The 267,067-nt window shown below is 52.3% G+C and overlaps 86 protein-coding genes and 3 pseudogenes across 89 annotated transcripts in view, besides 3 other annotated features; 51 read left to right on the plus strand and 38 right to left on the minus strand.

The window, feature by feature from the left end:
• Positions 1-960: 960 nt before the first annotated feature.
• Positions 961-2,101, plus strand: NCS54_01061800 (MOSC domain-containing protein; the record flags this gene model as incomplete). The annotated part of the gene is made up of 2 exons (XM_053155921.1): positions 961-1,632; positions 1,685-2,101. Exons 1-2 carry the CDS (start codon positions 1,012-1,014, stop codon positions 2,099-2,101), a joined length of 1,038 nt encoding a protein of 345 aa, XP_053011896.1. The 5' UTR covers positions 961-1,011.
• A 1,431-nt stretch (positions 2,102-3,532) lies between these two features.
• Positions 3,533-5,216, minus strand: NCS54_01061900 (BZIP domain-containing protein; the record flags this gene model as incomplete). The annotated part of the gene is made up of 3 exons (XM_053155922.1): positions 3,533-4,283; positions 4,335-5,087; positions 5,143-5,216. The coding sequence occupies 3 exons, from the start codon at positions 5,214-5,216 to the stop codon at positions 3,533-3,535; spliced, it is 1,578 nt and encodes a 525-aa protein (XP_053011897.1).
• An 821-nt stretch (positions 5,217-6,037) lies between these two features.
• NCS54_01062000 (Non-specific serine/threonine protein kinase) lies at positions 6,038-7,495 on the minus strand (the record flags this gene model as incomplete). Its single annotated transcript, XM_053155923.1, has 1 exon — positions 6,038-7,495. One exon carries the CDS (start codon positions 7,493-7,495, stop codon positions 6,038-6,040), a length of 1,458 nt encoding a protein of 485 aa, XP_053011898.1.
• A 1,526-nt stretch (positions 7,496-9,021) lies between these two features.
• On the plus strand, positions 9,022-10,604 carry NCS54_01062100 (Aa-trans domain-containing protein; the record flags this gene model as incomplete). The annotated part of the gene is made up of 2 exons (XM_053155924.1): positions 9,022-9,835; positions 9,886-10,604. The coding sequence occupies 2 exons, from the start codon at positions 9,022-9,024 to the stop codon at positions 10,602-10,604; spliced, it is 1,533 nt and encodes a 510-aa protein (XP_053011899.1).
• Positions 10,605-11,324: 720 nt separating this feature from the next.
• On the plus strand, positions 11,325-12,089 carry NCS54_01062200 (Hypothetical protein; the record flags this gene model as incomplete). The annotated part of the gene is made up of 1 exon (XM_053155925.1): positions 11,325-12,089. One exon carries the CDS (start codon positions 11,325-11,327, stop codon positions 12,087-12,089), a length of 765 nt encoding a protein of 254 aa, XP_053011900.1.
• An 808-nt stretch (positions 12,090-12,897) lies between these two features.
• NCS54_01062300 (RNA polymerase II holoenzyme cyclin-like subunit) lies at positions 12,898-13,905 on the plus strand (the record flags this gene model as incomplete). The annotated part of the gene is made up of 2 exons (XM_053155926.1): positions 12,898-13,057; positions 13,109-13,905. 2 exons carry the CDS (start codon positions 12,898-12,900, stop codon positions 13,903-13,905), a joined length of 957 nt encoding a protein of 318 aa, XP_053011901.1.
• Positions 13,906-14,889: 984 nt separating this feature from the next.
• Positions 14,890-17,373, plus strand: NCS54_01062400 (Hypothetical protein; the record flags this gene model as incomplete). The annotated part of the gene is made up of 5 exons (XM_053155927.1): positions 14,890-15,052; positions 15,110-15,515; positions 15,855-16,552; positions 16,606-16,771; positions 16,821-17,373. 5 exons carry the CDS (start codon positions 14,890-14,892, stop codon positions 17,371-17,373), a joined length of 1,986 nt encoding a protein of 661 aa, XP_053011902.1.
• A 957-nt stretch (positions 17,374-18,330) lies between these two features.
• NCS54_01062500 (Hypothetical protein) lies at positions 18,331-19,726 on the plus strand (the record flags this gene model as incomplete). The annotated part of the gene is made up of 9 exons (XM_053155928.1): positions 18,331-18,375; positions 18,434-18,466; positions 18,513-18,603; positions 18,665-18,706; positions 18,755-18,909; positions 18,961-18,998; positions 19,044-19,181; positions 19,228-19,647; positions 19,693-19,726. The coding sequence occupies 9 exons, from the start codon at positions 18,331-18,333 to the stop codon at positions 19,724-19,726; spliced, it is 996 nt and encodes a 331-aa protein (XP_053011903.1).
• Positions 19,727-20,422: 696 nt separating this feature from the next.
• On the plus strand, positions 20,423-22,300 carry NCS54_01062600 (DUF4097 domain-containing protein; the record flags this gene model as incomplete). Its single annotated transcript, XM_053155929.1, has 2 exons — positions 20,423-20,974; positions 21,023-22,300. The coding sequence occupies 2 exons, from the start codon at positions 20,423-20,425 to the stop codon at positions 22,298-22,300; spliced, it is 1,830 nt and encodes a 609-aa protein (XP_053011904.1).
• Positions 22,301-23,341: 1,041 nt separating this feature from the next.
• Positions 23,342-25,030, minus strand: NCS54_01062700 (Hypothetical protein; the record flags this gene model as incomplete). Its single annotated transcript, XM_053155930.1, has 1 exon — positions 23,342-25,030. One exon carries the CDS (start codon positions 25,028-25,030, stop codon positions 23,342-23,344), a length of 1,689 nt encoding a protein of 562 aa, XP_053011905.1.
• Positions 25,031-26,614: 1,584 nt separating this feature from the next.
• On the plus strand, positions 26,615-28,499 carry NCS54_01062800 (Zn(2)-C6 fungal-type domain-containing protein; the record flags this gene model as incomplete). Its single annotated transcript, XM_053155931.1, has 5 exons — positions 26,615-26,778; positions 26,833-27,232; positions 27,285-27,646; positions 27,693-27,986; positions 28,040-28,499. The coding sequence occupies exons 1-5, from the start codon at positions 26,744-26,746 to the stop codon at positions 28,497-28,499; spliced, it is 1,551 nt and encodes a 516-aa protein (XP_053011906.1). The 5' UTR covers positions 26,615-26,743.
• Positions 28,500-28,685: 186 nt separating this feature from the next.
• NCS54_01062900 lies at positions 28,686-30,467 on the minus strand (annotated as a pseudogene). Its single transcript has 4 exons — positions 30,251-30,467; positions 29,713-30,200; positions 29,401-29,658; positions 28,686-29,348 (listed from the first exon to the last, which is right to left on the minus strand).
• Positions 28,686-30,467: a sequence feature.
• Positions 30,468-31,095: 628 nt separating this feature from the next.
• On the plus strand, positions 31,096-36,170 carry NCS54_01063000 (PA14 domain-containing protein; the record flags this gene model as incomplete). The annotated part of the gene is made up of 6 exons (XM_053155932.1): positions 31,096-31,180; positions 31,231-31,480; positions 31,540-32,212; positions 32,265-33,703; positions 33,997-34,205; positions 34,258-36,170. The coding sequence occupies 6 exons, from the start codon at positions 31,096-31,098 to the stop codon at positions 36,168-36,170; spliced, it is 4,569 nt and encodes a 1,522-aa protein (XP_053011907.1).
• Positions 36,171-37,613: 1,443 nt separating this feature from the next.
• NCS54_01063100 (Hypothetical protein) lies at positions 37,614-38,564 on the minus strand (the record flags this gene model as incomplete). Its single annotated transcript, XM_053155933.1, has 1 exon — positions 37,614-38,564. The coding sequence occupies exon 1, from the start codon at positions 38,403-38,405 to the stop codon at positions 37,614-37,616; it is 792 nt and encodes a 263-aa protein (XP_053011908.1). The 5' UTR covers positions 38,406-38,564.
• Positions 38,565-39,959: 1,395 nt separating this feature from the next.
• Positions 39,960-41,470, minus strand: NCS54_01063200 (Hypothetical protein; the record flags this gene model as incomplete). Its single annotated transcript, XM_053155934.1, has 3 exons — positions 39,960-40,417; positions 40,466-40,675; positions 40,726-41,470. The coding sequence occupies 3 exons, from the start codon at positions 41,468-41,470 to the stop codon at positions 39,960-39,962; spliced, it is 1,413 nt and encodes a 470-aa protein (XP_053011909.1).
• A 694-nt stretch (positions 41,471-42,164) lies between these two features.
• Positions 42,165-42,893, minus strand: NCS54_01063300 (AKAP7-NLS domain-containing protein; the record flags this gene model as incomplete). The annotated part of the gene is made up of 1 exon (XM_053155935.1): positions 42,165-42,893. The coding sequence occupies one exon, from the start codon at positions 42,891-42,893 to the stop codon at positions 42,165-42,167; it is 729 nt and encodes a 242-aa protein (XP_053011910.1).
• Positions 42,894-44,119: 1,226 nt separating this feature from the next.
• NCS54_01063400 (HPt domain-containing protein) lies at positions 44,120-44,733 on the minus strand (the record flags this gene model as incomplete). The annotated part of the gene is made up of 3 exons (XM_053155936.1): positions 44,120-44,384; positions 44,494-44,651; positions 44,710-44,733. The coding sequence occupies 3 exons, from the start codon at positions 44,731-44,733 to the stop codon at positions 44,120-44,122; spliced, it is 447 nt and encodes a 148-aa protein (XP_053011911.1).
• A 5,754-nt stretch (positions 44,734-50,487) lies between these two features.
• On the minus strand, positions 50,488-51,627 carry NCS54_01063500 (Hypothetical protein; the record flags this gene model as incomplete). Its single annotated transcript, XM_053155937.1, has 1 exon — positions 50,488-51,627. The coding sequence occupies one exon, from the start codon at positions 51,625-51,627 to the stop codon at positions 50,488-50,490; it is 1,140 nt and encodes a 379-aa protein (XP_053011912.1).
• Positions 51,628-52,491: 864 nt separating this feature from the next.
• On the plus strand, positions 52,492-56,561 carry NCS54_01063600 (Elongator complex protein 1; the record flags this gene model as incomplete). Its single annotated transcript, XM_053155938.1, has 4 exons — positions 52,492-52,649; positions 52,734-54,451; positions 54,499-54,841; positions 54,890-56,561. The coding sequence occupies 4 exons, from the start codon at positions 52,492-52,494 to the stop codon at positions 56,559-56,561; spliced, it is 3,891 nt and encodes a 1,296-aa protein (XP_053011913.1).
• A 747-nt stretch (positions 56,562-57,308) lies between these two features.
• Positions 57,309-60,427, minus strand: NCS54_01063700 (AIP3 domain-containing protein; the record flags this gene model as incomplete). Its single annotated transcript, XM_053155939.1, has 2 exons — positions 57,309-60,104; positions 60,248-60,427. 2 exons carry the CDS (start codon positions 60,425-60,427, stop codon positions 57,309-57,311), a joined length of 2,976 nt encoding a protein of 991 aa, XP_053011914.1.
• Positions 60,428-62,018: 1,591 nt separating this feature from the next.
• Positions 62,019-63,316, plus strand: NCS54_01063800 (Hypothetical protein; the record flags this gene model as incomplete). The annotated part of the gene is made up of 2 exons (XM_053155940.1): positions 62,019-62,061; positions 62,106-63,316. 2 exons carry the CDS (start codon positions 62,019-62,021, stop codon positions 63,314-63,316), a joined length of 1,254 nt encoding a protein of 417 aa, XP_053011915.1.
• Positions 63,317-63,829: 513 nt separating this feature from the next.
• Positions 63,830-65,520, plus strand: NCS54_01063900 (MFS domain-containing protein; the record flags this gene model as incomplete). Its single annotated transcript, XM_053155941.1, has 3 exons — positions 63,830-64,001; positions 64,061-64,848; positions 64,912-65,520. 3 exons carry the CDS (start codon positions 63,830-63,832, stop codon positions 65,518-65,520), a joined length of 1,569 nt encoding a protein of 522 aa, XP_053011916.1.
• Positions 65,521-67,395: 1,875 nt separating this feature from the next.
• On the plus strand, positions 67,396-69,349 carry NCS54_01064000 (Hypothetical protein; the record flags this gene model as incomplete). The annotated part of the gene is made up of 2 exons (XM_053155942.1): positions 67,396-68,837; positions 68,890-69,349. 2 exons carry the CDS (start codon positions 67,396-67,398, stop codon positions 69,347-69,349), a joined length of 1,902 nt encoding a protein of 633 aa, XP_053011917.1.
• Positions 69,350-70,280: 931 nt separating this feature from the next.
• NCS54_01064100 (Hypothetical protein) lies at positions 70,281-71,645 on the plus strand (the record flags this gene model as incomplete). Its single annotated transcript, XM_053155943.1, has 1 exon — positions 70,281-71,645. One exon carries the CDS (start codon positions 70,281-70,283, stop codon positions 71,643-71,645), a length of 1,365 nt encoding a protein of 454 aa, XP_053011918.1.
• A 1,063-nt stretch (positions 71,646-72,708) lies between these two features.
• Positions 72,709-73,490, minus strand: NCS54_01064200 (annotated as a pseudogene). The gene is made up of 3 exons: positions 73,121-73,490; positions 72,914-73,069; positions 72,709-72,863 (listed from the first exon to the last, which is right to left on the minus strand).
• Positions 72,709-73,490: a sequence feature.
• A 980-nt stretch (positions 73,491-74,470) lies between these two features.
• Positions 74,471-76,168, minus strand: NCS54_01064300 (Hypothetical protein; the record flags this gene model as incomplete). Its single annotated transcript, XM_053155944.1, has 1 exon — positions 74,471-76,168. The coding sequence occupies one exon, from the start codon at positions 76,166-76,168 to the stop codon at positions 74,471-74,473; it is 1,698 nt and encodes a 565-aa protein (XP_053011919.1).
• Positions 76,169-76,465: 297 nt separating this feature from the next.
• Positions 76,466-77,966, plus strand: NCS54_01064400 (Zn(2)-C6 fungal-type domain-containing protein; the record flags this gene model as incomplete). The annotated part of the gene is made up of 4 exons (XM_053155945.1): positions 76,466-76,517; positions 76,574-76,963; positions 77,011-77,419; positions 77,471-77,966. The coding sequence occupies 4 exons, from the start codon at positions 76,466-76,468 to the stop codon at positions 77,964-77,966; spliced, it is 1,347 nt and encodes a 448-aa protein (XP_053011920.1).
• A 170-nt stretch (positions 77,967-78,136) lies between these two features.
• NCS54_01064500 (Hypothetical protein) lies at positions 78,137-79,141 on the minus strand (the record flags this gene model as incomplete). Its single annotated transcript, XM_053155946.1, has 3 exons — positions 78,137-78,490; positions 78,545-78,721; positions 78,773-79,141. 3 exons carry the CDS (start codon positions 79,139-79,141, stop codon positions 78,137-78,139), a joined length of 900 nt encoding a protein of 299 aa, XP_053011921.1.
• A 1,265-nt stretch (positions 79,142-80,406) lies between these two features.
• Positions 80,407-81,342, plus strand: NCS54_01064600 (Aldolase-II domain-containing protein; the record flags this gene model as incomplete). The annotated part of the gene is made up of 2 exons (XM_053155947.1): positions 80,407-80,632; positions 80,699-81,342. 2 exons carry the CDS (start codon positions 80,407-80,409, stop codon positions 81,340-81,342), a joined length of 870 nt encoding a protein of 289 aa, XP_053011922.1.
• An 853-nt stretch (positions 81,343-82,195) lies between these two features.
• NCS54_01064700 (AAA domain-containing protein) lies at positions 82,196-84,756 on the plus strand (the record flags this gene model as incomplete). Its single annotated transcript, XM_053155948.1, has 5 exons — positions 82,196-83,491; positions 83,542-83,929; positions 84,019-84,084; positions 84,136-84,333; positions 84,389-84,756. Exons 1-5 carry the CDS (start codon positions 82,304-82,306, stop codon positions 84,754-84,756), a joined length of 2,208 nt encoding a protein of 735 aa, XP_053011923.1. The 5' UTR covers positions 82,196-82,303.
• A 612-nt stretch (positions 84,757-85,368) lies between these two features.
• On the minus strand, positions 85,369-86,163 carry NCS54_01064800 (Hypothetical protein; the record flags this gene model as incomplete). The annotated part of the gene is made up of 1 exon (XM_053155949.1): positions 85,369-86,163. The coding sequence occupies one exon, from the start codon at positions 86,161-86,163 to the stop codon at positions 85,369-85,371; it is 795 nt and encodes a 264-aa protein (XP_053011924.1).
• Positions 86,164-88,644: 2,481 nt separating this feature from the next.
• On the minus strand, positions 88,645-90,420 carry NCS54_01064900 (MFS domain-containing protein; the record flags this gene model as incomplete). The annotated part of the gene is made up of 4 exons (XM_053155950.1): positions 88,645-88,759; positions 88,807-89,059; positions 89,107-90,137; positions 90,188-90,420. 4 exons carry the CDS (start codon positions 90,418-90,420, stop codon positions 88,645-88,647), a joined length of 1,632 nt encoding a protein of 543 aa, XP_053011925.1.
• Positions 90,421-91,424: 1,004 nt separating this feature from the next.
• NCS54_01065000 (Alpha-L-rhamnosidase) lies at positions 91,425-94,202 on the plus strand (the record flags this gene model as incomplete). The annotated part of the gene is made up of 2 exons (XM_053155951.1): positions 91,425-93,221; positions 93,270-94,202. The coding sequence occupies 2 exons, from the start codon at positions 91,425-91,427 to the stop codon at positions 94,200-94,202; spliced, it is 2,730 nt and encodes a 909-aa protein (XP_053011926.1).
• Positions 94,203-94,838: 636 nt separating this feature from the next.
• Positions 94,839-96,488, plus strand: NCS54_01065100 (AMP-binding domain-containing protein; the record flags this gene model as incomplete). Its single annotated transcript, XM_053155952.1, has 1 exon — positions 94,839-96,488. One exon carries the CDS (start codon positions 94,839-94,841, stop codon positions 96,486-96,488), a length of 1,650 nt encoding a protein of 549 aa, XP_053011927.1.
• A 166-nt stretch (positions 96,489-96,654) lies between these two features.
• Positions 96,655-97,758, minus strand: NCS54_01065200 (Hypothetical protein; the record flags this gene model as incomplete). Its single annotated transcript, XM_053155953.1, has 5 exons — positions 96,655-97,093; positions 97,220-97,236; positions 97,291-97,408; positions 97,488-97,648; positions 97,744-97,758. The coding sequence occupies 5 exons, from the start codon at positions 97,756-97,758 to the stop codon at positions 96,655-96,657; spliced, it is 750 nt and encodes a 249-aa protein (XP_053011928.1).
• Positions 97,759-98,283: 525 nt separating this feature from the next.
• NCS54_01065300 (Hypothetical protein) lies at positions 98,284-100,651 on the plus strand (the record flags this gene model as incomplete). Its single annotated transcript, XM_053155954.1, has 3 exons — positions 98,284-98,570; positions 98,615-99,205; positions 99,253-100,651. 3 exons carry the CDS (start codon positions 98,284-98,286, stop codon positions 100,649-100,651), a joined length of 2,277 nt encoding a protein of 758 aa, XP_053011929.1.
• A 235-nt stretch (positions 100,652-100,886) lies between these two features.
• Positions 100,887-101,315, minus strand: NCS54_01065400 (DUF3669 domain-containing protein; the record flags this gene model as incomplete). Its single annotated transcript, XM_053155955.1, has 1 exon — positions 100,887-101,315. The coding sequence occupies one exon, from the start codon at positions 101,313-101,315 to the stop codon at positions 100,887-100,889; it is 429 nt and encodes a 142-aa protein (XP_053011930.1).
• Positions 101,316-101,393: 78 nt separating this feature from the next.
• Positions 101,394-101,897, minus strand: NCS54_01065500 (DUF3669 domain-containing protein; the record flags this gene model as incomplete). Its single annotated transcript, XM_053155956.1, has 1 exon — positions 101,394-101,897. One exon carries the CDS (start codon positions 101,895-101,897, stop codon positions 101,394-101,396), a length of 504 nt encoding a protein of 167 aa, XP_053011931.1.
• Positions 101,898-102,752: 855 nt separating this feature from the next.
• NCS54_01065600 (CENP-V/GFA domain-containing protein) lies at positions 102,753-103,332 on the plus strand (the record flags this gene model as incomplete). The annotated part of the gene is made up of 3 exons (XM_053155957.1): positions 102,753-102,909; positions 102,962-103,128; positions 103,186-103,332. The coding sequence occupies 3 exons, from the start codon at positions 102,753-102,755 to the stop codon at positions 103,330-103,332; spliced, it is 471 nt and encodes a 156-aa protein (XP_053011932.1).
• An 850-nt stretch (positions 103,333-104,182) lies between these two features.
• On the plus strand, positions 104,183-107,903 carry NCS54_01065700 (Hypothetical protein; the record flags this gene model as incomplete). Its single annotated transcript, XM_053155958.1, has 3 exons — positions 104,183-104,488; positions 104,542-105,056; positions 105,104-107,903. The coding sequence occupies 3 exons, from the start codon at positions 104,183-104,185 to the stop codon at positions 107,901-107,903; spliced, it is 3,621 nt and encodes a 1,206-aa protein (XP_053011933.1).
• A 550-nt stretch (positions 107,904-108,453) lies between these two features.
• NCS54_01065800 (C2H2-type domain-containing protein) lies at positions 108,454-109,509 on the plus strand (the record flags this gene model as incomplete). The annotated part of the gene is made up of 1 exon (XM_053155959.1): positions 108,454-109,509. The coding sequence occupies one exon, from the start codon at positions 108,454-108,456 to the stop codon at positions 109,507-109,509; it is 1,056 nt and encodes a 351-aa protein (XP_053011934.1).
• A 645-nt stretch (positions 109,510-110,154) lies between these two features.
• On the minus strand, positions 110,155-111,371 carry NCS54_01065900 (Hypothetical protein; the record flags this gene model as incomplete). The annotated part of the gene is made up of 2 exons (XM_053155960.1): positions 110,982-111,371; positions 110,155-110,931 (listed from the first exon to the last, which is right to left on the minus strand). The coding sequence occupies exons 1-2, from the start codon at positions 111,327-111,329 to the stop codon at positions 110,155-110,157; spliced, it is 1,125 nt and encodes a 374-aa protein (XP_053011935.1). The 5' UTR covers positions 111,330-111,371.
• A 1,927-nt stretch (positions 111,372-113,298) lies between these two features.
• Positions 113,299-116,586, minus strand: NCS54_01066000 (DUF676 domain-containing protein; the record flags this gene model as incomplete). The annotated part of the gene is made up of 3 exons (XM_053155961.1): positions 113,299-116,055; positions 116,100-116,325; positions 116,387-116,586. 3 exons carry the CDS (start codon positions 116,584-116,586, stop codon positions 113,299-113,301), a joined length of 3,183 nt encoding a protein of 1,060 aa, XP_053011936.1.
• A 2,915-nt stretch (positions 116,587-119,501) lies between these two features.
• NCS54_01066100 (Hypothetical protein) lies at positions 119,502-120,335 on the plus strand (the record flags this gene model as incomplete). The annotated part of the gene is made up of 1 exon (XM_053155962.1): positions 119,502-120,335. One exon carries the CDS (start codon positions 119,502-119,504, stop codon positions 120,333-120,335), a length of 834 nt encoding a protein of 277 aa, XP_053011937.1.
• Positions 120,336-121,449: 1,114 nt separating this feature from the next.
• Positions 121,450-123,686, plus strand: NCS54_01066200 (Hypothetical protein; the record flags this gene model as incomplete). Its single annotated transcript, XM_053155963.1, has 5 exons — positions 121,450-121,611; positions 121,701-122,120; positions 122,169-122,998; positions 123,055-123,250; positions 123,303-123,686. 5 exons carry the CDS (start codon positions 121,450-121,452, stop codon positions 123,684-123,686), a joined length of 1,992 nt encoding a protein of 663 aa, XP_053011938.1.
• Positions 123,687-124,431: 745 nt separating this feature from the next.
• NCS54_01066300 (Hypothetical protein) lies at positions 124,432-126,321 on the plus strand (the record flags this gene model as incomplete). Its single annotated transcript, XM_053155964.1, has 2 exons — positions 124,432-124,453; positions 124,502-126,321. 2 exons carry the CDS (start codon positions 124,432-124,434, stop codon positions 126,319-126,321), a joined length of 1,842 nt encoding a protein of 613 aa, XP_053011939.1.
• A 341-nt stretch (positions 126,322-126,662) lies between these two features.
• NCS54_01066400 (Hypothetical protein) lies at positions 126,663-129,198 on the minus strand (the record flags this gene model as incomplete). Its single annotated transcript, XM_053155965.1, has 3 exons — positions 126,663-128,905; positions 128,958-129,121; positions 129,194-129,198. The coding sequence occupies 3 exons, from the start codon at positions 129,196-129,198 to the stop codon at positions 126,663-126,665; spliced, it is 2,412 nt and encodes an 803-aa protein (XP_053011940.1).
• Positions 129,199-129,467: 269 nt separating this feature from the next.
• On the plus strand, positions 129,468-131,186 carry NCS54_01066500 (Hypothetical protein; the record flags this gene model as incomplete). Its single annotated transcript, XM_053155966.1, has 2 exons — positions 129,468-129,877; positions 129,926-131,186. The coding sequence occupies 2 exons, from the start codon at positions 129,468-129,470 to the stop codon at positions 131,184-131,186; spliced, it is 1,671 nt and encodes a 556-aa protein (XP_053011941.1).
• A 427-nt stretch (positions 131,187-131,613) lies between these two features.
• NCS54_01066600 (Serine--tRNA ligase) lies at positions 131,614-133,113 on the plus strand (the record flags this gene model as incomplete). The annotated part of the gene is made up of 1 exon (XM_053155967.1): positions 131,614-133,113. One exon carries the CDS (start codon positions 131,614-131,616, stop codon positions 133,111-133,113), a length of 1,500 nt encoding a protein of 499 aa, XP_053011942.1.
• Positions 133,114-133,377: 264 nt separating this feature from the next.
• NCS54_01066700 (Hypothetical protein) lies at positions 133,378-134,808 on the minus strand (the record flags this gene model as incomplete). The annotated part of the gene is made up of 1 exon (XM_053155968.1): positions 133,378-134,808. One exon carries the CDS (start codon positions 134,806-134,808, stop codon positions 133,378-133,380), a length of 1,431 nt encoding a protein of 476 aa, XP_053011943.1.
• A 985-nt stretch (positions 134,809-135,793) lies between these two features.
• On the minus strand, positions 135,794-138,136 carry NCS54_01066800 (Protein kinase domain-containing protein; the record flags this gene model as incomplete). Its single annotated transcript, XM_053155969.1, has 4 exons — positions 136,978-138,136; positions 136,629-136,928; positions 136,194-136,575; positions 135,794-136,142 (listed from the first exon to the last, which is right to left on the minus strand). The coding sequence occupies exons 1-4, from the start codon at positions 137,795-137,797 to the stop codon at positions 135,794-135,796; spliced, it is 1,851 nt and encodes a 616-aa protein (XP_053011944.1). The 5' UTR covers positions 137,798-138,136.
• A 2,070-nt stretch (positions 138,137-140,206) lies between these two features.
• Positions 140,207-141,756, plus strand: NCS54_01066900 (Hypothetical protein; the record flags this gene model as incomplete). Its single annotated transcript, XM_053155970.1, has 10 exons — positions 140,207-140,296; positions 140,360-140,389; positions 140,457-140,553; positions 140,606-140,628; positions 140,705-140,723; positions 140,769-140,891; positions 140,944-140,966; positions 141,027-141,202; positions 141,256-141,675; positions 141,726-141,756. Exons 1-10 carry the CDS (start codon positions 140,273-140,275, stop codon positions 141,754-141,756), a joined length of 966 nt encoding a protein of 321 aa, XP_053011945.1. The 5' UTR covers positions 140,207-140,272.
• A 2,620-nt stretch (positions 141,757-144,376) lies between these two features.
• Positions 144,377-144,718, plus strand: NCS54_01067000 (4F5 domain-containing protein; the record flags this gene model as incomplete). The annotated part of the gene is made up of 3 exons (XM_053155971.1): positions 144,377-144,445; positions 144,518-144,602; positions 144,684-144,718. 3 exons carry the CDS (start codon positions 144,377-144,379, stop codon positions 144,716-144,718), a joined length of 189 nt encoding a protein of 62 aa, XP_053011946.1.
• A 623-nt stretch (positions 144,719-145,341) lies between these two features.
• NCS54_01067100 (F-box domain-containing protein) lies at positions 145,342-145,692 on the plus strand (the record flags this gene model as incomplete). The annotated part of the gene is made up of 1 exon (XM_053155972.1): positions 145,342-145,692. One exon carries the CDS (start codon positions 145,342-145,344, stop codon positions 145,690-145,692), a length of 351 nt encoding a protein of 116 aa, XP_053011947.1.
• A 989-nt stretch (positions 145,693-146,681) lies between these two features.
• NCS54_01067200 (Hypothetical protein) lies at positions 146,682-147,708 on the minus strand (the record flags this gene model as incomplete). Its single annotated transcript, XM_053155973.1, has 2 exons — positions 146,682-147,067; positions 147,117-147,708. The coding sequence occupies 2 exons, from the start codon at positions 147,706-147,708 to the stop codon at positions 146,682-146,684; spliced, it is 978 nt and encodes a 325-aa protein (XP_053011948.1).
• Positions 147,709-150,079: 2,371 nt separating this feature from the next.
• On the minus strand, positions 150,080-150,755 carry NCS54_01067300 (SMN domain-containing protein; the record flags this gene model as incomplete). Its single annotated transcript, XM_053155974.1, has 5 exons — positions 150,080-150,186; positions 150,244-150,322; positions 150,399-150,501; positions 150,553-150,611; positions 150,663-150,755. 5 exons carry the CDS (start codon positions 150,753-150,755, stop codon positions 150,080-150,082), a joined length of 441 nt encoding a protein of 146 aa, XP_053011949.1.
• A 432-nt stretch (positions 150,756-151,187) lies between these two features.
• Positions 151,188-152,431, plus strand: NCS54_01067400 (RRM domain-containing protein; the record flags this gene model as incomplete). The annotated part of the gene is made up of 3 exons (XM_053155975.1): positions 151,188-151,215; positions 151,264-151,332; positions 151,389-152,431. The coding sequence occupies 3 exons, from the start codon at positions 151,188-151,190 to the stop codon at positions 152,429-152,431; spliced, it is 1,140 nt and encodes a 379-aa protein (XP_053011950.1).
• Positions 152,432-153,222: 791 nt separating this feature from the next.
• NCS54_01067500 (Amidohydro-3 domain-containing protein) lies at positions 153,223-154,860 on the plus strand (the record flags this gene model as incomplete). The annotated part of the gene is made up of 1 exon (XM_053155976.1): positions 153,223-154,860. The coding sequence occupies one exon, from the start codon at positions 153,223-153,225 to the stop codon at positions 154,858-154,860; it is 1,638 nt and encodes a 545-aa protein (XP_053011951.1).
• A 951-nt stretch (positions 154,861-155,811) lies between these two features.
• NCS54_01067600 (GRIP domain-containing protein) lies at positions 155,812-157,699 on the plus strand (the record flags this gene model as incomplete). Its single annotated transcript, XM_053155977.1, has 4 exons — positions 155,812-155,857; positions 155,960-156,096; positions 156,190-157,259; positions 157,306-157,699. 4 exons carry the CDS (start codon positions 155,812-155,814, stop codon positions 157,697-157,699), a joined length of 1,647 nt encoding a protein of 548 aa, XP_053011952.1.
• A 273-nt stretch (positions 157,700-157,972) lies between these two features.
• On the minus strand, positions 157,973-159,163 carry NCS54_01067700 (Hypothetical protein; the record flags this gene model as incomplete). The annotated part of the gene is made up of 2 exons (XM_053155978.1): positions 157,973-159,029; positions 159,144-159,163. 2 exons carry the CDS (start codon positions 159,161-159,163, stop codon positions 157,973-157,975), a joined length of 1,077 nt encoding a protein of 358 aa, XP_053011953.1.
• Positions 159,164-159,882: 719 nt separating this feature from the next.
• NCS54_01067800 (Protein GET1) lies at positions 159,883-160,628 on the minus strand (the record flags this gene model as incomplete). Its single annotated transcript, XM_053155979.1, has 3 exons — positions 159,883-160,244; positions 160,300-160,486; positions 160,539-160,628. 3 exons carry the CDS (start codon positions 160,626-160,628, stop codon positions 159,883-159,885), a joined length of 639 nt encoding a protein of 212 aa, XP_053011954.1.
• Positions 160,629-160,910: 282 nt separating this feature from the next.
• On the plus strand, positions 160,911-161,942 carry NCS54_01067900 (Hypothetical protein; the record flags this gene model as incomplete). Its single annotated transcript, XM_053155980.1, has 1 exon — positions 160,911-161,942. The coding sequence occupies one exon, from the start codon at positions 160,911-160,913 to the stop codon at positions 161,940-161,942; it is 1,032 nt and encodes a 343-aa protein (XP_053011955.1).
• A 3,214-nt stretch (positions 161,943-165,156) lies between these two features.
• NCS54_01068000 (Peptidase A1 domain-containing protein) lies at positions 165,157-166,859 on the plus strand (the record flags this gene model as incomplete). Its single annotated transcript, XM_053155981.1, has 3 exons — positions 165,157-165,339; positions 165,402-166,494; positions 166,546-166,859. The coding sequence occupies 3 exons, from the start codon at positions 165,157-165,159 to the stop codon at positions 166,857-166,859; spliced, it is 1,590 nt and encodes a 529-aa protein (XP_053011956.1).
• A 1,116-nt stretch (positions 166,860-167,975) lies between these two features.
• Positions 167,976-170,058, plus strand: NCS54_01068100 (Aa-trans domain-containing protein; the record flags this gene model as incomplete). The annotated part of the gene is made up of 3 exons (XM_053155982.1): positions 167,976-169,031; positions 169,136-169,298; positions 169,358-170,058. The coding sequence occupies exons 1-3, from the start codon at positions 168,138-168,140 to the stop codon at positions 170,056-170,058; spliced, it is 1,758 nt and encodes a 585-aa protein (XP_053011957.1). The 5' UTR covers positions 167,976-168,137.
• A 2,953-nt stretch (positions 170,059-173,011) lies between these two features.
• Positions 173,012-174,419, minus strand: NCS54_01068200 (Hypothetical protein; the record flags this gene model as incomplete). The annotated part of the gene is made up of 5 exons (XM_053155983.1): positions 174,136-174,419; positions 173,834-173,861; positions 173,483-173,680; positions 173,269-173,403; positions 173,012-173,170 (listed from the first exon to the last, which is right to left on the minus strand). Exons 1-5 carry the CDS (start codon positions 174,201-174,203, stop codon positions 173,012-173,014), a joined length of 588 nt encoding a protein of 195 aa, XP_053011958.1. The 5' UTR covers positions 174,204-174,419.
• A 3,312-nt stretch (positions 174,420-177,731) lies between these two features.
• On the plus strand, positions 177,732-178,920 carry NCS54_01068300 (Hypothetical protein; the record flags this gene model as incomplete). Its single annotated transcript, XM_053155984.1, has 2 exons — positions 177,732-178,187; positions 178,240-178,920. The coding sequence occupies 2 exons, from the start codon at positions 177,732-177,734 to the stop codon at positions 178,918-178,920; spliced, it is 1,137 nt and encodes a 378-aa protein (XP_053011959.1).
• Positions 178,921-187,689: 8,769 nt separating this feature from the next.
• Positions 187,690-188,516, minus strand: NCS54_01068400 (Hypothetical protein; the record flags this gene model as incomplete). The annotated part of the gene is made up of 2 exons (XM_053155985.1): positions 187,690-187,795; positions 188,233-188,516. The coding sequence occupies 2 exons, from the start codon at positions 188,514-188,516 to the stop codon at positions 187,690-187,692; spliced, it is 390 nt and encodes a 129-aa protein (XP_053011960.1).
• A 1,268-nt stretch (positions 188,517-189,784) lies between these two features.
• Positions 189,785-190,786, minus strand: NCS54_01068500 (Hypothetical protein; the record flags this gene model as incomplete). Its single annotated transcript, XM_053155986.1, has 2 exons — positions 189,785-189,947; positions 190,005-190,786. 2 exons carry the CDS (start codon positions 190,784-190,786, stop codon positions 189,785-189,787), a joined length of 945 nt encoding a protein of 314 aa, XP_053011961.1.
• An 8,169-nt stretch (positions 190,787-198,955) lies between these two features.
• On the plus strand, positions 198,956-200,424 carry NCS54_01068600 (annotated as a pseudogene). Its single transcript has 3 exons — positions 198,956-199,457; positions 199,504-200,096; positions 200,146-200,424.
• Positions 198,956-200,424: a sequence feature.
• A 14,648-nt stretch (positions 200,425-215,072) lies between these two features.
• Positions 215,073-215,976, plus strand: NCS54_01068700 (Hypothetical protein; the record flags this gene model as incomplete). The annotated part of the gene is made up of 3 exons (XM_053155987.1): positions 215,073-215,365; positions 215,420-215,691; positions 215,741-215,976. The coding sequence occupies 3 exons, from the start codon at positions 215,073-215,075 to the stop codon at positions 215,974-215,976; spliced, it is 801 nt and encodes a 266-aa protein (XP_053011962.1).
• A 3,749-nt stretch (positions 215,977-219,725) lies between these two features.
• Positions 219,726-220,689, plus strand: NCS54_01068800 (Hypothetical protein; the record flags this gene model as incomplete). The annotated part of the gene is made up of 2 exons (XM_053155988.1): positions 219,726-220,341; positions 220,415-220,689. 2 exons carry the CDS (start codon positions 219,726-219,728, stop codon positions 220,687-220,689), a joined length of 891 nt encoding a protein of 296 aa, XP_053011963.1.
• Positions 220,690-223,444: 2,755 nt separating this feature from the next.
• Positions 223,445-224,381, plus strand: NCS54_01068900 (Hypothetical protein; the record flags this gene model as incomplete). Its single annotated transcript, XM_053155989.1, has 3 exons — positions 223,445-223,731; positions 223,789-224,060; positions 224,116-224,381. 3 exons carry the CDS (start codon positions 223,445-223,447, stop codon positions 224,379-224,381), a joined length of 825 nt encoding a protein of 274 aa, XP_053011964.1.
• A 326-nt stretch (positions 224,382-224,707) lies between these two features.
• On the plus strand, positions 224,708-225,590 carry NCS54_01069000 (Hypothetical protein; the record flags this gene model as incomplete). Its single annotated transcript, XM_053155990.1, has 2 exons — positions 224,708-224,898; positions 224,948-225,590. The coding sequence occupies exons 1-2, from the start codon at positions 224,720-224,722 to the stop codon at positions 225,588-225,590; spliced, it is 822 nt and encodes a 273-aa protein (XP_053011965.1). The 5' UTR covers positions 224,708-224,719.
• A 283-nt stretch (positions 225,591-225,873) lies between these two features.
• Positions 225,874-228,368, minus strand: NCS54_01069100 (Bms1-type G domain-containing protein; the record flags this gene model as incomplete). Its single annotated transcript, XM_053155991.1, has 2 exons — positions 225,874-228,206; positions 228,263-228,368. 2 exons carry the CDS (start codon positions 228,366-228,368, stop codon positions 225,874-225,876), a joined length of 2,439 nt encoding a protein of 812 aa, XP_053011966.1.
• A 292-nt stretch (positions 228,369-228,660) lies between these two features.
• Positions 228,661-230,405, plus strand: NCS54_01069200 (BING4CT domain-containing protein; the record flags this gene model as incomplete). Its single annotated transcript, XM_053155992.1, has 2 exons — positions 228,661-229,383; positions 229,434-230,405. Exons 1-2 carry the CDS (start codon positions 228,697-228,699, stop codon positions 230,403-230,405), a joined length of 1,659 nt encoding a protein of 552 aa, XP_053011967.1. The 5' UTR covers positions 228,661-228,696.
• Positions 230,406-230,628: 223 nt separating this feature from the next.
• Positions 230,629-231,359, minus strand: NCS54_01069300 (Aminoacyl-tRNA hydrolase; the record flags this gene model as incomplete). The annotated part of the gene is made up of 2 exons (XM_053155993.1): positions 230,629-230,945; positions 230,996-231,359. 2 exons carry the CDS (start codon positions 231,357-231,359, stop codon positions 230,629-230,631), a joined length of 681 nt encoding a protein of 226 aa, XP_053011968.1.
• Positions 231,360-231,991: 632 nt separating this feature from the next.
• On the minus strand, positions 231,992-233,170 carry NCS54_01069400 (Glyco-transf-64 domain-containing protein; the record flags this gene model as incomplete). The annotated part of the gene is made up of 2 exons (XM_053155994.1): positions 231,992-232,745; positions 232,800-233,170. The coding sequence occupies 2 exons, from the start codon at positions 233,168-233,170 to the stop codon at positions 231,992-231,994; spliced, it is 1,125 nt and encodes a 374-aa protein (XP_053011969.1).
• Positions 233,171-234,288: 1,118 nt separating this feature from the next.
• Positions 234,289-235,163, plus strand: NCS54_01069500 (Hypothetical protein; the record flags this gene model as incomplete). Its single annotated transcript, XM_053155995.1, has 3 exons — positions 234,289-234,443; positions 234,498-234,603; positions 234,657-235,163. Exons 1-3 carry the CDS (start codon positions 234,304-234,306, stop codon positions 235,161-235,163), a joined length of 753 nt encoding a protein of 250 aa, XP_053011970.1. The 5' UTR covers positions 234,289-234,303.
• Positions 235,164-235,277: 114 nt separating this feature from the next.
• Positions 235,278-239,918, minus strand: NCS54_01069600 (Hypothetical protein; the record flags this gene model as incomplete). The annotated part of the gene is made up of 6 exons (XM_053155996.1): positions 235,278-236,563; positions 236,613-239,054; positions 239,107-239,356; positions 239,406-239,454; positions 239,504-239,532; positions 239,583-239,918. 6 exons carry the CDS (start codon positions 239,916-239,918, stop codon positions 235,278-235,280), a joined length of 4,392 nt encoding a protein of 1,463 aa, XP_053011971.1.
• A 952-nt stretch (positions 239,919-240,870) lies between these two features.
• Positions 240,871-241,955, plus strand: NCS54_01069700 (Hypothetical protein; the record flags this gene model as incomplete). Its single annotated transcript, XM_053155997.1, has 3 exons — positions 240,871-241,063; positions 241,115-241,460; positions 241,508-241,955. 3 exons carry the CDS (start codon positions 240,871-240,873, stop codon positions 241,953-241,955), a joined length of 987 nt encoding a protein of 328 aa, XP_053011972.1.
• Positions 241,956-242,063: 108 nt separating this feature from the next.
• Positions 242,064-243,133, minus strand: NCS54_01069800 (Proteasome subunit alpha type; the record flags this gene model as incomplete). Its single annotated transcript, XM_053155998.1, has 5 exons — positions 242,064-242,182; positions 242,232-242,831; positions 242,879-242,929; positions 243,009-243,028; positions 243,090-243,133. 5 exons carry the CDS (start codon positions 243,131-243,133, stop codon positions 242,064-242,066), a joined length of 834 nt encoding a protein of 277 aa, XP_053011973.1.
• A 586-nt stretch (positions 243,134-243,719) lies between these two features.
• On the plus strand, positions 243,720-244,712 carry NCS54_01069900 (RING-CH-type domain-containing protein; the record flags this gene model as incomplete). The annotated part of the gene is made up of 1 exon (XM_053155999.1): positions 243,720-244,712. The coding sequence occupies one exon, from the start codon at positions 243,720-243,722 to the stop codon at positions 244,710-244,712; it is 993 nt and encodes a 330-aa protein (XP_053011974.1).
• Positions 244,713-246,359: 1,647 nt separating this feature from the next.
• NCS54_01070000 (Hypothetical protein) lies at positions 246,360-247,426 on the plus strand (the record flags this gene model as incomplete). The annotated part of the gene is made up of 3 exons (XM_053156000.1): positions 246,360-246,657; positions 246,716-247,143; positions 247,193-247,426. The coding sequence occupies 3 exons, from the start codon at positions 246,360-246,362 to the stop codon at positions 247,424-247,426; spliced, it is 960 nt and encodes a 319-aa protein (XP_053011975.1).
• A 1,426-nt stretch (positions 247,427-248,852) lies between these two features.
• On the plus strand, positions 248,853-250,696 carry NCS54_01070100 (Hypothetical protein; the record flags this gene model as incomplete). The annotated part of the gene is made up of 3 exons (XM_053156001.1): positions 248,853-248,971; positions 249,046-249,651; positions 249,706-250,696. 3 exons carry the CDS (start codon positions 248,853-248,855, stop codon positions 250,694-250,696), a joined length of 1,716 nt encoding a protein of 571 aa, XP_053011976.1.
• A 1,767-nt stretch (positions 250,697-252,463) lies between these two features.
• NCS54_01070200 (Hypothetical protein) lies at positions 252,464-254,498 on the plus strand (the record flags this gene model as incomplete). The annotated part of the gene is made up of 4 exons (XM_053156002.1): positions 252,464-252,737; positions 252,786-253,285; positions 253,336-253,438; positions 253,486-254,498. The coding sequence occupies 4 exons, from the start codon at positions 252,464-252,466 to the stop codon at positions 254,496-254,498; spliced, it is 1,890 nt and encodes a 629-aa protein (XP_053011977.1).
• Positions 254,499-256,713: 2,215 nt separating this feature from the next.
• On the minus strand, positions 256,714-259,430 carry NCS54_01070300 (CTP synthase; the record flags this gene model as incomplete). The annotated part of the gene is made up of 14 exons (XM_053156003.1): positions 259,220-259,430; positions 259,130-259,162; positions 258,978-259,065; positions 258,879-258,927; positions 258,785-258,825; positions 258,704-258,731; positions 258,619-258,647; positions 258,538-258,563; positions 258,360-258,482; positions 258,297-258,304; positions 258,042-258,214; positions 257,918-257,936; positions 257,138-257,866; positions 256,714-257,088 (listed from the first exon to the last, which is right to left on the minus strand). The coding sequence occupies exons 1-14, from the start codon at positions 259,242-259,244 to the stop codon at positions 256,714-256,716; spliced, it is 1,746 nt and encodes a 581-aa protein (XP_053011978.1). The 5' UTR covers positions 259,245-259,430.
• A 608-nt stretch (positions 259,431-260,038) lies between these two features.
• On the minus strand, positions 260,039-261,325 carry NCS54_01070400 (Hypothetical protein; the record flags this gene model as incomplete). Its single annotated transcript, XM_053156004.1, has 3 exons — positions 260,039-260,258; positions 260,310-260,389; positions 260,441-261,325. The coding sequence occupies 3 exons, from the start codon at positions 261,323-261,325 to the stop codon at positions 260,039-260,041; spliced, it is 1,185 nt and encodes a 394-aa protein (XP_053011979.1).
• Positions 261,326-263,992: 2,667 nt separating this feature from the next.
• NCS54_01070500 (Protein-serine/threonine kinase) lies at positions 263,993-265,523 on the plus strand (the record flags this gene model as incomplete). Its single annotated transcript, XM_053156005.1, has 4 exons — positions 263,993-264,107; positions 264,184-264,332; positions 264,386-265,374; positions 265,460-265,523. The coding sequence occupies 4 exons, from the start codon at positions 263,993-263,995 to the stop codon at positions 265,521-265,523; spliced, it is 1,317 nt and encodes a 438-aa protein (XP_053011980.1).
• A 1,307-nt stretch (positions 265,524-266,830) lies between these two features.
• Positions 266,831-267,067, minus strand: part of NCS54_01070600 (Hypothetical protein) — a gene marked incomplete at both ends in the record, with an annotated part of 483 nt that continues 246 nt past the window's right edge. The window contains one exon of the mRNA XM_053156006.1: positions 266,831-267,067. This exon is cut by the window's right edge and continues 246 nt beyond it. Coding sequence (XP_053011981.1) covers positions 266,831-267,067 — 237 coding nt within the window.

Genomic DNA, 267,067 nt, shown 5'->3' on the forward strand with positions numbered 1-267,067 from the left:
TGCTAAGCGGAATTCATTTGTATGGATGCTAGTATTTCATTGAAAGTGATGTTCTCCGGCATGGTTAGGTGGACTCTACCTTTGTGAGCCAGAAGTCACCATACAAGCTATGAGGTTTGATGAAATGAGGTCTCTAGTCTTTTAAACCTTTATGAAATTGCAATATGACTGGCTTTTACTAAGTAGGATGCGAATCGACTTCCTCGTTGACTGTTCCTATCGCATCTCGGCGTATGTCAACCATGGGGATCTACTTGAAGTATACTTCACAAATAGCTAGAAATCGGATGATAAGAACCAATTGTACATGTATACATTAGAAAATAATTATCTAATATCCTGCAGGGCTCAAGCTTCTCCCTTTAGCATCCGAGGTGGTTCGATATGTAAACGACGCTGTCTCAACATCTTGAATGGCCCCACTGGACGCGACCATCATTGCACTCTTATGTGAGGTTTTACTTATGTAACTCCTCACAGATAGAGCACCAGCGCCGGATCCCTCGGTTAGAACGTTAGGTCCTGGCGATCGGTCGACTGGTTGGCCCTGCTCGGGTGTCTCTGTTAGTTATGGAGGACCAAGCAAGAGTCTACAGGTAATTCTGGACTGATACGTATCGTAGGGGTGCCTGATTTGCCCAAGATGGCCTCGAGATGAAGAACATGGGGGCATGAATGCTGTTGTGCTCGAGTTGATTAGAACGGCCCTGAGCGGAGTGATGGTGCTGGCGGCGATGTTGCTAGTTGTCAAGTCAGTCTGATATCTGCAATTGGGCTTACTTGACCCCTTGACAGATCTGTAGAGATGGCTTGTATACTTCATGCATAATATGCCTTATGTTCAAAGTGAATGGCCAATGCCACTTGGCGCCCTGGGAATGACGGTCAAGTCTCCACCGTAGCTCGGCGCTTGCGGAGCTTTAAACTCGCCGCTTCGCCATCCCATTCAACGTCAACTCTCTCTTCTTACAACAACCAGTCCCATTTGTCATCGCCTTTGGTGATATTACCATGGTACCTCTCGATCTTGCAGAGAGCCCTTTGTTGGCGTCCATTCTCTTCATTGTGACTTCAGTCACTCTGCCCCTCCTCATCCTCATTGTCTTCCGCCGCCAATCTGCATCAAACTCGTTGCCGCTTCCCGACCCTGACGAGATTATCAGCCTTCGTGTGTATCCGGTTAAGTCATGCCGCGGCTTCGAAGTCAAGTCCGCCAAGCTCTTGCGCACCGGCCTGGACCTGGACCGCAACTGGATGTTCATGTCAGCTGTGAACCGTGAATTCATCACCATCCGACAGAACTCGGACATGACCCTCATCCGCACAGCTTGGAACTCCGATACAGACGTGCTTACTATTACTCTTCATGATTACAAGATTGAGATACCGGCTCATCCGAGCACTGAATGGTTGGAAAGCAACGCTGAGCTGAGTAAGGCCGAGATTTGGGGCGAGAAGACAGACGCTTGGGAATATCCCGCGAGTCTAACTCAGCCGATATCAGAATTCCTCAAGATGGATGTTCGTCTAGTGTACAAGGGACCGACGCCTCGTGTGCTACGCGGTTGTGGAGCACCTCATCGTTTGGGACGCACTGAGGCCACCAAATTTGCTGACATGATGCCCGTGCTGGTGAGTTGACTTGGCGCTGTGGTCAAGTAATATTACTTATAAACATACACAGGTTGGATCCATGGCGAGCATCACTGAGCTCAACGAGCGACTGACACAAGCGGGTGAGGACAAGATTGACATTGAACGGTTCCGCCCCAACATCATCATCCGCGGCAGTATCCCATGGAATGAGGACGGCTGGAAATCACTGCGGATCAACGAAGACAAACAACCTCTTGATATGGACGTCGTATGTCGCTGCCTGCGATGCCACGTACCCAATGTCGACCCAGACACGGCCGTGAAGCACCCACGACAGCCCTGGAATCAGCTGATGAAGTACCGAAGAATCGACTCGGGACTCAAGTTCAAGCCGAGCTTTGGCATGCTCTGCGCACCGAGGACCGAGGGGACGATCGAGGTTGGGATGAAGTTTCGGGCTACGGCCATGACCAACGACCACTTCTTTCTCAGTCCTATGAAATGAACATGTCAGATATGAGAAGCCGGATTGTTGCCTCAATATCAGAAAAATAACATCGGTTTGCAATTATAGGGATCTGAATACCGAAGAGATGTCCACATTAGCTACTAGTTTGGGGAATAAACCTTGCCTTGTCGGATATGCTTCTTTGTTGCACATGCTCTCTGAAATATCTTACGTGTGTCAAGCAGAAGAAAACTTCTAACATTTCTGGTTCATTCATGTCAGCGGGTCGTTACCCAACATGAAGGGTGGCGAGATGCCTCGGAGGCGAGCATGCCGGATTCGAATAATCCAATTTCGTATGTCAGGAACAAGACAACTCATGAGGGGCCACGATGGAATAAGAACCTAGTTTGAGCACCTCCAGTTGTCAACGACCGAGTGTTTCCAGTGACGAGCAACCCCGTTCGCGTTTAGAGTATCTGTATACACAGAGAAAGGAGATATGGTACTCGGTTAGAACGACCCTGGGATCAGGATATTGCTTCAGAGTTCCTATCTGTCCCCTTTGATTCTCCATGTCTTGAGACAATGACATTTACTATATCCAAGTTTCATCTCTGAGCTGTCATGGCTCGTTCTCTAAACCAAACTAATGTAAACAGCGATAGGCTTTGAACAAACTGATACTAAGCCTTGATACTCTAGCAGAGCCTCTTGATAGTTTGAGAATATACTGGTTTGAAACTACAAGACTTTAAACATGCAGTCGAATAGATATTGATGACCCAGGATGCAAGGGTCGACGCTCGGCTCACTTACATCAAGAGCCTGCATGAGGAAAACCAATTCACATGGTATTACTTCCGTTCGCACCAGAGATGTCTGAGACGTACAACGCGTGACTCGTCAAGTTGTGGAGAAGAAACGCCCTTGGATCGACATGAAGCGCGCCCTAGTGTCGATGTAGGCGCCTCACTGTCGACGTTGAGCGCCCTATGCCATGGACGCCCTCCGTTATTAGCGGATCGTTGATAGCGGCATTCCTGATTGGTAGTTTCTGCTTTGTGGATTGTTTCCTAGTCATGATTTGGTGAGTAAGATCCGAGCAGGGGGATGATTCCATGTCTTGTAGTTTGCACAACTTGACACAAGGTGGAGAAGTGTCAGTTGAATGCTGCATGCGGCCGGTCCGATATCGAAGCTCGCGCCGGCGGCGCATTTACGTCAGTCATGATTTGGTGGAGTTCATCATGGAAGCTAGGTGGACCGAGTTATTGTATAGGTATCTGCAATTTCACTGTGCTGCATTCTAGCTGAGCAAACGTGTAATCATGCATCTTGTACTTTCCAGAATTTTGAAACCAGGTTTGTGTAATGAAGTATTTTGAACGTATTTGATCTAATACCCTTGCACACTAGAACGAGTGATCATCATGAACGCCAATATAGCTAATTCTAAATCGCTAAAATTGAAAGACTGGACATTGGTTAGACATACTCTAACCGAGACAGTGCCGTAGCCGCGTCAAAGGAAAAGTTGATAAAACTACAATAAGTCGCAACTGTCACGGCGTCGACGTAGTTGGGGCTTGTAAGTGTCGTCTGCGTCCCCGGCTTTAGGGGCACCCCCGAGGCCACAATATCGTCGGACGGATCACACAGCTCAGGGTACTTGCTGAAGAAGACGGGGTCGATCTTGTAGTACGAGGCTCCGCAGTCCATCTTGAGGTGCTTGAAGGCGAGGTATGCGTACTCGGGGGATGAGAAGAGTGTTTTGATGTCGGGTGCTGGGAGAGATGCCATGCTGTCTATACCTTCGCCTTCGCCTTGTTGGAGAGCCATGCTTGCGATGAGGTCTGTTACGCGGATGTAAACCTTCATCAAGGAGCCCCCTACTACCAACTCAGAGAGGGTAGACTCGACGACGTATGCGCTGACGGTATCGCAGAATATCTGGTCAACACAGGGGTTGGCGGCATGAAGTTGTATAATCCGATCTCGTATCGACGCAAAAGGGATCCAGTCGACAACGCAAGGGTACTGCCCTTGCAGACCAAGTTGAAGCTCTGTCGGTCGATATCGTTCGTGCACTCTTGAATAGGTGAGGGAGCAGGGCAAGATTTGCCAAGCTGTGAGCTCGATGATATGAAAGAACCTCGTCTTTGCGTACCAGTTCATGACGTCGGGGCGGGTGACGCTGTTGAACATGGCCAGTACAGTAGAGACAGACTGATAGAGTCTATATGGCATGTGAGCGTAACCTGTTAGCTTTTGAGGTTAATAGACTCACGTTTGGCAAGACCGGTTATCGAGAATCGTCGGCTTCAGCTTGGTCAATAACAATCTCTTCAAGATCTGGATGTGGTCCGAGATTGGCGAGTTGGAATCGACCCATCTCAAGCCGCTCGTGGGTCTGGAGGACGCACAAGACTCGATGGCATCGATGTATGCCTGGTTGCCCATCTGATAATTGAAGTTCCAGATATTCGGTATTCTCTGCAGCTGTAGGGGGGACTTGGATAGGTTCGGGTCGATTGGGCCTACGCTGCCCATGACGTCGCGTATCAGGTTGGATCTTGCTTGAACGGCATCACTGATTGGAATTTCGATGGTGGAATCGACGTCGGTTGGGAAGGACAGGTCAGGGATTTGGATAGCTTCGAGGGCAGCAGAAGAAAAGGGTGGCCAAGGGGTTGAGTCAGACTGTGCTTTATCAGCAGTAATAGATTCGTCCCTTGATGGCTCGTTCTCTTCCTGTTCCGAGTCTCTCTCTTCGATCCGTGGTTGACGAGGCAGAGAACTCCCAGATCGACCAAGAATCTTGGAAGATGATGAAGCTATCATCTGAAGCGTGACTTGTACACCTTCCAACCGCGACTGTAGCTCGGTGATGTGAGCACGTAGACGGCCATTCTCCTCTTCGAGCTCGGCGACTCTCTCATTGTCTGGCTTCTGCGAGGCTTCGGCTCGATTCCTCAGATCCCTGAGATACTCGGCTTGTCTTCGACGAAAGGCGCGCTGGGAGAGACGGTTACGGAGTTTCCTTGACACGAAAGAATAAGCGAGTGTCTACAGAGATAGATGCGATAGAGACAAACCTCTTTTGATTCTTGTCCAGCTCAGATGATGTGGGCTCATGCTGGTCATCAGTCGATGCCCTTGTGGAAGCCATGGTGTAAGTGAGACAAAGAGTGTAACGACACGATGACGAGATAAATCCATGACTGTACATGCCTGGTTGGACCCTGGCCTTTATACTTGATAGCTGGCCCAGTTTTCATTGGTGTTGTGCAATACCGGGCCGGGACCAGGTAGGCCGCCGGCCGGAGTTGTACAAGATGGGCAGGCTTATATGAATGACTCGGCCACGGCTATCATCCTGGCTGTTAGTTGGAAACACGCACGAGTTGGCCGGTAACTACGGCCCCCCAGCAAGAGACCAGTGAATAGTTGGCTTCCATAAGAATCAGCTCTAACATTTACTGGATAAGACTGTAATAATAGCACCTCTTGCTCGCATTCTTGTACATGATACCCCGGATCGTGATGGATGGTTCGTGGGGAGTGACCCACCGCGCGGCATGCCATGGCGTTGCGCCCTATTGTCAAGGGCTGTCACCATCTGCAGGAGGGGGTAAGCACATGCACGGCACTCTGGATCAATGTTCGAGACTTGAACGGATCGCGTTCGACAATCTAATATAATAGTATGACGAAAATCTGCCCGTGGAGACAACATATACAATGCCACTCTTCTGCCAACAAATGTTGGTAGCTTGACCCCGTGGAACCCGATAACCCTATACTACCCGCTGATCTTGTTGTTATGCCTATCGTGCCGTTTGCCTTGTAATTTCCTGCTTATTAGTAGTGGCTTATCGCAACGCCAGCTCAATCCTCTTCAACCTCCCCAAGCTTTCCCGAAATATAGTCATCCAAGGCCGCCTCAAACGCGCCAATCATCTCAATATACCGACGCTCGATTTGGAGTTTCTACCCAGGGTGGGAAATGTATTTCCACGGGGTATCGACCATGTCACGCAGCTCGTACGCTAGCCTGCTGAGGCACTTGAACAAGGGCGGGAACTCTGATACAAGGACGTGAAAGTTGTCTAACGAGATGTCCTTGGCTTTTCTTCTCGCTAGGTGATCAAAGCTTCGGCCGCTCCAACCGTCGAGCACACTCTCAGGTGAGGGTTCGTCGTCTCGGCAGATGACAACCCAGAGAAAGACGAAGAAGAAAGAGTCCAGATCATGAAGACACGAGTGCTGTCCGTGTTTCATCAAGTCGATTGACATGAAGGGTCTGGTCCCAACGACCTGTTCGGATGTAGCGGAGAGATCTGCTACTTCTTTGCTCAGGTCCAGGTCGATCAACATTCCACGCGGCTCCCCTTCTATCTCAATGTCGGGGATGATAATGTTTCCAGTGGAGATATCCCGATGGAGGATCCCACCGTCAATATATAGAGACTGGTGTGCCTTGAGAGCATCGCGGAAGGCCTCGAGCAGCTCTGGGATGTCGTCGAACTTTGATATAGGGCGTCCGGACGGAGTGACAACCAGGCAGGACATGTTTAAGTCCTTTGATGGCGTAGTCGCTGGATCAGCACGTGAGAAGTCCCTGTGCCTTATAAGCTGCAAGCGTTGACAAAGGTTGGATGATTCATCAACTACATGATAGCTGACCAGTCGCACCACTCCCTGGACGTTTCGCTGCTTGGCAAGCCGTAGCATCTCTTCCTCCGGGCTTCGAGATCGCGACCGCCATGAGAACTTGACCACATATTCGTACTCGGAACCAAACGTCCTTGCTCGGTAGCAAATGGTGCATCGGCTCACGATCTTGCGGGGATGCACAAGCGGCGTTCGTTCCAGGTATAGCTTGGGTTGAGGATAGTAGCCATGAGCCGGAATAAAACTCCCTATACCATCATAGCGAACGCTTGGATTCACGCCTAACTCGATGTCGCTCATCCATTGGTAGTTCTTAACGACGTCGACAATCAACTGGTTCATAATGGTGCCCGGCCATATCGAGTTTGGGTCAAAAGGTGTTGACCCAGAGCAGTACATGCCAGATCGGTCAAACACCCACCGCTCGAGAGAAGAACCATAGACAAAGTATCCATGCACAAATAAACGAGTTGGTTGGCTCCGGAAAACTTCTCGGGCGCACTTGTACAGCTCTCGGATTCCTTGGTGATATCCAAAGGCGGTGTCCACGTGGAAGCCGACGACCTGTATACTGTCCCAGCTAAAGGATCTGTCGGACTGGTAAAGCAGAACCGGATGACCCCCAGCGGGGCAGCGATGGGCATGTCTAGGTGGATAATTTGAAAAGATTGCCAGACGTTTCTCTCTGCGAGCCCAGGGGTATAGGGGATACACCTCGTTGAAGTTTGTGGCGCGAAGGGTGTGGTCTCTGACCTCACCACTGGGTCCCTCCATGGTGATGTTGAGTGATGGTTATGCGGAAGACATTTGGGACTGAGATGATATGCTTTACATCAGAGCCTGGAGCTTGTATATGGTCGATGAACTAATATGAGCGAGCGGGCGAACAGAGCCTGATGCCTGTTTGTGATGTTGAATAATGGATGCGAGAAGCGATTGGGCGGGTGTTGAACATGTCCTATAAAATGAAGTAATACTTAAGAAAGATCGGGCTTTCTCTGTTTGTTGAAGGAAAAAGGAAATGAAATATTAATAGGAGACGCTCCTGTTTATTATTGTTTATAGAGTTTGTTGTATAGAGTTCTGCTTCGCAGCGCACAGCCTCGTTGGTGTTTATAGGGCCCTGTGCAAACGATAAGTTGCCGTGAATGAGCTTAATGGATACAGTCACTTTATCGATAGGCAGGGTTTGAACTTAATGGGACTTATTTTGAGTCAAGTGATCTGGGATAAACTCCTCGGGGGTAAAGTTCACTAGGTACTGGCAGGCAAATATGCCATATCCCGGCGTTAATGCATCATTGAGTTGGCCATCTGTTAGAAACTCTGTTCCCTCCTGTGACTAGCTGTCTGAGGAGGATATCAAGACCGTATTCTTTGCTACTATTCCCGATACATCCTTTGTTTTGCGGGAAGGAAAGTGAAGCACTTAACAAAGAGGGATAATATCATACCCAATGGGATGAGCATCCCCCAAGGGTCAACTCTCATGGCTTGAGGCATTCATTTTAACTTGGGGGAGAAAGAGAACCCCATGACCTAACCCTGTTTGCATCTGTCCGTTTTCATTCATTCAGAAGAGTTTTGATCATCATGATGGATTTTTTTTACCAGAGCTCGAGACCCATTGAGATCTGATCTCTCCACTTGCAGCAGTAAATAAACACCTCAAACCACACAATAACCAGGCAGAAACAAGTCATTTCAGAAACATCCACAGCCTCAAGACACATTCACCTGCCTAAACAGACGAGAGCGGGTTTTCTTGACAGAGTTTTTACGTTATAGTCTGTTGATCATTACTAGTCTGTTTCCTATATCGGAAGTTTCCTCGTCCCTGTTGGCGGATACTGGGTCATAGCGGGTGTTTCTTCCGGGGCCCGGTCATCCGACTTGGCTAGATTCTCCCCTGATAGTAATATCAAGCACTTTTTTCACATTTCACGATAGATAATAAGACACTCTGCAAAGTTGTATACTGCCAGGAAGTTCGTGGTGCTAAAGCTCGACCACGTCCAACTCCTCCCAAACAACGAGGCACACAAACAAACTAAAATCTCCCTTAAACTCACGCCTCGAAAAACGCTCTCCTTGCTACAACACGAGACTCTTGCGGGGACTGTGGGGAGATTCTAATCCCCCATGGGGAAGAAGGAGACCCGCAGTCTGGGGTTTCGTCAAGGATTGCGAAATAACGAGACTCGCATTGGACGCCTTGTCATGACTTGCACGCCTTATTGCTTGTCTTGCAGTTTACGGCCTTTTCGAAAAAGCTTATAAAAAGCCATGTCTTGCGCTGCATGTTGATAAGAACTGTAGTTCTTTATCAGTCACCTAATATCGTCGTCATGGATCACTACATCACCCCTCCTGCCCCTGAGAGCTCCTCAGACGACAAGAACATCTCAGACATGGACAAGATCGAAGCTGTTCGTCGAACCTCTGACGAAGCCCTTGGCCAAGTCATGGGCCTAGACCTTGAGAGAGAAAAGACAGCCCAGGGCGATGCCTACTTTCATCGTCTGGGCTGGAAGCGCCTCACCGTCATCCTCATCGTCACTGCCATCGCCCTCGGTAGCCTGAGTCTCCCCGGAGCATACGCAACGCTGGGGATGATACCAGGAGTCATTGTAACAATCGTCTTCGGGTTCGTCGCTATCTACGCTAGCTATATCATCGGCCTCGTCAAACTCAAGTACCCCAAGGCCAAGAGTTATGTCGACGCGGGAGCCCTTCTGATGGGGAAGTGGGGTGATGTCTTGTTCAGTGTCATCTTTGTATCTTTACTTACTCTAGTTGTTGGATCACATTGCTTAACTGGCACTATTGCCTTTGTCACCATGACAGAAAGCGACGTGTGTTCTCTGGTTTTCGGGGTCATGTCGGCCATTATCCTGTTGATTCTCGCTATCCCACCCTCGTTCTCAGAAGTTGCCATCTTGGGATACATCGACTTTGCCTCTATTCTGATTGCTATCGGAATCACAGTCATCGCTACAGGGGTGCAGTCGTCTGAGCCAGAGAATCCTTGGTCTGCCTGGCCCAAGGAGAACATCAGCCTCGCCGAAGCCTTTGTTGCAATTTCAAACATTGTTTTTGCCTATGCGTTTGCTAGTAAGTTCTTGAAGCCTTGGTCACTTACTATACTAATTTGGAATGCCCAGTTGGACAAATATCCTACATGGACGAGATGCATACGCCAGAGGATTTCACAAAGTCCATCTCGGCCTTTGGCGTGATCCAAACCACCATTTACACGCTCACCGGGTCCCTCATCTACGTCTTTGTTGGACAGGACGTCAAGTCTCCCGCGTTGCTCTCGGCTGGCCCCCTAATTTCAAAGATCGCATTTGGCCTGGCGATCCCAGTCATCTATATCTCGGGTTCTATCAACACAACTGTCGCCGCCCGGTTCATTCATGGGAGAATCTATAAAAACTCCATCACACGTTACATCAATACAGTCAAGGGGTGGATTAGCTGGATAGTGGTTGTGACTACTATTAGCCTTGTCGCTTGGATCATCTCTGAGGCGATCCCTTTTTTCTCGGAACTCCTATCGCTTACTGGCTGTCTTTTCGTCGCGGGGACTTCGTTCTATATCCCTCCAATTATGTGGTATTGCCTTCTGAGGGAAGGAAAATGGTACGAAAAGCACAACTTGTGGACGGCGATGGCAAACCTTACCGTATTCGTCCTGGGCGTCACTGTCTTTTGCATCGGCACTTATGCCAGTGTGGTGGAAATCGTGAGTTCACTTCTCTTCCCTTTAATGCGGCAAACTAACTGGCCTGGTAGATCAAAAAGTTTGATTCAGGTTCCATCAGTAGGCCATTTTCGTGCAGTGTTGGTAGATGAGTCGGCGTCGAGTGTCTCATCATGACCGAGATATCAAGCGGCAGGGTCCTCTTGCCCCGTATGACCTCTTCGTCAAGGTGAATTGGTTTAGAATACCTGATTTTGCAGGATGAGCAATGGTTTTGTCTTTGAGGGCTTTTGTAATACGTGTCGTATATACACCATGTAGTCAGTTTATGATACCTCCTCAACAATTCGAGTTTGGCGGAACTTGCGGCCCGCCATCAACCCTGGCGGCTCCTCGATCCGCCTCTGGGCTGTAGTCAGATTCTTGTCCTCCCACGACACTCGTCCATTGTTGACATACGCGGGCCCCTTATTTAAGCATATTGTTATGTCACCAGGGACATGTTCCACTCAGGCGTCAACAGCCAACAGCCCGACAGAAAATACGGCGGGCCGCCTCACTCACATTGCATGTTAGCACGTTCCGCTTTTCTTTCACCCTCTGTTCATCAAGTGGGAACTCAGGTGTGATTGTCCTTTAAGAACTCACTGACGGGTAGGGATGACCAATCAAGGGACTTCCAAATGTCAGGTTTACCTGGGGGTGTTAGCTGGGAGGACACTAAAGAGGGTCGTTGATCAAGATATATAAACCGTCCCATATTCCTCTGTCGCGCCCTTAAATGTGTTGATATTGAATTCCCTTGGCCCTCAAACCAATCTCTTTCTCGCCCTAGGTTCACGCTCCACGTTCTGCCAATATTTACTTTCCACAACCAACCCTCGCCATCACCACATCATGTACATTCGAGACATTCACGCAGAGAAGGATCTCGGGGTTCTCCGACGTCTTATCAGAGAAAACCCCCTCGGTCTCTTCACCACAGCCATCTCATCGCCTTCAGGAGCTTTCCCATACCTCCAAACCAGTCATATACCCTTTGTTCTGGACATTGAAGATGAATCAAGCGAGACGGAGCTTGGAACTCTGAGAGGTCACTTAGCCAGGGCAAACCCCCAGAGCAAAGCCATCATTGAGGAAACAGCTACAAAGTCCACTCGCGTGCTGGAACATGACGTTTTGGTCCTCTTTCAGTCTCCAGTTCACGCCTACATCCCTCCCGAGTTTCTCTCCGAGACAAAGCCCAAGACCCAAAAGGTGGTTCCTACATGGAACTACGCCGCTGTGCAGGTATATGGAAAGGCAACCGTCTATGTCGACTCCAAGTCGGAGGAGACCTCTGCCTATCTCAACTCGCAGATCGATGGCCTTACCAGGCACATGGAGGTCAACATCATGAAACACACCGGCGAGGATGGCAGACCCGAGGCCTGGAAAGTGACCGATGCTCCCGCGAAGTATACCGGGCTTCTGAAGAAGGCGATCATTGGAGTCGAGATCAAGGTTGAGCGCATGGAAGGAAAGTTCAAGATGAGCCAGGAGGAGCCAGCTGGAGACCGTGCCGGCGTCATCGAGGGCTTCCGGGGTCTTGGAACGGAAAGGGCCCGACAGGTGGCGGATCTTGTGGAAGAACGACAGAAACTCAAGTATGGAAAGGAATAAACCTGGAATCAGGCATGAATCTCCGTATACAAGTATTCAGGGGCTCGGAAAACAGGTATTGTACCCTTCAATCTCGACGTGTTTAAATCTGGGCGCTGGAATGGGGAGTGAATCGATGTACGTGAATAGTATCAATAGATATTCCGAATACTTAAGTAGTTTCTCAACTAAAATTCGCAAAGTTGTTTCACGTATGTGTAATTTCCAAATATGCCCTGGTTGAATAGGCCATTCAGCGTGTTACTTGACATTGCGGCCTTGTTCATTGGCGAAACCCAGTACCCGCCGACCTGGTAACCTCAAAGGATATAATGAAAGAATCAAACTGCTTAGAAAGACCGAGATAGCCATCGGAGAACTAAAATCAAGATAGCATGCTATCGATTCATTCAAGGCCGCAAGGGTCACCCGTGCTAGTGATCCAATCTGTCATCAGTCGCATCACGATGCGCACCGCCATTGCCTCAACAATTCTTTCTTCAAGGCAGTCTGCCCCTCATTAACCTCCACGCTACTTTGGAAATTTTCAAGCATTCAAGTTTGGCTTGCATTTGTATCCAAGTGAATGCCCCCAAGTAGCGCATGCATCAGCCACAACAGGATTCAGCCTTGTTGGCGCGCCGCACCAGCCACCGGACGTTCCGATCGGCGGTGGCGGTCGCCAGCCTCGCCTCGACGAGACCAGACTCTCCCCTCTTCAACGTGCCTTGTTCACCTCGGATCAGCCTCCCAGCTGGTCTCATTCTCCCATCTACGAGAGCCGCAGCTTCATCGGAAAGTCGCCTTGACGGGCGCGTCTTGAGAAGCCATGTCGGCCAACTACTGGGAGTCGACGCAACGTCGCTTCTGGCAGTTCACCAAGGATCAGCTGGTAACGATGCGACAGAAACTCGAAGACGACAACGCCGAACTCGTCCGCATGTTCCCGCTCCCGCAACAGCGCCATCTAAATATCTACTTTAATCAACGTGCGTTCTTCACCCCGGGCTGCGTGGACATGGTCGCTGACTTCTCTACAGAGTTGATACGGTTAGCAAAGCGCCTCACGATCCGACAGCAGTCCATGGCCACGGCCCAAGTCTACATGAAGCGATTCTATTCGAAAGTCGAGATCCGCCGAACGAACCCATACCTTGTCATTGCGACCGCTATTTATCTGGCATGCAAGATGGAGGAGTCGCCTCAGCACATCAGGTTGATCGTGACCGAGGCCCGGCAGATGTGGGGAGACCTCGTCGCCATCGATACGTCCAAGCTGGGCGAGTGCGAGTTCTTCATGATCAGCGAGATGCGGTCGCAGCTCATCGTACACCAGCCGTACCGGAGCATCAGCGCTCTGCGATCTGAGCTGTCGCTGGTGGAGGATGAGGTTCAGCTGGCCCGGTCGGTCATCAACGACCACTACATGACCGACCTACCCCTTTTATACGCTCCCCATATTATTGCACTGGTGGCTATTCTGCTGGCTCTCGTGCTTCGACCTAATAATTCGGCACCTGGACAAAGCTCTGGCTCTGCGGCTGCGGCAGGTCTCGCGGCTGCTCAGCAAGCGCTGTTGCGAGCCCAGGGACAGTCTTCACAGACTGGATTCTCGGATTCTAGCCCTGCAGAGCCCAAAGAGAAGCAGCAACAGGCTAGAGTCTCGCGTGTGCAGAGGTTCGCGGCCTGGCTGGTCGAGAGCAATGTCGAGATCGCGTCCATGGTAGACGCCACGCAGGAGATCATTTCCTTTTACGAATGCTACGAGCAATATAACGACAAGCTCACACGGGAGCAGATCAACCGGTTTGTAAAGGCTCGGGGGTTGGATAAGTAAGCAGGATTCAGCATGGATGACATGAGGAACGAGACATGAAGCGTTTGGACGGTTTAGGAATTATGCATACATAGCATCAATGCGGCGTTTGGGTGTCTCGGGCCAGTCAGTTTGTACTGTGGCATATAGATCAAGAATGCAACATTGGCATACTTTGCGCTATAAGGCTGATGTGTTTGATAAGATCCGAATCCGAATCCATGGTTGAATCGAATCAATCAACGCCACTACCAGCCACGAAATGTCACCGGACTCCAACTTCAAGGTCTTGGTACCTCGGATCTACACAACCAATCAAAGAGACAGGGAATAACTGCAGTTCAGGCAGGGATGGGAAAACGCCTCCGGATCCGACCGCAGGGCATCAATTGAAGAACAAGACGGGCTAACAGCATGTCCAAGTGCATGCTAAGCGAATATTTTGCCTGGAAGAGAAATTCGTTCAAAGCCCTTGAGCCGAGACAGAGCGACTTCTCTGCCAGGCCGGCGGGTCCTTCCGGTGCGCTAGGCATAATGCAAGGGCTCTGATTGATCGCCGAGCTTCCCTGAATCCCCCGGCGTTGGCAGCGGGAGGGCCTTTAGGGGCCCTGACGCCCTGTTACGGCACCTCAGCTATGGGGCCTCTACGGCATGTGCTGCCCAGGCTCTCCACTGCATTGGATTTGGATTTCAGGCTCTTTTACCCCGTGGACCTCAAAACGTCACAACCTGGTCACCCTCTCCCGAACCCTCGTCGATTGGCATCCCCATTGGATCTCCAGCTATCTCCCGTCCTCCAGCTCAGCCATGTCCCCTCCGTAACCCCGATAACAATCGCCGTCGCCGCACCTTGACCTCTTCCACTCTGTCGACGACGACGACGACGACAACGACGACAACGACGACTACGACTCCTCTTGCGACCGCCCCTCGATCACCACCCCGGACATCGAATCGCCGGACATCTACCTCCCGGCGAGATATGCCGCCGGCGCCTCCTTCGTCATGAGCGTGTCCAAGCTGGTTAGCGAAGTCGGAGATGGCTTGAGGGAGTCGCAGAACTCGCGCGATGCCCGCGTCGAGGAGCTGTGGACGAGCCTCGAGCCCGACAAGACGGGCGAGCTGGACCTCAAAGGTCTGCAGAAGGGGCTCCGGAGGATTGATCATCGTAAGCGAGTAGGAGCTTGAAAGAGACGGACCACGACATGCTGATGGGCCATCGCAGCCATGAAGAACGCCGACGACATGCTCAAGCGCATCATGGACGAGGTGGACAAGAATCGCGATGGAAAGATCCAATACGAAGGTACGCATGCCTCTATCTCCATCTCTACGCCCGAAGTTCCCGACCCTCCGGAGCTCGCTCGGCAGCTCAACCCGCAAGACAAACAAGCAAGCTCACACTTTTTTTTCTTTATTCCAGAGTTTCGAAAGTTTGTCGAAAAGGCAGAGAGGCAGCTGTTTGCCCTCTTCAGGACAATTGACAAGGATGGAAACGGAAAGCTCGACAAGCTGGAGCTCCAGACGGCCTTTAAGAACGCCGGTCTCACATTGTCGAACCGCCGCCTCGCCGAGTTTTTCAACGACATGGATCTCAACAACGACGGCTACGTCAGCTTCGATGAATGGCGGTTAGTCACACCATTTTCCATATTTTCTGTTTCTTTTTTTCTTCTTTCTCTTTGACAAAAACTCTGCCCTGGTCGTCCCCACTGCATCATCTGCGCGTCTCATTCACCCATTCCCGTCAGATGATGCTCATGGCTACTGACCCTCAGTCATTTTGGCGGGGATAAACCTCATAACGTCATGTGCCAAGCCCGAGCTGGCACCGGATCGCGATATGCTCTGTTCTCGACTGCAGCCCTTCGGCGCTATTCAAGATTTTGTTTCTTCCGGATCTCGCCTTTTTATTTATTTGCAAAGCCCATATCAGTCATTGCAGCCACTCACTAATCATGCTGCCTCAGAAACTTCCTCCTCTTTATGCCCCCCCACGACCACGATTCCCAGCTCCATGCCGTCCTCGACTTTTACTACTCAGTGGTCAGCGTGACCCCAGAAGGAGACACACTTGTGAGCGAGGAAACATTAGAGGGTCTAGGTACGGACGGCTTCCGCTCCCTTTTCTCAACCCTTTTCGGTTCTCTTCTCCGAGTCGCATTCCCCTTCGACGGCTCAAGGCCCCCTGCCGACCGGACGATATCTGCCCAAGCAGCGGTCCCCTCGATACTGGATGACGAACCCCAAGACGCGACCGAGAACATGGCCACCGTTGCCGCGGTCCCGTACTCCGACTATGACGACCCGGCTACCGAGACGCCGCCGGAAGTGGCCGAATCCCTATCACAGCACGTCGGCGATGGCACCCATGGACACACCACTGGAGTCTCAACAGTGCACAAGAAATATAGACTAACAGACTTTGTACCTGATCCAGGCTACTTTGTTGCGGGTGCCATCGCCGGCGGGGTGTCGCGGACGGCTACTGCACCTCTCGATCGATTAAAGGTTTATCTGCTAGTTAATACGACTAGTCGCGCCGAGACGGCGGGCGGAGCGCTCAAGCAGGGGCGCCCCATTGCCGCCTTGAAGAATGCCGCGAAACCATTCAGCGATGCTATCCGGGATCTTGTCAGGTCAGGGGGTGTCCGGAGTCTCTTTGCAGGTAGGTCGTGGTAACAGCGTCGGCGATTGAGTCTCAGACGCTGACAAGCCAAGGAAATGGCCTGAATGTGGTCAAGATTATGCCAGAGACGGCCATCAAGTTTGGCTCATACGAAGCGGCCAAGCGGGCCCTCGCCAACTTTGAGGGCCATGGAGATCCCAAGAAGCTCAGCTCGTGGTCCAAATTCACCTCGGGTGGTCTCGCTGGCATGATTGCGCAGTATGTTGTGGCTTGCGTCTTGGATTGAAACGAGCTGACAGGTGTGCAGGGCTTCTGTATATCCACTTGATACCCTCAAGTTTCGATTACAGTGTGAGACTGTCAAGGACGGTCTTCAGGGTGTGGCCCTGGTCCGACAGACGGCCATCAAGATGTACGCAGATGGTGGTGTTCGCGCATGCTACCGAGGCTTGACTATGGGACTGGTGGGAATGTTCCCTTATAGTGCCATCGACATGGGCACATTTGAGCTGCTCAAGAAGTCTTACAAGACCTACTATGCGAAGCGCGACGGTGTGCACGAAGACGATGTGAAACCCGGGAATATCGCTACCGGAATCATCGGTGCAACATCTGGAGCCTTCGGAGCCAGCGTTGTCTATCCATTGAACGTGGTGCGAACACGACTTCAGACCCAAGGAACTGCCATGCACCCTGCAACATACACGGGAATCTGGGATGTAACCAAGAAGACGGTCCAACGGGAGGGTTACCGAGGTCTCTACAAGGGTCTAACACCCAACCTACTTAAGGTTGCACCCGCTCTGAGCATCACCTGGGTGGTGTACGAGAATTCGAAGAGAATGCTCGGCTTGAGTTGAGGATGAACCCGATTGGAAGAAGACAACTACACACAAAACTCAGGGGGTCTCTCCCCAACACTCTCACGAACCGACACTCCAACACTCACACGCGCACGCAACTTTCACATTGACATTTAGGCAAGCGGGGAATCTTAGCGGGAGGACGGGCATTGCGTTACGACGGGGGGAAATATCAAGGCGTTGGGAAAGGGATTGATATATCAGTGGATGAAAAACTAAGCAACCACGCCACGAGGTGATGGGAACACCGCCAAACGTTTCTCGGATTTTTCTTTGGCGGAGCTGGAGTCGGCGGTTTTTAGAATTGGATGACATACCTCTTTTTTTTTTTGTTGCTCGAGATAGAGGCAGGGCCAAGGCGAGGCTAGGGAGATCTCGCAATCGAAGCTGAGCTTTTCTTGATTCCATATTGCTTGATGGATTGTGACGTTTGGTATGGTGCCACGACTGTGATGAATGTTGTAGCCACCAAATGCAAGTGTTTACCTCGGAGGCTCGAGTCCGTTGCAATTTTCCAATCCCCTCGCCAATTCATGCTGCAGACGGTCTCTCACGGCATGATGCGATGCGATGCGTTCTGCTCTCAATTCCCTCACCGGCCCGCGCCGCGCGCCGTGCAAAGTGTGGGTCTCTCTCCCCTCCGTCCCGGCACTTCGGTACCGATCGGATGCCCGGGGCGCCGGGGCCGGCGAATGAGGACCCAAACCTGCAAAGACAACACGACATGTGCGGATTTTTTGCAGAGCGGGTATTTCTGTTGGTCCTGGGGACATGCTGTGTACATATGCGAGGTTGTCCGAATGTGATACGACTTGTGGGGAGAGGGAAGAGGGGGATGTCTGGGCGAGCATGGTTTTGATGGGGACTGGTATTTTAAAATTTGCATTTCTTTCCGAGTTTTCTCTTCAACAAGTTCATAGAGATCAAAAGTCTCGCTTTGATTCTTGTGTTTAAATGGCGACTCAGCACCCTGAGGCGGAGATTGTGCCCGACGAGGCGGTGGGTGACTTATCCGGACACTACACCACAAATCACTGCTAACTCTGGGAACTGACAGTTGACTGAAGATGGAGAGTCTTCTCTTGGGGAGGTACGTATTTGTTTATGGAATTTTGGGTTGTGCTAACAGAGTGCAGGAGACGGTCTCGTCGACGCAGAGTCTGAGTAGTTCGATTGTGGACTACAGACGTGAGAATGGAAGGACATATCATCGATACAAGGACGGGAGTGAGTCCATTAAAGCTTCCTCTGAACCTCTGAAGAATCAAGTGAATACTTATGAGTTTAGAGTACAACCTTCCTAATGACGAACTCGAAGCCGAACGGCTAGGTATGGGGAACATGTAGCAACGACGAGCACTAACTGAACGGGCTCTAGATCTCCAGCATCACCTGTTTCTTCTTACTTTTGATGACAGCCTCGGTCTCGCGCCGCCGAATAAAGCCAATTCTGAGGTCAAGAGGGTTCTCGACCTTGGCACAGGGACGGGAATTTGGGCTATGGACTTTGGAGATGAGCACCCGGAAACTCATGTAAGCAATGCATGCCAAATGTTACGAGTTAAAATATTGAAGTGTTTTTAGGTCGTTGGCGTCGACTTGTCACCTATACAGCCCACTTTGTATGTGCCAATTGCAATCATCAAGAAGTTAGACTGACATTCCAGTGTGCCTCCCAATGTGGAGTTCTTTATTGATGATATCGACGAGGAGTGGAATCATTCTGCGCCGTTTGATTACATCCATAGTCGAATGATGACATCGAGTATCGGAAACTGGCCCGGCTATCTCAAAAAGATCTACGAGTAAGCCTCTGAGCCATCTTATCCTGCCGTTTCTGATACTCCCCAGCAACCTAAACCCTGGAGGTTACGTCGAACTCCAAGAAGCCGACCTCTTCCTCTCCTCAGATGACGGCACCCTTCAACCAACGCAAGCTCTCCCCCGATGTCTCCAGCTCATGTACGAAGCCTCAGTCAAACTCGGCCGCCCCTACCAAGAGATCCCACCTCTCAAAGATGTCCTCGCAGCAACAGGCTTCGTAGACGTCATCGAGACACGGCGCAGATGGCCAATCAACACATGGCCAAAGGACAAGAGACTCAAAGAGCTTGGGGCTTGGAGCAGGGCGAATCTAGAGGGCGGACTTGAGGCGTTTACTATGGCACCGCTCACGAGGGCGCATGGGTGGGATAGAGAGAGGGTGACGCTGTTTTTGGTTGATGTTAGGAGGGAGCTGAATGATACGGGGATTCACGCGTATTGGCCAGTGTAAGTTTGTTTGCTGTGTGTGGTGTTGTCTGCTAATTGTGATAGGTACTCGATCTATGCAAGAAAACCAGAAGTTTAGAAACAATGTTGAAGATGCAGTTGTTGTCAGGACAATGAAAGTTGGTGTAGAGATATGATCAACTCGAGACTTGGAAATCTGCAAAAACAGGCCATCAAAATCAAGCAAAGGCGTGTCCTCGTCAGCCATTCGCGGCCTTTGATGCACGGCTTACGCATCTGTCCGTCGCTTGGGAGGGATGCAGCTGCGGGGGTGTGTGTGTGGTGTGTGTGTGTGAGTTGATGCATTCAGGCGGCGGGGGGAACTTTTGTAGGGGAGATATCCTTGGAGATAACAACTTTTTTGAGAGATTTGAAGAGTCAAGACGAGCCTGATGATTTTGAAGAATTGAAGAGTTGTCATTTGTATCATGATGGTCTTGATATCGTCTTCATATGATGCACATATCTCAAAGATTACTGTTGAATTGAATGGTTGAGGTTGTTGGTCACTGAACTCATGAAGCTCATGCTTACCACCTCCCGCAAACAGCCATAGCGTGATCGGCTACAATCCTTACATGATCAGATAGCATCCATATCCCAGCAACACCTTTTCCCTTGCTTTTCCCCTCTCTATTTCAACCCCAGGATTTCCCTTTCTTTCTCTTGGGCCACGTATGCTCTCGTCCCACGGCTGCAGCCCTCGCGAATAGCATCACGCCAGGCCCGTGTTCCAAATCAGCCCTACCATCCTTCAGCCCTATAGCGAGCGACAATGCCCGCCCCGTACTCTGACAACCTCTACTCGGCCGACGACGAGTCCGAGGCCCTGTCGCCTACTGATGGTTACTTCCACGCGTCGTCGGCGTCATCACGTCCGCGGCCCCTGGTGCCGAATGTCCTCGTAGAGGATCCTACCCTTGCGAGCCGCGAGTCCAAGGCGTGGGAGGCCGAGAGGGAGAGACGGTTATTAAACAGCGATGACGCCGGCGCATCTTCCAGTGACACCAGACCTATGGCTTCGCCTTCGATTCAGCACGAGGCTCCTCCTGCTTACTCACCTTCTTCGACAAATTACTCGACGTTTTCGCCAATGGGTCAAGTGCAGGAGCAGTATCCTCGGGTAGAGGAGCAACAACCTCTGTTGTCTCATGGACCCGAGTCTATGAGTAGTCCTCCCCATGAGGAACCATCACGATGGAGACGACTAAAGACGTCTGTCGCAAAGGCCAACCTGCGAAGAAAGTTTAGAACCATTCTTGGTACTTTTGTCATTATATCCATCGTCTTTATTCTGCTTGGCATTTTCTTTGATGACTCTTCTGATGTTGGTCTTCTACTCCTCGTGCATATGTAGTATTGCTGACTCTCGCAGTGGGAACCTCCCGACTACATCAACGATGGCCCTATTGGGAGTCACGGCGAGTTCACATGGAATCCCTCACGGGTATGCCTCGATACTCCACACAGCTTTCCCAAGACCACGACGTCCTTGAAATTTGACCGTACGAGCAACCTCGAGATTGTACAGACGGTTCAAAGGGATCGTGGTCATAGAGGCGCAAGACCTCACGTCTCTGGGGAAGTCATCCTGCAACCTGCAAAGGATAGCTCGTCTGCGGCAATTGAGCTGCAAGTCATCTCCAATGACAAGAATCTTGGAGTCCATGTCCACTTTGATGAGAAGACGCAGCTGTTCAAGATGATTACGCCGGATACGATAGACTGGGACTCGAGCCAAGCACCCTGCATCCAGATCCGCGCAACTGTCTGGGTGCCTCAAAAGTCTATCGTCAATGCCCTCAAGATCAACACTATTCATCTCAACGTTGACGTCGAGGCAGGTTTTGACTTGCAGGTTCTGAAGAGCACTGTTATCCGCAGCGCCATCGGACACATCAACACGCCAGCCGTGGCTCCCAAGAAAGCAGCAGTGCCTTATACACTGTCATCCCGCGAGATCAACATCCACACAGCTAGCGGAAAAGTCAAGGGGTGGTATCCGCTATACGACCTCCTCGACATTGACACCGTCTCGGGCGACATCACTGTAAACGTCGGACCCAAGCCAGCAGAGGGTGAAAAGCCAGCTTCACTCCGCGTGCACTCTGCTTCTGGACAAATCGAGGTTCACGAGCCTTTGAGTCAGCCCAAGGATTCACTCCCGCCTCGGGACTACGTCGTCAACGTCGGCACGGCATCTGGAGACATCACAGCCGAGGTAGCAGCAAGTTCCCACGCAAGATTCGAGTCCCAATCGGGAGACTTCAAACTCCGCATCCTACCCGTCCTAGAATCGTCAACAAGCCCAGCCTTAGAAACAGACACAAAGAGCGGAACCTCTCAAGTAACCATACTAGAGCCCCTCTGGATAACCGCCATTGGCGATGAGACACCGGCCTTGTCAGCCCTAAAGTCCAAGCACAGCTCCATCAGCGGAACCATCAAGCTCCAGTACCCATCGTCGTGGGAGGGCCACGTCTTTGCGCAGACGGTCTCGGGGTCGCAAGACATCCGCGGGCGAGGGCTGGAGGTGACGCACGAGGGCGGGCCGTTTGCTCGACGCACCCGGGGACGCAAGGGAGATGGGAACTCGCAGATGGATGTGAGTAGCGTGTCTGGGGACGAGTCTGTCTTGGTGGGTGAAGAGTAAAGTGATAATGTGATGGATTGAGCATTAGGCGTTGGGGCGGAAAAGGTAATGATTTGTGTGCAAGGTCTCCCAAGAGGGGCCAGATGAACCCGCTCGTTAGAAGGATCGAGATAGCAATATCGCTCGTTGATGATTAATGGATCAATGAATGAGAAAACACAAATGCATGCCTGCCTGCCCAGGGATTGTTGGTACTAGCTCCTCTGCCTCTGCATGGCTGCTGCTGTCTAGGCCAGCCCAGTGGAGGTAGGGTAAGGATGGATGCATCATGGCACCCATGGATGACACGAGTCACGAGTTCTGCAAGCATCGTCTTATAGTATTGGGTCGACCTACCGTACATATACATATACCTTACATCCATACCCAAGTACATACATACGCCTACAGCATGCCTACAGCATGCAGCGACTACGTGGAAGAGTCTAATTACCTCGCAGCCCAAGCACGGCCTGGTGATATGACACTGCCAATGGCCCTACTTGTCACGGCATCCATTGGCATGCACAAGACACAAGCACAACTGGTTCAACAAAGATGTGAATGCATTGCACAGATAGATTCAAGATCAAGATTGAGTAAAGTCATTGAGAGTCCAACCAGTTCATGCGGTGATCCAGACAAACACATTTCTATCCTATCCCTATGTATATATAAACCACCTGATTTCCTTAACCAAAGTAAAGACAAGACAAACCATACCGACATAAATACACAGCCAACATAAAAGCACAAGTGCCAACCTTGGGGGTAACAAGAAATAAACCGACACAGAGGGCATCATCAAATATGTCCAAGCATGGGGGGTATCCGCAGAAAAAAGAGAAAAAGAGGTGAAGTAAAAAATCAGAACATAACGTCGTGGCGCGTTGCAATAGAGAGAAGAAAAGTCGTTGCATATTGTCGAAGCATGTCGTCCGTCCGTCTGTCGAGGCGAGATGAAATCAAATGAAGCGTTGTTTTCTCTCGCCTTCTTTTTCATGACATGCAGTCCGAGGTGACATCGCCAGAGGACCCCCGGAATCACTCCGGACGGTGACATTAATTGGAGATCTGCAGGCCAACGGTCGGATCATCCATCATCAGCCAGGGCAGGTCTCTCGTCCCGACGTTAGTGCAGGTCAGATACGTGATGCTGTCGGGGGTCCTGGATGTTCCGCCCATGTCGAGCTCGAGGTTGCTCCCCATCAGAGGTCGGACGACTTCTCGAGCCATGGCCTTGAGCTCGTCGAGCCTCTTCTCGAAGCGGCGGAGGTTCTCCCGGCTGTACAGCTCCGGGGTCAACTTGAGAAACCTCTTGCACTCATCATGCCCGAGAAAGGCCGCGGGATTATTCGAGCCCAGGGTGCGGTATGCGCGACCGACAGAAGTCAGAGGCGGGGCGGCAGGGGGAAGAGTGGCGACGCTGCGGCCTCCATCGCGAGACGTTGGAGGTGCTGCTGCTGTCCGCCGGCGCTGATCGGGCTGCGGCTGCTGCTGCGGCTGCGGCTGCGGCTGCGGAGAGGTGTTGTCAGCCACCCATTGGCGGAACAGGCTCACGGCGAGCCAGTCTAGATAATTGTTGCTTGGGCCGACACGTTCGCCGCGGCTGTTGGTGAGCCCGATCCGGAAGAGACGTCCCTCGACCCGGCCTACCGTCTCCTCGAGCTCCTCCACCTTGTCCTCGATTATGTCCAGCACCATGTCGGGCAGGGCTGCCCGCAGGCTGCGCTCTCCCATGGGCCACTGCCCGACGACGTGGATCAGCGCCTCCTGGAAGATGACCCTGCTTCGCGCTAGGAACCCCAGCCGCAGGTAGGAGATGGGGTATTTGGCGATTTGCTTCCACAGACGGGACTGGAACTGGAGCATGTGGTGGTCGACCCGCGGTCCCACCACTGCCAGGGCGTCGTACTGGTCCGCAAGGTTGAGGAGGCTCTTGCATTGCACATATGCATCCGCGACGTTGACCCCGTCTAGGTTGGGCGGGTAGTTGTAGAAGATCCGGAAGAGGTTGTCGTAGTCACGGAGGAGGTCCTCATCGGCCTGGGAGAGCGTGGGGGCTGGAGGCTGGTTCGAAGATAGGCTGAGGTTGGCGACGGAGCGGAAGAAGCCATTCGCGGTTGACGAGTTGGAAAGCGATCGAGAGTGCGAGTGCGAGAGCTTTGTGCGGGCGAGCGAAGATCGAGACTCTCGAGAGTTGACCGTGGGTGGTGCCGAGGCAGGGCCAAAGATGGACTGATTGGAATCTTCTCGTTCGTCTCTCTGAACCAGCATGGGTATGTCATTGGGGCCTGAGCCTCGGTCTAGCTCATATCTCCATCTCTTCCTGGGCGGCGTCGCACCTCCCATCAGGGACGACGAGGTGCCGTCGTCGCTACCATTGAGGCTACTGCCGTCCTCGCCGATGCGGGACAGCTCGTTGCCGGCGGGCAGAGCTCGGGCGCGGGACCACTCGTTCGAGGTGCTGGCCTCAAAGAAACCGCTGGAGCGCGTCAAGGTATGGCGATGAAGCAGGTAGCGATTCTGGACAGGCGCGGCGCCGGGGGCGGCTTCTCGGGCGGTGATTATGATCTCGACGTCGCCGCTGCTCGCAAAGACGGGAAAGTCATTCTGGGGCGCGTACGAGGTTCCGCCGGCGTGGGAGCGATTGTAGCGCTTCGTTCGCGAGATGGATTGACGAGAGACGACCGACGACGGACCGCGGCGGGAGAGCGACGACGAAGCCGGCGGCTCGAGTGTGGAGACCATGAGTACGGACGGGACTTGTCGGATGCGCAGCGCAAAGTGCAGTGGGTGGTTGATTGTGATGTAATGTTTGTTTGTTTGGCGGCCGGACTAGACTCGAGTCGAGGGATAAAAAGGATTGCGGAGAACGGGAGAGAGGAGAAAGAATAGATAGAGTGATTATGGCGGGAGGCGAAGTCGATGGTGGGTTCAAGTTAGTCAGGCTGGATGTATCACATGGGATCCATCCGCTGGAGGTTTGTTATTGTCGAGAGTGATTGATTGATGCGCAGACTTCATTCAGGCAGCTTTGACTGTGAAGAGAGAGAGAGACAATGTTTTGCGGGAGTGACCGAGACGAGACAAGACAATGACGAGAGTTTAGAAAAAAGAGGAGGATGGGCAAAACAAATAAACAGACTGTCTGGCACTAGGAAAGACAGACACGACGAGACGAGACGACACGGATGGACTGGAAAGAGGTGCTGCACGGAGATGCAGAGGGAGGGTTGCAGAGAGGAGGAGTGACATGGATGGGGGCGTGAATACCTAATGGATGGGTGGAGGTAGAGAGAGTCTCATGTGGCACGAGGACACGGCAAAAGAGGGACAAAGGGGATAAGAGAGTCTTTGATGGCCAATCCATATTGACATCCATTACCCATCCCATGCATAGTCATAGTCATAGCCATTCCCATCCATGCGTGCCTAACTAAAGCCATGGATGCAGTGCGGTGCAGAGCGGAGAGTGCATTTACGTGCCGTTTATTCTGTCACGCCCTAGTGTTCGAAGACTGAGCTATCCACCGCTTCACCACTGGCTGCCTCTGATTGTGCCTTGTGCCTTGTGCCTCGGAGACAAATCACGCCCCCTGGCAGACCGGGATGTTAAGTGCCCCCATGTGTTACCGACAACTTGGCCACGGTTGGAATGGATAAACCACACACACCGCGTTCTTTTCCCTTTCTTTTACTCTCAACCTTCCATAAATAATACGCCCTGCAATTCCCCTGCATGCTTTCCCTCTAGACCCGCCACTGACGTACCGTACCTCTCACGCTGCACCTCGGTCACTCACTCACCCACGCCAAGATTACTCCATCCCAAACCACCAGGAAACTCAAAAACTCTCAGGAGCCGGGAGCATGGGTCACTTACTCTTTGACTCGAGTAATTTTGCTCGGCTTCACCGCCTTGGGTAAATTACCTAACTCGTGCTCGACTCTAATACAACCTCAGGTCAATTGAATTGATTGCACGAACCATCTCCACTGATCGTCTGCTGCCCCATTCTCTCGTCTAAATCTATACATTTGCTTTGCATATTCCATTCTCATTCTAGTCAAAGATGATCGTAAATCCAGCTCTTTAAATTCTCAGCCCAACCAACTCTTCAGCCCCATCGCAATGACTGACTCCACCCCATCCCAATCATCAACGCCCAACCCCGTCCAGCAAATCAGAAAACGCCAGAGAACAGAGAGTTCATACCCAAGAAGGCGCTCAGTCACGGCCTGCACTGTCTGTCGCGGCCGGAAGAGCAAATGCGACAACAAGAGGCCATCATGTAGTTTCTGCCTCAGCGTGGGCGCCAACTGCGTCTACGAGGAGCTGCGCTCGGATTTTTCCAAGTACGAAATCTGGATAAGAGCCGTGGACTTGAACTGAGTGTCGTAAATAGTTATGATTCGGCAAGTTTGCACATTATTAATCGGCTTGACTATTTAGAGAGGCGCATGGAGGAGCGCTTCGATGGGCTTGCAAGTCAAAGGTGGGCTAATCACACATCCATCCTTGACTTAAGGGTAGCTAAATGTCCTACCAGAAACGACATGCCTGAAGAAACCTTTGTAAAGCCCTCCGTCTTTCCTACAGCACAGTATCCAGCTGCAGAAGGAATCCTCGAATGGCCTGTCTTTGAAGGACTCGGACTACAACTCCATGGCCGATCTTTGGCCTTGATACACCAAGACAGTCACCAGTTTCCTACCAACTCAGGGGCCTCACCCGTCGATTCAAGAAGTCATGGCCAAATGCAAAGTTCAGCCGGCGTGGATGTTTTCAAAGACGGCCTTCCAAGCTCTTTAGTCATTGAATCAGCCATCAAGGATTTTCTTGCCAATGTCCACACCAAGAATCCCATTCTGGACCCGACAACCCTCGCTGAGGCCGCTGAGGACTGTATTAAAAATGGTATTGGAGATTCTGTCCAGGCTGCACTCGTCGTAAGTGCCCTTCACAACCTCAACCTGTTTGCCTGTGACTTACACCTCAAAGCTCACTGCGTGTGCGCTTGGAATCATCTCGGGACCCTACATGCCCTCCACTTTTGATAAGTATTCTCCAGCGAGCCCTGACAAAGTTGGCACCTCAAGGCAGCTGGGAGAAAGTTGCTTTGCCAGATGCCGAACAATACTCAGTAATCAACCGCTGTCTCTGTTGTCGACACAATGTCACTTCTTTTGTGGCGTGTATGAGATGTACTCGATCCGTCCGGTCGCTGCTTGGTTGCAGTTTAGCCAGGCAAGCCTTCAACTGAAATTGCATATCCAGTCGAGGTCTTTCTCGCCCAACGAGTATCAGACGGACGAGGGACGGCTGCTTCAAAGACTTTACTGGTCCTGCATGCAGTCAGAATGGTATGTCCTCTAACAAATGAACAAGAAAATACCTAACCCTTCAAAGTGAACTAGCAAACGAACTCCGTGTGACGAGTTCTGGCCTTGAAGACCTCCCATTCCCTTATGCTTTTCCGCATCCTCCAGAGTCTTCCACCTCCCCTGCTGAGTTGGATGACAAGTCGCCTGGGAATCGCTCACAGCTGAATAGCTGGATGTATTACCTCTCGGAAACATCATTACGACGAATTGGTAATGAGATTATCTGGACTTTATATGATCAATCGCCCACTGCCTGGATGAGGGACATTGTCACCACGCAGAGACAAGCTGAACAGCTTGACCAGAAAGTGACAGCTTGGTAGGCAACACAATAGCAACTTTAAGAGCAGCCACTGATTTTTGAGGCCATAGGGTAAACAACCTACCCAAGGCGCTTCAGATTGAAGAACCAATATTCGAGTCGACAAACGAGCTCGGCCTACACGTGAGAAGCCGATACCTCACAAGTAAAGCCTGGATCTTTCAACCATTCCTCTACTTTATGATCCATGCACCTCAGACCGAGCTTATCAAGCACAGAAAGGATATTGAACCCTTGGCGTTTACTTGTCTGGAAGCCTCAATGGGGATGATCAACGACGCGACTCACCACCATCGACACCACGGAACTTGGTACACGGCTCGCCTCGCCTTTGGAGCTGCCTTGTGTCTCCTTGCTGCGGCGAGGGTTAACTCAATAGCCATGCCGCCGGGGTGGAAGGCTTCGGTTCAGCAGGCGATGCATATTTTGAGTCGTTGGAGCGCAGAGTCGAGGAATTTGCAGGTTAGCCTTGAGATTCTTCGGGCGGAATGGGATGCGGTAAATGAATAGTCAGTAGGGGAGGTGAATTTATCTCTTGAATATGGAGCTATAGATATATATTAATACCCTAGGTTGAGTATGAAGCCATGTCGTCACTGTTCTCCTTGATACTGTGCCCAATTCCATCTCTTGCAGCCGTCATTGATACCAACAAAGTCAAGTTGTCGTCCTACTGTAACCCCATTCAACCATACTCTACTCATCCGCCTTGGAGAAACCCATCTCATCAATGTGACTGACATCTCCACACTCCAGTTTCGTGGCCTCCCTCGCAGCTCCAGCAACATCTTGTCCATCAAATAACTCACTAATCTCCTCCAAAGAACGGCCCTTTGTCTCAGGAAGAAGGAACCAGTTCGCAACAACAGCAACAGCCGTGATACAGCAGAAGAGAATGTAGTAGCGCCACCCAATCGCATCAAGTGCGATAGGGTTGACAAACGACAGGACCACAAGTGAGCCGTACACAATACCAAGCTCGAGACTCAATCCCTTGGACCGAATAGAGTACTGTAGAATCTCGGTGGGATAAGCAAAGACAAGAGGCGTGTATGCCAAGTCGTAGTGGAAAAAGTAGACAAAGATGAAGACAATAACTGCGACTCCCAGCCCGCTCGAGTTCTCAATAGTGAACCTGGCGGAGCAAATGGTCCAGATGACGAATGAAATGAGCATGCCAATACCGGACCAGTTCCAGAGGGTTCTTCTACCGAGACGGTCGACTAAGAATGCTGCGACGATGGCGGCGACAAAGTTGAAGAGTTGGAGTAGACCGTTGATCAGAGTCTGGGTATCGGGGTCCTTGACTCCGACGGTGTCGAGAACGAGAGTGAGGTAGAAAGAGACGACGCTGTTACCCTGTTGCACATGTCAGCCTGAATTTACTTTACGAGATCGTCTGGTTACTTACAACCCACTGAGAGAAGAAGCCCAGTAAACAAGTGATCAAGGTTCGCTTCCTATTGCCAGGAGTTGCCACAAGGGCGGTCCACTTGACACCCTCGGCCGCCTTGTCAATCTCGAGAGCTCTGGTGATCTCATTCATCTCAAATGTGACAAGGGGGTGATCCTCGTCACCGCCAGTGTGGAATGTCGCGAGAGTAGCTCTGGCCTCTTGGCTTCTGTCGTTGGCAATAAGCCATCGAGGGGACTCGGGGAGCTTCCACCACTGCAGGATGCTTTAGTATCTTGTTCCGGATCGGAGTCAAGCTGTGGAACTTACAAACAGGAGCTGGAGGATAGGAAGACCACCTTGCAAGATAGAAGGGCCCCTCCACGCCCAAACACTGGCCGGCATGTGCTTTTGCAAGCCATATGTGCTCCAGGCAGCAATAATTGAACCAAAGTAGTAAAAAGTCCAAAAGAGCGCCGTGTAAATTCCACGATGAGTAGGGTAGCACAGCTCGGATATAAGCATCGGACTCGGCTGGATGATGGTAATCGCACCAACGCCCACCAGGACTCGTGAAGCTACAAACATGCCATAGTTGACCGCAGCAGCTTGGATAACCGAAGCGAGCGTGATGACGACGCCGCCGAGGAGAAGCGTCTTCTTTCGGCCGATCTTGTCGGAGAGCAGACCGCAGAGAGGCAGGGCGAGGATGGAACCGAAAGACTGGGCGGCGTTGACGAAGCCGAGAGTGTGGCCCTTGGGATTGTTGAAGTCGTTTTTCCATGATGGAAGTGCTTGGAGTCCGTTCATCAACGAACCTGGAGATATTAATGTTAGAACGGAATGAGTGTTGGTATAGGAGAGTTACCGTCAAAGCCAGCCACGGAGGAGGACATGAGTGGGATCAGGAGTAACAGATTGAGCTTCAGAAGATGCGGCACACGGTACCAAGGCTTAGAGTCCCGAGGAAGCACTTCTGCCAGAGCATGGCCCGAAGGCTCGTTGTTCTTCTTTAGACCCATTGCGTAGAGAAGTTGGCTGAAGCTTGGAGTGCTGAATGTTCGTCTGGTGGTCGCAGCAGAGTGTCTATTATATCTACAACATACATGCGGGGCTCCACTGCCGCTACCCCAGCTCCCCCAGGTTGGATTTTCGCATCATTCCGTCTGGTGAACGCGATTGTTGGTCTAGAACCTAGCTCAGTTGGTTCGAGGAGAGTCGGCAAGCAGTGAATTGAACTAGCATACTTCTCGGGGAGAGACGGCAAGCGTCCTCTGACACCCGACAGCCCAATAGGAGCTCTTGGATCGCCTTTCGTGATCCTAGCACCTTGGTGGATCTCTGTTCGGGGAGCGTCGGCAAGCAACACCATGCTAGGAGTTACACTAGGTACCAATGTTACAAGTCAAAGTGCTGAAGATTTGAGGCAAATGATTAAAATTCCTGTGGGGAGCCCCTCCCTTGACATGATTCCCTGGCTTTCAAGTCACAAGGTCTGGAAATCCTTTCGATAAAATGTGACCCCTTCCATCTCCCACCGCTTCGGACAGAACTAGCCCGAACCAACTACACCTTCTTTGAGCCTTCAGGCTGCATAGTCTACGCAAATAAAAGCACTTCTCAGTGGATGAGAGTATTATCTGGTAGCTTGTGGCAAGGTCTCGTTGACAACTCAACACATTTCCCTATTCGGACCCTCCGCTACGTCACACTATGGGCAGCCTGCATTTTACAACGCCGTCCCGGGAGAAACTTCTCCAAGACATGACTACTAGCGAGAAGATAGCCTTGCTATCGGGTAATATCCCTACTGCATTTGTACTCTTGTCCTCGCTAACAGACTAACAGGTGTTGACTTTTGGCACACGGCTAGCATCCCACGCCTCAACATCCCCAAGCTTCGCATGTCGGATGGCCCAAATGGCGTTCGGGGCACCAAGTTCTTTGACAGTGTTCCTGCAGCCTGTTTGCCTTGCGGGACAGCTTTGGGTGCGACGTGGAACAAAGAGCTAATGAAGGAGGCGGGAGACCTGATCGCTCGCGAGTGTCATGCCAAGAGTGCTCATGTCTGGCTGGGACCAACGGTCAACATCCAGAGGTACGTAACCGACGGCTATAACTCACGCTCGAAGGCCTTCTGACCAATTGCAATTGTAGAAGTCCTCTCGGCGGACGAGGATTCGAGTCCTTCTCTGAAGATCCCCTTCTGAACGGGATTATGGCCGGTGCCATAATCTCAAGCGTCCAAAAGGGCGGCATCGGATCATCTCTGAAGCACTTTGTGGCCAATGACATGGAACACGAGCGCACTCTCGTAGACTGCCGCATCAGTCAGCGTGCGCTGCGTGAAATCTATCTCCTCCCTTTTCAGTTGGCTATCCGGGATGCCAATCCCTGGGCCCTCATGACGGCGTACAACAGGGTCAACGGCTTCCACATGTGCGAGAACTCTGATATCCTACAAGATATCGTACGAAGAGAGTGGAACTATGATGGGTGCATCCTAAGTGACTGGTTTGGAACGTATTCGACTGTCGAGGCCATCAATGCTGGCTTAGATCTCGAGATGCCAGGCCCAACGGAGTGGAGAGGCAAAAAGGTATCGACTGCCATGAGTGTGGGCAAGATAAGCAATGAGACCATCAACCAGAGGGCATCTTCTGTCTTGAAGCTTATCGAGAGGTGCTCAAAGTCGGGGATCCCAGAGTCGGGTCCCGAAATTTGTCTTGACTCTGCGAGTGACCGCGATGTCTTAAGGAGGTTGGGATCTGAAAGCATAGTTCTTCTCAAAAATGAGAGAAACATTCTACCTTTGAATGGCTGTAAGAGTGTAAGCATGTCAATTACTAATCATTCTTCGCTCGATGCTAATCAATACCTAGATTGCAGTCATTGGGCCCAACCTGAAGAAACCCTTCTTCTGTGGTGGAGGATCAGCATCGCTCCGGCCTTATCGTTCAGTATCCATCCTCGAGGGACTAAACGCCCAATTGGAAAAGCCAGTTCAATATGCCGAGGCCTGTCGAATCTACAACATGCTGCCAGTTCTGGGGGATCTAGTCCGAAGTCCAAAGAGCGGGAAACTCGGCCATTTCCTGATGAGCATCTACAGCTCACCACCATGGGAGGACAAGCACACCCCGCTGGAAACGTTCGAGCTTGATGACACAAACATTGTTCTCTACGACTATAGCAACCCTGCTACCCCTGACAACGTTCTCTTTGCCACTATCGAAGCCGACTTTGTGGTTGAGCAAGCCGAGACATATGCATTTGGCCTCACGGTTGCCGGTACCGCCAAGTTATACCTCGATGATAAACTCATTGTCGACAACGCAGAGAAGCAAACCAGAGGAGAAAGCTTTTTTGGGTCAGGTAGTGTGGAAGAGATCGGCTATACTAAACTCGAGGCCGGCAAGGTGTACCGTCTTAAAGTGGATTTCGGCAGCGCTGCAACCTCCAATCTCAACAAAGCCGGAGCACCAGTCTTTGGAGCTGGAGGTGTACGTATTGGCTGTGCCCCTTGCGCAGAGCAAGGATCGGATCTCGACAATGCCGTGGAGCTGGCAAAGACGGTGGATCAAGTCGTGTTATCCGTTGGCTTGGGCCCTGAGTGGGAGTCGGAGGGTTCAGACCGTACTGAACTTGGACTCCCTGGACGACAGGCCGAGTTGATATCAAGAGTATGCGCCGTCAACAAAAACGTTGTCGTCGTTATCCAATCCGGTACTCCTGTCTCGGGACCATGGAACGAAGTTCCCGCTGTGCTGCAGACGTGGTACGGCGGCAACGAGAGCGGCCACAGCATCGCCGATGTTCTCCTAGGCAAAACGAGTCCATCCGGGAAGCTACCCCTTTCGTGGCCAATGCACATCGAGGATACGCCTGCTTTCCTTAGCTACAGGTCCGAGGCCGGAAGATGCTACTACACCGAGGATATCCACGTTGGCTACCGCTTCTATGAAAAGACCAAGCGACCCGTTCAATGGCCGTTTGGGCACGGCCTCTCGTATGCTTCCTTCGAGTTGGATCACTTGACAGTTACCTTGGATGGTTCTGGCCTTGATAGTCAGCTACACATCTCAGTTGCAGTAACCAACACTTCCGTCATAGACGGCAGCGAGACCTGTCAGGCCTATGTGAAGCGGATCAGTGAGTCCAAGGTTTCACGACCCATCAAAGAACTAAAGGGATTCACCAAGGCCTTTGTTCCGGCTGGAGAGACAAAGTTGGCTTACATCACCATCCCTCTCAAGTATGCCACGAGTATCTGGGATGAGACGTCGGGTGCTTGGCTGATGGAGAGCGGGAGCTTTGAGGTGTTGGTTGGGAATAGCAGCGCATTTACACCGCTGTCAAGTCTTTTTCATGTAGCTTCCTCTTTGGAGTGGAAAGGCATATGAGAACTGTAGTTATATAGGACATTGATGAATAGGTAGATAAATCCGAGAAAGCCCACGTGTAAGAGGGAGAAGCTCTGATGGCCTGTGGTGATAGCGGATGAGCACTAACATTACAGCGGCCCCACTATGCAGCTCCCACCGGGATTCGCAAACCCAACCGGACCAACCTCCAATTCCGAGATCACCACTTTTTTTAAACCACCATCTTCAGCTTCGCACTCTCCTTCGAAGCCAATTGCTACCTCGCATGGCCAATCACGGCCCAGAGCTCCCCCGAGGAATATAATGGAATGACTACGGCAGCCACAGTCTTTCACCATGCCCCTCGGCCCATCTCCATCGCCGAGTTTAGAGATGCCGTCGAAGCTGTGTGCCGGCCGCGATTCCCCGCGGCTCGGTCTGCCAGGCCTCAGCGCGTAGGTATGTTGCTCCAGGACGTCTAATTGAGTAACTGTACTAATTTATGGGTTAGTACTGGCCATCAGCGGAGGGGTTGATTCCATGGCCCTGGCCTTTCTCACTTCCCGCATGCTCCAGACCTTCCGCCACGCAAAGATCGCCGACAATCCCGCCCACGGCGCCCTTGCCGTCGTCATTGATCACAGACTGCGCGACGAGAGCACCGAAGAGGCTATACAGGTCGCAAAGGAGCTGAGGAAGCTCGACCTCAAAACTACCGTCACGGCACTCGCCTGGAAGGAGGAGAAACGCAACGGCCTTGATCCTCGCAAGCTCCCGAACCTCGAGGGACTCGCTCGAACGTATCGATACCGCGCTCTCGGGAACCACTGCAACTACCTGGGCGCTACGAGCCTCTTCTTTGCGCATCATCGAGACGACCAATACGAGACGGTTCTGATGCGATTGCTTGGAGGACATGGATATCGAGGGCTGCAGGGGATACGGGAGGCAAACTCGATCCCCGAGTGTTACGACATGCACGGCGTATACAAGAGCGGCCTGATCGATGACCAACGCCAGGAGTACCCCTTTCTCAGTTTTAAGCCGCCTATACGGGAAATGAAGCGCCTGCGATCCATCTTTCGAGACGAGAAGATGGCCGAGCCACGGAACGGCCTCAAACGCTTTGGTGGAACAGAACTTGTTGACCGATATCCGGGGCACAATCCCATGGAAAAGGAACCTAGCGAGCCCTATCTCAAGCCGCTGGAGATCGAAGATGGCGGGGTCATGATCTACAGGCCGCTCCTTGAGTTTGACAAGGATAGGCTCATCGCCACCTGTGAGGCAAACAAGATCCCCTGGGTCGAGGACCGGACCAACAAGGACCCTACTCTGACGACACGGAATGCCATCAGGTACCTGGTCCGGAATCATGAGCTCCCGAAAGCTCTGCAGAAGCCCGCCATCCTGGCCTTGGCCGAACGGGCAAAGCGAAGGACAAAGTTTGAAGAAGCTGAAGCGCATCGCTATCTGGTGCGAGAAGCCATCATCAAAGATTTCGATCCGAATGCGGGAACCTTGTTGATCCAGTTTCCCAACTCGCGCCCCTTCAAGGGACGGCGCAAGAGGCGCTCATTGAATCCAGACAATGAGCTTCGAAAGGAGCACCGGAGACTCATCATGGCTATTGCAGTTCGGAAGCTGATAGACTTTGTCACTCCCGAGTATCATTTGCCGCCTTTGGCCAACCTCGACAACGTCGTGAATCGACTTATCCCTGATCTGGCCCCCAACCGGGGCCCATCTCCTCCAAAAGCCTTTGCCATGTCCGGTGTCTTGTTTGATCCGATAGCACAAGGAAACGCGGTCAAGTGGTTCCTCTCTCGAGCTCCTTACACATCCAATCAACCTCTACCTATGGCGAAGCTGTTCGGGGTTCTGGACCATCGTGTTCGCTTTGATAAGGAGGAGGCCAAGGAGATCGCCGAGGCCAACCCTGGGTCCCGCATCATGGGCTGGAAGAGATCCAAGATGTTTGACGGCCGCTACTGGGTTCGGATTGGATACAACAATCGCCCTGTATTCCTGGTGCAGCCCTACCGAGCAGAGTATGCCAAGGCTTTCCGTAAGGCGCTACCCCCCATGCGGAGGGCTCGGCTTGAAAAGCTGCTTAAGCACTACGCACCGGGCAAGGTCCGATATTCCTTGCCGGCTCTATACGGCGTGGAACGCGAGAGAGATCACTACTCGCAGCATGTGACAACTACGTTGACGCTACTGGCGCTACCATCGCTGGGCATCCATATACCCGGCCTGGAGCGGTGGGTCAAGTATGAAGTTCGGTACAGAAATGTCGACAAGACCCTGCTGGGACATCACCCGAGGGGAGAGAGGACGTCCCATGTGTATTACCGGCCGCTGTTTGGGCCGGTGCGGCGACAGAGATTGAGGCTGATGGGCAAGCATGGACCTCGGCGATGAGCATGTACAGCATGTATGACTATGTAGCATATGGACACTAGGATACCCTCGGTTTGTAGATTATGCATGGATTTGAGACCAAGCAGTGACTGGTGAGGTGCATGTGGAATGCGTCAGAGAGTCAGTTGGGGTGGACAGAAGACGTCACTTGACAGGGCAGACGGAGGGACGTGTGACTGAGACAAGAAGATGTTTTGTTTCTTCGCCCCAGGATAACTCATCTGTGATAGACCAGCCCTACTGTAACGCCAATCTACCAACCCAAGCGAACCAAAGCCCCATCACGACTGCACTTTCTCAGGGCTGTCAACCCTCACCGAATGATTGGATCAAAGTTCCCGTCGTCTTCCAAAACACCACGAAAAATACGATTCAAAAATACCAAGGATACGATTTAAAAAATAGCATCAACACTCAGTGCGTGACTCACCCCTCGTAATGACTCGTTTAATTCGCTGGCTCCAATCGGCTTGCCGTCCATGCTCCGCTTTGAGTCATCTCGTGACAACGTCAAGAGTCGAGCTTCTGCTTGACGTCTGAAACTAATAAACTTGATCCTTGAATGGCATTGGTCCAAGGTAAGAAAACCGTCTGTGTGGTTGGGCTAGGTAGTGAGGCGAAGCTCAATCCAGCCTGCTGTTTGGGCAGCGGTCCATGTAAGCCCGTGAATGAGGCGAGGGTAGCCCTATGAACCACGGTGACGACACATGATCGCTTGGGAGAGGGAAAATTTCTTATATAAATAATAAAATGAGATAGATGTTCTTCTGTTTCAGAAAATCAAGCTCTGTCTTCATTATTTGATTGTGTTTCATTTCTCTTTCCAAGTCAGCATGATTCCCAAGCCCCGTGTCAGTTCCTCCGTCTCGGCCGAATAAATAAGCAAAGACCGGCCAAGGAAGAATTCATTAGCCCTCTCTTACTGCTGCCTAGTCCTTCTCCTTTTCTCTTGTCCTTTCTTCTTCCTCCCTTTTCCCCACCGAACGTAACAAGGCCTGCGACTTCCGTCACCCCGAGAGCCTCCCCGTCCATACCCAATAGCCAGACTCGTTATGAAATATCGCTGATATACTTAAACCGAAACCTTCACCATTTAACATAATCTTTGGATGATACCATGAATCATTCTGTCCTTCCCATGCTCTCTCCATGTATCCCGGATTACCGGGCACTAACCTTGGTAGATCCCCTCGACCGAATGAAATGCCAGCCAGACCACGGGGACCCCCAGGATGAATGCGACGAATCGATGAAATGATGAAACGTAAACGAGAATCATGCCTTGATTGAAAGCCATAACGTGATGAGTTACCGGGCAACGACCCCCGGTTCCGAGACCGAAAGCCGGCCGAGACGGAACTCCACCGGACGGAGAATAAGTGGGCATCGGCCCGGATCGACGACGGACCATTGACGTGAAACGTATAAGAGACACCGAGAAGGCTACCGGTAATATCCCTGCGGACCGCGATCTCGACCGGACCGATGATGACGACGATGCGAACGACCGACCTCGGCTTCCACCACAACCTCTTCCTGTTGACCTGGTCGCCAACCAGCAGGATAGAGATTTGGAATCTGCGGAACCTCATGAAACCTCTTTGCCCACTGGAACACATCCTCAGAGATCAACCCGTGTTGATGAACATGATCGAGAAAGAAAAAGTCAGGCCGCATCTGCTCCCTCGAACAGCCATTACGAAAATGCCAAGCGATATGGCTCATGCGCTCCCGAAAGCACACCTCGCGATCCTCATGACTCTTCGAAACGGCCTTGAAGCGCGGTACGTCGTTGCAGAACCAGCACATGCTGACCCGGGGAAGGATGTTGTTCAGGTGGTGGTCGACAATGTGCGAGATCCAGCTCTCCTCATCGTCAGGGTCAAAGAGGGCGTCACATGCTTGGAAGCCAACGAACTCGCAGACGAGGAGGGACGCCGTGGGTAGGGATGGACGTTGACGATGTGGTGGAGGAGGACCGTGAGGGGGAGGGGCTGTGGAGATGGAGGTGTTGGTTTGGAAGCAAGACGACATGTATGTTGAATTGCTCCTGATGGACCTGTTGAAGCTGCGGGGAGAGGATATGGCAGTGGCTTGATCCGAGAGCATCAGGCTGGGAGGATAATGGCTTGCGGGGACGACAGGGAAGGCATCTCGTATGAGTTGCATACCCTTCTGGGCGTTGAATTCACCGAGGAAGTCATTCACATCGGCGCAGAGGTCAGAAGCAACCATGTTGGAGAGAAGAAAAGGGGCAACAACAAGAATTCGAGGTATGTCGTTCGTCTCACGATGATGAATGACAGCAAGTGCAGGCACACGGAAGCGGTACCCGAGTGAAGCAGACCAGCTGCGATACCAACAAGACAACGACGATGTTTTGGCTCTCCAGACCACGAAGGGGTTGGGAAAAAGAAGCAAGCGGGACGAGAATGGGAAAGTCAATCTACTTATCCCCCCCTCTGCTGCTAACAACGCCGAGCGTCAGCACCAACAAGGCCTATTACGAAAAATACCTCCTTCGACGAAAGCATTTGACGACTCTTCTTGACGAACCGTCGGCCGCCGGCCCCCAAAAACGGTGAACGGCGACACACCAAAAACGACGGCGAATGCAGTGAAAGACAAGGGTCAACGACGTGCATGAAGACGGTTCGAGTGAACGATTGCGGAGGATGATACCTCTACTGAGAAAAGAATATGCGGCGTGTGTCACCATCCCCAACTCGGTGGTGTCAATGTGGCTAACGAAACGTCTGTCGCCCGGACAGTATGGAGGGATGCGTCACAAGGACACTACACGAAGCTTCTTTTGGCGTCCAAGGGGGATACCGAGCGGGGGAGTCGAAGAGACCCCGAAAAGTGAGAGGGTTGAGGCTCAAAATGGGGTCACAGACGGACGTGGTCAAGGATCAGATGCTTCTGCCAATATCGGGGTTTGGTGTGGAATGACCCTGCTCTGTTGACGTGGGGTGGTTGTCAGATGGCTCCCTTTTTTGACGAGGTTTGGACATTGGAGTTGGATGAGTTGGTTGTGAAGGATGCTAACTGACGAATAGAGCTAGACTCGCCCATGACCAGAGAATCGAGACGATATCAAAGCCGGCCTTGAATCAAGAGTTTCTTTGTCTTCCGAGGTACAGACGAATACTCGCACTGCGATACCCATCCCACTTCTACTGCACCCTCGGCTCCGAGTCCTCCACCCGCCAAGCAGGCTACAGCAGATTACATCTTTCCAACAAGAGCCATCTCCCCCGACCGTGAATGCAAAAAGAGGGAATGCTGCGCTGGCCGTTGTTGCATGGGATATTGTGGGGAACAGGGCGCCGTCCTCAGCCCTATGGTGGCGACGGGACATGGGCTCTGACGGATGCAAATGCAATGCCAATCCATTGCCCGACAGAGAAGGTGCCAGTGCAACGGTAGACGGACTTGCCGAACGGTGCGGTGGTACAATGGGAGAGCTCTTTTCATGGGGGATATTCAGGGTTAGACCAATTGAATCTCATACGGTCATGCTATGGTGTCGTAATCTTGCTCTGTAGCTATGTGATGATGCAAATGGCCAATTCGAGCCATGTCTCAGGCCAAGTTTTGTAATTCGTGAATATCATCTGTATCTAATATCAGTTGTGACTCGAAATCACAACATCTGGGGTATAAGTAAATCCACCTCAGGAACTCATCCGTCCTGATGGAAGCTGTATCCAGTTTCTCCATAACAGGAGGTATCAGCCTTCAAAGTAAAGCAGCCGACGAGGAGCTCATGTGATCCAACATGATGTCCTACTCAGGGCTACACAGCACCCTCGCCTTGACAATGATATTCCGGAACTGCAGGTGTCCGCCATTCTCGTCACCGTGCTTGATCACGCCGGGGAATGCAACACAGCAAATCTCTCTCTCTGTCAATGCCTCTTCATCCTCGCCGCCTAGGTCCTCCATCGTCTCGGGCTCAAACATGACCCGTTGGTGAGGTAGCACCGCTGGCATATGCACGCGAAGTACTGCTTTTTGGACCACGAGTAGGCGTGCCAGCTCGATGGAGTTGTTTACAAGAACACGAAGTCCGCTGTCACGCGCTTCAGATGGTGATGTGCCACATAGAGCATCTAGAAGGCGCGTGATTCGGGTGAGTACAGCTTCAGTAAGTGATGAAATCGACTCATCAAGAGCTGTCGAATCTCGACGAAGCAAGGCGAGGGTTGATGATCGCCATTGGTTAATTGCTTCATCGGAAGATGCTACACAAACAAGTAAGCATTGAGCTCCGAGATGTAAGGGGGACGAACCGTATGAGTATAGCATCTTCTCCATCTGTCGAAACTGCTGAGTCTGTTCACTCGAGAGACCAACAAAGTAAGCATCAAACACCATCTCAACCAAGATCCTCGACACGATGGACTGCAAGAGGTGCACCTTCGCTGTTGATGCCAGATCTTCGTACATGGGCACGAGGTCGTTAATCTCGGCCAGCGTCGCCTCGTCCAGCTCGTCCAGCTCTGCTAGGAATTAGCAAACTACCCATGCCAGCAGCAGAAACGTCACTCACTTATCTTGGCTTTGCGAAAGTTGACAATGACCCAATTCTGTAGGCCATTGCCCAACCTCGCCATCCCATCCCCAAAAACCTCATCGCACGTTTGTCCATCTGTCCTTGTGCTGTTGCTCACCCACTCCTTCAACCCTCTCACCTGTCCCCTCAGCCCCCTAATCTCATTATCCCGCTCCTTGAGTTCCCGGCGCAGAACCTCCCACCCCTCACGGAGCTCTTCCCTCTCGCCCTCCCTCACCTCGACCTCGGCGCGCAGCAGCCGCAGTTCCGTGTCGGTCCGCAGAAACTGTTGGTTGAGCGCACTGTGCTTGGCCTGCCAAAAGGTGGCCGTCTCGCTCTCATTCTGGCTCAGCTTGTCCAGCTCGCGGTGGAACTCGCGCTCCATTATGCCCATTTCCTTTTCCAAGTATGCAATCCTTTCGTCCTTTTCCTTGAGGGCGGCCTCGAGCTCACGCTCTCTTTCTTTCTTCTCCCGTTTCTCCCTTCGTTCCTTGCGCTCTTTCTCGCGGTCTTTATCCTTGATACTACCACTCCTTGTAGCAGTGGCATCCTTCTCTTTGCGTTCCGTCAGCGGCGCACCGCCCTCGATGGTCTCTTCGGGGCTCGAGACGGTGTTTGCTGCCATGGCGGCTCGTGGGGGCAGGGCGGGCATGCTGTTTCGGTTGGGATTCGATACGCCGGTGCGCAGGGTGTGGGCGGAAGAGTTGCCGGGCCCAGGACGGCGTTTCTCAGAGGTGTTCATGGTTGCGAGGAGGCGGAGCTGCGGAGGGGATGACTAGGCTTATGACGGGCGGCTGGAGGATGGTCAAGTCGTTCTGGTGGCTGAGTCGGAGGCCAGGCGAAGCTGGTTCCGCATGGTTGCAGTCGTCAAGTACACGTAGTGGAAACGATTGTATGAAGGCTAAAACAATCCAGGGGTTATGAGACGTTGACGGGGGTGCGCCGTTGATGACGTCCGCTGTTGAGTCGGTGCCTGGAGGAGCTGAAGCGTAGTCAAATCATCACGTAACCTCCGTCAGACGACAAGCTCAAGGCCGCTGCCCACTGAAGGCCCCCGGAACCCCGGGGATTTTAGCGGCCGTGGCGGGGCATGTAAGCGTTCCCGCCGGCCTATCTCCCGCTATCGTGGTCGCATTTGTGACCCATTGCAACATTGAAAAGAATTATGCGCATTATTCAAATCAAGAGGCTGTTGCTTCCAAAGGATTAGCATTTAATTAAGCTCACTTTCGATCAAAATATCGACCAATCGATATCAGATCAATTTCTTGCTGCCTTGCTGCGGCCAATCTTACGCGCAACCACAACTAGGCTCCCGTGATATGGAAATCGTAACGAGATGAAAAATCAAAAGGCTCATGTGTCTTCAACACCACCGTGGCTAGATGCTGATAAATCCAATCTCGTATGTGCCTCTCGAGCCGCCAGGCTACAGCTTAAAACTCGACCTCGGCCTCAACCTCGTACGTCTCGTCATCCGTCCCCTCAATCTTCTTTGCGCCCATCCGGCACAGCGTCACCTTTTCGAGAGGCATATTCTCCATCCAGACGTAGTCGTCGTACCGACTGACCATGTCCTGCGCGTCAATCGTCAGCTTCTCGCGTCTCCGTCCCCGCCCATTCTTGACGTAGATGGTGTTGATGACAGTTGCGTGGAGCAGCAACGGACGGTTCTCCTCGGCCATGAGTCCAGCCTCCTGAAACGTGTTCTTTATCTGCTCGCAGAACCTGTAGAGTATCCCGTCCGTATCAACGGGGGGTGCGTATAGGACGGAAGTTTTGGCTGGTGTTTGCATAGCGTGTAAACCTTGCAGTGTTATAGAAAGCGGTCCCTCTCCAGCAGTAGAGCTGTTCTCTGCAGAAGCAAGGCCCATCTGGACAGCTTTACTTTGCAGAAAGGCGTTCCTCACATTAGAAAGCATATCTCGTAGTCGCAGGCTTTTCAAGACCTCAGTAGCTTGTTCGATGCCATCATCCTTCAAACTCATGACACCCAGGGTCAAATGCATCGTGCCTTGAGGGCGGACTGCATCCGGCGGTACCCCAAAGCTCATGGGGCTGGTGACATCTGCTTTGAAAGCAGCCAAGCTCCCGGACAGCTGTGGACTTGCCAGGGGTATACACACAAAGTGTGTTGGAGCTGCCCTGACTGGCTTGGGCGGCATTGTTCAACGGCTCGAGCAAGGGAGTAGTTTTGTTTTTTGAGCGAAAGGCTTCCGAGATGGCCCAGGGAAGGACACTTGTCGACCTTGAAACAAGTTCGTATACCTGGTACTCTGGATGAAAGTAAGGGTAAGATGAAAGAGACAGATCGAGCCTTCAGTTGTGAGAGTCTAGTCCAGGTGTGTCTGCCTACATGGGTTAGCATCAAAGGTCCAAGACTCCTGTTTAGCTTAGGATCACGTTAAGTAAATGAGAGAGAATAGAAAAATGCGCATCCAACAATAGAAAATTGAAAATATCTACCCCCTCGATAGTAGATCTGGAGTATCGGTTGATGTAACCGACATGTGGTCCGCAAGCCAAACCCTTCACGGGACAATCGTCATAGGTGACACTAGAAATAGATATTGACGTACCTTCCACGTATTTGATGCTGTACAATGAAGCTCAATAGTCGCACACGCCGTACCCGGTGTCGGTTAGTGTCACGCTGACCGTTGGGATGATGTCAGGTCTTGGTGTTGTGAAAGGCTGACCCAATTTGTCCACCGTTGGTAAGCTGTCAAGGAGCCTACCCCACAATTGCTTGAGCTTGGGCTTTGACACCGTTCAGGTTCAGCAACAGGGTGCCCATCCAGAGACTTCTGAATTCATCCGTCATCTTGATGTTTGTTCATAACTGTGAACAGTCGATATCAGAATCCTGGGCCCAACTCATACAAGATTGCCAACCACATTCTTTATGACCTCAAGCAGGAATGCTGGAAAAATACCACCATCATGATACTGACAAGTAGTTATCCAACATCAATCTTGTCATGACCGGTACAAAAGGGGCTGAGTGAAGGCTCTGCTACGTACAAGGCCATTGCCATCTGTCACAGGTATATCTTCTGAAATAGTTGTTCAATTCATCGCGGGGCACCCTGGCCCTTTTCTGCGCCGTCTGTGCAATGCCTCTCCTTGTCCATCCTTGACTTGGTCTGCCACGCCGAGTCTCAAGCCTTTTCAATGGCAGGGGTATCTGCCTCAAATCGCCCTCAACCTTTTTCTTCCCCTTGCTCTTCAACACAGCGAGCCGTTTGTCGAATCGAAATCGTCCGCTCCAAAGACATGGGCAGAGGTTCTTGGGTGGAACGTTGTGTCCTGAACCAGTTACTGCCTCGATACTAATCTCACGAATACCACTCGTCTCTTTCCAGCATCTCCATGTGAAAATGTTGCTGCTTTAGTCATTCTTCTCGAGCCCCTCGTAATATTTTCTCAAAGCTTTCTCGACATCGGCGTAATCCTTCTTGACAGCATCGAAGGCCGCCTTGATGCCCGCGAGGCAAATCTGTTCGTCGGGTTCGGGGGTTCCGTCAACATTCTCATGCTTTCCGTATCGTTGAATCTTTTCACAGCCGTCTCTAACCTTGACGAGTCCTAGCGTCGCCGATGAGCCCTTCAGGAAGTGACCCAGGGAAGATAGGTTGTCAAGGTCTCTCTTCTCCCTGTTGGCAACACCGGAAGACAAGTGGTTAGCCATGGCCTCGCGCGTCCAAGCATGGATGTAAACCATGTGCAAGCCAAAAGCCTAGCAAATGGTGATTTGAAACTCACAAAGCTTCGTCGATCTGAGTGAACGTCTCTTCGGCCTGCTCAAAGAAGCCGAAGACAATAGATGAGCTGAAATCATGATCATCGGGATCGTCCATCTCAAGAATCTGGCTAAAGGTAACCATGTCAACACCGTCGCCGAGGTCAGAGCCCTCGTTGAGCTGTATTGGCCTGTCAGGGACTACGCTAGGACTCAATATTGGAACAGAGTCCACATACCTTATTATCCTCAGCTGGTGACATTTTGTTGGCGGGTATCTCTATGTTTTCCTATGACGGAAGGGTATATTGACGTGAATGGAGAGGAACCGTGCTAGAAGCTCCGGAACAACAGCGTGGGGCCGGCGGAGGATAACGATCCACGGGTGGAGAGGGAGAGACCTGGGATGAAGGTCAGAGGAGCCGACAACAAGAACAAAAGAGTGGTGCAAATGAGACAGCCGGGGTCCGGGTTGGAGCCAGTTGAAAGGAAGAAGATGGTGAGAGTCGGCGGCGCTCAAGACCGAGTTGGGACGGCTTGGCTGCGCTGAACAACATTTGAGTGGCTGGCGGGGGAGGTTTCAAATGGCGCGGAAGTGACGCCTGCTGTCAGGGCGGCAGCAAGCCATCACGGACGAGTCGTTTAAGACTATTCAGAGAGTTGTGTGTACCTGGTGCAGATCGTGGACCTTGAGCTCGGGTGGAAGAGCTGCGTGATGAGCAAGGTGTATGGAATCTGCGGAGAGAAGTGATGACAACCCTCGGTTTGGGTAACGGTTGAGTGAGTACGACAAGCTGGACCCTTGGCCCAGGGAGGCTGAGATATGGCTTGAGGGTGTTTCTGACCGTGTGGTTCGGTGGTAGTGGTGAAGGCGGCGGCTGAGATGTGTGTGATATTGTGATGTCGGATGCTGGTATGTGGGCAGTCAACTCATGGATGAGGGGCTAGCCATGGGGGATCCATCCGAATCCATCCCAGAGCCCTCAAGGCTCGGAGCAGGCCAGCGAGCCATGTCGAGTGGGGTTGAAGTGCCTTAGCTGACGCAGGGCGTCCGTGGACCTTGAGCCATCGACGGTGCTTGTCGACTGGCGGCAACGGCAGCAGCAGCGGCGGCGGCAGGATCCAATGTCGGTTGGGACCACGCGAGGGAGGGGATGCCATGGGTGGATGGTGTTTTAGTGTTGGTGGAATCCATGGAGGTGTGAAAATTCAAGTCAAGCAGCTAGCCGTGCCGGAACAAAACAGAGACGAGCAATGACAAGCAGAATGGCATAAAGGACGGGAATTTCTGCCCTGAATGCGGAGGAGAGACATGTTCCTTACCTCGAGTGGGTTTATGGATGGGCCTGGGGTGGTAGGATTGGATTCCCAACGAACGTTGAGCGCGGGTGAGAGGTGCAGTGAGTGCAGCAACTGAATGGGAAGGCTGGAGATTCCTTTTCTCACCCGTCCCTTGACTCAGTCCGTGCCCCTTTGCCTTTGTGTGCTCTGCGACTGCGAGCCCTTGGTTGCGTGTGTAGCGCAGTGCAGCTATCGACCGAGCGCGTGGTCACTAAAAAGTTGTGTCGTCTTGAGTTCAGGTTGTGTGCTCTGCGGGAGATCCCGAAGCGGGCTGTTCTGGTACCACTGACGACAGTGGCTGAATATAGCGCCGGAGGTACAGGGACACCAGGAATGCGTGCGCGACAAAACGTCCAGTACAGCGGTGGAAGGAGACGAGGCCGTAGAGGATGCTCAGGATGGGTGTGAGGCTACGGAGAAGAGAGGGAGAGAGAGGAAGGGGAGGCAGACCGTGGAAGTAGGTAGATCACTGGAATCAAGCTCGCTCGCACTCGGTGTACGGGGGCTATTGCCGACAACGACGTGGACCTATTCTGGCGAGAAGTACCTACCTACCTCTACCTGCCTCCTGTACGTGCGCCCCAGGCAGGTCCCCAGTCGTGGAGGGGGCCCTGCCGATTACGTCGTTGTTTTGTGGGAGAACCCACATGGACAAAAGAAGAGAAGAAGAGAGAAAAAAATGGGGAGGGGCAGCGGTTGCATCATTGGATCCGACAGACAGCACGCACAGGACAGGACAGGACGCGCCTAGATTCCACGGCTTCGAACGGGGGACGCCATTCCCAAACAGAAAAGGATCTTCGGTTATGCAACTGGGGCTTCATTGAGCTATCATCGGGAGGGAGACAACGAGAGCATAGATTGTGATTTGCCGTTCTACAATCTTTGCTGGATGACGCTGCCAGCCCAGCCCAGGCTGAGGTTGAGGCCATCCTCATCAGCCGTTGTCCTCCATCCCCCATCCCCATTCCCATCCCCATTTACAGAGCGTGACGCGTTCCAGGGTGTCCCCCTGCTTCAAGCCTTACGCCAGTCCTCTATCCCGTCAGTGCCATGCCTGTGCCACGCGACAGCTTAGCCTTGGTCGACCACAAGAGTCTGTCCCGTGGGAGCAGACAAGCAATCCAGCATTTCTCCCCTGAGCCCTTCCCGCAAGGCTCATATCCAAAATGTCACCGCTTAATTATCCCAACAGCACTACCCTGACCACGGGCCCCTTGAACGAACGACTTTTTGTTCTGGTTCTCCGGGGCTCAATACCGCGTCCGCCTAGCGCAGAAGCATTCTCCCGCTAGTCTTGAACTATGCACCACCAGCAAGACACGGTCACTGACCACTGCGCGAAAACAATGCTAGGTACAGTACTGCCAGAAGCAAGAGTCAGGCAACTTTATGACTTGTCCCTCGGTTTGACTCCGATTTGATGTTGGGTATCTCCTGTTTGGGCGGCTGAGAGAGAGCCAAGAGACCTGGCTATTGTCAAGCGAGACTCCATGATTGACCCTCTCGGCTCGTCTCCATACCTAGAACGACCCTGAAAACGGAGTGAGCTATCGGAAGTTAGCATCTTGCCTTACCTCCACTACTATCTCGTTTTTCGAGGCGGTCTATTCCCGGGATTTGGGCTGATCCCCAAACTCCATTGCACGACAGCCCAATCTCCTCCAAGGTACCTCCCAATAACGTGGAAGGAGTTACTTTCCACATACAACTCCAACCTCTAGCTTTGCTTTCTATCACGTGCAACTCAAACTCCAAACATATCCATCCCATCCATACGTGCAAGCTTTACCAGCTCGCCCTATCCCCAGCCTCATAACCCCAACGTCGTTCCGGGTCATCCACATAATCATCCGTCGCCCGAGAGCCGGCAATATCTCGCCGTGCCCACATGTCATCTCTATTCGAGGTTCCACTCAGCCCTGCTTCCTCATTTCTTTTACGACCTTGCAACTTCGATAGTGCTCCCACCACTGGTCAAGACATGATGCTCGGTGGTTATTCGAGCGCAGCGAGCAGGCCCTTGCCGAATGCTGAAGGCCCAACATGTCATCATTCCCACCATGTTCTTCCCTCCGCCGAATCCCAATCCATGACAGAGCTCACCGAGTCACCGGTCCACATGCTGGAGTGTTGGCATGGCCCAGCCTGGATATGATCGACGGTCTCGGCCGCAAGATTTCGAGATTGTTTCGACCGTGAGACTCCAGAGCCTCCCCCCGGTCTCTGTTATAGCTCCGGCTGTCCGTGCCAACGGAGCGGAAGGTTCTATCTGCCTGCAGGCCTTGGGCTTCGCGGTCAAGCCCCAGGACACCACAGCTCAACGCCGCGTCTCGTTCCCGTTGGTCCACAGCCCACCGCCCGGTTGAACTCGAGAAAAGTAAACCCGAAGACGCCACCAGAGCACCCCACACAGCATCTCCCACTTGACCAGACCCCTCGAGCTCCAAGCTGTCGCATCCTTTTTGGCACCTGTCGAGGCCAAGCACCACCTCTGCACCAACCATCACGAGGCTTGCCAAAACTGACGGGACGGGCAAGCATTGTGCGGCATTTTCTCCGTCACACTCTACTTGTTGTTGGCGCTGGCTTCCGTTAAGTCCTGGCCGTTTTCCTTCCCATGTCCTGATGCAGGGTCCGTTGATCAAATCTCACAGCTTGACGGGCCCCGTTCCACACCCCTCACTCGCCCCTCGTGCACGGCCTGATGGCGGGGTGCCTAACTTCCTCGATGGCTTGTTGGCAGGGGCTACACCCAGGCGCTTCAGGAACCTTTGGGATGCTAGAATACTACCTACCATTTCCTCGGCACCATGACTACTTCATCAGATTGCCTCTGGGTGATCTGACTCGAAATACCAACTTGGTAATCTCCTTGGCCGGATGACAGCTGAAGCGGCACGTGCTGTACCGACACAATAGTGTGGAGGGGCGACGCTCTTGGCATCATCCCGCTCGGTAAGCTTGGAGACAGGATCGAGGTTTGAACTCGCACACAGCCACTTCACGTTTGCCGTGCCGGTGCCGGGATAGTTGTGGTCTCACATCGACTGGTGCTCCTAGGCCCAGATATTGGGTCCATCTGAGTTTACATATCACCCTTGAAGTCGGGTTTCTGTTTTATGAGACGTCCCAACGACGTGGGATCTGCAAAGGGTCTTATTCTTGAGCGTCGCCTGCACACATTCTGCTGCAAACAGCACTTTTGATATTGACCGTCAGTTAGGCATTGTCCTAACAATGCAAGCCGCACGTCGACTCCACTCGCAGTCTGTCTAGTCCTCACCGCAAACTTGTGCAGCCTATGACGCACAAGTTTCGCAGCCGCAGACTCGAGCAGACATGCGTCGATGTAAGATGACTGCTGGGTCACATCACAGGGCATCAGCGACAAAACGGCAATGTTCGGCTGTATCTTGATAAAGTAGGAGGACAGGGTCGTCAGCATCACCAGTATCGACATCACTGTCGAACCACCAATGACCCATTTCCCGGGAAGCATGTAGCACGGGCATGCAATGCAAGACTTGCCTTGCACGGGTTAAGCGCCCTCGCCTCGGGTAATGGATCACAAAGAGATCAAAGAGAAGCGGAGAAATGCAAAGGAACCACGGACCACATCTAATACCAGGGAGGATCCAGTATCCCGCGAGTATGTACGGACGGATAATGCGTCTACAACGTAGCATCCCGTGCAATTTGTCACCCTGATGCCCTGGATTTCGAAAAGGTGGGATGGGATGGGATGGGAGATTTCTCGGCGACCGGGACTCTTTATCCATCCGATAGATGCGGAAAGGAAGAGGCTGCAAAGGAGAGAAGGGCCCTGTTCGAGGCCCGCAATCATCCTTCTGCGAGGTGACAGCCCAGCCCGACAAACCGGTTTTTGCTCACTCCATGCTCAGCCCGCCACAGCATGGTCGTGAGGCCCCTGTTCCCATCACCACCACGTTGCGCCAGGGCGTTCCGGTGGATATTTGTCTACTTCCGACTAGCAGCTGCTCGAGAGTGCGCTAGACGGCGCTACATTTCTAGTCCAGTTGAGAGAGGAGAAAACAAAGCTTACGTGGCGGCCAGTCGCATTCAAGACGGTCCTGAGCCGTACCCCCGTCCTTCCCGGCGGGCCGGGGGTTGACAAGGAATGCCCCCGGCCGCGGAGCGGGTGTGGAGGTGCCCGGAGCTCACCGGGGTCTACCCGGCCGGTGATCATGCGCCGACCTCGAGCTCCATTCAACGGCGACGGGAGCTATTGCGATGCAGCTAGTGGGCAGTTGCTGCGGAATAGACCCTTGATAGAACAGGTCCAGAAGCGGATGCCTGTCCCCAAGCTTTGGATATCCACAACCGCCCAGACAACACGGCCGGATGGCCTGGCGGTCGGCCGAGGATGAGGCTTGGCTTGGGTAGGGGAACAACGGAATGATCCCGTTGGTCCCGGTGAGGCACAGATTTTGCAAAACGCGGATATCCCAAGTACGAGTCGGTCAAGCACGCCGAAAGTCCATTTTACCCCGAGTCATCCTACCTATCCATATTGCACCATGACAAGACATGATTACCCAATAACGCTCCGTGTTGGAGCATATCCTGTACTTCACCCTTGAATCCCATTTGTCCCCCTCCGGCCTGTATGTTCTTATGATATTACGCCGGGTCCCGATTGCAGGAAACATGATCTAAAACATCACCTTGGACGCCACGCTTAACAGCCACGCCGCATCCCGCCAGCCACCATCATTCTCCCCAGGAGGGGGCATACGTTCTTCCGGGACAGTTGAAATGCCTGCCAGATACCGCGATGACGAGCTTCGAGAGCGGTTCAGCTGAGAATTTCCATCTATAGGGGAATCCTCGCTATCATCTTCCGAATCTTCCTCGTCCTCCTCCACAGAGAACAGTGACCAGACACTACCAAACCAAGTTGCTGTGCCAGCCTGGCCGCGCCGAACCAAACGCCGAACGGTAGCTTCATCGTCCTGCTCTGTATCGCGCTCAAGCTCCTCAAGCCGCTCGTCAAGGTTGATAAAGTCAGGACCGGGCAGCTCGTTCTGATCGTCCTGGTTGGGGAAGTAGGATTCGTCACCGGTGCCGGGGCGATCGAGCGGGGATAGTTGGCTTCGAGGACGTGCCAAACTGTGTGAGCGACTATGGTTGCGGCTGGAGAAGCGGCTGGCGTAAGGAGACGTGTCTTCGTCGGTGGGAGCGGTGCTGCCACGGCGACTGGCGCGGCGGCTCGCAGCAGCAGACATGTCACGCTCGCGAGCTAGCTCAAACTCGAAGGCTTCCTCGTCAGGATCCATTCCCACAAGGCTAGTAGAGCTCTGACGCGAAATGAGCCAGGCCTGGCCCTTGGACTCGCGAGCTTCGGAGCTCATGAGCGCACCTGTTCGGAGCAGCCAGTCACTGTCATTGCGATGTCGCATGCCAAAGCCTAGAATCGTCGGGTCATCTCTGTTACGCCTGCTAGGGGTAACGCGTCCAGAGAGAGACTTTCGAACTGCAGGGGCAGCGAGATGTGTAGTCGATTTGCTCTTGGCAAGGGGTGCCGAGGGCGTTCGGTTATGGGATCGCGAGCGAGAGGTGGTGGGCGAGCGGGCGAGGAGACGCGGGGTCGTAGGCGCGGACTTGCCCTGGATATAGGAAGGAATTGGATGGACAGGCGATTGGGGATGGGACGCGATGGCGTCGGCGATGAGCTCATCGTCGTTGAGAGGGAGCTTTGCCGTCAACGGGGCGAGGGAGAGATGGTTGAGGCTGGACGAGGAGCGGTTCTTGCGGCGAGCGCGGTCGGCGTGTTGATTATAGGCGACATCCATGGCGATGGAGAAGACGTTTCTTTATATCGAGAATAATGATGATTGATATATAACGATGCAAGTCTAGAGGAGGGCGTTGAGAGCAAAGGCAGAGAGTCAATGGGTTCAATTGCACCGATAGCGGCAAGGACGACTAATAAATGCAGGGCATGTGATGCGATGGATGTGAACAGGGGAATGGAGCAGGGAAAGCAACCTAATCTCACGGACGAGGAGTCGCTTATGAAGGGCAGAATGTGGCTGAGAGAAGGAAGAGAATGAGGTGATGAACCGAGGGACGAGGTTGGTTTTTCAATTTCTAGTTTAGTGAGTGTCAAAGAGTACATACAGTAGAGTGCCACTGCTTGTGAAAAGAGCCGATCGCATACGAAGAAAAAACGGCACAGTTCAGAATCGAGACTGGTGCAGGCGCCGGTTTCCAAGCAAAATGCTGCTATTACTCACAAAATGGCCAGGCCGTTGATCAGATCTTTTACCAAGAACGGTACTTGTGTTTTCAGCCACAAGAGGTACCTTCGGCTGATCCCGCCTACACTTTTGTGATGAGCATAACCCCGCTAGATACCTTCCCCCACCAGCCTCGTCAGGTACCCCCCGGACCAGGCGTCGGCGAAAATCTCAAATCCGGGCATCGACTCGCCCGCCAGCTGCCGATCCGATACACACCCTCACCCGACCCAGAGCGAAAAACTGCTACCCAAGAAAAGTCCCCGGGCGGCGGCGTCACCGAAGAATCAGGAAGGAAAACAAAGTCGAACGACGCATGCGTCCAGCGTCTCGCCATTTTATCCGCTAGCGTTGTGAGGCATCACAAAAGGGAACAGAGACACAGAAAATACTCTCTGTTGGCCAGTTGTGCCCAAGATGCGCAACCTTCGCAACATTCGATTTGGACGATGCGATCGCCAACATGTCACAGCTGCCTGCTGGGATCCTGAGAGCGATGAGGTGCTCTGCACCGCGGGGCCTACCGAGGAGAGCAGCAGTATCGAGTTGCTGAGGATCAAGGGTGATCAGGACATGTAAGTCAAAGTCAGGCAAGGGCTTCTATCACGTGTTGATCCTTGATGTGTTTTGAGTCTTAATGGTTGCTGATGCTCATACAGTTCTGTCGAGTTGGTGGCGAGTTGGGATGCGCCCAGCCCGACCCCGGACTTGCTCATCGACAAGGTCGTGAGCTTGCAGTATCTGAGTGGTTCAGCAACCACATGCATCGTCCTTGAAGGCGGCGACATCTACACCGTTCAAGAGGACAAGTTCTCTGGTGGAGATCCTCACATAGAGATTGTCGGCTCCATCGATGCCGGCATTTCTGCTGCGCGATGGTCCCCAGACGAGGAGTTGCTTGTCGTTGTCACCAAGGCAAACACGGTCATCCTGATGGGCGCAACATTTGACCCTGTGGCTGAGGTTACCATGACGGCCGAGGACCTTAAAGCGTCAAAGCATGTCTCTGTGGGATGGGGAAAGAAGGAGACGCAGTTCCAGGGCCGTGGTGCCAAGGCTATGCGTGATCCCACCATCCCTGAGAAGGTTGACCAGGGCTTGCCGAGCGCCCATGAGGATGGCTCGACTACCATCAGCTGGAGAGGAGACGGCGCATATGTGGCCATCAACTCTGTTCAGGAGGGTGAGCGTCGTGTTATCCGGGTGTACTCTCGAGAGGGCGAGCTTGACAGCGCAAGTGAACCTGTTGATGGCCTTGAGGGTAGTCTAAGCTGGAGGCCCTCTGGCAACCTCATGGCTGGCATTCAGCGATTGCCAGACCGGATAGATGTTGCCTTCTTTGAGAGGAACGGCTTGCGGCATGGACAGTTTACTCTTCGCTCACCTTCGGGACCAGTGACAGCTCACGAAAGGATACGTCTGGAGTGGAACTCGGACTCGACTGTCCTGGCAGTTATCTACAAGGACCTAATCCAGTTGTGGACCATGGGAAACTACCACTGGTATCTCAAGCAAGAGATCCCTATCCAGCCAGACTCTACATGCTTGGCCTGGCATCCTGAAAAGGCTCTCCGCTTCGCCGCTGCGTCGACGACCAACGTGCTGGTTGGCGAGTACATCTTTTACACAGCGAGGGGATCTTGTCAGCCGCCAAACGACAACGGTGCTGTAGCTGTCATTGACGGCGAAACAGTCAAGTTGACTCCCTTTCGAACAGCCAACATACCTCCGCCCATGTCCATGTTTGAGATTTCAGTTGCCTCAGCGGCTGTTGATGTCGCATTTGGACCTAACAACACCACCTTTGCGGTACTGCACCACAAGGGTATCGATTTTTATGAGTGGCCCATGAAGAATGGGAGGTCTATCAAGCCGCAGCTTCAGCACAAGCATGCTTTTCCCGAACACGAGACGCCAACGTATGGTGTGCCCCTGCGCATCGCTGCTGTCGGTGACGAGTTTCACATCTTTGCCCAGGAAGAGATGGGCTTCGTCCACATTGCCAGACGAGCCGGAGATGATAGCCCCCCCCACCTGCAGGAACCGGACGACGTTGTGCTAGCTACCACCACGTACCAAGATGGCTCTTCCCTCGAAGCCTATGGACAGAACAGCTCAGGAGAGCTGCTCCAGATCACCACCGACGGTGGCCTTCAGCCTCTTCCTATACGGTTCCATACGCAGATGCCCTGGTTCGAGATTAGCAAGGTTGATGGCGAGATTGTTGCATTTGGCCTTTCAAGGAATGGTCACATCTATGCCAATTCACGGCTCCTTGCCAAGAACTGTACCTCTTTCGTCCTCACACCCAGCCATCTCATCTTTACTACCAACAACCACTTTGTCAAGTTTGTGCATCTATCTGCCAACGTCGAGGGTAAGTCGTCAACCATTGTTTTTAGAATAGTTGCTAACATTGTCAAGAGCTCGAAGTCCCTGCAGACGACCCTGAAAAGGATGAGCGATGCCGCAGCGTGGAACGTGGATCTCGTCTTGTCACTGCCATTCCTGCAAACATGAGTATCATCCTCCAGATGCCCCGAGGAAACCTCGAGACCGTCTTCCCCAGAGCCATGGTTGTGGCGGGTATCCGCAGCCTCATCGATGAGAAGAACTATGCGCGGGCCTTTTCGTACTGCCGGACGCAACGAGTTGATATGAACATTCTCTATGATCATCAGCCGGAGCAGTTCTTGGCCAATGTCGGGCTGTTCCTTGATCAGATCCCAGATGTTACCTTCATTGATCTGTTTCTCTCTTCTCTCCGGTAAGTTGCCTGGCTTCCTATCCCTTGAAAAGGGGCTAATTAAAGTAGGGCCGAGGATGTCACCCAGACCATGTACCAAGACACAAAGCGACCCAAGGCTCTCGACGTAGATGCTCTCCCCACATCTGATTCTTCCCCTGCGCCTAGAGGTTCCCCGGAAAAAGTCAACACTGTGTGTGATGCGCTTATCAAGGCCCTCCAGAGCCGCAAGGACACCAACCTCCAAAACATCATCACCGCACACGTGTGCAAGTCGCCACCAGCTCTTGACGATGGCCTTCTCCTTGTTTCGGAGCTGATGAAGGAGGATGAAAAGGTTGCTGAAAAGGCTGTTGAGCACATCTGCTTCTTGGTCGATGTCAACCGCCTATACGAAAACGCTCTTGGCTTGTACAACCTGGAACTCGCCCTCTTGGTCGCTCAGCAGTCTCAGCGCGATCCTCGTGAATACCTCCCCTTCGTTCAGCACCTTCACGCTCTCCCCGAATTGCGTCGCAAGTTCGAGATTGATGATCACCTCGAACGTCGTATCAAGGCTCTCAACCACCTCCAGGCCCTGGATGTCTTTGACGAGCTTCTAACCTACACGACAAAGCATGCTCTCTATCATGACGCCCTCCGCCTCTACCGTTACGATCCCCCTCGACTACGTGCCCTGACAGACGCCTACGCCGCGTACCTCGAGTCCACCTCGAAATACCGCGAAGCAGGTCTCGCCTATGAGTCTCTCGAGAACTACGCCAAGGCCACCAGCTGCTATCGAACTGCCGGTGCTACATGCTGGCAGGAATGTCTCTACACTGCAGCACAGCAACAACCCCCCATGTCAGCTGATGCAATGGCTGAGCTCGCTAATGCCCTCGCTGATGCGCTCTGGGAGGCCAAGGACTATGCGGCCGCTGCTACTATCCACCTCGAATCCCTAGGAGCTATCGACATGGCTGTCCGCTGTCTCTGCAAGGGGTACCACTTTGCGGACGCGATCCGTATCCTCATTCAGCGCAACCGTCCCGATCTTCTCACCACAGCCGTCGATACTGGCCTTGCTGATGCTCTGGGCACAACTACCGAGTTCCTAGCTGACTGCAAGGCCCAGCTTAAAGCCCAGGTACCCCGTGTCGCTGAACTCCGCCGTAAGGCCGCTGAGGACCCCCTGGCCTTCTACGAGGGTGAGCGTGCTGGTGGAGGCGACATACCCGATGACATCTCCATCGCCGCCTCGTCTCGCGTCAGCACCAGTGCCTCTCTCTTCACGCGGTACACGGGCAAGGCCGGCAGTGTGGGCACCGCCGGTACTGGTGTGAGTCGTGCAACGAGCAAGAACCGTCGTCGCGAGGAGAAGAAGCGTGCCAGGGGCCGCAAGGGTACCGTCTACGAGGAGGAGTACCTCGTCAACAGTATCCGCCGCCTTATCGAGCGTGTAAGCGCCACGGCCCCTGATGTCGAGCGCCTCGTCTTTGCGCTCGTTCGCAGAAACATGCCTGAGCGTGCCCGTGCAGCCGAGGCTCTTATGGCTGAGGTCTCAGAGGCCTGCACTACTGCCGTTGCAGAGGTGTTTAACCCACCTGAGAGCGAGGACAAGAAGCCGGAGCAGGAGGAACCGACATGGCAGGCTACAGGGGGTGAAGCGGTACTACAGGATTTCGTGCTAGGACGGGGTAAGAAGCTGGAGCCGCCTGTTGTGACAGGCTTGAACAAGCTTACACTGCTGGGATCGTAAGAGTTGTTATGAAGGTTCAATGACTGATGATGATAGATGGGTTGGCATGGAAGGTATCTAAGGAACGGAAAAGCTCTTTGCCGTGACACTGAATGAAATGTCACTCTACATCTGCATTAGCAGTAGGATTCTTTCTGCATGAACCATACAAGTGACGCATAAGATGCTAGGACGAGGTGTTCATGCGCAAGTGAACGTATCACATTCTATGCTTGCAATTCATGAAACTTCACTCAAAGAGTCCATACAGCTTTCGAGCCTGAGTGCAACGCGGAGTCATCAACCAAGATCAGAAGAGCTCCAACTCCTAGTTCAGTCTAGTCAGTGTAGGTGAGGCTATTCACACAAAAAAAAAAAAAAAAAAAAAAAACCGACGAAAAAACACATTTCCCATTCGCCTCCGCTATGAAGCAAGTAAAAAAAAGAAAAACCCAACTAGAAACTACCAAGTAAAAAAAAAGCTATAGAAAAAAAAAAAAGGAGTGAAAGAAAAGAAAAAGAGGCCAAATTTGCCGGCCAAGGCCGCTTATATCCCATCCCATCCCCTTTCCCCATGTCCCACAGCCGTGAAACACATCCATATTTTCTTCCTTCGTTTGTTTGCCATGATCCATATCAAACAATTTTCGCGTAAAAAACAAAGAGGACGTCTTCTCATCCTTCTTCCCAGGCATTATCTCCATGAACAAAGTGATTGATTCCCGAATCAACAAGGAAAAAGTCTTCATGTATAAAAATGGAAGTTGACTAGGCGCCGTTGGGCAGGTCCGCATTGCCATCCACCTCTTGATCTGCTGAAGTCGGTGGAGGACTTCCTGGCACTTCATCCGGTTCGAATTGGTCATCTTCCTCTTCTCCGATGGGATTCTCGGGGATGATTCCGTTTTGTCGCTCCCATACTTCTCTCCGGATGCGGTCATCCTTTGCCTTGCGTGCTCGCTCCACCTCCTCGAAGCCGCCAGACTTCTTGAGTTTGCCCTCTGCTACAAAGCTGACCATCTCACGGTGAAGAGGGTTGACGCGGCGATTCTCAAGTTCCTTCTGGCGAAGCTTCTCGGCTCGCTCGATGGCTTCAAGACGATCTTCGTGGTTGGGCTGGAGAGCCCTGACCTCGCCTAGGACGCCCTCCTTTGCTGCACTCTGATCGAGACTGTTGCCAAGGCTGTTGAGACCCCTGGAGAACTGGCGCGCGGATCCTGCGCTTGCGCCAGTGCCATTGTCCTTCATTTGCTCCTTGGTCGCCTGCTCCACAAGCGTGAAAGTCTCAGAGGCCTTCTCCAGGTCGTCCCGCAGATCCACCAACAGGTCCTCCATAAGGCGAAGCTCGTCACGACCCTGGCACACGTCTTCGAGCTCCTTCTCCCAGATCTTGGTCCAGATGGGCTTCTCCTGATCCATGTAATCTTCCATCCTCTTGAGCTCCTTGGTCAAGAGAGCGATATCCTTGCCCACAGCATCCAGCTGGCGTGGTAGAGGCCGGACGCCTCGGTGCACCACATCCTTGCGCAGGTCCTCAATAAGGTCCTGGAGGTCGTCCACCTTTCCAACCAGCCGATCAGAGTCATTATTGAGCTGCTTGCGTCCGTTGGTGACGTATGAGTAGCCAGCATCACCCTCGACGTCAGGAATCGAGGCCTTAGCCGCGGCAACCTTGACGTTGGCGGCCTTGCTGCGAATAGTCGACATCGAATCTTGAATTTCGGCCTGGAACTTGGAATAAGTTTGACGCATAACGGCCAAATCACGACGGAGATTCTGCAACTCCGTGAGATGGCCACTATCCAGCTTCTTTCCAGGGGCAGCTGAATGCTTGGCCCCATCAGGCACGGGAGCAGCTGGCGGTGGTGCCAGCGCCATTCGAGCCATTTCATTTGCCGCCTCCTGCTGTCGATCCGAGACTCGCTGGATAGCCGCCCCTTGATCCGTGACTGTCTGCTTCACATCACGCACGATGGCAGTCAAAGAAGCAATGCCATCATCGATATGCTTCTTGACCTCATCCAGAGCCTCCACATTCAAGACCAGAACAGTCCGGTCCTTCACATCAGCCAGGTCCTCCAATTCATGTCGCACACCAGATATGGGATCTTGAATGTAAATCTCTGGGAGATCTGCGCCATTCTGTTGTGTGTTCCACGAAAACTTCTCAATAAAGGCGAGTTGAAGTCGTCCAATTGTGAGCTCAGCCCGACCCTCCGGCAGAACAAACTTCTTCACCTTGGACTTATACTGGAGGAACAAAGTGAGATCTTTTGTAGGTGTCGGAGGAGGAGACTCCTGAAAGTAAGATGGCTCGGCTGCCGGCTTCGGAGGTGGCGTGGGCGGACGTTCCGGTTCAACCTTGGGCTCAGTCTTGGGGGTTTCTCCACTAGTCTCATCCTCCTGATAGAACATGGGGTCAACAGGCGGCCCGCTAAGCGTTGCGCTGGCCCTGAACTTGTCCTCTGGGCTCTGAGGAGCAGGGCTTTCTGTCTTTGCAGGGGGCTCTACTGCTGAGGGTTCCTCAGAGACGCTGCTCGGTATCCTGACAGGGGATGCTTCCACGGCAGCGCTGCGCAGCGACTGGCTCGAGGTATTGCGGTTATGGCGTATAGACTGGCGACCCTGCACTGCGCGCAAAGATTCCCTCACTTCCTTCCTACCACGGTTCGGTACCGGCGTGTTCTGTGGAGGGAGGATCGGAACCCCATTGGCGCCTCCCAGATGTTTGGATATTTGATACTGCGAGTATCTTCGAGAGGCTCGTCGCTCGAGATCTCCGCCCTTCTGCAAAGCGGCGAGAGCGCTGGAAGTGTTGTCGGGAGGAGGAGGCGGTGGTGGAGGGAACGAATCGATATTCAGCTCCCCGTTCGTCGAGGGCCCTGGCCCTGTTGGGATCGTATTATCGGCCTCTGGGTAGGGTGGTACAACAGGCATGTTCTGCATCGTGTTGCTCGACAGAGACGACTGTTCTGAGGCAACGGATCCTCGAGACTGCTCCCGCTGAGCGCCAAATCGGCGCGGGGACGAACTGGCAGCGGGAGGCAAGGACTCGGTCCGCTGAGGTTCGGCTTGAAATCCATTCTCCAACCCCTCCTCCAACATGTTTGTAAGCCCGCTGTGGCCGCTGCCGACAGTGCTGACGCTGGTTGTCCTATCGGGAGGTGCATGGCCTTCGCGCTCCCGGGCCTGTTTCTGACGGAGTTTCTGTTGTTTTCGCTTAAGGCCATGGAGCAGGTTGATGATGATATCACGGATCCTGGGTAGGTATTTCTCTAGACTCTCAGAGCTAGCCTCCTGGCTGAGCGTAGCCTCGAGTATATGTCTGAGTAAATCGGGGACGTTTCCTAGATCGGATGTATCAACGTTGATGGCCGTGAATGCGCGGCAGGCCATATTGAACTCGTAGCCCAGGCGCACATAGACGTCCGACACCTGGCTGTCGGTAGCCTGGCCGCGCGACCATTGCGTCAGAGTCTCGAGGAGCTGCTTGGTGGCGACGAGGAGATGGGTGACGCTCTTTTCGATTTGCGACAGAGGCATATTGGCGCCGCTGCCGGAACCCTGGAGAGAGCAGAGCGCGGTTAGCATGCTACCATTGGGCGTGGACGTGGGGCAGGGCTCGGCAGGGGCACAGGCAAGCTCTTGGTGACGCTCACTGCGCCGACTGCGAGGGGAGCCAGAGACGAGACGAGGCGACTACTCACTTCACGATTCATCCTTCGCGAGCTGGTGGACTGAGCAGATCTGGTGGAGGCGGTCGAGGTTCGAGCTTGAAGGGCTGGGGAGATGGAGCGGACTGGGACATTTGGTGGCGGCCCTGGCTCGGCGCCGGGCGAGCGACGGTGGGCAAAGGCTCGCTGGGAGCCGGATGACGGGGCCTGCATGGCGGGTTATATCGGGCTTGGGCGGTCCTGCTGGGCGTTGAAGATGTTTGCGACGGCGATAGATGCGATGGCCAAATAGCAGGCTCTATTCTGTTCCCAGAGGGTGGACGCGGACGGAGCTCGGTCGGAGGATTACGCTTAACGATGGGATTTTAAGTGCGACTGTCGAGGGGCAAGTAGCATCATCAGAACGAGCGACAAAAAGAGGCCGAGATGGTGCGCAAGGTCGGCGTCGGAGGCGGAGAGATACGGCGGGCGCAAGAGACTGTGGGAGCAGCTGGAGGCAGCGAGAGGCCGGGCGAGGCTGACGGTGAAGAAGGGAGGATGATGGTGGGAGGATGTTGATATGATGGATGGTGATGGGATGCCGTCGGGTGTGCTGTGCTGTGCTGTGCTGTAGACCTGGGTGGCAGCCAGTGAGTGGGCAGCAGCGGCAGCGGCAGCGGCAGAGGCCCGCTAGAGCTGAGAATAGAGGGCCTGTTACCTGTAGTGGACGGGCACCCGCCAGCCCGTGAACCCCTGCATCAGCACGTGCCACCATGGCGTGTATCTTGGCATCTTGGGTCTGTGAATGCGAGTTTCTGGGGGCAAAGAGTCTTTTTCGACGACATGATCACGATTATTGGACTTTTGTATGCATTCTCTCTATGCTAGATGACCGTTGAGCGTTGGATATCCTCTGGAATGAGCCTGCGCCGTAGCCAAACTCAGTCGCTCTCAGCCAGCCTGCTCCAACTGATGGCCTTGGATCCCGCCTCCAAGTCAACATACATGGATATCGCTGCATACCCTGTCGGCGAGGAAACGGCTTGAAGAGACTAGAAGCTGGCATGACAACCGCAGCCAGGGCTTGTCGCAGAAAGAAAACCCATCGCTCTTATACCCCATATTGTTTAGAAACCGGCAGATGGGATGTAAATAATGCATCTCGAAACACGCGCATAATCATTCTCTCTCCCAGCCTTCCTGGCGATGCATGGATGGAACCTGACCACAGGGATGAATGGTTACGCCGCCCTCCGCTTCCTATGTCCGCGAATGGTAATTAATTCGAGCTGAATGGTCCAGCAGACGCCCTCATGCATAGCCTCACGCGCCCGTCATCGTGTGCCATCCAGAGACGAAGCCGTGGCGCTGAGCATCCCCAGCAGGCGTCGTTTAAGCTCGTTTAGCCGAGTCTAGTCGTCAGCACTGGGTGGGTGATGCAACGGCGCCTTGAAACGTGCCATTGGCATTCCTCGACTAGACGAGGCATTCGCAACGAGGACTTGTCCCATTCACCGGATGCTTCGTCGTCATGAAGAGGCGCTCTGGCTGAACCAAAATGCCGGCATACCCGACTGGACTTGTCTCGACTCTTGAGTTTGGTTGTCAGCTAATCGTGGGTGTTGCAAACGACGTAAGCTTCAACTCCGAGGAGGCTGTTCTGGTGGAGATGTCAAAACTACTTAAAGACAAAGGAGTCGCCTGTGGTAGCATTTCCTCGTAATTCATCAAGCTTCATTTTAAACCTAAATACACTTTGAGTCAATTCATCTGCTGTCTCAACTTCCCCTCAACCCTACATATCCCCCTTCTCAGCAACCTAGCAATGGGTAACCGCAAGGTTGCTATTATCGGTGCTGGCCCGGCTGGTAAGTTGTCCTATCAACATCAAGTCAATTTCTAACATCAGTAGGCTGCATGCTGGCAAGACTTCTTCATCTCGGTGGCGTAGATGTCACCGTCTTTGAGGGAGAAGAGCACCCGAATTTCCGATCTCAAGGTGGCACCCTAGACCTCCACACGGCAACAGGTCTCGCAGCCCTCAAAGAAGCAAAACTCTTTGATGAGTTTCTCAAGCATGCTCGATACGATGGACAATATCTTGCCATTGTTGACAAGAATCTTGAGTATCTCCTGGTGAAAAATGCTGATGGACCATACAACAAGATTCAGGAGCGGCCTGAGATTGATCGCAGTAAACTCCGCGAGCTTTTATCACAGTCGCTTCCAGAGGGTGTCATCAAATGGGGCCATCGCTTGAAAAAGGTTGAAGGACGAACACTTGTCTTTGAGCACGCTACAATCGACGGCTTCGATATCATCGTTGGAGCAGATGGAGCCTGGAGCAAGGTCCGGAAAGAGATCGACCCAGACCTGGTGCCCGAGTATTCAGGCATAGGCTTGCAGGAGCTGGAAGTTACCGACGTTGAGAACAGAGCCCCTGATCTCTACAAGCTCGTCAACCGTGGTAGCGTCTTTGCTGGCTGGGAGGGCAAGCGCATGTCCATCCAGCAGATGGGAGACGGGTCCTTGAGCGTGTATTGCTCCCACGTCATCAAAGAAGCCGACTGGATGAAGCCTGAGAAGTGCGAATATGATGCCGGAAACATCAAGGAAGTCGCCCCAGCCCTGCTCAACGGTCTCTACAAAGACTGGGATCCTCGTCTCAAGCGAGCGATAGAGATGGCAGACGGGAGATGCACACCTCGATCGCTGTTTATGCTCCCCGTCGGCAAGAAATGGACACACAAGCCTGGTCTCACACTCATTGGCGATGCCGCGCATCTCATGACACCCTATGCTGGCGAGGGCGTAAACCAGGCCCTTGACGATGCATCACTGCTTGCAAAGGCAATCATTGGAGCAGCCGACAAAGACGACGAGGCGCTGGACAAGGCAATCCAGGAGTTTGAAGAGACAATGTTTGCTCGGGTTGGCCCCGTGCAGAAGCTGACGGCCGAGTTGATGCAAGACTGGATGATGACGCCTGGCGCGCCGCAAAGTGTCATGGCCGTATCGATGAGTCGTCATGTTAGACATCAACTACCGTGGGTGCTTCAGCCGCTGGGTGTTGCAGCTGTGTACAGCTATTACTTTTTGAAGAATAGGGGATGGGTGAGATAGGGGCTTGAAGGCGAAGCATCACGGATAGATGGCCGAAACAACTCAAGGGATAGTTCATGAGAAGAGGGCAATGGATAAGCAAGGGAGTTATGGGATATTAGAGAGAACTAGTAGTTATACATGCCTAATGAACAATAATGATGTCGTTTGTCAAGCATCGAAAGCTTTATCCACAACCCCGTATTGCTTGGCATCCCAGGCCCGAACTGAATGATGGATTGGAATGGTTGATGTTGCACATCATGGAATGCTGGGGTTGACGATAGCGCGATACATGTCTTTTCGCGGCAGGCTGACTCAGTTCCACGTTTCTCGCTACCAGAATGACTAGCCGGAGACAACACCGAGACATCCCCAGCCCCATGTGACCAGGGGTGCTGGTCTCCATCCATCATAAGGACCCCGAATCCACGACCACCCCCAGATTCTTCCCCATGATCCCGCAGCGCAGCTTCATGGGCTCGCTCTGAGGAAGTTGAATCGGCTTGCGCGGAATCTCTAGACAGCGACAGAATGGACAGCTCTCAGGCGCCGCTTATTGCGGGCAACCGCGATGACGAGGAGCTCGAGTATGATGTCGCCGAAGGATCTCCCGCCGAGCCCGGCAAGTCGGGGAGCGAGAGGCCTACCATGTTTGTGTTGGCCTTGACTTTTGCTGCTTGTATTAGCGGTTTGTTGTTTGGATGTAGGCTTCTGATTCTCCTTTTCTATGTCGTGGAATGTTTCGCTGACAGACAATTTAAGATGATACCGGCGTCGTGTCGGCTACCCTCGTCTCCATCGGAACGTCCCTCTCGAACCGCGAACTGACCTCGATGGACAAGTCCATCATTACATCCTCGACGTCCCTCTTTGCCCTTATTATCTCGCCCTTTTCCTCCGTCCTCGCCGATCGTTTTGGCCGAAAACGCGTCATTCTCTACGCCGATGTCCTGTTCGTTGCGGGAGCCATCCTCCAAGCATGGTGCTCTACGGTCTTTACCATGGTTATTGGGCGATGTATCATCGGTGCAGCAGTTGGAGCTGCGAGCTTTGTCGTACCGCTGTACATTGCTGAGGTGGCACCCGCAGCACATCGCGGACGGCTGATTACAACCAACATCATATTTGTCACGGGCGGCCAGGTGATTGCATATATTATCGGATGGCTGTTCTCAACCTACGGCTCTGAACAGACAGGATGGCGGTGGATGGTTGGTCTGGGTGCTCTGCCGGCTTTAGTCCAGGGCGGCATGATTGCCTTCATGCCCGAGACGCCACGCTGGCTTGTCAAGGTCGGCAGGTCCGTGGAAGCCAAGAACGTGATCCAGCGGGTGAACGGCGGTGCATCGCAGCATGACGCTGATGTGGTGGTCAGAGAGATTGAGCTGGAGGCGCGGGAAGAGTATGAGGCGCAACGGCTACGGGATCACCAAACGTCTGGCCGATGGAAGCGGTTGGGTGCGTGGGAAGCTCTGTTCAGCGAGGGGAGGAACCGTCGAGCGCTGGCTATCGCTTGTCTCCTCCAGGGCTTTCAGCAGCTCTGTGGTTTTGTGAGTGAGCCCCGGGTGAACTACGAACCATGCTACGAACGGTTACTAACGTGAATGTGATAGAACTCACTCATGTACTTCTCTGCAACCATCTTTACAGCTGTTGGTTTTGAGAGTCCAACTCTTACCTCGTTGGTGGTAGCAGTCACCAACTTCCTCGGCACTGTCGCTGCCCTGGGACTCGTTGATCGCATCGGACGCCGAAGAGTGCTGCTTTATTCGATCCCCTTCATGATCATTGGCCTGTTGCTGTCGGCGCATGGTTTCTCGTTCATGACACTTGCCCAGCCATCAGAGGCCAAGAAGGATCCTCCTGCCACCGCCGGACACGAGGTTGCGGCTATCACGATTCTTGTGGCCATCATGGTCTATGTCGGAGCGTACGCGCTGGGTATGGGCAATGTGCCATGGATGCAGAGTGAGCTGTTCCCCCTGGCTGTTCGATCGCTGGGAAGTGGAATAGCGACGGCCACATGTTGGGGAGCCAACTTTATAGTCGGCCTGACGTTTCTGCCGCTGATGGACCTGATGAGTCCGTCGTGGACGTTTGTCCTGTACGCAGTAATATGCTGCATCGGTTACTTTATGGTTTGGAGAATCTATCCTGAGACGGCAGGGTTGACTCTAGAAGAAGCGACGGCGTTATTGGATGATGGGTGGGGAGTGCGATGATACCTGTCTAGGGTCTAGATATTACTCGTGTTGCAATTAGACTTGAGGAATGACACATCAATAAATTTCTTCAACTGTGGAAACGGATGGCATGGCGAGGTTGCTTCTTTTTCTCGTCTAGAAGCGTCTCGACGTCTCGATGATCATGACAAGATAAGGAAAGAAATTCATCAAGTGTTGCGGGTTAGAAGCGGCAATCCCCGGCGTTTCAAGAAAGAAGGGAGAGGGAGCTCCCGTGGCTCTAAGAACGAAAACAGGACAGTCCCGCGATAGCCAAGACGTCGGATGGCAGATGCAGTTAGCGGATCACGGCCCAAGAAATTACATCACCGTGCATCGCCGTCGTGCGAGAGCGCGCGAGGGCCGAGCAAAAAGAATCTGCAAGGTGAGACACCTGCAAGAGTGGGACCTTTTGTTCGGCACCGTGCTCGGCGGCTTCCGTTAAAGCCATTCCATCTTTGCGTGACGGCTTTCGTGGTATGTTTAAAGGGAGAGCCAACATCGGGTTTAAGCCATGCTTGCTCAACGAAAAGCCGGGCAGGTATGAATGAAAGTTTGGATTTAGGCAGTTGAACGGCAAGGATACTTCCCGTCAGGGGGTCATGAAGCTCGGGGGAACTGACTGGATTTGATGAGAAAGCTGTGGCCCCTGCTGTTGTCGAGGAATTCATTCCTTACACTTTCTTTCAGATATTCCCAGGGGAACGGTGGGGCTTTGGGGACTTGAAATCAGGCGGCCCTTTGGAGCCCAATAATGGGGACCGGCTTATCAAGATTTCTCGAGTTGTTGGGTCAGAGAGTGAGTCCATCACGGATCTCGGCTCCGTGGTGAGCGCCGCGGCCGAGAGCGAGAGAGCGAGGTGCATTTGTTGCTGAGCGAGCAACTCATCCACGGAGAGGCTGAGTAATTGACAAATTGTTCCCCCTGTGAAGCGTCGCCATGGGATCATCTAAGCGGATATACCAGTCTCTGCTCCGGATATCGATTGCTTGGCCCTGCGTGTTCTGCATCTGCTGGGTCACTTACGGAGTCACCCCCTGGCAAAAACACGAGGGAGACGGTGCCGGTGCCGAGAGCGGCTGCCGAGAAAAGAGTGGGGTCCCTTGCTTCGGTGTGGACCATCCATGCATCTCTTTTCTGATGCTTGCTTGCTTGCAAAAGGGCCGCCACAACAGAGATTTCTTGCCAATTGACTGACAGGGTTTCGTACTCTTGTCAGTCATGGGTTTAGTAATTGTTCTTTAGCTTCGGGTCCTCGCGCTTTGGACAGGAAAAAAAAAACGAGATTGCCTCTGACATGTGGGGAGGGAGCTTGGAGAAATCTTGGACCTTGTTTATTATATAGATGCCATCACCCCATGATCATGTTGCCTACTTTACTCAAACAAGCTATCCCCATTACTTTTAGATCTCATGACAGTATCTTTTTCTTGCTTAATTAAAAGTGCTTGAGCGTGTCCAGTCCGTCTTTGACTATCTATACCCATCACACTTGTTCATCCATCCCACTCATCACTCCGATTTACCTTACTCGGCCGCAACCGGCACCCTTCATCCGTCCTTGACTCGCCCTTCTACAGTAGCGTCGGCCGACTTTCTCGACGTTGAGCGAACCCTTAACCCGGAAAGCGCAAACCGGCTTCAGCTATAGCGTCATAGCCCAAACCCGAACGAACAAGAGAGGGACAGCTCCCGTCTATTCTGCTCTGCGCCCGTTCGACGTTGGTTATACTTTCTATCGCCTTCACACCATCTTTTTCGACTCGAACCGGTTCACTACATAATCGATTCTACATACCAATTCCTTTTCAACTTGCTTCATCTCTGAGAGCGAGCACTCTATACACAAAGACTTGCGCAGAACCACATTCACCATGCCTATCAATCCCGTAGACCAGGGGATGATTGACGCCGAGCGCGATGCATCTCCTCAGCAATACCAGCAGCGCGCCAGCGGCGAGATTGAGCGCGTCCTCTCTGCTTCCACTGTCTCATCATCCTCATCCTCCTCCTCGAACCGCCGACGGAGCAACTCTCTCGCCCAGCCCTACAACACCATCAGCCGCATCTCGACCCAGCGCGACCTCGAGCGTCACCCCACGGCGCTGAGCCGTATCGCGACCGCCCGCAGCCAGCACAATGCCACCGTCGGTAGTGGTGTGCGCTCCCGCACAAGCTCTCGTGCCTCCCGACATCCCCTTCCTGCCTTTGGTGCCGGAAAGCCGTATCCCCCTCCGCTGCCTGAGCAGGAGGAGTACGTCGTCGAGTTTGACGGTCCCGATGACCCAATGCATTCGCAGAATTGGCCGTTGAAGAAGAAGCTCATCACTGCTGCTGTGCTTGGCTTCACCACCATGACTTCCGCCTTCACATCCTCCATCTTCTCCGCCGCTACTCAGATTGTCGCCAAGGAGTACCACGTGGGTACCGAGGTTGGTCTTTTGGGAACAACCTTTTACGTTCTTGGTTTCGCTTTTGGACCTTCACTCTGGGCTCCTCTCTCCGAGTTGCGAGGTCGTCGACTTCCTCTGCTCATCTCCATGTTTGGTTTCTCCGTCTTCTCCATTGGCTGTGCTACTGGCAAGGATATCCAGACTATCCTCCTCTGCCGATTCTTCAGCGGTTTCTTTGGTGCTTGTCCTCTTGCTGTCGTCGCAGCTGTCTTTTCCGACATGTTTGACAACCGAACTCGAGGAACAGCCATTACACTCTTCTCAATGGCCGTCTTTACTGGTCCTCTGCTCGCTCCCTTCATTGGTGGCTTCATCGTCGAGTCTCACCTCGGCTGGCGCTGGACTGAGTACCTTCCCACCATCATGGGTTTCACCGCTCTGATTCTCGACTGCATCTTCCTCGAGGAGACCTACCCTCCTGTGATTCTCATCGAGAAGGCCGCCGATCTGCGACGACGCACCAAGAACTGGGGTATCCACGCCAAGCAGGAGGAAATCGAGGTTGACTTCAAGGAGCTCGTCCAGAAGAACTTTTCCCGACCTCTGCGTCTGCTCTTTACCGAGCCCATTATTCTGCTTCTCTCCATCTACATGAGCTTCATCTACGGCCTGCTCTACCTCTTCCTCACTGCTTACCCTCTCGTCTTTGTCGGTGTCCACGGCTTCAATATGGGCGAATCTGGTCTGGCCTTCTTTGGTATGATCTGTGGTCAGCTCATTGCTGGTGCTTCTGTCATTGCTCAGCAGCCCTGGTACCTCCGCAAGCTTGCGGCCAACAATGGCATTCCCATCCCTGAGTGGCGTCTTCCTAACGTCATGGCTGGTGGTGTCTCTTTTGCTATCGGTATCTTCTGGTTCGGATGGTAAGTTACTCTTTGTCTCCCTCGTCAAGACCCAATGTCTAACAATTGTCAGGACTGGATACACTCGCAGCGTCCACTGGATCGTTCCCGCTCTGAGCGGTCTCTTCACCGGTTTCGGTCTCATGTCCATCTTCCTTCAGTCTCTCAACTATCTCGTCGACGCCTACCTCATGTTTGCTGCCTCCGCTATCGCTGGTAACACCTTCCTGCGATCTCTCTGTGGTGCTGGATTCCCTCTGTTTGCTCGCCAGATGTTTGAAGGTATGGGTATCCAGTACGCTGCCACTCTCCTCGGCTGTGTTGCTGCCGTCCTCGCTCCTATTCCCTTCATCTTCTACAAGTATGGCGCCAAGATCCGACAGAGGAGCAACTACGCCCCTACCGGTCCCCCCATGGGTGCTGCTTCTTCGTCCGAGGAAGAGGAGAAGGAGAACCAGAACAACGAGGCTCTCGCGTCGTGTGTGGCTCGACGGGATAGCGTGGCCAGCAACGCCAACAAGGAGACCGTCTAAATGGTCATTTCTGTGTTTTTTGCTTCATATTGTATAGCATGCTGTTTCATTTGGAGTTGTCGGGCATCTGCTGGGAGGCATGGCGTTTTATGATGTCATGTTCATGGGGACCGGCAACATGGGGAGGCAGCGGATCTTAAAAAAGGTTATCTCGCCTGGTCATGTCTGGGAACATGATGCGAGATGGTAATATACTGACTGGCACGTAATGTAATACCCTATATAAAAATTTCAAAATTTTATAAAAATATCAAGCATCTGGTTATGTTTGACAAGTCAATCTTTGTGAGATGCTTCAGCCGGCTGTGGTGATAGTCCAGGGTATCTGCGCTTTAGACGCACGTCTCTTTTCGCAACTAATACCTTGCTATAATAGGCCATGATGGACACATGTTGCTTTGTTTCTCGGCTGAGACCTTGTTCATCTATTCAATTAGATCCCACCATAATCTCTGATTTTTTTTACCTTATACTTTTGCCTATGAATGTGTAGCGTTAGTCCCAGTGTTGCTATGACATGCAAGAGACTATTTTGACTCTCGGGTAACGTAACTCAGGTTGTAAGTGTGACTATCCTATTTAAGTCACTTTTCCAAACCCCAAATCCGCGTCTATTAGTTAGTATATTGGAATTTCTCTTGAGCACAGGGACATAGGAATGGCCTCACTACTGTGGTCTTGGCGCGGCTGGAGGGTATCCTGGTCGGTAAGCAGATGTACTGCCATAGAGCTGACCTCCACAAAAGGTGATATTATGCAAGTTGATCTCTTCTCTGGCTGCCTAATTTGAACTGCTTCCCATTGTTAAACTCGGCACTTTCATCCACTTCAGTCCTAATACTCCATTTCAAAATAGTATTTTATTCTTAGGATCCCTTTTAGTCCTGCACGACATCTCTGGTCATCCGAATTGTTACACCGCTTCAATAGAATGACCCACCCTGCCGACAGAGTCTTTCACACCTTGGAGCTGGCGCAGCACATCGTGCACCACCTGGAAGAAAAGGATCTCTTCACTGCTTTGGGCATCACCAAAGCCTTGTGGGAAAGTAAGGAACCTGTCTCTGCATGGCGAGAGTACATCAGGCGGTTTGGTTACGCGGACAGCCTGATCGATCAGTACACCGACCGATACCACCTACGGGATATCTATCTTCGCATCTGCCGCTCGGCTGATGCCATCAGCCGCGGAACCAACCCGAAATGCAAGCGGATAGATTTGCGCGACGACGATCCAGACGATAGTTTGGTGTGTATGGGCAAGCAAGATGTTCATTACCTGTCACGTCAACTTGTGGAGGATGAAATCGACATTTACACCCTGGACCATAGGGGTTTGAAACTTCTGCACAAGGGAAAAGCTATGCGCATTATGAGTTGTTTTGACAACTCTTCCCGCCTTCTGGGCAACGAGGACGACCAAATAGTGGCCCGCAACATTAAAGATTGGTCATTGTCTGGCTCATTTGGACCCTATAGGCCACTGCAGCAGTGGTGGACACAGGATCAACATGTCTTGACCTTTCACGTAACGAAAGAAGGCGAAACATCTAAGACGGTATTCGAGGTTTGGGACGCTCACGGTGTGAAGCGTGGAGAGTTGGTACACCCAGAAGACGGATGCACGTTTCATGATGTGGAGAAACCGGGGGAGAACCTCATGGCGACGGGGAGCGAAAGACATGCCAGGGTCTGGGATCTCGACACCTTGAAGTGCGTCTACGAGTACTCTGCCCCTGAAGACAGCCCGGGCGCCATGTTAGACCTGCACCAGAACATCGTCTTCTATACCCCCCACATAGGCTGGTGGTTCACAGACTTCTGGACGACAGACGGAAGCCCCATCACGAGAGCCAGGGCGGAATTGGTGACGCGTGCTAACTCGTCATGGTGCAAGTTCTCAGATGGCACCATGGTCACATATCCTTGGGACCTGACCCTATGCGACCCAGAAGGCACTGAACTGTTTGCCATTTATTACAGCTCCAATTTGGAAGAACCATATGACCTCGACGCGGGTATCCTACTCGACCGGTTCTTCTTTACTGTTATCAAAAGGATTGACTATGAGGAACAGGAAACCGTCTTCTGGCCTGCGGAACTGAAGATTTACGCCAAAGATGGCGAGGAGCTTGGCACAAAGATCCTGCGGAAGGGAGAGAGGACTCATCGGTGGTTCGTTGATATTTTTGGGAGGTTGGTGTTTGTCTATCAGGACTCTAACGAAGCATTGGAAGAGTTGGAGGTTGTGGACTTTTGTAGATGGGCAAAGGTTGCTACAAGGAGACAGGCCTAGAGCTGAGTGGGCGAGTAGTCCTGGCTAGCATACTCGTCCATAGGCAACTCGCGTGGCTGCCTAGTACAATAGCACTGGAACCACCTCACTCCTCATCAAAGCTGGAGCAGATTTGGGCGAAGGCGAGGATTTCGGAGAGGGACCTCTGCTCCGAGCTGGAGCTGACTATAAGGCCAAGACGAAGGCTGGTAACACGATTCTGCACCTGTCTGCCAACGTTGGAGAGATTCCAATTCTTAGCATTTTGGCGAAAGCACGCATGTATGGGCTTGACCTGGATGCTCGGAACTGTGACGGCCACACACCAGCCGAAAAGGTGGGTGGTGCAGGAGGATGTCAAGAATGCTGAGAAGGAACAGGAAGAGGATGAGGATCGGGATAAAGAGGCTGAAAGGGCGAGTACCCCTTAGAGTGAGCCGAAGATGACTGAAGAGGAGATGGTGAAGGAACTTTCGAAAAGGCTGGAAGAGGTAAGCGCAAGAGACATGGCACATGGCTGAGATGAGTGAGTGGAGAGTTGGCTATCGTTTGATGGAAGGCCAGTACTTCCCTCTGGTCAGGATCGTGGTGAGTTGAAGGACTCGCTCTTGTTTTGAGTTTGGAGAGTGGTTGTTTTCAGGGGCTATGGGTATTTTGGTTTGGAGGGACGGATAGAACATCAGATTGACCAGAGCGTCTATTGATGGGCAATAATAGGTGCACAGGTAAACGGAACTCGTGCTTGGCATTCAAATGATAATGATATTTCACTGGGGGGGATGTGCCATCAAGGATTTTTTCTTGTTTTCAATAACGTCTCCGCCGCACACAATATCAAAGAACACACTGATAAACGCAAAGCAACATCAAAGCGCGACTAGCATTGGGTTTTGATGTTGTCATGTGTCTATTCATATGTCCTTTGATATTGTGCATGACCGAGACGTCTTCTCATTTTAATCAGTTTATTCACTGAAGTTCTATATTCGTCATTGACTTTTCGCGATCCACGCGAATCATATACACTGGCTTTTATGCAGAATCAACACGCAAACTATATACTAGAAGAGACCCAGATACCTGCTTAGAAGGTGTGGGCGGGAATGTTGATCTCGCTGGCAACCCAGGTCTTGCCGCCGTCCTCGGTGGTAAGGTCACCGGTGACGCCCTGGCCCTTGCCGAGGGTCTGGACGTAGTTGGGGTCGGGAGTGTCGAGGATGATCTTGGTGTCAACCCATTCTGAAGAAGAGGTTAGCTTTTGTATAGTTTGAAAGGTGGTCAAGTCTTACGGTGAGCTCCGATGGAACCGCAGTCCTCGGCACCGCACTCGACGGCGCTGCCCCAGCCCATGGCGTGGTGGCCCTTGGATGTGCTCAGGGTAGAGACCTGCTGGCCGTTGATGGAGACGTACTGAACGTACTCCTGGGTGGAGTCATCGTACTTGTCTGTTTATTCTTGTTAGTCTGTTATTAATCCTATAGGTTGATGACTCTTACAGTGCATGGTGATGCGGTCGCCCTTGCCAGCAGGTGTAGGGTTCTCATCCTGAACAGGCATCTGAGAGTTCTCTCCAGTCTTGACCAGAGTGTAGGCAAAGATGCTCCACTTGTCAGACTGCCAGTTGTCGGCGATGGACTGGATCAGATCGCCCTTGTCGGTGCCCATACCGACCCAGAGGGAGGCAACACCAGATGATCCGCTGGGGACGTCGGGGAGGACAAGAGTCGAAGTGGCCTCTCGGATCCACGAGTTGGCGCCCACAGGGCCGGTGCTGAAGGCAGGGCCCATGGCAGCCTGCACAGAGGCGACGGCCATGGCGGCGAGGGCGGAGAGGATCTGGCTGGAGGAAGGCATCTTGAACTGTTTTTCTGGTAAAGCTTAGTGATGATTTTCGATTCCAACTGGCAAGAATCAACCATCTTATATATATCAGTCAAAGGTAGTTTCATCAATGAACAAACACCAGCCGTGATTGGCGGACCATCTCAACTCTCCACGTCCGAGTCCCGTTAATTCCGGCACGCGAAGCGAGTGGTGGAGTTATTCTCCGAGAGGCCCAACCACCAGCGTCTCAGACTGGTCCTGTCGCAGGTTCACCTCCGTTGATCGTCGTTCCTATTCCGGGATGTATCATGTTTCAAACGACGTTGCAGCCGTTTATAATACGAAGTTCGGTGGACTGAATGCCACGAATGACTTGGCGAGGTTGAAACATGGATGAGGCCGATTTACCCAGGACTCTGGGAGCATTTGCTGCTGACCCCACGTATTTCAAGGACTTTGCAGGGATTTTTGAAACTAGGAGTCGCCTCCTCTCCAGTTGAGATGATCGTTTGTAGAACGATTTTGGTTCTCAATCATGGCATCCCCTGCCCCTGGATCACCGTATACGGGCTATATGACCCCGAGGGCCCGAAGTCTATACATCCGCTGTTAGTCCTGGTTTCCACCAATGCTTGACAAGTCCGCCTTTTATAAACCTTGAATATGCTATGTAACCTGTCCCATGTGGGCTAGGAACGTGTTCACTGAGAGACCGGAGTTTGAAGCTCAGGGCTCTTGACTATTCTCTTTGATTCTATTGGTTTGCTCGTATTCTTTTGACTATTTATTCAAGAATTATCAATCGCTGTTTTGCTAAAGGGCACAGAAGTATTCCGGAGAAGGACAAATTTCCCGAGCGGCGGTCAACCTTGATGTCCATTTATCGCTGAGGGCCCTAGCAGATGAGACTCCATGGCGCTTTGAATGGGACAGTCGGTGAGAGTTTCTGTTGTGCGGCAATCATTGTTCATAACAATCCTTTCCCCAGTGCCTACATGAAAACGCCACTGATCCTACATCTCTTAAGCCTTGCACGCTCCAGAGCTCTTGCACTTCGACTCCGTCTCTAATCTACAGAAACAAGACGCGTGAACAGGCACATCTGCTGCGGCAACTGCAGCTGAAAGCTTCCCTTCCAGTTCTTTGGCTTCAGATTCTCGACCCAGCTTCAACAAACACTCATGAACACCGTGGAGAGCCCAGACGTTATTCTCATGCCGCAGCGCACGGGGGAGAGTGTCTGTCATGCCCAAATCGGCCATGTATACCTCGAGGGCTTTTTCAACATGGCCCTGCTCAAGCAAGAGGGCTCCATATGCGTGCCGTGTGGGTTGCATCCAGCCCCAGGGTTCATCGTAAGGGAGGTTATCCTCTCGATCGATGGCTTTGCGTAAATGCTCGTACGCAGCATCAAAGTGACCCAACCGGTATTCTAGCTCTCCATCCAACATAGCTTTGGCAACCTGAAGGATATCCGAACACGTGTTGTTGAAGAGAGTCCGTGATGGTGCTACCTTTTGAGCGGCGTCCTGGAAAAGACGGCGTTGGTCCTCGGCTTCCTTGACTCGTCCTGAGGCGGCAAAAGCAACTCCCTTTGCGTAATGCGTGATTGCAGTGGTCATGCAGTAGAGCTGCTGATCTTCCGGTAGTTCAAGGTTGACAAGGTCCTCCCAGCGCCCAAATCTGATCAGGACATGGGCACGCAATGTGAGGAACGCCTCCAGCCAGTCTGCCATCGGGGGTGATTCCACCTGTAAAAGGCTCTTGGGCATGGATGATTCCAATCGCTCGACAGTCTCGATAGCGACTTGGTATTTCCCAGCAAACATGGCTGCGTAGACGCGGAAGTGGTAGTCATGGGCTCGGTACAAGGTGTAGAAGTTGATCGGTCCAGCCTGGGAGAGAAATCTTTCATCGGCGACGATTGCATCCGAGTTGGAGGTGATAGCCTGTTCGTACTGGCCACAGAGAACGTCGAGATGAGTTGGCATGTGGTGTAGGTGGCCGCCATCGGGAACGAGGCCTCGGAGATGGTCTGCGATGGGCAGAGCAGATTCGGGAGAAGGTGACATTTCCATGAGGTGGATGTACATGTGAAGCAGTCCAGGATGCTTCAACGCCCCGTCAAGAGTCAATGCGTGGTCAAGAAGGTTCTTCATCTCGATTGTTCGTGCCCCTTCGGTTGGTTCGCAAGTTTTCAGGTCCCACATGTTCCAAGGATGGAGGTTCATGACGGCATCAACGTAGAGGGTAATGACATCGAGGTCGTCAGGGAATTCCTTGTACACTTCCTCCATTGCATCGGCGAAGCCTTGATTCCAATGAACGCAAGCCTCGGCTCCTTCAGGCTTCTCTGCAGGATATCGGTACTGGACTGCTTTGATGAGAGCTTTTTCGACCGGGGTAATTCCATCAGTGTTTGCCTCGGCAAGCTTGGCTGCTTCATGGCCGCGCTGGACGACGGCTGCGAGATCTTTCTCGTCAAAGTAGCTCCATGGCTTGTTGTAGTTGGGACCGACGCAATAAGCCAGACCCCAGTATGCCATGGCGCAGTTGGAGTCTGCTTTGATGGCTCTTTCAAAGCAAGATGCTGATTCTTCATGATTGAATGCATACGCCCAGATCAGACCGCGGTCGAACCAGGTTTGGGCATCGTCATTGCGTGAGGTGATGCGACGATGGTACGACCCTAGGTCAAAGATGTAGTCCTGAGTGGACATGGTGAAGCTCGGAATTGAATACCGATCTTCAAAAATCGTCAGCTTGGCAATTCTCGCCTTAAATATTCAGCTCGTATGATAAGAAACTCGACGATGATTATTCAGAAGTTGAACGTCGCCGACCTTCTCCGTCAAGCTTCCACTTTAGGAAACGCGTCCCCTCTTCGTGTTCGATTGCTGCAATTGGTTGGTCGGCCTTCTCCTCATCGGCGTCTCTCCTCTCAGCTTGCTTCTTTTAACAAACCATGCCAAACCGTTTCGCGCTGAAGAATAAGCGAGGGACAAGGTCTGACGCAGATGCCAAACTCAAGTGTTGCCAAGAAAGGGAAGAAGAGGCCCAAGGTCAAGGGTGCGAGAGACACCGTCGCCGCTGCTTTCGTGGATGAGACTAACAATGGCTGATAGGATGCCACGAATGTGCTCGACGCCGCATTGATTGTGATCGGAATGAGCCCGAGTGCTATAAGTGCCGAGCAAAAGGCGTCAAGTGCAGCGGTCTTGGAATCAGATATCGCTTCAACGAGGGTGTGGCTTCTCGAGGGAAACTTGCTTACAAGCTTGTTCCCGACACGCTTTCATACAAGAAAGATCCAAGTCCAACTGCCAAAAAGGACGAAGAACCTTGTTCTCCCGATGACAAGGTTGTCGAGACAACGCCACTGCCGAAGTCAAATTCCCCTGATGCAGATAATCTAGCCGAGGATGAAGATATCGCAACAACTGACAGCAAACTTTGGGACTTGGACTGGGGGCTTGATCATATTGACGGGAGGACCCGCTTCTTTCTTCAGTATTGTAAGTTGAATTTCTACTATAGGACCCGGGGCCCTAACATGCCACAGTCTCGGATCATATCGCCCAGATCACGGCCGTCATCAACCTTGGCTTCAATGGCTACCGAGATTTGGTACTTCCCTACGCCGAGCTCGACTCCATGATCAGAAAAGCCATTGTAGTCGTCGCAGAGCAACACCTTGCCTTGAAAACTAATAGCTGTGCCCCTTACTCACCTACATACGGCAGTCTTCTTCGTGATCTCGTTGAACGGTCGAATCAATGCCCTCCGGTTCAAGATGAGCTAGCCCAGACGGCGCTCCTCTTACTGCACATCAGAGAGATGATCAGTGGAAGCGACAACTTCAAGTTAATATATGGTTCATTACGCACACTTATCAAGAACATGGTTCTCGAGCAGAACTTGGAAAGCGAGAACTTGGTGCTCGGACGCTTCGTCAAGATCCAAATTCTACGGTGGGTTAGCATTGGCCGAGGCGGAATTTGAGGTGTCTGACTATTTGACAGGGTCTCTCTATTTGGGGAATCGCTCTTTGACGAGGCAAACGGATCCGAATTCCTCTTGACTCACGGCGAGGCATGCCTCGAGTTTCTGCGATTCTGTCTGAGACTACACCCCGAGCATGAGGAGCTAATGTCATACATCTTTGATCTCATCACCATGGCCTGTGACATTTACGTCCAAAGAGCCACAAGCAACCCCCCGATGCATCAGACAGTCCAATCGGTCGAGAGATTCAAGCAGATTGCAAACAAGGTCAACACATACGACAACATCATTGGCCGGCATCTTCTAGCATGGGCATACTTTGTCGTTGCGGCTGAGAGCTCTACAGACAGTCATCGAGAGTTCTTTCTCGAGCGATTGCAGACACTTCACTCTCTGACGGGGTGTGGCAACGTTCTCAGAGCCATAGAGCAAATTCAGGGATTCTGGGCTGTTCAAGGGACTACCAGGTGGACTCGACTTCTTGGAGGACCAAATCAAGCACTAATCATGTGAAGTAATACCTGTGGGGAGATAAATTGCCTTGAAGGTGAAAATAGGACGGGCGAAGATTGTTCAATGTTATTTAGCGACGGAGGTGCTATTGTGTGTTTTGAATTTGGTCTGATTATCCGCTCAGAGACTGGATCTCATATAGTCTGCAATAATACTACTCGTTTCAACATTTACTTGGTGTACAGCTCGCGCAGTGTGTCAACCAACTCAACTCTCCCCTTGACAGTGTCATCATCATACACAAAGTCTTTGTTAATAACTCCACCAGGCAAACCAGCCGTCGTCATGTCCACGAGTTCTTGCACATAGGGCTCAGGAAGCTGCTTCGCAAAGAACTCGGAAAGTTGATCTCTCTCGATGAGTTTGAGCTCAACTGTCTTGCCAGTAACCTCCTCGACTGCCTTCTTCAGGTCAAGAGCGCTGTAGGATCTGGGCCCAAATAGCTTGAAGTAGTGAGGGTTGGGCTTCGCTGTCTCTGCGAGGAGGGAGTTTGCACAGATCTCGCTGATATCCTTGAGGCTCACCTAGAGTAGAGTTTTAGTATGCAATTCAGAGCTTGATAGGGGTATGTCTCGTACCATGGGAATCTTGTGATCCGCGGGGGTGAAGATCGAGGTGATAACCGGCGGGTCTGCCCGTGCTTCCTCAAGCACAGAAGCGAGATCTTCCTGGAAGTAGGAGGGCCTGACGATTATAACCTCTGGCGCCGCATCCTTGAGAATGTTCTCGGCGATGTGGTTGAGGCGCAGGATGCCCTAATTCCCGTCTCGTTAGTAATAGAAGTCAAATCTAGAAGAGTGACGTACGATGCCGTGATCATTTTGAGCACCGATCGCGGAAAATAGGAGAAGTCGCTTGACGCTGGGGGATGCTTTCAGAGCACTCTTGACGTTGTTTCCAGCACGAGTAGCAAACTCCCCCGAGTCTGTTCCGTCATAGATGGGCGGTGGGATGTAAAAGACGGCGTCCGAGCTACCAAAATCAAGGCCGGTGCCGGCCCCAACGTCGCCCTGGACGGCTTCAAAGTTGGCGTTTTGCACAAACTCGGAGGGAGTCCTGGATGCGTCTCGATAGATTCCGCGGACGTGGGGCTTGCTCCCAGAGTTGAGAAGGACACGGATGGTTTCTCTGCCGGCCTTTGTGGATGCGGGGACAACAGTGATGTGAGGAGCCATGTTGAAAAGAATAGAGGGTGGTGATTTTGTTGCGGGATGTTCTGAGAAGCACTAATGTTGGACAATTGAAGCTCAAATTGACGGGATCTTCATCCTTATATACCTCCTCATATGAGTTGCCTTTATGGCGTCAACCAAGTCAATCTAAGATACATGAGTCCGAAAGTCCGAAAATCTCATACAAGATAAATCATTTCCCATATAAGGACAGGTACACAGGGCCCGAAAGACCGAAAGTCCGAATACAAGCCAAGAATTATGTTATTAACGATCCTTCGAGCTGAACTTGACCGTCAAGTGGCGGGTCCTCAAGGGTGGTAAGCAGTAAGGATGGGGCCACTCATGGGTGGTCAAGCGAGGAGGATTATAAATCAAATAATCAGTCTTGCGTCACGCACAGAAGCTTGAAGAATTTTGATCTTCCTGATGAGCATTGTTTGATCCTTTTATTGGAGAAGATCTTTCACGTGCATTCTTCACAATAGCCACACAGGATGCGGCGCTGGTTATGGCCAAGATCCGGATTAGCTTAATTTTAAGGTTGACGTAGCTCATCGAGGCGTCTATTAATAGGTTTAACCTATCGCTCTATATAACTTACTTGGGCACTGTGCCATATATTGACGTGCATCCTGGGTTAATATATTTAAATTGGTATTCAGTATCAATCCTCATGACGTGGATGGCGCCTCAGGCGAACCTTGGACAAGTTTGTGACCAAATAGTCGCCAGACAGGAAACGATATCCTAACAGGAAAAGATCTTCTGTGCTCATATTGGATTCTCTTTACTCTCTGCTGAGTTAGTATGGCTTGCGTTTGTGGTGCTATTTCTTATGGGCCTGATACCAATGTGATGATAAAACCGTGCCATCAACTGATATGCCTATCTTTATGAGAAGAAGCCATACTAGTAATTGGTTTTTTAAGAACTAGAAAAAGGTCGTGAATAGTTAGGTGATGGCACGCATGCCCCCTAAATACAGCCACGGATAAGGGGCGGATATGTCCACAGTTGATTCTGTCCCTTTGGCGGATAAGGACACAGCGCCAATGCCGTCATGCGCCTCAAGATGGTAACATGCGGATGATACCCGAAAACCTACGGCACACATCCGGGTGACTAAACACGATTCACCACTCAGAAGACGCCGGTTATATATGACCTCCCCCGCCGTCAACATTTCCTCTTGTATTGTTCAAGTGCCTATCAGACGACAGAACTAGCTCGGGTGTATACTCCCTTTGATCGTGAGAACATCAATCATGTCTTCGACTGCCACTATCACAACCACAGCCACTCCGCCAAGCCAGTCCAGCTTGAATGTCTCGACAGACAAGGATGGCAAGGTGAAGCGGCTGCAAAAGATTCCACAGTTTCCAACAAAGGAGGCAACAAGACGGTGGCAACTAGAGCAAATGGCCGGGGCTTTCCGCGTTTTTGCGAGACTCGGCTATGCAGATGGAAGCAGTGGTCACATTAGCTTGAGAGGTAGGCCCCGAGAAATGATCAGGCCTGTGATCTACCAAGACACCTGATACTAACGACTGAGTATAGACCCTGTTCAGCCAAACACCTTCTGGATAAACCCTTACGGCGTCCACTTTGGTCTCATCAAAGTGTCTGACCTTGTCCACATTGATGAAGAAGGCAACCGAATTGGCGGCGCAGACAAGCTCGTCAACAAGGCCGGCTTCATCATCCACGCTGCTATTCACAAGCGTCGTCCCGACATCAACGCCGCCTGCCATCTGCATAGCCCCTATGGCCGCGCATGGTCGACCTTTGGCAAGCCAATTGAGATGATCAACCAAGACAGCTGCATGTTCTACAAGGACCTTGCCGTGTACGCTAATTTCGGCGGTGTTGTGTTTGCCAAGGAAGAGGGCGCTCGTCTTGCTGATGCGCTCGGTGCTACGAAGAAAAATATCATTCTGCAGAACCACGGCCTGCTGACATCAGGAGGCACCATCGGTGAAGCTGCGGCGTTCTTTATCGCTTTGGAGAGGGCATGTCAGGCTCAGCTGCTCGTCGAAGCGGCTGTCGCTCCTGATGGATCTCAGCTCGCCAAGACCCTGGTGAGTGATGAAGAGGCGCAGTACACCAAGGACGGGACTGGGACTCCCGAGGTCATGTATCTGCAGTTTGAACCCGAGTATCAGTATACGCTGAAAGAGAGTGGAGGCGACTTCCTTCTATAGTTCCAAGACAGTCGTGAATAAGACCCATTTTTCAACATATGTTCTGCCAAGCGAAGTTACTCCCCTTCCTGCAGAGGTAGAAAAGGTATCAGGCGTAGGAGTTAGAAATATAGTTGTCAACACCGCTTTTTGATTGCCATTGATGGGTGCCTTCTTTTGCGGGGTTGGAGTGCCCCAGAAATATGCCAGTGCTGCAGAAGTGTGCCTCGTTGGGTCCAAAGTCTCGGTGACCGATTGTCACTCAGAAGAGGTATGAGCTATAAAAGAATGTTGCTATAATGCATAGCATAGAAGCTGTTGGGAAAGAACGAGAGCTGACAAGAAAAGAAGGCAAGACAATCCAAGATGGCGTACGGAGCGGAGCTGAAAAAGGTCGTCATCAGCTGGTCAGGGTTATTCTTCAGCTATCCACGATCCGCGCAACTCCAAGTTTCCCACCAATGTGACAGGTCGCAAAAAGCAAAACGGCTCAGTTATGGCATGCCATATGATATCATAACACATAATTGTAGGCCAGTGAGGTCTTGGGATGGGCTTGAGCTGAGATACACCAAGTGAGCTGGCATGTCTAGCATGTCTATCCCAGGAGGCCTCAACTCGACTCGGCCGGTCTGAGAGTGGCCGATAGGGTGAGATTTTTAATAAAGCTCGAACAAGGGTTTGGGAAATCTCCCGGAAGAAGGCTGCTCAGGTATGTTCAGGCTGCATGCAGGTGGCCCAATGGGTAGGCCTTCAGCTGCCTCGGTATCGCAATCTGGAACTGAGATATCTGGCCTGAGGCCCCAAAAAAAGCAGAAATACCCCTTTAAGGGAACAGAAAGCCTAAACGTCAAGTCTTTTCTCACAAACCTATGTTTATCACCCACCCCCTTCCTTTTTCTTTTCCGGCTCGCTCGCCTGGAGAATCTCTCAACCCCGGAACCTAGACCGAAGGCCCTTGGCAAACAAGATATCACACAGAATGCAGGGCACCAAAGCGACCAGGCTTGAGGACCAGCTCACTGCCATTCAAGACGTGTTTGATGACGAAAAATTCACCACCAAGGCGCTTCAGTCAGAAATAGGCCACAATGACGACTTTGCGCCAAGTGAAGACAGTGTTCGACAAGAGGATGAGGATTCCCATCATTCCCAGGCCCCTGTCAATAAAGAATCGACTCGGTCGAAGCAAACATCTACGTCTTTCGGAACTAAGACTGGGGAAAACGACACAGAGTTTAGCGGCGGTTCCTCCACGAGGGACTATTCATCAAGCCATTCTAGCTCTGACAGAGACGAGGTGAAGGATGACGAATACGAGCACGGCGGGAAAGCTGAAATAAAGCACCTTTATGAGACGAGGGAGAAAAACGTTGCTGGAGAAACGATCTACTCGACCAAAGTTCCAATTGCCAGTGGTATTCAGCAGAAGCTTGACAGGGCCCTCTGTGGAAGGGACGAGGCCAGGGACTTTGCTATCCTCCACTATCACAATGCCACTCTCCAGACAGACTTTATCGTTGTTCAGAGCCCTGAGCTGAAGAACTGTCTCGCAGATATACTGTCTGGCTGCGTCGATATTGATGCTGCAGCCCCGACCGTTGAGCTTCGGCCTCCTTTCATGGGCTTGGTGCAACGTTGGGATCGCTTACTCTTTGCAGAAAAGACCATAGACAACGAAAAGTCAAAGGGGCTTCTTCATCTTCTACGGGAAACCCTAGAGACAGAGCTGCATAGTTCTTTTCAAGCCTTCAATGAGGTCCGCAAGACTGGCTACACCACCTTTACCAACATTCTAATGGCATTCGTGCCTGGCGAGATCGTACTGAGATCCAAGGATGGCGTGCTTTCGGCCGGCATCCTCCAGCATGCGTCCATCGAGAAAGAGTTTATGGGAGGTCTCGTATGCATACTACGAGTCCAGGTGTTGGATTGGAATGGGAAGACCCTTGGGTACAGAGAAAAGACTTGGAAGATTGAGAGCTTCCAGGGATTCCGCAAGGCGACGGATCTCGACGCTTTCCCTCTCGCGGCTCATCCAGATCAAGAGAAACTGAAGAAGCTTTTGACTGACAGAGGAAGGGCCTTTGAAGGTTTATGCGGTCAGCATACCAAAAACTACAATGGATTGGTGCATTTAGAGTCTGGATGGGAACGAAAGACAATATTTGTATGTGGCTTTTGGTCCTTACTATTGCGCTCATTACTCACTGGCTCTAGATATCGGAACGCATAATCGTCGACGCCAGTGCCTTTTACAGGTTCCAGCATCATTCAGTTCCGGACCTAACAGAGCTCGAAAGTGAGGAGGGGAAACAGGGGACACATCCCCCTGATTCCCCTAGTGACAGTCACACAAGGAGTCAACAGCAAACCGCCCTGACTGAAAAGCAGTGCATGTTGGCGGTACCACGCGTCAAGGGGTTCGCCCTCAGTATGAAGAAGTGGTTCGAATTTGCCGTTAGTGACATCACTCCTATCACCTGGAATGAGAAGCTGCTGGGCAATCTCGTCATCCCGGATGAAGAGAAACAACTGCTTCTTGCCCTAGTTGCACATACTGCGAAAGAGGAGGATGGAGGTTTTGATGACTTTATAGAAGGAAAAGGTATTGAGAACTGACCAAGATTTCCATTTTATGTTTCCCTAGGTATTCTGGGACTTGTACAACTTAGTGCTAACCTCTTGGACATCTAGGAAAGGGGTTGATCTTACTTCTTGCCGGACCACCAGGAGTGGGCAAGACTTTGACCGCCGAATCAGGTATTTCTATCTAGGAATAGTTTTGCTAGTACAAGACTGATTCTAGTTTAGTAGCCGAAGAGCTCAAGAGACCCTTATACAGGGTCGGGGCTGGCGACCTGGGCCTTTCAGCTGATGATGTCGAATCTTCTCTGAAAGAAGCTTTCCGTCGATGTTCGCACTGGAATGCAGTGCTACTCATTGATGAGGCTGATGTGTTTCTGGAGAAGCGATCTAGCGATAGGCTTGCTCAAAATGAGCTGGTATCAGGTCAACATACCAAAACCAATTTTTCAGAGAGGACTTTGCTAACCGCCGGCTCTAGTTTTCTTGACGTTGTTGGAATATTACCAAGGCGTTCTCATCCTTACCACCAACAGGACCGAGAAAATAGACCCAGCTTTCGAGTCTCGTATCGATATTATACTGACTTACGACCACCTGAGCCAAGACGCCCGAAAGCAGATTTGGTCCAACTTCATAAGTCGGCTACCTCCAGGCTCTGTTGGTCTTGATGACGCAGACTTGGACAACCTCTCGCGGTGGGATATCAACGGGAGGCAGATAAAAAGCGCCATCAAGACTGCACGGATCATGGCAGCTAATGAAGGTGCACCCCTTGGCGTGCGCCATCTAGACATTGTGCTCAATATTCGAAGAAGAGGTTCCAAGGTTCTTGGTACGCAGGGCTAACCTCGATTCGCGGTATGGCGGAGCGTGTGGTCAGAAGGACATAGATGAAACCTCTAGGAGTAAATACACGTCGAGAACTCAAAGGAGATAGCCAGTTATGTCTCACCGCTCCTCATAGTTGCAATACAAACCCTGGTGGTTCTGTTAACTAGAGAACCTATTCACATCTACGTATCCTAGAAAGGGTGAAAAAGAAAATCTAATGAGCTTTGGCTTCTGAGGCCATTGTGTTTTGAGATTTCGCAATGATCAAGGGACTCTATTGGGATACCTATTCACAGATAAACACAAATCTAGAGCAATACACAGCTCCTTTGCTTCCCACAGAGACAGAAAGAAAGTCAGATAGTAGTAAAGATGGTGCTCAACACGATCCTAGTCTTGAAACCCAATTTGAATATTAATACGACTTGATATGTAGACAGTATTGGAAAATAATAATAGGTATTAGTGAACAAACTAATCTACTTGTGTCATATGTCAAATATCTAGTCAGCTTATAAAGTACAACACAGATTCCTTTACAGCATCGTATATGTTAGCCCAGTGATTTCCTGCTCGTATGCGAAAAGCCCAACCTCACCCTATGATTACATTCTACTAGAGGCCGTTTCAAACCCGGTCCACAATAAACTCAAAGGAAGAGTACTCGTCAGGAACATTGTCGGGATCTAAAAGATAGATGGCAGTATCATATGTCTGCGCGGTGAGAACATGCCACGCCGTCCTTGGAGTCGAGTCAACCGAGCAAAGAAGCTTCTGCCCAAACTCCAAAGGAGGCTCACACAGGACGAACTGTTCGTCTCCCGTGACATCCGATAGTGGCCTGGCCCGAAGTGTGACATCTGTCTGGGAATCGGCCGAGGCGTAGAAATCGCCCATCATGAGGCGGTTCGTAGACTCTTGGACGTGGAACTCGCCGAATTTGTAGAGGTCGTCGCCTGGTGTTATGGAATAAAGGTTCAGACGAATCTCGGAGTCGGTAATGTCGTCCCGGTAGAGGGGGTTGGAGCCTCTGATGCTATCAGCGTCGGTGTTGGCAACGTAAATGTAGAACGTGGGGATGGGCTCCACGCTGCTGGCGGAGCTGGAGACGCCGCTGGTGGTCGAAGTGGCTTGCGAGGTGCTTGACAGCTGCGTGATAGTCTCAGTGGTTGATGCGGATGATTTCTGAGAGGTGGTTGATGCGACCTCGGTGCTCGATGTGACCCCAGTGGTTGATGTAGCATCTTCAGTGGAACTTAGCGTGGCGACAGTGCTCGTCGAGGACGATGCGTCATCGGTTGTGCTGGATGGGACATTCTCGGTGCTGGAGAGGGAAGAGACGGATGGCAGGCAAGGCCCGGCTATGCTGCCAGTGAACAGCGACGCGGCTGTGATGAAGCCGTAGATCAAGCGCGACTGCATGGTGTCTTTGGATTGAGTGATTTTACAGAAACTCTGTAAGAACAATAAGATGACGAATCCCCCATTAGAAAGAGAGACTTATATGAGGACTGAAAGGGGTTTGTGTTTACGAGGCCCACTTTGAAATCGTTAGTTTCTGTAATAGTCTCGAAGATAGCCTCTCTTCGCGGTGGGCGACCCGGCGCGAGGCGTCCTTTAAGGGAGGCGAGACTTGTGGAAATAACGTCATGGGCCATGCTTCCGCGTATCTTGATCGAATAAACCCCCTGTCGTAATATTTTGCATATTAGTGGCGCTTTCAGTCCCCCGGGGTTTGTCACTCTTGTGCTCTCCCAGTTTTAGAGCCAGTCCTTAGCCCCAAGGCAGTTTTGTCCAACTTGATTAGCCGAGTGCGACTAGGATCTGTCGACCTTGAAGACTATGATCTAAATATTCTCGTGGCAGAATGTCAACAGCAGACACATAAAGAGAGTTATCAAGGCTGCGCGTTCCTTGCGCTTAGGTGGTGATCTGGCAGAGATAGGCTTACTGCCAAGATAACACTGAGTTAAGCGGTATTTTGTCAAGGATAATATGAAACCTATAAGCTCAGTCAGGAGTATGTTATTTAAAACAGCTCTCACTCCTTTCAACCTCTTCTCTTGAGCTTTCGAAATGTTAGTTGTCGCAACTCTGATGTCCCCCATAAGGCTAAATACTTGTATTCGCCTGCAAACACTTTGACTGCGAAGGCCCTGATATCAACTCTGGTATTTGAGTATCCAGTCATAACTGTCCCGGCCCAACATGGTGATGGCATGAGTGCAGTTCAGAACCTGTATTTACAACCATTCAGGTTTCGTGGTCTAACGGTCATGACTGCGGATTCTGATTCCGCCAGCGAGGGTTCGACTCCCTCCGAGACCTTTCATTTCGCGCTTCAAGGTGCCCATCCCAAGAGAATGGCATGCTTGATTGCTCAGCTTTTTGCCTCCAGATTATGTAGAGGTAGACACTGAGTACACGACTGTCCATAGGGAGTGGTAGCTTGACGGATGTATGCAAAGCCAATGCTTTGGTAGAAAAGTGGGTGTGTGAGGCATGTGGAGTTGATGGGTCATGAACCCCCTGGGAGCCGGACTGCTCTTCATATGGATCTTTTCACCTCTGGGTGGTCAGTCTCTGCTGCGTATTCTAGGGTCACGTCTGGACCTTTTATATGCAGACTAGCTACCTTCAACTCAATTGCTCCAAGCAGCAGCACAGCATGTGGGTTTTTGACTACGACATCACTATCCTTCAACCCTATTATGACTAAGACAACGTCACCTACCAGAACGGAACCATCTACGTCACTCGTCACGGGCTCATCAGCACGACATGGAACTTTGGCGTTGATCGATTCGTCGATCCCTTCTGGCTCAACACTTCACTCTTGTCCGAAAGACTCGGCTGGAGTCGCCCTCGTACAACTGCGTTCACACGGCCCCTTATTTTCAAGAATGAGACGGGGATCGAGTCGAAAGCGGCAAACCTCTTTTTCGACGCCCAAATCTCGCCTGGGGGCAGCGTCGAAGAAGATTGGCCCTATACGATTGCAGCTAAATGTGGGATGAAGCAGAAATACGTCGAGTCGCGATTGTCCTGCTCCCGCTCCAGAACAAGCCTGCAAAACTGCACCGTCGTCGCCCAGCGCCCTTCCCGCCGGCGGCATGCCCCCGAGGATATATCACCACTATCATTTCCCTCTACGCTGCATTGGGTCTCTATGGGATTACCAATAGCAGCGGGGACAGCCGTTACTGGAAGGGCAGACCTGTCAATGAGGTATCTAACCGACTCTAAGTCAGGGCATACCACCAAGAGCATTACCATTGGCGCATTCGAGAAACTGGGTGATGCCTTGTTTAGCCGCTGGTTATCTCAGCTGTTCAATACATATCTTGTCCCCTCGCAGACTGATATGGGGACGCAAGGCACGATCGACGGGATGCAATCCTTCTCAGAAAACGTAACGACATCGGCAATACACCATATACAAGCCCTGGATCGCCCTCTGCTTCGTGTCGTGCATCGTGCTGCTGTGCAGTGGCGTTCTCAGCGTGGTCTTTGCCCACCTTGCTGACGGCCCCGAGATTCTCGGCTATCCGTCGACAGCCGTGCGGGACTCCAAGTTCGTCGAGCTACTACCCGAAGTTGGAAGTATGACGGCAATAGATGTCACGAAGACGATGAGGGGTGAGCGACTCCGATATGGGATCACGCACCTGACGAGAAAGGGGAAGCGCTTATTGGGGGTCGGCCATGAAGCAGAGACGGAACAGATCAAGTACAGGTTCGATTCAGGGGTATAATTGAGACATACAGAGTGAAGGTAGATGGACCTGGAAGACGAGTAATATGATCTCAGGTTCTTTCTTTTCCCAGCCCTTACCCCAACTGCCAGTTGGCATATCAGGCATTGCCAGGTATGAGAAATCTCGTTGCTGTGTGATCATTGCCTTATTCATCACCTTCATCAACCTTGACAATGCGCTGGGTGGCCGTCTCCGTCTTGTGGAATCGCCAAGGGCGAACCTTTCTCTCAAATAACTCGTCCAACTCGGCAGGTGAGCGACTGTAAAACGTCAGAGCAAGATCAATGTGACGACAGACTGAACAAACCTAGCAGTTTCGGGAATCAAGAACCACATGGCGACAGTAAAGGGCAGACCAAGTCCAGCGTAGAACCAGCCCGTCTTGAGACCCCAGTTCCACTGGTTGGTGTTGACCATGTAAGGGGTGAGGACGTTCATAACCACGCCAGCAACACACGTCGATGCAGCGCCGAAGCCAGCTGTATAGGGTCTCAAGCGCTGAGATGAGATTTCACCGATGAATCCCCAACCGGTAGCGCCGTTGGAGACCATTCCAAGATCTAGCAGTTGGTGAGCGAGAGTCAATCTTGGAAGCATTATCACTTACTCCAAAGAACTGCAAAGACAACCATGAGATAGTTGGTGGCAGAAACCTGTGGCACAACCCCTAGGATGCCAATAGCGGTAGTTGAAACCCAAGATAGAGTTGTACCGCTGCAAGAAAGTCTGCGACGACCAACCCAATCCGCGGCAAAGACCAAGGCGATACCGGCGGCGACATTGATGCCGGAAGTAATGCAAGTGTACTTGAAGGGATCAGAGATGCCAGCTTGTTGGAAAAAGTAGCTTCCAAATGTTCCAAAAAGGGTGAGGCCAATGAATTGCTGGGTAAGCAAAGTCCACAGCGCGATGAGAGTGCGTAGTCCGTCTGTGCCCTGGAAGATGGCATACCACTTTTCACGGCGCTGATCAGCAGCGACGGTACGCTCGTGGTCAATCGCCATGGAGAGGAGTTGAAACTGCTGATCAACATCATAGTCCTTGACGCCGTGGTTGAGGATTCGCAGGGACCTCTTGGCCTGTTCATGCTTGCCCCGACTGACACACCAGGCAGGCGATTCAGGGACAAGAAGGTAGATCAGAATCATGAGACCGATCTGCGCCCATTGGGTATAGATGGGCGTGAGCCAGTCATGGCGGTCGGTCTGAGAGAGGACCTGCAAGGCGACAGGCGCCATGAACTGGCCCACGGTGAACCAAAGACTATAACTCATGAGCAGACCACCACGAATTCGAATAGGCGCGACCTCAGAGATGTAAGTCGGAATAGTAGACTGCAAGCATCCCACGCCAATACCCGCAAGCAACTTGGCAATAAGCCAAACCTCCCATCTCCTCGCCAGACTTTCGCACAGAACGCTGCAGGCGAGGATGAACCAGTACCAATACATGGCTACCTTGCGGCCGAAACGGTCGGACACAAAGGTCAAATGGGTCATGCCGATGATCTGGCCGACCGACATGATGGAACTCCAGCCGGCGAGAATGTCGGAGGCGAGGAAGGGTTCGCCAGCATCGTTGAGCTTTGTGGCGAATTGGTGGACAAAGCCTGGGTTGGCGATGATGTTGCCATTGATGCTGTACATGTTAACAAGGATGGGTAGCAGGTGTGGAAGGCTTGTAAATACCCAATCTGGTAGCCATCGGTAGCAGCACTGAAGGTGACTGCAAAGCAGATGGCGGCGTTGACCTTGAAGGCCTTGACAGTCTCCCAAAGAGAAAGAGTCTCGTAGCCAGAGATGCCCTGACCTTTGGAGGCAGCGTCTAAGGCAAGGTCCTTGCGAGTGATGCCATGTTCGTTGTCAGCCGGGTTGTCGTGCTGACTGATGTCGGGCTTGGCCTCGATACTCTCACGAGCCATTGTGGATATTATCACGGATGATTCAACAAGTCCGGCTCAATAATGCCTCCACATTTCAACAGATGGGACTAGCATCCTCAATTTATACAACCTCAGCATGAGCAACACCAACCAGCTTGACGCCTGTTCTACGCCTAAACTACGGCCCAAGAACTTGGCGATTCTTGGGAAATAGGACGACTCCTCGCTGTTTACGGACGATACCCCAGGTCTAACCCCAGGTTTCCAGCGAGTTGGGCATGGTTTCACGAGTCATGTTCCCCAGACTCGAGAGACAAGGCGGGGAGGAGCGCGGGGCCGGGGTGACTATTCTACATGGGTATGGCATCGGCAATGGCTCGGAGAGGTAGAAGAAATGGAGATCGCTGTGTTAACGTTTGGTCGGCATGTCAATCCACCGAAACAGCGCGATTCATGATGGTTGTTTCGGTGGGGACAGAGCGGAAGCGCAGATACAAGAACCCACGTTCGCGCCCATCTTGACCGAAGAAGAGATCCTCCTCTATCCAGTTTGAGCATCCTCTTCGCTGTGTGCGTGATCCTGCGGGTTTATCAGCTTCAAAGCCATCCCGTAGTTTAACCATGATCCACCAAAAACATCCTCATCTGACCATACATTACCGTATCAGGCAATGTGAAGCGTTCGCGGAGAAGGATACAGCCCGACAACTGGGGACAGGGATGGAGACACTTGTAACCTTGAGATCCACTACTAGTTCCGAATAATTGGCGATTGGCTGCTGTCTCAGAAGGTCGCCGTTTCGGGCCATCATAGGCCGACCTGACATGAGGGGTTACCTTGATGCTCAGACGATGACGCTCCATTAATCGTTCTTAAGACGATAATTCGGCATCGATTGAACCGATAAAACAAGGTCCGACTTCCACAAAGAACAGAGAGTGAACTTTAGGCTAAAAGCAAGAACTAGAAAATATATCCCGAGGCCGTCCAAACTATCCTCCTCCTGGACTCCAAGTGCCAGTCAATGTAACCCCGCTTCACCATGTCCTCCCTCAAGGTCGTCGACGTTCGTTTTGAGCATTATCGCCCGGAAAACACTCTTGGCGTGCACGAGACGAAACCTCGCATCTCGTGGCGATTCGAAAATGCCCCCGAGAATTTTACGCAAGAAGAGTATGAGCTTCAGCTGAGCAAGGTCACTCGAGGGGAGACTGCAGAGGTCTGCTCTGTCAAGAGGACGTCTCCCGACTCACAGTTGGTTGCTTGGCCACACGAGGAGTCTATTCAATCCCGTGAGATATACTCCATCCGCGTCAGAGCCCGAGGAAAGGGACAATCAGAGTCCACTGCCTGGAGCGAGCCTGCGACTCTAGAGGCTGGCCTCTTTGACAGAAAAGAATGGACCAGCAAGCTCATCTCAGCACCCTGGTCAGACGACAACAACGACAAGCCCCAACCTGCAGACCTATTCCGCAAAGAGTTCAAGGTTGACTCTGATGTTCAATCAGCAAGACTTTACATCACAGCCCAAGGAATCTACGAAGCCGAGCTCAATGGAAAGCGAGTTGGCGATTACTTCTTGGCTCCTGGCTGGAACTGCTATGATTCGCAGTTGAACTATCAGACCTACGATGTCACTAGACTTCTCTCTTCCGGCGAGAACTGTCTTGGAGTCCATGTCGCTGAAGGCTGGTATAAAGGCCGACTCGGATTTGAGGGCGGCCAGCGCAACATCTGGGGCTCTCGCACCGGTCTTCAAGCACAGCTTGAAGTTCAGCTAAAGAACGGCAGCACCTATACTGTTGTTACAGACGACACCTGGACAGCCTCACAAGGGCCTATCAAGCTGGCAGAGATCTACGATGGAGAAAAGTACGATGCGACGACAGAAATTCCCGGCTGGTCTAGTCCTGGTGTTGCTTCCGGAGACTGGAAGGCCGTCGACATTCTCCCCCCAATTTCAGAGTCTGTTACTCTCAATGCCGGTTTCTCTGAGCCTGTACGCAGGATCGAGACTGTCAAGCCCACTACACTCATCACAACTCCCTCTGGAAAGACTGTGCTCGACTTTGGACAGAACCTGGTTGGATACATCCGCATCAAGTCCATCAAGGGGCCCCGCGGTCATTCCGTCACCATCACTCACGCCGAAGTTATGGAAAAGGAGGAGCTAGGAATTAGACCTCTTCGTTTTGCTACAGCTCAAGATGTCTACACCCTCAAGGGAGACGAAAAGGGCGAGTCATATGAGCCTCGCTTCACCTTCCACGGTTTCCGATACGCTCAGATCGACAACTGGCCTTCGAAGGAGGATAACTTGCTGGATGTGCTAGAAGCTGTTGTCTGCAATACAGACATGGAGGAACAGGGCACATTTGCATGCTCAGACGACAAGCTCAACCGACTCTTCAGTAACGTCCGCTGGGGTATGAGAGGCAACTTTGTCTCCATCCCGACAGACTGTCCCCAACGCGATGAACGTCTCGGTTGGACCGGTGATCTCGCTCTCTTCGCCCCCACGGCTACCTTTGTCTACGGATGCGTCTCCATCCTGCGAGACTGGCTACAAGATGTTTGGGCGGACCAGAAGAAGCAGAAAGGCATTCCTCCCATGGTGACACCCAATATCCTCCATTACAACAAGTTCTGGGGAAACCCGTGGCCGTGTGCCATCTGGCATGATGTGACTGTTCTCGCTCCTTGGGCTTTGTGGGAGGAGACGGCGGATCCTACCGTTCTGGCGGATCAGTATGAGTCCATGGAGGAGTGGCTGAAGTGTATCCCCAGAAACAAGACGGGTGCTACTCATCTTTGGGACTCCAATTCGATCCAGCTGGCTGTAATAATCCCTTCCCCAAGTTGACATATCAGAACTAACTGTCGATAGGATTGGCTTGATCCCACTGCACCCCCAGACGCACCTCAAAAGGCCCAGGCGAACCCCCATCTAGTCGCCGATGCCTTCCTCATCCGCAGTCTCGACTTGGTAGCCCGCGTTGCAGAGATCCTAGGTCGAACTGAGGATGCTTCGCGCTACAAGTCTGAAGCTGCCAGCGCCCGTGCCGAGTTCAGGGGCGAATACGTGACGCCCAGTGGCCGTATCCTGTCAGAATGCCAGACTTCTTATTGTCTTGCTATCTGCTTCGACCTGCTTGAGTCACATCAGCTCGCTCGTGCTGGTGAGCGTTTGGTCGACATTGTCCGACGCAACGGCTTCTGCGTCGGCACTGGATTCGCCGGTACACCGTTTATCTGTGAAGCTCTGACACGAGCCGGCCACAGTGACGTCGCCTACTCAATGCTCCTAAACGAGACATGCCCGTCCTGGCTATACACCATCTCCATGGGTGCAACAACTATGTGGGAGCGCTGGGACAGCATGTTGCCCGACGGCACTATCAACCCAGGCGAGATGACGAGCTTTAACCACTACGCCTATGGTGCCGTGGCTAAGTTTATGGTTGAGCGCCTAGCCGGTCTCCAACAGTTGGAATCAGGCTGGAAGAAGACAAGAGTGCAACCTGAGATCGGAGGCGAGTTCAAGTGGGCGTCGGCGCAGCACCTGACACCATACGGCATCGTCTCAAGCTCCTGGAACCTGAAAGAAATTGAGGGCGAAAAGGACGCGTTCACCCTTCAAGTCGATGTCGTTGTTCCACCAACAACCACGATGGAGGTTATCCTCCCGGCGCCCGAGGGCCCAAAGACCGAGGTTGTCGGATCTGGCAAGTGGTCATTTAGCACTCGCTACGAGAGGAACTATCAGTGGCCAGTCAAGGCTATTCGTCTGACACTGCCTGGATTGGCCCCGGAGGAGTAGTTGAGCTGGCATTTACGAATGAACGACGTGGCTCGGGGGGTTGCGGTCAAGATACCCTGTCTGGTGACGATGCAGTTTTAAGACTGTTCAGGTAGACCATCCCTATACCTGCAATACAACTCGAGACGCTGTATCTAGTAATTAATCGCTATACACAAGACAGCCAATTCAAGAGCAGCATTGTGACAAGACATTTCTGTTCTTCGTGAGCAGTGAATCCTTCTCTGATTGAGGCAGTGAAAAGATCATCAGCGCTTCTCCATAACAAGTCCCACGCGCCGCCCAGTTCCCAGGTAAGCTGACAAACTCGCTTATTTGGGTGTCAATCACTTGTAGCCTCTTGGGCCGCTCAATCAGACCACCGCCTTATAGGGCAGGGAGTCCATAATTGTAGGCGCAACTTATAACCGCCTTGGTCTATCGAGATGCATGTCAGATCGAGATTGGGAAGAACGGCTTGAAACGCGTCACTGGACTTGGATACATGGACGTGTAAAGATATAAGTTAGAAGTCCCGGCTCATTTCAACTAATTGCTTGGAGCTTGTATTCTCTACTAAAACTTCTCATCAACAGGCGTGGCGAAACACAAGCTATTATATACACTTTCCCCAAGTCCCACCACCAACCTGTTGCAATGACACAAACAAAACATGGAAGGCGTCTTCTGCCTTCCCTAGTCGACGAAATCGCCATATCTGATCCAGGCCGAGTCTTTTACTCTGTGACAAAGACCAACAACCCCGCCGACGGATTCCAAGACATCAACGCCAAAGCCTTTGCCCGGGCCGTCAACCGATGCGCCTGGTATATCGAGAAACACCTCGGACGTGGTTACAACTTTCCAACCCTGGCATTTATCGGTCCTCAAGATGTCGTCTATGCCATCCTCACGCTCGCCTGTGTCAAGACGGGCTACAAGCTTCATCTGCTTTCGCCGCGAAACCCTCTCGAAGCAAGTCTGTTCCTTCTAGAGGAGACCGATTGCAAGACTTTCCTGGTCCCTCCGAAGTTTCCTTTGCCTATCGTGGGACAACTCATTCAGACACGTCGTATGGATGTTTTGGAAATGCCCGCATTGCAGCATTGGCTAGAAGACGGGCACGTAGAGCTGTACCCTTTCACCAAGACCTTTGAGGAGGCGAGATCAGAGCCGTTCGTTGTTTTGCACACTTCTGGCTCAACCGGCATGCCCAAGCCTCTGGTTCAAACACACGGAACACTCGCGACATTGGATGCATGCACACAGCTGCCATCCCTAGGCTTTCCAGACACGTATCCCTCCATGTGCGCTGGATCTCGCGTCTACCTGGCCTTTCCCCTTTGCCACTGCGCCGGTATCTGGATGCTTCTCCCCGGGTGCATCTATGCTGGCTTCACGGTGGTTCTCGGGCCATTCCCCCTTTCCGCGGAGACTGCCAATGCGATCCATGTCCACGGCAACGTGCAGCAAAGCGCCCACGCGCCCTTCATACTAAGCGATCTCGCAAAGAACCCCACGTATCTAGATAACCTCAGTCGTTTGGATCAAGTTACTTTTGGAGGAGGATCCCTCCCCAAGGCAGTAGGGGACGCCATTACCGCCAAAACAAAGCTCCTTAACTGTCTTGGAACGACCGAAAGCGGTGCCCTTCCCTCTCATCTCCTCGACAAAGAAGATTGGCAATACATGAGCTACAGCCATGTCGTCGGCTCAGAGTTTCGTCAAATCTCGGAAGACCTGTACGAACACTTCATCGTCAGGGATCCAAAGCTCGACCTGTACCAGGCCTTCTTTCAGACATTCCCCGAGCTGGACGAGTGGCCTATGAAGGACCTCTACGCAAAACACCCGACAAAGGAGAATCTTTGGCTATATCGGGGACGTACTGACGATGTCATTGTGTTCTCTAGTGGAGCCAACTTGAACCCGATTGAGATGGAGAGCATCATTGATTCCAACCCTGCTGTCAGCACGGCATTGGTCATTGGCACTGGGTACCCTCGATCAGGTCTGCTGGTGGAAGCTGTCAATCCCCCGAAAAACGAAGAGGATCGGAAGAGTTTGGTTGATACAATCTGGCCGTCAGTTGAAGCTGCAAACAAGCCAATTTCTCTGAGCCGCAGAATTCACCCCGACATGATCATCTTCGCATCCGCTGACAAGCCTATGCTAAGAGCAGGCAAAGGAACTGTCCAGCGCAAGCTCACTGTGGATGAGTATTCATCCGAGATCGAGGTCCTCTATAAGGCCACAGAGTCGCTGGGCGTTGGGTTCACCTCCGACTGGGTTCGTGAAGCTCAATAGGGCAGGGTACATTGTTCAATTCCTACCTAGATACTCGTCACAAACACTAGCTCCCAATGGCCCCCTCGCCAAGTGTCCCAGATATATCAATGTCAATTTTGAATCGCTTCATTCACAAGAAATGAGTGTGGTGGCCGATGTGACCTCGTGATGGACAAAGTCCACTCTACCACTGAATGATGTCAGTAAACTCCTTCTGCTGAGGAATCGCATCCCTTTCTACTTTGTCCCCGCACTCAACCTTCATAGCCTCGGCATCAAAGCATGGAACAGCATCCTTGTCTTCATCACAAACTGGCCACAGCTCGCGGCTATCCATGTCACAGTAGAGGCCTTCATCAAGGGAGACAAAGTCAGGATCCCAGGAGGTTTCAGACGTGCAAAGCTCCGTCGTGTTATATCCAGCTTCCTTAGTTACGACTACTCGCGTGCCAGATGTGTATCGACGTTGAGGGCCGATAGCTTTCTTGCGGTTGTTCGGCACAGGCACAGGTCGTCGCATTTGAAGGTCTCGGTATCCCAGGAAGCCTTGGATGCCGCAGTAGCTCTTTGGGTTCTTCGAGTATGGTTTGTTGGGCTCGTGGGCAAAGGTTGGGAAGTGAATGCTGAAAGACTTGGCAAAGAGTCCGTTGGTACCATCGCCGTCGATCCAGGTGCAGGTATGTTGGCCATGAGCGATTGTTAGCTTGTGATGGACTTATGTGTCAAGAAGTGACAAAACTAAGGCTTACCGCTTTCCGTTGTCGACCTTTAAGTAGAAGAGTTAGATCTTGGCTTGCTTCGATAGTTCAGCGTTACTTACATAGACGTTGCTTGGATACCAAGGTAATCCACACACCCGGCCAAAATCACCCAGCCAGGCATATCTCTCGCCTCCAACCCAGGTAATAGTAACATACGCAATACAGTCGGCATCGTCACTGGCATGAAGTGAGACGTAAGTGGCCTGCCGGCCGCTCTTCCTCTATAAGGCCCCCAGTTTCAATCTTCCGATTAGACTCCTCCCCCAGCTTGTCTTGGTTGTTGTTCCAGGTCTGGATCCAACCGATCTTGCCTCCCATCGTACCGCTTCCATCCTTCTTGTCGAGGGCTGCGCGGACGGAGACCAGGGAGTTGCGGCCTTTAGGCACATTATTGAAGACGCTGTCGAGGATGGTGAGCTCGTCCCATCAGCAGCACAGCTGCCCAAGGCTCTCGAATAATCTGAACAATTCATTTATTGTAATTTCGGCATTTCAAATGACAATATGCTTACGGTCGCAGCCCTCATGGCATTGATAGAGGAGCCCCATTTGCTGCTTTGGAGGCATCGCCACGTCAGGTATATTGTACGACCCCAAGGTCATTCCCGAAGGCATCAGAAAAGCCAGCCACGCAGAACTCATGATGTTAAGCCACAGAGGTGAGGGGGCGCAGCATGCAGCATGCAGGTTGCGGCGGTTGTAGGTTGAATCAGCCCTGCTCGCCTCACTGTGCCGCCAGCCTGATTCACTCGACCTCCTCTTAAGATCTTCCTTCAGAGCCTGCTTTCTTCCCCTCATTTCTCACTGAGAGCCCTTTCGACAGCTACACAAACTACGTGGCCCCTACCATTGCCATGGAAATCCTAGGGGCCGTTGCGAGCTCAGTGGCTCTTTGCCAAGCCATCGGTGCAGGCCGGCATATCGTCAGGCTTGTTCACGAGATTCCCGAAATCCAGCATGAGTTCAACGAGCTTAAGCAAGACGCAAGTCACTCGTTCCGGTCAACTCACGCAAGAATGCTTACACCTGGATAGATCAGTCTCATCACAGCGATGCTCAATGACGTCCAGAACGCATCGGGATCTAGTTTAGTATCGGGCGCAACAGGAAATATGCTACTGGAGCGCACTACTCGGCGACTCGAGGAAATCAACAATGAGCTTCAAGGCTTCGTCGAACATTGTGGGAGAGGGTCGACAGACAACAGCACCAGGGCAAAGAAGCGGAAGTGGATAATGCAAAGCGACAAGTTGCAGAAGCTACGCGAAAAGACCATGGACGCCAAAATGAACCTTCATTTCGCCTTTACTTCTCAAACTGGGGGCCTTTTCTGTGAACAGTAAGTGCTAAGTCTGTCAAAGAATGTTGGCTAACAAGGAGCAGAGTCAGCGCACTTCAACATCAATTCGAGATGTTCACGATACACATGTCAAATCGCAGACCGCCAGAGGCCTCCCTGCTCATTGATTCCAGTGATCTTTCAGAGGATGAGCAGATGAAAGGGCCTGAGTCTGAGGCTGCAGAGCCAGCCTCATCCCTGAACAATTCAACTCAAGCTCAGCTTACTTGTCGCAATGAGAGCAGATCATCAACATACGTCACACCCAGTCAACTACAGCAAATCACACCTATGAGAAGAACCAAATGTTCTCATCTCTGCCGCTGCCGCTGCCACTCCAGCCAGAACAAGAGCCGAAGAGCAAACTGGGCAATCCCTTTCCTCGGATCATTGCTCGTTGATTACAGGTCTGCCCCTGGAGCTCAGAAAGCAGTTTGCAATGATAAACACTGCAGTGCAACCACCGATACTATTTTCGAGTTGAAGTACTACTCACCGGCATGGCTATGGGAAGGTATGGTGTCATCAATTAACACGGAGTCTGGCCAGTTTTTTATCTTTATGGATTTCCTCGGCCCTTTAGAGGTTCTTCTACATCTGTGGAAGCAACTCTTACCAGAGCATGACTTTCCGCGGTAAAACTCCTGTTCCTATTGGCAAGCCCAGACTAATTCCTTCACAGGAGTATAGTATGGCTCGTCGAGAGGACACTGTCAACCCGTCGAGGTTTGTCAGACGAGCTTAGATTTTTGCTGAATCTGATCTCGTCTTCTGCGGATGAAATTTGGTGCGAAACACATGTTTGCCAAGCCATCCAGCAACAGCTCGACATATCCCTCATACGCCAAGCGCTTCAAGACGAGCCCTGGACTGTCAATGAATGCAACGCCCTTGGAGACACACCTCTCCACCTTGCCCTATTTCAGCTCGAAGATGCGACGGAGGTTGCTGAGCTCCTAATTGCCATGGGCGCCGATGTTAACCGCCGGAATCACCAGGGTCAAACGCCGCTCATGGCAGCTGCACAAAGGGGCCAATTGGAGTGCATCCGCATCCTATCTCGATCCAAAGGGGCATTGGAAGAAAAAGACAGGAAGGGGTATACGGCACTGCATTGGGCTATCATCTGTAATCAATTTGAGGCAGTCCAGCTGCTGCTTGAATCAGGCTCCCAGGCGGCAGCTCGCAACCTCCATGGGGACACACCACTACATTTTCTCAATGCGAACCACATTCAAGATGAATCAGTCATACAAAAGATTCTACAACTTCTTCTCAAGCACCAGGGCGCCGACATTGAAGCGCGAAATCACATTGGGCAATCCCCGGTAGTGCTGGCAGCGGTCGACAATAGACCCTCTGCTGTCCGCTTGCTTGTAAATGAAGGGGCTTCGTTGCACGGCATTAACAATGGAGGCTTTACTCTTCTTCACTATGCTGCGTTATTGTTCAACCTACAAATCTTACAGTACCTTGATAGTTTGAACCTATCGGGGATCGACCTCAATCATCTCGACAATTCTGGGCGTACCCCATGGGACGCCTTTCAGCTCGCCGTTTTTGTACCTCTACGGAACCTCATCTATTGGCGACGACCCTCTTTTAGCGAGCAGCGAGCATTTGTGAGCCTATACGAAGGCATTCGCAACCGGACGGCCGAGCAAGACATTAACCACCTCGATAAAGTCCTGCACGCATTATCATACCAAGAAACCACTACTGCATTCTCCCTGCTACAAACTATAATCGAGGAGAAGCAAAAATGGTCAAGTGGTCTCGACAAATGGTATCGAATTCTTGCTAGGCAGGTACAGGAAGGGGAATTGGATGCTGTCGTCGAGAGCATCGTGGATTATATTGCGGAGTTGCGGGAACTGATACAAAGCTCGGCCTGGAACCTGCCTTCCATATACACGCCTCGACGAGAGACTAGAGAGGACCAAGATCTTGAGACAGACTATGAAAGTTCTGGGGAGGATGTGTATTCTGACGACGACAGTGATGAGGAAGAATACGAGAGTTCAGAGGCTGAGGTTGGCCCCGGTGGTGAGAGCGACGAAGATCAAAATCACCGGCCTTGAGCCATTTCGATGCAACCGAAGCTCATTGCGGGTACACGGGGTACTTCTTACCGTTTTAAGGTGCACTATTGTTAAAACAGATGAAAAGGGGCATTCAAATCTAGATTGCATCTCGTTACTTTGGTAATAATTCTACTAATGCATTCATTGATGGCAGATCAGATTATATCACAATCCAACACTGGCTTTTAAACTGCGTACATCGGCAGCGGCAACGATCGTTTTCCTTTACCCTTTAGTCGAGCTTGCTTCTGGTTTCGATAATCTTGTCCATCAAACGCACTGGGAGCTCCCTCACACATGGCGACTCATCTTCAAGCATCCGCTCACTAACTCTTAGGAACTGCTCCTGAAAGATCCCCCAAAGCCTCTCATCGGCGGCATTGGAACTCTCAGGCCGTGGGTAGAAGGGATCGTTCCTCCAGAAACACCGAGCGGCAATCTCTAAGCCTTCCTCATCCATGGGCAACGGATTGCAGCAGTCAAAGTCTATAATCCACATGGAATGAGGTCCTAGAATATTTGCTTCAAACTTGCTGGATTCCGAGTTTGACGGGCGAGGGCGGGCAAGGACAAACTCGATATCGTTGGCGTCGATCCTCACGACCCAGAGGAGAAACGCGAGGCCCTCTGCCATCGTCTTTGCGTATGGTTCAATCGACATACCGAGCTCTTCCATTTGGTCGACATGAAGAGGAAAATTCCGTAGACTAAAGAACGCAGGTTTTCCCGGTCTTCTGGCTCAGCCGTGTCTCCTGCGGCCAAGGTATGGTCGGATGAGGCAGTGCTCGTTCTTCTTGTCGCCCACAATCAACTCACTATCATGGTCCTTTGCGTAATTGACCGCCAGCAATCTTCGGGCGGTCTCTGACACTGGCTGAACCTTCTCGCTGAGCAGCGCGTTGCAGGGCGTGGAGCCTGGTGGCAGTCGCAACAGGATCTTCGACCAGTCTGCGTCGCTTTTCTTGAGAAAACCGCGACATAAAGGGATGCGAAAGCTGGCGGCGTGTCGGGGATTTGAGTTGACAGCATTGTTCACGAGCCGATGGATATGGTACTCGTTGGTTATCGATCTGCCAGGGCCGCCATCCTCTCGTTTCATGCATGAAGCAGTCTGGTTGGCTGAAGAATTCACATCGGCCCAGACGCTGCCGCAGAAGCCCATCCCAATTCTCTCCAGTTGCTCTAAGGATGTTTCTGTGGTGAGGTCACGGCTAGCAGTCCGCGCCGCTGTTGTCTGGTCCATATTGCGCCCGTCTAGCTCCTGGGTAAATCAAGAATATTGTGACAAGAGAATTTGGGATCCGAGTAGATGGGAGAACTCAAGCCACTAGCACATATTTACGCCAGCCGATGTTAAGCTCTGGGTTGTTAGCCTGGCTAAGACTCGAACTGCTAATGGCTAACGAGGCAATCGCAATCTATGATGCTGAGAAACACAGGCGGAGTGAAGAAAGATGGCAAAGAATGGATGCGAAAATCCCAACAGCCCGAGAATGACTGGAAGAATTATGCAAAAACAGTCGGTTCTCGCTCTCAATTGCCTTCCTCTTGTCGTTATCCTCAACTTTTGAAATGGCGACGTTGTCTTGGGTGGGCAGATTGCCTCCTACAATGAGTCTTACAAATAACGCTGGTTCCCTATTTCGTGTTCAAGACATGACGAGACTTCTTAAAAATGAACCCAAGGGTTCTTCTAAAGGAGCGAATTAATAAGCTACTGGTGATTGCTCCATACAGAGGTCGTCTCGGAACACGACTCGCCGCCTCGGTTTGGTGATCGGGAAGCCGTTCCAGACTCGGATATAGCATCCGATGGGTGCACTTTCAAGGAAAAGACCAACGCCTTCTCAACCGGGGCGGGAGAACATAATTTATATTTTGGCCCAGGATCTCCATCCTTTTTACCCCCTCTTATCTAGCGAGACCCAGTCGGTGAAACTCATGAGTTTCGGAGTGTCGGAGTCCAAAATAGGAAGCTGGAGATCTATTTATACAGAGCCCAAGGCGGAACTTATTAACCATCCGCCCCGCGATTTTGGCAACTTCCAACAGCCAGTATTCTCACTCTTACCTACTTCCTTTTCCAACAATTCTCATCATGGCAACCGAAGAACCTAAGGCCGAGGCGACGTACGAGGCAGGCTGCCATTGCGGCTACATCAGCCTCTCAGTGACGCTCTCACCACCTCTGCCTGAGCACGAAGTTCTCCACTGCAACTGTTCCATCTGCCGTCGTGGAGGGTACCTCCTCGTTTGTAAGTCTTCAATTCCAGATTCTCCTGCAGGACGAGCCGCTGACTTGCCAAGATCCGTTTCACCCAAAGGTGAAATGGCACCACGACTCGGAAGCACGTGTGTCGCGCTACGAGTTCAACACCAAGACGCGCGACCACATGTTCTGCCCCAAGTGCGGTGCAAGCATCGGCATTGATTTCAAGAGATTCAAGCCCGATAAGCCATATTATGGCATCAGTGTAAATATCTTCACCCACGAGCCGCTTGGATTGTGTCAAGAACTAACATCCCTCCAGGTGAGACAGTTCAACGATGTGGACCTTGATTCACTCAAGTACAAGAAGTTCGACGGCATTCACAAAATGGTGCCGGCAGGTGATTTGTCTGGCGTTGAAATCAATGCAGAAACGGGCGAGCCCACATCTTCTGGATCCCAGAAATAGAAGCTGTCGGTGATTTTTGAGAAACACCTGGCGTTGTTTGGAGATATCCGGTGGTGTCGTGCAAAGGGGATTGGAGGGTACGCCAATAGACGAATAGAGAAATGCATCGAGATCAACGTCGTTTCACCGATCGTCCCAGGTGTGCAAGCCATTTACGCAAGTTCTTGTCGGTGGAGGGATGACGATCCGCGCCATCGTTGGTTTTAGCTCGGACTGACATGTTCCTTGTCCGGCTGGGCCAGAATCCGGGACCTTTGAACACGCTTGATGGACAGATTCAGCCTTGGCCTGCAGGAATCAAGTTGTCTGATGCTTATTCAAGCTATTGATTTTCTAGGGGGAGGCATTGTATCAAGAACTGATGCTTGAGATTAACCGTTGGTGATAGTTCCATCAACGTCACAGGCTTTCTCGTGGCGCTGAAACCCTGCCAGACATTAGAGGTCCTACAGGGAGCGCTCCCGCTATGGCCCCTCTACACGCGGCTTCTCGGGCACCAGAAACGGATCGACGTGTAGCGCCATCGCGGCCGCAAGCTGCTCAAAGCTCCCCCACTACAAGGAGCTATCTCCGGTACGTACCCGCGGCATCGACGTCATCGACATTTACATCATGGCCTGCTATGGATGCGAGTTTCCTTGGTTGTTTGCGTTCCATGATGAATCAAGCTCGAAGGAGGAGGCTGCTGTGTGACGCTAGCTGAGTTGGTGTCCGTGTCAATATTTCTGCTCTCCTCTTCCTGACCTTCTCGCGTTCCTCTTTCCTCCTTCTTTCCCATTCATCATCATTATACCCGAGTTGGGGAGCTCACCTACACCTAATTCTCCCTCTACCTCGCAAGTTCGCCAACATGTCGAACTTCCAGGAGCATGTAGTGCCTTCGGGCCGGCAGCATTACAGCGGCCGGAACCGTGTGCCCAACGTTCGCGAGTTCATGGAGCAGTTGGACCAGGACAAGAAGGCCCGCGATGCCGCTATCGACGAGGAGCTCAAGCAGAACAAGATCCATGGTGAGACCAAAGATCACAAGAACGATAGAGCCGAGGCCATCCGCCGAAAGAAGGATACTCGCAAGGTGCGAGATCCAGTCACGGGAAAGGATGTCGATATTCGGGATGCCGATCTTGACTTTACTGAAGCAGTCGAGAACCCACAGGTATGTCCCGTAACTGCGAGACATGTAGTGGCCAATCTAACCCTGATTGTTAGCTATCCGTCCCCAATGAAAATCTAGGCAAGCCCGCGACCATCGCGACCTCGTCAAAGCAATCTGGAGAAGAATACCGCTACGCCCAGGATGTTACCGCGCCCCCCGACCCCGTCCAGGAGGGCGCCACCTCTGATGTCCCAATTCGCAGCGAAAAAACTTCAGTCCTCTTCTACAAGACTCCCTCTATCAGCTACGAGCCCATGTTTGAGATTCTCGAGCAGCGCTCCAATATTCTCTGTATCGGCATCTTTATTGCCATTGTCTTTATTGGAAAGATGTTTGGCGGTCGTCTGCTAGGTCTGATTCCTCTGGGCTTCTGCGTCTCTTCTGGCGTCTTCCTCTGGACCAAGGACTTGATTCGACAGGGTCGAGATCTCGAATGGTCAAGCGAGCAAGAGCGCGGCGAGACCGCTACCGCGAACCTGATCCCTGAGTCTGTGGAATGGATGAACACCATGCTGGGCATCATGTGGGGGCTTATCAACCCTGAGATGTTTGCCGCTGTGGCCGATACGTGAGTGAACCCCTTCGCCCGAGAGTTTCAATGCTAACCAGAAGCAGTCTTGAGGATGTCATGGCCGCCTCTGTTCCTGGTATTATCGAACACGTTCGCGTCGCCGACATCTCGCAGGGCAACAACCCCATTCGTATCCTCAACATGCGAGCTCTACCCGACTCCCACGTTCAGGACATCAAGGATGAGCAGCACCGACAAAACGAGAAGATAACTGACCCCGAAGAGCTAGCTGCAAACGAGCAGGCTGGTTCCTTCTACAACCTCGAAGTTGCCATTGCCTATCACGCCAAGCCTTCTGGCCAAGATATTGCTTCCAAGGCTCGCAACATGGGCATGCAGCTGGTCTTCTATCTTGGTATCAAGGGACTTTTCGGTGTCCCCTTGCCCATTTGGGTCGAGCTTATCGGTCTTGTTGCGACTGCTCGAATCCGCCTCCAGCTGACCCCCGACCCTCCTTTCCTCAAGACGCTCACTTTCACTCTCATGGGCATCCCCAAGGTGCAGGCTGGATGTACTCCCATGATTGAGAAGGGCGTTAACATTCTTAACCTGCCTCTTATCTCCAACTTTGTCAACTGGGCTATTGGCGCAGCGGCATCCATGTATGTGGCGCCCAAGAGCTTGACGCTTGATCTCAGCAAGATGCTCCAGGGTGATGATATCAAGAAGGAGACCCTTGCACTTGGTGTCATGTTTATCCGTATCCACAAGGCTGTTGGTCTCAGCAAGCAGGATCAGCGTGGCAGCAAGGGCGGTGGCTCCGACCCTTACATCACCATCAGCTGGAGCAAGTTCTCCAAGCCTCAGTTCTGCACCCGTGTCATTCAGGACGACCTCAACCCCGTATTTGAGGAGAGTTGTGGCCTTCTCGTCACTAGTGACCTTCTCAAGGCTGATGAGCAGCTGTCGGTCGAACTTTGGGACAGCGATCGATCATCTGCCGACGATGTTGTTGGCAAGGTCGAGCTCAGCATCCAGAAGCTGATCCAGCACCCCGGCAAGATGTTTCCGCAGGTTTCCAAGCTCCGAGGTGTCAAGGCTGAGAGTGAGATGCCTGGTGAGCTTCACTGGGAAGTCGGCTTCTTTGGAAAGACTCAGTTCCGCAAGGCGCTTCGAACCGACGGCAGAGATCTTAACCTCCCCAAGGAACTCGCTGACAAGCCCGAGCTTCAGGAGAACAAGGGCTCCATCGATACCCAGGAGGAAGACGCTGTCATCCACACCCCTCCCGACCCCCTGTGGCCTTCTGGTGTTCTCAGCGTTGTTGTCCACCAGATCGTTGGCCTGGAGCTCGCCAACATCAAGGGCTCCGAAGGTAAGAGGAAGGGCAAGGAGTACGAGCCTGCACGGCCCGAGGCTGGGGAGGTCAAGGAGGAACAAGCCAAGTCTCTGCCCAGCTCGTACTGCACCATCTTGGTCAACGACGATCTTGTCTACAAGACACGAACCAAGGTTGTCTCTTCCCAGCCCATCTTCAACGCCGGAACTGAGAAGTTCGTCCGCGATTGGCGCTCATGCGTCGTCACTGTGGCGGTTCGCGACTCGCGCAACCGACAGCATGATCCGATCATCGGCGTTGTGCCTCTTAAGCTGACCGATATTCTCCTGACGAGCAGCGAATCCACTCGATGGTATCCTCTCGACGGAGGCATCGGCTTTGGTCGTATCCGTATCTCGCTCCTCTTCCGATCGGTTGAGCTTCGTCTGCCCCCTCCTCAGCTTGGCTGGGATATTGGCACATTTGAGTTCCTCTCTGACACAATCACCACCACCAACTATGCTCCTGCCAACCAGGCCAGACTCCGATTCAGGACTGGCGGCTCATCGGCCAACGTCAAGAAGCAAGTCTCTTCTCGCGAGGGTGACGGTCTCAAGTTCGACATTAGTGGTGAAGATGGTACCCAAAAAGTTCGCCTGCCTGTTCGTCATCGCTACAGCTCACCCATCTTCGTCGAGTTCTACCCTAGTGGAAAGCGAAGTCCCGACGCGTATGCGGTACTGTGGCTTCTGGAGCTCGTTGACGGTGAGGAGACCGACTTTGATATTCCCATCTGGAAGTGCAACAACAGCATGCGACTCTCCCAGAACTACATCACTGAGGAGAACTACCGCACCATCCCGGATATCGAGATGGAGCAGGTTGGCCGTGTTCGTTTCCGAGGCCGTTTCTCAGCTGGAACAGACTCGGACCACATCAAGTTTGTCAGCTCCAACGATACCCGCGAGACAATCGAGACCTGGGAGGCCTGCTACGCCGAGGGTGTGCGCCAGCAAGAGGTGCACGCTGAGGTTCCTCCTGTGATCCAGAAGCTTCACGACGAGTCCTTGACCCATGGCCGAGACATTCTCGCTCAAGCAGACGAGAAGCAAAAGGCGAAGTGGCTTGCCAAGGACGGCACTGACTGGAGCGGAGCCTTCGGTGAGGATCCGTCTGCTCTGATGGCCAAGCGCGATCGCCCCTCTCAAGATAGCGAGGAGTACGACGACTTTGACCAGGACGACATTGATGACGATTCTGATCCCGATCTGGGCATCCAAGATGCCGAGACGGAGCCTTCAGAGCCTTCGGAGAATGGCCGCCCTTCTGTGGACACCAACGCGACTGCTAACACGAGCGCGACGAGCGGTTCTCAGGCCAGCAGCAACAGCCTAAACCCCATCAAGAAGATCAAGTCGTACCGGGCCGAGAGCCGAGACATGCACCGCCGACACAGGGGTCTCATGCAATGGCGACCGATGCGAAACATGCAGTTTGCCAAGGACGAGGCCAAGTTTGCCGTGCGAAAGGTGGTTAAACTGGGAGCGCTAGATGGGCGAAAGCCTGATGTTGAGACCGAGGTCTAATGTTTCTTTTGTGTAAGGGTGTAATTGGTTTGGGTACATGGGGAGGCAAACGGATTGGATGAGACTGATGATTATGATATTCCTGTAACAATACTGTTCGGTAGGCTTCTTGCAGAATGATTCACAACCTTTTAAGGTATTTCGAGTATGCACGTGATCTGGCTGTTGGAGGCCAAATTGAGAACAGCTCATGTATTTGCATGTATGCCTTTTGCTTGGTGTTTCGATCGTGATGTGAGGCTTCAAATATTGGCGAGGGCGTTTGTTGTTTGACGTTGACTTCGTTTGATACCTCCCACCAGGAGGGATGCTTGAGAGCACGTGAGCTGAGTCGCGCCACCAATCATCGCCTTCTCTCCATCAACTTTCAAGAACCGGACATTGATCATTCAACATCCTTAATAACCAACTCACATCAGTAATTATTTCTCAGGAATACCTTGTCGATCATCCTCTACGCCAGGAATTCATCTAATAGTATATATCTCCCCGGCATACGACGCGCCTCGCTGAAACACGACGCGCTGCTTGAGCGTGTCAAGCTCGCAACATGGACATTAATAGCCTCGACCAGAGCGCCGGGAGCCAAAGAAAACCCTTCAACATACCAGAACACCTTTCACGAGCAGATTCGGATATTGGAAGCATCGAATCAGAAGACCCCCTGGCCAGGGATGCTCCAACGAGAAGTCACACTCAGAGCCCGGTCAAGCAGGTCGCCAACCCACCACAAAACTCTTTGACACCAAGCCGTCAAACAAAGATCGCCGTCGTACTGACCAGATCACCGGGACACTGGGGCTCATTTGATGAGGTCAACGTTACGGATGAGGACCTCGACGGTCCTGTCATCTCGGACTTGACACCACGGGGAGAGCCCAGAACATTGTTCAAACCAGTCAGCACTCTCGCCGTGCCGAGTCCGAGTGGACCATCAACTGCAGTTTCCAGCGACACAGCCTCAACCACTCCCGCTCGCGGTCGGGGCAGACCAAAGGGTTCGGTCAAGAAGCGCGACGGACAGCTCACAGCCGCAGCCTCCCGTCAGGCCCGGCAAATCAAGACCCGGCCTCATCTCAACGGTTTCCCGAAGCGGAGAGGACGGCGGCCCAAGAACCCTTCGCCGCCACCGAGGGACATTTACCGTCGGGTTGACGTGCCGTTTGTCGCCTTCCTGTGTGAGTGGGATGACTGCAAGGCGGAGCTGCACAACCTTGAAACGCTGCGGCGGCACGTCTACATCGTTCACGGTAACTCAGTTCAGTGTCTATGGGGGTCGTGTGGACGTCGAGAAGAACCTTATGAGTTTGACGATGACGAGAGCTTCAACAAGCATGTCGAAGAGACGCACCTGGTACCGCTTTCATGGCACGTTGGCGATGGACCAAACAACAAAGGTTGCCGGAAAGCCGCCGAGGACGAGATACCAGACTATCTGAAAGATGAGAATGGGAACCAGGTGACGCCCTCAATACGAGATCAGCAAGAAGAGGACATTATGACCTGGAGGAAGAACCGGCGCAAGCTAAAGGAGCTGCTGATCCGCATGAATGAGAACCTCCCAGATGAGCCTGATGCGGATATTATCGACGACGATGCTGCATGATGATGGTTTTCTGGGTAATATCGTCGCGCACAAGCGTTTTTTTATGCACGTGGGAAATTTATCGATCAAGGTTACTCTTGAAACCGCCCATCTCTTTCTTGCTCAAAGTTACGGGACCTTGCGGATACGACCCTGCTCTGTTGAATTTGTGCTTGGCCATCAAGATCGGCCATTCACACGAGATAATGAATACGGAGCCTTGATCCGGTGGTTGTTCTTCCGGTTTGTATGAGGCTGAAGAGACTCGGCTTGATAGGATACCCATCAGTCCCGAGATTGATATCTTCATGAAGCCTTGTTTGGTGTTGAAACGGTCCAGGAGCTCCCCAGGGGCTGTGTTCCAGGCTCAGCCCTGCGGAAGCCAAAAAGTCAAGCCTTGGGTCAATTACAGAAACATGATTTCACCCAACCGCAACTAGTCCAATCCTTCCCTGGCTAGTGCATCTCAACCACGACATATCACTGGTTTAGAGGCGTCTTCAACTCCGATTACCCGAGATGGAGGGGCGGGAGCTTACACGCTACATCGGAACAGTCACTCTCCGGTCTTTGAGGGTAACAATCAATCAATTACAATATTATTAGAATAGCACCAAACAAGATGTAATTTTCCCAATAGATCGTCAGATTGGCCGGTCGGGCCGTCTAGTAGTAACCCTTGCCAGAGATGGGCTCCTGCACCTGGATGAGACCAGGGGCGGCCAGAGTGTGAGCAGGAATATCATCGACACTCTGGAAGTTGTTGGCGGTGGTCAGCGCGGCATGGGTGAAGCCGCCAGCGACGAGCTCGTTGAAGGGGAACTTGGCCTGGAGCTTGATGGTGTTGCCGACCCAGCGCACGTTCTCGGCCTTGACGCTCTTGGGCGGCTGCAGGCCCGTCTGGTAGGTGATGTACAGACCGCCAGTCTTGGCCTTGTAGGCGATGACCTTCTCGGCAGCCTTGGAGACCTTGAGGGTCGCCTCGAAGGAGAGAGTCTGGTCCTTGGCCTTGATCTTGGCGATGGCGCCGCCGTTGACCAGCAGAGGAGGGAAGATGGGGAGCTTGATTTGCTTGATATCCTCGGGGCACGAGCCAGGAACAACAAAGCCCTGAAGAGCAGACCAAGCAAAAGCAGCAGGAACCGTGGTCAGGAAAGGCGACTCGGAGGGGATCTGGTCGAGGTAGAGACGGTAGAAGCCATTCTGCTCACCCTCCTGACCGATGACGGCCGAGATGAGACGGACCACCTCGGGAAGACCCTCCTTGCTGAAGATGACGTTGGCGTCCTGCAAGACGCCGAGGACGACGGCGGTGAAAGTCTCGGCGAGGGAGATGGCGTCCTTGAGGTTGGAGGTGGGGAACTTGTACTTGCAGGGCGAGGGCGCAAACTTGTTGGCTGACTTGAGAGTCGCGAGGGCTCCGATGGCGTGCTGCTCCTCTTGCTGTCATGGTGTTGGTGAGTGAATACGATGTAAGAGGGTGGAAAACTTACAGCTAGAACAGTTTTGATGACGTTCTCGGCCTCATCACGCTTATCTTTGGGAACCTCAAAGCCCTTGACGCTGTTGGTGATGTTATACAGCAAAGAGCTAAAGAAGGCGGTCTCGAAGAGCTCGTTAAAGGCGATGAGCTGGAAGGCAGTGGTAGACCCAGGACCTAGCTGAGTAGGCAGAGGACCACCAGGAAGCTTTCCTCCAGCCTGCAGAGAGATCTTTTGCTCTTGCTGAGGGTTCGGGTTGGGAAAGCCATTACCGCTGGGAATGCTGAAGCCTCTCGGGAGGGCACCTGCGACGGCAGAGCCAACAATACCAGCGGCGGCAAAGAGTGTTGAGAAACGCATATTGTGTTTTTGTATATATATGATGATGAAAAGAGAACGAGTGATGATGGTTTGAAGTTAGATGTGAGGGGAGGGCTTCAGCCTGGTTATGTAGTCAAGATTGAGTTCCCCTCCAGTGGCCAAAACGGAGGAGACCGGTGCATCATGACAATTTTGAGTTCGCTGCGAGAGTGAGGCACTGCTGTGCTTACTTTGGGAGTTATCATGACGCCATACACAAGGTCCAATGGGTCCTTCGGTCCCAGTAAGATCCGAAGAAAGCATCAGCCTCCATCCGGGAAGTCTAGACCTGGCTTTTTTCCCCGGTTCGTGCGGGAAGACGGTTAGCACGGCTTCCCCAAGCTGACGGGAGTGGCCTCCATCCTTGTTCGGTATTTCAAGAGCCGTCATCGATATAGAAACAAATTAAAGGAGGGAGGGGGGTTCTACCGCATGTGCCGAAAAAGCCAATTGCAAGACCAACGCCTCCCACATGAAATAAGCATCCCAATGGCGTGCTGTTCAATGCAACACTGCGAGTTTTTTTTTTTTTTTTTCCTACAAACTTCGTGGTTTGATGTAGTTGCATGGCAGTGCAAGAGCAGGCTTGCCAAGGCGCGCTTATCGTGCGCCCATGGGGCAAAGATTCCTAGCGCCAGGGGATGTTTATCCTCCCGGCAGATCTGTTTCCCGAATCTGGAAATAGGGCTGAGGATGTGTCTTGGCGGAGGGCCTTCTGTCAGGGACCAGTTCTCACGGGTAAGCAAGACATTGCAAAGACGACATCAATTGGGACATCCGTGTACACTCGGAGGATCTTCCAAATGGTTTTCAGTAAGATCGTTATTTTTTTCTCTGTCTTTGGGCTCGTATCTCATCTGGAAACGATACCCAAGTGTGATGCCGTGCAGCTACGTGATGTCATGATGTCGACTTACAAACGCTCCCCTAGAACAGGATTCACCACCAGACGAAACTATTAAAAGCTATTAATTAGATCTTCGCATGCTTCCATGCATTATGCGCCTTATCTTGTATTAACAAGTTTAAATGGTCGATCAGTTTAAATACGGACTTTCTATCCTACGACATCTGTGATAGGATTCGTCTTGATCGTTTATCCCTTCGGACCGAAGCCTCATGCAACCCAACGGTAAATTTCAACGCAACGTCGTATCTAGTAAGCTTCTTTTTCTGACCTCGGACTTGTTTCAGCTCAGTCTCTACAGATGGAAGTGTTCTGTACGAAATTAGACACGGGTTGTTCCAGGGCTATTCCACGGCCTCTCACTCGCTGTTCGCCATCTGACTATCAAAGCACGCTTCCCCAGACTGATGACAAAGCTTACGCCAGTGACCTTGGTGACAGTTTTCCTGGCTGCTATGGATAAGCCTCAATATCTTCAGCCTCCACAGTAGCATCGGCATGCCCGTCGAGGACCGGGACGAAACCAGAGGTACAGTGCCCATAGTAACTCTCTCTCTCTGACACCATGTATTTGGAACATGTTATGATTGAGGATATCTAAAACTCGACTTTCGCGTCTACGGGTACCTGGGTATCACAGATTCATCCTCCACGGTTCACCCTGAAATGCTCCAAGATGTCACCCCGGTTGAGGAAAAAAATAAGAGACCTGTTAGTTTTTTCTTCCCTTCAGATTATCAATAGAGTATAACAAGAATATATAAAAATGCTCTAAATTATTGGATTATTTTATAGAATTCTCTATACACATCTTTATAATACTCAAGAGCAATTAGGTAACCCTCTTAATCTTCTGGTGTTTTGTATATTTTCTGGCCCGTCTGTCTGTGACTTATGATATATGCAACGAACATCCTGCCTATTGACAGAAATACCTACTATTTTGCCACAAGAATATTCAAATTAGTTTAGACTTGCACAATGAGAGTTCCGATGAAAACGTCGCTCGCTATTAAATACATCTACAGTCTAAGTCTGTTATACAAAGCAAGGGTAGGTAGCTCAGTCGTCTGTCTTGTCTGGAAGTTCGGCAAACTGAACTTCCACCTGGCTATTCTGCTGAGTTGCCTCGGCATTCAATGCAACTCGACACTCCTCTAGGCATTCGCACGACTCCTGCGTGTCCGGATGATCCTCGCCGAGCACCTGACGCCGAAGGCGAACGCATTCCTGCAGGAGGGCGAGAGCATCGCCGAGCATATCCACGTCAGGATAGAGGTGCCTCGTATCTGCAGAGAGCTTTCCCAGCAAGGTCCAAGTCCGTCCGAGGTTTGTCATAGCGATGAGGGTATCGGGATGTTCTTCTCCGAGCACCCGCTTGCTAACCTCCAGCACTTGCACCTGCAGCTCCTCTGCTTCCCACGTTTCTCCATTTTCGTAGAGCGTCATCGCTAGGTTTCCCATGCTGATCAGAGTATCCGGGTGCTCTTCTCCGAGCAAGCGCTTTCTTGTCTCGATGACGCGCCTCTGGAGCTCCTTTTCCGCCTCGCCTCCAAGTGTTGTGGCGAGGTTGTTCATAGCAAGGATCGTATCCAAGTGATCTTCTCCAAGCGCACGCTTCCTGATTTCCAACACCCGACTCCAAAGCTTCCCTGCTTCCTCCAGCCGACCTTGCTCAAAGATCGTAAAAGCGAGGTTGTTCATGGCATCTAGCGATTGCTCGTGCTCCTCTCCGTGCAGCCGTTTCCTTGTCTCCATGATGTGCACCTCCAATTCCTCGGCCTCTTCCCATTGGCCCTGATTACAGAGAGCAGCGGCAAGATCGGACATGACTGTTAGTGTTTCAGGATGCTCGGCTCCTAACAGTTCCGTCCTTGTGTTGATCGCTTGTCGCTGTAGTCTTTCGGCCTCTGCGTATCGACCTTGGAACAAGAAAAACCCGCCGACTCTATGGCGGAGAGATGCCTTGACCAATTTTCCCTCCGTCTCTGAATCAGTGCGCTTCGGCTCTGTCTGTGAATCGATGTCATCCGAATCCAAGACGGCGTAGGCGTGCGCAAGGTATGCGCTGCATGTTGAAATGTCCTCAAAGTGGCCATAAGGATAAGAATCCGAGACTGCCAGGAGCGCCCATCTTGTGAACTCGTTCTTGGTGCCGTTGCGATTCAACCAAGCACGGGTCACCAACTGTACCAGACGGTGCATGTTGTGATCGCCGCGTTTCTCAGCTATGATGAAGCTGAAAGCCTTGAGGATGCCAAGAGCCTTGACAAGTTGTATAGCACTGTTGGGCTTCTTTTCCTTTTCTTCACTGTAGAACTCGAGAAAATCCATGGGGATTGATTGTCGATCGAAGAGACTCATGAGGGAGAGAAGCTCGGCTGCAAAGGGATATTGTCGCTCGATCTGCTGAAAAGAAAGGATCCAGGTTTCGGTGACAGCACGAGGTGTTGCCGAGTCTCTCCCAGCTGCCTCAAAATCCTCACTCAATAGATCGACCAAGCCCTTTTCGCTCCCATCCAAGAGCTCCAGGTACTTGTCGACAGTGATGGTGTTCTCCTGAATAAAGGCAGAAGCTTGCACGAGTGCAAGAGGCAGGAACTCGAGTCGAGATGAGAGTCGTAAGAGATCTATGGGATCCTCGTCGATGCCTTGAAGTCCACGGATAAGAAGCTGAACTGACTCGTCTTCATCCATCTTATTGACCTCGATAGGGCGCTTCCCTCTCGTGAGCCTTGAGCCCACTTGCAGATTCCTCGTCGTGATGAGAGCGGTGCCGTGAGCACACTCGGGGATGTAATCGGAAAACTTCTCCCCATCCCCTGAAGGAAAGAAGAGCTGCATGTCGTCGGCATTATCGATGATCATCAGCCATTTCCCACTATCCTTGCTTTCAAGCCAGCTCTTCACGACCGACAGGCTGTCAAGACCGCTCGACTCATCATAGCCAGGGATGTGGCACTCCTCAGCGATGTTAGCATAGGAGTGGACAAATCGTTCAGCACTATTGGCATGAACCCAGAAGAGTGAAATTTCTGGGTGAGCTTCCTGTAGCCAGTAGGCGTACGCAAGTGCAACCTGGGTCTTCCCGACACCACCGAGACCGCATAGCGAAGCCCGTAGGTGTGCCTTGTTCCGTGGCGTAGACTCCGCGTGGCCAAGCTGGTCCTTCAATGATTCGATGACATCGGACCTTCCAACAAAGTCTGGATTGCTGGTATAGGGGATGAGATAATGCGGGACCGCCTCAGTAACCTGCCCAGGGTGGTGGCTCTTTGATTCAGTCGGCCCCTGTTGCTCGATCTTCTTGACCCAACGCTTGAGCTCACCACACACTGCCACGAATCCTGGCTCAGCCCGACTGCCAAACTTTGTCATCTGAGCATGGTTGCTGTGGATTCCGATCGAGATGTATCCGGGAAGAGTGGCTGAGTGTTTTGGAACAACCACGCCGATCCTTTTCATGGGGAGCTCTTCGTAAAAGCAGGTGATTTCAATGTTGTTTGTTTCCTCCTTGTTCCGGGCCATGATCAATGTGTGGAAGCAATCCTGGATACGAGCGAGAACTTCCGAGTCGCGCGTAAGTAGCCGGACGATCTCAGTGTTGGTCTGCTTCATCATGCCAACGGAGCGAGATAACATCTCTCCCCATTTTGCGAGGCTTGACCCATGATGCGGTGTCCCCAGAAAGACGATACCTCGGGTCAGGTGAAAGATCTTCTGGAGATGTGCTTCGGGACGCTGCTTGGCTGCCACCAGGGCATCTTGGCAGACCAATCCGCCGAGACTATGACAGACAAAGATGATCGGTCTCTCAGCCTAAAATTGTCAGTGGGAGAACGCTGTGGCGTGGAAATACGTACCGTTTCGGCAGACTGTCGACAAGATGCGAGAGATGTCAACAGAGTGTAGGCATGATCTGAGACTCGATTTTTGGAGGAGTCGACCACACCCGCATCGTATCCGTACGTCAGAACGCGGCAGTTTGGAAGTTCTGGCGGAAGAAAGACCTTTGGCCAAGGCTGTATCTCCGTTTTGGCGGTCCATGTCTTTTCACAATCGCCGTTCAGACCGTGGATGAAGACGATGCTAATAATGACCTTGTTAGAAGGTAATCTAAATCTTAGAATTATTCTTAGCGAGTCTTTACTCAATTTTATCGTCCTGTGAGCTGTGAAGTGTCTTGATGCCAGAATAAAAGAAGGATTTGGCCCGTCGGGGTTGTGGTTCGGACGGAGCTTCAGGGGCTGAAGCGCCGGGGGCCCGGAAATCAGAGGCCGGAACTCCGTTGGTGGTCCGGTCATGATCCGGTTTGCTGCGGAAGATCCGACGGCGTATTGAAGATAGCATTCGTGATGAGATATGATCGATCGCTTAGGATTAAGCGTTGTCTAATTCATTTAGATTGAAAAGAAGGCCCTTGGCTACTCGAAACACAGTGGCCAAGGGCTGGTATGTATTGCCTTGCGTTAAGCGCCCGATCACTCAGCATACATTGAGCGCGCCAGCATTAAGCGAGCGTGGCAGCGATCAGTCATGTTTGGGTATTCTTAGCACCCATCTTCATCCTCGAATCAGATTTCGATGGTAGAACAGGGGCTGAGATATGAAACACGTCGTGGAGACTGCCGCAAGCACCAACATGAGCATCCCGTATTGACAACCCCAGACGATGTCTTCATTGAGTTTAACCAACTCCCTACGACTTTACTGATAGATCGAGAACACTTACTACTCCTAAGAGTAAGGTAAAAAGAAACATTGGTACGATGTCAATTCTGTCTTTCAATCACTCTGGCGTGTTTTCCTACTTTTCGAAGTATAAGGATGAGCACTAGATATGCTTCCCAAGTCGGAGACACCCTAGAGCATTTTGGGGTGAGGGATGGATATTATGCCACCATTGGAGAGCCTAATTTCTTTCGTCGTGTTTACTTGAATTTTTAATTTTTTTTTTTCTGATTCCCTAGTCATATTCTCTTGAGCTTTTTACTCTTCTTCGTTGTATTTTTACTCATTGTTCGAGATTTCTCTCAAGGTCGGAAGAGTGCCATGTTCGGCCCAAAATGAAAATTGCCAAGACAGGTCAAAGCACCAGAAGAATAGAGAACGCAATGCAGGCCTGAGGATCTCTCATAATTACACTTTTCACCAAGAAAATTTGAAATGGGACTTGTACTGCAATAGACGACACTAGGGAGATGTATCAACAAGGACCACCAAGACCTGCTTTACGAGGGTGGCAGCCGCCCGATATTTGTTCACCCAAGACGGACATTTCACAACATTAACGGAATGCTCACGGTTACCGAAATCACAAATCTCCACAAGATGATCGTAGTACGTAACTCCCCTTTGTATCACCTCCAGTAGTTTGGGAAACACTATGATGGTGAGCAGTAGTGCTCTTTTATGTTGTTCGCTCAGGGCCAAACGAGTCTGAAGTGACTCAGCTCGTCTATTTCCTCTATTAAAAGGACTCGCAAACATGGAATGATTTAATAATGGTGAGATCATTGGCGACCTGTTCGGTAGCCTAGAATCTGCGGTTGTTGAGCGGGCGCTTACAGAATCGCTGATGGGTCCGGTTCATCCAAAATAGCATCGATTCGCGGTTACCAGCCGGATGGACAAGCGCCTGGAGTCGACCCGCGGCCGAGAGGTAAGCGGCCAACAGGACCCGAAAACGAGAGTCAAATTTATCTTCTTGGTAGGCCAAGATCAAATCTAAAAACAGATCGAGAACGTTGAAGCTCCGGGTATCGTCTTTATTGATTTGGAGATTGGAAGGACAATTTACTACGACGGGCGCCTAACATAGATTGAGCGATGGATCCAATGTGGGTTAGGCTGACCTCTGACACCAGCCGGTTCTTTGAAACCGAGCCCTCATGTTCCGGTCACAAAACAGATGACTCTTCGCAATCATGAGAAAAATTCATCACCCAACTTGGAGCCTCAGGTCTTTATTTGTGCATCATGTCGAGCTTCGTGGCACCCAAATGTCCCCCGCGTGTGAGTCGCAGCTCCCCGGAATCTCATGTTCTTTAGTGGCGTGCCACCCCTGTATGCGGCTCACTGCCAGGCCACTTAGCGCTTCCCACGCGGCCCACCTCTGGGCTAGAAGGCTTCTGAAACGACGTTTTGAAACTGCTCGTCCAATCATTCCCTCCCTCAACCCCGGTCTTGAGATGCGTAGAGTAGCAAACCATCCAGTGACGCCCGCCCAAACATCAAGAGTCGAACCGCTCGCTGATGAAATCGCCCAAGTCCCAGAGTTAGGCGCTGGCCTGGGTCGACTGGTCCGAGTCGCTGCGACCTGTTGCTGTCCACCCAAGGCACCTCCGCCCTTCTTGTGAAGTGAGACGGACCTCTGTTGGGGAGCGCGTCCTGGGCCAGATATCGCGGCCATGAGACAGCAGAGCTGGAAGTTTCTTTCATCCTCTGACAACAATACGGGCCCGAGTGGAGCCTGACACCGAGAATGCACCTCAGAACGAGTCAATCTGGACGAAACGGCGAATCGCGATGCGCTCCTCTGCATCCCCCTCCACGCGACACCTCCAAGACTCTGCTTCAGCTGCTGCTTGGTTGACACTGGCGAGCAGGGATGGGGACGCCTCTTCTGCATGCCCGATTTACCCAACAAGGGCCCGTCGACACTGATGCACTGATATGCGCAGCTGTTCTTAAAGGCTGCATGAGCCTGCCTGTTCTGTTCAGTGACAGTCAGCCCTCTCTCACTTCCTATTGTTCAGTTCTATTCAAAGCCTCGACAATGGTGTTCAGGAACCACCATTGACGCCACTTTTTCAATCATTCAAAACTTCCCCTTTCGCTTCTATTGTCATTGTTGGAATATTGACCTTTGGACTGGATCCGTCATCAATACTTATTGCTCTCTTTCAGGCACTTTTCCCCTCTCGCTCTCAAAACCCCTTTCTTTCTTCCGACCTCTTCCTCTCTTCTGATCACTCTCTCTTATACAAACATCAGTTTCACCAAGAGAACATCACTGTTCGCGCAAACGTTTCCTGATTCATTCTCATCACCAAGGTCATTTGGTAAGAACCCATCTGCGAGCACCTCCTTCTTTCTGTGCTTGTCACTGACTCCTTCTTAGAACCGCACCTTCGCTCCCTCTCTTCAGCCCAACGAGATTCGTTCCCGAAGAGCATCTATCAAAATCATCCACATCTCGTCGATCAACGCAAATCGACCCAAACACTACACCACTTTTTCTTTACCAATCTACTACACCCATCATGTTTTCAGGTCTCCGCGGTCCGGGGATGATCTTCCTCCAGATCCTCCGTGGCTTTACCATCATCGGTCTCCTCGCCGCTGTCGTGGCGTGCTGGACTCTTATCATCAAGATCGACACCTCCAACGGATGGTTCTTCTTTGATGCCACCTCTCTCTTTTTCACCAGCACGGCCGCCGTCTTCCTCATCGTATCCGAGCTTCCCATTGCCAAGTCGTACTTCCGTCAGACCTGGCCTGTCCTTTCCGAGCATCATGGCCTTACCTGGCTCGGTGTCGCCATGATCCTCATCGGTTGCAACGTCCTGGGGAAGCTGAACCAGTCTGCCAACTCTGCCGACAACATCGGACTCCCATTTTGGCGACTTGTCCTGGCTGCTGGCATCCTCAGCCTCACCTTTGGGGTCGTGAACATCATTGCCTCCCTCATCTTCCGCGATTCGGCCAACGGCATCAACGCTCGCATCGTCCGAATCGAGGGCGAGCTCGCGACGAGCCGCGATGACGAGTCCTTCCACAAGCCTATGTCCAGCCGCAGCAGCTCCCTTAATGAGAAGCCTGGTGCTAAGTTCATGTCGGTCTTTTGGAAGAACCGTGGCAATAAGAACGCCTCCACCAGACCCAACATCAGCCAGCCCATCCCTCGCGACGTCGATGTCGAGCGCAACGCTGGTCCTCACTTCGACCACAGTCACATCAATGGAGATAACGACTACGAGGAAGAGCGTCGCAGCCCCATCGTGCCCACTGTTCGGCGTCCCGATACGGCTCTCCACCCTATGAACAACGGTCGCCGCAGCAGCTATTACTCTGAGGCGCACATGTCGCGGTTCTAGGAGGACAAAAAGAACGAGCTTGGCGAAGAAGGAAGACCAAGCATGCAGGAAGGTTCAATCTGGGGAGAAAGCGAGGCAAGCACGGAGGCAACGCTCGTTGCATGGAGACAATGAGAACAAAGAAAGGCGTTTGGAAGCAGGGAGTCTGGCTTAATGTTTTAATGAAATACCCAGCGGCTCGTTTGGGAAGGACCATCGGATTTAGTTACGGCTTGCTTTGTCCTTGCCAACAGTTCTTTACTAGTCACCTTTACTGAAAATCGATCGTTCTGACAGTCTTTTGTTCGCTTTGATTGTCATGATATCGTGAATGGTGCCCAATGGTGGTGTGGCCGTGGAATGTGAGGTACGTACCGGCAACTTCGACCCGGGAGTCACGTGGGTGGGCGCCTTCTAACTTGCGGGCAACGACGGGACGCTTCGTCAAGAACCCAAACTCGGTTCCCGTTTCTCTTCCCTCCCTCACATCATCACCGACCGATCACCTTGTCCTGTCACGGGCCTTAATTCGACACCTCGGCCAATACAGCAAACACGTGACAAGGCTTCCCCTCGACTCATCACCTCAGATAGACTTGACGTGCGATTTGCAAACAGTCCCTTCGACACGCGACACCTTTGACTCCCAAGGTCAGCAAACCCGATAAGCGCCTGCTCGGATCCCGTCAGAGCTTCTCTTTGTCCTGATCGCAGCGCCGCGCATTCGAGAGCCCAAAACAGGCGTGCGCGCGTGTTTATACTGGTGACGTCGGGCTATGTCTGCTGGTTCTTGATTGCAGCGTTCGTTCGTTCGCAAGGGTGCTCTGGGAATACTGGTACTAGGGCTAGACGAGCTGTGCGCGTGCCGTGCCAGGAGGGAGATCTTGTTTGGGAATAAACTTCTGCAGATTAGAACGCACTGTTGTGCCTTGCACCGGAAGCTTCTGCCCCCTGCTGCAAGATCGTTTGGCGTCTGCTTCTGGAGATATCTTTGTTTTCGCCTTTGACCACTTTCATTGTTGCCACCACTTGGCCTTTTCCCCCTTCCTCCAGACATCCTCTTCATCTCCGTACCAATCTCTTATCCCTCATCTTCTGTCTTGCGACTTGATTTACACCAGATTCATCCATCATCATGACTTCGGATTCTGCAGAGGTCGCGGAGGATTACCGCCTCGCGCTGGAGGACCTCTCCTCCAACATGCGATTCGAAATCAGCAACTTGACTACTATTGCTCGCGAGAATACCGAACATGCGCTGGCGATTGCCGAGGTTTTACAGCAGCACATCCTCAAGGTAGGCAGATCTCTCATGCGAACGACTCGTCTAGATTCATGCGATATTTTTCATTCTCTTGGTGATACAAGGCTAACTTGCAATGGTAGGCGCCCCCGAACAAGAAGTTGCCAGCTTTATACGTGCTCGATTCGATCGTCAAGAATGTCGGAACGCCCTATACCCTCTACTTCGGTCGCAACCTCTTCAAAACATTCATGGAATCATATGCGGTAGTCGATCAACCTGTTCGCCGCAAGATGGAGGAGATGCTTCGGACGTGGAAGGAGCCGGTTCGTGGATCCATGGACAGCAGGCCTGTCTTCACACACGAGCTGGTGCGTCCGATTGAGAATGCGCTCATGAAAGCACGAGCCGCAAGTATGCCTCAGCCAGGAATGATGCCTGGTCGTCCACGATCGGCAATCCCCCATCGTGATACTCCTACGCCTCCTGGAATGCGAGGGCAGCCCGGTTATCCAGCTCAGCAATACCCTTCGAACGGAGGGCAGCCCTTCCCAGGCCAACAGGTAAGTTGTGTCTCCCAAGCCGACAAGGCTCAAGCTAACTCTTCGCAGCCTCCTTATTACCCCCCTCACTCAACACCTCAACCTAACAACTCTGCACCTGCACCTTTCCAACCTCCCTATCCCGGGGCGTACGGGGTCGGTGGGACGCCCACCCCCGCTGGGATAAGCATAGAAACATTGAGCAATGACATTCAGAACCTGATTGTGGCGATGCAGGCTGAAGCCTCGCGGAATCCTCAAGATGCTAGTGTTCAGACCAGACTAAGAGCGCTGCTGGACCTCCAGGGCATTGTGAAGAGCACTAGCTTGCCTCCGGACCAGCTCGAGCTCATTAAGAACAAAGTAACTGAACTTGCTGCCGTAAACATGATGGCGCCATTGGCCCAGAAACCTACACCTACACCAACTCCTCCCGTACCCGTCCAGGCACGTCCAATGCCTCCGGTGTCCGTAGCCCCTTCATCAGCCCCCGCGGCTGCGGCACCGGGAGGTGTGACGCTCGACTCTCTGTTGGGCAAGGGTGCGTTGGCAGCCTTGATGGCGAGACAGTCAGCAACGCCTCAGAACTCGACACCAACACCACAGCCTCCAGCGTATGCCAATGTGGCCATCCGATCACCACCTCCAGTTCACGCTGAGCTTCCAAAGCCGGCACCGGCACCGGCAGCCGGGGGTGCGATGTCCCTCCTGGAGCAACTTCGACAAGCAGGTTTGCTTCCGCCAGCATCTGCGCCGGCTGCTCCTGTTGCGCCGCCGCCAGCACCGATTGTCCCCCCAAACATCGCGAGCCTACTGGCCTCGACCAAGGCAGCTGGGATGTTGGCAAACTTCAACGCTCCGCCTAGTGGTGGTATCAATGTGGCCGCTTTGAAGCAACCGTGAGTTTTCCGTATCAATGTATTCGTTATGGTAACTAACACCCATTTCTTACCAGATTCCACCCTTCTTTGGTTTCACGTCTCCACGATGATCTTGGACCTCCTTGCACGCAATGTGGCCGACGATTCCGAACTGATGAGGAGGGCAAGAAGAAGAAGACTGCCCACATGGACTGGCATTTCCGTGTGCACCAACGAGCCAACGAAGCCGAGAAGCGAGGCATGCACCGGAGTTGGTATGTCGACCAACGTGTAAGTTTCGATCCATCTCTACTTGCTGTAACCCATCACTAATGATAACTAGGACTGGCTGAAGTCGAGGGAAGCTGTCGACGTGGACCATATCCCTGGGCCAGACGAGGTGGCAGCGCAGGCTTCAAAGGCGTCAGAGGCCGCCAAGCCCAAGTACATTGCTGTGCCAGATCCGTCGCGTGGGATCAACACCGTGTGCCCGATCTGTCAGGATCGGTTTGAGAACAAGTGGCTTGACACGGCGCAGGAGTGGGTGTGGCTGGACACGGTCTTGGTAGGCAACCGGGCATATCACGCCTCATGTCATGCAGAAGCAACAAGAGACCGTGAGAGCACACCTGGTCTGGGACGGACACCAGAGCCAGTGCTTGGAAAGCGCAAGGCGGAAACGAGTATCGCATCACCCAAGGTGCGGTCTCTGAAGACTTCAGCTTGAGGAGGGGTTATCATGTCTCCCTATTACGACCAAGACTGGGATGGGATGTTTTTGGCCATGGCGAAGTGACAAGACTTGCGACATTGCAGCAGCAGCGAGGCAGCACGAAAAGGCGTTATGGGATGCATTACCAACAAGCATGAAACGGACGGCGGGCGGTCAGCTGCACATCAGAGGTTTCTAGCATTGGGAGTTGATTTTATTCATGGGGAAGGGGTTGATGCGAATAATCGGATGGAATGATTTATGTGGTGGATTGAAGAGGGCGGAGTTATAGGAGGCGAGGCATCTCACAACTCGTTCAAAAGACAGAATACAAAGGTTGACATGAAACTACTGAATGGACCAATGAGCTTTGTTTATGGCGGTTGCCTTGGGGGCAAGGTGATCCAGCTGAAATTGTCAAGGAGGCTTGGTGCTCAGCCAGCCAGAGAGAGCCTTCACCCATTCTTTTTACCTGCTTGAACCCTGTTGCTGAGGTTTGAGAGGCTGTATTGGGTTGCTGCGGATGGACGAGCATGACATGAACCTGCATGTTTTGTATGCAGTCATAGGGGGTGGGAAGGGTGAAGAATTGTACAGAATCATGTAAATAAAGGTCTGTGATGTGAATCGAGGCCTCCATTGAATGAATGCTTTGCCTCTAATATTTCCTCTTCATCTGCCTCCTTCACGTCGCATCCATCAAGTCTTCTCCTTGCACTAACAATACCGAATCTGTGGAGCCGAAAGCGGCCCGCCTCTCATGGATTGGTCCCCGCGATTCGGTACGTATCATTCGTCGCCCGGCGCGTCCTGTCCCTGACATTTTACAGCTGCAGCCAAAATTCCTACGCATCGCGTCACTCGAGCTCTCACAGCTTCAACACCTCTACGAGCAACAAGACAACAACCACACAAGACGGCAGCCGCAAAGTCGCACAGCATCTACACCCTCGCCTTTCGTCACCCGGCGATCGGCAAATCATCTTCTCCCCGACCCGAGCCGACCATGCCCGTCGACTGTCCCATCTGCAACCAGTCCGTAAGGTCGTCCGACATCAACGGCCACATCGACTCGGGCTGCGAGAGCTTCATCGTCGACAAGGACAAGGTCCCTACGCCGCCGCAGTCACAGACGCCTCAGCCGGGATCGCAGAAGCGCAATGCTTCGAATTTCTTTTCCACGCCCGCCCCGAAGCGACAGGCTGCTTCTGAGAATAAGGTGTCGACACCTGTAAAAGGAGCTCTGCAGCCGATAACGGGGAGGAAGAGGACTTTTGAGGAAGGTCCTGGGGCTGGAGCGAGTCAGAAGGCGGAGAATGCGACGAATGGCGACGAGACCGTGACAAATGGGAGGACAGAGCAGGATGGCAGAGCTACGAAGAAGACAAAAACACAAAGAGCTGCTCCCTTGGCAGAACGGATGAGGCCAAAAACGCTCGACGATGTTTTCGGCCAAGACCTCGTCGGACCAAATGGCGTCCTCCGTTCCCTCATCGAGTCGAGCCAAGTCCCATCCATGATCCTCTGGGGCGCCTCAGGAACAGGCAAGACGACGATAGCACGGTGCATCGCCCAGATGGTCGGTAGTCGCTTCATCGAGCTCAACGCCACCAGCACAGGAGTCGCCGAGGTCAAGAAGCTTTTCCAGGAGGCTGCAAACGACCTCGCCCTCACCGGTCGCAAGACCATTATCTTTTGCGACGAGATTCACCGCTTCAACAAGGCCCAGCAAGATGTCTTTCTCAAGCCTGTTGAGGCTGGCACCGTGACGCTCATTGGCGCGACGACAGAGAATCCGTCTTTCAAGGTCGCCGCCGCTTTGTTATCTCGATGCCGGACATTCACCCTCCAGACTCTCACCACCGAAGATGTCGTTCGTATTCTTCAGCGCGCCATTCGCGAGGAGGAATCTGTTTATCCTTCCACGCCGCTCCTTGACGAAGCTATGATCTCTTATCTCGCTCGCTTTGCAGATGGCGATGCCCGAACCGCCCTCAACCTCCTTGAACTCGCCCTCTCCCTCACAACCCGCGAGGGAATCACCCAGGCCGACATCAAGGCCGCCCTCACAAAGACCCTCGTCTACGACCGCGCGGGCGACCAACACTACGATACCATCTCTGCCTTCCACAAGTCTGTACGTGGAAACGACGCTGATGCAGCTCTCTACTACCTCGCGCGTATGCTTCAGTCTGGCGAAGATCCGCTCTTCATTGCCCGCCGCATGGTTGTGATCGCCTCTGAGGATGTCGGTCTTGCGGACAACACTCTTCTTCCGCTGGCGACCGCTACATACACGGCAACCCAGCAGATTGGTATGCCAGAAGCCCGCATCCCGCTCGCCCACTGTGCCGTCGCTTTGTGTAATGCGCCTAAGAGCACCCGCGCCTACCGCGCCCTCAACAACGCCTACGCCGCTCTGCGTGAACCTGGCGTCGCTGGTCTACCTGTACCCCTACACCTACGCAATGCGCCAACACGGCTCATGCGAGATCTCGGGTATGGCGCGGAGTATAAGTATCCCCCGAACTATCGCGACGGGCAGGTGAAGCAGACATATCTGCCAGACGAACTTATTGGACGACGATTCCTCGAGGAACGAGATTTAGGAACAGAAATTGATCCCGACTTGGAGATGGGAGGCACATGATGCCGGACTTGTGTAAAACGGAGTAGAACAAGCGCCGGAATGGATAATTGCATTGCACTGGAGTATGGTTGGGCTTGGATATCCCTAGACGGGTTTTGTAATTATATAGTAAAAGTCCTTCAGGATGAAGGCAAGGCATCAAAAGTCATAAAATGTACAGATATAGCAAGTCTATTTGTAACTCCCTTTTCGTATGCATGTCGTGAGGAATATGCTGCCTTTCAAAATGCTAGTATCGTGATATCCTTCGCAACGCCATGATGAATAAACCAGACCTCCAACGCCATCATCATAATGTAATCAATGCCGCTTGTTCCATGTATCCATTTCCATTCCGTTGTTCAATCCTCTTGCGTCAAATCTATAAATCCAATCTCGCTCACCCGCACAACCCTCGCCTTGATGCCCTTGCGATCCAGAGCTGCTGTCTCCCTAGCCAGCCGCTCATCACGCTCGTCAGCATCCACCTCGACCTCTTTGAAGAAGCCCACATCACTGGCCCGCGGGATGAGTAACTTCTTCTTCCGCGCTGGGGCTGGACTGGGGCTTGCGTCTCGCTCCCGCGGGATAGATGGCTGGTGGCGCTTGGTGGGGGAGGTAGGAGAACGCGAGATGAGCTCAGATAGGGGCACGAGGCCATCAGAATCGCTATCGAAGGGGTCGTCATCAAAGGGGTCAACATCTTTTGACAGGGCTGAAGGCTTGGAGTGTGGGGGTGGGAGTTTAGGGGGGGATGGTTGAGAGTTTGAAATGTCAGTGTTGGACCTTTTGGTAAAAAAGTCCATAGATGTTTGCTTCAGCTTCGTAGGTTGAGACCCCTGAGATGAGCTCGATAGCTTCGGAAGCCTTGAACTCCGCGCCGTATTCCTCACCCTCTTCGGAGAGCCATCCGAAGCAAGGATTGAGCGTACTGTATCAGGGAACTCCTGAGCCCGAGGTTTTGGGGACGGGGACGGGGGAGGTGAATCCACCGGGCGGACGGGGCTAGATGTGATGACAATCGCTTCTTGTTCATCTGCTGGAGGAGGATTTCGCGGCCTAGGCATCACTTGTGAGCTGCCAAGTGTCCAAGGGTTCGTCTGCCTGGTGGGGCTGCCCAAGGTCGAAGACGTGGGTTGGTGCTTACTTGGCTCCAGGGGGGAGGGTATTCGGAGACGTCGCTGCGGCCGGGTCGGCGATGGCCTCATCGGCCTGCCGAGTCCGGCGTCCTCCTTTGTCGTCGTCACTGGAGCAGGCTGAGATTTCGAGATTTGTACGTATTTGTCAAGGGCACCGGCGGGCATTCCAGTCTTGGCCTTGGTTCCGGAGGTCTTGATACCCGACTTGGACTTTGTTGTGGTATTCTTCCTTTTCTGGAGGGCCCTTTCTCGAGCATTGTGCTTTAGCTCAGCTTCAGCAACAATCTCTGGCACGCTTCTCCTGGCCAGCACCTCCAACGCCCAAATGCCGTAGCGCTCTGAAGGATCAAACGGTTTTGACTTAGACTTGGAGCCGGAAGTTTCCTCGATATTCTCGGCCTCGTCGATGTCGTCATCACTATTAAGTGCCAACCCTGTCCGGCCTTGAGTGATCGATTCATCCACTTCCTTGGACAAGTCGATTGGTATGATCTCCAGAGGAATGTGCTGCATGCGAACTTCAGGAACAAGATCACTCATAACGTGTGATCTAAATCCCGTGATCCCCTTGATGTAACCAGCATCATCGTAGCCCGTATCAAGCAGTTTGTTGATGAGCACAGCATGGGAAAGGACGCGAATAAACTTGATCGCGCCTATTCGATAGTCCCAGCCAAATATCTCGCGCGTGAATTCCCGCAGGTCCTCGATTTGAATCTCTCGCTCTTGGTAGATCTTGTCGCGGATTTCCCCTAAACTCGACTCTGGCGAAACCACAGGATGCGTATAGTAGCGTAGGATCTTGAAGTCGGGAAAGGTGTCTGGTATAACCAACGCCTTGTTTCGCCTTTTGAAGAAGTGGCTTTCGTTGGTACGGAGCTCGTGTACCAGCGACTTCTTCCAGGCCTGGATCCCTTCCTCGTCCGAAGTTTTCAAGCGACAGAGACTCTTGCCAAAGCCTCCCTTGGCAGCCTCAACAGCGACCTTGGGCCCGCATCCTGCGATTCCAACAGGATCATAGTCGCCTCCGCTCATCAGGGCGACAAGGACCATGCCCTCTCGGTCAAGGCCTTGGTCAACCAGGCGCATCTCTTCTTTGTCGATGAGCGACACATGTGTTGGGCACGTTTGGCGCTTCGACTGCGGAGACCATTGCCGTAGCATCTTTGTGCATCCAAACATGAGAGTGTCGACATCTTCACTCATGACGGCGTCGACGATGCCGTGCTGTTGCAACAGAGCGCACTCTGCCTCTGCCTCTCCCGGCGCATCGTGAGTGGCGAACCCCAGCAAATGGATTAATCGTTTCGCTTGCGCATTCGATAATGCATCGCCACGACCGGATCGCTTGTTTCGCTTTATTTTAGGTTTGTAGGGGCCGTCGAACACAAATACGGGCTTGATGGGCGCTGCCAGAAGTCGAACGAGACGGTAGAAGAGGGTTCGAATCGCAGGGTTGGTGCCACCTGTAGCGCTGTTAGAGAGGCATATTGTAATATTGTTGTGGGAGTGAAATACCCTGGGCTACCTGGCTCTGGAACTGCCAAATAGCAATGTCAATGGCGATTCGAAAGGGCCGGCCCTCGTTGACCAGAGAATCGGCTGCAAGCTTTGCAAGGGCGACTCTTCTGCCCTCGCCGATCTCCTGGTAGATGCTACAAGAGTCAGCAAGGTATATCCGACTTGAGACAAGACAATATTTACCCCTTGATTCCCATCTGGCTCACAGAAAGCCCCCGAAGCGATCTGCTCACGGCATTCGAGGTCGATGATGTAGGTGAAGATTCACGGTGCAGCGCAGCCCCACGTCGCTGCGGTTACCAAGACGGCGTGTTTTCTTTCTTATCGGCGCATCGGCCTCTCAAACGCCGACACCGACTTCAACACCCAGGCTCTACAGGTACAAGCACCCACCAACCAGCATCTTGCACAAAGCTGTACCCAACAAAGAGCGTCGCATCACCATCAACCTCGAGAAAAACACGCCCAGAGTCAAAGAGGATAGCCTGGTAACATACTCTTACTACCATGGCCTCGGGGGCAGGTCCTACGCTTGCTCATCGCAGCGTGGCCAGCATCCGAGGAGGTCCTCCTCAGGGGTCAGGCCCCTCCACTCCACACACCCCAAACCGCTCCATCACTTCCACCTACGGCTCACCGTCCACCATACGAGCTGATGACGATGTCATCGTGATTGAGCTTGGGTCACGCCACATTCGGGTGGGCTTCGCCGGCGACGCCTCTCCCAAGGCCACTCTCCAATGCAGCCCTGAAGATCAACGCCGTGCTGGTGACTATCGGGGTTGGGAGCAACCGAGACGGCCACCTGGGCTGGAGTGGTCCAAGGAGCATGAGTTTTGGCGGTTTGACCTGCGAGAAATTGATGTTGGCCTTTTCCAGGACAAGTTGGAGCGTGTAGTGCGAGATGCATTCACCAGGTATTTCTCCATCAAACTTTAGTTGATCCTCACTCACTCAAAGTCTAGATACCTGCTTATCGACTCTCGGCCTAGAAGGCTAGGTCTGGTCTTGGATTCCGCTGTTCCGGTGCCACTATTAACAGCTGTACTGGACACCATGTTCAACCGCTTCCAGGCTCCTACTATTTCTCTCATGTCAAGTCCAGTCATGTCCACAGTCGCCGCTGGCGTCCGATCTGCATTGGTCATCAACTTGGGATGGTCCGAGACGGTTGTAACCAGTATTTACGAATACCGAGAAGTAAAGAGCACACGAACTATTCGAGCAGGAAGGACGCTCCTCGACTCACTCTACGAAGCTATCCAACCATTACTCCCAGGAGAGCATGACGACAAGAAGCAAAGGTCCATCACGTTTGAGGAGTGCGAGGATATTATGTGCCGCTTGATATGGTGCAAGTCCTCCGAATTCAGGTCATCTCAGAGACAGTCGACACAATTAGAAACAGTCGACGAGCAAGAAGAACTCGAGGCCGAGTCGGCACAGGCTGGTGTTCCCACTGGAGTTGCCCAAATACCCATCACCACTGGCGCCCAGCCCACAACGATCGAAGTCCCTTTTGAAAAGCTGGCCGAGATTTGCGATGACGCCTTTTTCGACCCCTCGGCGAACCGGGCAACCTTCGATGACCACGACCTGCCAGTACACTTGCTCATATACCGCCATCTTCTGCAGCTTCCGATGGATGTGAGGGCAATCTGCATGTCGCGGATCATGTTTACGGGAGGCTGCTCCAATATCCTGGGCCTCAAACAACGAATTATTGATGACCTGTCAGCCATCGTCGATAAAAGAGGCTGGGAACCCGTCTTTGGCAAGGTTGTGGATCAGCGTCGAAGCACTGTCAGGCTCAACCGACAATCCAGCAGTTCATCACCCAGTGACGGATCCTCATCCCCATCACAGTCTGGGGAAGAAGTGGAAAAGCCTGTCAAGACCGCTGCTGATACCAAGCTTGAGTGGGATCCAATTGGTGCCAAGGTTGCACGACAGCGAGAGACGTCACCGCAAATGAAAGGCCAGATCCGGGTGCTTCATTCTCTCGGGCCATGGATCGGAGGTAGTCTTCTCTGCCAACTCAAGGTGCCATCAATAGCCATCATCGATCGTGAGATATGGCTGCAACAAGGCGTACAAGGAGCCTCTCGCCCGACGGAGGTGGACCTCAAGGCACAGCAGCGACAAAGCATGCAGGCTGGTGGTTACTCTCGAGGCGCCGGAGGACACCACGGTAATTGGACATTGGGGACATGGGGATTCTTGTGAGAAAGCGTTGGTGTTTAGAACTTTAGATGTGGAAGCTGAGATGTCATGACATGAAATGAGCACTATTATCAATGAACTTGGATGAAGCGTTGTGTGCAAGGTCATGAGTTGAGAAAATGAGAGATTTAGTAGACGCTTCAACCATTGAGGACGGACCAATATACCCCATTAGCAAACAAGATTGAATTTAAGTTACCTCATCTCATCTCTTTAACCTGACAAGATTGGCTCACGAAATGTCAAAACTTCATGATCTCCGAGGCTTGGCCTTGACGATAGTCGGGGTCGGATCGGCGCCGGGCTCGGGTTATTGCATAAGCCGAGCTCCATCGTTGCATGTCACCCGCCAAAGCTTCGGCGGGAGCCGCAACTGCCTCTAGACTACGTCAAGCTTCGAATCTCATTGAGCATTGAGGCCAAGCCCAACATGAACAGGACATTGACGCGCCTGACGTGTCGCAACCTTCAGGCGAGGACTCACCCGGCCCTGGTCCGCCGCTTCGCCGACGTCAAGAGGCCGCCCTCGGCTCCGAAGCCCATCGTCGACATCAAGGACATCCGCCAGAACCCGGATCTGTATCAGCAGACATGCGTCGAGAGGAACTACCGCCGTCAGGCCCAGAACCCGGCTCAGATTCTTGAGCTGCATGCCAAATGGCAGGATCTTCAGAGGCAGGGTCGTGCCCTTCGTGAACGATCTAATCTGCTGAGGCGCCAGCTCGCGAACCCGGCCACCAGCAGCGACGATGAGGATCTCAAGGAGGTGAAGCAATTGACCCGCGAGCAGATCCAGGAGGAGGCTCGGAACCTCAAGCAACAGCTTTCTATGATTGAAAAGGGCGAGTCGCAGGCGGTCGCCAAGATGGAGGAGCTGGCGCTGGAACTCCCCAACCTCACTCACCAAGATACCCCCAAGGGTGACCAGCCTGAGGTGCTCAGCTACATCAATGATCCTCCTATTTTCCAGGAATCTCCCGAGGACAAGATCTGGCGCTCTCACGTTCATATTGGCTCTGAACTCGGCATCTTTGACTTTGCTGGGGCTGCCACTGCTTCTGGATGGGGATGGTACTATCTCCTTGGTGAGGCCGCTCAACTAGAGCAGGCCTTGGTTCAGTACGCTCTCGCCGTCGCAACCCGTCACGGCTGGACACAAGTATCGCCTCCAAGCATGGTTTACAGCCACATTGGCGCCGCCTGCGGTTTCCAGCCTCGCGACCAGAACGGCGAGCAACAAGTCTACACTATCTCCCAGTCAGCCGACGATATCGAGCGCGGCGTCCCTGAGATGTGCCTCACCGGAACATCCGAGATTGCCCTTGCTGGAATGAAGGCCAACACCACTATCGACCCGGAGGATCTACCCCTCAAGCGTGTCGCCGTCTCTCGATGCTATCGGGCCGAGGCTGGTGCCCGTGGCGCTGACACCAAGGGCTTGTACCGCGTTCATGAATTCACCAAGGTTGAGATGTTTGCATGGACAGCTGCGGATGAGGACGCCGCCCAGGATCTCTTTGACGAGATGCTCGACATGCAGACCGAGATCCTCTCCTCATTGGGTCTTTACTGCCGCATCCTCTCCATGCCAGCTCACGACCTAGGGGCGTCAGCCACCCGCAAGATCGATATGGAGGCCTTCTTCCCCAGCCGCAAGGGCAACTGGGGCGAGGTGACGTCTGCGAGCATGTGCACCGACTACCAGACCCGCCGTCTCGGCACACGAACCCGCGTCGACGGCAGACTCTCCTTCCCCTGGACGACCAACGGCACCGCCCTCGCCGTGCCGCGCGTGTTAGCGGCCATCCTCGAGAATGGATGGGACGAGGAGGCCAAGACTGTCGCGGTGCCAGAGTGTCTGCGGCCGTGGATGGACGGAAAGGAAAAGATTGGCCTTGGAGGTCGGAGGTCGAGCGTGGATCGCGTGTAAGCTTGTTTTGATGGGCCTGACTGGCTTCTTGTACGAGTTGAGTTCTATGGGACGGTGGCATGAACTGCTGTATTGACGAAAAAGAAAACTTTGATGTCTTGAGTAATAGTTGCAAGGGGGGCGTAATAATCTAGCCATGATAAATATAGGCACTCTTCTCGCGAAGGATGACTATCTGATCTACCCATCTAATTGTGATGTACTACAAACAATTCTTACATGAATCTACATGTTCTCGTTCTGGGCATATAGCAGCTAGAACCATCACCAAATCAAATCCTTCACCTTCTCCTCCCACCCCGGCATCCGAAACTCGATCCCCTGAGCTCCCCTCCAACGATACCATCCACTCATCTTCTTCACAGCACCAAGCCATCCCAGCTCCCCCTTTCTCCATGCCTTACTCCTCGTTCCATCACCGCGATGCTGCACGACATACACACCTCCATCAGAAGCAGTCGTCAATCTCGCCTCTCCACGCTCTGGATCTCCGCCGCTGGTGCGATACTGTCGTCGACGTGGTTGGCGACTATAACTCGTGTATCGATTCGCCTGGAAGCGGTTCTCGCTGTGGTGGTGGTCTAGATCTAGGCCTTCGAGGACTTCTCCTGCTGCGACTTCCATCCATACGTCGAGTGTTCGAAGGTGGTCTGCGTATATGACGAGCAACGCAACGATGGAGGATAACCCAGATGCGAGCCAAAACACCCAGAATGCAGATCCTTCAGGACCGTAGGTTCCTTCAATGGAGAGAATTCCTGAAACAACAGTTAGGGGAAGGAGAAGGCCTCCCAGGTAGGCTATGCGATCGAGACTCCGCGCATTTGTGTCCTTCGGCTCGTCATGTGCTTCCTGAGATTGTATACTCAAAGCAATAGTGGCAGAGAGTTGTATCCGCCTCTGAAGACGTTCAGAGAGATATGTCCAGTCTGCAGACGTGACAGTGCTAAACTCTCCCCGACGCTCCATAGCTCTTGTTGCATCTGCGTTGGTCTCGAGGGCTCTGGCAATCATCCACTGAACATCCACAGTATCAGATCCCAAAGGAGGCAAAGAGTCGAATTTCTCAAGCCAAGAGTCGTACACAATCTCTGCTACGAGATCTTCCAGACCCCGCGTGTCGACGAGAGCTTGCCAGAGGGCATCTTCGAGTTCGGATCTCTGTGGTGGACGTTTTCCCTGTGATATGGATTCTGGGCGTGCCGTGCTCGGTGGTCTAGCGTATTGAGAAGGTCTTGAAGGACGTGGGGGTATTCGTAGGGGAAGGCCGTCGAGTAAGAGTATAGGCAGCCGATTCTTGATCGTGAGCGACGCCCGACAGATGCGAATACCTTCGCCATCCATTCCTCCATCATCGTCTTCTTCTTCCCTTTCACCCCTTCGTCTTCTCCTCTCCGTCTCAGCAAACTCCCACGTCCACCCCCTCCCAGTCTTCTCCATCTCCATCTCCAACACAACACCCAAATCACACTCGCCCCTCATAACCACCATCCTCCTCCATCCCGGCCGCTCCGCCGTTGCCATCTCTTCCCTCAAATCCTCCGCATCGAGAATACCTTTTTGTCGACAGTTTTGTCCGTTCCACTCAAGAAGGTAAGGCCGTGATTGGAATTTCTCGGCGCCGGGGATGCCCCGCTCCGAGGACCGCCGGCGGGACCGGTGTCGGGGCTCCGAAGCCGGACGGTGCCGCGACATATTGAAAACTTGCGTAATTCTTCCCTTAGAGAGTGACTAATACGCAACTTATTGATAAATACACAGATAAATAAAAACAAGAGCGAAGCCGACTCTGTGAAACTCGGGAGTTTCGCCTCTTTTGTGTCTTTCCGTGCTATCCCGCCGAGATGTCAGCTCAGATCCCATGAGCGCCCTACCCATCATGCGAAAAGCTCTCAGGACGCGTATTCTCCATAATTCCATCAGGCAAACGCGCTCTCAACTGAGACTTTGTGCTTCTAAAGGGTCTCATCTAGGCAGATGAACCCCTGCGCCTCCATCAGCAAGACACCCGATAGTGTCTGGTAGTGTCTGGGTGTGGTCATGTGTGACTCCCACCGCGCAGATGACCCCTATACGATAGGAGCTTCACCACGCGACTTGTACACGCTTCCACACACCAAATCTTCACACAAGGCTGACTTAAATAAGCCCCGGGGCGACGGCTGCGTCAAAAGTCAAAGATCCTTTTTGCTCTATTGATTGATAGCTTCATGCACTCGCTCTCCGTCTTGGTTCAAACGGTCAAGACCAAACACATCATTGCTTTCTTTCCCGCTCTTCCCCAAACGCCAGACCAGAAGACGCCAATTTTGACGATAAATAAATGTGGAATGCCGAGCATTTCCTTTCCTACTTTCTTTCTTGCTTTCTTTCTTTCTTGAATCGCTGTCAACCGACATATATCAACCGCTCAACTGGTCTCATCCTCCTCCTTCTCCTCCGCTGTCTGTCTTCTCTTGGCCTTTCTTCTGCCCGCTGGCAATCTTTCGTCTAAAGGAGTGGCATCGAGTCGAATCATGGTGCAAATGCGTCGTAGGCGTCCCAGTGCAAGAATTTCAATCCGTGGTCCCGTGCGTGTACATGTGGTGAAATAGCCAGCCAGTAGCTCAAGGTAACTCGCCATCAACCCCTCCGGCTCTTCATATCAAGTCTTGTTTGGTGAGTTTGTTCTCTGGTCGATCTAACGATGGTCGTCGTCACCATCGTGGTGCAAGGTGACGCTGTTGAACTCGAGGAATGGGTCGGCAATGTCACCGCCAGGTGTCGCCAGTCCGCTATCCAGCGGCACCCCCTTCATTGCCTTGGATCCAGATAGGTCGACACTTTCGCTCTCTTTCACGTTACGGAAGTTGACGGTATCGATTCCTCGGCCAGCATGAGGAACGATGGGTGGCTTCATGTGGCGGATCAGCGCCCACTGCGTCGTCCGGAAGAATGGATGCGCCTTGATATCCGAAGCGCCAGCTCGGGCTCCCAGTCGCCGGTTCTCGTCTTTGATAAGTAGCTTGCGTATTAGTGACTTGCAAAGGCTGCAGTTTTTGGTTAGTCGTTATCCGCATTATGTTGGCGAGTGAACCTACTTGGAGACCTGGGCCGAGCCCGTGTGGTCTGGGAAGGGAATATCCTCTCGCAAAATGTTGGCAAAGGTGGCATTGCGGTTCTTTCCCTTGAACGGCGTTGTTCCGTAGAGCATCTCATATATGAGAATACCCAGTGTCCACCAATCAACGGCACTTGTGTGTCCGCTTCCCTTGATCACTTCGGGAGCGATATACTCTTCGGTGCCAACAAACGAGTTAGTTCGGAAGTTGGCAATACATGATCGCGTATCGATGGTTGGCAAAGCGTCCGTTCGAGCACCATTCTTACCGACAATCATGGTCGGCTTGCCACCAGGGTCTGACTGCTTGGACAAGTCAAAGTCCGAGAGCATAATGTGACCCGATTGGTGAAGCAGGATATCTGTTCCAACAGTCAGTCGTGTATTTGTCAGCATGGTGTTGTGGTGTACATACTCTCTGGCTTCAAGTCACGGTAAATGAAACCCATGAGATGCAGATACTCCAAAGCTGCTGTCACTTCTGCGGCATAGAAGCGAGCGTCTTCTTCGGGGATGCATTTTCCTGGGCGTGTTTGGAGGGCGCGGAAGAACTCGCCACCACTGCAGTATTCCATGCAGAGGTAGAGGTAATCTTCCGACTGGAACGAGTGGTATAATGTGACAATGAACGGGTGGTTACTTGTTGCCAGAATCTCCTGTTCGGCAAGGGCTCGCTTGATCTTGTTGCGCTTGATCATCTCCTTCTTGCTCAGTACTGTGACGGGTCAGTGACGGTTGCGGCTTGTAGAACATTTGGAACATACTCTTCATAGCGTAGAGCCTACTGCTCTTCTTCTCTCTCACGAGATATACCTTTCCAACATCTCCCTTTCCAATAAGTTTGATCTTGTCGAAGCTAGACGGGCTGACTTCGACATTCCGAACCTTGATAGAATTGGAGCTGTACGTCCTACGGAAAGCCATGGCCGTGTTAGGGGCAGGGAGAGCAGCAAGGACGTCTTCCTCAGCAGCCTTGGCCTTGGCCTCAGCTTCCTGTGCCTTTGTTGTCTCCATGAGGCCGAGGGAGCCCGAGCTAGCGTTGGCCAGGAGAGGATCCTTGCCCAGCTCGGCAGTCGCAGGACGTTCGCCATTAGAGGCGCCCTTTGAGAAGAGACCTTGGGCATTGGGGGCACTAGCAACTCTCCTGAGTCTTCGAGCAAGCTCTTCTTTTGTTTCGCTAGTTGCTTGGTCGACGCTGGTACCATCGGGACCCTCTACCTTGAGAGTAGGGGTATCGGGAGGGCTTGGGGGGACAGAGTCGGCATTGTGGTGACGCAGGCCAGGCTGGCCCTGATGAGCAAAGTATGGGTTCGCATGGGCCGTAGGGCTCATAGCCTCATCGAGCTGATTGCCCTCGCTGGCGACGGTGTGTGCGCGCAGGCGACCGACTGTATTACTAAAGAACTTGGTATGGCGGGACTTTGAGCCAGAGGCGGCATCGGGGGTGGTGGCAGCCGAAGTCTTGTCCTTTTCTTTATCGCTAGAACCACTGCCGGTACTACCTCCGGTGTTCATGCGGAAGAAGTTGCGCAGGCGATGGCTGACCTGGCCGCCGGTGCCATTGGAGTTCTTGGAGGAGGGCATTTCGGCGGTGTTAAGCCGGCTTTTAACGGCGGCAGGTTTGGAGGCAGGCTTTAATCGATCAGAGAGTCGCTTCCATATTCGACGGAAGAAACGGCGGGAGACAGATAATGGATTCTTTCGATGACGTTGAGGCCGGATATGAGCTCGATGCTGCGAGTGGAGCGGGGAGCGGTTGCGCCGCGGCGAGGGCGCGGATGAAGGCGCCGACGAAGGAGAAGGGGGACTCTGACTTTGACTTGTCCAAGAGAGTCGAGCTTGAGGGGCGACGGTAGAAAGACGAGGGGATTGAGAATGTGATGAGGCCGCGTGGCCAGTAATATCAGCAACGAGATCTTGGCCAGTGCCGCTGTTGAAGAAAAGGGAGGAAGAAGGCGAGGCTTCAGTCTGGGAATGACGCTGGCCTTGGGACTGGGGCTGGCTAACGTTATGGGTCTCGTTGGTCTCCAGCTGGGAATGGGATTGGGAATGGGCCACGGGAATGGGGGCGCCCTCGGAAGATGTTGGTGCCTGAGGCACAGAATGAGGCACGGACGGAGCCATCATCCTGCAGGTCCCTCCCGCCGTGGAGTGTCGGCTTCAGTTCTGGAGGAGCTTCCACACCGCGCGCTAGGGAGGTACAGCGCTGTACCGTATCCTCCAGCTGGGCTAGCGGTCCCCGGTTAGCAGGGCCTCACTCCTCTATCGCCTCTTCGCCTTTCACCTTGGCCGCCTCACACCTCGTGGCTCGGCCTCTCCAGGGATCCTTGGGCACCCTGCCGGGGGTCGATGGACCTTTGCCTTACAAAGCAAAGCTCGGCGGCTCGGTGTCGTCCCACCTCCCGCAGGCTCCGAGGAAGCCAAAAGATGACGCCCAAGCCTCTGGTCTTGGAACTGCCAGGCCACTAAGACGCCCCCAAATCCTGGCGCAGCGCCGGGGAGCGATGGCGGCCGGGAGGTGCCCCCGCTGGCGTGGTAGCGTCCTGTCGACTGGTGCGTACACCTGTACCGTCTGTAAGTTTCAAATCGGTCGTCTCGCTTGAATCAGGGCGCCGATAGCCTTGTTGAGCCCAGAGACAGGTGGTCTTGGCGCGATGGTGTGCGTGGGTGAGGGCGATGGCGCTTGATGCTCCAGCAGCTTATTTGAGTTGACCTCGTGGATTCTCAGCATTTAGTTCCTGCTTGTTGGATCGGCCCCTGAGAATGAATGCTTACCTAGGTACTCGCGTGCGGCTCTCGTGATGAACAAGTTGAAAGCTGGCCAGATGAATGAGATGACTCGAAATTCGACGTGGTCGGAGGAGGACCCTGTGGGGAGATATGAGACGGGGCTCTGAGAGGGTCCCGGCCAGTCTGTCGAACGACACCCACGATTGCGAAGGCCCGGGTTGAGGACACGACACGATACGGACGGCACGATGGATTGGGAGGAACTGGTGACGGTGCCGGCACTGGCACTTTCGTCAGTGATTGATTGATTGATTGATAACACGGCTGGTTGTAAGAGATTAAAGCAAAACAATACTTGTTTGTGGAATCCAAGCGACCTGCTCCCAAACTCAACGACGCGTCTCTCTCTGGATGAACAATGGAAGCCCACTAGCCAACGTCAACGGTTGACGTTCCTTATTTCCTCTTTGGGAACTCAAATATGCCAACCATCCGTTACTTCCGGTTCAAGAGAAGAGTTTTCCAGTCATTCCGGTGCCTGTGCCTTGTGCCTTGTGCCTGCTTACCCATCATCTTAAGCCTTCCAAGGTTTGCTATCGCCTGTGCTCCCTCGGTTACCTGTGTCATGGGCTACCCTGCAGAAATGAACCATGACAAAAGTTTGACCCGTTGCGCCGGTGTTTGTCTGAGAATAATGACTTTCTCATTTTTGTCCTTATGCTTGCCAATCTGCTTAACTTTCCTCTATCGTCATGCAAGCGCTGCTCTATAGGTGCGATTGTGTGCAAAAGACCTCGACACTTGTTGATATTGAAGACAGATAAACTCATTCTCCTCCCAGGGCCACTGCAAAGACATGATAGAATGAATAAATTAAAAAGGAGAGATTCAAGATACATTTCTCTATTGGATTGTGTCTTGATTGTTTTAGTATTTTACATACACTATTATCATAAAGCCAAAGACTTTCAGAGAAGTCAGAGCTCAGCCACACATTTGGCCTCTCATCGATTTCTTGACGCGTGTGACCCCCAATTGCATTTAAACTCTAATACTTCTCAGCTCAAGCCCAAACCACGCTAGACGAGTTGATTCCGCTTAAAACGCATAATCTCCAGAGCCTATCATCTAAGACAATCTAAACCTCGTAGCCGCATAATGCCCCTGCCACATGGCCTACCTGCCCACCTAGGGATGGGATGAATGAGAAACCGACAGCCCACGGACCCATTTTGATTCCCCCGCCTCATCTCAACATGTGACGATTCATCCCTTCCACTTACCGAATCACCTGTAGGATCGACAAGACAGTCTGTGATATCGTTCAAGATGGTAGACGAACATGAGCACATTGTGAGGATTTGCCTATTGGCATATAACAGATCGATGTCTTGCTAATTGCTACCGCTTCAATAGACCGCTGATGATGATTCAGCCCTCGGTGTGGTAGGTGCTGGGCGCCGCATGAACTCTCGTCGCACTGCATCCACTGACGGCGATGATGCGCCTCTAGAACCTTGAAGAAGAGTCGTCATTGGCGTCTCTGAGGACGAGCATCCTGGAAAATAAGGAGGAGAACGGTCGGACCTACCATTCCATGAGTGAGGGGAGTATGTATCTCAGCCACCTGTCGCACATGATGGATGACCTGACACGCCACAGAGTACAATTTTCCCAACGACGATGTAAGTCTTTGGCTGAGCAAACCAGAAAAAGTGTTAGTGATTATGTCAATCTCGATTGCTGATCTTGCCTATCTAGCAAGAGAATGAGCGCCTCGGTACGTGATCCTGGACAGTCCTCGACGGCGAGCTAATTATCTCAGATCTGCAACATCACATCTGGAAAATCCAGTTCGATGGAAAGCCAGCCCTCAACCCCGGTGCCGAAAATGCAAAGAGAGTCCTTGATATCGGTACTGGTACGGGAATGTGGGCACTTGACTTTGGTGAGCTTCATTGACTCGGAACATTTCTTCATGAGGCTAACATGAGGCACAGCCGACGCCCATCCCGCTGCCGAGGTAGGGATTAGAAAGTGACATATTTTCTCATAGGGACCTGACCACTGACAACCTGCATAGGTAATCGGCGTTGATCTCAGCCCTGTTCAGCCTCATTGGGTTCCTCCAAACTGCCGATTTGAGATCGATGACTTGGAAAAGGACTGGACTTGGTCACAGCCCTTCGACTTTATTCTGTGCAGAGGAATGTCTGGTTGCTTTGCCGATGTCCCAGCTCTCATTCAAAAGGCTTATGAGTAAGAATTGTCTCCCGGCATTGGCAAAGCAATGTTCCCTAATTCGGTATTAGCAACTTGACTCCCGGAGGATACTTCGAAGTTGGCGATCTTTCCCTCCCAATGGGCTGTGATGATGGCACCGTTACCAAAGAATCGGCTATCTGGAAGTGGCACGATGCGCTCTACGAAGCATCTAAGAAGATCGGCCGTACCATCCAGAGTGTTGCCCACGACACCACGGTCCTGGAGAAGGCCGGCTTTGTCGACATCGTGCATCGCGAGTTCAAGTGGCCTTTCAACAGCTGGGCTCTCGACCTTAAGCTCAAGGAGATAGGCCGCTGGCAATGTGTCAACCTCGACATGGGCCTCGAAGCCTTCTCGTTGGCTCTGTTGACACGTGTTGCGGGGTGGTCCAAGGAGGAGGTTCTGGCTACCTGCGCCGAGGTGCGCAAGGATATCCGTAACCGTAGGATGCATGGATATTGGACCCTGTAAGTGAGCCTGAGATATTTTGTTAAGAAGCTGCTGACTGTTTTGATAGCCATGTCGTCTACGCCAGGAAGCCCGAGTAAGCGTACATCGACTACGGAGATGTACGCCATGCCGTCACCATTTATTCACAGCCAGCGTTGACTTCACCGACTGATGATGAAACGGCCTTGCGATAAATTCGAATTGAACGTGTGTTTTGAACATTTGCATGGTGACGAGACGATGACAGCGAGGGGTAATTGAGTAGCATGCTGCCATTTAGGACTGCATTTCTCTTTAATACCTCCTCTCTCGCCCTCAATTTTTTCCCTCCGAGAATGATTTTAACGAATTGAACGAGTATTTAACATTGTTTCTTGCTTTGGGTAGAACCAGTCTTGTGATTCCTGCCTGATAATTCTGTGAAGGAAAGGAATGGCCTGCGGAACTCATCAATTCGAGGAGCTGGGTGTGGCTGATCCGGTCAATGCCAATTCCATCGACGAAACTCGCAATCTGACCCTTAGTACAAAGGTGTCTTGGGAAAGACCGGGAAGCGGATGTTTGACTCCCCAGCATTGATCAAGATCCGTGACACAGGGGTTTGCATGGAGAGTGTTGGTTCAGAGAGCCGTCATTATACCTTCGAGCCCAGCAATCATTCTCTTTTTCAAACTATATCTTCTCTCTGAACTAGTGTTGCATATAAATTAAAACTGATAGTGGAATTCTGCAGTTGTTGTGTGCCCCCAACTTGCGTGTGTTCACGAGTTCGGTACTCAGGGCTCGGGATCATAGCAGCATGGCAGAGACATAGTCGACGGAGAGGCGAGGCAAGACAAGACGTGAGTCTCAATTTCATAGCTTCACAGATATTTTGGGTTGGCCTACTGTGTTTTTGAAATGCTCGACAGGTTACGCAGATGATGTACATATCAGCTCGTCCATGCGTGGTAGATGACCCCCGAGACCCGAGGCCCGAAATATGTTGCTGACCGGCCGCAAAACAAGACAAAGGCATATGTCTACGCACATCAAGTTATGTTACAGCGAGGTTTGTCTAATAATCTTCACTGGATATGCGTGGTCTCACAGGGGCTCATGCCGAGTTGTGTGGAAGAGGGAACTGCCCAGTGGGTGTCACAATACCCTGTAACTTTCACATGTGAGCGGTGCGCAAGCTGAACATGCCTCAGAGAGTCTGAAGAATTTCCGGGTCACAAATATGCTACATTGCCATGTGCATGTATCTTAGGAAACCTGACGCTGGACTCCAGCACTCGCCTCGGCTTGCTGGGAGGGAAGCCAGAAGCGAGATGGAGCAGAGAGTGAAGATGAGGGATCATCACACACTAATTAGAGCACATTCCGTTCTTTTCTCCTCATATTCTTCGTAGCTTTCACAATAGTTCCCTGTTTCTGTGCTGCTCCCAACTGCAGTACTTGAACTGGAAACCCGGCGTCCACTAGCACATACGACCATACCCACTGGAGAACTCGGGATCCCGTCCGCTCTCCCATAGATAAGCCAGTGAGGGGCGGATTAGTAGTTGGGTCGGTGACGACCAGCGAATCCCCGCTGTTGTATGTTTTTTGTTTGTGCCCTCGAAGTCTGAGTTGCTATGTTGTTTTCTGTCTGTCCTCGAGCCTGTCATTGGCAGAACTGAACCACGGCGTCTCCTTACCTTCTCGGATTATAGAGGAGAAAAACTTTTAAAATAATTCTTTTCCCCTCTTTTATTTTCTCTATTTTGTTTTTCCTTATCTAGTTTTCTAACTCATAGGCCTGTTTCGTTCCCACAGGGCTGCTTGCCCCTGAGACTGTATTCTAAATAAATAGTCTTTTAATATTACCTATGTACTTTTAGTTATTCCTTACTCGGTACTTAATTAATTGCTCTCTCGGCGCATATGTTTTACAGACTCGGACGCTTTGCTCTCCTTAATAAGATGTTTGGAGCAATATCCACGCAAGTGTTTATCCTCTCGGTCTGCCTTGTCGCATTGAAGCATACTACCCGCGTCATACTTTGCGTCACATTGCCGAAACTCTCCTCTCTGAGTACACCCACAAGTGTACAGGAGGTAAACCTGCAGGCACATTCCAGCTCTCTAGAAGACCGCTATTAGTGATGCTGAGGTATTGTGGTGTTCTAAGACAGTCAAACCTTAAGGGGCTTTCGTCCAAGTGGTGATCAAGTAATTTCTCCGCTTCTGCTTTTCCCGTTTCCGTCGCAAGTCTTTAAGTGGGATGAAACCGAGCTGATAAAGGAGCAGTTGCCAGTTTGGTTCAAGTCATGATACTCTTAACGTGTATTTCAAGTGGGATGGGGTGAGGTGAGGCCAGGTAGGTAAGCGAAGGGGGGGGGGCTGGTGGGTTCACAAGGTGGACGTGGGGTACATGGATTTATATGCGAGTAACCACGCAAAGCAAAGTACCCCGGGTCGCTGGACGCAGCCCAATCCACGGCCTTCTCAGGCCTCCCAGGGCAGGGCTTCCGATTGGACCGTCGTGGTGTTTTACCGCTGAACTGGGCGCAGCCTCCCCCGTCTCGGTTTTGGTTTATTATCTGACGCTCCCACGCTGTTTGGATTCGCGGCCCTTTTTCTTCCTCAAATTCTCAACAGCTGATCGACCAACTGGCTATCCAACACTCTATTTTCGTCAACTTCTCTTTTATACGAGTTTTATTATACCTACCTGTTTGAACCTCCTTCATCATGGCCCGTGGCAACCAGCGCGAAAAGTCCCGTCAGGCCAACCTTAAGAAGCAGGCCGAGGAAGCCAAGGTCCGTCTACAACACACTGCCTCCCCTCTCTCGGCAGAGGGAACACATACTAATATACTTATACAATTATAGAGAAAGGGAAACTCCATGAGCGGCTCCCAGATGCAGCACGCCAAGGAGGCGAACGCCGATATTATGCGACAGAAGCAGGCTGCTGGTACGCTGCCTTCCTCTTACACAACCCCCTCGATACTTATTTCAATCCTCTCGGGACGATAAACTAATATCTCATGTTTAGCTGAGGCTCGCAAGGCTGCCGAGGGCAAGAAATAGACGCCTCTACTATGCTGTACGAACACTCTACCCTGTCCGACCAGACGACCGATCCTCCTCTCCCATAACCTCCGAGACGAGACGCGGACACGATGAAATGTTTAACAACCAGCCTCTCCTTTTGTACAACGACGAGACGAATCAATTTTGGACAGCATAGGCGAAGTGGTGCAAATGTATGGGATACCTTTTGGGAATATAAAGCTACACTAGCCTCTTAAATGCATCTTTTTCCACGATGTGACTTGTTCTGGCATTTCTGGATTCCTTTTCGGTGTTGTGAATGACGTGACCTCCCGTTCATGGCAAGTCTAATTCGCAGCAAGTGATAGAACAGTCATCTCTTACTTTTCAGCGTTAGGCCTGTGTATTAATGTTGCGGGCCGTTGAAAGCGTGTCAATCATGCACAATTAGGCCTCCAGGGTCACTCTGAACTCTGGAGAATAACCTCAGACTTTACAGTTGCAGGTTGTTGACATGCAGTGTCGAATTTTAATGGAATATGTCAAATATATAAATGGTAGATTCTACCATAGCTATCTGACCAACTCGAGGACAGTCACTCGACACATTTCCGACTACCTATCAGACTCCCAGCTCTCTGCTTCACCACACATACGCCATGGAATCCTGGCGACTGCTCCCAGAGGAGCTCCGGCTGATAATCCTCGAAATGCTAGCACATGATCCAGCACCCAAGAACGAAACCAAGCTCTCAAGATACCCCCTGACCCAGTACTCTCTCGTCTGCAGAGACTGGCAGATCTGTTTCGAGCGACTCCTCTACCGCCATCTTACCCTCGACCGGGAATCTCTCTGGGACTTTGAGCACATTGTCTGTCGGCAGAAGTGCTTCGTCAAGCACATCAGGCTCAACATCGACATGGAAGCCTTTGACCGCCTGGCACGCACGAGATTCGACATGACGTTTCTTGCTCATAAAAACTCAAAGGTCTCGGGCACGCTCATGTAACTCTTCCGAATCCTCAACTGCTGGCGACCCGATTTCGACTGTTCAAAAGATGTGACGCTGGAGATAACCGGATATCCCAGGACACGGATGGCTGCATCCGCGTCACGCCTGGCCCGTTCGGGCCGTTGCTCAGGCCCCTTAACGATCCTCAGATACCACTAGAGCACTTGAACCATCATGACCGAAGAGATGACCTGGGTCTCCGATTAGATCCTGACTTTGGACTGGGGCTCGCGCAGGTTAAGGTGGTGAGAAAGCTCGTCGTGCAGCGAAAGTCGAGGTACAGACTCTCAATGGCCCTAAAACCCATGATTCAGAGCCTCCCAATCCTATACCATAAGAGTATCATCCATGATGACGACGAACTCAATGCTATTCTGGGAAGCTAGTGGCGGAACTAGGTGAACATATATACACCTGGTGTCTATGAGTTTGTCAATGCTACTTTTGCGATCTTCGGGATGCAATGGATCTGGCGCCTGTTGCGGATAACCTCAGCAATTCTTTGACACAATACTCTTTCAAGTGCGCTAGAGGAGGACACAGCCTTGATAACGCACGAAGCCCCAGGATTCTTGCATTGCTATTATGGTTCAAGACTGGAGTTTAACGGATTGCTTGGTATGGATCATGACGTTTGTTCAGAGTGATCAGGGGTTTAAGTGTTACTACTGCGTTCTTCTTCACAATACTCACAATCAATGACAGAGCTTCACAAGTGTAGATAATTGAATAAAGATACCATATTAGAACTTGTCCCACCTTCACGCAAAAGAGTCAAGACTATTCGTAAACACTTGTCGTATTACCCACTAATCTCGCCGGTTATACCCATCTTCATACCCGTGAAGATTTGAATCAGAGCCATCTAGGCTCGCCCGTACAGTTTCCGAACCGTCTAAATCCCATAAGTGGTACACTAAATCATAAACTGGTCCACCTTAGAAACCCCTAGCTTCCTGGTATCATATTTCACAACCACCAAAAACTTAGCTGAGTCCGGCCATCTTCATGGGGAGACCACCAGCCATGCCGCCAAAGGCACCGATGCCCTGGGCGTTGGCGGCGGGGAACGAGCCGGCGGAGCAGGACACGACGCAGGTGCAGCTGCCATCGCTGCCGAGCTGGCCCTTGCCGGGCACGTAGCCGGTGTTCTCGGGGGCGCTGGCAGTCTCGGTGGCAGCGGGCTTCTCGGCAGCAGGCTTCTCGGCGGCGGGCTGCTCTGAGGGCTTGCCGCCGGTGATGGGGGTCTGGGCACCCTTACCCTTCTGCTGGATGGCGAGCTCCTTGAACTTGGCCTGAGTCTTCTCGGCGGTGGGGTTGATGGAGAAGACCATGCCCTGGCCGCAGTGGTTGCCCTGCTTGCAGTAGAACCCTGCAATAGTTAGCTTATAGTTGAGATGTGTTTATAGGGAGTGACTTACAGAGAGGGGTGTCGACCATAACTTGCATGGCTACTTGAGGAGGAGGAGAGACAGTGTTGTTGGGGTTGGCCATAAAGCCAGAGTCCATACCGCCCTCGAGGAGATCGCAAGGGGTATCAAAGGCAGACTGAGAGACGGTGTGGTTCTGGGCAAGGAACTCAAAGATGACGGTGTCACCGATGGGCACATTGTCAAGCTCCTCAGGCTGGAAGACCAAACCGCCAGGGCCACCAACAGTGACGGTGTGCTTTGCAGGCTCAGCGGGAGCAGTAGCAGCAGGCTCTCCTGCAGGGGCCTCGGTGGCACCGCCGGCGCCAGCGGTGACGGTCTGGGTGACGGTGACCTTCTCGTTGATGGTAGTGGTAGCAGCACCGTTACCGGGGTTGGCCCAGATGATGATGATCTCGGTCTTGGAATCCTTTGTGATGCCATGGCCCTTCATGCCCTGCCACTCGTCTCCAGAGGGGTACCAGGCCTGCTTCTCCGGCTCGGGGTGAGTCCGTCGGTCGAGCTGACCACCGGGCAACATGTCGAGGAAGCGAGCCATGGAGAGAGGCGCGACGGCCATGGCGAGAGCAGCGGAATACTTCATGATGTCTTTTTTTGGGGGGTATTAAAGTTGCGCAAGGAGAGAGAGAACAGTTCCTGTCAAAGGAGAGTAGATAGGTATCGATACCTAGCGATTGGTAGGAGGTCAAATAAAGGCGAGGGCCTGCTCGTAAAGAAGGAAATTATCTCGAGTGCGGTAAAAAGAATGAAGCACGCGGAAGTGAAGAAACTTGCAAGAAAGGATGAAGAGGATGAAGAAACATTTCGTCTGAGGTTGCGGAACAACCGAGACTTATATCCATCACTGGTCGTTTGGAGACAACCTCTTTCCAACCCCTTCCCGGGTCGAAACACGGCGACTGCAGTAACCGGTTGCTTCGCCTCGCCTCGCTTCGGCTGCTGGTGCCTCCGATCACGTAGCGCCGCCATTGAATTTTTCGAGACGGGCTCGCGATGCGGGGGAGGCCGCTGTGACAGAAGCGTCTCGGAAGTTGGGCTTGGTGTTTTGAGTTGTGACCCCTTTGGCCGCCATACCAAAGAGAGTCTTAAGGCAGCGTGGGTGCGTAGTAACGTGCACTCTTGGGTAGCCTCAACTACAGAGTAGCATTCTTGGCCGGCTAATAGCACCGTGTGAGTTGCATCAGCCCGCCCCAGGTTGGCAAGGTCCCCTTTGGTGAGACACCATCTCCGACAAGCCAAGGGCGGCAGTCTCTTCACCCGTTGTTTCCAAGCTAACGAACCGATAGGCTACTTTTCACGGTAGTGGCCAAGTTTTGCCTGGGGGAGGGGGGGGGCCAAGTCTAGATCTGCTAGGGTGGAACAGATTGTGTTTCAACGCGAGTCGCCAACAATGGCCGTTTAAGCGAAATCTGTTATAGTTCAATTGGAAATATCACCCAAAACTGCAAAAGTTGAGAGATTCGTTCTTGGGTGTTATCGCGTTGCTATAGTTGTGCGCCATTAATGATGTTCAGTCAAACTTGTCCAGCCACCAACATTAACAACCCCCTTCCTCATTTCATCCCATCCAGGAGTAAACTCCCTAACGACTTCGTCTGTCATCTGCACATCTTCAATTCCCACGTGTCTCCGTCTCACCATCCATCTATCAGTCCCGACTTGAGTAAAGCCTCAGGCGCCGTCGTCCCTCCTAGCTTCACCATCTGACACTCGCTGATAAAGACCGTCATGCATTTACTCGTTGGCTCAAGATCCTCCTGCATAATTTCCAGCTCGCCGTACCAGTCGCTAAAGTGCTCGATGTCGATGTCCTGCTCGGCTACCCACTTCTTGATGGAAGATGGGTTATACAATTACTTTACTGCATATATGAGCAAGAAAGAAGGCTCTGGCCGGATGCGAGCATACCTCCGCGGTGGTTTCCCTATATACAAGCAATGTCTGCCGACTCTCTCATGGATGGGGAGTGTTCCACGGGTGCCATCAGACTTGAGGCCGTTGACTTGAGCGGCCACGATACGAGGTCTGACAAGCAATCGTGGATCCAGAATAGGTCGTTGGCCATGATGCGGCGAGCGGTAATAGCCTTCTCGATCCTCGCAGGCCAGAGTTCCTAGTCCCAATGGTCCTTGGTGCGGAATCGGCCATGACCTATCCTCCGGTATAGTTCATCGCTCCACCAGCGTGCAAACATAGCATGGTACTAGATCTCGCGTAGTTTACACATGGCCTCTTCGTAGAGCGTGGTGTCTTTGGGGGTCAAACAAGCATAACGCGCAATGCTGCTCTTGTGTACTGCCATTTAAACGAGTAACCCCTTATCCAGAAGGGCAGATCTCGTGGTAGAGGCGTAAAAAGCAGATTGGCTTCAGCAGTATGCCACAGGTGAGGAATGGGTTCTTGTGCCAATTTGTTCTCAGAGTCATCGCCATTAGAGTTGTCATCGCCAGATCCCACACAAAGCAGAACGTTGACTGGAACGGACACAACAAAAGTACACACGAAGCCCTATCCGCAGTTTAGTGTTGCTTCTCCCATGGTTTCGATCTTATTATCCTCAGGGTTACTAGTTCAACTTACAGTGTGCTTCACAGAATGTACTCATTATTTGTCGCCTATCATTGCTGGGAGAAAACTCACAAAGCCTCATCCTCGCCATCCATATCGCCATCATGGCCCGTGTACCCTCAAAACCCCTTTCCTCGCGTACTTTCTCCTGGAGACTAAACAACAGTCTGGCCACTGTTCGGATCGCTGGCTGTTGATATTGACACCCCATCTTCGCCATGGGGTGAGCAAAGTTGTAGCGTCTCAACGCGGAGCCCAAAGCCGAGTTTGCATGAGTCTCCGGTTTCTCGAAGTCGCGGCTTCATTGGCCGACTTCAGTTCACCAATACACAAACTGTCAGTGTATCAGAACTCAGATGCCTTGGAAACAAAACAATTGCGTTGACTCAAGATCCCCGGTTCTGTTGAGCCTGTTGCTGACCCTCAAACAGGCCAGTGTAGTAGCCAGCATAGTACCACGACATAAGAAGCTTTTTGAGGTTTTCATCTTGCACTGGTAAACCTTCAGTTAGCTGTTGTTCAGAGGTGTTCACGGAGATGGTTGACTTACCAGAGCCTAGAACAGCCTGCACAGGAAATGCAGGGAGTCCTTGGGGTGTAGCCTGAGGCTCGTTGCGTGACGAGTGTTCCTATGTAGTTAGCTACTGAGTAATTGCAGGGTTTCCCTCACGTCAAAGTGTGGGAAGGGGGTACAGGATAGCTTACTTCCTCATTGACAGCTTCTTGCGCAGAAGTGGATGGCTGCTCAGGCTCAATAAGTTCGACATCTTGAAGACGGTCAGGAGAAGACTCGTGCTTGGTCGCAGCCCTAGGAATAGATATTAGTAGGAGCTTGGACTGATATCTTGAGATAACGTACTGGCTCTTAGACTCCAGCTCTCGGACACTGCCGCCTCGTGCATGAATGCTGTGGTATTTCTATGGGCCGAGAGTTAGCGAAGCTTCGTGAGTTTCCTCAGACTTGCCCACCTTGTACTCCTCCAGAGCCTCGTTCCAGGAGTCGATGAGGGCGGAGTCGTCCCACAACTCCTCATGGGTCAAGTTCTTCTGCTTGGTGGACATTTTGGTATCCAAGAGCTCCAACTGTCAGAGCCCTGAATGTGCCGTGGTGAAGTGATTAGTAGCGTCCTGGAGGCGTTCTCCACAGAGGTTGATGGCACCGGCAAGGATAGACGAGCTTTATCTGATGCAGATTACCTTCATCCCCAGAATCCACAGAGACGATGAACCGGTTTGCGACTCGAGTTGTTGCCAGTTCCAAGTGTAAGTCTGGTCGTCGCGTCGACTGCCTACCACCAAGCTTCAGAAGCTGCAGGCGACCCTTTAGCGGTCCAAGCCACTAAATGACCCCAACCCCCGCGCTGATAGTGGGCAGCGTCTCACCGCCCACACCAGACGCGGCAGAATCCCAAATTTTTCCACGCCTCCATCTTTTTTTCTGCGGCCGCCGTCCAGCTTTTGCGTAGGTACCTCCAGCAAGCACAACACGACACAATGGCTCCAGAACTCAGGAAAAGAAAGTGTGAGTATATCGAACGTCTTTCAATCTTCATGCGCTAATCGTCTTTAGCCGTCTCTGACGTACAGAAGCCCAACGGCGCTGCTAAGCCTGTCAAGGCCGCCAAGGGCAAGCGGAAGGGTAAATCCAGTCCAACTCCATTGCTGCCACCTCTCGTCTCTAATACATCTCGATAGCCGCCGAAGATGGATCGCCCGTGTCGCTAAAGAAGCAAAAGTCGGTCAAGAAGGTTGCCGTCCCCTCCAAGTCCGCCGAGAAGCCGGCGCAAAAGTCTAAGAAGAGCAAGGCCGTTGAGGAAGTCAAGGTCGTTGAGGAGGAGGAAACCATCACGCTCGACATCCCCGACGAGTCCGAGTCCGAAGCCGAGGAGAGCAACGAGGTCAAGGCCATCGTGGAGGAGCTGGACTCTGGTGACGAGGACATCACCGAGGGCGACGCCGTCTTCAAGCCCGGACAGGATGTCGGCAAGATCCCCAAGGTCTCCAAGGAGGTTCAGAAGGCCGCTGAGGGCGCCGACGAGGACGCTGGCATCATCTACATCGGCCGAATCCCCCACGGTTTCTACGAGCACGAGATGAGGCAGTACTTTGAGCAGTTCGGTACCATCCTGGCTCTCCGACTTTCGCGCAACAAGAAGACTGGTGCCAGCAAGCACTACGCCTTTGTCAAGTTTGCTGAGGCGACCACGGCCGAGATTGTCGCCAAGACCATGGACAACTACCTTTTGTTCGGACACATCCTCAAGTGCCGAGTCATTCCCAAGGAGCAGGTGCACGAGGACCTCTTCAAGGGCGCCAACCGGCGCTTCAAGGCTGTTCCCTGGAACAAGATGGCTGGTTATCAGCTCCAGAAGCCCCTGACTGAGGCTGGTTGGACGAAGAAGGTGTCCAAGGAGCAATCCAGGCGAGCAAAGAAGGCTGCTAAGCTTAAGGAGATTGGCTACGAGTTTGAGGCGCCTGAGATCAAGGACGTCCCCCCTCCTGCGCCCAAGGCCATTGAGAACGGAGAGGAGGTCAAGGCCATTGAGGCTGCTCCTACTGAGAAGGAGGAAGAGCCCAAGGTTGAGGAGCCCAAGGCCGAGGAGCCCGCTGAGGTTGCGGAGCCTGAGCCCGAGCCCGTTGTCGAGGAGCCCGAAGTCAAGAAGACCAAGGCAAAGCCAGCCGCCAAGGCAAAGAAGGCCAAGGCGACAAAAGCAAAGGGCCGCAAGGCCAAGGCTTGAGTGAATCGTTAAATGATTTAGGAGTTCAGCGACATAGATATAGGGTTTAAAAGTCCATAATGAATTGCATGTCTGGACCAGTTGTCACGATGTTCGTCTGAGAGATCTTTTTTTCTACGTGTTGATGTTGTTGATATGTACGCACATAAGCGAACCCATAGCACTCATAGGAAATAAAAGAGCAAGCAACGGGATTATGAAAGGCGAGCGATTTTCTACTTCGCGCGAGATTGTGAAGAAGCCACGGTATACAATGGTCTTTTTCTTTAGTATGACGGCGAAGATGGATGTAAGATGAAGAAGAAGAGAAAATTTGGAAGCGAAGCGCGAGAAAGCGTTGAAATGAGGATCATGGCGAGGTCCCACATAGATTGATGACTAAGATACCCGCGGTTATCATTGCCCTACCAGGCCAATACTCGCGATCCTGGGGAAACCTTGGAAAGGTGACGGATATTGACTAGATATGGCTAGGACTCTCATGTGAAGTTATCTCTATTGGACAGGAATGCATATGCAAAAGGCACACGTATACATGTTTGAAGCCAAATGCAAGACAACGCCCAAACATGGCTAGACAATTGGTTATCCGTTCCTGGGAGCCGGTAAGTTTCCATGCGGGGTTCCGTTTACGGATGATGTCTCATGGGAAGCTTCGATGTGTATGAGGATCTTGTACTTATAAGATCTGTTGTCCGGGGCTTTGGGCTTCTTTCTTCATCTGTGTTTCATCTACAGTCTCGCAACAATCTCCAACGCGGCAGCCCTCATCAGTCACTTACAACAAAGCAATGACACAGTCAACAATCTTTATCAACGGAAGGTTGTTTGGTGACGCAAAAGATGCAACAGAAGATGCCATCTATCATGATTCCATGGTCATCAATGGATCCAAGATTGTTCATGTTGGAAAGGAAACCGACGAACCAGTACAACAAGCGAAACAAGCAGGTGCCAATGTCGTCAACCTACAGAACCGAGTCGTGGTTCCCAGCTTTATCGACAGCCATGTTCATCTACTCTTCTTTGGTCTCTCGTTAAAGAAGCTGGACGTATCACAATGCGCGTCACTCGAGGATATACGGAACACCATCTCCAAGTACGCCAAGGAGCATCCGGAACTGCCTCGGATTCTATGCAAGGGCTGGATGCAATCCGTCACAGACGGCGAGGGTCTGGCCAAATGGCTGGACGACTTGGACCCCCGTCCCATCTACATCGAAGCTTTCGATCTGCACTCTTCATGGTTAAGCACCGCGGCCTTGAAAGAGCTTCCAGAGGAAGAGATGAAGGCTACCTGTGGAGAGCACGTCACCTGCGATGAGGCTGGAAATCCAACTGGTCTGCTTGCTGAAACAGCCCAGTCTGCGTTTGTCTGGCCTCATTTGGTTGGTGCTTGCACGACTGAAGAGAAGCAAGCTGCGCTACAGAGTGCCTTTGAAGCGTACATCGAGGCTGGCTACGCTGGAGTCATCGACATGGCCATGGATATGAACTACTGGGAGGCTCTCGAAGAGTATCGCCAAACCAAGGGTCTTCCCGTTCACTTTGCCGCTCACTGGCTCATCCCCTACGAATCAGACGAAGCGGCGCAGCTTAAACATATTGAGGAGGCTATTGCCATGAACCAGAAGTGGCATCCCTCACGGTCGCCCGACTTTTGCGTCGTCGGAGTGAAGATCATAAGTGATGGCGTCGTGGATGGGTGTACTGCGGCGATGAGCTACCCATACGGCAAGAGCAAGGAGATTGTTCCGCCGTTGTGGCCAGGGGACGCTCTACAGAGAGTCATCAAGCGGGTGGTTGAAGCTGGAATGCAGTGTGCAGTACACGCCATCGGAGACGCTGCAATCACACAAGCAATCGATGGTATCGCCAGCGCCAACAGTCCCCGGGGAAGACATCGCATCGAGCATCTGGAGCTTGCCAGTGCTGAAGACGCCAAACGTCTCGGTAAGCTGGGAATCACGGCATCTATCCAGCCCGTTCACAGTGATCCCTCACTCAACTCTGCCTATGCAAAACTCATCAGGCCTGCGACATGGGAGAGGGCCTTCCCTTACCGCGAGTTTCTTGAGGGACACGCCTGCGTCGCGATCGGTACAGACGCGCCAACAGCTCGACACCTACCTTTCCCAAACCTATACAATGCCACGACGAGAAAGTCTGCGCTCCAGCCGACATCAAGCGCCAAGTGCAACGCCGATGCCGCACTCACGCTATCCCAGGCAGTGACTGCAGCTACCTCTGGCGCGGCATACTCTCGTTTTGCGGAGGAGTGGACTGGAAGCTTGAAGGCGGGACTGAGGGCGGATTTCTTGACGCTGGATACGCAGTGGACGCCAGAGTCTCTGCTGGAAGCTAGAGTATATCAGACTTGGAGCCAGGGCAAGGTCGTTTACCAAGCGAAGCCTGAGGTGTTGAATTAGAAGTGTTGTCAGATTGTAACCAAGGAGGTTTACCAATTATTTGTAAAGCATGTCTGACATTGTTGAACACGAGTTTCGAAACCACACGTGATGATTTAATACGAGGTCACATCCAGCTTGATGGGGAAACAGGACCAGCAATACAATACCATCTTGTCTGTCGAATGGTGTAATGACAAAATGTCTCTCGCGAGATCTTGCATCAAACATTGGAGCCAAGACTGCATTTTCAAGATCGACAGCGGGGGGGAGAGGTAATGTAGCACCGTAAATGACCTGGGTGAGATACGATGTTTGAAGGCCCACATTGAAGATGAGGATGGATACGAAAATGTGCAGAATATAGCTCATCCAACTGCTGAATCTGGTTATTACCGTGAAGGATGTAAATCGCATGAACAAGATGGTTCTAATTATGTACTTAGAGTACGAACATTAAGAGAATACCTCCGTTATCGAGATATCTCGTGTCATCCATGGAGTCAATGTCATGGCATCATTGGCTCAAATGCAGACCAGAAAACCCCTCGTATGTGGTCACATCACAAGAACCATGCCTCATCTCAGTCGTGCATCAGTTAAAAAGAGCCAATGCCAAGTAATTGACATTTCCGAGCCGATATTACCAGCCCGTATCTGAACATCGGCGGCGGCCGTTAGACTCCCGCTCCCGCTAACTCCAGGGCAGCTCCAGGTGCTGACACCCACTAAATGCCACTGGCCGCCCGTTGTAGGTGAGCTGACGTGTTGGAATCCATCCACCCACCCAATCTACCTGACCTACACCACCAACCGCAGGGAGGACAGGCCAGCCCGTGCCGTACCTAACACGTACACGTCCCTCTGCATACATATCCATCCATACCCTACCTACGCGCTGGAAAAAAGAGGGCATCTCTGCAGGACATTGATCCCTCTCGATGCCTCTGACTGGCGCATCGCAACCTCACCATGTCGTCCACGCCCACTACAGACCCTACCCAGGCGTCAAATTCAGGTGCGTGCGGCCCCTGCCCCCTGCAATCAATCCAATCGCTCGCTCGCAGATGGAGAATGAACGTGTCCTAATGATGGGGGGCTTCGCCTCTTCCACGTGCAGCCTCGTCCAAGAAGAAGAAGAACAACAAGAAGAAGAACGCCAACAAGAACAAGGCTCAAGAGCAGCCCGCCAACAACTCTGAGCCACACCAAGCGTCCGACGGCACCCCGGAGGAGCCAGATACACCCACCCAGCCTGTGCGTACCTCTCTACCTACCTAGTTCATGACCCCCCTCCTCGTCCACCTCCACCAATGCACCCTCGCGCGCTGACCCTATATCCCCTTGCAGGAGACTCCGGTCGATGCAGACGCACCCGCCGATAGCAACGGGCATGCCGTAGAGCCCAAGAGCAACGGGCTCGCACCCCCGACGGTTGATGGCGAAAAGCCCGACGATTCAGACACCTCCGCCAAGCTAGAGGCCATGAGCCAGGAACGAGAGGCCCTGCGGGCTGAGGTCGAGCAGCTGAGGAGGCAGCTCGAGAGCATCCAGGAATCACACGCCAGTGAGGTCACACAGCTAAAGGCCGACCTCGAGGAGAGCAACGCCGCAAAGGAGTCGGCCGAGGAGCAGTATCAGAACCTCCTCGGCCGCGTCGAAAAGATCAAGCAGACGCTAAGCGACAGGTTACGGCGCGACAAGGCAGAGCTAGAGGAGGCTAAAGAGAGGATAGAGGAGCTCGAGGCGCAGAATGACGAGCTTAGGAACACGGCCGTGTCGTCCGGCGAGGACGTAAGCAAGCTGAAGGAGGACCTGCAGGATGCGACAAGAGAGCTCAACACACTCCGGAGTCGCAACAACCTGTCAGCGCAGAACTGGAACAAGGAGAAGGAGGAGCTCGTCCGACAGGTCCAGCACCTCAAGGAGGAGATGGAGACGACTGCAAATGCTATGGGCGAGTGGGAGGTTATCGCTATGGAAGAGCGCTCTATCAAGGAGAGCCTCGTCGACAAGGTCTCGGAGCTGGAGGAGCAAGTCGTCGCCCTAAGGGAGGGTTACGAGGGTGCCAACTCGGAGCGGGATAGCCAGGCGACCCTCATCGACAACCTCCAGAACGCCCTCCGCGAGATACAAGAGGCCCGAAAGAGGGAGCTGCGCGAGATGGTCGAGACGACCGAGGAGCAGGTCCAGGGCCTGAAGAAGTTGGTCCAGGAGGCCGACGCCCGCGCCACCGAGGCCGAGGCGGCCAAGCAGTCCCTAACCCAGGAGCTTGAGAGGACAGCGCCGTTCGAGAAGGAGGTCAAGGAGAAGAACCTATTGATCGGAAAGCTGAGGCACGAGGCCATTGTGCTGAATGACCACCTGACCAAGGCGCTACGATACCTGAAAAAGACCAAGCCAGAGGACAATGTCGATAGGTATGTCGCATGCGGATGTGTCACGATTCGTGCTAACCATGAGCAGACAAATCGTCACCAACCACCTCCTCCACTTCCTTACTCTCGACCGCGGCGACGCCAAGCGCTTCCAGGTCCTCCAAGTCATGGCCGGCTACCTCAACTGGACCGACGAGCAGCGCGAGCAAGCCGGCCTCGCCCGCCCCGGTGCCTCTAACAGCCTCCGCCTACCCATGTCTCCCTTCACACGAACACCTAGCTCGCCCTCGCTCAGTGCCGACGTCTTCTCGGAGCCATCATCCTCTAGGGACAAGGAGTCGCTGTCAGAGCTATGGGCTAACTTCCTAGAACGCAGCGCCCAAGAAGGCTCGGGAGACACGCCGAGCAGAAAGGGCAGCTCGAGCAGCGCCGCCACGGGGCCAGTAAGACCGGAATCGGCGCGACCAGATTCCAAAAATTAATGTACTGGGGGAGGTTCACATGGTGTTACGCTATCACAAGGCATGGGAAGTGGACACGGTGCATGTTTCAAGGGGAGAGGGGAGCTGGCCAAACGGGCGGATAATGGGATGGGCACAAGATTTCTGGACGGTTTCTTGAAGAAGCAAAAAAGGGGTACGAGCTGTGTTTATTGTGGGCTCAAAGAAGGCCCTTGACGGGTATAGACCTCTCTGTATGAATAGGTTCTTTCTCAGTGGATTGGTTGGGATAAGAAGCGGTCGGCGGGCTAGATACTAGCTATCACTATCATCATCCGCCGGCTCTTGCTGCAATGGCTGCAACACATTCTGCGCATATGCATCTGCGTCCCTCGTGATGGTGCCAATGTCGATGCGGTTGCTCAGCGCATCGTTGACGCCCTCCACCACGTCCCTCTCCTCCATGACCTCACCCATGAGGCGCACCTCGTGTGACCAGTAGGCGTGGCTACGTGAGCGAAGTTCTTCGTCGCGCAGCGCAGTGTTCTTTACTATTCCCAGCGCACTGAGCTTGCTCTTTACAGATAGCAGGGCGCGGGACGTTGATTCGATACGCTCAACGGCCGAGGGGGGCTCGGAGAAGGCCCTGTTGGTTGAGGACAGGTAAAGCAGCCACGCAAGGGCGGCGTTGAAGGCCGCGAGGATAACTAGACGCGCAGCACGGGAGGTCCAGAAGAAAAAGTCCACCTCTGGTAGGCGGAGCGCGCGAGCGTTGGCTTGATAGTTGTAGGAGTTGACAAAGTAAATGTCAAGAGCAGCAATGGCAGCGGCTACCATTGTAGCTTTAGCCCGCCATTGATTGCCTGCCTTGCCTGTAAAGGAGGGGCTTGTTACGATGGCCACGGCGACGAGGTTGGCGAGGTGAGGCCATACGAGCTGGGGAATGGCGTAGTAGAAGAATGTTCTCGGGTCGTCGGAGTGGCAGAATGGGCAATCGGCCAGCACCTTGGGTCCATACTGGATATATAACAGTCTGCTCTCGAGGTTGACGAATCTCATGCGCAACGCCTCATCCTGCTTCGTCAAGGCGTTCCCAGGCCTCCCAGCAGCAACACGATTGAAGAGCACATCGACGGGGATCTGCAGACGGCTCTGCGTCGCCTGGAAGAGGTTCTCGGGCGCGAGGAAGGGCAGCGACTTGAGGATGTAGGTGAAGGAGAGGAAGGCGAGGAGGCCGAGTGCGACGCGGACGCGGGGCGGGACGGGGACGACGGGTACTCGGTGGGAACTCGAGCCGTTGCGAAAGGAGCGATAGTACGAGATGGCCTTGGGGAGGAGCATAGGACCGAAGAATATGACGAGGGAGCGGATGCTGGGCCGTTAGAGTTAGCTGGGCTTGCACATGCGAGTGTGTGTATGTGTAAGTGGCCGTTGTTCCAAGAAGAGCACAGCCAGCATATACAAGCTTGAGTACAGGAGAACTTACGAATCCCACGGAATCGCCATGATGGCGGATATGACGCTCTCGGTCAGAGAATCTCTAGTTATCCGTTGGTGTTTTTTGGTAAAAAGTTGACACGGTTGAAGTAATTCAAAGGGCGAAAGGCAGAACCAGTGACGTCGAGGGCGATTACTCAAGTACCCTACAACTTCATTAAGGCAAAGGTGTCGCTAAGCCGGGAGAAATGTGGGGGTCAGAAAGATTGAAGGTGGGGCCGAGCGTTTTCTGAGAGCAAAAAGCTCGAGAATTTCTTCTTGATCAACTTTTTCTTCTTCTTCAACACAAACTTTTCCAACCGCAAACTTCTTCTTCTCACTCTTTGTTTCTCATTCATTCGCTTCTTTGTATGTCTACCCCTAATCATAGCTCGATAGCGCAATCACATGGCTTACGCGCCCGTTATTCACGTCTCCCCCATCCCGACTCGCCGCGTGACACGTCCCAGATATTCACTCCATTCCAATTGGCACTTTCGAAGCTTTGGCGATCCTACTTCTCCGTGGTCGCTAGAGTCAATATGTTGCCTAGATGAACCCCAAAATACCCTGCCAAGGGTTATTCTCTGTCGTGTTACAAAGTCTCAGCTCCGGCAATGATGAACTTTGCGTCAAATTTATCAAAGAGATACATTCCAATCGTAGTCAACATTTGCGTAATATTGTAAAAATGCTCCCATTCTTTTTGCGCCGTAGCGAATGCACAGATATCTACATATTTGTCCGCTTTATAATTCCTTCTTCTCCGTCTCGACCTTCTCGCTCTGAGCCTTGACGGGCGCCTCCTTGGTCTTGCTCTGCTGCTTGGCGTTCATGACCAGGCCCGCGATGCCCATGATCAGGTCGCTGAAGAGGAGGATGACTCCTGTGCAGGCCAGCTGCCACGAGGCGATGCTGACGCTCCCCATGGGTCCGCGAGGGAACGACAGGATCCATTCGGCGTAGTAGGGGAACCAGCCGTAGGGCAGCCAGAACATGGGCTCGGTGGCGTACCAGAATGGTAGGAAGTATTGCGGCGCGCGGGTGAGGACGATGCGGGCTCCGGTGAGGGAAGTGTCGAACTTGGATCGTGTGGCAGCCATGCTGTTCTCTGTAGATACACGTGTCAGCTATGTCCGAGTCTCTATTCTTGTCTATAGACGTACTCTTCTTCTCAAGCTGCTCGAGCAGCTTGTCGTGCTGTCGGCGCAGCTTCGCCCACTTGGCAAACTCGTCCTGGCTGCTCGTGGCCTTGAGCTCCCGCTGGACCTTGAGGTACTCTGCCTGCATCTTGCGCTGCTCGGCCGCCGCCTTAGCCGTCGGGACGGGGAGGAGGTTGATGAGCGTCCAGAGCTTGCAGCAAGGTCAGCGGAAGCTCTCACAGTAGCTAGGAACAGGCACATACCAGGTTGTTGATCGTCTTGGCTCCGATGGCGTTGACGAGGTGGACGACGACCTCGATGAGGAAGATGGAGAGCATAAGAGGGTGAGCCATGTTGACGGATTCGTTGCAGTAATCGTGGGCTATGTGCGCATTGCGTGGTTCCTCGAGCGCCGGGTGAAGCTCGTTGTCGATGCTGTTGGCGGTGTTGGAGGGCTCTTTTGTCAACGTGGTGTCGGAGCCATGTCATAGCCCCGACACATTGCATGGAGGGCTCCATTTCAAACCCCTCCACACCTCCAAAACCCTCTCTCTCACTTACCCTATACTTGTCACCTGGAAAGCTTCATTTCACAGTTTGCCACCACATTATTCGGCATATTCTCTTTTGTTCAGATGTCGAGAGCACTTGATGCAAGTGTTAAGGAGTCTCTCAAGCATGGTGATCACCGTGCCGTGTTTGATGAGATTTCTACCGCCCTCACAGAACCCTTTAGCGAGCTCCTTGAGATTGAGCTGTTAGGCAAAAGCCACGTGCTTGATCCCAACGAGATAATCCTACGGGATGATAATGCCATTGCAATCCCAAAACTACGGCTCGTTCAGGCCTTCCTGGTAGCACACAGAATATTTATGAGCCATATAAAAGATGGCAGCACAGTATCGACTGACGAGATCTTAAGGTCCACAGCAGTTATGTTGCTGATGGATCCGGAGCACTTGACCGCTGCCAACGCAAGAAAGAGAGTCCTTGGGAAACGACTCGAAGGAGAAAAAGAAAATGTCAAGGAAATACTACGAACGGAGAAGAGTCTGATGGATAGCTTACTGACCAGCCGCCTTCACCGGCATACAAAATCACCAACGCTCTGGAATCACCGTCGATGGCTGATGGACCAGTTCCGCCTTCATGAGTTGGACGTCCCTGCCGAGGATGATGTTACAAGAATCATCATGGTATCCGGAGAGCGACATCCGCGAAACTACTATGCCTGGTGCCATGCCAGATATTTAATCAACACCTTTGTCACCCCATCCCCAAACATGAACGAGGTCCTACCGCGCCTCGTCTCAGCAACGCAAAAGTGGTGCTTCGCCCATCACGACGACATTTCCGGGTGGCAGTTCCTCATCTTCCTCATTGACAAGCGACCACCAACCGAGACATCGCCCATCTTTCGCGAGACCCTCAACCTCGCGGCGTCGTTCAAGTGGCGCAACGAGTCGGTCTGGTACTTTCTCCGGCACATGGCCGCCTGGGGCTCCACAAACGCCGACCTGGACGAGTTTGAGCTGGTGAGGAGGACGCTGTGGGAGAGTGCACCAGAGGATGGGTTTGAGCAGCTGACGCTGCAGAGGGCCGAGAAGTGGCTGTCGGCAAGTCAGGGGTTGACCATCATTGACGCTGGGTTGGAGGAGATGCCGTGAGGTCAAGTCTGTTGGATGCCTCTCGGTGAGACACGAAGGATGCACAAAGCTGAAGTAGAAACAAATCTATCCGGGCTGGACTATGCTGTCATGGCGCGTAACATGTTGAGTAGTGTTTCAAGCCCCCGATAACCTACGTAGCATGGCTGTATATTAAAATGAAGATCAGCCGTCCCTCCAAGTGTAGATTCCTTTCCACGTGCCCGCAATTAATCTATCGACCATGCTTATCTGTGCTCGACGCATTGAGATGAGCAGAAGGCTGGTTTGCATTGAAATTGGACCCGAGGTGATGGTGTTGCACCGACCAGGAAGGCCAAGACTCTATCTTGCCGGGGTGAGGGCTGGAGATCTACGGAGGCCAGGCCGGGCCTTGTGGGTGCCGTCGTTTCAAGAGCGACCTGGGTCGCGGGTAAGAGATGGAGCTGTGGGTTTATTTGCTTTGGAAGGCGAAGCGTGGGATGAAACTTGTTTTGAGAGTTGATGAAGTCATTTGGTCGGCGGTAGGACGCTGAGGTGTATAGGGGTATCTCATCAAGTGGAAATGCGGCGCGAGACTTGATGCTACATCGGAAGAAGTTATCAAGACGGCGATGCCTGTTTGGGAGCCAAGACTCGATATTGTAAGCGTCTCGCTATACATAGGATTCTGATCAATCACTTCTATTTAAAATGCCTTAAGAATGGATCTTATGCCGTACACCAAGAGCTTTGACTTGGACTTTGTCTTATGCGCAGGGATATGCCAGTTTTTACCGTTTTGACCGCTGACAACCCTGCTCAGTCGCCGAGGTCGTTGGCCGATGATATCTGATATCTTGCCCGTCTTGCTCAAGCGTGTGGGGAAAAAAGGCAAGCCAGGTTTGACGCCCACGAGGTCCGTTGCATCCATCAGACCACGGACTCCTGGATGTTGCATGTCAGCCACTACAGTAAGCGGGCAGCATGCGGTACCCTGGAAGTTTCTCTCCGTCTCCACGACACGCGTAACGACATGCAGCAAAAAATGTTCTGAAAATTGGAGCCTCAAGACAGAGCTGAGGGAAACTGAGGCTGGCTGGCGGCTAAATAGTTGGGGGATCTAGTAGCTTTGCTGTGGAACCTACGCGTAAGGGGAAAAAAGACGGTGCATGCATCGAGATGGACTTGAAGGAAGCAGCAGACGCACTGCCCAATGGCGGCTGAGTTCGATGCGATGCTGAGACAGGGGAGGGCCTGGCTTCTGACGACCGCGGCCGTTATCTTCCATTGGCAGCTGTGGTCCATTGCAGCTTGAATTGGTGAATGTGCGTTCAAACGGTGCTTCACGTGTCAAACGCCAGAGGCATCAAGCTTTCTGGTCAACGTTGAAACGGGGCTTAAACGGGTCAGGGTCACAATGTCTGGCTGTCAATTATCAATTAATTGACCGCTCGAGTCTCTCAATGTCTCATCGTTTGACATCCCGGGGACGCGTGTTCTCCCCAAGAAACTTTCTTTTCAACTGATTCAAGTTCGCCCAAAGCTTGTTCTTCTTTTTTGCCGCTGGGGCGCTCCACGTTGTAGCACCTGTGTCACTGTAGATCTCTTGAGGGGGTGACTGACAGACAGAGAATGCATCCAACATACGCAAGCTGCATGCACTCGGTCGTGTCGGGTCAGGGGCAGCAGAAGCAGTGAGACTCTGGGCGGCAAGCCTCTCGTCTCGGGATGTTTCTTGGTAAGAGAGGCGAGACATTGCAAACGGACAATAAGTAGGTATGCAATTGTTTCCAATTCTTCCTACTGCAGCACTCGTATGTATGCCCAGAAAATACGAGATCAATACCAAAAGCACCTGACCAAAGAGGACAGGCATCTTCGGCCGAGCACCGCAATATCCACATTCTGATGCCCCCCGGCCCTCTCTCGCACCGTCGCTCCCCAGGCGGCTAGCAGCAATTGGACCACTCAGTGAATGACACCCCCTGGCCCCGCGAGAGATGAACATGCGGCGGTGGCCCGGGGGTAGGAAAGCCAGTGATGATGGGCAGAGCTGCAATGCTCCAGATGCGTCCTTGTGCCAAGGGCCCCCGGTTTGCTTGCTCACCGTGGGTCGCCCTCCAGCTGCGATGCCGTCGTTTGACTGGCATGGACGGACGATGCGGGAGACAAGCCACTCTGGAGCCCGTGGGGCCGGGTTTGTTTTTGTTGTTGTCTTTCCGTTGTCTTTGTCTGATGCTTGTTGGTCAACGAGGCGAAAAAGGAGGCTCGTCGCTGATTCAGGCACGCAAAGATGGACGGCAGGTACTTGATCTTCAGGTACCATTGGCGATGATCGTTCACCAGGGGAGGGTCCTAAAGAGGTGGGCCTAGCCTCCATCTGTAGTAGCCCGAGCGCCTCGAGATAGGGCATCAGCACCTTGAAGGTCGACTGCCTGACTGGGATGACAGCTACAACCCACCCAGGTCACTCCCGTCCCGTCTCGTCTGTTCTCAGCTTGTCCTCCTTGCCTTGACTTGAACCACCTCCAACCTCCACCCTCTCCCCATACTTTACCCACCTTCTTCTTCGTCACTCTCTCACCCTCACTTACTTACTTACCTTTAACCCGTAATAATCCCTCTCTCCCTCCTCCCCTCTCCTTTGCCTCTCTTGTTTCCTCTTTTTCTTTTTTGCATCTTGCCGCCTTTCCTTCCTTCAAGTTCTTCTCGTTCCCTCGGCATCCTCGGCCAAGTACCTACTCCGACTTCCGTCACCGTCCCAATCCTTGACGGTAGCATCCGAAAAGGCCGCCTCGACGACAAGAGAAGCCTTGTTCCAAAGAAGGCTCGTCAGTCTCACTTGTAACCTCCGCCTCAAGAAGCCAAGCATTTCCTCTGCGTGCGGGCTTTTGTGTGTGTTTCCAGCATCTCGCTTGTCCCTCCACTTGCCTGTGTCTGGTGGCATCCGGCATACCATTGTGCCGTTCCAGTTTCCAATGCCGGCCTCATAATTCTAATCCTTTAATACATCGCGCCAGCCGCTTGCCTGGTTCTCCCTAGAGGCTTCGCCCCCTCGATTGTCAACTGCTGCTCCGGTTCGCTCTCCAAAGCCGGTCGCGTCTGAGACAATCCGTGACGAGTTGGTCCAGCCCGGTTTACTACACCACTCGGATCGTTCCCTCACTGTTGCATCTTCCGGTTCATCCGCGGATATATCATCGAGAAGCCTGCGTTTCAAGCTTTCCCGAGGTTCCTACTACCCGCCTACAAGATGCGTCCATCAGTTTTGCTGGCACAGCTGGCACTATGCGCCTCATCCGCCAATGCCTTTTTCCCCTATGACCCAGATTGGCGTCGAGATGTAGAGCAGAAACGTGCCACAAGAAGCCATAGGAGCATTCGAGGTCAGGAAGGTCGAAGTGTGCGAATGGGAATCAAACAGAGGGCCGCTCAGGTTTGTTTCACTGCAGGAATGCCATTGCTGTCACCTTTGCATTAACCCAACCGCTGCTGCAGAACAAACAGCCCATATCCGAAAGAGCTGCCCGTGAGGCAGCACGACTGGTGGCCAAGTACAGCGGCCAAGACATTCCGAGCGACAGCGAACTGGCCAAGCGAGCCAACGAGTACGATGTCATGGAGGCTGTTGAAACCAAGGGAAAGTTTACCGAGGGAGTCAACCAGGACGGAACCGACTACTCTTACTTTATCGAGGTCGACATCGGATCCAAGAAGAAGCCAATTTACATGCTCATCGACACGGGTGCTGGTTCGAGTTGGGTTATGGGCGCCGACTGTACGAGCAAGGCATGCGCGATGCACAACACGTTTGGCCCTGACGATTCGGATTCCCTGGAGTTGATCAACAAGCCCTTCAACATTGCGTACGGCTCTGGCAAGGTCAGCGGTGTGCTCGCAAAGGACAACATTCACGTGGCGGGCATGGATCTCGAGTATCAGTTTGGATTGGCGACCAACACCTCCGATCAGTTTGTTCAGTTCGCATTCGACGGCATCTTGGGTCTTGCCATGAACAAGGGCGCAAACGAGAACTTTCTGTCCACCCTGGAAGCATCCGGCAACATTGACAAGAACATCTTCTGCATCGCCCTGAACCGCGCGTCTGATGGCACCAACGAGGGCGAGATCAGCTTTGGCTCTCCTAACCCTGACAAGTATAGCGGCAAGATCACATACACCTCTCTTCCTGACGGCAAGGACAACGACTGGGCCATCAAGATGGACGATATGGGCTACAACGGCAAGAATGCCAACATTGGTGGAATCCGCACCTTTATCGACACAGGAACTTCTTTCATGTTTGGTTCGTCTGAAAACGTCAAGAAGCTCCACGCCCTCATCCCCGGAGCTGAGAGCAGCGACGACACGACATACAAGGTTCCCTGTGACAGCAAAGGCAACTTGACCGTGACCTTTTCTGGCGTCGACTATGTCATCTCACCAAAGGATTGGGTCTCGCCCCCCAACAAGGACGGCGAGTGCACCAGCAACATTTACGGTTACGAGGTTGTTCAGGGAGCTTGGCTGCTTGGAGATACTTTCATCAAGAACGTCTACGCCGTCTTTGACGCCGACGAGCGACGAATTGGTAAGTTGGAACACGCAACTCTTACTCGATCTGCTCACTGACAGAAAACAGGATTCGCTAGCAGCGTCATCACTGGTGGCTCTGACAAGGAAAGCTCCAAGACCAAGACCTCAACTTCTTCGGCCAAGGCAACCAAGACTACTGATGACTCGGAGGAAACTGGCGTGAGCGCCCTCCCCGACTCGACAGCAACCTCAGGACCAGACGTCGGCCTCGGCAAGGAATCCATCACCACTGGCACTTCCACCTCAGACGCGAGCCAGTCCAGCGAGACCAAGGACTCGTCCGCTCCCACAGGGCTGCTCTCACAGGCCCGCTTCACATTCATTTTCTGTATAGTACCATTTTTCGCCCTCCTGGTCTAAAGGGACCAGACGAGCGGCAGTACATTCTTTAATACCACCTACGATACACACAATTTCGCACCAGAGACGCGCAGATACGGATATACATATACACGGGGGACACCAGTTAGATCATGCACGACACGACACGACGGCGTTCGTGTAGGGACATGGCAGCTGTGCAGATGGGACAGAATAGACATGTTGCAAGTCGCCTCCCCATAGACGCGTGGGATGACGGGATGCGTGGTGTGACGGGCAGATGAGCATGATGGCAAAGATACCCGCCCCGGGGATAGGAAATACATAGGTAGGAGGAGGAAACAGACGGCTGAAAACACGCTTGAATGGTATTCTTAATAGAGAAGAGCCTGCAGCCTCAATAGACAAACGTCTTTGGATCAGTTTTTGCCCGTGAATTGATATTCATCAACTAACAAGGTATACTCAATATGTTCATGAGATTTTGTCGGAGACTACATAGCCCCGAGGCTGCGCACATCTGGTGAGCGTCGTTCGAGGTGCAGCAAGTGTGCACTGAGGATGGCCATGCCATAATAAAGTGGTCACAATATGAGGATCTCCTCACCAAATCGATACTACTATTTCTGTCGCCTGGTCCTAGTACGGAATGGAGGTTGTTTGTGTCTCCCATCCCACTGGACCGTTGGACCCTTGAAAAAAAGGAGACGGGTGTGTAAATTAGACCCCTATTCCGACAACTTCGTATTGGGCTGTGGTTTGCGTTGCGGCAATGCTGAGTAAACATGTCTATTGTATCCCATTTTTAGAGAGCCGTCATCCTTCAGCTGAATCAAGCTATTCACAACCAAATCACAAGAGGCAAGGGACATTCCTCGTGGCATAGAGACCAACTCCTCCTCAACCTCTTTGTCTAAAACGAGCCTCTACATCCGTGCCCCTGCATACGCTAGAGCCACGGGCGGTTCCAGCACCGAGAGCCCGATTCCACAGGGGCCCTAGGGAAGTTTCCGGGCCTTCCACAGCAGGGGGCGCAGCCAATCCCAGCGTCCATCATCCCACGGCCCTCGCCCGTCCAGTGACGCTACCCTTGCTTATCTGGGGGAAGGACAGACAGCAAAGACGGGAGGCAAAGCGCGAAACCTACAACCTCCAACTCTTTTGCTTCTTGATTGTCGATCTTTTTTTTGTCTCTTTTTTGTCTGTACATTTATTTCGGCAGCTACTCCTTCACGAGCGAACGAACGAAACACATACTCAATTCCGCGGGGAGAAGATGCGCACGCGATCCCTCGCTGCTGTCCCCCTTCCCCGACAATGACGCACGCCAGGGACAATGGCTCCCCGAATCCTCACGGCGAGGACCGCGGTCTACTGGCAGCCGGCCACGACTTTGACGACGACGACTACTTTGGCGTGGGCGACGACGATGCCCTGAGCAGCGGCAGCGGGAGCGCGGACCTGGCCAAGGGCGGCTCCGGCAAGGCCGAGGACGCCAACGGAGGACATACACCCCGGACGCCGGGCCGCGTGCGCTTCGATTTGACACCCGAGATTGTCCCCGTCAGCAACGGTGATGCATTCGGCGGGCATGGGCCGCGGGGCTCGGAGGATGATGGATACTTGGATATGGAGGAGGCAGCGAGCCCTGCGCGGGCGCATCGCATGCCGCTCCTGACGGGCATTGAGGCGCCGAGCGTCACCGTCGCCAACTCGATGGGCGACCCCGGGGAGCTTGCAGAACATGAGATGAATCGACCAAAGTCAGGTCTCAAGTCGGCTTTCATGAACATGGCCAACTCCATCATCGGCGCCGGTATCATCGGTCAGCCGTATGCAGTGCGCCAGGCCGGTCTCGTGGGCGGCATCCTGCTACTGGTCGGTTTGACAGTGGTGGTGGACTGGACCATCTGCCTCATCGTCATCAACAGCAAGCTCAGCGGGACGAGCCACTTCCAGGGGACAGTCGAGCACTGCTTCGGGCAGCCGGGTCTGATCGCCATCAGCGTCGCGCAGTGGGTTTTCGCCTTTGGCGGCATGGTGGCGTACGGCGTCATCGTGGGAGACACGATCCCCCACGTGCTCAAGGCCATTTGGCCAGATCTACCGAGTGTCCCCGTGCTGGGCCTGCTGGCGAACCGGCAGGTTGCTATAACGGTGTTTGTGCTGGGCATTGGATACCCGTTGACGCTGTATCGGGATATTTCCAAGGTGAGAACCAAAAAAGGGGGAGGGTTTCCCAGGAGGGTGTCGGACGCGCTGCTTCTCTCCCGTGTGATATTTTTACAAGGAACGGACTAATGGCTTCTGAATAGCTGGCAAAGGCGAGCACGTTTGCACTCGTCGGCATGTTGGTCATTGTCGTCACTGTGCTCATTCAGGGTGTATTGACGCCCGCGTCGGAGCGAGGGTCATTCAGCCCTTCGCTTCTCCTCTTCAACGGTGGCTTCTTTCAAGCAATTGGCGTCATTTCATTTGGTGAGTGGTGCCCCTGAGCTCACATCTGGGGATACGGGGACGCATATTGATGGATGTAGCATTTGTCTGTCATCACAACTCATTACTCATTTACGGGTCTCTCAAGACCCCTACCATCGACAACTTTTCCCGAGTCACTCACTACTCTACTGGAGTATCGATGCTTTTCTGCCTCGTCCTTGCCCTGGGTGGATTTCTCACATTTGGCGACAAGACGCTGGGCAATGTTCTCAACAACTTCCCTGCCGACAGCACCATGGTCAACGTGGCGCGTCTCTGCTTCGGTCTCAACATGCTCACCACGCTCCCCCTCGAGGCGTTTGTGTGTCGTGAGGTGATGCTGACCTACTTTTTCCCGGACGAGCCCTTCAACATGAACCGGCATCTGCTGTTTAGCACGAGTCTCGTGGTAGCGGCGCTGGTGCTGAGCCTGGTGACATGTGATTTGGGTGCCGTGTTTGAGCTTGTGGGCGCAACGAGCGCAGTAGCCATGGCGTATATCCTACCACCCATGTGCTACATCAAGCTGACGACACGGAGCTGGCGGACATACATGGCATATGCAGTCGTGGTATTCGGCATCGTCGTCATGGTCATCAGCGTGCTCCAGGCGGTGCAGAAGATGATAAGCAGTAAGCCTCCCTACTCAATGGATATCCGAGATCCCTCGGGACCTGTCGGACCTTTCAGCATGTGTTCCTTGAATGATGAACTGACTTTTTGCCTGCCAGACAAGGACGGACCGGCGGTGTGCGCATAAAGGCCGACGTGACTCGGAATGTCGGATGGAAAGGTTATTGGCTTCAAGGCCAGCGAAGCATTACTTGGCCTCACATGTATGGGCATAAACATGACGAAAACAGAGCATATAGACTCCCCCCATTCGCCGGGGAGAGAGGTGTACGATTAATATACAGAACGAGGGGGGGCTGCTGAGCCCGAGCACGATTTCGAGACGCGCAAGGGGAACCTTGGCTGGGGACATCATTGGAGAGATGGAGGGGCGTGCTGTCATGTACAAAAGGCGGAATTGGGTATTGGCAAACATGTGTATGTAAGTAGATGGACGGGGGACAAGTCTTTTTTGTCTGATCGACGACGGGAGAGAACCAGGTACGCCCGCGCGTGTTTTAAGAGATCCACATGGATGGGCTTGTATACGCCAGTATTACTATTGCTATAAGGGACTGTAGCAGAAAGGAAAAAAAGAGAGGGCGTGTGGCGTGTTTGTTCACAAGGCGGTTGCTCATTTTGGGAAGATCGTGAAGCATTGATCTCTCCATGACCAACCTATTCAACGCTAAACATGGAAGACGGACCAGATAGTTCTAGAACATGATCTGTTTCTGTCTCTGCCCTAGCCCCCGCCTGCCACTATACACGTTCTAATGGATCTTCTTTTTTAATACCTTTTTTTTGCATCTTATTTCTTCAATAACGGGATGCTCGTCTCTCGCTTCAAGATCAAGTTTCACCGCCCAGACCATCATGACATGTTGCTCACACGATATACTTGGGGACCCCCCACCCCGCTCCAAGTACATCCATCAGAGGCTCTGTAACAGTTCCGCGGGGCACTGGTTTCTCCTCCTCTTCTTGTTGAGGCTATTCGAGTTTGAAAGCCTTGCATACCAGGCCCACAATCTAGGACGAATAACCAAGCTGCGTCGTCGGAAAGTGAGCTGAGCCCGCCCATCATTACATACCTCCCACACACCCCATATCGAAGGAGGGGGGTCACCCGACGGCGACAACGAATCGCACGCGGGGGTAAAACAAAACGAGAGCCCGCTAGAGGACGAGGAGGACTTTTTGTGACCCCGCTCACGTAACGTAAATCTCGTGTGCCTTTTTTTGTATGATGATCCAGAGTGTGAACTTGTACATATATTACCACCTCCTCCCCTTCCCCTCTCTGTGACTCTTCTCTTCTTTAGTTCACTCTCAACTTCTTCTTTATTTGCCTCCCTCAAAGTAACTTTGTATACTTTTCTTCTCTATCCATCTCAGACAAGATGCAGCCCGTCAACTACAGCCACAGCTCTTGCCCCTCTTGCAGCGCTGCCATCGAGGGCTCCGGCAAGACCTGCTCCAGCTGCGGCGCTGTACGTTTCTCCTCTCCCCTCTCCTCCCATCTCACACTCATGCTGACACTCTTTCTCTAGCACTGCCCCGTCTAAGCACGCAATCAAGTTACAACCCTTTTTTGACGAGAACCATGATGGGAGCAGGAGTTGATTCAAATACGGGGTTTATACAAAACCCCTAGAAATAAACATTTACAATATGGGGAGGCAATGAATGTGAACGGAGGGGGTCGCTTTTCTTTACTTTACAGCACCACTCCTTTTTTAAACTTGTTCTGGGCGGGAAATCTTCATTATGAAACGCTCCCTTCGTTTTCAGACTCGACTCAGTCCTTAGATGAGAGAATTTCAAGGTTGATCAAGAATGAATCAAACACAACTTCTATCGTAGTGAATGGAATGTCCCTCGGTTCCCGCGCTTGACTCACTGCCGGACCTGGAGCTAGGCAGCTTCTGACTAACGCCCGCACCTGCGGGTGACCAACCTCTGCGTGGTGATTGATGGGATTACATCACCTGTATCACCAGTGCCGAAACAGGCACGGCGTCATCAGAGGGGGAGCACGGGGGAGGTGTGAGTGGGATGGACCACATGACCGGCCGCTGGCACGTGGATAGTCCAAGAGATAAGCCTTGTCTGTAGATCGAGCTATCTATCTGCAGTGGGACATGACCAAGAGCATATGGGCAGAGCCAGTCAAAAGCATAAGATAAAGCTCAAGAGGTGATGGAAAGAGCAACATCAGAAGCAATAAAAGCAGGACGACTCTTTAGCATCAAGTAAAGTTCAAGTCATAGGAAGAGCAGCAGTCAAGCAACCAAGGCTAAAGGCGACACGGCCATCAAATAAAACAGACAGACTCGATGAGGTGCGTCACATGAAACAAGTTGCGACAAAAACAATGATTAAACAGGCAGGCCCTACGCAATAGATGTCCCATCTCCATGATCTAAATAACGGTCTCGAGGCTTCAAGAGAAAAAATGAAAAATTTATGACCTGGCCCGACAAGGTTCCCCCAGCCGGACCCCAATTCCATACACACAAACGCTCTCGCCGTCACCAGCCCACGGAGCCTCCCATGGCCTCCCCAACCATCTTGACCATCCATCACCCATCAGCTTCCGCCGACAGGCAAAGGACCCCAGAGTCGGGGGCGGGAGTCACTCCTCATCCTTCTCCTCTGCAGCCCCAGCAAGAAAAAAGACATCTGGCCCACCTCCCCCATACGCAATACGCAGATACATAAAACAAAGGTCCCGCTCGCCTGCCATGGTGATAAGAAAAAAGACGAGGTATCTGTCGGTATAGTCACCTCCCGCAGCTGCTGCAACTTCAGGAGGTCCAAGAAATCATGGGCTCCGCCGACAAGAAAACCATCAATCCAGCGAGAAAGGTCGGCGCGTAGGCCGATGGACCAGACAAGAGCGAGACGATATCAAACTCCAGATTCCGAGAAAACCGATGCATGTCGACAGCCGTCGTCTTCTTGGCTGTCGCGAACCCGTATCATCCGAACTGCCGGGGCCAAGTTGAGGGTGAACTGGAACGACGATGGATTACAACGCAGGGTCGAGCTGCAGCACGTATAACTGCGCTCCGCTCAGAGGGGCTTCGCGCCGTCCTCTACAGAACAAGACACTTCTTGTGGCTCTTGCCGCCCTTGCTGCGGGACAGCAGGGCAGCCCGGGTGGCGTGCTCAAACACCTCACGGACACCCTCGTTGGTCTTGGCCGAGCACTCGAGGTACTTGTAGGCAGAGATCTTCTTACGGATCTCCTCACCCTATCAAGTTGTTAGCATGGTACTTGGTGATGCAAGGAGGAATGCCTGTCTTGGTCGGGTGAAGCCGGACAGCGGCATTCCTTGGGTCGGGGTCGTACCTCTTCGGGAGAAACGGGCTTCTGGCTGGTCTTGCGAAGCTCCTCGATCGTCTTCTGATCGTATCGGAGATCCTTCTTGCAGCCGACGAGGATGATGGGGAGACCCTGGCAGAAGTGCAGAACCTCGGAGATCCACTGTTAAAGAGCACGTGTCAGCAAGGCTGTGCCGATCGAGCGGGCTATCAGCTCTGGGCGAGGCTGAGCATCAACCAACCTTCTCCTGGACGTTGTCAAGGGAATCGGGGGAGTCGACGGCGAAGCAGATCAGGATAACGTGAGAGTCGGGGTAGGACAGGGGTCGAAGACGGTCGTAATCCTCCTGGCCAGCAGTATCCCATAGGGCGAGCTCGACGTGCTTTCCGTCGACCTCAACATCGGCCACGTAGTTCTCGAAGACGGTGGGGACGTAGACCTGAAGGATGCATCGTTAGCATGAGCATTGATGATGTTGATGACTTGTATTGATGATCGAAACGAGGCTCGGCCGCGAATGGGTCGTCGTTGTGGAGCCGAACGATAGGACGGAGCATGGTAAAGGCATCGTTGTCGTCGAGCCAATGCTTACCTCGGGGAAAGTGCCCTTGGAGAAGACACTGCAAAAGGGGTTAGCATCAGTCTGGTGGTCTGTGAAGGCGATGGTGATGGTGATGTTGATGGATATGGCGACAGGGGATACGGAGACAACTGATGGTCATCACGATGCTGATGGCGCCAACAGCATGAGGCCATCCCCAAGCATTCAAGCACAAGATAGCCAGCAGCAGCTGGTTTCTCCTGCCGTAGGCGCTTGGCCTGGCTGCAGCATCGGCGACCATCGACAGCACGATGGATGGATGATAGGCAACGGGGGGAGGTTGGCAAACTCACATCAACAAACAGGTTTTACCGCAGGCACCATCGCCGACGATGACGAGCTTTCGGCGAATCTCAGCCATGACGTTTGCTGTTAGGTTGTGATGAAGTTTAATAAAATATGAGAAGAAAACGGCGGTGCTGGCGTGGATGCGAGCTTGAGCTTGGGGCGATGTTGCAGAAGGTGAGTTTCGCGGAGAGCGGCGGCTGCGGGTCGATGGGGGATGGAGAAGGAGGAGAGTTGGACGCGGAAAGAGGACGTCAGAAGGGGGTTTGGGTTTTGGCCTGGATTTTTTTGGTTGGTAGGTAAGGTAAGGTAGCGGCGGGTGGGAGAGCGAGAGCGAGGGAAGAAAAAGAGCAGAGAGAGGGAAGGGAAATGTTAAGGCAGCGCCAGGCAGGCAGGCAAGGAGGACAGATAGGACACCTCAGGACAGCCAAGAGTGGACGGGACGGGGACAAGAGGTACCTTTGGCGCACGGGTGGGAAGCTCTAGCGGCCAGGTACCTGCTGTCTAGAGGGGAGGGAGGTCAGGGTAGCTGAGCTGGGCCGGGCGTCGTGCTGGGGTTGGCGAGTGGACGGTGCAAGGTTGTTGAGACGAGGGCGTCTATGATTCGCACTGTGTTTTCAGGCTGGGATGGGCCGTCCTAGTGGCTCAGGCGATTGGCAGTGAGAGGGCAATGTGCAATCGACGGTCGGTGATGTGCAATGGCAGCTGGGCGTGACGAAATGACGGCCCGGGGAGTTTTGGTCCTTTAAACACAGGAGGAACTAGCTCAGGACGCCTGTTTCGAGAATGGCCTGTTGGGCTTGGACTCGGAATCCAATCCTGTTTACTCTTAGGTAGCGCCGCGCGAAGAAGGAGGCTGATGCTGATGCCGTGCGGTGCAGTGCAGCGGAGTGCTGATGGTGTTTGCTACTGCTGATAATGGAATGGATGCCTACCCAGGGAGGTGGTCGGTCTCCTTCACCAATGGAGCTCCCGCTGCACTCAGAGCTCTCTCGCAGTAGCGAAATGGGGCAGCGGCAGATGAGCTGCGCCGACGCTTTGTTGTTTGGTCCTCTGTTGCTGGGGCTGCAGCAGTTGCTGGGGCCGGGACTGGGCACTCTTTGATGATGGATGGGTGGTGTTTCCCCTGGACAGGCCGGGCTGGGCAGACGGAAAAAGCAAGGCCAGAAAAGGTACTCTTTTGCGGGCGTCAACACACAATCGGTACTTTTGATCTGGTCAGGTTGGTAGATCCTGAGGCAGCCAACGGCGTGGCCCTGGCGTCGGCTGGTGGGTGGCAACAACCGCTAAGACCGTCCCCTATTCAGCGACCGGTTAGTGGAGTCCTCCCCAGTGCGTCGACAGTGCGAGGGTATCGTCACAAGCCTCTATTTCCCAGCCAGGAGGGGGAAACTCACAATGGAACTTGGCCCAGTTTATTTCTGACCGACACAGGAGCCCTCCGCGAAACTTTCAGTGGGATGGAGCTGTTGTTTGGCGCCTTGACGCGGCCTGTTGTTGTGCTGTGCTGTGCTATGCTGTGCTGTGCTCTGCAGGGCGGACGTGCACGTCTTTCTCGAGCGGACAATGCCGGTGTTTATTACCGGATAATGACGAGATGAGATGGCAGATCCGGCTGAATGAATGAACCACAGAGGATATGAAGGGTGATGGTTGATGGGGTTGGCTGTTTGATCGGTTTGATTGAGGGATTGCTGATTACACGGCAGCTTTGCTTTGATGGCCTCTGTTTTCACGCCCAATCTGTCACCATCTTTCACGCTCTTATAATACGGGAACAAAAGTCCTTGGGCGCATTCTGATGACTCTGCAGGAGCCCTTCACGACCTACAGCAGGTTGGAACAGGCAGCTGTCGGTAAAGGCGTCGAGGACATCAACACCACGGCACGCCATTCGCATGAGTCTTCACGCTCTTCTCCGTCTGCACACGTTCTCCCGTCAGACGCGGCCTGACGTGCGCGAGCCGGTCCTTGGCCCACCAAACAGAGTCCTGTCGTCGCCGCCGCTTGCTGCGTCCTTCTACTGCCAATGCCACCTTGAGAGGGAGGCTCCATCCATAGCTCCGGGGCTGAAACCGTGGCTCAGCCTGTGTCATTCGGGCAGCACGACACTAAGAGAATCAGCCTCGGGCTGCATCATCACATTTGCTTCCACTGGCCTGTAGGCCATGGCATCGGAAACGGGATCCCGACCTCCCTGGATGGGATCTGGTCTTGGGGGAGATTTCCAGCTGGGATCCGGCGGCTATGCCAACGGCTCTTGTTGTCGTCATGCCCCCAAGGGGAAATGGCCGGCGTTTGATGTTGATGACCCTGCGCTGGCCTCCTTGCCTTTCATCATGCTTGGAGAATGAATCGAGAGGCATGTTCGCTTGCATGTCTTTACCTCCCTGCTGCTGACCGGTAGCCTCCTTTGCTGATTGACTGTCAATATCCAGCTCCTTCGTACCGAGCAACCACTTGCACAAAAGCTTACGTAGCGCCATCTCGACAAAAAGCTTTGGGCGAAGTGACGCTGGCACAAGCTTCTCAGCCCCTGGTCCATCATGCAATGCACGGCGGAGTCGCCTGTGCCATCCCGTCCCCGCTCCCCAAGGCCTGGGGCCAACCAGATTTTACGGGAGGACCAGCCAGAGAGGTCGCGACGGGGAGAAAAGTCCTACGGTACCCAGAGTCTAGGACTCGTCCCCCGCCTCGTCTTGTGAAGGCGTCAGGGTCCATGTTGACCTATCGGTACCGTGAGCTGGCCATGGGTGAAAGATACGGTCTGGGCCTCACACGCGAGCGAGCCTCCTCTGACGGAGGTTTGATCTATCTCATTGTCCTGGGTTGGCGCTTCAACTGAAGCGTGATAGCTGAGCACGTGTGCGGCCCCTGTCTCAACATCGTGACCCAAGTCCTCCCTGGAACGGAGGACTGTACGGAAAGAACAGCAGGTCTGATTGTGCCATGTGAATCTTTCATCCCTTCTCAACTTGCAGTCACCGGAGTTGTCTGACGACCTACCTATCTGATATCGGAAATTCGGAAGTGGATGCTCTTTACGCGTATCCCGGAGGACAATGTTTACCCCTTCTGACGACGACGCGGTGATGCTTCATTCGAAACTGCAGCGTCTGCTCCAAGGTGTTTCATTGAGCCATGGAAGGCCCCCTGTGTCCTGCAAAAGAGTCAAGTTTAGAGTGCAGACTTGAAACTTGGTGCGTGTTGATGCCTGCCATGTTTGGACAATGGAAGTGAACCTTGCTTCAACCAGTCCTGGAGGACTGAAAACCACCAGTCACGAATAAGTCAAACTGCCCCGCTCGTATGGGTGGTCTCATACCGCCAAAATGAAGGCAACATCAGCTTCAACGACATGAAGGTATCACGACTTGGTACAGTGCCCAGTACAGTGTAAATTAATACCCCGCACCCGCGCTACCGCGGCTAATTCCGTTCTCACGATTGAGAATTTCCACCTCAGTCGTCCACTCCACAACGAATTCATTGTCACGCCCAAGCGACAACTCGGCGCCCGCAGCTCGTTCCCGCCCAATGGGTTGCTAGAGCTTGTGAATCTCCTCAATCGATCCTCACAGCTCGTTCCCCCGACTTCTCCGCCATGCAGAAGCTTGCCAAGCGAGTCGCCCAGGCCCAGCGCCAGGCCGGCCGCCGTGCGCAAAAAGCTGCCAAAACCGAACAGACCAACTACAAACTTCGAAACCAGCAGGCCTTCCGAGGTGCCGTTTCTGAGGTCCGACAGAATCTTAAAGATGCCCGCCGAGCCCGAAAGGAGGATTGGGAGCTGGGCCCTCTTGCCCCGAAGCGTGATCTGGGATTCAATCAGTATGGCATGTTCTCCGAGAGTGTACGGACGGATTGGTCCAACTACGGATTCTACACACCACGACCCGAGGTTCTTGAGAAGCGATGTGCTTGGGCTGGAGGACTGAAGCAGCTCAACCTGGCTGTGTCTGATCGAGTGGTCATTATGGATGGACCGGACAAGGGCAAGATTGATCGTATCAAGGCGATTAACTTTCAATCGGGATCTGTTACCCTTGAGACTCACCACCGGGTAAGAAATGACGGTTCATTGACAAGACTACGGAAGTTAATTGGGTCAATAGGCAATTAGTGCTGGCATGTTTGGCAACGACAGCCGGTCCCAACCTATGCCTATCTCGATCGGTTCGATCCGCCTCGTTTACCCCATCACCAACTCCGAGACTGGAATCACCAGGGATGTTGTTATCAATCAGCTCAAGGCAGTTCCTCCGAACATGAAGTCAACCAACATGACACTCGACCGATGGGAGCATGGAAAGAAATGGGACCGGCTCGTTCCCGGAATCAACGTTGTTATCCCCTGGCCCGCAGTGGAGGCGCCAGAATATGAGACACACGCCAGCGATACTCCTCGTGAGGCTGCTGAGAACCGATCTTTCTACTACAACCTCCTCTCCGCCCCCATGCCCGAAACCGTTATCGACGAGCTACGAAACAAGTTCTCCAAGTTCCGAACACGCCACGAGGAGTGGTACGTCCAGCAGAAGGAGTACGAGGCAAATGCCGAAAAGGCACGGGAGGATTCCATTCTGTCCATGCAGACTCCCCTCCAGGAGTACCACGCCCAACAGCGCGAGCTGCGTGCCGCCCAGGGCGAGCCCGAGCTCAGCGACGAGATGCTGGAGAAGCTGGGTGCCATCCTTGCCGAAAGGAAGGAGGCGGCTCTCGAGAAGGCTGGTTTGTCCGAGGTGGTGGCAGATTCTTCGATACCTCCTGCAAAGACAACACCTCCAGCTCAATAAATGTTTTGGATATGGGATTTGAGGCGAAGATGACGGGGAAGATGTACCAGGAATGGTACCACGTGTACTTATATGATATGTGTGTAACAATGTACATCACGAAGCGCAAGATAGACGCATTTCCTGTCCACTATCATGGCTCTCCTAACGAATTGATTATGCTCGACGACTTCACCATCTGGGCACGTGCTTGATGAACACTTTCCAAGTCCAAGTTACAACTCGCAGCCTTCAAGGCTCGTTCCATATCTTGATAATTCCTTGCTCCCGTTTTGAACCGGTGTCGGTTTTTTCTGTGTAAGTTGAGCACGCATTGGGAGTCGGCGATGGTTCTTGGATCAAACGACACTGTGGGAAAAGTCTGATGAGAGAACACGAGCCTGAGTTTTCCAATGCTGGGCACAAAAGTATTGGTCCGCAAGGCGGTTCGAGTCTTCTCGCTTGGATCCGCGTGGGCGTACTATTCGGCGACGTCAAAAGGGGTGGTGGAATTGGCCTGTCATTGAGGACGTTCCAAAGAGGATTCCTTGGCAACGTGTAACCAGCGGTGTAGTACGACATGGCGTTTCCTGACATAACTGGGCTGCTTTTACTTCTTATAACTTGAGTTTCCCTACTTGTTTGGAATTGAGATCGTGCACTCAGGAGTGTATTACGATGATACGCTTGTAAGACACCAAGTCAACTCCCTCTAGGGACCAGCGCAAAGAGAGCCAGATATTTGATTTAAAATCATCAGGTAGCTTGTGAAAGCAGTTTAATAGAATTATAAAATGAGGGTATTAATATTTTTCATATCGACGACCTGGTTTGCTCATAGTTCTGTCGGCAAGTTGCCCCTTTTTGCGGTCTTCTGGCAGCCTACGTTAGGTGCGAATGTGACTACTTGTGGAAGAGTTAGACAAGGAAACTTAAGGCTACTAAAGATGCATAAATCGGCTGCAATTGAGTTAAACTTGGACTTGGTATCTAGGGTATGAAAGTAACAGCTGAACACGTTATGGTGGACGAGGTCGACAAGGCCAGGGCGAGTGTGAAAACATGGGAGTGAGGCAGATAGAAAAGAATGTGATTAAAGTTACAGAGAGTAGGATATTGACCAAGCTGCCGCCCTCTTGCAGTAGAATACAACGCTGTGCTACATGTGTCCTCCGTGTGGAGTGATTCTCGTAACCTCGCACGAGTAGGCGCAGTAACTCGAGCCTCTCTTTCTACCTAGTATATATAGGATGCCAAAGGGTGGCATCAAAGCTTCGTGTAGTTGTTCTCAAGGTCTTTAGAGCTTTGCTCTTGGCTCATTGAGGTTGATGTCGGAGATTTGACCATCGTTCGGTTGGGCGTCCTGAGCGGCAGCCCCCTGAAAGAGGCGATCTTGGACCGAAGAGATATCATGTAGGAAATGTAGGAGCATCAGAGCATCGACATCGGACCTAAAAATCTTGGTTATTGGAGGTATGTTTTGTGCGGAAGGCTGTTATCTCACTGAGGCTTACCCGCCTCTGCGGTGTAAGTGAAAGTTGTGTTGGACGACATGGTAGAACGTCGAGCTGAAGGAGAGACAATCGTGGGCTTAAATTTTCAAATGATAAAGAGAGCGCGAAAAGTGCCGCTTATGATAAATAAGATTAGGGAAGAGAGTGTCATGAAGTATGAAGTCTGTTGGACGAGGCAGGTGTCTGGGCTTTGAGCTCAAGGAGCGCCATGCTTGAGATGGAAACAAGACATCATCACCCCGGGGAACTTGACATCTTTATGGGCAAAACAATTCTGCTTTGAGGCCTTCTTGAGCGGGCCGCATAATCACAAGCAAAAGTGTTCGGTGAGTGCCTGAACAGCCTCGTTCCTGACTTTCCGGGCGACTTTGACCCAACTACACGAGATGAATCCCACGACGGAGGACTCCCATACCAGGCAGACCAATCATTGCGAAGCGGCAGCCTGTTCTAGAAGATGGCGACGAGGTGTGGTAGGGCTGCCGCAAGGGAATGGAGATGCAAATTGTTCCCAAAGAAAACAGCGGTAACAGGTCGGTTGACGATGATTCGCAGCGTAGTGTTTGGGGATGTGGGTGTCCGACTGACAATCCGGAAACGGTAACCCCCCTCTACGATTGCTTGGTAACTTGTGCCAACCCCCACGTTGGAGGTTGCATCTTGCGGCCCTATAAGCCAACTGGGCAAGCCACCCTCCCATTTAGGCCTCGCGAATGTTTCGCAGGTCGAGAGAAGCGGTGAGAGATGCACGGAGGGCAGAATTCTATACAATTGGACCCGAGATGTCCGGTTGGTGTGCCTGCTGTCAGGCTGTGCTTCAGCTTGACGAGGCTCTGAGAGAACTTCTCTCACCGGGAAGCCTCATCAAGTAGCGGTGATGGCCGAAAAGGCTGGAAGGCCTCACGAATGTGTTGGCTCTGGCATGCTGCAGGAGATTTAAATCTCACTGCTTTCAATCTAATTTGCAATCGTGGAAATAGCGGTCTGTGAAGGTTGTTGAAAACGACTGGATTCATGATATCCAGCTCTGATGTTGAGCAACCACACAAGTCGATCCCCTGCTGGCACTCTGGGCAAATTTTGTGTAAGTCACCACCTCATCCTTCCAAGCCTAGTGTGTTGGCTTGCGTAGGTCGAATAAAGAATAGCCCATTCGCCCGAGAAGATGCACCTCCCAGACTCTCAATGCGTCATGGCTACGTTGGTGTCTGGCGGCGAGGCCAGGCTGAGGGAGTGTGGGAGTGCGGCTGTCCCAACTCGTCGTAGTTTCTTTTTCCGTGCCTTGGATGTTTCAAAGGCCTGCAGGATCGAGACAGCCACATGGAATATGGATGAACCGGGTGTGGGTGTCCGTCCAGTTCAGACCTCCCGAAGCTCAAAGTGCAGCCCGGTGGTAAGCGAAAGAGGCCATACATGCCGGTTGTCGGTTATCCAAGGCCGGCAAGGCTTAGATAGAGTAAAGAGAGTAAGTAGACACGCGGGTTGAGAAACAAATGAGAAACTAACATAAACTCCCCTGGAATACTTCTATTTTATATCATCACCGGCAATTCATGTAAGTCTCCACCTTATGGTTTCGTTGCTTTAAGGCTATTGGTATGACTACCCTCAACTCATGTTTGGGCAATACTCTATCCAGACATCGCCTTCTTCTTGACCCGTACGTAGGGCATGTGCTCCCGTTGACTTGCGCGAGGAGTTATATGGACCCTCCCTCCCACACCCCATGAGTGCCCTCCAAGAATGAGTTTCTGAAACATGAACTGAACCTACCGGCATTACTCTCGGGACTGCTGCCAAGAACCGCAAACGGGCCGTCTCGAGACATGCCGAGGGGTTACACAGCTGCGGCTGGGTGTAAGTGAAGCCGATCCAGCACAGCCCAGCGCCATAGTGCTATTGTTGGCGCCGTTGACGTCTCATGCATATGATGATGCCCATTTCGGACGGCGTGTTCTGAATGTACAGGGCTCATTTATTCCTGCCGCTGGACATCTGGGTGAGGATGAACTCGGGTGAGATGTGGCCAAGGGAACTTCAGGGGTCAGCTGCCCTCTCAGCTTTTTGCCACTGCGATGTACTCAATGTTTATGGAGCATCTTTCAAGTCGGCTTGAATCACCGGCATCTCCTCCGTGGTAGCTGGCGAAGAACTGGTCGAAGACCGGGTTTGCTTGAATGGGTCTAGGTGCAGATGCCGTCATAATGAGTGTCTCGCTGGTTGTTGTGCTAGTGGGAGTCGTTGACTGAAGCCATTTAACTGACAGTAGCTGCTGATGGCTGAGTCGTATTCGAATTCGAGGCGCTCGTTGCGGTGTTGAGGTCTCAATGACTGCAATGTTGGCATCAATGGTAGGCCCAGGAACATTCGAGTCGATAGTGGCCGGAGTCGGCGCTGCGGACTCTACTAGACCCGGAGATAGCGAGAACAGTTTTAATGATAGTAGTAAATTTAGCTGTCGGTGCGATTATGACGCCATGGTTGAAGAGTTGGGCTTTTATAGTCGTGCTGGCCCCTGAAAGTGACGACAAGAGCACCATGCTCAGGTCCGCGGCCATTTGTCTTTCCTAGTCCATTATCGAGGGGGCCTTGGGAATCGGCTGTACCTGTGTTATGGCTCGTTGCACAGAGCTCAAAAGTTCTGCGTGAGAGTCCAGACTGTATGTTCGGAGTCTCATTCCTCAGCATTAGGGTCACACCTTGGAATAGTTGCGCTAGTCAGGGGTTCCACAGAGAGACCGGGGCTATCTTTTTAAACCAGTTCAGATCATAACATACTTCAGCAATCCTCTTACGGGCTTGGAAGGCAAATAACTGAGAGTTGTGAGGGTGTTCCAACCTGGCTCCTATTCTCAGGGGAAAGGGGTACGTCATGAGGCTATAAGTCGATTGCGAACCACTAACTACCACATACGACCATACCCACTGGAGAACTCGGGATCCCGTCCGCTCTCCCATAGATAAGCCAGTGAGGGGCGGATTAGTAGTTGGGTCGGTGACGACCAGCGAATTCCCGCTGTTGTATGTCTTTTTGCCCCTTGTCCCTCTTTTTGTTGTGGCGAATACCCTGTTCAGCGAATGGAGTAGTAGGCCGTGAGTTTCTAATCCCCTCTTCAACCTTTCGTTGGCTACTGGAAAGCCATTGCAAGTCCTCCAATAGTTGTATGGCCAATCGGGAATTAGAGGAGAGTGTATCATGGATAGACCAGAGTGTTGGAAGTCCACCAACCTCCTCAGGGAGAGACAGAAGATTTTACCACGACACCACTCCACCGTCGTGTGCCTGCTCCCCGAAGTATAGGAATTCAATTTAGGCATGTCAGGCTATGCTATACAGACATCCTTAATTTGAGAGTCAACAACTTTAATTTGTGGTTTCTCATGTCTGATTGCCACATGACGGATGTTGGGTGTTTCGAGGCGTCGATGTTGTCTTCTCGGTCAACAATAGGTCTGTGTGAAACGATTTTTCGCTTGAATTCAGTTAATCATTGGTAGTTTAAGATACACCTGGGCTCTGAAGGTATCCTGCCATGGCAACCCATGATTTAGGGTATTGTTGTCCAGGGTTGTCAGAAACCGGCCAAGTCATACCACTGTCCTATGCCACAAGTGGGAGTATTCTATCAACATTCAATATTTGAGATTATTCGCACACTTAGGGTAGTCTCTTCTCTTGGGGGGGGGGGGGGCAATTCACATCTATGGCCGGCTTCTATATGAGATGTTTTAGGTGATTATGGCACCATTTGGAGATGCAGTTCTCAATGGGGCCTTTCACGGCCATTGGACGAATACTGTGTTCATTTTGCTGCTGAGTTACTACCTTGAATCTGCTTGCAGTGTGGCCGCGGAGATAAGGTGACAATGTTGTTTTTTGAGGTGTTTCTGTATCATTTGCACAAGTGTCACGAGACCCAACACTCTGGTCAAGAAGAACCAATCTTGAGTTTGTATAAGTCAAACTCTAGAAAAGGTTGTGGCTCAAGCAAGGCTAAATTAGACTACAACACGATGGAGATGGTCCGGAGAAGAGACCAGGAGAGGTGGGCGCACATGCGCGTAGTGATCGCATATGTGACAAGTTATCGCATTTGCGACATCTCCAACGGAGGGGCAGTTTTCGTCGGTGTCAATATTGATGAGCAGATCACAGCATACAAAGGTGATGGGATTAAGGGCATTGCCCTATGTGGCTACAGGCTTTTCTTCAGTCAGGCCAGTGTCACAAACAGTTCCATGTCAGTTGGGCTGTGACGTGGTGCATGTACTGAGAGGACATGTCGTGTGACAATTCACTTTAGGTGCTGTTGAAGCCAGGCGGCAATGGAGCCGACTCGACCGTCGCAATTTGGTTCCAATTTTTTTTGGTCTTTTTCCCTTCTTCATAAACAAGCCTTCTAGTAGTACAAGAAGCGGAAACTGTTGTCCGAATATCCATATGGTGATGTCTAGGGTATTGAACATCCAGTGACAACCATCCAGCTCACCTCTGTGTCCAGCCATAGCTCATAGTTTAGCCGTGATTTCCCAAGTCTCTTCCAAGTCTTTCACTAAATCATCAACAGAGGGCTTTCCATTTGTTGCCGTTGCTGTTGCCGTCGTCGTAGCTGTCATAATCGTAGATGCTGTGGATGTTGCTGCTGACATGGCCCTAATGACCAACCGATTTGGGAGAGGGGAGGTGTCGTAGAGGAATGGGTTGAGCATTGAAGGCTTATCGTCTCCCCTAAGAAAACATTGTAAGATGGAACTTGAATAAGAATTTGTTGGAACTTACTTTCTTTGACTCTTGGGGGGGACAGTGCTGAGAGAAGGAGCAGGAAAACTCATGACGGGTACCGACTGGATGGTGAAAAGCTCCAATGGGCGTCGTCTGAGTCAAGATGGAGGCTGCCTCAAGAAGAGGACACGCGGAGGCGTCTTGAGAAGTGGATATCGAATGGCAATAAGAAAGAGGGATTGGTCTCAGGTCAGGAGCTAAAGGAAGAGACTGAGTTGGTACCAAAGTGAAGAGATGAGGACTGCGTGCAAATATCAGGTCTGAGCCTGTCCTTCCATCAAGAAAGGGATCCAACTTGACCGAGGGGCCCCGGGCCTCTTATACCCCGGGAAGAGGGCGGGATTCCCGCATCTCGAGGACATGACGAGAAGAGAGTCGAGAGCATAAGGACACAGAGGGCCTACACTCATAACCAATTGAGGGGCCAGAGACTGGGGGGGAGGACCCGTGAGCTTCGATTAAGCCAAGTGATATGACATGGGATGGTGGGCTCTCCGACTAAGCCCACAGGCATTGCTCCCGAGTGCATAAGGACGTAGCTTCACTGGGTTGCCTATTTTTCGCAGAGCCTCATACCCAGTGGCTTGTTTGGGTTGAGAGCTGTGTAGGCATGGGCCGTCTGGCGGAGTCCAGGATGGGTGGTAGTGGAGGGCAGGGATGTGTGATGGGATGGGATGGGATGGGCAGGATTGAGTGCGAGCGGTAGGGTTGGCGAACCAGTTCGCCAGCCACTCGTGAGGCTCTTGACGTTTTGCGAACTAGTTCGCAACCCAACTTGTGGCTTGTTCACGGCTCGGGAGTAGCTTCAGCCAACAGTCAGGTTCTTAATCTGAGGCTATTTCAGATTGGGCGAACCAGTTCACTTCCAAACAGAGCTGCCTTGCGATCTAAGGTGTGGACCAGTTACCGAGAGCTTTCAATGCCGAGGAGCTTTCGATACCTTCCTTCAGTCGTGATTGTTCGCACATACTCTATCTACTATTTGATATGGGGCTCGTAAGCCCCCATTCATCCGATCAAGATACGATGTCTGATGACATGACGAATGTCGGTCGGTCGACGTTGACTGCATAACGAGAAGTCAGAGCGGCCTACAGTCGCCATTGCGATGACTTACATGCTTTCGTTTCAAGAAAGGAAACAGAAAGAAAGAAAGCAACTCAGTTGGTCCCTGACCGAGTATGCCACATGCCGCCTCTTGCTGATTGCCTTACCATCCCTGTCAAGTCTGCAGTGGTTGCCTTTTGTCGCCTCCAGCCCGCCAGGGGTGGAATCTATATGCCCACACCTTAGGCGACGAGGCTGCGAGGTACCTGCACTAAGCGCGTGACTAGAATCTAAGCCTAGAAAAGTACATTATTCAATTAAACCATATATCTCTGGTGTAAGTGGTACTTCATGTGTTGACAAGCGGAAGTCTGGTCGGTTGACTCTTAATGAAATACAATGAAAACTTCGTCAGATACAAAAATTGGTCAAAATCACCGCCTTCACAGTAATTGCCATAATGAGAGATGAAAAGCACCTCTCTTGCATGCACACGTGTCTGGCACTGAGATCAGATAGCCTCCTAGGATACGCGAGGGTGAGAAGCCTCGCAGTGAGACATTTGCGCAGTGATTGCTAGACGCCATACGGACCCAAGATCAGTCAACTCTAAGAGCCCTCCAAAGTCTGGTGGTATAACTGAATATTGATGGAGAAACTATCTCCGGCTATCAACAGTACCCAAGCACCTGAGCGCCTGAGCACCTGGGCACCCAAGCAGCCATCTCAACATCAGTCAATCTGCACATCCTTGGCACACTCCTGCTAATCTTGCGATGCACGTAGGTCAATTATGTGTCCAACAATAATCACTAAAATTTATTGAACTTGATAGTGGCTTTGCCTTTTTATTTTCGCGGCAACGAAGGGCTTGATCATCTGGTGACACTCGCCAACAGCCCAAGCGTAGCCCTCACTTTACAGTGAATCCTCGACCATAGCAAACCAGGGTGCCATCCACGATCCAATGACTGCGGTGCTAAGAATGGCTTTGCCTGGAAGCCTAGGGTCTCGGAAGGAAATATGGAAGTCGTACTCCCGGTGCTTCATGACAAGACCGCAACCATGGGACACCAAGACAGTGATTGAGAACTATGTCTTAGACAAGATATGTTCCTAAGGACAGGCGTATTAGAAGCTGCTCTTAGAAGCAAGGTAGCTATTGTATGCTGGTGATTATTTTAATTGGGCAGCCTGCTATTAGAGATCTGGTCACAACATATCTCTTCATGGCACACGGTATCTGTCACTAGGGACGGGGTTGGAGCAAAGATAGCTGGAGTGTTGCTGCTTGGATTCAACGGTTTTCTCCCCCTTCCTTTTTAGTCAACTGATCTGATTGTACAGGCTGTGGAAACTATCGACTTGAGAGCCCACATGGTGAAATGTAGGGTATTGTGTATTTAGCGAGGGCTATACACCTCCCACCCAGTGTACATCAATGGCTCATAGCTTGACCGTAGCTTCTCCAGACCCTTCGAAGACCTTTACATCAATGCCATTCAAAGGCCTGTCTTTGTTGCTGGCGTAGTTGTAGTTGTTCCTTTCGACGCTGTAATGGTGCGCTGGATCAAACCATCCCCAAGAAGGGATGTGTCGTAGTTGAATGGGCCGAGCATGGAGGTGGTATCACCCCTGAAAAAAAAAATGAGATGAAATCTGGGCCAGGCCTTAATCGGACTTACTTGCATGGGCTGCCGGAGATCGTGATGGAAGAAATAGCTTGGGAGCTCATGGTGGGCATGAACTCAACAAGGGAAGACTTGAATGGGGCCCAGCCAGGAAGTGATGCGGACCGAGAAGATGAGTCGATGGAGGTAGCCCAAGAAGCAAATATAAAGGGAGGAGCAAGAAGCATATTTGATCTTGGGATGAGAGCTGGTGCAGGAAGCTGGGATGACAGCCAAATGAAGAGAGGAGGGCCGGCCAAGGCGATGTTTGAGAATGACCTTCTATCATAGTAGTAAGAGTTAGGATAGATCAAGTCACTTCGCATTGGATTCTTCGTGGTCGCTGTCCTTGGCTTTGGTGTTGTTAGGATGAACCCCTTCGCTGGTTTCTCCATCGTGCGCTGAGTCCTCGTTGGCGTCGGCATCAGCTCGTTGCATCAGGCGCTCCGTAACTGAAGAGGTGTCGTAGATGAATCGAGGCAGCATAGAACCTTTGTTGTCCTCAGTTGGGTTTGCCTTCTCTTCTTCTTCTTCTTTTTGAACAGTGGGTGGGATCTTGTCGCCTGCGGGATCCGGGTCCCTGGGGGTCTCGTCGGCGGCCATGATTGTCAAATGGTCAATGGTCTGTTGTCGCCCCTATTCGGCCCCTGATTTCGTTGATCGTTTTCAAGAGTGTCTGGTAATCGTGGAAAAGAAGTAACCACAATGATAGTGAAACGACTGGGTCTTGACCATTGAGTGTTGGTATGGGAGTAGGAAGCGACCTGAGAGGCAAGAAGTCTCTGAGCTTGGTCGTGTGTGGGAGAGAATGGTGTAGGAAGAGGTAATTTCTTTTCGGGGGGAAGACAGCCCAAGTCTTATACTTGTAGATAAACACTGAATCAAAAGCGAGGATAGTGTTAGCAACTGTTTTTACTTCACAAAGTCATAGTTGTACAACTGGGTAGGTATGTATTGAGAGTCAACCTTTCGATGGGACACGAAGATGAAAGATCAGCTGCCCGTCAATACGTAAAGAAACTCCTAATCAGACACAATAGTGATCATCTGGATGATATCGACACATAAATTCCCAGGCATAACTGTCGAAGAACGGCCAGAGCTTTTGGCCAGGGCATCTGCATTCCCAAGCCTCACTCCCAACTGTGAAGCCAACTCCGTTGGCTGGTTCTAGAGGGACCGAAACGGGCTCTTGTAAACCCCAAATATGTCGCATTTCTGCCGCACCTGGCAGAGAGGCCGGCCCAAAAGCCCAGCGTGACCAACTTGGCTGGTAGTTGAGTATGACAAGGACTCATCTCGTTTGCAACGGTTGACTCAACACTCAACAAGCAGAACACCAGGAACCCAGTCACTGGAATAATCATTGGGATGTCAGTGACGAGCTGTACAAGTAAAGCTTGTTGTGAAGCAGGGCTTTGCTTGAATGCGGATGACGATGGAAGGTCACATGGACTGGCAAGTAGATGGCTCTTGGGGTTTGGAGGAGATTACCTTGGCTAAGGGGGAGAAAATAGGGGTAATATTTGTGACACCAAGATTTACTTGAGTGTATGTAGCTGCGTCGTGGACTTGAAAACGGGGGGGGGTTTGTTTCATTTGATGGATTAACATGACACACATTTGAGGATCATCTAGCTTCAAACCCCAGATTTTCTACATTAGAGAGGAAAAAGAGAATGTTCATTACAAAAGGTGAATTGATGGGAGCTTGGGGCCCCGGCTCTGTGTTGCTGTTATTTGTGTATGGCTCTTGGATACGACTTGATTGCCTATCAGGGCCAAGGCAGGACCTTCTATTTACGGCTTGACAAGTTCCCTCTTCTCAGCATTTTGCCCGACTCATCATGCTTAGTCGCTGGATGCGGATCTCAGGGCACCAACGGGCGTATGAATTGGGCAAACCTCTCGGCAAGACCATCATGCCAGACCTCTACTCGCTCTCCCGAAATGTCGTTCGCATAGACCGTATCGAGATCATATATCATGACCGTTTTGTACTTCCTAGGTCCCGTTCTCTGAGATATTTGAGCCCTTGGTACACAAGTCAGTCAAGTCTTGGTATGGAGGGGCCTGGAGAAAAGTACTTACCTGTAGACTGTCCCTGTAGAGAGGCGATACCGGAAATCTCGTTCAAGTGATGATTGCTCCCGGTGTCTTTCATCAACACTGGCTTTCCACTTTCGCCCAGATGCCGACGATGGCCAACATAAATATGATCGCACCCAATTCCACCGGCGATTTGGGAATGAGTCCTCGTCGAAGCGATCATCATCGATATCTACCATGTCATCTTTCCAAGAGATGCCGCCCGCTTGCAACAGGGATGGTAGGTCGTCGAGGAACATACGGCATGTTATTGTCCACCGGGAGCATCCCACATGCTTGGCATAGGTATATGCCCTAAGCTTCACCTTCCACCCCCATTTCTCAGTCCAGTCGTACTCGCCCGATCCTGTCGTGTCAGTGGGACTAAGGATGGTATACTCAACCTCGCCTGGCTGTATGGGCGTTCCGTTCACTGCGAAAATGGATGCCGCCTCTTGTTCGATACGCTGACTGCGTAAGGTACGGAGCCATTGGACCAACTTTTCCTTCGTACTTCGATCTTGGGTTGGCTTTGCAATGTGGTCCTCGATTGGTTTGCACGCCTCCCAAGTTTTGCGTTTTCCTCCATCCATCCACCAATGGCCTACTGCGACAGTGGTACCGCCATTGCTGGCAATCCAGCCTCTCACGGAAAAGGTACCAACTCGATGCTTCATGTGGGATTTGAGCGCCCCTTCATTTGTAGGCCGCGTACAAGTCAAGTAATGCTCGTCCACTCGACGGGTAACCACCTCTTCGTACGCTGGGGGCGGGAGACTGGTCATGGCTGCTATGGTTGGAGGGATGGATCAAGATTTTATTGCTGGAAGATACAAGACAAGTATGAATCTTGGGATAATTGGTATTTATATGCCGTGTTGGGAACGTATAAACCTTGGACATGTTTAGAGTTGAAGCCTGCATCATGCAATCAGCATGTATGGCTGGGATGGGTCCAAGAACTATGAACCTGCATTACATACGTCTAATTAGGGTGTATATATTCAACACAGCAACTTGACTATTCAATAAATCTATGTGTTATGTGGCAGGTTAGTGTTAGGATTAGAGAAATAAGTTGAAACACTCACTTCTGAATATTTGTGTAATGAAACGGTCTGTCTTCATCCAATCGGATCCAACACATGCATAAACTTTATCCCTCAAGATTAATCTCACATATTGATCGTAGGACAGTGCATTTTCCAATTTTGTGGCCGTTTATTAGGATTACTCCTGTGTGACTCCGGCTCAACGCACCGCTCCGAAAACCCGTAGCCGATTTGTGTTCTGCAGCCCGTGTCGAGCTTTCAACCGAACCACTCAAGCGGAGCCAAGCAGGTACAAAATTTCTGATTGGCATGAAATGTGAGGCTCTGCCGCGGAGCCGTTCCGATCCTCGCGTGTTAGTCGTGGCTGTTCCATGGTGTACCCTTTGGCACAGCTCTTGTGTGCCAAGGCCACGCAACCAAGGAGTAGCCTCACAGGCATCATCTCGATTAGGTAGGCCAACGTATAAACGCGCATGCCTACGCATATGCAGCTTCTCGCCTACCGGCTCGGTTGTCAGACTCGGAGATATCCGGTATCTCTGCATGAGCTCTCCGCCCAACGGGTGCTGAGATGGTTGCATGTAACTGATGTGCATAGCCTTATGAACCAGAAAATGGAACATACGACGTCGGATACTTTGTAAGACAAGTCTTTGTGGCACACCTGAAAGATCTGTTCCATGATACCTACCGGGGCATTGGACAGACAACGCCTTCCCTCGGGTAGCGGCATGCGTTGCTGGAACTGGTGGGGGAAACATACATCTCAGTACGGCGGTGCACCCTGCACTACGGTAAGCCGGAGAGTCGCTTCAAGCGCAGTGCAAAGCCTACATCTTCGGGATGTTGCAGAATAAATGTGAGAGCCGCTTCGGACAGTGACGTGGCGACCTCCAATAGCAGGACGTGCGATAGGATACTGCCTGGTCATGAACACAACAACGACACTGACTCACATGCAAACAAACAAGAGATCATATACTTCATTCATGGTGAGAATAGCTACCCACCTTAGGGAACCCTCATCAATATCCCTTCACCTCGTCATGTGGTGTTATTCTCAGAAGAAGGAGGAATAATCTCAGACAAGATGCAACCTCCACTAAACTCTTACAATCAATGCTTGTATTGTTTTCAGGCTCTCTCCACAGAGCCATAACCTCAATTTATAGTTTGGCCACCTCTGAAGTCTTCCCCGTTTTCTCCCGAGACATACTCCGGGGGACCTTTTGTACACCTGTCGCTGTACTAGCCATGATGGTGCCCTGAATCAGGCGGTCTTGGAGTGATGAAGTGCCGTAGATGAAGGAAGCAAGCATCGAGCCATCCTGGACGGGACTGAAGGCTGTCAATATCAAGCCACAAGGCCAGACTGGACGGCTTACACCTTGGGGGGAGGGCCCGTTGGGTCCATCTTGGATCTTTGAGAAGCGAGCAGAGAGACCGAAAGGCGGTCGGATTTTGGAAAGATGGGTCTGGTGCAATCGGATTCTCGTGAGATAGCAGTGGGCTTAGAGATCAAGCTAGAAGTGAATAGGTGACTGTACGTTGAGTCGGGCGAGTCGTGAGATGATGGGTATAGGCTGCCATAGACAATCGTTGGGATAACGCGACTCTTTCTTCCGATGCGATGTGGGAATGAGAGGAGTTGAGCCACCCAAATGGAGAAGATGCAGGTCTTTATAGCGATACATCGATGTAATACCATGGTTGGGAAGCTCGAAAACCAGACAAGGCAACCAGAGATAATAAGGCAAGTACTGAGAACAAGGGAGGAATCGGCAAAGCTGTGCATCTCGGAAGCCAAAAGATGAACCATTTCCTGAAGAATGCTTAGTGTAGATACGGGAGGTGACAGATCACACAAGCTCCTGGCGAGGGGAGGGACAAGCGTTCCCACTCCACACTTGTGGACGTGCTACAAGGCGGTTTACACACGATGCATCACCAGCGCAGTCCAAGGCAACTCGGGAATGGTGGGGCCCGATTTGACCATAAAGACGGGTCAAGGCGGTAAAGTTCCTGGCACGCGGTGTAAGAAATGATGCATCAAGTTCCGATTCTGTGATGTGAGATGCCTAAGGGAACGGGCGGGTCCAAGACAAGCCAAACCCTGGGACGGGGTACTGGATCTGAGGCACACCCTGGGGTGAGATGCCTGCATGGTGGCATCTTGCATTGACGCTGTGCATGAATGTGTTCGTCTCATGAGACTTCGATGCCTGAGAAAACAAACAGTACCAAGCACTTCGGAGCTGAACCTCATGAGCGCTTCGGGTGAGGTCATGGTGAGATGAGGAGAAAGGGGAATCGACATGGCTCATTCAAGGGGCCTCAATTAAGTTTCCCGCAGGACTTGTCCATGTGTCTTTGCAGATGTCATATCTGAGTGCTCATTATGACCTAGCATCTCAGATCATCAGACACACAAAATGACCGGTGAGATGCGGGAAAATTCGAGGCGAACTGCCATCGGAGAATGTGGGCGTGGTGGATACCTCGGCTGCCATCAACGGTCAAGATGTGGATTTATGACCTGTCACTATTTAACCAAAGATCTCGCCCACCCCTGTCTCTGCATGGCGCGGGCAGTGGGTTATCAACTGCTCAATCGGGGTCCGTTTAGCTGCGACAAGGTGAGAGGAACAGGCAATACTGACCTGTCTGAACGCTGAATGTGATTCAGCTGTTCTCAGTGGCGCCTCTCGTACGCCAAGCATCAGCGTGGCTGACGCCATGTTCGTGGAACACGCTGCGTGATCAAGGGCCTCAAACGTGGTGGTTCTGCCGGTCTCAACGTTAATACCGGTCGTCCAAGCTTGGCGCTTGTACCCCTGCTCCCTCTTCCATGACATCAACTTTGGGATGGAGAGGAGAGCCCCGGGCCCCCACGCGGGTTGCCAGAATGACATGCGCCAGTATAGAGGCGTGAACTTTGTTGCTGTTCTGATGTCTCATTCATCTCTTGACAAGCATGGCAGGTTGCCAAGCAGCACGAGTCAACCGCCAGACATTCCAGAATCACCACACCAGTACCCCGGCTCACCCAATAACACGAATGTGAAACAATTCCTCAGCTGGATGGAGGGAAAATATTTCTTGGTCTCCTCGCTTTGGGGCACGTGGCATAAGGTGTAAGTGGGTGGGCTTGGGATGGCTGCATCTGGACGGAATGTTTGGACGAGGCCGTTGGCGTGGAGGGCGAACCTCGCTCTCGGGAGTGAATTGTATTTGCGAGTGACGGGCACAGGCCCAAATGCTTTGGGAACCCAAGTATACGGATTTGGTTGGATGCATGTAGGACGTTGTTGAGGCTTGTCGAATCAAGTTGCAGATGACAAATTGCAACCCAGCAGAACCGTTTGTTTCTGTCACAGCTAAACTAGGTACAGCATACACCGCAGCAGACAGAAGGCGCCCTTCCCATTTTGGTAGCTTCTAAAAGATCGATTTCTTTTTTTTTTTTCCTTTTTTTGAAGGAAAGCAAGAAATTGTCTAGGTAGGTTCGCAAGCTCACGTGCGTCCAGCAACTTGCACTGTCTTTTTCTCTCTGCGCCTTGACAAGCCACCCACTCCATTTGCCGCTACTCGACTATAATGTGCTCATGATAGAATAAACTCCTCGTAGACTCGATATCCTTCTTCTCATCGGACGTGTCGGCTTTAGCGAGGCCAGAAGCGGGCTTGTGGTCCTCTTCTCGGGCCGGCTCGGTGGCTGTATCGATAGTTGCGAGCTGGACCAGACGATCAGAGAAGGAAGAGGTGTCGTAGATGAATTGTGTCAGAACCGAGAAGTCGTTGGGACACCTGTAAAGGGTTAACAGGAGATAAAGTTTGACCCTGTGAAGGGACATGGACCTACATCATGTCATCCTCGCTGTTCGAGTCCACATCCCTGGAAGCTTGCTTGGGGTCCATGAGAGGCAGTCAGAGTTGTCTCGGGAGACAGCAAGTCCAATACTGCAGGTGGGTTCTGAGAGGTAGGGGTGGTTTTAAAATGTACAAGAAGGTTTGATGGAGTGAAGAAATGCGAAGAAGGTATGAGAGTTCTGAATGGCAAGGCTTTGGCTGGATCAAGAGGAACGTCCCGATGCTTAAGATTCTTCGATTGTTGGACTTCGCTTGTTTATGACTCTTATAAAATAAATTGAAGAGATGCGCGAAGCCCTAAGGCTTTATATTATCACCTCTCTCACGGTTTCTTGTCCGCAAAAGGTATCTTGTCCATCGAGAGGTCAGCCTCAGGCACGAGACGAGGCAACCGCCGCAATCCTAGGCTCAGTGACGAATTACGAGTGCCCAACCTGCGGCTAAATGAGCCACTGGGGGGGGGTTGGTTGGTGCACAACTTGAACATCATACTCGTCAGCATCGTGGATTTCCAACTCACCGTCACTGCCCTGCTCAAGCCTCTTGGCAGGAGGACAGTCGCATACAAGCGCCAAAAACGGAAACGACAAGGACCCCGGCGGGATCCTTGCTAGTGCTGGTGCCTCAGTTCTGCACACTGGTGGGGCTGTCGAGTTATCCATCAAAGGATTGTCGCGGGTGTGAAGGGGCTGACAGCGTCCGACGAATATGCTTACAAGCAAGGTGCTTAGTCAAGGGCTCGAAGAAGCTCGGAACGAAGGATTGTCGAGGGTGCGAGGGGGCTGACAGCGTCCGCCGAATATGCTTGCAGGCAAGGTGCAGAGGTAGTATTCGAAACGCAACATGCAGCAACCCCCCCCCCCCCCCGACCTGACCGCTTCAGCTTCTCCGAGTGGCATCAAGTGGCATGGAGGCTAGGCTAAGATCAAAATTGATCTCTTCTGAAAGCGAAGATCTCCGGAGGTCTAGATTTATGGCCAGCGAGCGAGAGAGTGAAGCGCAGCGATGGATATTCCGCATTGAGCCTGCTCATAGAAGGAAGATGACGGTGACAGCCATCTTTTTCCAAATTTCCATTCGTACCAAGAGGACAATTCAAACGTCGGCAGGGAGTATGGGCTAAATTGATATTCTGAACTAATGTTCGTCCCAGTGGGCTGGCATGGAGTGGAGCTTGCGACCTACGCCGACGCTGAGTTGGCAATTGAGGCTCTCCAGCCCAGCTTGATGATTCCGGGCGGTCGCGCGATCGACTCAAGAAAGAGGATAGCTTGACGAATGACGGCACGTTGTGAACGCCTCGGTTGAAAACGAATCGGGTGGCCGGAAGAAATAATCCAATGTCGCGTGTCTATTCTCTCCCAAATTTCGGGTGTGAAACGTCTCTACTGTCAGGTGTGCTCAAAGATCGACAGTCATGCAGTTGCATGTCCGCTGGATAAACACAAGGTCTGTTCGGTGAAATCACAAATGTGTGATGCAAGAAACAAACTTGGGTACGAAAAACATGGAAAAAGTAACTACCAGCCCATCCGTTCACTTCACTATTACTCAATGAGGTTGCTTGTGATTGCATCCACGCCAGCACAACTGACTGTATCGAGATTGGTCGGGGCAAGACGGGCGCAAGTGGCCGTCCGTCTCTTCACTGCTCTGCGGAACGCGCTCGCTTAGTGCCGGTCGTGCAGCATCCCCGGGAAAAGAGATCGTGGAATGTAGTCAGGCATTGCTCAGACCATCCCCCCATCTGAAGTCATTGGCCGTAGCACGACCAAATCTACCGAGCAGGCGGCTCACAGGCTCTGCCTCAGCGTGGGGGGAACATACAGCTCCTTTCAGTGCCACGTCTTGCTCGACAAGTCAGGGGGTCTGCAGCCTTGATCGAATGATCCATTGCGTGGCCTCTGATTGCACCGGAGCCCGACCCTCTCGCATGCCGTTTTCCCCATGAGGCCGGTTGAGACGGTGGAGCTGCTTTTGCATCCGCCCTTTCTTGACATCATCACAAGTCCGACAGAAAGGTCTTGTCTCCTCTCTTCACTCCATCTTCAAAACGGTGAGAATAGCTACGTAATGAGGGGGCTTGGGACAGTGGCAGATGCTCAAGCCTCAACTTGCTGACAAGCGATCTGACTGTCAAAGTAACATGGGACATGATCTACGTGTCGGCAATCTTATAGCCAAACTGCCGGTTCTTTATGGAGGTTGGACTTGTCTTGCGCTTCAAAAATGGCATGAAGGGTCGGTAAAGGTCATCCATCAGAATGGATCATGATGACCTTTTCCCATTTTCTCAACCTGTAGCTCCGCTGAGCTCCCACCGTTTCAACTGCTGACCCATGTCCTTGGGTCCAACCCCACAAGCCGGGCGGATGTAAGCGAGTGTGGGGATCCAGTCCGTCTCCCGAACGGCGTGCGGGAGCTAACTGCGGAGCCCGCAGGGTCCGTTCAGATGTCCGAATTTCTCAAGACATGGGACCCCTGTGTCTCTTTCGGTGTAAATAAGACACAGGGGTCTCCAGATGGCCAACTAAACATCTGAGTGAATTGTCGGTGGAGCGGGAACCTCCTAACACACTGCCAGTGACGCAGCCTAGTCTCAACAAGTGGCAGATGGTAATACTCCAACAATGGCTTGTAAGCAGAGGGGCACAAGGTTCGTAGACCACCGGCCTTTTTTTTTTTTTCACCCTTTGGCGTGCGGCCTGACACCATTTTGCACTTATTTCCATCGCTTTTTAAACATGCCATGTTGTCTCCCTCTTCTTTCTTCTTTCTCACGCTCGATCCTTTGACCGTCCTCGTTTCCCTCGCTTGTTCTCTACTTTTCTTTCTCTCAATCCCCTCTCAGCGGCAAGAAATCACCCCTTGTCTCCGTGCCTGAACTCGCTCCTCCCCAACCGGGTCAGCACCACCTTTTCGCAATCGCTTTTTTGGCCATGATTATCAGGGACGGTTATAGCCAATCTCACGAAGTCAATATTGAATGAATGTTAAGATGTAGCTATTGACCAAAGCTCAATTGTCTCCAGTCGTTCTAGTTTCCCCGCCCCCAAACATTGAAACACTACTCTCTGAGCCATGGCTCGCCTGGACTATACTCGACATTCAATCACTTGTCAACAGGCTTGCCGCTCTTCTTACCCTTTGTATGATCGGTCGAATCGGTGCTGGGGTGGCTGAGTGGAGGCGCATGGCCCTTCGCGGGGGTCGACGCGATGGTGATATCGGCGTTGGCAATTTGGACTTGACGATCAGAAAATGAAGACGTGTCGTAGATGAACGGCAAGAGCATCGAGAAGTCTTTTTCGGCCCTATGATTGGGTTAGTAGGTGATATTGGAAGTTTGACCTTGCCAAGGTTTATGGACTGACGGCAAGTTGTCATTGACACGACCAGCATCAGTGGAAGATAGGTCGATAGTCATAAGGGGTAATTAATAGCGTCCTGAGGAAGAATCAGGTACGTGAAAGTAATAGCTGACTGGAAAGGAGAGGGAGTGTCTCCACGAAGGCGTGGTATGGTTTGGGAATGGCGAAGGCTTGGGAGGGTGGGACGATAGGGCCTGAATGAACGAAGGGAGAGGAAGAGCAATGCTCAAAGAATGAAAGGCTTCAATTCCGCTTGTCTATGGTTCCTGAAAGCTAAGGGGCATGGAAAAAGCGAGCGGGATGTGACACTTTTATGTCAAGACGGCTGCCATTGTTGAATAGGTTGATAAGGAGGACACCCAGCATCGATCCACCGATCCACTATTCGTATCATTGAGGAAAAGCTTGAGCTCGATCCCCCAATCCTTGAGGTGAGGGTGATAGTCGTGCGAGATGTGCCAACGACATCACCCACCAACCATCCTTGCAGCCGCCCCATTATTCGGCCATTTTAGGAAAGGCACGAGTTTGGGCCCCCCGGAATCCACTATTCGGCCATTTAGGAAGGATTCTTCATTTGTGTTCACAACCCCATTGAACCACCAACGGCCTGTCTGTACCCCTCTCCGCGTCACGTAAACCTGTCCTTACTCTTCCCAAGATTGTTGAAGCGCTCGGCCTGCGCAACGTCGAAGCGATGAGCGGGCGACAGCAAACACTAACCGGCCCGGGACAGGGATCCGCCAGCCGGTCTCAGTCCGGAGTCCTGCACTCGGTCTCGGAACGCCGGGATCCACGGCAAGAGGCATTCACAAGACTTCGCGAATGCATTCCCCAAGACGAGGACCAGTGGCGAGAAGCAAGGGAGAGACACGGCTTCTCAACCCCAGAAGAAATCCACGCAAAGGTATCAGCCATAATCAAGGACGATCCATCACTACCTGGGGACTTGCGGAAGTTTATGCATCTCGCAGTCTGTTGCGTGGATCGATACTGCGGAGATGAGGCTAAATATAGCAAATATCGGGACCGTGTTCATGATGAGCACCTCTCTGAACTTACTATTGACCGCAACATGTCTGTGGTGCAGGATATAATATCCTTGATGGATGAATTATATCCCATCTTGCAGCACCGCGTCTTTGAGATTATGTTGCTTTATGGTAAGTAAGAAAAGCACTTACTGGTTGCTTAAGGGCTAATGATTAGCACCTCTCAAAATAAGCCTACTCAAATACTTCAGGCAAGACAAAGAAAGATTCAAGTCATGCTTCTCTACAAGCAAGATGATATCTAAGGAGCAAGCATCTTTTCCTCTCTCCCCGCCAGACTTAATTGTACTTCGATACCCTCAACAATACACGTATGTGCCCCCTCCCCTCAAGTACAGTCTGGCTTATTATAGCAGCTATAAAAAAGTTCACGAGGCCCTCAATGTCAACGCTCTCCCGAAGTCCGAGTACCTCAGGCTAGCCTCGGCCCTCGAAAATAGGAAAACACTGTCCCACGTCCTCCCAGCTTCTCATTCAGTAAGAAAGGGCCTCTATGATACCATCCGGGATGTTTGGTTTGACGATGTTGATCTGTTTGAGTACCTCCACGCCGACGTCATCTTCACCATTCCTGACCGCATTACTGGCTACAAGGTATTTGATATCCCAGAGGGTATCCAGAAAGAGGCAGCCTCGGCAGGCGAGGAGCAGGATAACTGTGTTCGTCAAGACGTACACAATGCAGTTGTTTTTAGATTTAGCTGGACTCCGCGCCTCAGTATCGTTGTTAGGCACGTCTACGATGAACTAGTACGTTCGCCTTCCACTGGCAATGTGAAGAAGGATGCTGATTAATGAGGTGCGATCGGATATTCTAAGCCCAGGGATTTCTCGTGTGATCCAATTCTACTTTCGACACGAGTCTGGTGCAATGGCCACTCCCAATGGATGGCTCTGCATCATCGTACCTACTGTCCTGACCACTGAGCGAGTCATGATAACATTGACCTACGGAGATGTCCAGGAGGAAATTATGTGGTGTAGTGGCTCTGGGTTGCTTCTTGGACCAGGCGCAACGCTGTCAGTACCAAGCATGGTCTATTATATCTTGATAAGCGTCTCTCTTGACTGGGACTAACCTCACCTCTCCATACCATCAACGCTCGAGAGTGGGTGGCCATATCAAGAGGAGTCTTTGGAAAGTCTCTTGGGCTAGACGCAGTCGGCTGGGATGAAATCGAACCTCCCCCCTCGGCTGGGGAAGGCTAGCGACGCATCTGCCGGCTATCCTGGAACGTCGATGAGATGTTACACCCTCACTGGCTGGAGATCTTGAGGAGTAAATGTCACTGCCACTGTTCTTACGCGGACTTATTGGATCAGCCGAACATCAGCGCGGCTTCATGCAGCCCTCAGTTGTCTTCTCAAGAACTATTTGCCTCGAGATGGGCCGTCCTCAGCGCCCCATCGATATGCTGCGGGGAATTTCTTTCTGAGCACGATGTTGGCAAGTGTTGGGGCTCGTGTCCCCCAGTTATCCATGAACAGATAATCCAAATGCTACGAGTTCCATGACACTCATCGATATCTCGTTGATATACCAACAACACAAAGTTTCCAAGGTTAAATCCGAATACCATACATATTAGGTATCTTCTCTGAAAAAAGTATGAATCGAGAGGGAGAAATAGTCTAGGTAATAGAACAAGGCGGTGTCAAGTCACCCCGGAAGCTCCACATCTAAGCCTCATGGCTCAAGTATTGACCTTTCATGAATATATGTCTCAGTCATTCACAAAAGACTCAAGATTTTTTCTTGTTATCTTAAAGGAAGGTGAGTGCTATGTGAGCCAGATCGACATGGCTGTACGGTTGAGGGGTGGCTGGCTTCGTTGAGATCCTGAACTGTATGCAGTCCAGCCCAGGCTATCGCAATTGCGTGCAGTCGGTGTTAATCAACAAGATTAAGAGATCAAGACTCTACACACGAATGCCACCAGTGGCAGAGTAACATTGCAGAGCAAGGGCAGGCCTCATTCTAGGGAGTGCATGATCGCTTATTCATGTGAGCGACAACGAGCATAGAACGTCAAAACGTAGGATTGGGAGCGAATAGGAGGTGGAATGTTCCCTCGAGACACAATGCTGGCCTGTTGGCATTGTATTTAGGATGAGTTGACACAAATTGACGGGTTAGCGAGATCAGACATGTCGATAGAGGAGGCATGATGAGACCAGATTGCTGAGCCCGATCACCTTGAGTGACAGGTGACACGTACTGACTCCCACAGCTTCCTAGGGAAGAAGAGAGAATGGGGGGTGGCTAGAGGAATTGTTAGGGCAAATAAGTACCAGGCCACAGAAAGGTTACTCGTTGACACACAGAAGCCCCTCCAATGCTTGCCCTCAGTCCGTCGGTGCGCTGAATCCACGATCTATCAACCTTCAAACTGGAATAATAAGAAGCATGGGATTATAGTTTTTATTTAACTAAATTTTAATGAAACAACGGAAAGGGCTATCCCCATAGGTTCAAGTATCCTTAGTCATTTATGTTCCCCCTGCTGCTTTTGTCGTCTAGACCTTGAAACGCCCCTCCATCTATTGCGACCTAACTGAAAAATGCCTGAGATGGACTCATTTTCCTGCGGGCTTGTCGGCTTTCCCCTTCTTGTTTGTATCGTTACTGGTACGTTTGGTGGTACCTTCATGGCCCTCTTCAAGGACGAGCTCCGTGGTGGAGCTGACGATAGTAAGCTGGGTCAGGATGTCCGAGAAGGAAGAAATGCCGAAGATGAAACGAATCAGCATCAGGGAGTCGGAAACAGGCCTAGAAGATCAATATGGAATACCGTTGACCATGGGAAGGGTCATGGACTGACAGGCCATCTTGTCCACGTGCATAACCCCTATCGGCAGGAGTTGGGTTGGAGGCCATGGTGAACAAACGATGTTATATCGGAGAATAGTGGGTCCTAAAAGACAGAATTCGAGCGGCCGGGAAAATTAGAGGGTATGCCAGGAGGTCTAATGGAATCAGGATGGGGAAGAAGGTCTGAGAGTTACTCCGACTAGACGGCGAAGAGAAATGTCACGATGCCCTAATGATGAAATGATCTAATGCTGGTTTCAGATAAAGTCCTTCAAAAAAAAAATTAAGACAAAAAATAGGAAAGGAAAGCGCGAGAAATGGTGAGTTTTATATTGCGATCATGCTCGTTCTGGTTCGCGGCCATAGCCATGCACCTCACACGAAAAAGCGTCCGCATCCTTACATCCCGACGATACATAACTCCAGCAGGACTAACGAAGGGTACAACCAACATACATCTGAATGAATCATATCATTGATGTTTTTCTTTCCTCCGTTCGCCATGAGGAGTTCCGAGTCTGGATTGGGAATGTTGCATTCCAGGAAGGGACAAGAAAAAAGCAATTGCTAGTCCTGGTCGCAGGGGTACATCCTAGACTCTGCAGACCCGCCTTGGAGAGGATCTCCGAGCTTTACCGCTCGATTGGCTCCAAGATATTTGATCCTAGTCAACTCCAACTCGGGTCGAATCTGCGCACGATGACGCGCTCGTTACCTACGTGGGGTGTTGGCCCGTTTCACGTTTCAATCCATCCAGAGACCGAAGACTGCAGAATCCCTGCCCGAATGCCCGAGTGCTGCCACCAGACCGTGGTTAACTCGACGAGGCCAACTGGTCGATCAGGTGAGTAAGAAGAGAGAGCACTATAGCTGTCATACTCGCATAATCTTCGCTGGAAGTTGTTTAACAGTTAAAGGCAAGGAGGAGAAAATATTATCGTCGTTGGCACTCTCCATCACCTTTGCGCTCCGACAATGGGTGGCAGAAGGACCCATACTTGTACTGGAAGACTAGACAGGGAGAGAAGGGTTGGCCAGGGGCCAGAGGGACAAAGAAAACAAGCACAGGAGTGTCATGATAAGCAACTTCCACTATCCGCCTTGAAAAAGAAAAGATGCGCTCGCTTACAGCTAGCCATGGCTCTTTCGCGGTGGTTTAGCATTCCCGTTGATGCCAACCGGGCATTTATTTTCAAGCTTCCTCTGGACGGCTCGTTACGCAATCAGAGCTATCAAAGCCAGGGCCTCTGGGGAAGAGCACGGACCAAGGGGGTGCGACCTCCAATCGATCGACTCCCTCGCCTGTTTTGGAAGGTGCCTGGCCTCCGTCTAGAACGGAAGGAACCCCTGAGGGGGTGAGTATATAGGTTCCGTTTCGGAACGGTACACCTAGAAAAAACCACGCCCATTCATCATCTCCTCGTCCTACTTTTTTTCTTCGCCTTGATATTTCGTGACGGACAAACTTTGCTAGATCATCTCGCGTGGCAGTGGCGCAAGTGGCTGATTCAAGGAGTCAGCCGCCGTTGCAGCCACCTTTCTGCGTGTGCGCCGTGGCTTATGCGGCCGATACGGTGACGGCGTTTGCCGAACTGTTTTTGGTAGGCACGCACACTAGCACCTTCCCATCTCCCGTTTGGGATGGGACATTATTGAATCTTCAACGTTTGGCAACAGGATCAAAGATATGACCCAGTGATTCCGGGTTCTATCATGTTACGCTTCGACCCATGGCTTGGCATCACTGACCGTAGCTGTACCCATCTCGCTCTTGCGAGTTGAATATGGGCGATAGCTCTTTGCCAGAAGGCCCAGTTGGCCAGCTAGCTCTCACCGTTTTCTGTCCCGGATTTTGGTCCTAGCCTGCCCGCTCTGGACTTGGACGAGCATCAAATCTGACCCTATTTTGACGGGGGCATGCCAAGACCACCTGCAGGTAGCAAACACCGCGTGCCTGCATTTAGAAACCGATCAGCAATTGTACAAGCCCGAAGAAATCCAAGGTTTCGTATTGGATGGAGGTTGCCGAGCTTGAGCTTACGCTCAGCTGAACATGGGCCATCAACGTGCGTTGACCACGTTACTGAGTCAAGGGAACTGTAATCAAGGTGCACTTTGGGCCAGTCGCCTCCAACCGCTCTACCCAGTGATGCTTATTGCTGCATGTCGTCGGTGTTGAGAAGTTGAGAGCGACCTACCTATACGAAGTCTGTCGATCTCAACAATTAAGGCGGAAAAGAGGGAGAGTGGGGAAGAAACAATGCTACTGTTGAAACCGTTTCTTCTCCGCATACGTGCGCGAGTCGCACGTGGTGTCGGTATAAGTGCTCGGGTAGTTCCTTGCTACGGCCGGCCAAATGACGAAAAAAACATTCAGGTGCATACAAGTAGGAAGGTGCCTGTATCCCAACTTTTTGTATTGCCATCGAGTACAGAATCAAATGATTCGTGACTAGAGAAGATGAGACATGCGAGCAATCGGTGAGCGGAGCAATACAATTCCTGAACGTTTGGAGGAACATTCGTGCGCCTTTCCCACAGAACCTCAGTCTACCTACCATGTAGTGTCTATAGATGCATTTTATTTTAGGTAGATACTTAGTCAATTATTTGAGAGCATTCGTGAGGCTTAGGGTAGGGTGAGACAGCATGATTACAATGGTAAGGTTAAGGATTGGAGAAGAATTACCACTTAGATATCAGAGCGAATAAGACGAGAAGGATCTTTCATAGTGAAGGCCGAGATAATACATTTAGGATCAAAGAGCTAGAGAATATATGGCGAGTGTCTGACTAGCTCGAGTGGGAAACGACAGATGGCTACCCTCACACCTTCCCTTGCGAGTAGAGAGGCTTTGGAACACTCGCCGTGTGCTTCTCACTCAGGTCCCCAAGACCTACGAGTACTCTGCCTTTCAAGCCGTAAAAGCAGAAATCTGTTGTTGTATATCCTAAAAAGCTGATGCTAAATGATCGTGAAGTCGAGGTCGCGATATGAACCCGAGTGTCTCCTGTCGCCCTGGCCTGCCTCTCTTCTCCTCAAACCCCCCCCGACACTGAAACACTTATATGTCTCATGACCGATCCAAAGATAAACTCACTTGTCTACAGGCTTATCATCCTTCTTCTTGTTATTATGATTGCTCGCATCGGCGCTGCGACGGCTGGAAGCAGGTTCGTGGGTCGATGGGCGGGTAGCACCGCCGTTGGCAATCTGCACTTGACGATCGGAAAAGGAAGATGTGTCGTAGATGAAAGGCAAGAGCATCGAGGAGTGGTCAACGGACCTATCGCTGAGTTAATATGAGGCAAGAATTGACGCTGTCGAAGGTAATGGACTGACCTCGAGTGGCCACTCACATGGACAGGGTCAGTGGAAGCCGAGTCGGTGGCCATGAGGGGCAGTCAATATTGTCTTTGTGAGAACAATGAGTGCCGGTAAGACCCAGTGGTCTAGAGATGCAAGGGAAATATCCAAGACAGCAAGGTAAGGTCCCGAAATGGGCAAGGCTTGGGAGGTATGGTAAGACAATAGGAGTTTGGCTGAATGAAGAGAGAGGAATCACACAATGCTTCAACGATGGAATGCTCTAGCTCTGCTTGCCTGATGAAAGTCTGGCAGAAGCGAGAGGGAGGTGATGAATTTTATATCACAATGGCCGACATTGTTGTCTACGTGGTGCGCCTCGTCTCCGGTCAGGCCAAGGTGATCCTCGAGAAGAGGCAACCTTCCGACAACGACCAGACGACAGACATTAAGGTGCAGCTGAACGAGCGGCAGGAAACTGCTTTTGCAGCATCAATGCGCTCGGTCGGTCAGTATGGAGGACCCCATGAAGGACTACCCGCTGTCCAAAATTCGCATCTATGATAGTGCCCCTGTCACCCATACCAAAATTTGCATCTGACACCTTGTAACAACTGAGGAAAATACCCCCCCACGGCGACTTGGTGTTGTCTCACGCCCTAAAACGTCATTACACCCCCTCCAAAGTCGTAGCCCAGAATTCGCTTCTTGTCGTGCCATTCTTGACGTTGACCCCCTACCATTCCAAAATTCGAGTCCACCCCGCCTACCCCGGGGCTTAATCCCTACCCTACACGGGATGGCAAATCTGTCCACACACCCTACGGCAGCGGATCTGGATTGTGCCTCGCTTGTAGGTGCCGGTGCCGTCGCCGACACGTCGGATTGTCCCATCCGCAACGATCTCTGGGCCGCGCCGGAGACAACAAAGCCAGAGCCCAGACCGGGAAACGGACGCAAGACATAAGACCCGGCCACATCTGACTAGAGTGTTAGTTAGGACCCCTGTCACCTCGGGTAGCTTCCCCGTGAATCTGCAATTGACAACAACGACATCCCCTCAAGACCTAGGCTGGCGAGCGGCTGCTAAAGTCCTTGCCAGAACCCAGAATTAATGAGCACGTTGGTCGCCAGTGAATAACACCAACGCCCGAACAGCCAGGGATACCAACAACACAATGAGATTCCGGTACGAGTATATTCGTTAGGGGCATCTTTATTTCTGTGTAATGATAATAGCCTACAACAAGACTGCCTACTGCGTCAAGTTAAGAGCACTCATCTGAAGCCGGACCTGATGTGTTTGACGTAGCACCTGGTCCAGCCTGATTTCCCGCTGAAGACTCGACTCTGAGTTGGTGACTTGATCCTTGTCGGATCGCGAGGCTTGGCTCCCACACGTCCCGCAGAGCTTGGACCTAGGAACAAAGAACAAGTTGCTGCGGGGTGGATACGGAGTTGCCAAATCGTAGTGTTGTGATGCCTGACTGCTTTGTTGCAACGCGGTTACGGTCCCTGGACGATGGGGCTCCGGATCCATTGCCAATGGACCGCACGGGAGAGATGCGCTAGAGATGCACCCCTGCCCTAACTGCCTGGGTTGCGCTGATCAATCGCTCACTGGCTCACTGGCTCACTGGCTCACTGGCTCAAGGGCTCACTGGCTCACTGGCTCAAGGGCTCAAGGGCTCATGTTTATGCTGCTACCAAGACCCTGGAAGGATGGATGGTTGGGGTTAGAATCAACCCTCAGCCAGGTGGAACGGTCGGCGCCCGTCATGCACCCGTGACTCCGGACGGGGGATCGATAGACAATGTGAGCCAAAAGTTCGCGTTGGTGATCTGAGACAGAAACGAGGCCCCCTTTGGAGCTGACCATTGTCGCTCAGTAAAGCCTGCACCGGACCTGCACCTATTCTCACTCGATCCCTAGCTCGGGCTTCCGCGCCGATGAACTGGGCCTAGGGAATCTGGGGAGCTCACACATGCATGGCCATGTCCCGGGCGGTTTGACCCAATTTTCCAAGACAGGATGCAGACGAAAAGGAGGAGACCCAGATCAAGCTGGGCTGGACAAGCAATTGACAAACCTCCACGCCCCGGCCAACAAGACCCGCAAAAGCCGGACCAGCTATGCATGCATCGGGTCCTCAAGATGAAAGTTAGGGCCAGCGTCGTTGCCTTTCCAGGGGCCGCGAGCCTTGATTGCCCACGCGTGGCAGATCAGACCCAAGGGTAGGATTGCGGCGGTCAAGCTTGACTGGGACCATGCAGGTCAACATCGACCGATGCGAAGTTCACACAACAACCCGGTGATGGAGCCGAGTTCACGTTGCATATTGGTGCGATGATGTAGAAAGGCCCAATCCAGAAGGTGTATTGGCCATACCTCGCTGGGGTGTCTGTCAGCTCGCCTCTCCTCGATTCACTTATGGACTACACCACGGCAATCTGGACGGGAGAAACCCCTGCAGTCCCGGATTCGGGACTGCCAGGGTGATAGGTGTAAACCAGCTTTGCAATCGAGCTAGAGCCTCGTCCTACCACAAGATCGCATAGTTCATGATGGTTAATCTTGCTTGTTATCGCCTTTGTTGATGGCTTCATTGGCTTGAGCATAGCAGTACGGTCAAGGGTCAGGTGACTACCTAGAATGGCCGTTGCTCGAGGATGGATCTTGAACCGTTTTTAAAAATGGAAACTTCCTATAGTGGCAGCATTCTTGGCGACCTTGCTAAAAGAAGTTTAAGACGAAAATCCAGAAGGGGACGCTTGAAAGGCCCTGTGCGCGCGAAAAATCTGCCCCACCATGCGCGCGAAAAGTCCGCCCCACCTTGCGCGCGGTGGAGAAATCTGGATCCACTGGGCGCGCGCCCAAATGTCAAGCTCGCGCGCATTGAAACATTTCGAGCGCGCGCACGGTGGATCCAGATTTCACCACCGCGCGCAAGGTGGGGCGGACTTTTCGCGCGCATCATATTCCACGTGGTCTGTTTCCTTTAAGACGCTTGGCGTTTGGGGCCGTGATCGATTCCCTCCTCCAGCCCATCTGTCCAAAATGTCTGTCCGAAGTGACCATGCTTTTACCGCTCAGCGGTGACACCGCACGGCAAGCCTCGTACACAGACCAAGCGTTGGCAGGTGTTCACGCTGGGAGAAGCATGCACCAACCCGCCTGTAGCCCCGGATTTCTCGACCGCCCCCCTGTAAGTCAAGATTTCCTGTCCTACGCATGGCAAGCCAGAATTCGTTTTCCAGAATTCGCTTCTATGTACTCCCCGGAACCACATACCCGGTCTGCCAACGGCGGCGGTCTTCTACCCCTTGATTGGAAGAGTGCTTGTCACAGTCCAATCTCGCACTAGAAAGCCGAGAGAAGAGACAACTCGGCAGCGAACTTGTCGTCAGGTCGAGGGGCCAAGCTCCCGCGAGCGCGGATACTATAGGTAGGTACTTGGCATCCCTTCACTAAGGTCAGTGCGACCTCCATGGGTTCCGGACCTGTGCCTCAAGAAAGGCACGACTCTTGTGGGTGAGAGAGGGCATCACTAATGAGCTCCTGTCACCAACCTTACACCTACATCTGTGTCGTTTCGTCCTAGACGGGTGTATATCACTGAGGATGAGGCAGGGAATTTCGGCGCAGAACGTAGGCCTAGAAATTGGAAGGAAGTAGCTGTGATCACGGAGCCTTGGCGGTGGTGCCTCTCAGGTGCTCAAGTGCCGTAGTCAAACATGGATCTGAATCCCTGTCAGGCGCGCGCAACTCGAGGACGCTGTCTGCCTACTGTAGACCCACGGATGGACAGTTCGGCCCGCCCCTCAAGCCCCCGCGACAACAGGGGTAGCTGGAAGTTTGCTTGTGTTGGTGCCGGCATCGGCAGTGACGTTAACTTGGAGGGGGATAAGCGTACCCTACGCTGATCGATGCACGATAAGACTTACATATTCTCCGGGTAACTAATAACCTAGGAATAAAGGGTCCCGGTTCTTCAGCCCCACAGCCGAGTAACGGATGCAGAGGCTCCGGGACATGGCGAAAGGAATGCTTCTTTTACGTTGCGCTGGATGACTTGAAGGGTAGCGGGCGAGGCTGGAAGCTGTTGGAGCACAACCCCTCCATCCTACCAACCTCCTTCTATTGCGCCAGGTCTCTCTCTATACTTCGTCTCAGACGACCTTGTGAGTTGAGTAGCAAACAAGGGATACAACACCCGGGTGCCCATTCTGCGAATGAATTCATGTTGAGGTGAGGTGAGAGATGACCTACTACCAGCCCCGACCGAGGTTTAATGTTTGCTGCTCAGAACGCCAGAGTAGCAGTCTCTTAGCAAATGCTACATAAGTGCTCATTATGATATCGCCTGTCACCGTATCATCAACACTAGAGATCGGGCTGTGTGTTGGGCCAGACCCGGTCGGCGGCGGGGAGAAAATCGAGGGCCCCCTGTCCACACCTACTGACCGGGCTAGGTAGTGGCTTTGCAAACTGTTCAGGGTCACCGTCTCGGTTGGGCAAGGCTAGTGACGCATCTACCCGCTGCTTTGGAACGTCGATGCGATGTTTTCTCCTCGCAAGCCCGAGATCTGAACGAGTAAATGCCCCTGTTCATGCGCTGGCTTACTGAATCAGCCGAACGTTGGCGCAGCTTCAGACATGCAGCCTAACTAGGCTGCGCGTTTCTTTCCACACAGACTCAGCTCTATTCTCGCCGGCTGCTTGCCTTAAAATAGGTCGTCCCCAAAATCCGCTCTCCATTTGTGGCAGGAACTGTCTGTCCGAGCGTGGGGCTGGTTATCCTTTGTGCCTCATCCCACGAGTTCCATGACACTCATATGTCTTTCCTTGATCTCCTAGGAGAGCAAGATTCTCAAGACCGGATGAGACTCTCATACTGAGTTGGCGCCCTTGTTGTAGATATAAAGTCTCGAGAAGTAGAATAAGGCAGCCAAACAGAGCAGAGCAGAATTCAGCCATTTCCATGCACTAGAGTTCATTTATTGCCTCAACAAAGAAATGTAGCGCCCATGCAGCAAACGCTCTTCTTCATCCTTACTTTTTTCACGAGGAATGAACTCATCGATTTGCCATGGGGTGTACACCGGTCGAGGGATGCCGGGTTCGGTAGGTGGAGAAGAACAGACGCATGTATCACCGCGATTGCGCGGACTCATTGTGGACCAATGGGCTCGAGAGACTGATGCTACTGAAATGGGAGCCACCAAAGGGCGAGTGGTGCTGCCGATCAAAGGCAAGCCCTACGCAGGGCGGTGCATGGTCGCTTGTTCATGTGAGGGCCGTCAGACTTGGGAGATCCAGGACGCCAGGGTAGGGACGAACAAGAAGTGAGCTGTCTTCGTACAATGAGAAAAAGGTATTCTAGAGATCACATAATATTGCAGAGAGTATGAGCCGAAAAATAGTTGGTGCCTTCGTGAGATCATAGACCTTGGTATGGGAGGAATGGTGAGACAAGGTCGCCGAGCCCGATGAACTCGACCAGCGGATGACACGTTTCGACTCTCATACCTTGGCTGGAAAGAAAAAAGAAAAAGCAAAGGCAGTGAGAGGGCTTTTTAGGCTAAAGAGGGAGCAAGCCACAGGAGTGTTGCTGACCGACAGGTAGGAAGGAAATCACTCTGTTAACTGGCGGTCGACTCATCAACACATCGAGTGTGTGAGCCATCCGCCTTGTAACTTGAGATAGCAAGAGTCAAGGATTACAGCTTCCAATTTACTAAACACTGATGAACCTGAATATAGCTATTTATATGGCTTAAGTGTCCTCACTGTCCAACGTATATGTTATCGCCTTTTGTTCCCAAGACTTTGAAACGCCCCTCCGTCTGCTGTAACCCAACCGGGCAATGCCCGAGACAGATTCAAGTGCCTGGTGCCTTGTCTTCTTCCTTCTTCTGCTGGGCCTTCTCGACTTTGGCGTGGTCAGGGACAGTTGCTTGGCCCTCGGTGGTGGGATCATTAACGGTCAGCTCGACCAGACGGTCCGAAAAGGAAGTATTGTCGTGAAGGTATCGTAACAGCATCGAGTTGTTCTCGACAGGCCTATAAAGGTCAATAGGAGACAATCATTGATCATGTCAGGTGCCATGAACTGACATCATGCCCTCTCCTTTCACACAGTCCGTGTTGGTTGATGGTGGGTTGGGAGCCATGGTGGGCAGTTACTGCTGCCTCGCAGAGAGGAAAGTCCTAACAGCCAAAAAGACGAAATTTGAGTGGAAAGGGCAGTTGGAGGATACCCAAGTAGATCTCATGAGGTAGAGACGAGGAAGAAGGTCTGGACGTCCAGTATGATAGGACTCAAACTAGACGAAGAGGAACTATGCGATACTTCAATGACGGCAGAATCCAGTCCAGATTTACTTGGAGAATGTTTTGAAAAGAGCGGAGATGAAGTGCGAGAGGCCATGGTTTTTATTTTATGATCTTGCCTGTGTTGTCTTGATTGTGCGCCTGGACAGAGGTAGACCGCCTCGCGTGCAACGAGGCAACTGTCTTGGACTTGACCCAGCAAAGGGGCACCTAATGTGCGGCCGAACGGACTATATCATCAAAGCATTGTTTTTTCTCCTCTGGTTTCTCTTGTAGATGAAGTCGTGGAGGTTGTGAGACAACCATTAACATTCCTGTCCATGAAAAAGCAATGACCGGTCCCTGGGCTTGGGGTCTTGCCTACAGTAGGTCCGGTGGGCACGTTCCCCAATGAGTTACATGCGCTGTGAGCCAGTGAGATGAATAAGAGGAGGGGTGAATCTGCCATGATTCTATCTGAAATGAAATTCTGTCGCACTGAGCCCTACTGTCTTCAGTAGTGGTGTATACCTATCTAACTTGGCCCAGGCACGCCCACTGGTGGTGGTCGCGATGAGCCTGTGAGACCTCTGGAAGGAGAAGACGGGAAAGGGGCAGCACACCCACCCAGGCGATAAATGGCGACATGAGACTGGCCGCCACTTGCGAAGACAGGGCGGCATAGGAGGGCAACTGGACGGCTTGCACACATCGGTTAGCGAGTGGCGGCGCATGGGGTACTGCGGGAGGCGAGCGTGTGAAGGTGTGCTAGTCGGATAGACGAGACAATCGAGGCCCAACAAGTTATTTCTTTTTCCAAGGGCGTTTTTCATCACTCTACTAGCATCACGAGCTTGAATATTCGGTGTGAAGTGTTCCGTACGAGTGTAGTTCTCAGTTGTCATCCCCGCCTCCTGGAACTTGGCACGACTCAAGGCCCAGCCTGATCTTGAGATTTAACGTTTATAACTCAGGCCCACAGGCCCGGCTGACCGGGCAAGCAAGCGGGTGGGAAAAGAGACAGCCAAACGACTGCAATGTCTAGATAGCCCAAATTTGAGGTGTTTAACCATCAAAAGTAAGAAAAAAAAGGGAATCGCCAGTTGTGTTCTCATCAACCTGAATTTGTTGAAATGCCTTTCTACTATGAAAAGCAACGTAACAAAACACATGCATGTGCTGGATGTGGCTGTAGCTGAAGAAACGTCATAAATAGGCATGGACGTTACAATCAGTATTCCAGGGAGGGAAGCGCAATACAAAGCAAAAGAAGAAAGAAGAAAGAAAAGAAGAAGAAATACTGCTCTGCTAGGTGGCACCCAACCCTGCCACCAGGGTCCGGCTTGGGATCCGTTGCAAGACTGGCGGATAAGGGTCGCCTAGTGGACCAAAAAGACAGAGCCAGCGCAGCAGAGTCTCAGAAGAAGCAACTCGTTTCATCTGCCATGGGGAAGCCCCACGATCTTTCCCCATCCTCTCCCACTGGGCATGGAGCAAAGTTTACACCTTCTTCTTCGCCGTCGTGGAGCCAAGCGCGGCTTGTTACTTGTCTCTCCAGGGACCAGCAGACTTCCGCTGATCGACTCCCCCCCAGCGGGTTGCCTGACGCACCTCGCTTAGGGGCAGGCCCTTTCACATGGCAGATTGTGTGTGCAAGAGGCCGATCTGGACGGTTGAGCCGCCGTTGCACCATGTTTTCTTTGTGTGGTATAACCTTGGCTTGCATGGCTGATGTTGTGTCGAGTTGGCGGAAGATTTCTGCTGCATGTGACGCAGGTGTTTAAAGTGGACGCCACCCTGTCACGCAAACCAGACGCCCTCTTACCTCTCACCTGGAACGGGACAGGAGAGTGAGGAAAGCTGGTGGAGTTTGGTCGACAGAACTGACACTCAAGTGGGATGTATGATCCAGGTGATCAATGATGCAGGCAGCCTCAGAGCTATATTGCTGTATTCTGGAGGTCATCAAATCCCCGAGCCATGGCAAGCATTGCTGTCACTCGTACTGCTCCTGCGAGTCTTGTTTTCCCTAGTAACCTCCCACCGTTTCACGTCCCCAGATTCTAGACTCAGTCTAGACCCTATTTTTGCTTCCGGGGGACACACCAAGGCGACCTTGCAGACGCCAAACTCCATGTGCCTGCATCCAGAGTCCGGTCAGCAAGTCCAACCAAGTCTTATCCCCGTGAAATCTTCAGGGTTTATCCTGGTTGAAATGGAAGATGCCGACTTAAGATGGACAAGAGCCAAAAATGCACCCGCCACGTCATGGGGCAAGTTCAATCGTTGCAACTGGCTCGATCCACTGGACCTTGGTGAACTTACTTCTTTTGTCCTTGGGAGTCTTTAACGCCCTTCGCCGATCTACGTCAAGTCTCAAGATCCAATTTGACGTGGATCAAAACAAAGCAGAGGAAAAAAGGAAAGACTCCATGTTATTTTTGAGACTGTTTCATATCTGCATGCACGTGGTGTCGGTGGAAGTGCTCAGGTGGCTTCTCGCAGGAGGCGCTGCCGATCGTCATCGTCGCCGGCGAAGCGACAAAAAGCATGGGTGTGAAGCCGCCCGCATCCCAACCCCCTCATATGAGTATTAGAAATAGAATCAAGTTACAGCCAGTGATGGGACCCATGAGTAAGCGGCCAGACAGAGGTGAGCAGACCACACAAATCAGGAAATAACTGATATTGGAGCGCAGAGTGTGGCTGTAACATCGCAAACATAGGGCAGCTATTTGAGAATATAATAGTCTAATTACACTCAAACAATAGCAAAGATAAAGACAACACTGTTTCTTTTATTATTCCTATCATACCCTCATCGCTACTCCTAGAGGAGGATACCCAAGCTGGCGGCTTTGTGCTGACGTCTTGGGGGGTACGTACCGCCATGGAACATTCGCGTCTTTCCATGAGAGGCGCAGTCCGTCACCCGCTTCTCGTAGAATCTTCCAGCGCATTCTTTCTCTTTCTCTTTGTTTCCGACGCTAATCGTATCCCCGGGGCATTTGATTCAAGTCTGAATGAACCACTCTCGGATGAACCCTCCTGTGGCTCAGGGCTGCATCAGCTGCGTTGGGCTGAATCGCAAACCATGACGGTTATTGAGAGCTGACGCGCCTCCCCATGAGTCTTCTGTATAAAGCATCTCGGGCCATGAACCTCGATTTGTCGGGCCTACCATGCTCGCTCACCCAACCAGCTTACCGATGAACCTCCGACATGGCCTCGTCTGCTCCCTCCTTCACCATTCCTCTGACCCCTGATTGATCTTTTGAGGATTTTGACGAGTTCATGGGCCAGCCCTTGTTCCCTGCCCCGACTTCTCAGTGTCTCTCTCCAGTTATCATTTCAGGGATGGCGCCCTCGCTGTTTCACCCCGCCAAGAGGAACCACAACGCTTTCTTACTGGAGTCACCATCTTATCAATCTTCAGAGGCCTCTCGGTCTCCTCCACCAAAGAAAAAGACTGTGGCCAACGACGTTAACTACAGCTGCCCGTATCGGAAGCGCAATCCTGAGGTTTTTAACGTGCGCGATCACCCGACATGCGCGACTCGATCATTTCCCAGCATTACGATGGTCAAGTAAGAAACCTTCCTCCCAACCCTACGAGACTCTCGTCGCTGATTGTCCAGCAGACGGCACATCATGTCCACGCATCTCTTGTCGCAGTGCGCCGAGCAGTGTGAAAACTGCCACTCGTGGTTCAGAAATAAGAATGCCTTGATGATGCATTCCGGAAACGGAATGTGTCCTCATCATTTCAGCCCATCGACCCGGAAATGCGACATGGGCATCGACCAAGAAATGGAGGCCAAGCTCCGAGATCGCCGGGCCGTCTGCCAAGTCCTCACTTGGCGCGATCTTTGGATGACCATCTTCCCAGGTTGCGGCGAGGTACCGAGTCCAAGTATGAGCCCTCTATCCCGACTGGCCCAGTGTCGCTAACCCTTTTGTAGCCTTCAGACCTGTTGTCGAGGGTCCTGAAGCCCTTGAATTTTTCTTTCGGAGTCTTTCTGGCCTTGATGGACCAGGAAGACACCGCGCACAGGCAATGATTCATTCGAGTTGCGACTGCGATGACTTTGGAGAAGCGTTGCGAAGAGTGTACGGTTTCGTGGTCGATGTGCAGAGAAGATCGGGCGGGTTCCCTGATTTTGGCGTTGAGACGTCTACAACTTACATTGGCGGGTGAGGCGGATTCTAGGTCAAACATACAGCAAGTTGGATCAAAGGTCGGGTGTTGGCGGTATTTTTAGATCTCTGGTTTTACATCAGGTTGATGGCGTTGGGGGCTTGCGATCATCATGTTGTCTTGGTAGTTTCTATGGGCACATACGGACAAGAGGTTACACGGTGGAAGAGCTGGTCCTCCTCTTGGCTCGAGCAACACCCCTCCCCTTCAAGGATGGGCTAGTTCCCGAGACTAGACGAACATGGGAATGCAATTTAAGGTTAATGGAGACGATTGCCGGCGATCCACCGTCCCACCCGGGAACGGCACGGCCCCACCCGGCCGAAAACCTTGAATTAGTCAAAGAAAACGAAAAAGACTTTCTTGGCTTCCGTTCCTCTCTCTATCATCTCATGTTTCGTCCGAGTTTCAAGTTCAGCTCGAAAAGGAGGCCTCTTGGGCGGCCCCCCGTACTACTGCAGCTCGACGTGGCCATTGGCCCACATCACCACACCTGCGAACCCGCTAACGTGAGAAGGGTCCGTTTCACAGTATTTATGGTATCCTTGACCAATGCGTCAAACTGACGCGCGCCATCCTCAAACTGGCGCCCTTCTTGTACGAGGACGGCGTCTGACTCGACGACATCTGTTAGATCGTCAAGAGGGTGGCCACCAACATGTTGAGAGGTGGCAATGTGCAAGTCCTCGGCGGACCACTTGCGCGTCGCCCAAGCGCCTGAGCCATTCGGAGCCTCGCAATCGTTTGTTTACTTGCGTCTTAGGCGGCTCTCCTTTTTTACTCCTTCAGCAGGCTGCCTCGTACTCGAGTTGTTTCAAATGTTTCGTTTCATGTTTCGTTGCCTTCGGACACCATCTTTCCCTTTGAGGTGGTTGTCCGGCAGAGCCGGACTTGCCAAGCCTGCTCGACAGCCCCGTTTCATTGTTCCTCCCCCACGACTATTAGGCATCAAGAGTCTCACACGAGAAAAGAGACGATTCATTTGCGTAATCGAGTTTCATTAAGCTGACCCGTCTATCCCATTTTCGCTCATAGTCCGGCGCTCGCAATCGCGATGCTGAGGGCCTCACTCAGTCCCACCGCCGTCTCGTCATTAGGTTGGCTCCAGGCCAACTACATCAAACATTAAACATTTCCAGAACAACAGCCCTGGGCCTCGCAGAAGGCCATCTCATTTGCATCACCGCTCCCTCAAAGTACCCAAACCTAAAATAACCTTTCCATTGGTCACAGCCTGCTCTTTCCAGAACTGCTCTGGGTGCCCTGCTGTTTCGCATTGTCGGAGTTGGGGGCCGGCTTCAGCTTATCATTTGCAAAGAGCTTGGACACATTGTCGACGGCTGTGGTGGCCGCAGCAGAGGGGCCGGATGCGGGTGCGCCGCCCCAAATCAGACGCTCCTGAACGGGGGAGACGTCGTAAATGAAGGGTTCAATCATCTTGGTGGTTTCCATGTTTCTGCGGCTGAGTGTCAGTGTCAGGGTCGAGCGACATCGCTAGGTGAGGCCGGCTTACCTGGCGTCGTTAACAGTCGTTAGCAAGAGGATGAAAAAACGCGACCTCGTTGGAGGCAATTGGGGTTTGAAGCGCCAAGGCGGAGAGCAATAGTCGGCGTCTTCTGAAATGTTGATAGAGTCACTGCCGAGTCGGGGCAAGGACAATGAAGTGTCGAGGCCAGAGGGAGGAGGATGTTTGAGAGTAATAACGTGATAATATGGTATTGAAAATTAGGGGCCAAGAATTACATTCCGAATTAAGTCCATGCTTTGGGAGAAATGAGAAAGAAAAGAACATTTTTGGGAAAGGGATCAATTATTAAATAGGGAGCCTGGGGGAGTTCGGCTGCGAAGGAGGCTCTACACCCTTTGACTTCATACACTCCTGCATTAAATTGAAGGTGGTGCGGAGGGGCCGGCAAGACACGAATCCTAACCTGCTTGCCCCCTAGGCTTATTGTAGGCGTTGTGTAGTAGGATCACACGTGTGTTGAGGCCGGCGTGTTTTGAACGCGCCCTGTGGCAATTGATGAAGCCTTCAGACTGGTTGTTCGGCTGTGTCTAAATGAGTGCCATGGTGTACACGAGCGGTGTTTCGGTGCTAGATTGTTTGAAGTATACGAAATTATCATCTTAGTAGAGTCATCCGAATCATTACTCTTTTTACGCCCAAACACCAACTCCTCGTTGTTGTGCATTTGATGATGGCGATGATGTCCCTGTTTTACCCCCATTTCTGTGGCAATCGCCCATCCCCACACTCATTGCGGTGTCCCAACCACCCTCGTTGCGCACACCGCCAACGTGCTGTTACACGTGTACTCGACGTAAAGCGTATCTGTCTGTTGTGCATACTCGCTGCATGACACACCTGTTGCCGCACGATACCAATAGATGAATCTTTATTAATTCTCATTAGCCAGCCGAGTTGCCCAATTCCGTACCAACCCTCCGCCGCTCCGTGCTTAGCATGTGAGGTGCCACACACAATGTATTCTCATCTTATCCCCGAAGAGTTTTAAAATAAGATTCAAGAAGATCAATAAGATACAAGGAAGAGATCTAAGATGGTCATTCTACTGGGATGTTTTTATTAAGCATTTTTATCAGTTTTATATAAGGTTACTTACAAGAGTCGAGATGAGTTTAGTCTTATTTACTGTTTTATTGTGTCGTTTATTTCCTGACCCTTGTGGTTGCATCTTCGGGCACCGGATCTCGTCTCTGTTTCCCCGGTCATCAATCTCTTCACGTCAGCAGCGCTGACTGTTCATTGAATTATCTTGAGGCTTTATCACCGGGTCATACGGTAGATAGGCATCATCTGTACCATGATGCCTAAAACCGATGCGCTGGCGAGGGCTTCACCCAGACATGATATCCGCACACCAAAGAAGTATTATCCTAATCGCCGAAGTCCGTGGGGTTGGAATTTTTGGAAAGAATTGCCGTGGTCAAGCCTATTGATGGGGTTGAAACCATCATGAACTGAGAGCCTGGAGGGTGCGGAGGCCTGAGAGGTGATGACGTGTAAATAGATTGAAGGCCTCACAAGAGTGCATTCAATTCTATGAGGCCAGTGCAAATACCTAATGTACGAGTCAAAGAAAATGAGGTTTGCGCGAGAGCCAACATGAGCTGCTGGCCCTCGCGCGACAGACTCGATTGGTTGGTCACGCATCAAACAAGTAATTCAGCCTTCCTGGCTGTGCAGTGTCTGCCTGGTAATTACAGTACGAGGCCCTTCGAAGTTATGCATCGCAGCCCAGCCTGATCGGGACTTTGGGGTCCGCCCAGTTGAGGGCCACCACGCCTTGTATCTCGCCACAGGCGGCTAAACCACACCTGTGTCGAACGAAGGGCACTCAACAAGTGACAGGCTACGGTTGAGAAAAAGGTGATTCTTTCGGGAAACAGTTCCATTTTTAGGACGTATGCCTCCACAGCTGAACGGGAACGGTTCATTAATCAGCTGGAGCCTAGACAGGCTGGTTGGCTTTGGTTACAGGGCTGATATTGGGATTCGCCACCCGAAGGCAAGTTACCCCAGGTTCAGACAGCATTGTATAAACGGGCGGCGGCGCTTTGCCACGCGGCCCTTGCATGGCTTAGTTGAGGCTTCCTGGTCTCTCTCTTCTGCTTAAGCAATTTAATATTTGACTTGACTGCTCTCACCCAGACATATCTACTTCACAACTCACCCCACCTCTCTCTCTCTCTTTCTTCGCAGCGCCTAGTGCTGCAATCTGTCAATCATGAGTGACAACATCTACTTTCCTACCTTCGCAGGGGAAGGGCTAGACTTTTCTGGAACACCAGGGCCTGGACCATCCTATTTCCAGGAGAAGAGGCAGTACACCCTCGACCCGACAATCACCGCGCTAGATGCAGAGGGTGTTGCGTTTCATTCCCAGGAACCAGAGGTGCAGACGGCCAACCAATCCTTCAGCTGCCCCTACAGGAAGCGCAATCCTTGGATGTTCAACGTTCGCGATCATCACATCTGTGCCACTCATTCGTTCCCCACCATCGCCCTCTTGAAGCAAGTCCACTTCTTGTATAACACCTCATTCGCTCCCTCAACTAAAACAAAGTCTAGGCGTCACATCGTGTCCAAGCACCAATCAAAGGATTTTACCTATTCCTGTAACAACTGCGGCATTCCTTTTCGGGCGGATCTTGATCGGCAGCTGCACCAGGAATCGGGGCTTTGCTTCAGGCACCGCACGTGCTACTCTGATGAGTATGACAACGGTATCACTGAGGACATGCATCGGAGGCTCCGCGATCGCGGGTCCAGGAACGGTGTTTCTGACTGGAGTACGCTTTGGATGACCATTTTCCCAGAAAGCGATCATATTCCGAGTCCCGGTAAGCTGCCCGAACGATTGATTGCCCTAACTTGACGTCGATCCGGTCTTTCACTAATACGGCCGACCGTCAGAGTTCGTCCCGGTTGTCGAAGCCCACGAGACTTGGTGCCACTTCTTCCAGCGACTCCGAGAACACAGTTGTTCCATGTCCGCAGAGCTCATGATGCAAGATGCCCGTGTGCATCTTCAGATGCTCATCAGCCAAGGGCAAAGCTTTCTTGCTGCGCTTGGAAGTACTATACGTTGGATCGGTTGCTTTATCTCCAACGTTACACAGAGGTCGAGGATGGGGAGACCGCAGTGGTTGGATGAGGCACTGCGATTCAGCATGAACACGGGGAATTGACTGTTTGCTTGGTGGATGCTGCAGGGGTCCTGGGGAACTTGGAGATCTGCTGCGCATCACAAAGTAATAGCAGGTAGCAAAGTAACATGGCGTCTTTTTCTTTCACACACGACCCGGCCCTCCGGGTGCGTCTCCACTTTCACGGGCGAGTGCACCACTCCGGCCCGTTGCTCGAACGTTCCACATTGCCCAATTTGGCAGTTTGGATGTTGACAACGATCTACCAGCTCAAGCGTTATAGGCCAATAGCTCAGATACCCAGTTATCCATCTATTAGACTACCAAGGCGCTGGGTATCTAGCACGTCGACTCGGCCATATTGTCTCCCTCCAAGGCAAGTCATCGTGAGTAAATTCTGATTATTAGTTCTTATTTTAGAAGGTAGTTGCTGTTCGCCACCATCTACACGAAACGAAAATTTAGTGTTTTCTAAGAGCCAGGTATGAGCGACTGTCCATCGCAGCGGATGAGGGCAATCGCGGGCGATTGCATAATGACCGTCACGTTGCTTCATCTCGGGGCTAGCTCAGAACAAGAATGCAATGCGCGGGCACACGCTGGTCGAAATAAGAGGCTCGACTATACCATTGGTCGCAGCAATGGGAATGCCGATAAGGGATTAGAAACTCGAGGTCAGATCGTCTAACAAAGCTTTCCACAAAGTTCTCAGAAGATGACAGTCATCGAGGCAACCCACTGGCATGGTTCCTCCGTGAGGCGGCCTCCTCACGGCTTGCAGGAGGCTCTCGCCCCGCTTCTTACCTCTGAGGCTCTCTTCTCTCCTGGGATGTGAGATGTACGTCATGCTTATGTGTGTCCTGTCTGCACAGGCTTGGTTCAATAGCGTATCAACCAACCACAGGCTTGCAGCCAACTTCACTCCGCACCCTTCCAGTTGGGTCCCTTAAGCCTGGATGGTGAGTGATCTAATCTGAAAAAAAAAAAAAACAATTGCATTATTTCGGCCACAGCCTTGACTTATTTGCTGGGCGACCTCGAGCAGCTGGCTGTGGCTGGCGCTTGACCCCACGTTAGCATCCACCGAGTCTTTGACTAATTCTCGGTATCGGGCTATTATTTACTTGAGATGAGAGAAGGTTGTTTAGGAGTATCCCGGTTTCTCGCCTAGATACATGGGTTCTTACTCAAGCATAGCCTAGAATCGGTGCAAAATGAGGGTTAGCAGCAATGAATCTCGAGGTTCGGCATCCATTACCAAACCACCGAGCTATACAGGCATCCATGGAGCAGGTCCCTCTGCATCCTTCGATGCCAGGGTCTAAAGAGAGGACTTGGGTGAACCAAGGCAGCTGGAAGGTTTCTCCGTCCGTCTGCCGCACCTGCAAGTGCATACTGTACTGCTCGATTCAGCTTCACTGGATGACTGAGGATGACTGAGATTCGGCCACAGTTCATCGGGCCCAACTGATAATACTGTCAAAGCGCCAGCGAGAAACAAAATTCGAAGAGTAAGCACCAAGTTTTGAAAGACATGTAGTCCTTGGCGGACTGGTTGCAGGGCAACTACACAGTGCGTATACAGTCATTAATACGCCCGCTGGGGCCGTACTTCGAAGAAGCCGCTCTTGATATTTTATCAGGCAAACCCTCAGCAATCGACCGTCTATCTCATCGGCAGAGCTCCAGGATGATGTCACGGACCGGATGATTAGCCAGCCGCGCTATACCGTCGCAGCTTAACCCAGCATAAAAGCAAGTGCAGTTGGTTGGGACAAGTGCATCTTTAAGGGTTCATGCTGCAGAAGTTGATAACTGACTGATCCATGATTTACGGCCCAGGGTACGATATGGGATGGGTGGCTGAGAGCTGCTTAGGCCCAGAAGCAGCAGTTAGTGGCTTCTAGCTCAACCACGGCGCCGTCTACTTGAGGGGGCCTATAGTCCGGCCTATTCCCGTGACTCGGTCTTCCGCAACTCCGTTGTGCTCGGAAGACCAAGCACGGGGGGGACGTTGATTAAGGAAAAAAAAAGGTACTTATCTTCACAGTGAATTACAGTGGGAATAAAAGTCACTTCATTATATTTAAAAGTATATTGTTGCAATTGATGGTTGGGCTATCTTCATATTTATAATCTCAACGCGACGGTCAGGCGGGGTAGTGACATCTTCTTCACACCATCACTTGCAGAACTTGAGGTTATCTCGATAAAGAAGTGACTTATAATAATATGGGGCACCTCTGTAATAAGAAGTATCTTTCTTATTGCCCCAATCAACCGGCCTTTTCCTTAGTCAACGTCCCCCCCGTGCTTGGTCTTCCGAGCACAACGGAGTTGCGGAAGACCGAGTCACGGGAATAGGCCGGACTATAGGCCCCCTCAAGTATGGAATACGGCAACCACCCGTTGGTCGTCAGGCGGGCTGTCTGGAGCACAACTCGGAGGCCACCTAAGGTGGGGGATCCGGTGGGTGCCAGTGCCAGGCATTCGGCAACAGTTCTCATTGCTTGACGTCGTTCAGAGGCGCTTCTAGCGTCGGTAACCGCTCTTGATTGGCTGCCATGAATAATCATGTTCGGCTGAGCAAATCGCGCGGTATGAGATGGTTTTTTACTCTGACATTACGCGACACCAATCGCAATACCTAATCGTAGTGAATGACCAAGTATAAAGGCATCGGACCCCAACTCTTCTGTTATTCTCGATGGCTAACCAGTATCCCCATTGAGCAGTCCTTTTTTTTTCTTCTTCTCGTTTTCACTGCTTAGACATGTCCATGCCTGAGCATTGCACCATGTTTGACAGTGGCTGTGACTGGGCCTCACTATTCCTAGATGACCTGCTGCAGCCTGCCCCAGACCTTCTGCACAACTCAACCTCACGAAGCTCGCAAGGCACCAAGAGAAGACGCGATGACCCTGAAGAGGGAGAGTCTTCGGTACATCTGGTGAGCGAAAGAAAGAGATCGAGAGTCGACATTTTTTTCAGCTGCCCTTACCGGCGTCGAAACCCTCGAGTGTTTAACGTTCGCGACTTTCCTACATGCGCCCACCACTCCTTTTCTAGCATCACTCTGGTCAAGTAAATGCTGCATTTTCCATGGATTTTCTGCGAGGTTAGTACCTGACTACTGCTTAGACGCCATGTGACGTCGGCACACCAGGCCAAGGAATTCACTTTCCAGTGCAAAATCTGCAGCACTTGGTTTCCTACGAAAAAGGCATTGGACAACCACTCCAACCATAAAACCTGCTCCAGACTGCCCCTTCTCGTCGTTGATGAGTACGATAGAGGCATCACGGAGGAAATGGAGAGCAAACTGCGAGATCGCCGCGGCAAAAACAAGGTGTTGGAATGGAAAGACCTGTGGCGCACCCTCTTCCCCACCAGCCAAGGCATCGCTGCCCCTGGTAAGCTCCCCTAACTAAGGCTCATCGTATTAGTGAGACTGATGGCTCGATTCAGACTTTGTTCCAGTCATTGAACATGACGAAGGTAGGGAGCGTTTCTACCAAGGGCTGTCGGAGCTGAAACCCAGCATGATCTTCGAGGTACGGGGCATTTTATTCAAGGCCCTTGAGATTCATCCAGTCGAAGTTGTGCGCGAGCTCGATGGCCTAGTCAAAGTGCTCTCTTCACCAGCCCAGAGGATGTTGAACTCGGAAAGTGAAGCCATTCCTGATGAGGATTCGGTGACACTGTCCTGGGAAACCACGCCCAGTGCTTTGTGAAACACGTCCGAGGACATGGCTACAAGCCAATCCTTTAAGTGAACATGCCTCAGACTGTCAGAAGGAGCGGCAATTCGTCATACTGGCCCCGGCTCCGGTGCAGCCCCCCGGCGGCGGCCGGCGCATTTTACCCCTCCCCCACATTGACGCAAGCTTGGAGCTTCCCCTCCAGCCAACCTGGAAGCTATCCACTGATAAGGGCCGCTGCTCATGTCGCCGCCCGCCGCCGGCCACCAACTGGAACTGTCTCAAATAAAAGCTTCTCCCCTCTTTGAGGAGCTGACGTCGTGATTCTTCCCCTCTCCACGACACTCGACCCTTCGACATCACCAGCAACCATGTCACACACTCACGACGGATCTGCCCCGCACTCCCACTCGCACGAGGGCTTCTCGGCCGCCGAGCACGGCCACTCTCACGAGATCCTCGATGGACCCGGTAGCTACCTCGGTCGCGAGATGCCCATCACCGAGGGCCGCGACTGGTCTGATCGAGCTTTCACCATTGGCATTGGAGGGTGAGAGTAGCTATCCATCAATTCGAGGAGCAGAGCTGACTGTCAACAGCCCCGTCGGATCCGGCAAGACTGCCCTCATGCTCGCACTCTGCCTCGCCCTCCGAAAGGAATACTCCCTTGCCGCTGTGACAAACGACATCTTCACCCGCGAAGACGCCGAGTTCCTCACCCGCCACCAGGCCCTCCCTCCCTCCCGCATCCGAGCCATCGAGACTGGTGGCTGCCCGCACGCCGCGGTCCGAGAGGACATTTCCCAGAACCTCGCCGCCCTCGAGGATCTGCACCGCGAGTTCGAGACGGATCTGCTTCTGATCGAGTCTGGCGGCGATAACCTCGCTGCAAACTATAGTCGTGAATTGGCGGATTTCATCATCTACGTTATTGACGTGAGTGGTGGTGACAAGATTCCCAGAAAGGGAGGACCTGGAATCACACAGAGCGACTTGTTGGTTGTGAACAAGACGGATCTGGCAGAGATTGTGGGTGCTGACTTGGGCGTCATGGAGCGGGACGCGAGGAAGATGAGAGAGGGAGGCCCTACGGTGTTTGCGCAGGTCAAGAAGGACGTTGGCGTGGATCATATCGTCAACTTGATCAAGAGCGCATGGAAGGCCAGCGGTGCGGAGGAGGAGAGGAGAAGCAAGGGAGGGCCTAGGGCGACTGAGGGCCTGGAGGCCTTGACCAACGCATAAAAGCGCAAATCAAAAACTGATATTTCCTGAGCTAACCACCTTGACGACGTGGGCTTGCTTCTTCTTGTTCAACTTTGTAAGCTGTCACCCCTTTTGGTGGTGGTTGAGTGATCCAACAATCACAACGGTGGCGATGGCGACACTAATGGCAACACCTTCGATCCATTCAACCTTGGGCTCCGTCACAACACGCAAGTGAATACTCAAAATTCATCAAACAAAAGAAACCAAAAACGCCTGTATTTTCATCTAGAGAGGTATACTGGGGTGGTCATGTCTAAGCCTATTCATCCATCATCATATCGCCATCAGCGTTGAGTGTGCTCGGGTCAATCTCCAACAACCGGCCCTCGACGGGCGCAGCGTTGCGCGGCCACACGCGCTTATACAGACTGACACCGATCGAGTCCTGCGGGTTGATTCGGCCGTCAAACGTCGCCTTGAAGTAGCCGTGGGTGCCTAGCGGCTCCTTGATGAAGCCGCTGCGGCCGCGCTTGGTCCACAGGGGCATCGCCTTGAACCACTCGACGTCCTCGCGGTTGAAGAACATGTATCGGATGGTGACGATCTTCTTGTGGATGTGGTAAGGGTGGCCGGCGAGGATGATTCGCTTGGCGATGACGCGAGAGGTAGATGGTGGCAGGGCGGTTCCGGTGCCAACCAGTGACATGCCGATATGTTGGCCATTCTCGGTCTCAACCTCCTCAGCTGTAGTTCTCTTGAAGAACAGCACAGGGACCGCTCCCCATGTCAGAGGACCCATAAAGGTCGCAATAGCTGACTGACCGGGGTGCAGGTACCGGCAGTACTTGTGAACATCGTTGGGTGTCTGCCCGGGCTGAGAGAATAGGGGCTTGACGACCATTCGACGGGGTCCGCACTGGACGATGAGCTCCTCCTTGGCCTTGATGGACTTGGTAAAGTCAGAGCTGAGGTTGAAGAGGTAGTTGACGGCCGTCTTCTTGTTCTCGTGTCGGAGCAGGGAGAACAGAGTCAGGGGCGACTTGGGGTTATAAGTCTTCTCAACGATGGGAGAGATGCCCTTGATGTAGACTTGGACACGGGTTCCGGGCTCAACTCCGCCAACAAGAGCCTCTCGTGTCGCCTGAGACCGCGAAGACTGGTAGTTGGGAACCTGGAGCAGACGCCTCCACTCCTCAGGCTCGTGGGCGCGGTCCTCATCCTCCTGCCACACACTGGTTCGCAGACTCTTGAGACCACGGTATCGGGCTAGACGCTCTCGTGCCAGCACGTGAGGGTGCAACTCGATCTCATCAGGGAACTCCTTGTCGTCCTCAACCTCGTCCCGCTTTCGTGCTCGGAATTGCTCGAGCTGCTTAGCATCCTCCTCCTCATCAGGCTCAATCATCATCTCCGATTGAGGATATTCTGAAGGGGCACCCTCAGTTGGGGGAGCGGGAGCACGACCCTCAAGACCATCCTCAGGGCGAGCCTCCTCCTCTCCAGCCTCGTCCTTCATCTCGAAATCCTCCATATCGGACTCGTCGTCTGAGACATCCTCAAGGTACCAGGCTGACTGGTAGTTGGATGTACCCTTGGGCACCTTCTTCTTAATCTTCTTCGCCTCAGCCTCCTCATCTGAGAAGTAGTGGTGGTCATCCAGCAAAACACCCTTCTTCTGTGCGGGCTCAGTCTCCATAGCGGCATCGTCATCAGCATCCATCATGACCTCCTCAGGGGCAAGATCGACCAGATCATCTCGATCCTCAGAGGGCTCATCGAGAACCTTCTCACCCTCTGTAGGCTCGATTGTGATCTCCTCTCCCTTCTTCTTGATGTGCTTTGGTAGGGGAGCAGCCACAATCTTTTGGATCTGGAAAGTTCCCCAGTCGCCAACCTGAACAAGGCGGTCGGCCTTGAGACCCTTACCACGAACAACACCAGTGATAATAGTGGGGTCGGAGTTGGAGTAAGCAAACTTGATATCCTCAGCCAGCATCCAACTCCTCTCCTCCCTCCACCGGACGCCCTTTGGTGTTGTGCTGCATAGTGACCGCATGAGGTTGGCGCATTCCTGTCGGTTTTCGAGGCTGTAGAGCTTCTCTTGCTCGGGGTGGAAGTGTGTGATGAAGGACTTGAGAGAGCCCAGAACTCCTTGTCGCTGCTTAGCGAGCTCAATTGTTTCGAGTCCTTGGACGAGGGTGAAGAGGGTCGACATGCCCTGGCTTTCGACACTTCGCAGGATCAATTCACCAAGCTCGTCAACCTCGGTATTCGCCGACAGAACCACAACCACAAAGTCGGCCACCCGCGCAGCATCCAGACAGGCGGTCAGATCTCGCTCGAGGGGAATGTACTGGAGTTTTTGCTTGAATCGGTCGACTGTGACTCGGAAGTTTCCATCCACAGCGCTGTCCTCGATATCGATGCTGCCATTCAACTGCTGGATAGCGACCTTGGCGTCTCCATCAGCGCACAGAGGAATAACCGCAACGTTTCTGGGCGCTCCATCTCGTCCAGCAAAAACCGAGGTCTCCTTGACGTGCTCCTTGTGCTTGTTCAAGCGGGCCTGCTTGGCCTGGTTGCGTCGGTCGAACTTGGACATGACTTGTTGATGGATAGTTTTTCGCTGGCCTTTTTCGTTGGGGACTCGACCTGTGCATGCATGTCAGATTTCGCGATCACCTGAATTTTTTGGCAAAAATTCATACCCTTGGCACGGTCTCTCAACTCATGCTTGGAAGCAGCCCTCGACTTGAATGGCTTGTGCGTGACCTTTGTCGTTGGCCGATGCGAGTGAGCCACAGCGACAGGCATCTTGCTGTCACTACCGGCTTTGAATCTGAACGGTAGAGAGGCCAGATTGGACAGACAAGAGGTTGAAAGGTGGGAAAAAAGTGCCCGTCAAGGTCGTTGGCAAATCTCGATGGCAATATCTTCGATTATCGCAGGCGGTCATGGCGGGGTTGTGGTTATCTGGAAATTTTTGTGCGCTATCGATAACGAAAGCGGGTAAATTTTCAGCCAATGGAATTATAGCGATAACAATCGACTCTTGGCGTCCTGGAAATTTTGTTTTATGCCAATCCTTCCCGCCTCTTGAAGCAGCCTTTCAACCCAGCCAGCGAATCGACGACACGAAACGATGGAGGTCGACACGATTGACGAGCCGCGGACAAAGGTGCAGGAGAATGGAGCGCTCGTCGTCAAGAGCGCTCGCACAGAGCTCGTCCCTCGCCATGAACGGGAGAAGGCTCGTCGGCACCGCGAAGCCCAAAAGGCCTACGGCCGAGGAAAGAAGATCAACACAAGGGGTATCAAGGACAAGAAGCTCCGCAACAACATGAAGCGCCTCGAGAACAAGTACCAGGATGCCGCGATCAGGGCCAAGGACGCCGAGATTCTGCTCGAGAACACGGCCGGCTTCCTCGAGGCCGAGGACGAACTCGAACGGACGTACAAGGTGCGCCAGGACGACATCACCAAGGAGGTGGCGGTGGAGACGGCGCAGAAGCGGTTCGAGCTCAAGCTTGATGATCTGGGCCCCTACTGCTTTGACTACTCGAGGAACGGTCGGGACCTGCTGCTGGGAGGTCGCAAGGGCCACGTCGCGACCATGGACTGGCGCGAGGGCAAGCTGGGCTGCGAGATTCAGCTGGGCGAGACGGTGCGCGACGTCAAGTGGCTGCACAATAACCAGTACTTTGCCGTGGCGCAGAAGAAGTACGTCTACATTTACGACCGCAATGGCGTCGAGCTGCACAGCTTGAGGAAACACCAGGAAGTGAGCCACATGGAGTTTCTGCCGTACCACTTCCTCCTGGCAACAATTGTAAGTCTTGAGCGAACTGATCTGTCGCATGCGTCACTAACGAATCTCAGGGATCTACAGGCGTTCTGAAATATCAAGACACCTCGACAGGTCAATTAGTCGCCGAAATCCCGACCAAGCTAGGACAACCGACCTCTCTTGGACAGAACCCCTGGAACGCTATCCTACACGTCGGTCACCAGAACGGAACCGTCACATTATGGTCGCCCAATTCTCAAGATCCTCTAGTCAAGCTTCTAGCCCACCGAGGACCTGTACGAGATCTAGCGATGGACCGTGAGGGCCGGTACATGGTGTCAACCGGTCAGGATCAAAAGATGGCGGTCTGGGATGTTAGAATGTTCCGCGAGGTCAACAACTACTTTACCCGACAACCTGCAACATCAGTGTCCATCTCAGATACTGGTCTGACAGCCGTTGGCTGGGGTACTCAGACCACTATCTGGAAGGGCCTCTTCGACAAAAACAAGCCCGTGCAAGAAAAGGTCCAGAGCCCTTACATGGCTTGGGGCGGCGAGGGCAAGCGCATCGAGCGCGTGCGCTGGTGTCCCTTTGAAGATGTCCTCGGCATCGGCCACGACTCTGGCTTCTCATCCATCATCGTCCCTGGTGCTGGTGAGGCCAACTTCGATGCCTTCGAGGTGAACCCCTTCGAGACGGCCAAGCAACGACAGGAGTCCGAAGTCAAGGGCTTGCTCAACAAACTCTCACCCGACATGATTGCCCTGGACCCCAACTTTATCGGCAACCTGGACTTGCGATCCGAGAAGCAACGACGCGCCGAGAGAGACCTCGACGCTCCCGCTGTGGATGTGGCCGAGGAGATCCGCAAGAGGGCGAGAGGCAAGAATGGCGCCCTCAAGAAGTATCTGCGCAAGCAACGCAAGAAGAACATCATCGACGAGAAGAGGCTGCACGTCGACGAGATCTGGAAGGAGCAGCAGGCGCAAAAGGACAAGAAGCGAAAGGAGGTCGAGGCGGACCTGGGCCCGGCGCTGTCGAGGTTTGCGAGAAAGGAGTAGCAGCAGGCTTGCTTATACTAAAAATGCGAATAATACCCCGAGCTCAAGTCACGGTCGTCTGGCGATGCGAGGATGTAATTTGGTGTGCCAAAAACTCCGTTTTGAAGGTCTATATGTTCATGAAAACGTTTATATGAACCCAGTCCGGTTCCCGTGCTCTATACTTTTCATCCGTGATCTCATATGATACAACCCCCCATCGTAGACTTTTCCCGTGCTTCAATCACAGCAACTTGAGTCCTCCAGTGACCTGGTCGACGACGCTTCTCGGGGCAGGTCCAACCCCCAGCACCGTCATGCTCCCGGCTTCAATCTGTGTTCGTCCGGCATCCTGGATCACTTCGGCCGTGAGCCCCAGGGAGCGCGCCTTGCGCCGGAGCTCGAGCATCTCCTCCTGGCTCTTGACCTGTACGGCGATCTTGGCCTGGCCGAGGCGCTCCCAGCGAGCGAGGATCTTGCGCTGGGGGGAGTTGGCGGGGGCGCGGAGGAGGGTCTTGTAGCATGCGAGGGTGGCGTGGGAGCACTGCGCGGCGATTTTGCCTGGTAAAGTCAGCGCGAGGTCTGTCAACAATTCGAAAGGTGGCACATACCCTTGGTCATGCCCAGGTCGGTTCGGACCACAAGAACCAGCTTGCACTCCTCGCCGTTATCCTGCACAACCGGCTCCTCCTTCTTCTCAGCCTTCTTCTCCTCAGCCACCTTCAATCCCTGTCTGCGGTCGGCGTCGGGGCCATTAGCCCAGTTAGGCGCATGATCCAGCAGCGAATCATCCTCGTCGACATCGCTCTCCTCGCTCTCTTCGGGGTCGTGGAGAGCTCGTCGGCGCTCCTCGACGAGGTCGGGGGAGATGAGGTATCCGCGGATGGTCCAGACGCCAAAGGCGTAGCCGGTGAGGAGGGCGGTGAACGCCGTGGAGAGGATGATTCCTGTCTGCTGGCCGCCTGTGTCTGCCATGGTGTGTCGATTTGGGGTTGCTGTGGTTGGGTTTTTGGAGGGTGTGGTTTTGGGTGGTTGGTGATGGAGCTAGGTTGGTGTTGGTCATATCACGTGGGGCAGCGATGTGTTTCAAGGTGCAACATGTCATCATGGGTGCTTCGTTGGATAAATATATTGAATAAAACTTGTGATTCAGAATCATAAGCTTGCCTGGTCCGATTTTAATTCTACTGCTCAAACTACTACCAGTCATTATTTTACTACGGTTCACGTTGTCGTTGCCCAATGGCTTCTCGAAACAGGAGTGTGTATGTACCCACGGCTCATTAGCAGTCCTGGGCACAGAGAAAAGAGTCTTGAGAACACAAGGAACGTCCAAGCGTTTTCTTGAGATAAGATAGCGTAGAATCTCCGGGCGTTCCGGTGTAAGGTGTCGCCCATGGCCGGTGCTTCCATTGACCTTACCTTCGTCTCCATTCGTCGAACATGTTGACTCAATCAGCCATGATCCGTATACCTTAAAAGCGACCGTTTCCCTATTCAAATGCAAAACTTATTATGAATCGATAACTAGAAATCCTTCCTCGGGGGTTCTCCCCAACGCCGATAAGCCGTGTCTTTGAGGGTATCATGGGCTCCCTGCCATCCATTTACACGACAATAACACCTCGCTGAATGTATGCCGTCTCCTCGACCAGCGGGAAGCATCCAAGCATCTTTGAAAACTCATTTAGACACGCACTGCGAGCGTCCATGTGTCCCGTCTTCCTGCTGATACCCTCCCTCGGCACATAGTTGACGTACTTCTCATTACCACTAACAAGCAGCGGTCCCTCACCAGTCAGCATAGAGTGGACGTAGTTGAGGGCAATATCTTCGCAGTTGAAGCCCTCGTCCACATAGTCTCTGATCTGGTTCATGGCGGTGTCGTTGGAGGCGTAGTAGTCGAGGAATGACATATGCGAAAAGGCTAGCCCGGAGAGAACCATTGAGTACCCGTCTTCACCCTTCTGGGTGTTGCAGAATGTGTACTCGCTGTTGCCATACAAATCAACGGGAGAACATCGTGCAAGGGCTCCAGTCAGTCGGTTCCGACCAAATTTGCGCCACGTCTGAAAGACAAACTCGAGATCGCCAGGTCGGTAGTAGACGTCGTCATCTGAGAGGAGGATCGCCTGCGTCTTGTAGTCGGGATCAGGCCAGAGCTTCTCGTTGAGGCTGTTCTTCTTTGACTTTCGGTACCGCACTGGCACGCCGTGCTTGGATACGTAGTTCTCTGGTGGTTCAGCCTCGAGGTCGTTCCAGACGACGACTATCTCGTGAAGAGATGGGATCTTATCGGTCAAGAGGGCTTTCAGCGTATTCTCAAGCTCCTTGGGTCGACGATAAGTCTGCATAGCAATGCTAGAATTGGACCGCCGTTAGCAGCTTCATAGTATTAATGTGTGGGAAACGTACGTGAACTTGTCATCTGGCAGATGCTCATACTTTTTTCTCGACTTTTCCCAAATCTCTCGTGTGCCCGTGTAGTTTATACTCGAGCATGTGGGAAACTTGGTCATCTTGCTGATAACTTGAGGAATAAGAGCGGTTGCATTTGTAAGTCGAATGGTGACGATGATGAAGGCGACAGTGAGAACAAAGGTCGTCGTGAGTGTGGCCGCCCGTTGAAAGGCGCGAGACTTGATGAGCAGCGGGATATTCGTCCTGAGCCATTGCGTCCTCTTGTCGATCTCGGCTCTCAGGGGTCTCGTGTTGAGTTCCACCTTGTAAGTGAAATTTCTCCAGGACTCTTCAATCTTGTATCCCAACGGCTTGACGGACTCCATCTTGGTTTCTTGCGGCTTCAGTATGCTCGGAGTTGAAGCCTGGAAAAGGGGGTGTGAGGAACCACAAATAAGGTATGCACCTTCCAAACTCCCCCGCGTGGGATGCCCGTTGAACAAACTCCAGCCACTTGACTAGAATTGGCAGGTACGTTCTCGGTGCTTGCTCCGATTTGATGTATCTAAGAGCGAGCCGAAAGAAGATGTGGAAGATGCAAGAATTGATGCCAGGAACTGCCAGCAGGCAGGATACAAGATAGCATAACAAAGATTTTACATATAACTGATATCTGCCCGACATTCATGACCTCCCCCTGCAAACCCTTCCCCCTGAAAACGCGTCCCTGCTTCATGATCCCCAGACCACCTTCTCGTTGCTTCTTCTCAGACTGGGGACCCATGGGAAGATCATCAGGGGGGGTGATGCAATGTGGCGTGGATACACGTTGTCAGTTTCTTGGCCTTCGCCGAGCCCTGCCCGGCAGATGGATATGCGAGTTGATCCTGTTGCGGTTGGTTCGTCTTGCTTTTTCAGTTGGCTTACCCCGTAGGCCGGGAAGGATTTAACTCTACTAACGTGGCAGGAGATGGTCAAAAAGAGGTGTTTTTTCAAGTAGCATGCAAGTTTATTGCTGCACTCAAAACTGTTAATGGGAGATGTATACGTGGATCAAACAATCCCTAATCAATTCCTCAAACTTCGATGACGTTGCCATCCCCTGTTTTGTTACCACTATCAGGCATATTCTCCGTGGACCTGGGCGGGAATGGTGCAGGGGTGTTTCAACACCGAGATCGCGCTTCATCTTGCTCAAGACAGCGTCAACCTTGAGCTTTAGAGAAGGCCGTTGACTCTTTTGCTACAATGGGCTGATTTTTTTCTTGGAGAATGTCAACTTGGGCAATATTTCTCCCTCCAACCTGTGTTATAACACCATGAAAATGTCAAGAAAGGCGACACGCGTCAAGTTCCTGGTTTCAGTGGCCAAGCTACCGGATCTAGCGCACGCCATCGTGCATGTGTGGGGTTGTCTCACAGATCCCATTCACCACCAAGTGAGATCTCAAAAGTCACTCACGAACCAAACAACAGCATCGACAATACACAACTCGTAACCATCCACACAGATCTCATCATGACAGGGGACAGGGCCCTCATCGTCGCCATCTCCGGGTGCTCATCTAGCGGCAAGACGACCCTCGCTCGGCTGCTGCGCGACATCTTCCCCAACACGTTTATCCTGCATGAGGATGACTTTTACAGACCTGAGGCTGAGTACGACAATCCTATTCGTCGGGGAACTAACATGTAGCTGACCATGGATTGTAGACTGCCTATGAGAGATGGCCTACTGGACTGGGATTGCCCAGAGGCCATCGATATCACTGGCATGGCTGATTCCCTGGCTTATATCCGTCAGCATGCCTCGTTCCCTGTAAGCCTCCTCTCTTTCAACTGCGAAGTTCTGAGACCAACTTTCTTTCAAAGCCAACCCTCGAATCCAAAGAGGATCAGAATTCTGTGGGCAAGTGCCCCGTCTCAGAGTCCACAATCGCCGCTCAGCGAGCCAAAGTCGAAGCAGCCCTCGGCCCAGACCATCCCCTCCGCTCAAACCTCCGCCTATGTCTCCTAGACGGATTTTTACTCTTCTCGCCCTCAATGGCTGCGATAAAGCCAAACCTAGATATCAAACTGTTCCTGAGGACCACTTACGCAAAAGCCAATGCGAGGAGAGAAGCGAGAGACGGATACGTCACGCTCGAGGGCTTCTGGGCTGATCCGCCTGGCTATGTGGACAAGATTGTCTGGCCAAATTATGTGGAGCAGCATGCTTGGATGTTTCAGGGCGGTGACGTAGAGGGTGAGTTCAAGATGGATGTGCTGGAGAAGGAGAGGATCAAGGTGCAGGACAAGGTTGGTGTTGATGGCGATATTGAAAAGACGTTTGAGTGGACTGTTGATACTATCTTGGATGAGCTAAAAAGGCAGATATAATCGATGCCCCAAAGTTTTGGATAAATCAGTTCTACTAAAGGCGGGAGTGCACTGCATCCAATACGAGCGCTCACCTACTACCCTGTGCATCCCCAACTTCATCAACCAAGTCATCTACTCCAGGTTCATTGGTTCCGCCCCAGGTTCCGCAGCCCTCTTCTCCTCATTCAGAATCTTCACGGCCTTTTCAGCAGCCCTGGTCATGATCTCGTCCTTGTTCAACCCCCCTCTCACGTCTGCCATCAGCCGGTCCCCGACCTTGAGCCGGCACACATACTCGGGTTCCACTCCATTGAGCACCGTGTAGTAATATTCGACCTTCTTTTCCTCAGCCAAAGCGCTGAGCTCCTCCTTGGGGTGCTTGATATGCACCTTGTCACGGACGATGCGTTCCAGGTAAGGCAGGATGCCGAATCGACGGAGGACACCTTCACACACCTCAGTAGAGCCCGAGTCAACCCAAACCGCACCGATGAGTGCTTCAAAAAGATCCGAGTAGAACTTCTTGGGCTGGAAGCGAGCTAGCAACGTCCACGGATAGTGCGTGCCGTTCTCAATGGCATCGACGATTTCCCTTCGCAGCGTCTCGAAACGTTCCACGGTTCTGACCTGCTCGTTACCGATTGCCGGCGAGGTGTAGCGCATAAACTGCCACAGAGCCAAGGTCTTGACGGCGTCTTCCATGACTCCATCGGCACTGACGTTAGTCTCTACTCGATGTAGACGATGCTCCAAGTTGACGAAAGCAAGAAACTCTCCGTTGACCATTGCTGTCTTGATGAGGTGGAGGTCTGAATGATGGAGCGGCGGTTTGACGTTGAACACCTTGGTGACGATGATATAGTCGAGTACCGCGTCGCCCAGGAGCTCGAGTTGCTCATAGGATCGCTGGTGAGTATCTCCCGCATACGATCCATGAGTTACCGCCTCAATCAGCAGCGACTTCTTGCGGAAAGGGTATCCAATCAACTCCTCAAGAGGTTCAAGGGTTGACGGAAGAGGTACACCATCTAGAGCGGAGCTGAAGAGAATATCCCAGCCTCTCCCAGCTTCATGCCAGTGACACTTATCGCTCAAAAAGACTGAAATGCACTTCAGGGCTTTGTCCATGCCTCCGTCCTGGAAGGAGGCCCCAATAAGTGCCTCTACGACGTCGGCAAGATTCTTGTGTCCTGTGATACGATCAAGAGGCTTGACGCTCTCTTCTGGAAGAAAGTCGTCAAGGTAAAGAGGCCTCCACTTTTCAGGCTTCCGCTCTTCGACGCTGTATGATCTTCCGGTGAATGCCTTGGAGAGGATGAATTTGGAAAGGCCGCTTTCCAGGCAAGCACGGTGAAGTCGTGCGTTGGAAACCAGCCTGTCCTTGAAGTGCACGAGCAGGCCTTCGGGCCAGAGAGGATCTATGATCAAGTCAGCGGGGGTCAAGGGTGGTACTATGAAGGGACTTACGCTCTGCATAGGCCTGGATGACTGTGCAGTATTTGAGAATCGAGTCTCCTAAAAACTCGAGCCGCTCGTAATCCACAGGCTCATGCGCACTCCGGGAGCTAATCGCCTCAAGTACCAACTGTAAGTCATTGACGCCCACGGGCTGCAGCAAGGTAGTTGATAGCTCTGAAGCAACGAGCTGAACCCCAATCTCGTGGATGATCGAGGGTATCAGCATTCCAACCTTGACAACTTTCTTCGGAACCATATCGACAGTCGTCCATGAGATGGGAAGTACCCGGCCATATAGCTTGGTGTTGACTTTCTGTTCCTGATTAGAGCTGTTGGGAGGGTGAAGCAAGTCCGCCCGTCGCGTCCACTTTTCAATTACAAGGTAAGGCTCGTCCTGCGGCGCCAATTCATACTCATAGAACGGGTGCTGCACCTCCTCTGGGGAAGGTTTCGATGGAATCGTCTTGATGTAGTGAAAGGGGCATTTTGAGTGATCTCGAACGAGAGCTAACCCGTTGGCCGCCTTGTCCTCGTTCCCCAGGAAAGGCATACCTCCGATGTGCTTCCTTGAGATGCCTCTTTCCTCGTAGATGACCTTGATTACATGCTCGCGGTCTTCCACCAACCACCGGTGTCCAAAATGAAGCGCGAGGAGTGTTGAGGTGTGGTCAGGTAGACTGGAGTTCTCGTCGTGAGAAATCTTCTGGGTCGAGACATGTTTGACGGTCCACCGATAGTCGGCATCAAGATACAGCCCAATATTCCGGAGCTGTGGTAGCTCAGCAGGGAGAGCAACGTCGAAACGGGCGGGATAGTCAAGCTCCTCGTCCCAGAACTCAAAGCCGTACAGCCATTTGTCCTCGGTCTTCTTCCAGTTCTGTGCCACTTGGATCCAAGGGTTAAATAGGGGCTCTGGCTGCAGATCCGAGTCTTCTTCCTTATCCACGGGGATCTTGTTGATGGGTAACAAGTTCTCGCTGACGAGTCCTGCCTCAATCAAGGCCACATAGGCTCTGAACGCGGCATCTTTCATGGCGTTCTTCTCCGATTTCCACGACGAGGAACTCCTGAACTTGCGCAGATTGGCTGGTAAGCCTGATGGCAACGTGAGTACTGCACGTAGCACGTCCTCACCAATCTGGTTCTGCTCTTTGTGGAAGATGTACTCTGGTCGCCGGTCGATGTAGTCTGCCTTGAACACAACCTGACAGAAGTGTTCCAAATGCTGTCTGGCATTGTCAAGATCTAGTCGCGCGCCAGAAGACTTGATGATGTAGTAAATCGAGTCTGTCTGTTCAGACCTTGCCAGTTCGTCCAGTCGCTCAAGTTCTCTCTGGTCGTCTTGATACCGTCTCTTCATGCTCTCTTCCAGTTCTTCCCAAGTGCGCGAGCTCGTTAGGGAGCTTTCCATGGCAATCATCTTTGACTCTTGCATACGAGCTCTGCCACGCCGCTGGATGAAAGACTTGAGCGTGGTTGTTTCATCGAAGCACACCACCAGGTTGCAGGCGGGGACATCTATACCCTCCTCCAGAACGTTAGTGGCCACAAGGAGGTTGACCACACCGGATCGGAAGTCTTCGAGGATCTGAGTACTGGCGCCGTTGTTGAACTCGTACATATTCTGGGTACGACTCCTGGAACTCGAGGTACCAACCATTGCACCCACGCGGTACCGGGCCTGGACGGACGGGGAACTGTTCAGGAGGTCGCACAGCACATTGGCCGTGGTTCTCTCTTTGACGAAGATGATGCCCACGACGTCTTCCCCGGCTGCCAAGAGTTCATGGATCAGCTTTGCAGCCTTGTGCGAGAGATCTGCCGACGTCGGTGGTTCATTTCCGAGAGAACTGATCGGAACCTCTCGCAGGTATCCCGCAAGGTACGTCCTATTCTCGTTGGACCAGATATCGTCAGGTGCGTCGACTCGAGAGAGAAAGTCGGCGATCAATCTCGAGATGTATCGATCAGCAGCCCAGCTTCCAAGCTCTTCGAGAATGTCCCTACTCCTATTCCAAAGGCCTTTCATCTGGTTCTGTGAGAACGTGTCGTTCCTCATAATGGCATCTCGGAGTCTCTTCAGATTCTCCTCGTTCCTGCAGCGGCTAAACCTGAGGACGTCGGGATCCGTTGCAATGTCCATCTTCTGGTAGGCAGTCTGCAGTGCCCGCATCAGGTTCGTCAATTCGGAACGTCTCTTAAATTCGTATACCGAGCGAGCCAGGTGCGGCTTGTTTACACATTGGAGCAGCTCTTCCCGGTGTACTGTCGGCGTCGTGCAGACGGCATCCATTGTGTTCTCGAGTGCCTCGATGCTGGCAAGATCTGATGATATGACAGGACTGGCAGTCAGCCCCAGGATAGCAGGCACGGGTAGCCCGGCGCTCTTGTCTTTGTGATAGAAGTTCAGCATGATCATTCGTCCGGCGCTTCTCTTGACGCAGTTGTGAACTAAGCACCTTCGTTAGCAGAGACATGGGAGACGGGATTATAAGTTGCTTACCTTCATCAAACACGATAAGCGCAAGCATCCCCATCTTCACGAAGCCGTGGTCAAGTGCATCGCGAAGAATCTCAAAGGTAGACACAATGATCCGAGTGCCGCCGAGAATCTTGGGCCAAACTTCTGGTGACCAGGCGTCGATGTTGAGTTGCCCGGTCAGTATCTTCATAGACACGGACGGATTTTGTTTCTGGATGACTTTGAATTGTTGCTCGCAGAGACTGACGGTTTTTCCGAGGAACCAGATGATCTAGGTTTTGTTCATGGAGTGTTCATTGGGGGCTTTATGGAATACGCACCTTGTCCGGCGAGCATTTCTCCAGTTCAGCTTGGATTCGAAGAACGGCTCTGAGAATAGTCAATAACCAAATCCTAAGAACATCGTGAACAGTCTTACACCTGAGTCTTCCCACTCCCAGTGTCCATCTGTGCAGTGTCAGCCAAATAGTACAGAGCATAGGAGACAAAGAACTGACAGCGACAATGACATTCCGCTCCAGACTTTGTTCCAGCATCTCTCTCTGGTAAGCTCTCGGGTTGATGATTTCTGGTGCGGGCGACTCTTCCTTGTATTCAAGGATCTCATCTCCACTGGCTTTTGTAATGTCGTCCGCCGGGATGACAGAAACCCTCTCTACAATCTCTGGGGTAGACGTGGCAGCTTCTTCAACAGGTAGCTTCTCAACTGATGAAGTGTCAGAGCTCCCACTCTCGGGGGACGGTGACCTCGGAGTCGCCATGATTGTATTCCTCTGAGAAATGACAGAGAATCGTAGTTGGGTGCCTCTTGTGGCTCTCGTACGCGAGGTCATGATACCTCGACGGGATTGGGCACCCGCGCGACAATAGGATGAAAGCGTCGGACGGTGCAAGACAGGAAGAGGCAAAAGAAGCGGTGCAAGGGTTCTCAACCAAGGAGCCGATGGTCCGAAATTCAAGCATGTGAGGGAGCGATGTTGTGAGCGCCTATTCATGGGCGAATATCACTGCAGGTCGGATTGGAGGAGGCCCACCAGTCATTGGACAAAGAAAGGGCTGGGCCGGCGAGGCGTATACGCACGGAGGAGAACGCGGGAGGCCGCTTTATGGTGTTGGTTGAGAAATAGGTCTGCGGGAGGCCGACCAACTCTCAGGGGAGGCCATGATTCACTGTACATGTGAGATGCAGCTGTATTGGACATGAGGTAGGTGGTGAGGTTGAGTTCACAGTTTCCTCCCAACTCTGCACTGTACACCAGTGGTGTGCAATTGAGGATTCTACGAAGATAGCTCATCAATTGTTTTTCCCTGATAATTCACATGGTTCTTTCAAATCCCGTGTTAGTATCGAAATAACATTTCTCGTCAAGCATCTGATCACATTAAAAGAGTCAATGGTGCTCGGATATGATAAAGAATTGATCTTGAATCCACACTGTACTGAGCGCTGGTGCTCTTGCCGTATTAGAGGTGTTGATAATAACGCTCATAACAACTCTCACCACCACAATTCAGAGCACCTTTGGTAACACATTGTTCTACTCCAATATACACACTCTCTATTTTCTATAAATAAAGCCCTATACCAAGACTAAAAGTCTCATTTTACTTAATTAGGAGTAACAAGAAATACACCGAGAAACCATTCCATAAATAGGGTAGGCATCGTTCCACACCCCTCACACCCTAGACACAACCATACCACGGAGAGGTTTCAACAATCCCAGTTTCCACAAAGCTCCAAGGCGCACACGAAATATTCAAAGGAACCAGATCCAAGCATCTATGGAGCTACCGGTGCGTACCGCTCAGGCAGATGATGCCATGGAGTTGTACGCAACCGGCTTCAACGCCTGGAACCAGGTCACCTTCGAGCCATCCGCAGTCAAGGATGAGCCGGACGACATCTTCTCCTTCACAAAGATCCTAGGGACACAAAAATTGGACAGAGTAGTATCCCAGATGTGCTACACAGCAGGTATATTCTCCACCCCATGATCACTGTCAGCTCTTAGTTAACGCAACCGAGTGCAACGCGAGGGCACATGGTCATTAGCTGGCTTATCCCCGGGCACATTGGTCTCTGGAAAGGCTGACCAAAGGTACCTGTTCGATCATCCGAGTGCAATCTCTGCAGATGGAAGGGTTCTCACGGTGGAGGGCCTCGGAAGGCCGTCCCAGGCTATCGTGGAATATCCGGCATTGGCTGCGTGGAGAACCAACAGAAGCACACGCTCCTGGCCCAGCGAGTCTGGCGTCCGCCAAATAGCTGCCTATAATGGGGGATTCGTCATTCTACATGAGGATACCTCTGTCTCAACGATGGGAGATCCACGCTTTGGGGACTGTCTAGGTCGTGAAGTAGATGAGTCCAGGTACATACACACAAACATCTTACGTGGCTCATGGCTGACCTTCATAGTCCTGCAGATGTACCCAGCCTCGTTTCAGATCTTCGTGAAATTGGTGAGCCTATCAAGAAGGTTTCGGCTGGAGGATACACCCTCGCTGCGTTGACAGAGGGTGGTGGGTTGTATCTCTGGGGTATGCAATCACCTGGGTCACAGAGTCGGCACCAGGCTTTTTCTGATCTCAGTGGAATACCCAACTATGTAGAGGTCGATGGAGAGAAAGACGTGCAGGATATTGCACTTGGAGAGTCTCACGCCATCGCCCTAACCACCGATGGTTGCGTTTATGTCGTGGGTGACAACACCAACGGCCAACTTGGTCTGGGAAGCGACTCCAAAGGCCCAGTCGAATCGTGGCTTAAGGTTCCCTTCAACCCCCCCTCAGGCTGGGAGGTTGTCGGCGTCGAAGCAGGCCCTAGGTCATCATTCATAGTCACAGCAAAGGCAAAGCCAAAATAGATGTCAAAGCTCATAAGAGCCGCCTTTCTACCGGAACCAGCTCTATTGAGCCCAATAACCCTCTCTATTGTACAAGGCTTCTCCTAGTAATCGTCCGCGTAGAAGTAATCATAGACTCGTCAGGTAATCCTCAATCTCTTGAGGAGTCAGCTTTCTGAAACGGGGTCCGACAGCCCCCTCGACGCCCTCGAGGCCCAGAAGATGCTCCGCGGGGGCACCAACGATACCTGCGTCATGTTAGAATGAGACCTCAAATCAAGAACAAAGGCGCCTTACCAATCTCAATGGTGTCTCCGTTCATCTCTCCCTCAATGTTGTCCTTCAAGGTCAGGAGCGCAATGTGGATGGCATCCTCAAGCTCGAGCTCCTCCGAGTATCGCTTCTCCAGGAATGTCTTTGCCTTGGTCGCGCTCTTGCCGATGGCCGTGGCCTTCCAGGGATAGTAACTGCCCGAGGGGTCGACCTGGTAAAGCATGGGGCCGCCCTTGTGGATGCCGCCAGTCTTCTTGTTGACCTTCTTCTCACCACCCTCAGCCTCGGCAGCCTCCTCCTCCTCAGGCTCGATGCCCTCATCCCAACCAGCGACCAACAGGCTCACACCGTAAGGTCGAACACCAGCGGACTGGGTGGCCTCCTGCATAACTCGCGCAACATCCTGCACCAATATCCGAGTGGGGGGGTACTCGTTGTAGATGCGCTTGTAACCGGTGTGCGAGACCTTGCGTGCGCGGTCCACCAATACTCGATAGTCAGGGCCCATGCCAGAGTATACCATGCCGATGTTGGGGGTGATGTTGCTGATCTTGGCGAGGGAGCTCTGGTCGGCGAGGGGGGAGGAGGACTTCTTCTCGGTGGCGAGGACGATACCGTTGGTGGCTTGTCAAGGTCAATAGCAGTTCATTGAGGTAAAGAGAGATGCGAACCTTTGATACCAAGGGCAGTGATACCCTGGTTTACGGCGTTGAGGGCATACTCTGAAGTGGCATGTCAGTTTCGGTCATTGCAAGGGCCACAGTTTTAGCATCCGGATGCTAAATGCCAAGTAATCCATACCGATCTGCACCAGCTTTCCGCTGCGACTCTGTCAGTGATGATGCTCAATAGCAACAGCAGTGTCGTCACCACAAGACATACCTGGGGGAGAATGTTGTAAGGGAGAAGGAGTATCGGTCCGCCATCGCTCAAGATGCTGCTCTTCTAGAATCGGGTGTGATGTTCTGGTTCCGCCGTGGGTTGAGTAGGAATTCGTGGGAATGGCAGGGAGATATCAAGCAAGCAAGGCTGCAACTGGAGCTTTGGTGTTTGGCCAAGCAGCTGTCGCCTCTAGGCACGGCCCAGCTGCGCGTCGAGCTCACCCGCCCGGAGCTGTGGTCGGAGAAGCAGATTATCCGAAATCCGGACAAGGAAGCTCCTTCCGACTCCACTCACACAAACACCCTCGTCAAATTGGTCCCGTCGTTTTTGCACAGCCAGCTTTCAATGCTTGCTCTCTCGGCAGGTTCGGTTGATTTCTTGGACCTTCTGCTGCGGAAAGCTGAGCTGGCCTTTTCACATCTTCCGTGATGATCTTGGCCTGGTGCTTCCCCCGCTCTCCTGCTGGCTTTGTACGATATTAGTCTAAGCTTTGCAGAAACATGTAGGTTGCGCCTCGTACGCCTTAGGTACGGCCGATGATCACTCAGCAAATTCCTTTGTTCTCCACGGTCACTACTTAACCCCCTTTCCTGTCTTCATCTTTACCTCCGCAGGTCTACATCAATCAACATGGATGCACGTCCGACATGGAACTGGTCCTCTGTAGGGGACACCTCTGCTCAGCAACATCCGGCGGAACCTCACCCGGCAGAACCTGAAGCACGGCGGCCGGACACGACACCACGCCCCGAGCCCCGAGCCGCGCCTAGAAACAGGCGTTATGGCACGCGCACGTGTCGTGTCTGTCTCGGCACCGAAGAGCCCAAGTTTCCTCCCGAGCCAACCACTACGTTTGGCATTGCTACGTCGTCGTCTCGACCGACCTACGTGTCCGATGATCCGGAACTAGGCCGATTGCTATCACCATGCAAGTGTAAGGGTTCGCAAAAATACGTCCACGAAGGGTGCCTCAACGCTTGGAGACTCGCAAACCCAATGGAGGCCAGGAACTACTGGCAGTGTCCGACTTGCAAATTCACGTATCGCATCTCTCGATTGCACTGGGGTTCTGCTCTGAGCAGCAAGTGGGCACAGATCGGCTTGACTGTCCTCTTCTGCATCATGAGCATCTTTATCCTTGGATTTATTGCGGATCCCCTCTTTGACCTCTGGTCCGACCCAATTGGGACCATTGGCGAGACTGTCACAAGCGTGGTAACAGATATCGAGGCCCTGAAGCCACCTCCACCGTCAGAGCCCACGTCATGGATCGAGCACTTCACCAAAGGCTTCTTCTCCCTGGGTATCGTCGGTCTGTTCAAGACCATGATCTCCGTCAACCCGTTCCACTGGTGGCAACTGCGAAACAGCGGCATGGCAGGCGGCGGCAGAAGACAGGGGACTGGCCGGAACCGCGTCGAGAACATTAACCTGATATTTGTACTCATTGGCGCAGCCACTTTCCTGATGGGTATCTGGAAAGGTGTTCAGAAGCTGAGTGCTCGTGTGCTCAAGAATGTGAGCGACAGAGTTCTCGATGTTGGAGAAGACGACGGCGATGATGATGATGAAGGGGACAATGCCAACGACGGGCCGAGCCAAGAGAGTAAGAAAGATCAATGAACGGTATTTTGGGTCTTTGTTTTTGAAGCATTACTCACGATTAGAGTGAAAGCGTGTTATTTGATGTATGCCTGTTCTGCACACTCTTAAGTTGCCTCGATCTTGCGCTTCCTTGTCAAGTCAACTAGTCTGTGTGCAAAGATCTACGCTCTTTCTGTGCCTTGAGCAAAGACCGTTTTGGCTCCTTGCTCGTCGGCCAGGTTGAGATTATCATCCATCCTTTACACATTGGGGCGCCCTTGGGCGTCCAAGACCATGTGAGGCATCTGCTGGGTACACTCCTAGTGCAGCGCAGTGAGCAGAAGGCCGAATGATGGTTGATACATGCTAGTCCGTGACTGTTAAGTCGGCATTCCTTTGTACTATACGGAACAAATCCCCGCCTTGCATGTGCGGCTATTGTCTCAGCCTTTGTGCGGTTGTGTTTTAGAAGCTTCATATCCTGAGACAAGCCACGGCTTGGTTTACTGCCGGTTTTCCGTCCTTGTCTGGGCATATCAGCCTTCTCTGGCTGTTATTACCCAGGTACCGAGACACAGAGTTTGTTCTGGTTGATAGAAGGAAATGCTATAGAATCACAGTCCGGAAGATTTTTTGTCCCTTCATTAACTCTCCGTTTTATTCTATCATCCACTTTGCTATTCCCTATGCCAATGTGTTCTTCAAGCATTACTGAACATAAGGATCCCGTCTGGAACGGACTTGATGAGATTTGGTTTGCTGGTGAGTGATTCTCCCCTCATTAGCTTAGCCTCTCCCAGGCCAGCTGCTTGGAAAACTGCAAGGGATGGCGACGGCGAAGAGCGACCTCAATGGGTGCTCTATTCTGACTTGCATGGGCAAAGCACTCTTATTCATATATATGGTTCAGAATCACTAGGATAAGGACTATGTCATCCTCAGGGGTACATGACTATTGGCTATGCTCTTATCTTTGGTAGGTAGGTAGATTATCAGCAACCTGAACCGTGGACGCTATTTACAATGATCCTGAGTGTTCACATAAATAACTCCTTGCCGTCTACCATCTCAACTGTCGGTTATTCCCGTGAGACTCAAAGATCAGCTAGGAACATCCTCAGGAGTAATATACAATGCAGTCATTGCCAATGTATTTCCACAACCATTCATACTGACGTGTTCGAAGTGCACCTTCTCTTGGTTCTAGACTCTCGAGAGTCAATGTCTCGGTCGGATATTTGTGAATCCGCCGCCGAGATGACGTTGGAACTAAAGTGGTGTTCTCACATCCCTGCAGCCAAATCGCCTGGCATGTGGGCCGGCGCCTCATGAACTCGGTTGAATCAAAAGGCCATCTATCACCAAAACCGCAACACCAATGGCTTGCTGATTGCCTCTGGAATCGCTCCGGATTGACTCCTGCGACGTCGCTCGTTTATGTGCTGTTATTCGCGACGGATAACACCTCCTTTCGACGCGAGATATTCGACTGCCCGCCCTCTTGCACGTTACACAGGTCCCTTGGTCTCCCTCCCTGAGAGTCAGCAACCGCCGATCCCCTAATCCAGTCGCGCTGGCCATATCAGTGACTTGGCGATTCGAAATTGAACCTCTTACCGATCGCGACTCCTGAACAAAGACATTTAACCCACTGCCGACCTTATCGCATCGGTTCGCTCGCTCAAGATGCACTTCGCATACCCCCCTCGCAAGAACTCGGACCCTCCACCTTTCCGACCGAGAGCCACACAACTACCACCATTTCTACGACGAGCTCGCCCGAGGACGCTGGTGCTACTTCTCCTAGGAGCTATTGGATGTCTATGGCTTCTTTTTGGATCGCGGGGAGAGACACCATACCGCGAGCATGTGCCATCAGGAAACCCTCCAGTGGTGATCCTGACGGTCCTCGATAATAGGCAATACAGCTCAGCCTACCTCAAGTCGATCCAAAACAACCGCGAGCAGTATGCGGCGAAGCACGGTAAGGCGAATTCTCACCTCGGATCTGCGCATCGCGTGTGCTGACAGGTGGCGGATAGGATACGAGGCTATGGTCGTAAAGGCGACAGACTACAACACTGGCAAATCTCCCCGCTCGTGGGCCAAGATCATCGCGATGCGCCATGCGCTGTCGCAGTACCCCGATGCCACCTTCATTTGGTTCCTGGATCAGAATGCCTACATTATGGACCTCGATCGGACTCTGGAGGCGCAGGTCATGGCGCCGGCCAAGCTGGAGAGCTTGATGATCAAGGACTGGCCAGTCGTGCCCCCGGATAGCATCATTAAGACTTTTAGCCATCTCAAGGGCGGGGATGCGGCCCTCATCATCAGCCAGGACGATACAGGCCTCGTAACTAACAGCTACGTCCTCCGAAACGGCGACTGGGCCAAGTTCTTTATCGAGACGTGGATGGATCCTCTGTACCAGAGCTACAACTTTCAAAAGGCCGAGCGACACGCTCTTGTAAGTAGTATCTTGCCAACCCGAAGCCACGTTCTGACCCCTTCTACAGGAGCACATTGTGCAATGGCATCCAACGATCCTCTCCAAGCTCGCGCTCGTGCCGCAGCGGACGTTTGCCTCGTACGGACGCAACAAGGAGGGCAACGCGTACCGGGACGGCGACTTTGTCACGCTTATGGTGGACTGCACCATCTCGGGTGCCATGTCCTGCGAGAAGCTGTCGCATTACTACCAGCAGCAGCTGACGACAAAGTACGGCGACGCTGCGGCGGCGAGGAGATGAGCATTTCTGAAGCGCGGTGATTCAGGCGTTTGATCTTTTTTCGATAGACTCGGTGGATTTTCTTGGGGAATCTGGAGGTGGAAAAATTACGAGGTATCTGTGTTGTGTCATGGCGTTGACGGTCTTTTTGAATCCATGTAGTCACATCCAAGAGTATACACTGGTTTGGATGCGACTGTCGAGGTGTTCAAGTCTTGTTTCATAGGTGAACGTGAAGCTGCATTAATTTTCCAAGCGCCTCGACCATTCCCCTCTCAGGAACATGTCTCCATTACCCTATGATGGGCAGATAGACGACCTCTGTATGGGTTAACGATATCACCAATCTTTCGTCTGTGGTCTAGCCCATCATCTCGGTAACCCTCGCATCGCGCGACTGGGATACCAATGTGGCCAGGCACTTTAGCCATGGCCTAGGGGAGTCCCCGACCACTCGTGCAGGTCAAGGATTCTATTCTGGAAGCTGGCCGGGGCGTCCTGCAGCAGATGCGTCACTAATCTGGGATGCTCGCTTGCTACCGGACATAAAAGGTTGAAGCTCATTGGTAGATTAAACACCGACGAGAGGAGGACGGGAACGGGGTTTTGTTGTAGGGTCCGGGTCCGGAGCCGTGATGATGCCGGGGGACCGGGGGGATGGATTGTACTTCGATTGATGGCTTTCAAGGTGGTTTCTTATTGATGAGAATGTTTTTATATACACAAGACGCTCGTCTAATAGTTACTCATATCAACAACAGAGCCTCTCATTAACAACGTTGTACATATCTTGAGCAAACTCGACGGCCGTGATATCATCGTCCACCAGTTCACAACACCCCTGTCACGCCCACCAAATCAACCTGGAACCCTCCACCGTCTTAACCCTGACCCATCGCTTGCTCGCTCTGACGGGCCGGAGGACCCTCCGTGAATCCAGACTACGCAGTGACGAACCAATTCGCCAGCAACACGAGACGAGACGCTGCTTGCGCCGGGACAAGGCCCTGAATAGGGAAGCTAGCAAGAGGGAATCTTTGTCGAATTGGTCTCTGGGTTGCCACAAGAAGTAACCATCATGTACAATGGCACGGCCTCCGCGGGTTTAGCTGCAGGTGTTCCTCGGCTCTTGACCACGTTTAGTGGAAGGACCGGCCGCCTCCAACGCCCTGTGCCCCCCTAATCTGTAGCGGGCTTGAGCGCTGAATGGAGGCCCACACCTCCCCCGGGGACCTCAGCATGTGATGGTCCCCGGCAGGTGGGCCCCCGCTAAAAAATATCCAAGTAGCGCCCATGCCCCCCGCCATCATCGACGTCAAGTTCCCTTTCTTGGAATCCTTAGAGCGCTTCTCCCCGTACTAATTCTCGTGATACTTCCTCACTCTGTCACTCATTTTTTTAAATTCATTGTTTCTCTTTTCCTGGCTTCTCTTAAGTTTGTTTAATCATGGCTTCAAATCCCTCCATGCCGGGCCTTGCTCGTCTGCCGGCGAACCTGCGTGGCAGCTTCGAGTCTGTCAAGCGCAGGAGACATGACGTCTCTTGGTCGCTGCTGAACCTCGACCTGTGAGTCGAATCGCATTCTACGGACGCGCGCCTGTTTGCGATTGATATAAATTGCTAACTATTGGTCCATACAGACTGCGCAATATCCTCTTCTTCCTCTTCGTCCTTCGATGGACTCGCCGCGCGTTCTGGCAGCTCAAGGGTCGCGGTCTCATCGGCTCCATCGTCGAGCTCTACACCAACATCCGTCGCATCCTCTACGGCTACTTCCTCCGCGCTCCCGGTGTGCGCGGAAAGGTCCAGAAGCAGGTCAAGGACACACTGCGCAAAATGTCCGACAAGATGGTCCCCAAGGATCAGATCCGCTATCTCACCCTACCTAAGGACGGTCTCCCCCTCGACGCCGTCCGCTCCGAGCTCGAGAACCTCGCAAACATGGACCATACGCGCTGGGAGGATGGCTACGTGTCTGGCGCCGTGTACCACGGTGAGGATGAGCTGCTGAAGCTGCAGACAGAGGCATTCGGCAAGTTCACCGTCGCCAATCCCATCCACCCCGATGTCTTCCCTGGTGTTCGCAAGATGGAGGCCGAGGTTGTGAGCATGGTCCTTAGCATGTTCCACGCGCCTCCTGGTGCTGCTGGTACTTCTACCAGCGGAGGAACCGACAGCATTCTCATGGCTTGTCTGGCGGCGCGCCAGCGGGCTTACCACGAGCGGGGAGTCACGGAGCCCGAGATGTAAGTTGTTTTCTTGGCAAGCCATTGCGCTTTGATATTGACCTATCTCGATAGGATTCTCCCCGAGACGGCTCACACAGCCTTCCACAAGGCTGCTCAGTACTTTAAGATCAAGATTCACCTCGTCTCTTGCCCTGGTCCTGACTACCAGGTCGACGTTCGCGCCGTCTCCCGTCTCATTAACCCCAACACCATCCTGTTGGTCGGCTCCGCACCCAACTTCCCTCACGGTATCATTGACGATATCGTTGCCCTGTCCAAGCTCGCTCTTAAGAAGGACATTTGGCTTCACGTCGACTGCTGTCTGGGTTCCTTCCTCGTTCCCTTCCTTGAGAGGGCCGGCTTCGAGTCCCAGCTCTTTGATTTCCGTCTGAAGGGTGTCACCAGCATCAGCTGCGATACCCACAAGTACGGATTCGCGCCCAAGGGTAACTCGACTGTTCTCTACCGCTCCGCTGAGCTCCGAACCTACCAGTACTTTGTGTCCCCCGACTGGTCTGGCGGTGTCTACGCTTCTCCTGGCATTGCCGGATCTCGACCTGGCGCGCTCATTGCCGGCTGCTGGGCGAGTCTGATGACGATTGGTGAGACTGGTTACATCGAGGCCTGCACCAAAATTGTCGGCACGACCAAGAAGATCGCCAATGCCATCCAGAGCACGCCGCTTGGTGGCGAACTCGAGATTCTTGGCAAGCCCCTTGTTTCGGTGGTTGCCTTTACAGCTCGTAACCTCAACATCTACGATATTGCCGATGGCATGAATGCCAAGGGATGGCATCTCAATGCTCTGCAGAACCCTCCTGCTATTCACGTCGCTGTCACTCTGCCCATAACCAAGGTCTGGGAGAAGTTGGTTGCCGACCTGGAGGCGGTCGTCGAGGAGGAGCGCGAGAAGGAACGTGTGCGAATCGTCGAGGGAAAGACGGCCCACGGCAAGGCTATGGGTGACACATCGGCACTGTACGGCGTTGCGGGATCGTTGCCAAACAAGAGCGTGGTGGTGGACCTTGCGACTGGCTTTTTGGATTTGTTGTACAAGGCGTAAGTTGCTGGGTAGTTGGCGAAAAGGGGAGCGCAGTGTTGGTGGCATACCTCATCCTTACTATGGTTACTGGAGTTGGCGTTTGTTTGGTGTTGAATGTAATGTTTGAAAGCACTGTTCTATCCCTTGGATACGGGGGATAGAAGGGATATTACGACGCGTACAAAGGGCCAGGTACACGGTATATGGTACTGTGGATGGACCGTCATACACACATTGTTAGCCTCACTTTTGTTTCTTTCACTTTTTATCACTGTCTGGGGGTGAGAAACTGCATCCTCTCTTCTCTCCTGTCGGCAACGGTCAATGATATCGAATCGGAAAGCAGTTGTTAACGCATTGTTTTTGTACAATGTTCCTTGTGCTTACCTGCACAGCTCGGCTGTTGTCGTGTTTCGGCAGATGCCTGTCTGGACTCCTTGCGTTGTGAAAATTTGAAGTTGTTGATGTTAGATACGCTCCCCTTCGGACAACCCAACCAAGGTATCTATGCGTATATGTATATGTAAAGACGGGAAGTCCTTGTTCAACTCAACTTGTACACTTGTCAAATCTCGATTCAACAGACTCGTATGTGTTTCTTCCAGATCGATCGAAACATGCGTCTCGAGAAGCCATCATATCGAAAGACATGGAAAGGACAAGTCATTGGAAACCTGGCAATAAGCAAAAATAGACTTCCGTTTCTGTTCTTGAGCAGTTGTCCCGATAGCGTCCATGCAAGCCATCAATAATCGGCTGCCTATGAAATATTTTTATCTTACGCGTCGCCGTGGTTCCCGTCCCCATCGTGCAACCCAAAGTGCTTTCTCTCACGAACGAGAGGGAGCCTCACTGTCTCAGTTGGCAAGCAGCCATATCATCACACCCTGTTTCGTAGGTCCCAGTTTCATTTTTTGCCTCCCGTTGATCATATACGCCCACCCATACACGAACAACCAACGCCCGGCTCCAGTGCTGCACGACGGAGCGGGGGGGAGGGGTCAGGATGTCTGGTTCAATTGGAGAAGGGGTTTAGAATAAGGCGGACAAGACGTTGGCGATCGCGGGGCGCGAACCAGGGTTGTCTTTCCAGTGTTGGCGGCCCCCTCGTGGACGTTGCGGCCCAATGGAGGAGGGGGGAGTGTTTTCTTGTCATGGGTTGGGGGAGTAGGAAGATAGAACCCTTTGTAATTTTCTAGTGAGGAGGGAGTATCCGAGACAGATTAGTTTGGATTTTACAATGTTGATTTGTGAGTTGATGAGAGGTTGGTGTGAGACGACTACTTGACACTTACACATGCACACACGTCTTCTTACTGTCTGGGCAACAAGATAAGACGCCTTGTAATATAGGTACCGTCAACTTTTGAAGCCTGACCTGACGCACAAGAGAAAGCATCGACAAGGAGGGGGGATCCATCCTCCTGCGCCCGGCTCATGCAACTCGCCATCCATCCCAAAATCCTCACTGCCAGGCGGGGGCCTCAATCGGGGCTGCTGAGCAACCCCAATCGGTCGACCCTTTTGTTAATCGGTGCGTGTGTGTGCATGTGTGCCCGGGAGACTAGTAGGACTCTCTTTTCTTTGGAGTCGTAATATGTAAAAGCCCGTTTGTGCCCTCCATTCTGTTCGCCTCACTTGATCCTCAACTTTTTTCAAACTGTCGTGCAGCTTTTCTCGACACTTTTGTGCTGCCCGTCATTTTTGCCCTTTTGTGTTTCCCAGCACCCGTGCAGGGACCCTTTTTTCTTTTATACCATTATTCTCTTCCCCCGTGTATCCCGTACCATGCTCTCCGATCCGTCGTCTTACCCCGTCCGGAGCGGAGGCGGCGGCCTGGCCGTGGACCGAGGAGGAGTGAACAAGCCGGCCTTCCGCGAGCGGATTCAAATACCTGATGACAGCTCGTCGATCGATTCGGGGTCAAGCGACGCACAGATGAAGAAGAGACTTAGTGCAGACATGTCCAAGGAGCAGGTGGAGGAGTTGGTGAGGAAGCTCACTATTGATGAGATGAAGACCAAGTGGTTTGACGAGATCTTTGCCAAGGTCAAGTCCGAGCGTGAGTTGCCTCTCAAGTTAGTCTGTACTTACTGCTGACACTTTTCAGTCGTCGAGCATCCTTCACCAGATACTCCATCTTCATCAGAACCCTCCAGCCCCAAGTCCAATCCCATCGACCACAAAACCGCCTTCCAAGCAACAGTCGAAGACGACCCCGAAGACTCAATGTCACAGTCCTTCGAGTCCAGCAGGAGAACCTCGAACCGCAGCTCGGCCGCATCAACTTGCAGCCCTACGTCATCCTTCATCTCCAAGACCAAACCGACAAAGCCCGCCCTCGTCAACCATAACAATCACTCCCCGAGCGAGTCGCCCCAGCATAGTCCCAAGATCCGGCAGTCCGTGCGCTTCTCCGATCGGGGACCCGTTATTCTGAACGGTCGGCCGGCGACCCGCACTGAGGCGCCCCATCCGGAGCCTCCGGTGATTGATGAGCAGGGGAATGCTCTCTCAGCGGTGGACCAGAAATGGGGGAAGCTTTTTGATGATAGGGGTGAACCGACTGCCCGGCTCGGTCAAGTTCTGAGGGGAATTGCCAACTACTTGGTGAGTTCTCTCACTGCTCGTTGAGATTGAGTGAGAGCTAACTTGTGCAGATTGCTGAATACACGCCTCACAACTCTCTCGTCGTCACACCAGAGAAACTCAACCTTTTTTACGCTACCTACAAACTCGAATCCGAGGCATTTCCCTTCCAACGTAAGTACTCACTTACACCTCACAACATCCCCTCTAACATAGGTCAGAAATATTCGACTGTAACCCCCACGGAGCTCTCGACAACCTCGAGACCCTATACCAACACCTCCGCTGCGAGAACCACCTAATCCAACGACGCCCAACCGGCATGCCTCACATTCCCTCCCTCACACCCGCCGGCTTCGAGCGGTGGATGGTCTGTCAAATCCAGACTTTTCCTGACCAAGAGGCCAAGCGACTCAACCGCGTCATCGCTGACCTACCCATCACCGCCGACGGACCTCTAGTCGATGGAAAGCCAGAGCGCCTACCGAAGCAGCTTTCGAGACATCTCTTGCCTGCGGATAGACAGAGGGAAACGCATGATCTTGTCGTCAATGCTATTTCTGACTGGATCAAGATGGCCAATGAGAACGATATCGAGTATCGAAGAGCTTCCTTTGATGAATCTCACAAGTCTAGCTCTTCAAGAGATGAAGGCGCAGGGCGATACAGACCTGACGACTACCGGAACCATGACTCATCCAAGTATCGCCGCGGCTCAAGAGACAACTACAAGTCATCATCATCCCGCACCGATACTTCAAGTCGCTTCATTCCTCGTGCCAACTCAGACAATACGATGAAGCCATCGAAGGAGCACTCTCCACCCCCGCCGACGACAACATCAAACCACAGATCTCGCAGCCCCATGTCAAACCGCTACCGCCACTCAACTTCTGCTATCGAGAGCAGCTCCAGCCCCCCTGACTCCTACGACCTCGTCTCATCAAGCCACCGAAACGGCTACTCAAGCAGTCAACGAAACCGAGAAAAGGAGTACCGCTACTACCAAGGCCGGGAACCAAAGACCTCCACAGAGGCAACACCGCGGTCGATCCCCCGCCGAGAAAGCGAGCGACGAAGCCCAATAGTCGAAGGTAGCGAACGAGACCCTAACGGTCTCACATACGATGAATACATGCGTCTTAACCCACGAGCCATGAGAAACGTGGTTGTGGACGATGGAGGCCACTATCGGACTCCTCACACCAACGGGACTGATGAGAGGTCTCGCTAATATGTTTTTTACTAAAAAGGATCCATTGAAGATCTTGTTTTTGGGATGTAATTTCACCACGTTTTAAAAGGGGGTTTTCAAGATCCTCATCAAAGGATCTCTATTTTCTTTCCTAGTATTTTTTTTACCGTATCACTTTTTTAGTTTGACCTTTGGGTTATTACTTTTCTACATTACGAGATTGACGACATTCAACGATTTTCTCTTGTTCACTGGGACAGTATTCTAGATCAATCATGAGATTGCACATTACGGGGTTTTGGTGGGACAATTTGGAGGCTCATAGTCATGAAATACAAGTTTCGTTGTACGTTTGACACGCACATACACATACACATGTTCCTTTGGAAACGTTTTACAGACACGTGGTCTTATGGTGAGTCAAAGTGTGATGCGCCTGATGTTGTGTCAGGGGTAGATATTCATGGGTTGATGCATCGTGTTGAGTCACTGTTGTCAATGTTGACTTGTGTTGATGCAGCGACAGCATTTCACAAACAGGCATCATCATCTTGACAGTCGCATTTTCATCAAAATTTCTACTGAGCCCATCGCCAGTTTACTAAATTAAGGTATTTGGGAATCAATACATCCTGTACACCATCAAATACAGGCGGGTGCTGTCAACAGGCATCCAATTTATCGCCACCTTGTCAAATCAGGTTTTCCGTCACCCTCCTCTGCAATACTCTTGAAACCCTGCCACTCAAGCCGAAGATCGTAACCCTTCATGATCATACTCTAATCCTTGGCCCTCATCACCTGCCTGGTGCACCCATGATGGACATCTGCATGGCGTTTTAGGGTCGAGGTGAAGTAGACCACGTCGTTGGCATCGCGCGGATGTAGCCGCTGCATGACAGGGACCATAGTTTAATCGATAGCATGGTATTTTAGCCAGTTATTTATGGTGGGTGATGTAATGAATGTAAGCTCTACTGTTTTTGTAGATGAAAAAGGTCAAGACGATCAAAGGTGACAACGTGTGAGTAGAACCGGATGAACACGACACAACACTACTTTCTCAGGTGGCGAGTGTATCCCACCAACATCGACAGCCGACCCCAAGAATTGGGCTTCCATAAGGGATCTACTTCGTATCATGGGATCAGGTTGTCTTCTCGGCTGAGACTTCGCCCACCTTGCGACACAGCCGAGTGTGAGGGTGGAAGGATAGGGTTGCTCTCGGGCATGGTCAAGGGTATCCACGGCAGAGCAAGGCTGGACTCATGAGTCCTGGGCCGCGAGAACAAACCAGGGCTTAAAGTCGCCTTATCGAAGATCAATGAGCTTTAGTAGATCAAAGTGGCCTTGACGAGGGGGGCTGTTCAGGGGAATGTAGGAAAGGCCTGGGGGTAGAATTGACACACCAGTTGTTGAACGTTCACGGCCCATTCCCCAGGGAGTAGAAGTATCACATAAATGATCAGGAAGAATTCTGTAGGAGTTCCAAACTACCCCGACTACTTTTCTCTTACTCTGGACCTGCTACAATATGAGTGAAGAACGATTGACGGGCTCGCCAAAGACAACCCTAGAGGTTGGATGTCGAGGACCTTATGGAACCTTACAACAACTGCTTCGCTTACACGATAGTGAATATGAACTGCGGCGCTTCCTTATTGTTTTAGTAAATGACGCCTGTGTGTTTGTGCCGCCGTGTCAGCATGATCTGTCTGACATCCAGCAGGAGACGGAGCTTCACATACAAATACGGCCGTGTTGATCCGGTCACTCTTCATTGCAATTTTAACCCCGCCCAACGCAAACGCAGGACTACTTTTGTGGTACAGTAACTTGTACGTTAAAGTAGCCAGAGAGCCTCAATACACAAAAGTGTGATAGACCTTCACTGCAATTTTAACCCCGCCCGAGGCAATCATAGGTAAAACGTGAGCTTATTGGAACCTCAGTCAAGTCGGGCATGTCACCCCAGCAAGTCTATCCGATTGAATTGATACATAATATATTCATGATCGCGAAAAATTCGCGAGAGGTTCAGTGCCCAGCCATCTATAGCTTTGTCTAACTAGGTGGGATTAATCACCACCTTTCACCTCAAGAGCACAAAAACCTCGGCCTATTACAACAAAAAGGGTCATTTCTAATACATTTTTCTTCCCCCTTTATACTCATCTAGTCCCTCCCCTTTCATCCTGTGACAATCTTTAAACGCCGAAAAAGTCAATCCTCCGGGAATCAAAAAAGTCTAGTTTTAAAACTGCACTCCCTCACCGACGCCGTTCTGGTACTCCAGGAGAATCTCCTTGGTGATCTGCTCGAGGCAACCCGAGCTGGCAGCGACGAAGCCCAGGACGGGGGGAGAAGCCTTGAGGACCTTGCTCTGGTACTCCGGGTGGTACTGGACGCCCACGAACCAGGGGTGGTCCTTGAGCTCGACGACTTCCATGCGGTTGCCCGTGTCGTCCTTGCCGATGAAGTGCAGGCCTGCGCCCTCCAGCTGCTCGACGTAGTCGGGGTTCACCTCGTAGCGGTGTCGGTGGCGCTCGTGGACAACGCTTGCGTTGCCGTACAGGGCTCGGAGCTTGCTCCATTCGCTGCCGGACTGGAAGTGAGTGGCTCGAGATCCCTATATATCATGTCAGCAGGTGTTAGTTGTAGATACAGAATCTCCTTACAAGTCTCATGGTGCCGCCCTTCTCAGTCTTGCTACCCTCGGGCATGAAGATGATGACGGGGTGCTCAGCGTTGGCGGTAAACTCCTCCGAAGCAGCATCCTTGAGGTTGCAGAGCTTGCGGGCCGCCTCGATGACGGCAACCTGCATACCCAGGCAGATACCCAGCATGGGAATCTTTCTCGTGCGAGCCCAGCTCGCCGCCTTGATCATGCCCTCGGTGGCACGGGAACCGAAACCTCCAGGGATCAGGATGCCGTCGGCGGTGCAGACCTCGTGCCAGGCCTTGTGGTACTTTGTGGGGTCGGCGTCCTGCGTCGACTCCTCGAGGTGCTCAGAGTCCACCCACTTGATGTGAAGAGCCTTCTGGCATCGCATAGCAGAGTGCTCCAGAGCCTTGGTAACCGAGAGGTAAGTGTCGTGCGTCTCGACGTACTTGCCAACCAGAGCAATCTCAACCCGGTCGACGTGCTGTCGGGGGTTGACCGTCTTCTGCCACACCTCCCAAAGCTGGGCACCCTTCTCGACGAGGGCAGGGGGGATAGTCAGCTTGTCCAGCTGTAGGCCCGTCTTAAGCTGCTGAAGCAGGCCCTCGGTCATGAGCAGATGGGGAACTTGGTAGACGGTCTCCATATCCCGCACGGCAATAACCTGCTCAATATCGACGTGGCAGCTGCTGGCGATCTTGGCAACGGTAGCCTCATGGGGAGGTCGTTCACATCGGCACGCAATCTACCCAGGTTAGTTGCTATTCCAGAAATTCTGCGATCCTCAAGTACGAACCAAGTCTGGCAAAAGACCCCTGGAGCGCTGGTTAGCAAATTGGTTCAAACATGTAGTGGGTTGCTAGGGCGAGTTTGCAAACTCAACGACCCAGACACAACGCAAAACAAGGGTGCAAACTTACGCTTGACGGGCTCCACGAATAGAGTGCTGCGTAGGCTTGGTCTTCTCCTCTCCGTGAATGACGGGAACGTAGGAAACGTGGATGTTGACAAAGTTGCCCTTGCCAGCTCGTTGACGGAACTGGGTCAACGCCTCAACGAAGGGCATGCTCTCGATATCACCGACGGTACCTCCCTATGGATGGTAAGTTTCAGGTAGCACAAGATGGCGAGGCATCCTGGAGCATAGGGCTCCGCCTGGGCTCATGGTTACATACCAGCTCAACTTGGAAATAGTCAGCAAAGGGCGGTTCATCTATAGCCTGTGGTGCAAAACATACCGATACACACATCAGGCTCATCTCCCGAGTCGTCGACGGGGATTCTGGCAACACGCTCGATAGAGTCTTGGATAGCGTTTACGACATGGGGCACGACCTGGACGGTCTTTCCGAGATAGGTGCCTTTACAAGCTTGTCAGCTTTCGCGATGGCTGCAAGTCTTTCTGGGCCGGTATACCTTTTCGCTCTTCTGATAGCACGAAGCTGACAGGGTTTAGACTTGGCGCTTTCAAGGCCAGGGATTCTTTCGCAGACATACTTGTAAATCTTTCCAGTGGTAATGTTGCTCTACGGATCCGGGTTAGAGGAGAATACAAGAGTACGTGGGCGCAAACTGAGCTTACCTCCTTTGTGAGATTAAGGCCCAGGTATCTTGATACGGTCAAGTCAGACGGCATTCTCAGTCACGAATATAGCGATTTTACCTTTCATAGTTGCCCAGGTCAAGATCACTCTCACCACCGTCCTAACCCTGTCAGCAAGAGGTTGCGCATCCGAATTTGGAGCGGGGCGCATTACGTTGAGGACGAAGCATTCACCATGCTCCTTGGGACTCATGGTGCCTTGACTCCCAGTCAGCCCGATAGCTCTGCCTGGGGAACTACATTTGTTGGGGACTCGCCGGCATCAATATTCAAATAAGGATCTATCTTCACGGCCGTGACCTTGAGGCCCAGGGTCTTGAGAAGAAGGCCCGAGGAGGAGGCTGCATGGGAGATAACAAGTTAGTTACGGTGAAGGAGGGGCACGGTGTTGCTATGACTTCGTACCAATGATGCCCTTGCCAATGCCGGAGATGACACCTAACGACGAGATTAATATGAAGGTTTCAGAGGAGAAATCAATATTTTAGCACATACCTCCAGAAACTAGAACGTACTTCATCTTGTCGGTCGGGGATAAGGTGATTTGTTGGTGGTGACGGATGAAGCATTCGTGAAAGTTGAAAAATTTCGACGCTTGCCAGGCTCCATAGAGGCACAGATTAGATACGGGTGGGGCCGCACAGTGTGTGAGCAGAGAATGCACTGCGCATCCAACCTCGACGCTGACTCTGACTCTGACTCTCCCTCGATGCCATGAATCGTCATCATGGAGGCTCTGCTTTGACTTTCGGCAATGCCCGATTCGCTCATCGCGCAGTTGATTAGCAGCGGTCTCACATTGGTACTCGATGGAATAAACAGTTAATTTATCCTTTCACAGGACACTACTATGATGAACCAATGAAGCAATCCCTACTGCTTCATGCCTGACACCAAGATTATTGTAAAAACATGGAATGGAAAAAACAGGATTTTCTATGGCCAGGCTCCACTCGATTAGTACTGGACTTTTGTGCCACGAGTTGGGAAAAACATTGCTGAATGCCGTCTACACCGGTGCTATGCAAAGGGTGAAAAATGTGTGAATGTGAATGCTTGCATTGAGAAAGGGGGTATCTGTGATTTGTGCTAGTAGAGGTGCTCGGGAGCGGGACGCAGACAGAGCGTGTAAACATGACAGTGATATGACATGTGGATAATGAGATGGGCGACCTTGAGGCCGGTGTCGTGGGACATGAGTGAACCATGGCAAGCGTAAGCATTCGCTAGGCGCGTGAGATGTTGTAGAATAATGCGTGTCGTTAAAGTCGTGATAGCGTTGCGCGTGCCACTGCCCTTTAAAGCGTGGCTTCATCATGCTGGCGAACCAGGGTACGGAGAACCAAGACTGGAAAGGCTGGCGATACTAGTGCGGTTGACACGTTTGCGCTTCATGGCCTGGTAGTCCTGCTTGAAAGAAGAGAGGCATCGCTGAAGTTCCTTATCCGGGTGAGGAGGCAGTTGGATCTCAACTGCCTTGAGACAAATCCGTAGATGCTGGAGTTCGTCGTCATTTTCGCGAAGCTCTTGCTCACTGCGCTGTGTGTTAGAGAAGAAGGTGCAGAAGGCTGTCCGGGATACTTACAGATGAGATACCCGGTTCTGAAGAAAGATGATGCGTTGGGCGGCACGTTCGGCACGCTCAATGAGGAGACCTTGGATATGCTAAAGGGCATGTTAGGACGAGTGGGACAAGAGATAAGAACTGCAGCTTACTTCCGACTCCTCCTGGCGAGCCTTGAGATTGGCGACGAGCTGAGACATCTCCTCGTTGAGCTGCGTCACTTCCATGATAACCTTCTTGGCCTGAGCCACTGTCATGCCCATGTTGGGTGGAGGGTCAGGTTCCGGCTCCGGCTCCGGTTCGGGGTCCCTCCGGATAGACGCTGATAAGTCGGAGAAGCGGGTCCGGAAGATGGATGAACCCGGAGAGCTGAACAAGGAGTCACCGGGACTGCGCATGTCGACGCTCAGGGGCCGTCGGGGAGTGGGACGAGGTGAGGGTGTGGACGGGTTAGATGAGAATGAGACTGTCTTCTTCATTCTGGTGGATGCTTCCAGGTGGTCCAGCTGAGCGGTGAGGAGGTCAACGTCGACATCATCAACATCATCATTGCCGGATGTGAGCTCATGAGCGAGTTGACTCAGACGCCGGGCGAGGGTGTCGCGGTTGCTCCGGCTGAGACGGACACCCCGTCGGGCAGTTGGTGAGGCGTCATTAGGCTCTTGGTCGTGATGAGAAGAATGCCTTGAACCTGAGAGCTCCCTCCTCAGCGGGCTCAACCGTCCAGTGGAGAAGCCGAGACTAGAAGCGACACTGGGACTAGACAGTAATGAGGGCGTCCTCATGCCGGGAAGGTCCTGATCCGGGACAGAGTCATGGTCGTCGTGATAGCGATGGCGGTAGTCGCTGCGATAGTCGTTGCCGTAGGAAAAATACCCGGTGGCTGGGGTTGTCGCGGTGGACGAAGATTTTGAGATGGGCATCTTGCGATCGGGCGTCGAGAAGATGAGCTGCTCATCGGTGACAGATGCAGCTGCGGCGGCCTCAGCTGCAGCGATGGCAGCGGCAGGATCCTCGTCGATGGCAGCGAGATCCATGGTTGCAAGTGGACAAAATAGAGGGACTCGGTCGGTATGTGCAGTAAGACCTGACCTGGCTTGACAGTACAGCTCACCAGAGCCTCACAAGCCCTTTTTGAGAACCTTTCCAAGACACCCGCCCAAAGGAGACGAACGACGTGGCCGTGGGTGGATCGCACAAACGAGAGAAAAAAAACAGCACTAAGCCTCACCGACTCCCCTGGAGAAGCGGGAGGCTGGAGCACGTCCACCAACCAAAGGCGTAGCTTTGGGCGTGGTCCTCAAACTTGGTCGGCCGAGGGGCTGCTAAATGAAGGGCCCAGTGGGCCACAGGAGGCCCCAGAAAGGGGCGCAAAGAGAGAAGCGAAGCAAGGGCGTCAAAAGTAAGACGATGAATCCATAGAGCAGCTCAAGGCCACAAAGCAACCCTGGGAAATCTGCGTCTCTGTCGCGCGTACGGCCTCAGTCTCTCCCTTTGGCTTCGGGTCGAGTCATTTGGGTTGGGTTGATGCAGTCAGTGGAGGAGGGGAATCTGTTTGGCTGTGCTTAAGCAGGTCGGGGCCAGCCCCATATTTAATCCGGACCAATCATGTAACATCAAATCGAGATACGTCATGCCTCGCCTATTTTTGGCTGCGACACAGGTATCGGCCACCAAGCGCCTGGCCTTGTAAGGTTGTGGCTAAAACTCGACTCTGAAGAGGTGAATGGGGATTTCAGCGGTAACAATGGCGACAACAAAGTGGTGAGACATAAATACTCCGATGGATGCACTTTCGCGATTGAGGAAAAAAGCACCATCGTAATTACCCCCTTACTGCAGCACGGATGGACATTCGAGGGGCACTCATTTCCAATCTGTTCATTTTTGTCCTCAGACCCCTAGGCGAGATTCTTCCCCGCGTGATAAGTCACCTGATTCGAAAGCCAAAGACGAAAGCAACACCAGAGACCAAGTATCAACAGCGGCGCATCTGCTTCTGACAACAGCTGGTCTTTGCCCCGGCAACATGCCCTTTGCATTGTGCTTGAAAAACTGAGAGCGGTTGGTCGGCATGTGACCGAGCTGAGCCTGATTGGAGGTGGGGTGTGGGGTACCGAGACGGCTTGTGAAAGGGCCTGGCGGCGCCTCCAACGATGGATGCTCGATGGAGTCTGGGGAACTTGATTGCCGGAGCATAGATGGGCAGTTTATAGTTGAGCGTATCTCATGATTTACGCACCTGAGTAGCGGATTTCCTTTCTAGGAAAAAGGAGGATGGCAACAGGTTCAGGACAATATTAAAGCGCAATATCCCAATATGGCAGTCCGTTCTCACGACCGGCAACCTTCAGACGCAACACGTCTGTCTCTTGGACGCCATGTTCGCAACAGCGCCTCGCCTCCGTTCTCGACCTCTCGCCAACCCTTGTCTCCGACGCAGAACATCTTCCACTCACCCCGAGCTTGCCGCTGCGAGTCGCGGTTCTTCCCTCGCGAGCAAGGTCCAGGCCCTAACTCTCCCTCTGAATCAACAAGCCCCGTGACGGCCTGTAGCCAGATCTCGTCGATTTGTGGTGCGGCGTTCATGCCTCCATGGCCTGACCCGGGCCCCCGGAGATTTCCCCGAGGTGAGTCGACCGTACCCCGACATCTGAGCTCGGAGACCGGCGGGGAAAAGGTTCAGGTTGTCAACCCCGTAAAAAGGAAAAAAAACGTCTACACGCCCCTTCAACAAAGACACTTTTGTAAGAGATTGACCGCTTGCAGAAACCTTCTCTTGAGCAATTATCTAGTTTCTTCTACAGTCCCGTAGGCCCGTATCCTTCACCCCGGGAAGCAAAGGCACAGCTCCGCGTCCCCGTAAAAGCGTCTCCATCATGTGCCCCCCTCAGAGGGCGAAAAATGGATGGGCTTCCCCATACTCGATCCCACTTTGGAGCAGCCGGTCCTGGGTACCTCTCTAAGATGGGAAGTCTCAATGACGTTTTTCCCCTTGTCATAGCAATGCATATCCTGTAGCTATCCCCGGCAATGTGTGTTTCCTGCTGCTGGCCCCCCCAAACCCCGAAAGCATCATTAGGTGCTCATCAACCGAGCACTCCCGCACCTGACCTTGGGCTTTACTAGTCCCGTCTTCTTCCACTTGCTCTTGCTCCCCTTCTCACCTCGACTCTATTTTTTCCGGGATCTTCCATTGTGCGCGTCTATTGTTCCTCTAGTCTCACGCGACACCAATTTCTGCCATATTTTCTTTTTCATTCTCCATCTTAAAGAGGCACAAGCAGGGAACACGCCGCTGACCGAAGAAATACGTACCTCCGGACTGCCTCGGCTTCTCCCGCTATTCGCACCCCTTCAGTCTAGTCACCGCGGGGCCGCCTTCGCCTTCAATTGATACCTACCTACCCTTCCTCCTCCAAATCCTTGACTCACTCACTCTCCCATTCTCCCCCGCAGCCGAGGCCAATTCCTTTCTCTCACGACACGCGCCCGCCGTCTGCTCTGCTTCAACATCGAGGGCTCTCCTTCAATGACGACGCCGTGAGTTCGTCCTTCGTCTCCAACTCTCTCGGACGCCCTCCGCAGCGGGATCCCGGTCTCTCCCTCCGTCCGTCCGAGCCTGCCTCCGAGTCCGATTCTCCTCTCTTCCTCGTGCTCTCCCGCCTCTCCCGCCTCTCCTACATAGAAACCCGCTGCCCATCATGTCGTGGAAGGCTTCAGAACGTCTGATGGACACCATCCGTCACTATGCCAGGTTTCCCGCCACTGGTGTCAGCTTGCGCCAGATGGTGCAGTTTGGCGAGAAGCCCTCGGTCGGTACGTTTCTGCTCGCCTCGAGCCCATTGAGGGCCCCCGGGCCTTTCACAGGCGCGCTGACTCTTGATCTTCTCAGGAACCCTGTTCCGAGCTTCCCAATTCCTCGCCGAGGAGCTACCCATTCGCCTCGCCCACCGTGTACAAGAGCTTGACGAGCTCCCAGATGGTCTCAGTGAGATGCCCTCGGTGATCAAGGTCAAGGACTGGTACGCCCAGTCTTTTGAGGTATGCGCTCATGAGCCAATTCCTTAACAAGCGCCAAACTGACTTGACCGCAGGAAATCACCCAACTCCCCCGGCCAGAGCTCCCTCAAGATGTACGCACCCGCCTCATGAAACCCAGCAAGACCCTCGGTCGACAGGCCTTCCGCCTCCCTCCCGCGACCCCCAATCCCTCAATTGACGAGGGTGAGTCCTCGGGCTGGGGAGGTCTCCAGAACAATGGAAACGGCAACGGAAAGAAGGCCGTGACGAGGCGTTACTTTGCCGTCGTCGACGACACGGGCGACTGGCCGGCCGACCTCCACCTCTACAACCAACGTTTCGCCCAGACTCTCCACGACATCAAGCGCCGTCATGATGGCGTCGTCACCACCATGGCCCAGGGTATTCTCGAGTACAAGCGACGTCGCCAGCGAATGCAGATCGACAGCACCATCCAGTCCTTCCTCGACCGCTTCTACATGTCTCGTATCGGTATTCGTATGCTCATCGGCCAACACATCGCCCTAACAGACCAGAGCCATCACCGCGATCCTACCTACGTCGGAATTATTTGCACAAAGACCAATGTCCAGGACCTCGCCCAGGAAGCCATTGAGAACGCCCGATTCGTCTGCGAAGACCACTACGGCCTCTTTGAAGCTCCCAAGGTCCAACTCGTCTGCAACCCCAGCCTCAACTTTATGTACGTTCCCGGTCACCTGTCGCACATGCTCTTCGAGACCCTCAAGAACTCGCTACGCGCCGTCGTCGAGACCCACGGAATGGACAAGCAGGCCTTCCCTGTGACAAAGGTTATTGTGGCCGAGGGCAAGGAGGATATCACCATCAAGATTTCCGATGAGGGTGGCGGTATCCCTCGCAGCGCCATTCCTCTCGTCTGGACCTACATGTACACCACTGTCGACCGCACGCCGAGCCTGGACCCTGATTTCGACAAGAGCGACTTCAAGGCCCCAATGGCTGGATTCGGATACGGATTGCCCATCTCACGTCTATACGCTCGCTACTTTGGCGGAGATCTGAAGCTCATCAGCATGGAAGGGTAAGTTTCCAACTCAGAGGCCCCATCATGACCTCCACTTCCCCCGCATATGACGACCCAAGTTCATGATTAACACGCTCTCCAGTTACGGCACCGATGTCTACCTCCACCTGAACCGCCTGTCCTCGTCGTCCGAGCCCCTCCAATAGCAATTAGACGCCCCCGGCGCACAGAACCTTCAGGTTCCCCCTTGGGTTCTCCGCAAACGACTGCAAAGCCGGAACCGGGAGGTCTCGGAACGGAAACAGGTGGGCGACGCCGAGGCGGTGGTCAACGCGCCCCCGCGAAGCAACTATACGAGTCCACAGGAAGTCTAATGGATTTTTTCTTGGAAAAGGGAATCATCGTCACCCGCGGCAGAACCGTGCGCCGGAGCAAAACACAGAAGAGAGCAAAAAGACATGCTATATCAACAACATCAACATTATCATCAACTACTACTATAAACAAGACGAGGCGGCCCACGCACCCCCAGTCGCCGACGTCGATATGCCCGCGGCAATACCATCTAAATCGGAATGCGCAGGTCACCTGGATATTCGAAAGGGGAGGAAAGCGACAACTCCAGCCGGGCGACGACGATGCGCACAACCAGGATCATGGACGGCCCTTTTGGTTTACTCAGCCTGAGGAACCGATCCGTGTACAAGCCGGACTGTCGGCGAGCCTCGATGCTCTGTACAGCCTGGCCAAGCGCGTTGTTATGCGTATGTTCGGGAAGTGAAGGAGCCCGGGCTGTAACATTGAAATAACTACATGACATTATATCGGGGGACGATGACGGAATTTTCACGCGGCGGCGGAAGCTCATTGTATGATGCAGAGCAAATGAAGGGAATGGAAGAGACATGAATGGATGGGAGGGGAATTGATTGCGGGTGGCTCTATTGTTGGCAAAGCAGCATGCATGCATGTACATGGAACAAAAAACACTTCTACGGGAGTCTTGGTCATGGGTAGGAAATATCATTGCACTTGTCTTTTGGTTACTCGATGGAGAGTCTGGTCTGAAGTGAGCAAAGTGAGGCTCACTCGTATAGCGGAAGAACAGAGTCGCGAGGCTTCAGAGAAACAATACAGAAGGGCGTGTGCCCAGTGCTTGTTTTCGCTCCCGGCAAAGACATTTCAACAGCTGACTACATGTGTCTGGTATCTATTTTAAGGGGCAAGTCTTTTTTGCATGTGCTTGCATATACGTTGTGGTATTTCTTGTCATCCCATAGAACCAGCTCTCAGCGCCAGGGGCAGAATATATTTGTACAAACTAGGGCATCTCGCAGAGACGGGCTCGCACGGAGCTTACGAAGTTGATTGGTGTATATATATATATATCTAATCGAGCTAACTCGTAGCTCTGTGTCACCATCCAAGTGACACGGTTCACAAAACCAGCCTCAGTCCTCCAGGGGCCAGGGAGTTATCAGAGATGCATGATCCTATCAAAGGCTTGGCACGCTTACTTTAGCAGCACTTCATACCCTCCATATTCCCGGATCCTGGCCCGGCCGCCGACGACAAAGACAACCTGTTTCAGAGCCAACTGCTGGATCTCCTCGAGCATCGCTACACGATCGGCGGCAAAGCCGTAAAACAACCTCAGATGCCGGTCTTTCTCGCGAAGCGTGAATATCGTGTGGAGGAGCTGCTCGTGCATCTGGATCATGCACGACAGAATCTCGTGCCGGGGAAAGTT

This window comes from Fusarium falciforme, chromosome 8 (genome assembly GCF_026873545.1).
Source record: "Fusarium falciforme chromosome 8, complete sequence".
Lineage (NCBI taxonomy): Eukaryota > Fungi > Ascomycota > Sordariomycetes > Hypocreales > Nectriaceae > Fusarium > Fusarium falciforme.